We start from the raw sequence: 273,579 nt of genomic DNA, 5'->3' as shown, positions 1-273,579 counted from the left end.
ATGGTAATACAGGTGTTAATCCCGGTATAGAGTAGCAATGGTGGGTATGCCAGTGCTGGGTAACAGCGTTGGAGACCTGCACCCGAGAGGTAAGCAATATACAGGTTAATCCAGGTATAGAGTAGCAATGGTGGGTATGCCAGTGCTGGGTAACAGCGTTGGAGACCTGCACCCGAGAGGTAAGCAATATACAGGTGTTAATCCAGGTGTAGAGTAGCAATGGTGGGTATGCCAGTGCTGGGTAACAGCGTTGGAGACCTGCACCCGAGAGGTAAGCAATATACAGGTAATCCAGGTGTAGAGTAGCAATGGTGGGTATGCCAGTGCTGGGTAACAGCGTTGGAGACCTGCACCCGAGAGGTCAGTATCATCATTATTACAGATGTGAAGTTGCGGAATATTTTCAAAAAGTTTTTTTTATACCACGTTGTTGGCAAAGAAGCATACGGCCTGATGGAAAGCTGAAGTTGGAACTGTTCTAGGTAATTTTAGGAAAATTCTACAGAATTAAAGGGAATTTTCATTATGGAAATGGAAAATTTCGATTCCCATACAAAAATATAAGAAGTTCCTGAAATAATTACATGTGAATATTTCTCAATATTAGAAACTTTCCGACGGCACTTCAGTAAGCTTTATCACAACGGTTATATCCTAGTGTGATGAGAATATTGATAAATTAAATTAGAGTCAGGCAGGCGAAATTCTCTTAAAAATATTACACTTTAAACTCATAATTAATGTCGTTTTGAAGATAATGAAATTAATTTCCTTAATTATTATTTTTTCTACCGAAACCCCTTAATTTTTAAGCTGTAATTTGGGCTAAAATTGGCAATACCTCGTTGCTTTATCACGTTTTAGATAGAACAAAGTAATTGCTATATTTTGGTACTTTCAAAGCTTTGAAATGGTAAACACACGTGATTCGAAAAGCGATCCTCTTCAACTGACATCTCTCGACCTTTCCTGTGAATCAAATAATAAAACCTCTTTTAACACCATAATATATCTTAACTTTATAACCCAGTCAAAAACCAATTGTATTTCATTAGTAATAAGAATGATAGTGTAGTAACGCGGTTTGATAAGGTAGGAGGTTGCGATAGTAGGTTTTGTGTTGGCGAGGCGAGGTCCTAAGCAAATAATGCTTGATCAAATGTCCGCATCGAAGATTTTTAGTTAATAATTGAACATGTAAATATGTTTGTTTCGTCGTAATACTGATACAGTATATAGGAATTTAAGAAAGTTATGGGGAATTAACAGCTCATGTCAGTAATTACCTTTAATATTATTATCAAATAAATCGCATATAATGTATTTATTTCGAAATTAGATTAAGGTATAAATACGAAATTTTAGACCCTTTGGTAATTTTTTGCCTATTTTCTTGAATAACTTCTACTGTTTATCCTAAAATTATAAAAAAACAAATATTTGAGATTCTCACAATAAGCTCTTTCATGTGATATGTAACACGATATAATTTGAAAAACTTATTTTTTTATTTTCTCATTTACTTCTCTTCTTAATTTTTTATGTTTAAAATTCATTTGTTTACGTTATATGTCCGTCTTTGGGTCACAAACTTACATATGTGTACCAAATTTCCACTTAATTGGTCCAGTAGTTTCGGAGAAAATAGGCTGTGACAGACGGACAGACAGACAGACAGACGCACGAGTGATCCTATAAGGGTTCCGTTTTTTCCTTTTGAGGTACAGAACCCTAAAAACCCTTACAAGTACCTGTAAATTTCCAGAAAATTCGCATTTGTACTGGAAAACTGTAGACAATTTCGTGGAATGCTCACATATTTATTATACTCCAAGTTCATGTGTTGATTTTGGTCCATATTGTTTCAGATACCAGTAACAGGTCATCCAGCAGTGGATCTCGCCGGGGCTCGTCGCCTCAACAGGCTCAGGTTTGTTGACTATCATCACCGTCCCTATTACTAAGACTCCGCTGTCCGTCCGTCTGTCTGTCAGTCTGTCTGTCCGTCTGTCACCAGGCAGTATCTCATGAACCGTGATAGCTAGACAGTTGAAACTTGCACAGATGATGTATTTATATTGCTGCTATAACAACAAATACTAAAAACAGTATAAAATAAATATTTAAGTGGGGCTCCCATACAACAAACGTGATTTTTTTGCCATTTTTTGCGTAATGGTACGAATCCCTTCGTGCGCGAGTTCGACTCGCACTTGGCCGGTTTTTTGTTTTAACTACCCGACATTTTGAAGCGTTCGGTTGGAAACACCCGAATGTACGTACAATGCACTTTCGGATACAACTCCTACTAATAATCGTTGCTATAGAGTCAATCGTTGTACAGTCGCCGTCAGATATATCGGAGCGACCGAGGTGCTCACAATATCTGAACACGCACCCTAACGCCTTGACAATAGAGGCGTGTTCAGATATTTGTGAGCGCCTTGGACGCTCCGATATATCTGATGGCGACTGTACCTATTATTTCTACAGGAGCCCGATGGCGATGGAGACCGCGACCCGGACCTCATCAGCTCGCCGCCCCTAAAACAGTACGACCGCGACTTCCATAATGCCAAGATTCCTACCATGGTAAGTTTTTACCTTTAGGAGCATTCTGTAGTGTGCGCTGCAAACAATCTCCCTACCTCACATGGCCCAGGCTCATATTTTTAAGGATGACCAAGGATGACTCACATTAGAAAGGTTTGCGTCCGGGCCGAGGAATCCGACACCTCGTTCTACTATCATCGCACTATAACAATTCTTTTAATTTGCATACCATCCATCGAGATAAGTCAATAGCGATATTTTTTATTGTGTGATAGTGGCCGAATTATTTCATAAGTTTTTATTTTTGTATCACGTACATTAAACCCTAATCTGTGATATAAATATAAAGGCTATTCGATTAGACGAAGCCATCGATTTATTTTCTCAGATTTATCGGTAAATAAATAAATACAAGGAATTATAGTGGAAAGTATAATCTTTTGACCAGGCCACGCTCAGCGGTAGCGGGATAATTACGCACACCGCCCCATCATACGAGGAGCAGCGAGCGAGCCCCGCTTTACTAAGTCGAGCCAGTGGCACCCCAGGGGGCAGGAGTGTTCGTGATGACGGATACTGTTCGGCTGGAAGCACACCACGGGCTCTGGGTAAGCTTTATTTGCTTTATAGCGAGTATTATTCAGCGTAGAGCCATATGTAGAGCCGTAAAAGAAGCAATGCGCACTGTACGAGGAGCAGCGAGCGAGCCCCGCTTTATTATGTCGACCCAGTGGCACTCCAGGGGGAAGGAGTTGACATGTATAAAATTAATTACTTATATATATTCAAATTGGTTTGATACTGTGTATCCGCTACTGCATGGATTCGTCCTTATTAGCAATAAAGATATTGAGTATTGAGTGTTCGTGATGACGGCTACTGTTCAGCTGGAAGCACATCATGGGCTTTGAGACTTTGGGTAAGAATTTCATTCATATATACAGTATTAAAGTGTAGAGCTATATGTAGAGTACGTCAGATATGAAAAGCATCATACGAGGAGCAACGCGCTAGCTCTGCACTACTAAGTGCCAGTTGCACCATCCGCACTTGACAGACTGATCAACGCAGCGCCGCGGCGGTTTACTATGAAACTTTCCATACAATAAAATTTAGCGAACCCTTTAACGATGACAAACAGTTTGGTGCAACCGACCCTTAGTCTAGCCAGCGCCACACCAGGGGGTAGAAGTGTACATGGTACTGCTCTGCTGGAAGCACATCCGGGCCTTGGGTGAGTTGTCTGTGTAGAGCTACGCGAGCATCAATAAAAAAAGTTTTTGATATACCTACATATTTCAAAGTTAACAAGATGGAATAAATCCCCGATCAACTATTATCAATCATTATATCTAAAACCACTCAATTGTCATAAAAACGATAAGAAAAACAAATTCTTATTAATCTCTAATCGTAATTTATGAAAAAAATCTCGAAGATTGAAAACTCCGCGAGATCCCAAGAGAGCGGTTTGACGGGTCGGCAGAAATCTAAAATCATTCATATCATACACCAACCAACGAAGGCCGGCTATGAAACAAATTAACTACGAAGCTTTGCGCTTTTTTAAACGTGTTTATCATATGAACTACTTGCAAAATGGGAATTGAACTTAGTTACGTCGAGTCAAACTGAGTACTTTTTGATAGGTAATTTTGTTATGCTTTAATAGTACTATTTCGCCATCAACCTGATTTTCTCCACCGAAATGCAACTGGTAAATATTAATCTAATCTAATTTATAAAAAATCGCTTATTTTACGCATAAGTTCATCGAGGTCAGTAACATTAACATAAAACACAATGCCACCGAAAACTACAGACCAATTCGAACATACACTGACGTTAGAATGATATCCGAATGATGTCATTTAGTTAACGTGCGTTTCGCTCTTGCCAACTAAATGCACGATAAATGAATGACATTATTTAGATGTACTTACGTTGAAATTAGCCTGTAAAACGGTCGAGTTTATCACGCAATATTATTCCTCGTGCCCTTATGGGCCTAGAGTATCGGAGCAAACGCCACGGTTGAGCGGATATTCCGATTGCATCGGACGAAAACTGCCTCTCCGCCAAACGCGAAAACGAAACGTTACTGAAGACATCAATTAGGGATTTTATGGATACGTAGAGAAGAGGGTAAGATTGCATTTAGAGTATCCCTTATTATACGATTTTCAAAATTAATAACTAGGCATCGGAGTTTTCATCGCACGGTAAGATTAAAGTGAGATCGGAGTCGATTATTAACATTAAAATTAAAGTCTCTCTCGTCCTCGTAGGGACCTCGTAGCCTCGTACTATTGTCACTATGACAAGGTACAATCTGGGGCATATTACATAATAAAATACAAGCTAAGACTATTAGTGATTTTGTATGTATAATCACTAATAGTATTAGCTTGTATTTTATTATGCAATAGCCCCCTTGGAAATCAGCTTCAATACAGTTATTAGCTTGTCATCATTGGCGTAAAAAAAGTTATTCCAACAATATTACTTTAATGCTGCAGGCTCAACACTGACTACTCCCAACTAGATGACGCATATGAGACGATTTAATCTATATAGTGTGAAAACGAGACCGCTCATTTTAGTTTCACTCACGTTTATTTGTTAATGTTATACGTTAATAGTGTTACACATAGAGGTAAACATGAGCTATTTTAGTACAAAATGTAGTAGTAGTAGTAAAACTCTTTATTGTACAAAAAGAAACTAGAGAAAAACACATCATTTGTACAAAGGCGAACTTATCAAGGATCTCTTCCAGTTAACCTTTGAGCAATTGAGAGAGAATTGGAGAACGGTATACATCAAAGCTTCATTGATTCATATCCTAATCTGAGGGCCTACCGCGAACCACGTTCGACGTGTTGCCTCCTTGTCACACTTACATACGAATTTACAAGTGTGACAGGGAGGCAACACGTCGAACGTGGTTCGCGGTAGGCCCTCTGCACCCTTACTTCAATAAAAAAAAATACAATTAAGTACAATCGAATTCTAAAAATGTAATTTTTTGTTGTAATTTTATTTTGTATTTTATGTCCTTAATTGTAACGTTTGTAATGAAATAAAATTTTTGTTATTTCTCAATAATTTCAATATGAACACAAGGTTTATGTACTTATAATGACGTTGGAGTATTTGTCAATGCTTCTGTGCGGAATCTGTTTATGATAGTCAATGGGTTCGAGTTAGGTAAGTAATAAAATGGGTATTGTAGCGTAAACCACTGGATAAATCCAGGGCTGAACTTATATTTACTTGACTAAAGAAAAACTAAGAAAAATTATGTTTTTAGCTGTATTAATGATATAGCGGCAAAATTACTAGGGCCATTTTGATGAATGAGGTTTCGAAAATGAAATTAGAAAGTATGAAAATACGGCGTCACCTACCTAATCAACCATATAAAATAAAACTATGAAAACGGATTATATCGCGTATATTGAATTTATAATACAACCCGACGTTTCGAACCCTTTACAGCATTCGTGGTCAACGGGTGAATGAGGAAAAGCTACAAAGTGCAAAATACCCACGTACAAAAATTATAAATCATCATAAACTATAAACTTTAAGGCTGGTTGTACATGCAAAATCGGTTCATAAGGCTAGTTGTACAATACAACTATTTTCAAGTAAAGATATATATACCTATACGTACGTGATAAAGCTACGCCGGCTCCAACCCTACACTTCAGATCTATAAATTGTATATACAGATGTCAATCACAATGAAAAAATCAACGATGATCAACTCTGGTCAACGTGGGACTCGAACCCACATCCTTGGATTGCCGGTCCAATGCGTTACCAATTGCGCCAGCTACCATCCGTCAATCAACGCCCACACTTCAGAGTTCAGACCCGAGAAGATTTAATTCCCTCCTAAATTGTACCCGTGTACCTAGATATAACATAAAATAAAACGCAGAAGAAGCAAAAGGGCCTATCTTCGTGGCACATAGAAGATAAGTTTTTGGAAAATACTCACTGACGGCTAATTAGATCATAATCAAAATAATGTCGGTAGAAAGTATGCCTACATTAAGTCTTATTTACTTAATTTTTTTTCATATTTTCTGCACGCTCGGTTCAAATTATTTAAAACTTTTAGAGTGATTATTTCCAAAAATATTCACTACTTAAATTAAAACACTGCTAACTAATTAATATATATAACATTATTTTTAAAGACCTAAAACCACAATTTGATTTTTATTATTGTTTTTTTAGATACATGCACATATAGACTAGTCTTCGATTACTGCGACAGTTAAGGATGACTCACGTTAGACCGGGCCGTGTCCGGGCCGGAGCTTCCGGCGCTTACTTTTCTATGACATGACAGGTAATCACGTGATGCCTTCCATAGAAAACGAAGCGCCGGAAGCTCCGGCCCGGACGCGGCCCGGTCTAACGTGAGTCATCCTTTATTCATGAAATAAAACGATTTAAACGTATGATGCTTTTGGATGCGAGGGATGTATTTTAAATTCAATATACGCGATATAATCCGTTAAAGTTGTTTTATTTTATTTATTTTATAATTTTTGAAGCAAAACTTCTTTAGGCGCGACTAGAGGGTAACTCAATTTTTTTTCTGACGTAAGTGACGCTCAGTAGTGACACATAAAAGGACACACTTCAAAGTGGCAACATAGCGATAAACGTCATCGTCAAAGAAGTTTTACTTCAATCGCGCGTAAAGATTACACGCACACACTTTTTTTACTTCTAAACTAAGTAGCGGCTTACAAGTTACAATATGAAAAATGAAAATGAAAATGAAAAATTGTTTATTTCGTTTAAGAATTACTTATACAAGTAAGTGTTGGTGCCTCTTTTTAAGTAAGAAAATACCTGTGTTAAGAGGCACCGCTCTTCCTTAAAATTGGTAATAAATGGTTTAAAATATAAATATAAATTGAAAGAAATAAAAATGAACACAATATCAGAGAATAACAAAAGTAATTACTTATAGCTTAATTTAACCTAATGAGAAGATGGACTTGCAAGTCCATATGTGTGTGTGTGTGTGTGTGTGTGTGTGTGTGTGTGTGTGTGTGTGTGTGTGTGTGCGTGTGTTTAGGTTCCTAAAACATTTTGAATTAAGTTTTCTGTATCATAATAACTTACATTTAAGCCAGTTTTCAATTCAATTCAATTTCATAAAAATATATCTTATAGTTTCCGAGTAAAATGGCTGTGATATACGGACAGACAGACGGATAGACGTTTCGTTTTTGCCAATTTGGCTACGGAGCCATAAAAACATAAATAAATAAAATACAATTATATACGCAGTGACATCCAGATACGACCCTGTCTATATAGACAAATAGCGCGCTTTCTCGATCTTCGTTGTTATTACCTCTCCTTGTTTATTGACGGTACTGCACAAGTCTATTACTAAGTCAATTTTACCTGGAACCTTCTTCAGATTTCTTCTTTTTTCAGAACTTTCTACGGTTATTATCTTATTTTGCTACGACCTGGAAGATCGCTCACGATGATTTTTTTTGGTGCATGCGAAATGGTCGTCTTGGTAATTGGCGCGCATCTCCTCGACTTTAACTTTATTGCGCATGAACCAATTAGCGTGAGGGATTTTCAAAGCCCTATCAAAATAAGATCAAAACCGTGGCAAGTTATTTAATCTTGAAGCGAACGGGTAGTATATATTATTGCCTATGCTAATATTATGTCAACTATTTACTTAAGGGATATATAGTAATATGTAGTTACTACTTATTTATATAGTCGCCATAATAAACATCTGAGCAGTCAAGGTTCTCAAAACTATCTCAACATGCACTCCAAAGCCTTGCCGATAGAACCGTGTTCAGATATTCCAGAGCACCTTGGCCGCTCCGATATGTCCTCTTGAAAACTTGGAAGAGGCTTTAACTTGTCAAAACATTGCTCCCACTTATCGGAAAGTATGCAACGGGCTGCATTTCTAAGCAGTGACCGTGGAAACTTGGTACGCCAAAGACAGATAATAGTAAAGAATCATAAAACATATAAAAAAACCGGCCAAGTGCGGGTCGGACTCGCGCACCGAGGGTTCCGTACTTTTTAGTATTTGTTGTTATAGCGGCAACTACATCATCTGTGAAAATTTCAACTGTCTAGCTATCACGGTTCGTGAGATACAGCCTGGTGACAGACAGACGGACAGACGGACAGCAGTCTTAGTAATAGGGTCCCGTTTTTACCCTTTGGGTACGGAACCCTAAAAATTGTGACAATAGACATAGACATAATTTATTGGTAATAAAGTACACACAGTTTTTTGTTACTTATTTCTACACAATCCAACAACTATGAATAACAAATAAATAAAAACAAAATATTCAATAACTATGAATTAGAACAAGAAATTACGGCTTTCTTGTGAGATAAAACTCATCTGAGACCCAACGTAGGATCAGGAATCTTCATTGAAAATTGGAACGGTCTCCGTCCTAACCAGTTAGTCCGAGGGCCAGGCGCAAATTTCGTCGGTCATCGTATCACGGACGCTATAAATCAGGATACCTATATTTTATTTTAACGTAGGTATTTGGGTAGCTGCCGTTCCTCAGCCCATCAACGAAGCGGCAGCTGACGTTCTCGAAGCTTCTTAATACATATGCCTTTAACCACTTTACGAGTTGTCGCTCGGTACGCTATTGGTCATGGAAATCTGTTCCTGGCTCCAAGAGCTATGTATGCAGGCAGAAAATTTCCGCTCCTTCGCTTAACATGTTTCGATCTCCTGTCTCTGGTACAACCAGCCGTTTGAGCACGGTACTTGCATCAAGCTTAAAGCGGTTGAGAACTTCGGTAAAATTTAACGGAAATTCAAAAAGTTTATAAATATAATGTCATTCTGAAGCAGTACTGATATTAACATTGTGGCCTAGCGGTAAAAGCGTGCGGCTTTCAAACTCGTACCAATGAGTTTTTCGGAACTTATGTACGAGATATCATTTGATACATGTACCAGTCGCTTTTCGGTGAAGGAAAACATCGTGAGGAAGCCGGACTAATACTAATAAGGCCTAGTTACCCCTCTGGGTTGGAAGGTCAGATGGCAAATACTATTCTTGGGATTACTTGCTAAGCGGACCCCAGGCTCCCATGAGCGGTGATAAAATGCCGGGATAACGCGAGGAAGATTACTGAAATTCATATTTTTATAAGTATTCGTATTTTTTACATAGTAACCGAAAACCTATTTAGCCCATTGGTTTCACTATATATAGCCAAGTACACTTTAATATTCATTCAGTTCTCAATAGACCTTACAGGCCCTATATATGCTTAGTTTGAGCTAGGTGAATTGGTGAAAGATTGTTCCTAAATACTTATTTATTTATTAAGTATATTCTCATGCTCTGAAAGAAGGTCATTGTTGTTCTAAAAAGTGTGCAGAAAGTGATACGTGTCTGCACTAGAGCCTTTTACTTTCCAAGTACGATTTTTTTAAATTTTTTTACGATAAGATTTCGCAATTTGGTTTTTAAAGCATTTGTTATACAATTTCCTCAATCTCATTCTCATTCCATAAATAACGATGCTTTTTAATAACAAAACTTCCGTTAGACACCGACATATTAAATATATTAATAACGGGTCACTCACGTGTTTTAAGTCGAAAACGCTCGACATGTTTCACTCCGTACCGAGTAGCGTCATCAGGAGCTTGCGACATACACACAAACATGTCGAGCATTTTCGACTTAAAACACGTGAGTGACCCGTTATTAATATATTTAACGATACTTTTACCTAAATGGTTAATTAAAAGTACTCTCAAGATTCCTCGTATTCGAAATGAAAAGTAGTGTATAACTCCAGTGAAAGGCATCATTTCATCCCTTGACTAACAATTTACTATTGTACACAGGATGCCGCACTAAAAGTAACAAGCTATACACTCTATTGTAGGGGGTAAGGATCGAAACTTACTGAACCGTACTTTTGTGATCGTTGTTTGAACTTTCAAAACGTTTTCCTGCTGCTTTGACCGGTAGGCACAATTGATAGATAGATAGATAAACCATTTATTCGTTCGTTCAATTGATTGAATGAATGGAATAGTACAACAATGTGGTGATGTAGAACTCGCTTCTTAAGATAAGGTGAATGGATTAGAATGGATACTATCCTATGGCTTTAAGGCTCCTACATTACACACAAGCTAAACAATGTAGGGAAAGAAGGAAGAAATACAGATTAAGCGTAAATTATATGAAAACCAGTTGCAGGGACCAGTGCAAAATTTCATAGGTATTAAAAGCTATGTAAGTAAATAATAAATATTATAGGACATTCTTACACAGATTGACTAAGTCCCACAGTAAGCTCAAGAAGGCTTGTGTTGTAAGTACTTAGACAACGATATGTATAATATACAAATACATAAATACATAGAAAACACCCAAGACTCAGGAACAAATATCTGTGCTCATCACACAAATAAATGCCCTTACCGGGATTCGAACCCAGGACCATCGGCTTCACAGGCAGGGTCACTACCCACTAGGCCAGACCGGTCGTCAACATGTGGGGCAAAGTAATCAAATGCAAATATTGAGTTGCTTGCTTATGTTGGCTGGTAGAATTGACTTTTAAATCATGTTTTTGAATGATAAATATATAATAACATTCATTTTTAAATTGATTTGCTTTGATTTTGTTTGATATTTTACAGTTACCTAGTACTTTCCTTGTGTTGTGGTGAACATTTTTATGTTTCACTCGGTGGCAAAATTTGTTTAACCCACGTTCAAGATTCCATTTTTCAAACCACTCGCTACGCTCGTGGTTCAATTTTGGAATCTTTCGCTTACTCGGATATCGATATAAGCACGAGAGGTTAAACAACAAGTTTGCCCCCTTGTTAAACAAATATATATTATTACATTGTTAGCTATTTATTTAGTGAAGTTAAGCTGGATACCGATTCTGATTTAACAATTTGATCTTGTTTTAATACGACCTACGTGGCGACGTGGAGTTATGTTGGGGCATTTACTGGTTTGTCAACCGTCTGAGAGACAGACGGATGGAAATGGCAAGACTAATGATAGTGTATTAATAAGTCATGATTAGTAATCTAAATCCCGATAGAGTTAAATAAAATCGAATATTTCGTTCATTTTTTCTTATTTTATTTATATTTATTTAAAATTTAAATCAGGCAATAAGGCTCGTTACAAATACCTTGCAGATTAATAATATATACTTGCATTTTATAAACTTAAAACTAAACACTATTAAGGCGACAAAACGGCGTGGCTCGGTTGAATCTGCTGGTCTGGTCCTCACATAACGTGGTAAATGAATTCCGATGCATTGGTTGATAAAATTCATGGTTAAAAAGTCATATATCACGATAAAATAAAATAAAAAAAGTTTATTACGTCTTCCAATGATTCACCCAGCATACCCTTAACTCCATTTTGTCTTATTCCTCGCATTCCGGCTTCCTAATAGAGACGCCGGCAATAAAGGAATTCCGGTGCGGAAAAATTCACCAATAATTCCTCACCTCTATTGGAATTCAAAAATGGAGCGCTAATGTCGTGGAGGAACGCGGCCGTTAGGAATTGAGTATTGGTCGGTTTGAAGGAGTTTTATGGTTTTAGGGTTCCTTAGTCTAATAGTTTGTTGTTATTTATAATTATCCATAAATAATTAAATACTTAAAATTATATTATGTCTGTTTACAGAAGTAATCTAATGTTCTCGTAGGTATAGAAAGATGGTCTCCAAAAATTTTTTCAAAATACACGGTGGTATGATTCTACGTACAAATTACGCGACTGCATGGTCGTGTTTTCATATTGTTTTTGAAATAAACAAAATAGTTATTTCTTCCTTGCGCTAATTTCTACTACCTGAAGGTTGTCTGGAAGAGATCGCTTTTAAGCGATAAGACCGCCTGTTGCTGCTTAGTTTTTTATGTTAATTTGCTGTATTTAATCATGTTTCATTGTGCACAATAAAGAATATTATTATTATTATTAGTTTTTGAAACACGTTTATTAAAATGTCCACATTATTAAAACATTAAGGAACAAATAAATATACCTAGTATCAAAACTTTTAAACTAAACGTTATTAAATTATCCTAAATTGATAATAATAAAACACCCCTAAACCTAAACTCAAATAAAAACTGGCCAAGTGCGAGTCGGACTCGCGCATGAAGGGTTCCGTACCATTACGCAAAAAACGGCAAAAAAATCACGTTTGTTGTATGGGAGCCCCCCTTAAATATTTATTTTATTCTGTTGTTATAGCGGCAACAGAAATATATCATCTGTAAAAATTTCAACTGTCTAGCTATCACGGTTCATGAGATACAGCCTGGTGACAGACGGACAGACAGACAGACAGCGGAGTCTTAGTAATAGGGGTCCCGTTTTTACCCTTTGGGTAAGGAACCCTAAAAATTCACCCCTCGGCAAGGTGCCATAGATGCTGGCAGCATTACCCCGCTGAGTTGGTCCCCAGCCACATCCACCAGCCTCTGGCTACGAAAAATTTCAGGGCACCTTGTTAAATAACAAAAATATCGTCTTAATAAAATAAATATACACAATTAGGGTTTGAGTATATCCCTACTAAAATTACAGCTTGATTGTCTAATTTACTATAATACAACAAAAGTAAGCAAAGTTAACATTTAATATTTAACTTTGTTTTCGCAGATCACAAATCGACAAAAGGATCTGTGGTCACCCTATCATGTTACAAAAGTAAGTACCTATATTTTATTTTAACGTCATATATTTTGTTATTATTAGTCCGACCACCCTATGTTTTCATGCCATTGCCATGTAAGGAAAGTCTTTTTAAAAGTGCTTATTTTTGTACGGTGTTCATAGAGAAATAAGCCCTTTTGAAAAGACTCTCCTCATGTGCTTGTCATGTATGGCGCGCCCGTTAAAACTATTTATATTTAAGTTTCTAACGTTTAAAATCTGACTGATAATATGTCATTCCTCTCAGCGCCAGCGACCCGCTAGGTAGGCGTACGTTTTTCACTACATACTGTTTTTAGCGTTATCTGCTACGCTCGTAGCGCATAGTTCGCGCTGGCAGTGAATGTGTTATGCTTTGCTATGAGCGAATGACATTAAAATAATATGAGAGCTGGCTCCTCCTGATTTAACAAGTTGTTGAAATGGGCACCAATCACAAAGACGATCATCAAGGTCGTGTCATAACCAGTCCAAACCTATAAGTCCCATAAAATATTGTTGAATTAGAATCTGTCAAGGCCTAGGAGGACATAACCAAACGGAGACGCCACGTCTGTAATTTTCTGTACAAGTCTGCCGGTTTTGCGGGGGAGGGAAACGTCAAATGTATACGTAACGTAAAAATATCCATGTCAGATAAATGTCAGTCCATACATTGTTTATGATCATTGGCCGACTATTTTCGACAGAGGGGAACGCCTGGTAATGGCTACTCTGTTTGGTTATATCCTCCTAGGTTGACCTTGAGGCTGTCATTGCTACGAAATCGAAGTGCTACGTCGTAGCTGAGTTGAAACGGAGTTAAAAAACTAAAAATAATTTTTAACAAACTTTTAATTACCCTTGAGAAACACTGGCATGGGGCTCAGAATTATCGATAGCATACATAAGTAATATACTCTGTTGTCAGTAGAAAAAAGTGCGAAATTCAACTTTTTTATGAAAAGTCAACCCTTCGCGCCTACATTTTTTTAAACTTGCCGCCTTTTGTACTGACAAAATGGGTGTGCCAGAATATAAAATAACACACACTCCAACTACAAATAGCGAGCAATAAATTTGTCACTGGTTTGAAATAATAATTTGTAAGTTTTATTTTATTTTCTTGCAGGAGAGCCTAAAGTTCAAATTGAAGAAGAAACATACTACAACGATGCATCGAAAAGGATAAGAGCAAGTAGCATTAAACCAGGTATGTGTATAATTATCTACCTAAATTAATCCAACATCTAACCTAACTAACACATACATAATATGTATAAAAAAACATACGGGTATTACCCCTTTTTATACCCAACCCAATTCTTACTGGGTTTGCTAGGCTTTAACTCCCTTGAGATACGGCGTAATGTCAACCTAATATATACTGCATCTCAAATATTAAGAGGAGAGTCTGACTGCTTGGACTTAGTGGCGAAGATGACTACCTTTTTCGTTCCCGACAACTACTTGCGTGGTCGTAGCCATCGCCTTCTAGCGAATGAGACCTTTCACACGATAGCACACCAGAACTCTCCAATCGTACGCTCTCGGACACTCCTTAACAATTTTTTATCTTTTGCACCTTCCTGTCTGCGACTTGTTTGCCGACAATAGTTATTTGTGCAACAAGAGAGGAAAGTTGTTTTTTCCTGCGAGTGTTTATTTTGAGTCCCGAGAAAGCGAAAGATTCTATAATTGAATCAGGAGCGAAGCGAGTGATTCTAAGTTAGATTCCAGAGCGTAGCGAGGGACTAAATATAGGTGCGAATTTTACGCCTTCAAACATCAAACAACAAACATTTATTCAGCAAATAGGCCACAGGGGCATTTTTACATGTAAATTTTTACAAACAATAAAATTAACCCAAAATTACAAAAAAAAATATAAATGTCAAATTACACAAAAAAAGCTAATAAAAAATATACAAACAACAGAAGTACTAACATTGTTTAGAGATGTAAAAGTCTCTAGGTGTCAGAGATAAAATGTATATAATAATAAAAAAGATCATCAAATTATCCAGAGATGTAAAGGGTCTCCAAGACTTGAATTGTTATATAATTAATAAAAAGACAAGATATTAAATCAGACAAACAGACAAGAACCGAATGAAGTGCCTCACGTTAATGCCACTCAAAACTTTTTCTACTGACAAGGTGGACGTGGGTGTGTCTGAGTATACATATACAGGATGGCCAAAAAATAAATGCATTCCCGTTGCCAGGGAGGTTTTGGGATTATACTGAGCAACTTTGACTATGGGACACACCCCGAAATCGCAAAAACAAAATTGGATGTTTCATACATTTCGGCTGTTCCATTTTCTATGGGAGGTTGAATTTTTTTTTTTCGCGATTTTTTGGTTGGTCCCATAGCAAAGAGGATATAAGATAGAGCGGTACTGTCATAGTAAGTAAAAAATAAATAATTTTTTTATTTGCATTAATTATTTTTATATGATTTTGACCCATGTTCTTTAACGGATATGCATTAAAATTATAAATAACAAACGAAACCATCAACGCCCTCTATACGAGAGTAGGCCAAAGCTAGTGGCGCCATCTGATCGAGAAACAAATTTTCGTGATTTTCGAGGCACGTTTTTTCCTTAGACTGTATCCATCTATTACGGAGTTATATCTATCTTTGCCCATAGTAAGACGCTCTGGCTACTAGCAACATAGAGGCAAACCATTTTAAACAGCGCTTCAAAGTGGTTAATTTTCCGTGTATGTGTGAGTTTCGCCAATAATATTAAGAGCTTTTTCACATTTTCCGATCCGATATCGGACGTTAGATGACCTTTTAGAGAATAACAGCTGTAAGGAAATATCTACGCCATCAAGTCCTTTTATATTTGCATTTACGCTTTCTTTTGAACAACAAACAAGAATTAAATGTATAAAAAAAAACCACTTTTTACTTTTTGCTTTTTTGTAGTCGTATCCGACATCCGATATCAGATTGGGCAGTGTGAAAACGCTGTATGTGTTTGCATATAATAGCATAGAATGGTCTGGAGAGAGCCGCGCAATTCAAAAATGGTTCATCTCCACCATGTTTTTTCAGAACCAGACGACGGACGAGAAACATGGGGAACGGGGGCGGATTTCCTGCTCTCCATCATTGGGTTTGCCGTCGATCTGGCCAACGTGTGGCGATTCCCTTACCTCTGCTACAGGAACGGTGGTGGTAAGTTTATCAGCACCGTCAAATATATCATTATTAGGTATGGAACGTTGTACGGCTTGGAGACCTCATCTTTATATACACAAGGAAGTAGTTTATTAATCAGAAATATTTTTATTTCGAGTCGATAATATTCCAGTTGTGTAAGGACCTTTTTAAAGTAAGGACATGGTACGGGAAAGTGTAAGTCTAAACCCAAATCAGGCATTCTCCATTCGGGAAATGTATGGCTCGTAAAGCACTGGCAGTAAGTTGGGGATAGGAGCTGCTGCACTGAACGTGTTAACCTTATTTCTAGATAAGAGAGTCCATAAATGTTCAATTCAGTTAATCCACCATTTTAAATTGCTTGCAATTTTCGTTATATACAACTGTATATAACGAAAATACGTAAGTATGTACTATTGTATTTCAGGAGCCTTCTTAATACCCTACACGTTAATGCTGATTTTCGGCGCTGTGCCCTTGTTTTACATGGAGTTGATACTGGGCCAGTACAACCGGCAAGGACCGATCACGCTGTGGAAAATATGTCCATTGTTTAAAGGTATGTTCTTACTTAATATCCTACACGTTGATGCTGATCTTCGGAGCCGTCCCCTTGTTCTACATGGAATTGATACTGGGCCAGTACAACCGACAAGGACCGATCAAGCTATAGAAAACATGTCCACTGTTTACAGGTATGTACTTAGTGATCCTTACTTAGTACCCTACACGCTAATGCATCAACGGTGCGGTCCCCTTGTTCTATATGGAGTTGATACTGGGCCAGTACAACTCAAAAGGACCGATCACGCTATAGAACACATGTCCACTGTTTAAAGGTATGTCCTTAGTGATCCATACTTAGTACCCTACACGCTAATGCATCTTCGGTGCCGTCCCCTTGTTCAACATGGAGTTGATACTGGGCCAGTACAACCGACAAGGACCGAATATGCCCACTGTTTACAGGTAACAGGTTCCATGTAGGAACTTCTTTTTTTATAAGCATGGCATCCAAGATCCACCCTCAACGTCAACATACTTTATTACTTAAAATAAGAATTTGATGGCCTGTAATCCGTATGTCTTTAGAGCCAAGGTAAAATAATGTGCATTCGGATTTATTGGACACGGTGTATAATATTAAGTAGGGATTTATCCTTTATTGTTTTTTTTTTATATTTTGCATACTATTTCCAAACATTGGCTCGTTTACGTTTAGATCATAAGGTATAAGCAATTATAGCTACCTATTAAATTATAAATTTAAAAAACCCCATAGGCTAAATGCCATAAAAATCCACTTCTAGCCAAAAATGTCTTACATCATTTTGGAAAAGAGCTGCTACTCTTCAAACTGCTAGATCGATTTCCATCAAACATAGCAAGGAAATTCGCTTTCACGTAAAAAAACCGCATCGAAATCGGTCCGTCCGTTGGAGAGCTACGACAGAGACAGACAGACATTGGCGTCTAATATAGCACCCCTTTTTTGCGTCGGGGTTTGGTTAAATTGACTGATTCAATTTTACATGTGTTTCAGGTGTAGGGTTTTGCGCAGTGATGGTGGCGTTCTACGTGTCCTTCTACTACAATGTGATAATCGGTAAATATTTAACTTGATTTAAGTCCACATAATGTGACATGTTTATATATGAATATGTTTAGGGAGCTAGCGAAGCATCTCACTAATGCTACGGGTGACCAGAGGGCTGGTTACTTCCTTGCCCAGCGAATTGGCATCGCCATTCAGCGCGGCAATGCTACCAGCCTTCTGGGCACCTTACCATCCGACGCCGAGCTAGCTCCCATTTTTTCCTTGTAAATATGTGTACATAAGTAGGTAGATATTTTTAGGTAGGTAATTTAATTTAGTATTATTTCTGTTTTTATATTTTTATGTTTTATATGAATATTATGTGTATCGTCGGTTTTTGATGGTTGGGACAGGTGCCTACTAATGATCACTGAGAAAATGAATACCTGCCCATTCGAAGAAAATTACCCATAAGGAACAATATATTTAAGGTTGTCTAGGAGAGATCGCTTGCAGCGATAAGACCATCTGTTGCTACCTATATTTACATTATAAATCTGTTTTTGAGTTTGTTTTCTTTTGCGGTGTAATAAAGTACCTATATTTTCTTACTTAGGTACTTATATTTTCACGTCACTGCTCGGAAATGTGGCAATAGATGGTCTAAATCTTGACTAGAAAGTAGCGCTTAGCCACCACCACACCTCAACACACCTCACACCTCAAGCAACAGTCCAACTATGGATTAGTTGTACTAGGTAGTAGGTTGTATCCATTCACTGATTGGTTGACTGAACCAATCGCAGCGCACCAAGTTCATTGGGTAATTTAAGGTAAGTTAGTTGCAATGTGAGTGGAATCATTAAAATGAAATTATCATCACACTCGCTCGTAAAACGTATTATTACACTTACTCCACGTAGGCGATGCGGTCCGTAAATCCTAAAGTTTGACCTAGGGCTGTAATTTACGTCCGAAATTAGGCAGATGTTTTATTTTTTCCTTTTTTAGGGTTCCGTACCTCAAAAGGAAAAAACGGAACCCTTGAGGATCACTCGTGCGTCCGTCTGTCTGTCTGTCCGTCTGTCACAGCCTATTTTCTCCGAAACTACTGGACCAATTAAGTTGAAATTTGGTACACATATGTAAGTTTGTGACCCAAAGATGGACATGTAAAGTAAACAAATTAATTTTACCCACGGGGCCACTTTTGGGGGGTAAATGAGAAAATTAAAAAATAAAGTTTGTCAAACTATATCGTGTTACATATCAAATGAAAGAGCTCATTATGAGAATCTCAAATATATATTTTTTATAATTGTAAAGTAAATAGTTTAGAAGTTATTCAAGAAAATAGGCAAAAAATGACCATCCCATTATCCCCGAAAGTACTGGGTCAAAAATTAAAAAAAAAATACACAAAATAGATCTTTACCTATAGATCACCGGAAAACCTATTAGAAATGTGCAGTCAAGCGTGAGTCGGACTTAATTACTTAGTTTTTGATCCGGTTTTTTAAAGACATTTCACATAAAAAATACATTGTTTAAATTGTGTAATGTACGGAACCCTTGGAACGCGAGTCCGACTCGCACTTGGCCGGTTTTTCCTCACAAGTGTATGTGCCACGGACGATTACAGGAAATATACAAACTCATGTTAATTAAGCCCTCGCTTTCGTAAATATTTATATATATATATATATATATATATATATATATATATATTTCGTTCGTATATTCTTGTTTTCCGCCCTTAATACGCTAATACGAAGATGGTGATGACTAAAATTAGACAATGTCATGAACTTTTATTACGAACTTACAGGGGTAATATTTTAAGGGACACGTCATTTAGTCACGGCTGTGCGTTCGAGCCCGAGGGACTACAATTTTAATAGCTAGCGACTGCAAACGTGAATTACGGGGCTATTGTATTAAAATGGGAAAACATTGGTGACAAATTGGTGTGACTACACCTACAGACTAGAGTTTATACGAAATAATAGGTAACCTATTAAAAATATTAAGTACATTTAAAAAGATGCAAGGTCTCACAACGCAGTTCTAATACTACATAAAAGTTTTGAGATGTAATGATAAACCAAGTTGGTTATTATAGTCAGTACCGGGGGGTAGGTTTCAATATAAGATAACTTTTATTAATACATAAAATGACTGATGAATTCTATAGGACGCGTCGCTATGGCTTTATAGAAACGGAGTTTCGCCCAGTTAATAAAAACAAATCTTTGTTTTTACCAGGCTGGGCGTTCTACTTCTTAGTATCCTCTGCGCGCTCCGAACTACCGTGGTTGCACTGTGACAATTCATGGAATACGGATCAATGCTGGGACGCGGCGCGACATAACACGACGAACAAGACAGAAGTTACATATCAGGGACCACTCTCGCACTTCACTCCGGCTTCCGAGTTCTTTCAGTAAGTTACCAGCTTTATGGAAATATGGAATAATTCATGGAACTCAGAACAATGCAACGCAGCACCATACTAAGTGAAAGGTAAAGGTTCCGTTCTCACACTACTTCGGCTTTTCAGTTCTTCTAGGCAGTTCCACATAATGTCACGTCACGTGGTGCCACATCATGAAGCTTTCCATTCACGTATCTCGACGGACTGCCTGTCAGAGCCTGCATATTAATGCCAATATTATTTTACATCTTGTCATCTCTTGCGGTGCCATCTCATTCTTATGGAGATTACCCGATTAAAAATTTAATTTATATTATTTGTCTGTGGTCGCGTCTAATTGCCACGACACTTTTCATATATTTTGTAAGGGTCGCATGGTCGTAATTTTTAAGAATGACTTGTAAAGTCGAAAGTCTAAAATATCAATAGTCAATTAACAAATTATCATTTTATTTCAGCCGAGCCGTGCTCGAGATGCAGCATTCCGAAGGCCTAAACGATCTGGGCTTCCCGAAATGGCAACTCGCTTTATGTCTCGGTCTGGTCTACGTCACCCTGTACCTATCACTATTCAAGGGTGTTAAGAGCTCTGGTAAGACTTTTAACTCTGGCAATAGCTTTTGAAAGTGGAGCTGGCTTTGAAATGAAAGATGTAATTCTCATTTTGTAGCTGATTATATACCATTTACAATATGGAACAGATTACCTACTTCCTGAAGTTCCTATAAATAAACATTTATGGATTGTAGAAGAGGTATAAAAGTCTAGAAAAACAACATGCCCCCTAGTTTGACAGCCGAAATAGGTGACGCTGTATCTGGCAATCTGTTTTGAAATCACTGGATTGTCAAACATCAACTTTTGACAACCAGAATAACCGCATTTTGTGCGGAACGGTAGGTATAGCGCCAACGACTAAGCTGTCAAATTCGAAGCAAGAATTTGTTTTGACTTGATGCATGTATACAGAATGTTTCTGATCATGGGGCTTTAAATTCAGGACTCGATTCTACTCGCTAAACTGAGCTACTTTTATTATGGGATCAACCCCGAAATCGCAATAAAAAACTTGGCTTTTTCATACATTTAGGCTGATCGTGTCGACGTTTTCTATGGAAAAGCTAAAAAAAAAATCGCGATATTAGGGTTGGTCCCATAATAAAAGTAGCTCAGTTTAGCGAGTAGAATCGAGCCCTGAATTTAAAGCCCCATGGTCAGAGACATACTGTATAATCAATGAAACTTTGCCTTTGCTAATATATTTCTTTAATTAATTAATAACCCACTAATCCTAGGTAAAGTAGTATGGATGACAGCAACCATGCCTTACGTGGTGCTGTCCATACTGCTGGTGAGAGGTTTACTGCTACCAGGGGCTACCCGAGGTATCGCCTACTACCTGCAGCCGGAGTTGACGAGGCTGAAAGACACGCAGGTAGGTTACATATGTATAGTCAGCTACAGTGATTAATGACTCCCCGTTGCATACAATGGTCACCTACTTAATTATACAAACGAAACAAAAAGAAAAAAGGCCTTAAGATTGCTATCCATGTTACTTGGCCGTATTATGGTCCAAAAAACGCAGATTTTTCAAAAACTCTGTTGCTTAAACCCACTGCACCTTAAAAAAACTCTTTCTTTGTAAGGTCGCTATAGTATTTTTAAACTTGGGTACGGTGACAGGTGTCATCTCCATACAATTCATAACCTTAAAACGCAAAATATCGCAAAATTATAGTAAACTTATAAATACTCGCGTTTACTATGTTAAGAGGCCCCGGCAAGCTCTGCTGAATTTTACCTTTGACTTTGACTTTGCACATAGAATAACATGAGGTATAAATATCTAGGTCTGTAATTAGCGTTAGGTACTCGAGCGTCGTAGAGACCTTATTGGATTCGTAAGATTAAATGATAGGAAGAAGGAAAGGTTATATGTTTTCTTTTCCAGCGATCAGGAAAGCGCCTACAGATTTTAAAAATGTAAAAAATAACACTGCGTTACTCGAGCGCGTTAGATATTGGTAGTGTCAGTCGCGCAACATGTCTCTGATACAAGGGTATGTTAATCTGCGGGTTTACATGGTCTTGGTCGGGAAGGGATGGTTATACGGAAGGGTAAGGGGAAAATTAGGAAAAAAAAACTCGATATTCAAAGGGGATGTTAACCTTACGATCTCCTAGTCCCAGCCTTGTTTAGGTACTTCATTACCATTTAGTTAAGTAATTATTCGATGTTTCCAGGTATGGGTGGACGCAGCAGTTCAGATATTCTACTCGGTGGGAGCTGGTTTCGGAGTCCACTTGTCCTACGCCAGCTATAACACCTTTCACAACAACTGCTATAGGTATGTTTCATAATCATAATTATACACATTATTTAGATAATCGCACTTAAACTATCGTGAGACATATTTCAAAATATTTATCAGTACGGTTTTTACTCACTAATAGTGAGTAAAAACCGTACTGATAAATATTTTTATTATTTAGATAGGTGCACAAAGTTCTATATTTTCGAGTAAAGACCCATACTGTGTTACTTGTGTTCCATTTGTGTTCCACAAGTTATTTTAGCGCGGCCTGTTAGCGCTCATCACAAAACCAAAAGAAATCGCTGAGACATCGGGTCGATATGCGATATTTACGAATTTGCAAAGGTATTCATTTCAGATCAGGCAACATTCGATATTGTTTTTATAAATATACGATACAGAAATTCTCTTATAAAATAGTAACGTTCCAGAATGTAAACAAGCAAGATGACGATCCACATTCCACAGATAAGACACAGATGACACGCGATTTCGGAATTATTCGAACACAGTGTTGCTAACCCGCGATTTTTCAAATTTGCCGCCTTTTTCTACTGACAAGATTTGGTTGAGCCTCTATATGTTACAAGTACGATGCTTACTTTATATAAATAATTTTTAATTTAAGCGTTATGTTGTATCTTCTTGCTTGTTGTATTTATCTATTTCATTTTATTATGTTCATTGTATGTTATTTTATGTATCTTTTCTTCTTGTCTGTTACCTTCCGTGATTCTTCTCACCTGATGGTCTCATCGGAAGATCAGCGCTAGAAGTCACCAGCAACATGCTGAGATGAGGTCATTTCGTGGCACTTTAATCTTATTTTATGTTTTCTTTTGTATTATGTAATGTCTTGTTTGTTTGTGCTTACGAATAAAATCTCATTCTATTCTATACACAAATAATCATAAATAACGATATTTAGGTAAGAATAGTACGTTTTAATATTTACAATTGTTTCCGTCTTATAGAACATGCATTTGAAAAAAAAAACTTTCATTGAAGTGGGTTCAATAAACACTTCTTCATAATGTCAATGATGTCACAGAATGAATAAAATAAAAGTTTCGAATTCCGTTCCTTACTTGTTGCTTTTCTTATTTTTTCGCAACTGTATTAAAAAAACGTCGTTCGATACACGTGCGGAAATGTCATTCTTCATTCATTCAAATGTAATGACATACTTTCCGCACTAGCATCGAAATGTACTATTTCGTCAGTCGCGACACTCGCGACACATGTGACATCTAGTGTCGAGTAGCAGTACTGAGAGTTCCGCTACATGTAGACTACGAAAATAAGTTTTTTTGGCAACAAAACCGATGTGTGGAGTGAGCACTAAAAATGCCTTAAAAATGTACTTATATATTTCGACAAATGCATAACTCGGTTGAAAAGCTATAAAAATGATTCCTGAGATATACGGTTGATTTACGTAAGCTAACGCGGATTTCATAACAGAATTCTGTTTAAATGTTACACCCGCTTTTATGAATCAACCTTGTAGATGTAAATGTAGTGTAGGGACGCCCGGCCGGAAGCAGGCTGGTGGGCTGTCGATCACGTGTCGCGTTCATTCAGCCCAGTTCCCTGAAGTTGGAGCTGCAGGTTACTGTCCCGGCGGCATTCCCTCACTGTTCTCCTTAAATCTTCTTGTTTTTCTGCAAAACAGAAGGACATCTTTAAGTTCGTTCTATTTCAGTGTGTCTTTACCGAATGTATTATATCGCGTTGCCGCATACATAATGCACTCTGCTAGTAAGTGAAAGCTAGTCTCCTCCTTGCCACAATGTGGGCAGGAGGCGTCTCTACTGATATCAACCTTAATAATCTAAACATTTTTCTCATTCTAAAATTCCTTTACCTTTTCAGAGACTGTCTGGTGACAACTTTAGTGAACTGCTTCACGTCGTTCTTCTCTGGGTTCGTCATCTTCACGTATCTCGGCTTCATGTCTCACAAGCAGGGCGTGCCCATATCCTCCGTGGCTACCGAGGGTTAGTGTACTCAAAAGCCATTAAAATGGGTCCCTTTATATTGAAATTTGTAGATACAAAGTTACTCGTAGTTCTCGAGTTTAGTTAATATTATGTACAGCAAGCTGTAGAGATAACTGCATAAAAAAACTTGTGTGCATGGGGGCCAGTTATCTCTGCAGCTTAGTGTAAGTATTTGAAAAACTATAAATTATGAGTATATATACGACTGGAGCAAAGCGAGTAATGCAACTAACACATGCAGCATGCACATTTAGTTGCTCCAACTTAATAAGCTAAGCTTGCATATGGCGCATGATAGTTATTTTTTCTTTTGTAACTAAGTAGGTAAGTTTATTTTCTTATTTCAGGGCCAGGGCTAGTGTTCCAAGTATACCCGGAAGCCGTGGCGACGCTGCCAGGGGCAAGTCTATGGGCCATGCTGTTTTTCTTCATGCTAATCATGCTTGGCTTAGATTCAGGGGTAAGTTTGGATATAAGTACATTAAAAAATGACCATTACATGCAGTTATCTGTTGCGAGTATAGCGGAAACCGTACCTACTTTAACCCTTAATACAGCAAGACATGATAGAATGTATCCATCTATCTCTTGGAATGTTTTAAGGATAGTAATAAGTAAAAAGTACTATATTTGAGAGAAAAAAATTAAAAGCATTCTGAAAGTAGGGTTTTCAGGGTGTCAGTTAAAACGGATATTCCCACGAACCTTATAGATTGATTGCTTCCAATGTTGTCCTAAAAAACGTACAACGCTGTCATACAGTTTCAGAAAATAAAAACGAATTAAGTATTACAGGTCAAAAAAAGGTTAAATTCTTTTAAACACACTAATGAATAATTGTAAATAACGTTTAAGAGCCCATCAACGTGCTCACTAGCGCCACTGCTAAACAATTGTGACTGTTTAAAATTAACGATAGATATTTAAAAAAGGGGGCCGCTACGTAATGCGTAACGCTAACGTATGCGGAGTGAAATCTAGACAAAATTCAATGCCGTATTAAATAAAAACAATATGGTTATTCTAAGAACAAATTAAATTATTTTCTATGAAAATATTTGTTTTTTTTATGTGTCATATACTTGGAAATTTCGACCCATGCCACCGTGACCGGATAGCCGAGCGGTTCAGGCACCTGTCCGGTAAACGGGGTACGCTGGTTCGTTTCCAGCTCTGGACACTGGAGGCTTTGGTATTTTTTTCCTTCGTATATGACATTTATTTCAGTTTATAATAGCAGCGTTTTACCTGAAATAAAACGCATATTAAAATACTTACCTCACTGGAAGCTTTATAATTAAATGAAAGCTTCCAGTGAGGTAAGTATTTTAATATGCGTTTTATTTCAGGTAAAACGCTGCTATTAAATTACTTTACCGTCACTGGAAGCTTTATAATTGAGAGAGCATATCTGTTTCCGTCGAATTATCACCAGTCTAGTGCTTTATTTGACTCTTGTTTCCGGCAACAGTGGCGACACCTGGCGGACCGCGCCATTTTTACACCAGGTAAAAGATGTCCGGTGAACTGTTTGTCATTGGCTCAATTTCACCAGGCAGAAATTAAATGAAAGCTTCCAGTGAGGTAAGTATTTTAATATGCGTTTTATTTCAGGTAAAACGCTGCTATTAAATTACTTTACCGTCACTGGAAGCTTTATAATTGAGACCTGTTTGTTATCGCCTGGTGTCGCCCCTTATTAGATTAATTCTAATGTATTTTAGCGCCAATGTGATTGATTAGTATCTGAATTTATGATGACTGAAATATATGATACTGAAATATCGATTTCAATTATTTTATTCTTCGAACAGATAATTTTACACTTAGTAGTTCAAATGTAATGATTTAGAGTTATTCCTTATTATAATTTATTTATGTGCTTATTTTAATTGTATAATCTTGCCTGAACGATCAGGTACAATGATTGCAACCAGGCACAGTGCCTGAGAAATCAAATTTACTTTACTATTACTATATTATATAAATCAATGATCGTAATACATAGGTAATCGTAAGACAGAATTAAACAATTAGAGGTAGATCGTAAGACAGAATTAAACAATTGTGTGACATTTGTAGAAGAAATACTTGTTCTTGCTACCTGTCTCCTGTAAAATCGCTGGAAATGTGTTAGCTGATTGCCAGTTTCCACGAGCCATAATGTCATCAAGGGAATGATTTTCCTACCAACTTTTTGAAGCTGCAGCTGATCTAATACTACCTTGGGCAGCTGCTATGTTCGCTTCTTTAAACAAAGTTTTTATCTAATTAGCAATGATCGTCCGTGAGGCTGGCTGCGGCCGATTCTTGACACTTGTCATGAACAAATTAAATGATTTATTTAGCAGCATTACGTCTGTCATTTACAAGTGATATGGTTCTTTCTATCCAAAAAAGGGAGATTTAGCATACTATTACTCGTATTTGCTAATAGTTTCCAACCTGACTGCCTGTAATTACTAGTCTATTTTTGAGCCAAACTGTGGCCAAAAAATGATACATTTATCTGATCTTATACAGTTGTCATGGTCAATCGTAAGCAAGGTTAAATTATGTATGCGCCTACCAGAGCAAAGAAGTAGTAAAGTGGCAGTATGACGCATTATTTGGAAAGCATTGTTAAAGAATTATCAGTTAATCAACATCCCAAAATGGGGGTTTAGTCGTTTTAGGACACGTTAAGGAAATCGACTTAAGAATATGTTTTATCAGAACATGTGAACTCAAACAACTTGATGTTTCAGTGTTACACAATGTAGAAACGACTGACTTGTGTAAAAGTATGGTATTATACTGATAATTTATTTATTTGATGTAAATCCGATAAAAATTGTGCTAGTTTATATATATATTTGTACATGCCAAAGAAATCCAACGTTGCCAAGCTCAAGCTTTTTTGTAAGTTCTTAGTCATTTTTCTGCAAGAATTGTTAAGCAATGATAATTGATCTGAGCTCCATGACTAGCACCTCAGAGTATACTTCCAAACCTCGAGAATCATTTCCTCGACTTAGGGAGGTGGTAACCCTGTCGACGTGTCGATGAGATTGAGATTCTTCCGCAGGTGTCTCAAGAGTAAGCGGCCTTGCTAGCGCTCGGGCTTTGAGGTCTGCCCGCCAGAACATTTTTTCCCTAGCAAGGCATCATTACCAGAAATATCCCGGTCGATTGGTTCAAGTGAGCGAGGACTATGGGCATCAGAAAAGGTGGTGGGAATACCCACGCAAGTGGATAGTTCCACGGAATACTGAATGCGTGATACATCGCTTGAGGGTCTTTCAGGTCCCGGGATACATAATATTGTGTACCATGTGGGCTGTTGCCGAGGCGAATAGATCCACCACCGGTATTTCCCACTTCGCAAAAACTGTATCCACGCAAGCCGGTAGTAAGTGCCATTCCGACGGTAGGTGACGACGCGATAATTGATCGGCTTGACAATTGTACTTCCCCGGTAGATAATGTATGCTAAAGTGTATTTGATTTTGATCTAGAAGATCTAAAGTCCGATGGGTTATGTTTACCAGGGCTAACGATTTCGATCCCCCTTCTTTCATTAGACGGGTTACGGCCGTCCTGTTGTCGCATTGTATAGGCATTAAACTGTGATGCAACAGGTGAGCGTAACCTTGAAGAACATGAAGGATAGCTAACATTTCTTTCTGATTGCAATGAAGGTTCCGAAGCTCCCGAAAGAGCTAGGTCGTTCAACTGCGACCCGGACATCGGTTTTAGAAAATTGGTGGGGAGGTTGATGTAGAGTTGTTGACGCCTGTCAACTTTATACCCACCAATTTAATCGCTCGACACACTTTGCGGTATTAGGAACGATGTGTTCGATGGGTCTGGCAGGGTGAAATTTACTTACCATCGATACTTATGAGGGTTCGAATAATGATTTTGACATGATCTAGTAGTAGTAGAAAATCGTCTAGGTAAACTACAATTCTGACATTCCATTGTTGCCGCAAGGTCTGAGCTACCCAATTTGTCAGTATTGACAACGTTTTTGTCAATTTTGTTAGTATAGAAAATACACTTGGCGTACGTGCGTGAAACGTGAGACTTGTACGTGGAAGTATATTATGATTATTATGGCATATACCTGCACACCCCGTCATTTGGTTGAGGAAGTCGGGTATCCGATGCATGTTTATGTGGTGAAACGGTTCGACCAGTATATAAACCGTTTAGCCCTTTCAAGTTGAAAATTGGTCGAGCTGATCCGTCCGATAAAAGGAAAAGAGGAGAAATGAAGCTTGGTGACGGTTAGTGCTACACTTAGAATGCCTTGAGCTTTTATTTTGGGCACGGAGCATCATTGACATCATTAACTATATATTGACGATCGGTCTGCAGTGGGTAGTGACCCTGCCTATGAAGCCGATGGTCCCGGGTTCGAATCCCGGCAAGGGTATTTATTTGTATGATGAACACAGATATTTGTTCCTGAGAATCCTGAATCATGGGTGTTTTCTATGTATATAAGTATGTATATTTCTATATATGTATATATATCGTCGCCTAGTACTTATAGTACAAGCTTTGCTTAGTTTGGTGCTAGGTCAATCTGTGTAAGATTGTCTCCAAATATTTATTTATTTATATAATTCACCACTAACCTCTGACAGGATTGACTCGTTATCAGGGAAAGCAATTTTTGAGGCAACGTTTGTTTTTAAAACAATTATTATCTTGGCAAAGAGTGTGGACACTGCCAACTGCAATATGCTTGCGAAGCTCACCCATTCACTGATCACTATCCATTTCTTAAAATAGCAATGCAAATAAATAAATATTAATTCTAGTGCACAATTGAAGAAATTTTCTTTTGACACAGGAGTGTGATGAAAGGGGCCTGATTTTAAATTGGGATACACCAGAAGTGGTTATGCAAGGAATGGTATGCGATACCCTCGTATTAACTTTAATGCAATAGCAAATGAGACAATGGGAGCACCAGAAATACTGGTGCTCGCATTTTCTTCCACTGTATGAGGAAGTGCGCTACCGGCCTACTTGAAACGGTTCCGAGTCATGGTTTCTGCCGTTTCTGGTTGCCTTTGTAACCTCTACTGGAATTTCCTCATCCTCTAGTACTTACCTCCACGACCGGGCCGCGAGCCTCAATTTTGAAACTACGCTCTTCCACTTGTGTGGTAAGCAAGGTGGTTTTTTTGTAGGTTGACCCAAGGGTAATTTGGTTGTTGACAATTTTGCCAATGACATACACCCCGCGAGGGTGCGTCGGTACAGGTTTGCATATGCGTATTTTGCGAGGAAAAGTACCCTGAGCTCGCATTGCACTGAATTCCACGCGATGGAATTGTAGGTTTTTGTATGCCTTGCCCCCGCGAGGGGCGGCTGTTAGGCTGATTTGCCTTGGTAATATCATTATGTTTAAGAGGCCAAACATGTTTCAAACTCCTCCTGCCTTTTCAAGAGGTGATGTAAAAGAATCAGCATCAAAAATGTTAGTTGTGCAAGGGGGGATTTTGTTTACTAATGCCTTGACAAGTGGCTCTTTAATTTGGCTTGTAATGGCCTCTCTGCGTATTTCAATAGCTTCGGCGCGGTAACCACAAACTAATTGCAGAAGATCAGAGGAAATCTTTTGTAAATCGAGCTCATCAACTAGTATTTAATTCATAAGAAAAATTTCATACTTTAGCCCACGATAAAAGACTACGAAATCTATCTTGAATCGCCTGTTTTTGTTTCAAAATGGAGTAGGTAATAGCTGCATATGATTCTATCAGCATAAGCTAGATGGCGTAAAGTATCATACATGTTTACCTCTTCGTTTGTTTCCAGGTCTATGGAACCTGGAGTATGATTGTAAAATTTTTGTATATCAGAGTATCTACCCTCAGACCATGCTGCGCTTCCCAAGCGTTGAACGTCAAGAAGCATTTTAAATAAAATACTGGAGTCTTAGGGACCGAAGGTTCCTTTAATTTCGTTTCAATATCAAAGTGAACGGCAAATTTAAATTTGCGTCTTGACTCTCAGCGTTCGTCAAAAATGCAAGCAATTGTATAATTTCTCACAAAAAGTATAATCGGATAGAAAGATCTGCAAATAAAACACTATAGTAAACTGGTTAATTATTTGGCACAATAATTTAAAATGTAGGTAGTGGTCCGAACAGAAAAACTGTTAAAATATATGACCACATATTCATTTTACTAATGTTAGAAATCAAGGTACTTACGTGACGTGGTCACTTTTTACACTTAAATTCACTTTAATTAATATAACGTATTGATTTAAGGAATCACACGTAACAATTTCATTTCATTTTTTAAAATTTAAATTGTAATGGCCGCAGGGTCAGTGAGCCTGACTCGCTGCGGACTTGTTGTTTCGACGGGAAACTGAATGCCAATGACAAACAGTTCACCGGACATCTTTTACCTGGTGTAAAAATGGCGCGGTCCGCCAGGTGTCGCCACTGTTGCCGGAAACAAGAGTCAAATAAAGCACTAGACTGGTGATAATTCGACGGAAACAGATATGCTCTCTCAATTATAAAGCTTCCAGTGACGGTAAAGTCATTTAATAGCAGCGTTTTACCTGAAATAAAACGCATATTAAAATACTTACCTCACTGGAAGCTTTCATTTAATTATAAAGCTTCCAGTGACGGTAAAGTAATTTAATATGGTTATTTTACATAAATTTTCATGTATTTTAATAATGTATTTAACAAAGTTAAATGCAAGATAAAGTTTACTCAACTGCGAGATTTTTAACGGAAGTTGTGGTACTTTAAAGCAATCGGTGTCAAAAACACACATGTTGGCATTTTTTTAAGTTAAAATTTTATCTTCCTTAGGAAAACTTTTTTAGGAAACTTCGTATACTCGACATATTTTACATTCTCGTCCGTTGGTGTTCTCAAAATACAAGTTACCTTGCCATAAATTTCCATTTTAATTAAGTGACATATGATTAGTCCCCCATAAGACCCATTACGCAAAAACAGCTGTTTTGTACATTTTTGTCGTTATGACGTAACCAAATTTTCAAAGTTACTTTTTTCGGAGACGGTGACCCTGCCTTTTCTACTGTACGGTAGTTATAGTTACTATTAGTTATTCTGTGGTACTAGGGGACAGGTCGTGTTCAGACACAGAATAACTTATTATGGACAACGGTTTGCACACCAGGTCTAGGTACGTTTGACTTCGAAATTATCTCCAAGTATAGATAGTGCCATTGTCATTCACGATGAGGCGCAGGTTTGTCAAAACTAAACTTTAATAGCGTATGAATGAATCTAAATGTCCATCATATCTGATATCCCCAGAGAAAGTGACCTGGCTGGAGAAGAGTGGGATTGGGGCAAGGTAGACGTACAATCTGTCGCTAGTAAAATGACGTCATCATCGTCTTTTTAAGTATCTGACTCCTCTGAGTCAGTTGGTGGAACTACCTTGAACCAAAATAAAAAAAAAATAAGTATACATACACTTTTATCACACAACCTCAACGCAACGACGGTCTATAAAACTGTAAATAAATGAAAATCGTATATAACCTAAGTATGGCAATGTCCGTTTTCTGTCACAGTATACAATAAATAGTCTCTGCAGAAATCGGCACTGTCCGTTTTTTAGGACGTCCTAATTAGTACTTGTTTACCAGTACCATCGACAATGTCACAAAAATGTGACAAGATTTATTCCACAATTTTTGACTTAAAATGTATCTATGATTTAATGAATTTTATATAAAAAAATTAATAATACCTAGTAATAAAATCAACACAAGCAAAACATTTTGGCTATTTATATTTTATGACGTCAGGAACACACTCCGTCGCAAAGTCCGCCGCTTGCGCATATAAATACCAAATGTTGCCTGATATTGACATGAGCTAGGAAAAAAGTATAATTCTCGCAATTTCTTCAACGTACTTCCTTTTATAGTCCGCACCTAGTGCTTAAACTTAGCACCACATTTGTGACGTTTTCAATCAAAACTGTCACTTTTTTAGTACCTACAGGTACTAAATGTGTCGTTTTCAATCAAAAGTTACCACATTGTCGCTTACCATAAGAACAAAATTCCTTATGGCATGCGACATGCGACAATGTGGTAACTTTTGAATGAAAACGACACATTTAGTACCTGTAGGTACTAAAAAAGTGACAGAAACGCATTAAGGGTACAATCAACAAACTTAAAAAGGTTTTACATGATTGTATTATTCATTTTATAACCCGAACTGTACGTTGAATAATTACCTAACATTTTTTATCGGACACTACTAATTATACGAATGTATTTATCTTTAGATGGGAGGCCTCGAATGTGTGATAACGGGCCTTTTAGACCTGACACGAGAAAGCGGCGCGCATTGGCTGCGCCGGGAGCACTTCACTCTTATCGTAGTCTGCGTCTCGTTCTGTGTGGCTTGCATCAATATTACTCCAGTAAGTGTAGATTTAATGGCTCTGTGAGCTGTAAACCTCGCGGTCCCCATGGACTCAAATCCAAAAACAGAATCAACAAAAACACCATATAATTATCGAACTTGCCACAAAATTTCACGACAATCGCTTGGGAAATGTGACCTGGGTGCGTAGCTAACGTGCAATCGTTAAACGCAACTGTCACTGTCCCATTAGTGTGGAAGAGTGATAGAGAAAGATGACTAATACGCTATGGAGCGTTAACGATTGGCACGTTGGCTACGCGCCCTGTAGAGGAGAACCGGACAGCCTAACAGCTGTAGATATCTGAATATACATAGGTACGAAAACGTTTTTGCTCAATTTGAAAAGGAGACGCTTTATCCGCGCTTTGCACTGACTCAGTCAAAAAAGTTGTTAAGTAATAAAAAAGTGACCAACGTCTCAAAGCCTGACGTCTGACAGACTGACGTCTTCAGGATCCGGCCTCGCTGAAGGCCTCGAATGTGCGACGAGTCTATTAGACGTGACGCGCGCGAGGCGGCGCGCGTTGGCTATGTCGGGAGCACTAGGTACCTATATAAAGCCTAGTACATATAGAATTGGCACATAATTAGTTGATAGATTTTTTTTCATGGTGGGACAAATATTGACAATTACAGTTCAATCACCAACCTTCAAAGTATTCATGGTGAAAATATTATTTTGCTGGCTTTTATGCAGTTTAAAGTTTTCGACCATGGAAATTGAGAAAAAGAGATTGATCATTATTATTCACAACGACGGGACTTAATCGCGTAAAATAAGTTTTAAATTTACCTCCGACGTTTCGAGGACGGCGTTGTCCCCGTGGTCTCGGAGAAGACTGGCTAAAGTTGACATCAACATCTTCTAGGCGCGCGAGTTTTTCGAACTACACGCACTTGGTCTTGTTTAAGACCAAGTGCGGACAAGTGTGGTCTTGGTGTTGTTTAAGAGATTGATTGTGCACAAATACCTCACAAATTCTTATCGGTCCAGGATGAAGACAGCAAAGTCGCTTAAGATGCTAAAAATTAGTGTTTGACGGGTCATACAACGTTGCATGGAGATTCTATCCGCCAACAGGAATAGAAACTAATCGGAGGTCTGGCACAAGTAATAAGATTTTAGAAAAAAGTCCTAAGGTCAGTCAAACAAAATACAGGACTGCCTGATTACGATTTATCACGAAAATTCATAGAATGACGTAGTACTGTAAAGATGATTCGCCTCAGAGGTGGCTATTAAGAGCTATCGAGCAATTAAACATTTAAATTGGACCGTTAAATAGAACCAACAAGCTAAAACACGAGCTCGACTATTGTGCGACCGAGTTTTGATAAAATTCGAAGGTTGCTTGTTGTTGGACGACGAGACGTATGTAAAACTGGATTTTAATCAACTACTCGGTTCGTAGTTTTATATGGCCGATAGTAGAGGAAATGTACCCGAAAAATATAAGTTCGTGAATATTGACAAGTTCGCAAAAAAATATATGATATGGCAAGGAATTTGAAGTTGCGGCCTTAAGACGAAAAGTTTTATTACATCGTCAACAATGAAGTCGGACTTTTAATTAAAGAGTGCTTAGAGAAATAGAGTTTTGCCATTTATTAGAAACCGATAACAGTCCCGTGAAATTTGGGCCTGATTTAGCCAGCTGCCACTACCCAAAAAAAGTTTTGGCATGGTATACCTATAATAAGGTTGATTACATACTCCGCGAGATGAATCCTCCGAATTGTCCCCAATTTCGATCTATCGAAAACTACTGGGCTATGTGTGGGCAATCATAAAAAAAAAATGTGAAATCCTTATGTGTTTTTTTAAATATTTAATGTGTACAATGTGTGAAATTGTTTTGGGCCACTGACACTATAGAAATAAATCACAATGAAAAGTGTTTCATTTGACGTGTGACAGAAAATAATCTCCAACTAGCCAGTTATTACATAACCAAATGCAATAAGGCGGCAACATACTACTTGTTGAGATTTAAGTAGGTATGTAAAATGTTTATTTATACTTCGCATTAATTCGAAGGAATCAACATTTAAAATATCGTATATTTCCAAAATTAGACATTTCCCCCCGGAATTTTTAATTAATAAAACCAAAATTACATATCATTTATACACGCCACACTAACAAGCCACAGCTAGAATTCGCTGTACATTTTGATTCCTGCCGGGATAAGGTCGGACTAACTACTCCAGGCTTAAATGGTGCAGCAGCAATATGCTGGAACAAATCGTAGAAGAATGACATTCATCATTGATATGGTGGTCATTCGAAAACCTGACGAGGATTGGTTTACGAGGAAGGTTATCATATAGAGAAGTCAGTTAGTTTGAGGATGTGACCATAACAGGAAAAGGTCGTTTGAGGAAGTTGGCCATACGAGGAAAAGGCCGTTTGAGGAAGTGGTCATAAGAGGAAAAGGCCTTTAGCGGATTGTGGCCTTTCGGGGAGGCCATACGAGGAAAAGGCCGTTTGAGGAAGTGGTCATAAGAGGAAAAGGCCTTAAGGGGATTGTGGCCTTTCGGGGAATATTGTTTCTAAGTGGCCATTAAAGGAAGTGGCCCATTGGGGAAGTGGTCGTTCATAATACTTGGCCTTATAAGGAATGTGGCCGTAAGTGACCAGATCCAACATGACTAGTCAAATTATCCAGGATATCAATTCGTTGCGATCTACATGGGATCAACACGCCTTTTAATGTGTAACTTTGCCCAGGTAGACTTAAATTTTAATATTAAAAAAACTACTATAACATTTCTTCATTTATTTGACAGGGTGAATTTACCATCTCAAGATGGAAGAAACCATAAAAAAAACTCCAACTTTGCTTTTAGTTTCCAACTTTTCCCAGGTGGCAAACTGTTTTACTGAGTATTCTGTTTGACAGGGTGGAATCTACATGTTCCATCTTCTGGATACGTACGCTGCCGGCATATCGCTTCTTTGTTCTGCACTATTTGAGGCCGTGGCAGTTTCGTGGTTCTACGGTAAGCAACCAGTGTTGCAGTTGTTCTGTTACAAAATTGTAAGAGTATAAAATGTATAATTAAATATGAATTCTTTATTTAACATTACTTACCATGACAAATATTGCTTGACTTGAAATAAAAAACAGTATTTTTTTGGAAGAAAGGCACATCAGTATAGTTAATTAAGTACATATAGACAGCCTGTATGGTAAAGAAAGAGAGTAACTTATTATCAACTAGGTACCTAATGCTTGGCATGACGGGCAATGTTGAACTAGTTTACGGTACTAACATTAAAACAAAAACACTTATAAAATAAGTGATAGTATGTATCTACTGTAAATTTAAGTGACATGCAGTTGAATTTACAATGTATTTTAATGCTGCTATATTTATAGGTTTGAAGAGATTCTCAGATGATGTGGAAGAAATGCTTGGCTTCAGACCCGGATTATACTGGAGGATATGTTGGAAATTCGTCAGTCCAATATTTATCATAGTGAGTGTAATAAAATAAATCACTTATTTACATTTTTGTAAAGACCAAGCCTACACTGTGTGATAAGCAGAGATCGGCGGGGGTGAGCTATTTGCCTATAATATGACATAAAGCATGTTAATTTATAAGGTTAATAGCTCACCCCCGCCGACCTCTGGTGGAAGAAATGTATTGATTGTCGTGAAGTTAAAATGGACCATTTATTCGAATTACTATACCCAAACCCCACCTACTGTACCTACTGAAAGACAATCACTTTAGCCAGATTCAATCCATTTATATATTTTTAATTACATAATATATGCTTAATAACAAATTTTCGATACATTATATTGTCCAAAATAATGCATTCAACTCAAAACTCAACTATTATCCTGATTAAAATAAATAAACATGATTATAATTTTCTAATGTTATTACTTACTAAAAATCTCTAAATCCTACAGGGTGTTGTAGTTTTCGGACTCCTGTACCAACAACCACTGCAATACCAGCAGTACATGTATCCTCAGTGGGCAGAGGTGCTGGGATGGGGCTTGGCCTGTTCCTCCATCCTGATGATACCCATCGTGGCTATTTATAAACTGCTCAGCACTCCGGGGACGCTTAGACAGGTAAATATGTTATCTTATTATTTAAGATATGATCCAGTGGGAGCTTGAGTAACAGAGTAATACTGCAATGTTCTGCCGCCAGAGGCAGCACTAGCACAAACCTTAAAGAGTAGGTAACTTATATATACTATGCCTTAAACAGTTTTTTTGATATTTATATCATATTAATATTCCTTTAAAATATTTATCAGTACGGTTTTTACTCACTATTATTTTTAGTCGCTTTTGGCGACATGTTTCGGATTCTTTGGGAATCCATCCTCAGGCACGAGTGTCCGCGGCGGTTGTTCGTCGTGCACTGTCGTAAATATTTTGAAATATGTCTCACGATAGTTTAAGTGCGATTAATATTCCTTTATTCATAAAATCACAAATTTAACATCTTACAGGGAATTAATATTCAGATAAGTTGTCACAGATTATTTGTTACGAATAAATATGACATCGATGCATCAAAGCGGTTTATATACAGTTTGTGCTAGTGGCACAGCACTCCCTACGCAGAGTTTCATTAAAATCACCGTGTTAAGCTTACAAGTAGGTTTTGTGTCTGCTGCACGATTTGTATGTTATCACATCTTATTATTCTTTATTTCAAGCACAAATTACAACACACAACACAAGACACAACACAAGAGTTAGACCAAGGAAAGTCTGCAGAGATTTTAACAGTACACGCAGTGCCAGTGTTATTTACGTCATAATTTCATAGAAGATTGACGTTTAAAATAACACCTGCACTGCGTGTGCTATCAGAATCCCTGCAGACTTTTCTTGCTTGGACTCTAGCTGACATTAAAATTAATCTTTATTTTATCTTTTTTTTTGTTTACAGAGAGTTGCCTGCTGTATATCTCCGCAATCGGAACACGAAGCTATCCGAGCCGGGGCTCCAGTCTCCCGTTTCTCTTGGCGGCATTGGCTCTATGTATAAATTCTAATAACCCCGAACTAAATACGGTATATGAGTATTTGACAAATTGATGCAAACTTTACAGTTTGTAGGCTCACTGATATTTATATTAGATTGGTGGGCAATTTTACCTTTCAGGGTAATATTGAGCATCTTTGCATGCTCTTATAACTCGATTAATGGTTCTACATGAGCGTTAGTGAGAGCTTTCTTAGGTTTTGGCAATCCAGCGGTAAAAGTAATTTTTTTTTTAATACCACGACGGTGGCAAACAAGCATACGGCCCGCCTGATGGTAAGCAGTCACCGTAGCCTATGGACGCCTGCAACACCAGAGATATTACAAGCGCGTTGCCGACCCTTTAAAAACCTGTACACTCCTTTTTTGAAGAACCCCATACTGACTGTAATGTAATGACTGTAATTTACTTCACTATCTGTTTTACAGCTTTAGGTGTAGATAGTACTATGATATTTAAGAAATTGTAAATATTTTAAATTTGAATAGAGAAGAAACATGTCTAAGTAGTAGGTGATGATCAAAACGTTAGTATAAGTATAAAATACTTAGTTTCGAAAAGTTTTAGATACTTTAAGTATCTGTTTGTAATTAAAATTATAAATATGTTGTACAATTTATTTATAGTTTTCTTCTTTAAAACACAGTCTTCTTAATTTTTTTATCACTTATTTATTAAAAGAAAGTCAATTTTGATAGCACACGCAGTGGTATTTTAAACGTCAAACCTATGAAAATATGACGTATAAATAACACTTTCACTGCCTACCTATGCTATCAAAATTGTTGCAGACTTATTTTGGTCTAACTCTATAATGTCTGTGCCCTCAGCGATTTACTAAAACTCGTAATAATAGACAGGCTAAAATAATTTTTTTTAATACAGTTGCTCAAAAAGTGCTACTGTACGTAGCTGTTTAGCGTCCGGAAAGTTGGTTTTCGCGAATTTACTTCGCTTTTTACGTTTCCATTTTTTTTTAATGTATACTTGTTCCAATTGATGACTACTTTTGATGAATGTTTATATTAGTTTCCTTTAAAAGTCGTAATCAACATAAAAACCTACTGCTAATGTAAGAATACGAAAATATACATATTTCATAATTTAATTACTTACCTCATCATCATTATAATACGTTTATTTTTTAATATTGAATATTGATAAACCTTTCTTAATAAGTTGTCTGAATGGAACGGAATAGCTATGGAAGGTAGAGGTAGGAATAGCTGCTGAAACGCCTGTCAAAGAAGAGGCGTTTTTTATTACTTTTACTACCTACTACGAGGCGTTTTAAGATTCCAGTTTTTATTCCTTACTTGTTGTTTTTTTTTTCGCAACTGTATCCAAAAACGTCGTTCGATATACGTCATTCTTCACTAGTCCTGAGTCTTGCCACTCGCCTACGGCTCGTGGCAAGCAAGATATCTCGGTACTCATGGAGTCATGACATACTTTCCGCACTAGCATCGAAATGTACTATTAAGACCATAAAGTAGAAGATACTAACATTGTAAGGTCTTCGCTCTCTTCATTATTATATTTCAACTATATTTTTTTGAAATTAATACATTTTAGAATTCTTTCAATGTACGTACGTTACTTTATATTAATAAATACCAATACTATTCCCAACCTAATATAAATTAGTTGCATAAACTCATAAATAAAACGAAACTAGCTTTAATCGGCGGGCAATGTTAAGAGAAGGGCAAAGTAGAAAGGAAGGACTGTAATAAAAACAATCGTACATATTCAATCATTAATGTTAATATTGTAAATATGAAATACAACAATATACTCCTTTATATTATTGGAACAAAATACTCGTCCCGTACTGGACCAATATCGCTAACAAATCTGTGACGTACACAATAATTTTGTATATAATATTTACCTGAATAAACACGTGTTTAATCAAATTATATACTTATATTTTGCAATTTCTATGCTTCCAAATATTTTTATAATATTTCTGATACGTTTTTTATTCAAACTTTTGCATGGATAAAGTAGATAATTGAATCGACAAAATAACATTATTTCTGCGTACCTAGTTGATGTGATGCAGTGTTTAAATTTAACCCTTAAATGCATGATTAAAAAAATACAACTACTACTTGGCGTTTGGTTTAAAGGTGCGTTCAGAAACTTAAGCTTATTTCTGTTGAATCTGTGAGCTGTCCAATGCTTTGTATACAATTGGCAACAATATGCATTTAAGGGTTAAGAAATATGATAATACTAGCTTTTGTCCGCGACTTCGTCTGCGTGGAATTAGTAATTTGGGTAGCTTATTTTTTAACCAATCGGATATTTATTGTTTACATAAAAACTTCCACCCCCTTTTCACCCCCTTAATTTTACCTGCTGAACATTCAGCTTGTGGTAGCTCTGGTCCCCCATCAGAAACTTGTTCAGCTAAGTCTTGCAGGCGCCGAGGGACCCGTGGGAAGTCACCTCCAGGTGTTCCAGGTCTTGGAGAACTAACCCTGACTACAGCAAACAGTACCTACTGCACGTTAAATGTGTGGTAGCTCTAGTCGAGGCCTGCTTCATCTGGCAGCCCTTTAGGTGTTCCAGGTCTTGGAGAACTTACCCTGCCTACAGCATACTCTACCAACTTCAGATTAAAGGAGTTTTACCCCTCATCCGATGCATCCAGCAGCACTCCAGGTGTTCCAGGTTTTGTGCTGTCTCCATCATACAGTACCCACGACACGTTGAGCGAGTGTTATCCCTGACCCTTAGCACCCAGAAGCACTCCAGGTGTGCCAGGTCTTGAACTGTATCCATCGTACACTACCAGCGGTACGTTGAGCGAGCGTTACCCCTGACCCTTTGCACCCAGCAGCACTCCAGGTCTTCCAGGTATTGAGCTTTCCCCGTGATACTCTACCAGCGGCACGTTGAGCGAGTGTTACCCCTGACCCTTGGCTCCCAGCAGCACTCTAGGTGTTCCAGGTCTTGAGCTTTCCCCCATGATACTCTACCAGCGGCATGTTGAGCGAGTGTTACCCGTGACCCTTTGCACCACCCAGCAGCACTCCAGTCTTCCAGGTCTTGAGCTTTCCTCATGATACTCTACCAGCGGCACGTTGAGCGAGTGTTACCAGTGACCCTTTGCACCCAGCAGCACTCCAGGTCTTCCAGGTCTTGAGCTTTCCCCATCATACACTACCAGCGGCACGTTGAGCGAGTGTTACCGCTGACTCGTTGCACCCAACAGGCCTCCAGGTGTTGGCAGGTCTTGAGCTGCCTCCACCATACACTACCCGGGTAGTGTAACATTTTTTTAAATTTTGTTTTTACTTAGGAATGGTGTCAATGTTGATACCATAATAGTAGTTTGTGCAACTGATACATAATGAGAGGGCTTAAAACACAAGTGTGGTTTTATGCAACGAGCGTCAGCGAGTTTCATAATAGAATCACACGAGTGTTTTAAGGCCTAATTATGTACAGTTTGCATACACTACTTTATCTACACACAGACACATCTGATCTGTGCATAATTTCCGCCATACATTGACAGATTTATCCTCCACCCACATCTGGCATACATATCTGACGGACATATCTTTACGTATTGTACTATTTTTTCAGGTACATAGAGGGTAGGAGAGTTATGTACTCTCCAAAGGTGTATTTTTGAAATGTAAATCTAATGTTTGAGTCATTTTACTAGTCACTTTTTAACCGACTTCCAAAAAGGAGGAGGTTAAGACGAATGTTTTTTTTTTGTATGTATGTTACCTCATAACTCCGTCATTGGTGAACCGATTTGGAATAGTTATTTGTTATACAAGGGTGCAAAGTAGTATTTTACCCGCGAGTGTGGAATTGAAACACGAGGAAGCGAAAGGATTCTATAGTTGAACCACGAGCGAAGCGAGTGGTATAAAATAGAATCCTGAGCGTAACGAGTGTTTCAACACACGAGAAGTAAAATACATTTGCACCCGTGTGTAACACAAAACTTTTCACCTCACTATAGCGAGGAAAGTGCAACATCCACAAGCGTTAGATCATCTTCATCACTGGAATCACTAATTTTTTTACGATATTATAATAAAAAACTGGAAATTCTGTATTTCCTTGTGAAAAGTTTTTAAGTAAAAATGTTGTTGACAATGTTGACATTTCTGACGTATGAAATGTCAATCATGCGTTTTGAAATTGCTTCGACTCAACTTGTGCGTTCAGAATTATATTTAACATCAATATTAAAAACAAACGTTTCCTATGGACTTTAAAGGTTTATGACATAAAATCATTAAATAAAGCTAAATTTGGTATTTTTGGTTAGATTCTCAAACCATTTATTTAATATTAGTTAATATCGAACGAACCATTATTATGAGCGTTTTACGTTTTGTTATCTGTCAAGCTACTTAAACACGCTCCATCCAAGGTCAAATTACTTTCCCCACTAGTGGATAAAACGCGTTTTCCCCCGCTTGTTTTAAAGGATAAAAGACAACTTTCCGAGCTAGTGAGGGGAAAATTTGTTTTTTTTTTTGAATGTGTATAGTCCCAAGTTGGTCCCGTTTTTGTCAAAACCCAGTTCTGATGATGGGATCCATGAGGAATCCAGGGACTAATTATTCTGTTCCTTCTGCTATTTCTAATGTATAAATATAAATAACGTTATATGTATATATATATATATATTTTTTTTTTTTTTTTATATCAGAAATTTTTACCTTTAATGAAATGACTCTTTGGTGACACCTATTAAATCATACTAATGTTTACTCAATTAAAACGATTTACATGTAAAGAACGGTCGAGTTTTGTAATTAACAGCACCTAAAACACTAATTGTTTTTTTAACAATACTGTTTATAAAATGACAGCACATATGGAGTCTCAATTACTTACTGATTTTCACGACTGATGGTTAGGCATGCGTCGAAGTAAAACAACGTAAAAAATAAACTAATCGTTTTCTAAAAATGTATTTACACCACTTCAATAAGTACTGAAAGATCCCTCACAACGGTATAAATAATATTGTGATTGCATGAGTAGATCCGGAGCAGCTAACAACTTTCGGATCAGCCCTCGTACAGCGATTTTTGTATTTTCATCAACAAACTAAGCATTAACAATTAAAAAGTGACATTTGGAACTGCTGATGAAGACCAGAATGGAACTCTTTAACGATGACTAGTTCGCTTTAGCGATATGTCCTCTTCGTTAAGTTTACTAAGCCAGTAAGATTTGTAAAGAACATTTATATGAAGGTTTAGTCTGATGATGAATTCCATGAGGGATTGAGGGAACTCCTCAAATATTATAAGCATACATACAGCGATATTTGTATTTTCATCAATAAACTAAGCATTAATAATTAAATAGTGCCATTTGACAAAGTGGACATGAAAAAATTTGAACTAATAATTTTTAAGAAAAAAAAAACCGACTTCAATTGGGGGATGCCGTTGAAAGGTTACTTATTGTTGATGGTGCACTCCAGACAATGAAATGAAAAATACAGCATTTTTTGCCTAACTAAAAGGAGGTAAAACCACACAAGTTTTTAGTAGCATTTCGTTTCTGTAAGGGTCATAGTTCTAACCTAACCTAACCCAATGTTCTGATAGCATTTCTTTTCTGTAAGGGTCACAGTTCTAACCTAACCTAAGTCTAACCCACTTTTCTGATAGCAGTTAGGTTCTGTGAGGATCGTAGTTCAAAAAAAAGTCCAGGTCCAAGTTTGGATCTGGGTCCATAACGAAGAGAATAAATCGCCAAACGTGAACTATGTGTCGTTGAAGAGTTCCATTCTGATCATCATCAGCAGTTCCACTTCATCAATTGTCACTTTTTTATGTAAATGCTGGATTTGTTGATGAAAATACAAAAATCACTATATGTATGCCTTTCACATTTGAGGAGTTCCCTCGGTTCCTTAGGGATCCCATCATCAGACCTCGAGCTTGACAAAAAAGTGTCTTGAAAACCTAACTTGCTTACCAATCATAACGAAGAGGACAAATCGCCAAACGTGAACTATGCGTCATCGAAGAGTTCCGTTCTGATCATCATCAGCAGTTCTACTTCATCAAATGTCACTTTTTTAAATGGAAATGCTGGATTTGTTGATGAAAATACAAAAATCACTATATGTATGCCTTTCACATTTGAGGAGTTCCCTCGATTCCTCATGGATCCCATCATCAGAACTCGCGCTTGACAAAAATGTGTCTTGAAAACCTAACTTGCTTACCGATCATAACGAAGAGGACAAATCGCCAAACGTGAACTATGTGTTATTGAAGAGTTCCGTTCTGATCATCATTAGCAGTTCCACTTCATCAAATGTCACTTTTTTAAATGTAAATGCTTGATTTGTTGATGAAAATACTAAAATCACTATATGTATGCCTTTAACATTTGAGGAGTTCCCTCGATTCCTCATGGATCCCATCATCAGAACTCGAGCTTGACAAAAATGTGTCTTGAAAACCTAACTTGCTTACCGATCATAACGAAGAGGACAAATCGCCAAACGTGAACTATGTGTTATTGAAGAGTTCCGTTCTGATCATCATCAGCAGTTCCACTTCATCAAATGTCACTTTTTTAAATTTAAATGATTGATTTGTTGATGAAAATACTAAAATCACTATATGTATGCCTTTAACATTTGAGGAGTTCCCTCGATTCCTCATGGATCCCATCATCAGAACTGCTTTTTGACAAAAACGGGACCAATCTGTATGTATATACTTACAATCAAAAAAAGAATTTTCAAAATCGGTCCAGAAATGACGGAGTTATGGAGTAACAAACATTTAAAAAAAAAAAAACAACCGAATTGATAACCTCCTCCTTTTGAAATCTTGAAGTCGGTTAAAAAGTAGAAAAAAAAGAAAAAGCGACTTCAAAAAGGATAAAATAAAATAATATTATTACTGTTCTATGCGCTAGCAACTGATACGCTTGAAGTCGGTGCTAAGCCAATAAGTGATATGTATACGTATGCCTAATATTTGAGGAGTTTCAATACTCATTATATACTGGAACTCTTTCTATCAAACTACACCAGGGTTGGCATTCGATTTGACGGTGTTGATGCTTTAAAAATTTGGCTTGGCACCGATTTCAAACGTATCAGTTGCTAGCGCATAGAAAAGAAATAATATTATTTTATTTTATCCTTTTTAAAGTCGGTTTTTTTTTCTTTACGTTTTGAGAAAAATAATTAACACGTAAGAAACACCTTCAAAACAGAATGTGAATGATACAGTCAAGTGTAAAAATATGGGTGCACTCATCATACTCAAAAATATGTCCCATAGCTCTTATGTAAGCGAATTAAGAGCTATGACACATATTCTTGAGTAAGTTATATGCACCCATATTTTTACACTTGACTGTACATAGGGCACCGCTTTTAAGTACGAGTAAACAGTTTAGAAGTAATAATATAGGTATTAAAATAAATTGGACCAATTACGCCCGTAGCAGGAAGATGACGGCTACCTATATCAGGAAAATGACGTCGGCATTTCTTTTATTTCAGTTTATTAGAGAAAATAACCCCCTATTACGAAAGAAATTTGTAATGGAAATTGAATGGTTTCTGAGATACTTTCAAGTCACAAACTTGATTTTGAGAAGTAGATGGGCCTAAACATAGTAAGTAGAGCGCTTTATTTGCGTATTGTTAAACTTGTTACTTTGTTTTGTAGCCTTCATTTTTGATAGATATATTGTTATAAACACAAAATTAAACATTTAAGTAGAAAAATTTATGGCTAATAGTAACAAAAAATGTTTAAATAAATTTATGTTACTGCCAGAGAAATATTCCAACATTGTCAGCTATTGCAACTTTGCTCCAATTAAATAAAATTTCATATTCTTTGCATCATCATCTTAACAATTTAAAAAAAGTATTATACTCTCAAACTCTATTTTTCTACATCATGAAGCGTCTAGTACTTTTAGAAAATATATTTATCTGTGGGCAAAGTTAAAACTGCGAGGGCAATGTTGTAATGTTTTATGGTACATATTTAATTCGTGTATGGTATAGCAATGCTCCGGGAGAGTTAAAACAAATCTATATATTGAATATTAATGTTGTGCAATATATATATATTCGATATTGTAAATAATTATATATTTTAGGGGTTTCCGCAAGATTAAATGTAAAACTGTGTTCATTCATTTATAAATAAATGTCTTAGATAACTGTATGTTTGTTGGTTTTTCTACTCTTTGAAATTGAAAACCTGCCAAGAGCGTATCGCGCCATGTGTAAGATTCCGTATGAACCGAACGTTGTCAATAGCCATTAAGTAAAAGGGAGTATCTTCGCAGCACTTGTACCGCATTTTGATGGGAAGGCTTTCTGCGAAAACTGTTTTCCTAAACTTTTTTTCAATTTTTTGGACACATGGTTCAAAAGTTAAGGGCACATTTATTTATTTTAAGCGATGATTCCGAAAATATTTCACTTTTTTTTAGTTTAAAAAACCTAAATCTAACGACACCTGCTTATATTTTATGATTATTATGTTTTGATCAACATCATATATGTACTGAAATAAAGATAAAGATTTACTTAAAGATTTATACTTTATACTTTACTTATATAATTTAATAATAGGACTTTTAACTGCGGTTCGAAAGCAGTAGTCATCTTGCTTGGAAATAAAGTTACAGCCGTTTGAAATTTACAGTTTTTTTTCTTCACAGACCTTAGTCAAATACCCTCTATTACTTGCCCTCTCTGTGGCTTTTTATTTATTTATTGAGAAACAAACAGTCTTAAAATAAACATGAGCAACTTAGCTAATAGCTACAAATTGTTTTTTTATAGACCTATAGTTTCCTAATTCACATATCGAGGAACAGTTAAAAAGTAATGATAAATAGTGTAAACTTGCAGTACCTAGTAGTTGTACATAATCATAACAATAGTATACTCATAACTATAGTATATAAATGTATAAAAAAGAGAAGACTCAAATTACTGAAATTACAACAAGTACTTACTATCGGGTTGCTTGCAACATTTCACCCTTATTTTAATAAAGAATATAGAATATATAGTTATACCGTCTTTAATGTAGCATACAAGCACAAATTAATCCCACCAAAAACATTTCGACGCTGGAAAGGAGAAATGGGATAAGCGACATTTTCTGAAATATTGAGTTATATACACCGTTGGAATCGCCAGATTTTTCTGCATCGAATGAACTGGGTTTCATACCAATCTGACGACTTTGGTGTCGCTTATCCAGTCGGTGATAAGATGAGAAGTAGTAGGTTAGCGTGGTATGGGCATGTGATGAGGAGGGATGAATGCCATATAGGCAAAAGAATGTTAGGGATGAATGTTGATGGACGGAGAGCGAATGGTAGACCCAAAAAGCGATGGATGGATTGTGTGAAAGAGGATATGAGAAAGAAAGGAGTGAGTGCTGAGGTGACGAAAGATAGAGGAGAATGGAAGAGAAAAACATGTTGTGCCGACCCCACATAACGTGGGATAAGGGCAGGAGGAAGAAGAAGAGATCCAGTCGGTGATTTATAAAATCACTTACAAATTTATATTACCAAACGACTTAGTTATTAGCAACTTTTTGAAAAGTGGAGATGAAGATGAGAAGTTATTTCACGTCATGAAGCTTAGAGTTTTTTACTTATTTGTCACTACAATTTAATCTCAACTCGGATAATTTTGCCTTATGGCAATTAAACTTTTACTGTTGGTTAACTTTTTTTACCTGGCCGAATAATAGATTTTAATGTCGTTTGAGACATTTCACCTATATCTTTATGTATAAATTTACATAGATAGATAAATTTACTTAACTGTTAAATATAAACTATTGGCGTTTATCCACATTTACCTCACTTTGAATATAAAACTTTTGTCGTTTATTCCGTTTTACCTGAAATTACTTGGAAATACTACAGTCGGCTACAGGACTTATATTTCATATTATTGCTTGTATGAAATATAAGTCAATTTGGCGTATAGAATTCACTAAAAATACTTTTATTTTCTAATGATTTGTCTGTTAGATAGGTTTACCTTTCCTGTCAACAAAAAAAAATCATATTTAGCATTATATCAATATATTTCTGAAGGCAGTTGTACCCACCTGCAGAACAAAAAAATGTCGCTTAGGCATTACTTTTGTCTGATTTCGAGTGTGTTTGTTGCAACCAAACGTCATTTAATTCGAGCAGTACCCTCGGAGACGTCGTCTAGGCCACTCAGAGTTAACGTGTTCGTCCCTGGACACTAACAGTGTAAGTAGATTTTGAGCGTTTTATTTTGACGCAAATAATTATTTTTCCCCTCACTAGCTCGGAAAGTTGTCTTTTATCCTTTAAAACAAGCTGGGAAAAACGCGTTTTATCCACTAGTGGGGAAAGTAATTTGACCTTGAATGGAGCGTGTTTAAGTAGCTTGACAGATAACAAAACGTAAAACGCTCATAATAATGGTTCGTTCGATATTATCATTAAATAAATGGTTTGAGAATCTAACCAAAAATACCAAATTTAGCTTTATTTTATGATTTTATGTCATAAACCTTTAAATTCCATAAGAAACGTTTGTTTTTAATATTGATGTTAAATATAATTCTGAACGCACAAGTTGAGTCGATGCAATTTCAAAACGCATGATTGACAATACGTCAGAAATGTCAACAAAATTTTTACTTAAAAACTTCTCACATACAGAATTTCCAGTTTTTTTATTATAATATCGTAAAAAAATTAGTGATTCCAGTGATGAAGATGATCTAACGCTTGTGGATGTTGCACTTTCCTCGCTATAGTGAGGTGAAAAGTTTTGTGTTACACACGGGTGCAAATTTATTTTACTTCTCGTGTGTTGAAACACTCGTTACGCTCAGGATTCTATTTTATACCACTCGCTTCGCTCGTGGTTCAACTATAGAATCCTTTCACTTCCTCGTGTTTCAATTTCACACTCGCGGGTAAAATACAACTTTGCACCCTTGTATAACAAATAACTATTACTGAGTTATTGCACGTTTTTATCAAAATTTAGCTTTTTTAGGAAAAAATGAAAAGGCAAGGACGTAACTTTTAAAGGGGAAGAGTTCTATGAGCAGCACAAAAATGACGTGTTTCTCACTGAGGCTAAAACTCTAGAGAACATATTATGTCAAGGGAAGAAAATAAGAGAAAAACTAAGAAGTGTTCAGCCAGGCGGTATTCTGCAGATAGGGTCAGTCATGGTAACATCAGATGAACCATTACAGATAAAGAAAGGAGGCCCTGGGCAGACGATTGGAGACGGAGAGTTACAGATATAACTCCGTAATAGATAGATACACACAGACGCGTCTGGGGAGGGGGGGGGGAGGTCAAAGCACAAAGTTCCTGGCGCCCAGAAAAAAAATTCTGGCGGATTAGTTTGGACCTTAGGGTCAAGTTTGGTGTCGTTTTTAGATAACTAGATAATGCCCAATTCATTCCCCATACCAGTTTTAGGGTTCCCTAGCAAAATATGACACAATACTTAAAATAATAAACTTTTAGTAGTAACGAAATGCAAACAAACCCTCATATTTTTATATTTTTGTATTAAACTTGGTTTATAAAAAATACTATCCGAAAGCTCGTTTAATGCAGATTCTAAAAACATTAACAGTAAATATAAATTTGACTATTTTAAATGTAAAATAAAATATTGAAAGTACTGCGACGTTCGTCAGCGCAGCGTAGGGGACGGCAAAAAGACCATAGAAGATCCATAGCTTTCATAATATCTATAAACTCCAGAGGAGCTACATGCGCACACAATAATTTCGTCAGGACATTTGTCAAAGATACATAACCGGAATAGAGAACTAATAGCGATTGCGAAGAAGGAGGACAGATTATATAAAATGACAAGCTTCATCACAAAAACAATTGGTGTAAATGTAGCAAGCAGTAATATGACATTGAAAGAGAAACTTCACAGAACACTTGGTCATGTGAATTTCAACTATCTTGACGTTATGTGCAAAAAACAACTATTGGAAGGAATACCTGAGCAATTAGAGTCAGACTGTCAGACTATATGAAATGTGCGATCTGCGTTGAGAACAAAATGCATAAATTTACCATTTAATAGTAATCGGACTAAAGCAGAAGACATACTACAGATTGTGCATACAGATGTTAATGGACCACATAGAACGACAGGACAAAGCACAAAGGTCCCGGCGCCCAGAAATAAAATTCTGGCGGATTAGTTTGGACCTTAGGGTCAAGTTTGGTGTCGGTTTTAGATAACTAGATAATGCCCAATTCATTCCCCATACCAGTTTTTAGGGTTCCCTAGCAAAATATGACACAATACTTAGATCGATTATGGATATGGCACGATGCCTTTTAGCAGGGCACAAGTTGACAGACGATTTTGGCCAGAAGCCGTAAAAACAGCAGCTTACTTAAAGAACCGAATATTGACAAATACTTCAGAAAGAAAGACTCCATAATGAACGCAGTTCATAGAACATAGTTTTATTATGTTTCTGACATGTATGTATTGTGGAATTGGCTAATAAAATTTACTTCTTTTTATGTTTTTATATTTCTTTGTTTTTATGAATAAATTAATCAATGTTTTATATATTAAATATTATATTATAATTATCCGAAAAAAACATTTGATTTTTTCCGGAATTTTCATCCCTAGCTCAATCATATCTCTGCGTTCTCTGCTCTCTTTCAACATATAGTTGGTCGAACCAATTTGTCAGTCAGTATCAACCAGGAAAACTATACTCATCCCTTTCTTTTGGGTGCTAGTACTAGTGTGAGACAAGGATAGTATGATTCTCTCTGTCTATGTTTGAAATGAGACAGTCCTTTGACAAACAATGTTACAAACATAGATGAGTAATTAAAAGTTAAAAAGCCTATTTCACGAGTTATATATGGACTTTTTGTTGGATACGTGCGATGCCTGGCCGGTACTGTCACTTGAAATTTTATGGTAAGACTGGATTTTATATTTTGTGATTTTAAGTTCTGAAATTTTATGAAAATAATACATTGAATCACTAATTATTGCATAATGTTGTTCAACTGGTCGGCTTCATAAGCGCCGATTTATTTAGCGTTCGCGCTAGGCTCGAGACCCATAAGCTGAGTGCAAGAGATGGGCGTAATCAATTACTTTGAGAATTAATTACACGTTTACATTCCAGTAATCATGATTCCTCAGTAATCGATTACTTGAATAATCTAAATTACTGTAATACTAGTACCATGATTACATTTGTAATCCACTCCTTTGGAATCGGTATTGTAAACCACTACTGTATTCTTGATTCTTCAGTAATCAAGTACTAAAGTAATCTGAATTACTTTACTCCAATTCCAGGCTAGATTACCTACTTAAGTCTGACCTTATTTTTTATGGCAAAATTAGAAATAATGAAAATTCGGCGAGGAAATGGAAATGCCAATTACGGTCAGATTTAAAATAAAAAAATAAAATAATTATGAAAATCTTTAAAAGGACATGTTTATTTATGTTACCCGTTTATTTTTTAACAGAGCCCAACTTATGCTGTTGTCTGTTAAATTTTCGTGAGCGGTGCCTGAAGATGATGTTCAAACGAATACACCGTTTGTATTTTGATAATTGTTGGGAAGAAGTGATAGAGGTACTTTGAAAACACCAAAAAAATGGTCTTCGCGACAAAATAGAGACCTTAGGAGTTGGTAATTGTACATGTGTAACACAGCCATCATACTTAAGAAAACTATTACAGAAGATACCTATACAAATATTTGAAACATTTTGGTTTGAGGCTGTTAATAAAATTGAAAAGTATGCTTGAAAATATATCTTGTTTACTTAATTTGATTAATAAAGCGAACGCTATTTAAATAAACGCTTCAGATACTAAAGTAGAATATCCAAGAAAATGTATCAATATCGCTGCCTTTTTAAGGGATATTTAGATCAGACCTATTTAGATAACGTTGAAGAGGTTCTACTAAAAGATTATTATATGCCAGACTGACAATGTTAATTGAATTTGACCAATGTCACTGCATTTCAGCGAGTTTTCAATTTTATTTATAAATTCATCCCATAAAACCAATTAGTATGGAATATGGATTCCGATACACCAGCTGTCGTCGGTGAAGCAACATCAGCCTCAAGTTTCGAATCTGAAACTATATTTGACGGTACGTTTTTTCCAAAGTTACGTCTAAAACAACAAATTCGACCACCGTCGCAGCGTGTACGAAATGTTTACCATCTAACGTTGAAATAAAAGGATTTAAAAAATGCTCTTCCAACTTCATTAAACACCTGAAAAGAAAACATGGATCTGACTGTGTTGAGGAATTCAAATCATATTGCACTGAGAAGAAAAGAAAAATTCCAAAACCAACATCAGCTCAAAATCATCAAGTGCTTAAAATTAGCAGCGTATACTGACAAGACGAGTTTGAAAGAGACACAGTTAATTTTTTTATACATTCGATGATACCACTCAGTTGTGTAGAAGACCCACATTTCATTCAAATCTTAAAGAGACTGCATGTCGATAGTTTTGGATTGAAAATTATGAGTCGTACAACTTTGACCCGTCGTATAAAACAACATTATGATGATCAAGTTAAAGTAATTAAAGATTTAATGACCAGAGTAAATTTTATCTGTGCTACTGCAGACATTTGGTCCAACCGGAAAAGAAGTTTTTTAGGTCTTACAGCCCATTGGATCGATCCTGATACTTTCCTAAGATCATCAAGGGCATTAGCATGGCGGAGATTCCCGGGAGTGCATAGTTACGATCGAATAACAAATCTACTAAGAGATATTTTACATGAATTTGACTTAGATTTGCCTAAGATTGTTGCTGTTACCACAGATAATGGAAGCAATTTTGTAAAGGCTTTTAAAGAATTCGGAGTTCACCCAAGCAGCATAGAAATAATAGACAATTGTGAGACCGTGTCATACAATGATAACGAAGACGAGCCCTTGATGATTTCAGATAAAGGTTGTATTGATTTTTTAAATGATCAAGCACTGTTGCCGTATCACATGCGATGCTGTTCCCATACTTTGAATCTGATTGCAACCACAGATTTAAAACATTTACTTGCCGTTTCCGCTGACACTGTTCTGTCCAACATTCATAACAATGTAATAGACAAATGTAATCAACTTTGGAAAATGGCGAATCGTCCCAAAAGCTCGGAAATTATTCAAAATATATTGGGACATAATCTTAGTCGCCCAGGCGAAACTCGTTGGAACAGCATGTATGATGCCCTAAAGCAAATTTTATCGATTAAAGAAAAAAGCAGTGTTCTGCATGAAGGGCTCGGTTTAGAAAGCATACTGCGTAATAGAGACTTCAATTATATAGAAGAATATCTGTCTTGTTTGAAACCTGTAGCAACAGTACTAGATATTCTCCAAGGCGAAAATAATACCTATTACGGTTTATTGTTACCAACACTACTAATGCTTAAAAAAAAAGAACAAGCACTACAGCAAAACAGTTATCAATATTGTAAACCAATTGCGGTCCAATTATTAAAAAAAGTGCAGGATCGCTTCGATAACATATTGAAACTTACAGGACCTGCCGCAGAAAAGGCAATTATGGCCGCACACAGCTATCCGAGATTCAAAAATACTTGGTATCCATGCGTTGATATCGAACATCACGCTCGGTTAAAAAAAATATTTTTGGCGGCTGTATCAGAGGAATATTCACATCATTCAAATATCGAGCCGGAGATATTTCAACATACACCTGACATTCATGACGCGTTTTACGATTTCAGTAATTCAAACAGTGATAATTTTAGTATCAACAGTAACACCAGCAGCGGACACTCAATCAGAGCCGAATATTCTATATTAGGATATCTATCAGATACATCACGGTCACTGGATATCCTGAACAAATATCCTGAGATAAAAAAAGTTTTCCTAAAGTATAATACACCTCTGACCTCTTCAGCTCCTGTAGAACGACTGTTTTCGTACGCGACGATGACAAATACTCCTAAAAGCAACAGATTATCAGACGAGCTCTTTGAGCGAAGAGTAATATTAAAAGCCAATTTGAATAAAGAAAAACATTCTTAAATGTAAGAAATACAATTTTATCTCGTATTCCGAATTCACTTAGCTTTTTTTGTACATATCAGACAAATAATTCCTATTAATTGTGAATGGTGTCCGCACTCTGTTTGTAATGAAAGGCATTGTAAGTAGTACAGTCAGCATCAATAATATATCGAATTTGAGTGTGTGCCGAAATGTTTACATATTATTGATACTGTCTGTACCATTTTTTACAGTCGAATATTTTAATTTAAAGCTTAAGTAAGTAAAAGCGATAAGTTTATTTTAATTTTATTTTGTTTGAGTTGAATAAATAAAACTATTGTTTATAATTGAAGTTTTTTTTTTATTCAAAAGGTTGAAGTGATCCAAGCCGAATACACAAGTAAAATAACGGCTTACCATCACAACTATACATAAACATCTTATATCTATCTACTTAAGCCAGTCGCTAAATATTTAAATTTACTGTTACAAATACGAGTATAATTACAATGTAGTTTTGAATTAAATTTACTTTTGAAGGAATATTCTGACTATTATTAAATAATCTTTAAAGGTATCTAAAATTATTTCTTGTTTACATCTAGCAAAATGAGCTCGTTAGGATTATCAGGATTGGTTATTTATACAAAATGGTTGGCGAGCGGCGAGAAGTGAGTATAATTTTGATAGTTTTGACGCCCGAAGCCCAAACGTGAACTCAGCTACTTAATATATAAAAGTAATCTGGAAGTAATCAAGTCAACAATTCCAGTAATTTGGAATCGACATTGATTCCAATTACTTGTAAATAGAATATTTGTATAGATGATTACTGATTCCTTAATATGTAATGGTAATTCACCGTGTCACTTACATTACAAGTAATCTGACACGCAGTAGCGGATTACAAAGTAAAATCAATTAATCGTGTAATCAGGAATCGATTACGAAATGACCATCTCTGGTGTAGGTAGTAGTATATGTAGGTAGTAGGTACTTTAATTTTATAAGTTAACTATTAATGGCATTATTTATATTTATTTATTACAGATAAAAAAAATACTGTATAAAATAAACGCACTGTACGCCTCAATTTAGTATACATACCAAGCTTTAAATCTTAATCTGTCGATTTGACTTAGGTATTTATTTGTAAGAAACAGATAAAACACAAATTAACTAATTGAGGCTTGTAAAGTATAATGCATAAGGGAATATATTTTTATTACTTATAATTTACGACCTCCACTATACGCATGATCTACTCATACTCAAACGACAAAATATCTGCAAAAGATACACAAATACGAGGTATAGCGCCAAATGCCGCGCGCCTCTGGGCTGTAGCTTATTCTTTGAACCTCTTTGTTGTGCACCGCACGATCGCAGTAGCGGGGTGCAGGTACAGAGAGACTGAGACGGGCCAAATCAGCGAGAATATCGAGCTATCGAGCAATTAAACATTCAAATTGGACCGTTAAATAGAACCAACAAGCTAAAACACGAGCTCGACTATTGTGCGACCGAGTTCAACAAAACACAACAACAAAACAAAAAAAATCGAACAACAAAATTCGACAAAAGTCGAAGGTTGCTTGTTGTTGGACGACGAGACGTATGTAAAACTCGATTTTTATTAACTACTCGGTTCGAAGTTTTATATGGCCGATAGTAGAGGAAATGTACCCCAAAAATATAAGTTCGTGAAACTTGACAAGTTCGCAAAAAAATATATGATATGGCAAGGAAATTGAAATTGCGGCTTTAGGACGAAAAGTTTTATTACGGGCTTTTATATTAAAGAGTGCTTAGAGAAATGAGTTTTGCCATTTATTAGAAACCGATAACAGTCCCGTGAAATTTTGGCCTGATTTACTCTGATTTTCTCCAGTAACGGAGAAGATAAGAAGTAGTAGGTTAGCGTGGTATGGGCATGTGATGAGGAGGGATGAATGCCATATAGGCAAAATAATATTATATACTTAGTAATAAGTTTTTATTAATATTCGTTTACATATAGGAAACTATATGTTACTTTATGAACTCATCTGTTTTATAAGACTGTTTGTTTCTTAATAAATAATTTAAAAAAAAAAGAATGTTAGGGATGAATGTTGATGGACGGAGAGCGAATGGTAGACCCAAAAAGCGACGGATGGATTGTGTGAAAGAGGATATGAGAAAGAAAGGAGTGAGTGCAATGAGTGCAAATCCAAAGTTTGCGGTTGATTTCGGTCCTATCACAAATTTAAGTTGATTTTACCAAACACTTTAAGTTGGTGTTGTACCAAATTTATTTGGTAGATTACACTTATATTTTGTACAGTTTTTACCAAAGTAATTTAGTAACATTTCTTACCAAAGTACTTAAGTATAATTTTTTACCAAAGTAATGTAGTAAAATTTCTCACCAAAGTACTTTAGTATAATTTTTTACCAAAGTATAATTTAGTAAAATTTCTCACCAAAGTACTTTAGTATATTTTTTAACAAAGTACTTAAGTAACGTTTCTCACTAAAGAACTTCAGTAGATTTCAACCAAAGTACTTTAGTAACCTTTTTATCAAAGTACTTATTAAAAAAATTACAATGTAGTTTGCTGCAATCTACTAAACAGATATTGTGTATTTTACCCAACAAACTTGTATTTTTTACCAAATACATTTTGCATGTTCTACCTTTACCTTTTTTGGTACAAATTACCGAAGGTAGTATAATAGAAAATGCAAAGGTATTTGGTAAAATATACAACAAAAATTTGGTAGATAGCACTTATTAGATGGACGAACTTGCTAGAAAGGGCGCAGACACACCCCTGGTCGGCCCAGAACCGTTTTGTGGAACCACAAAACGGGATGCATATTCTCTGCTCAGCAACTTAGAAAAAACGAGAGCAATCGATTGGTGGAAGTTCGTCAAAGGACAAAAACACTCGAAAGCTCTAATCAAAGGGTTCAACAGCAAAGTTGCTAAGGAGCTTCTAGGGCTCAAAAGACACAAAACCTGCGCGGTGACTAGAATACTGACTGGACACTGCAAGTTGAACAAACACATGTTCCAAATAGGGAAGAAGCAAGATCCGACATGCAGGTTCTGCCAGGAGTCAGAGGAGACTGCAATGCACATTCTCTGTTCCTGTGGACCACTAATGTCAAAAAGAAGTACCTACTTAGGGCGGCACGTACTGCACCCCTATGAGGTACAAAACATTACGGCCCAAAGAATCTGGAATTTTCTGGATTCAACTGGCATTAGTAATGAGCTTTAAAGGGCCGTCACAATAGATCACTGTTTGGTCGACGTGACACTCAAAGGCCCTTAATACCCCAATAATAAATAAATAATATATGGTAGAATGTATCAAATCAGTTTGATAGAAAAAACTAAACTTCACTCGTAAGTATAATCTATTTTATTTGGTAAACTAACAAACAAAATTTAGCAGTATTTACCAATCACGTTCAGTGTATTTTATCAGCGTTAGTTTGGTAATAATTACCAGATTAAATTTTAGTTACTACCAAAGCTTGTTTGATATATCTACCAGATGTGTAATGCAGTTCTCACCAAGGTTAGCTTAGTAAAATCTATCAGATGTGTATTGTGCTTTTTATCAGAGTTAATATTGTATTGTCTACTAGAAGTGTTTCGTGGATTTTACCAAATATAATTAAGTATTGTAACAATACTAATTCTCACGGCGCGCGGGCTCGAGTACTTTCTAGCTCGCACAGTACTGCGTCACACCGGCCAGCCACCGAGGAGCCCCGAGCGCGCACGACGATCGCCGACCGGACCGAATAAAAGCCGCGTCCGCGCCGCATCAGATTGACTTAGCTTGCGGCAGCCTTAGCGATAGGTACACCCTCTGTCCTTTGGCGAGTCACAATGAGTCGGGAGTTCGATAGCCCACTTGCAGTCTTCTCCCTGGCTTCCCTAGGTCCCTTGGCGATAGGTTCATAGACTGTCCCTTGGTTATTTTTACATTGTGAGTTGTCACGCTCAACAATGACAACTACCCGCTCTTTTAAAGAAGAAGTTACACCTACCCTACATTATTTTCTACATACTTACAAAATGGTTGTAAACGAGATAAATAAGGAGGTTAACGACGAATCATGTAAAAAGAAGGTAGTAACAACACAACTTGAAGACAAAGTAGCACCAGAAGAATCCACAGTAACACCAATGCAGTTGATGTATGCTATCAGACCAGCTTCACTCCAGGGGGAGAGTTCTGGCGAACACCCTCTCAGGCGGTGCCTACGGTAGGATAGTGCCAACTAGTCGACTTGGCGAAACTGACGGAGACAGCGTTCTACACAAGTCCTGGTACTCTCTCTTCAGATATATACGTGTGCCAGAGGGAGAGACTATAACAATACAGATCCTGGTACTCTCACGGGACGTCATCGAGCACCAGAGGGGGAGAATATAACAATACAGATCCTGGTACTCTCACGGGACGTCATCGAGTACCAGAGGGGGAGAATGTAACAATACTAATTCTCACGGCGCGCGGGCTCGAATACTTTCTCGCTCGCACAGTACTGCGTCACACCGGCCAGCCACCGAGGAGCCTCGAGCGCGCACGACGATCGCCGACCGGACCGAATAAAAACCGCGTCCGCGCCGCATCAGATTGATTCAGCTAGCGACTGCCTTAGCGATAGGTACACCCTCTGTCCTTTGGCTAGTCTCTGTGGGTCGGGAGTTCGATAGCCACTTGCAGTCTTCTCCCTGACCTCCTTAGGTTTTAGCTAGTGCCTTGGCGATAGGTTCCCGACTGTCCCTTGGCTCTTTGCAACGGGAGTAGGCGTGCCCAACCTTGCCGTCTACTTCACGTTTTAATTTAGTTAGGAAGTAAACCTGTTTTATATGAATCCGTAAATGTATGTACTTACAAGTCAATAAAAAGTATTGTTGACATTGGCGTTTGAATGATCTACCCTACAGTATTATCTATCATGTGTGTTTCGTATTTTTTCCTAAAATTTGTTTGGTAATATCTAACAGATTTGTGCTGTAGTTATTACCAAACTTAAACTGGTAATATCTACATATTTTATCAGTGCTTGTTTTGCTGATTGTACCGGTCTTAGTTTAGTAAAACATACCAAATAAGTAGTGTAAACTTTACTGGTGTTAGTTTGATTGATCTATATGAACTATGCTTTATATCATTTTAGAATCAGTATTAGATAAAGTATCTTTAAGAAAGTTGGTCTCCATACATTTTTATTTACCACAAGCTATTAAAAAAAACGATATTTTCTTGGTACTTTCTTTTAATTTAATAACCGACTATATAAGAGTAATTGATTATTATGGACGTATGTTAGGGCAGATGGGAAATAGCAACCGGGGCATATAACCATGGACAGGAAAACATGCACTGGGGACGAGAACCGAAAACGGTAACATGCTTGTGGACTTCTGTTGTGAACATGATCTGGTGCTCGGAAGTTCAATTTTCCCGCATAAAAACTGTCACAAGGTGTCTCGGATCTCGCCAGCCAGAAAAATGGAGAACCAAATAGAAAAGATTAGTAAAAAATGGATGTGAGCAACAGAAGAGGAGCAGGTGTAAACAGTGTAGGTACTTATTGTAACCAAAATACGCTTGAAGATAGCAAAGGTTCAAAGCAGAGTAACCACATTATCTCGGCGGTTCGATGTCTCAAAGCTGCAAGATGCGGTCACTAAACATAAATTTAGCACGCAAGTTCACAACCACAACAACTCCCAGAAGGATGAAGGATGTTACGAGTAGTCGAAGATCATTGGTGTGGGTAGATCTGATATTGGTTATATTTATATACGCATGTGGGTAAGTACCTAAATAAAGTACGGCCAGTCTCCGCCCGAACTTGGTGTTTCATTTACATCTTTAACATGGCGCAGCCGAAATAAAAGAATCTACATTGAAAATTGTTTGAAGATATTGTGTTTTACGGTCCACGTAGTTAACTGTGTGTATACGTGCTGTAGAAGATTCGATTTGGTGACAATTAGTGGAAGTAATTTTGTGAACTTTGATCATGGACTCGATATTGCCACCGCCGCCGCCATTTTCGTTCGTTAATAGTTTAGAAAATGTTACGACGGGAAATTTATCAAAAGAGTGGGAAAAATGGAAGAACGCATTTCTCATTTATTATGACGCGTGTGAGCTGTCGAAAAAAGACTCGAAAGTACAATTAAGCATCCTTTTACATATCGTCGGCGAGCAGTGCCGAGAAGTGTACGAGCAATTTGATAAATCGTCGATAACGAAATCATCGGAGTTACTGGATAAGTTTGACTCATTTTTCCTGCCTAAAAAGAATCTTACTATTGAACGGCACAGATTTTTTACTCGCGATCAAAAGGAAGGCGAGTCTATCGAACAATATTCGTTCGAGTTAAAAAAATTGGCGAGTTCGTGTGAATTTAAAGATTTTCGAAGGTACAGGCCGGAGCCATCAAAAAAGAATCTGTGGAGCATCATGCCTATGCGGTACAAAGAGATTATTTTGGGCATCACGGAGTACTGCGGGAAGACAGTAGTGAAATTAGTGATGTAAATCGGGTAATGTGGGTATCCCGGCGAGGAGCGCCCGCGCATCGAGGAGCAGCGCGCGGGTGGCCCCGCGGTCGTAGGCAGCCATCGCGCCCCCGTGCGCCGCCCGCTCACCCGCCCGCGCCGCCAGTGCAGCGCTGGAATCTACCGATGCAACGAAATCAACTGACGTACGAACACGGTCGTAGTAGTGAGCGTAGTGCATGGTGTTCAATGTGTGGTTATGAACATGGGAACTCCAGATGTCCTGCTGCAGGAAAGAGGTGTTTGAACTGCAACCGATTTGATCACTTTTCTCGGATGTGCAAAATTTACGAGATTCAAGCGGATGACTCAACCGATCAGGTACGAGTAATATATTATCTTTCTGATTCTCAAAGTGATTGGTCTGTCGATTTGACAATTAATGATAGTAAGTTAAAATTTAAATTGGACACTGGGGCCGACGTGAACATCATCCCGCGTACCTGTTTGCGAAATTTAGGTATATCTGAGCGAGAGTTAGGAATGTCTTTAGTCCGATTAACGGGTTATTCTGGTACGGGCATAAAAGTTGTAGGCCAGTGTAATTTAAAGGTGCAGCATAGAAATCGTAGTTACATTGTAGATTTTACAATAGCCGATGTAGATTCGCCACCTGTTTTAGGCCGTGACTCATGTCGCGAGTTAAATTTAGTAAAGTTAGTATTGGAAGTGAACAGTGATAAGGAATGTAATTTAAATGATAGCATTTTTACAGAGTACAGAGACGTTTTTGAGGGGGTAGGTTGTATGCCAGGCCATTATAAAATTGAGCTTAACGAAAACGTCAGGCCAGTGGTGCATGCTCCTAGGAAGCTCCCTGTGGCCTTGAAAGATTCGGTAAAGAGTAAATTGGACGAAATGATTAAAGACGGAGTTATTGCAAAGATTGAGGGCCCAACAGACTGGGTCAACAGCATGACAGTAGCTAGAAAGGCCAACGGGGACATAAGGATTTGTTTGGATCCGCGTGATTTAAATTTAGCAATCAAGCGCGAGCATTTTAAACTGCCCACTTTGGACGAAATTACAGCTAATCTAGGTGGATCCAAGTATTTCAGTACTTTGGATGCCAAACAGGGTTTCTGGCAACTAAAATTACATGCTGATAGTACAGACCTTTGTACATTTAATACCAGTTTCGGTAGATATAAATTCTTGCGTCTTCCTTTCGGAATTTCATCTGCATCGGAAGTGTTTCATAAAAAAATGTATGAGCACTTCGACGACATTCCAGGTGTTTGTTTATTTGTAGACGATTTACTTATTTACGGCAGTTCTAAGGAGGAACACGACCGTAGATTGAAAATGGTATTTGACAGATGTAGAGAAATAAATTTAAAACTGAATTTAAATAAATGTAAAATTGGATTATCGGAAATTAAATATTTAGGTCACAAGATCACTCCTCACGGCATTTACCCTGACGATGCGCACACGTCCGCTATAAAAAATATGCCACGTCCATTGAACGTAAAGGACTTAGAACGTTTTCTAGGTATGGTTAATTATGTTGGTAATTTTATACCCAATTTATCTGAAAGGAATCATACTTTGAGACAGCTTCTTAAGAAAGAAGTTGAATGGCACTGGAATGATGAGCACGAAAAGTCATTCAATAGTCTTAAAGAATGCTTGACAAGCGTTCCGATCTTACAATATTACAGTTTGGACACCCCAGTCGTGATATCGGTAGATGCTTGTAAAAACGGTCTAGGATGTTGTCTTATGCAGAATAATTTGCCTGTGTGTTACGCGTCACGCGCTATGACTAAAGCTGAGCAATCATATGCTCAAATTGAAAAAGAGCTTTTGGCTTGCGTGTACGCATGCGAAAAGTTTTATACATACATATACGGTCGAAGCGATATTACTGTAGAAACTGACCACAAACCACTCGTCAGTATTATTAGCAAGCCAATAGCATCGGCTCCGGCACGTCTACAGAGAATGCTATTGCGTCTACAACCGTATTCTTTTAAATTAATTTACAAGCCAGGTAAATATTTGTTTATTGCCGATACGCTGTCGCGCGCTGTAGAACCGGCCAGTGCGCCGATAATAGAACCGCGAGATTACCTAGATGCCCGAGCACAAATTTGTGCTGTGGCAGTTAGTAACCCGCTTGTAGACACACATTTTATGCAAATTCAGAAGTTAACACAAGAAGATACGGAATTACAATTGTTGGCAAAGTATATAAAAAATGGGTGGCCAAATAACAAACAAGAAGTATGTAATGAAGTTAGGCCCTACTGGGGATACCGGGATGAATTAACTGAGGCTTACGGTATGCTATGGAAGGGCGATAGAATAATTATTCCCTCCGAGATGCGTAGTGAATTGTTAAGGCGGGTGCACATTGGTCACCTTGGTCTCGAAAAATGTAAATTGAGAATTCGTGAAATAATGTTTTGGCCAAATATAAGTTCACAGTTAGAAGACTTAATCAATAATTGTCAACCCTGTTTATTATTTAAAAATGAAAATAGGAAGGAAACACTTATTTCGCATGAAGTTCCTAGCAGAGCATGGTCAAAAATCGGTGCCGACATTTTTCACTGGAATGATAAAAAGTATTTAATAGTTGTCGACTACTACAGCAAGTATGTAGAAGTGGTAGAATTAAAGTCGTTGACATCTGACAATGTAATTCAGCATATGAAGATAATTTTCAGCTGCCAAGGTATTCCAGATATAGTTATGTCTGATAATGGCCCTGAATTCAGTTCCCAAAACTTTAAGTTATTTGCTCAAACATGGAAATTTCAGCATGTAACTTCTTCGCCCCATTACGCCCAGTCAAATGGCCAAGTGGAGCGAACTATACAAACGGTTAAGAAGATTTTCAAGAAAACGCAGGTTGATGGTACAGAGTTTAGATTAGCTTTGCTGGAATATTTGAATACCCCTATAAGCAGTACACTCGATTGTCCTTCTCAGTTACTTAATGGCCGCAAATTGAGAAGTATAGTTCCTTGCCCACCGAAACTTCTTAAACCAAAAATTTCAAAGCATGTGAGATCCGAGCTTCAATTACGGCAAAGTAAGCAAAAGGACTATTATGATAAAGGTGCGCGAGATTTAACTCCCCTTGTACCAGGTCAGAAAGTAAAAGTTAGGGTTAATAAAAAGTGGGTCAACGGTATTGTGCAATCGATCCGTGGAATACGATCGTATGCAATACAAATAATAGGAGGAGGCATTTTAATAAGAAACCGGCGTCACCTAATATGTGATTCTGATAATCGTTCGGAATCCCAATCTGAAAGCCCTGTGTGTCTCCTGCCTTATGACGACTTAGACATTCCAACTGATAACGCCGCGATGACGTCACTCTCGAATGCTTCACGTATGCAGCGGTCGGACACCTGCACTGCAAGCGATTCTCGCCCGGTCCCGGTGTCTAATGATAATAATGCAAACAATAATCTGTATATTACTCGTTCCGGCAGGACGGTTATACCACCTGATCGATGGGGCTACTAAACGTGCAGACTGATGACACTGATGACTCATCAAGTCGTGGGAAAAAAGAAATCTATTAAAATGTAATATATATCATATATATTCATAAATAAATAAAGCACCTGTATAAAAACATCATTTTGTAATGTGCAATGCTTTTGGCTTAATAAGTTTATATCTCACGTTCAAAATTTAACCTATTAATGGAAACATGTTATCATAATAAATCCATGATAAATTATAATTTGTAGGTACAAATAATTATTGTTATTATATGTTTTATGCATAAGTATGTGTTCAAGTTTCATAAAATAAAAAAATAAATAAAAAGTGCATGTTAATTCATAGATTATAACAATTAAAATTAAACTTAGGTACCTATAAATAAAGCAGGGTATTAAGTACATTGCAGTAATAAGCACAGTGTAAATTATTAAATAAATAAAAATAAAATACTATCCACCAAGTCTACTTACAGTCAATTTGTCATAGTAAAATACATTTGTTTTTATATAGGAATTTATGTCAAATGCAGATATTCTATAATTTCTGGATCAATATAAATCTTTAATATTGTTTAAAATACATTACATCTTTAATATTGTTTATAAAATTAGTAATAATTCAATGATGCTATCATGTATTATATTTAACGTTCATATCTTTCTTTATTGTTTGTAAAGAATAGATGTTGAAAATGCAATGTGAAGATATACTTAATAGTGAATTTAATGTACTCTGCCTACCTAATTTTTTGTTGTTGTTTAGAAAAAGGATAATGTAGTAACTTAATTCAATTGTATACAATTATTATAAAAGGGAGGTTGTGGGTAGATCTGATATTGGTTATATTTATATACGCATGTGGGTAAGTACCTAAATAAAGTACGGCCAGTCTCCGCCCGAACTTGGTGTTTCATTTACATCTTTAACAATTGGCAACTGCTAAAAAATACCTTTCACAAATGTGATACGTTCCTAGGACACCAAAGCCACTAAAAATGAAATGGATATCTAAAAAGACCTCATTCATGTTTATCAGACGCATCGGAGAGAAATGTCGTCAGGAGCCCATCATAGAGAATAGTATGCGATTTCAGTTTGGTATACGAAAGTCGATGAGTAGAAAAATCTATATAAGATCATTAGGCTCATATAGATTTTTCTACTCGTGTACACTATTACTATGTTTTAGTTACTTATATTTTAGGTATTAGTTTTACTTTTAGGTTAGGGTAAGTCCGGGGTAGTTGACCATAGTTTTTTTTACGCGATAAAAAAATAAGTTTACATATAATTAAAGAAATCTTTATTTCTTCATAATGTTTGATCAATTGACTTTCGAAAAGGAATTAATATTATTATTTTCATTTATTCATTTAACATTATTTTATTATTATGAGCCCATATTGTCCCACTGTTGGGTAACGGCCTAACAAAGAATAAGACAATAGCATTACCACCATGTAAAATATGAATCCTCTAAAAAGACTTCGAAAAGGAAACAAACAAAAAATATTGCTATTGACCAGCTTGAAAAAATGTTTCAAAAAAAATTTACAATTGGCCATCTCTCCCAAGGTGTCCGGGAGAGATGACCTGATGACCATACCATTACAGGAGAGACGACCATAACGTACTCTTAATTTTACTACGTGTTTATTTTTCATTTTTATTTCCCAATTCCCTTTCCTTCTCAAAGCCCTGTTTAGGCCACCTGTAATACCAACAAACAGCTCACTCAAAGCTTCCATAGAGGATAAGAGACTTTTTCCCACACCAGCAATAGTTATCTTTCTCAATTAATGCCTTTGTTCTTTTTTTATTCGTTATCATGCATAGTCACTGCTGTCTGATAACCTCTGGAATACCTAATCCGTGATCTTCATCACTGTGTACCTTCACGGCCAAAGTCTTCGTGCGAAAGAGAAGACCACGCCTAAAATCAAAACACGTTGAAACTCGACCTTCATTAATATATCGCTGCACAAATTTCTCATGATATATAATAACTATGTAGTATGCGTTACCACGCAGCTTACGACCATGATTTTTAGAGTAAAAGTTGAATTTCTCCACGAGAATTCAATAAAAAAATTATCAGGTTTCCGAACGCGACGTCGCGTCTCCCGCGCAAGGCGCTGTCACCTCATTGTCGTTTTCATGCAGCGAACGATCATTACGTTAATTACGTCTTATTTAAATAAAAGTGGTTTTTTGCTTAGAAAATAACGGTATGACCGGACGATGTCGAGATCGAGATCAAGATCTTACACCTATTCTAGGTCTGATTCAAGATCCCTATCTCCGCCAACGGCGTCGAGAACGAGAAGTAAATCTGATAGATCTCACTCGGCATCCAAAAGTAGAAGTCGCTCCCCCTTAATAGTAATTGAAACTGTGGACGATCTCCCTCGTGAACCAGAAAAGGCGGTGCCAGAGAAAATACATACCGAGAAGGAAGATACGCAAGGTAAGAAATGCAATAGTCCGTAACAATTTTTTGTATAGGTGTTTAAAACATATTTGTGTGAGAACTAGATATCTCTGCTGGAAATTGCATATAAAGGCTGTGCTGAGCTAATTGGAGTGCTACATTAGGCATCTCTATAGCTAACTGCATTTGGCAATCTTTGACGTACTACACTAGGTGCGTTCACTGCCAGCAGTCATGGGCATTGTGGTGTTGTCATACTAGACACATTCCTTGCCAACAGCACTGAGTTATTACTCATACCTACCGCCTCTAGGTGGCGAATATTAAGCCTTTCGTTAGATATGCCTACTGGGTATTTTTCGTGGCGTGTTCGGCTAGACACAGCTCTTTACCCCCTCGAGTCAAAGTGGTATGCCATCCTAGGCCGTCTCTTTGTATTCACTCATCTTAAAGTAGGTGCATTCAAGTGCTTATTCATTTTTCAGCAAGTGAAGAAATAAGCGAAAACATCTTAGCTTTGCTCGGAGATGCACCAGAAGAGGTTACATTTGGCCCAAACCTTCTTGGCCAGGTTGCTTCTCGTTGGCAAGATATAATTAAGAAAGGTATGAACAAAGATGACAGAGACAAGATTGTGAAAAAATATCCTGCTCCGGAAAACTGTAAAATTATTGGAGCTCCGAGAATGAATTTAGAGGCTCAAGTCGCAGCGGGCGAGACTCTTGTTCATAGGGACAAGGCAATTGAAATGAAGCAAAATGAAGTTTCCTGTGCTCTGTCCGCGATTGGTCTAGCACTTAACAAGTTGTGCCTTGTTGCTGGAAATGAGGAGGTAATTACCCTCCTGAGCGACTCTGCCCGTCTTCTGTGTGATTACCAACACAGGGAATCCCAGCTGAGAAAGATGTTTATAATATCTGGTATTGAAAACAAAATGGCACGTGAGACTTTAAGAGATTGTGAGGTAGACCAATGGCTTTTTGGAGAAAATTTAGCTGAAAAATTAAAGGCTTCAAAAGCTATTGAACTATCTAGCAAAGACCTGAAAAACACAAAAAGACCCAAGAAGATACATCCGAGTCATTTAAACTTCAAGGGCCCAACCAACAACACACACAAACCCAGAGCCCGAGGTCATCAGAAGCAATACCACAGGAAACCGAGCAACACTTCTTCTGCCAAGCAACACCACCATCAGCAGAAGCGTCGCACTCAGCGACACTACCACAGCCGCCATTAAGCGATCAGGTTGGTAAGAGTTACTGTGGTCAACTTAAATATTTTTTGGAGCAATGGCAGAGTGGCAGAGTGTGTGTCTTGTCCTGGATATCCGGATACAAAAATCCCTTTTTTCTCTAAGCCAATACAATCAGTTATTCCAAAAAATGATCACGTTCCTGATTCTGAGACTCAAATATTAGATAAACTTGTTTCTGAGCTGTTAACAAAAGGTGCTATTGAAAAATGTTCTCCTTGCAAAGGTCAATATCTTTCAAAAATATTTTGTGTGCCAAAACCTAACGGAGAATACAGATTTATTTTAAATTTAAAAAATCTAAATGAATATATTGCAACTGAACACTTCAAATTAGAGGACATCAGAACTGCAATAAAGTTAATGATACCAAATTGTTATATGAGCACTTTAGATCTCCAAGATGCTTTTTTCTTGATACCTATACACCCTGAATGTAGGAAATACCTACGCTTTATGTGGAAAACTGAGATATTTCAGTTTCAGGTCTTACCATTTGGATTAAATGTTTCCCCTTATGTATATACTAAGCTACTCAGACCTGTCATGAAGCATCTAAGATCCAAAGGTCATATAATGAGTAATTATTTAGATGACATAATTATTGTAGGAAGTTCTTATAATAAATGTTTAAATAGTATACAAGCTACACTCGATACCATTAATTATCTGGGGCTCAAAGTAAATTATGAAAAAAGCTCCATGGTACCCCAAAAAGCTGTTCAATATCTGGGTTTTATTCTAGATTCAAAAAATTGGCAACTTTCCTTACCTGATAAGAAAAAGTCCAAAGTTGAACAAGAAATTAAGTCATTTATACGCTTGTCAAATTGTTATATTAGGGACCTTGCACATTTAACTGGTTTGCTTATCTCTATTTGTCCCGCTACTGAATATGGTTATATGTATACTAAAGAACTGGAAAGACAAAAATATATATATTTAAAGAAATATAATGAAAATTATGATTGCATCATGCCTATATCACTTAGTGTAAAAAATGATTTAGAATGGTGGTTAAAAACAATAAAGGAGGCCAAATGTAAGATAAAGTGCAATAATTTTAGCAGAGAAATTTATAGTGATAGTTCATTGACAGGCTGGGGCGGTTCGTGTGGAAAAGAGACAGCCGCTGGGTTATGGAATGATGTTGAGAGAAAAAATCACATAAATTATCTGGAGCTTATGGCGGCTTTTCTATGTTTAAAGATTTTTTGTTCTGACTTAACTGATTGTGAGATACTTTTAAGAATAGATAATACCACAGCTATCTCATACATAAACCGCCTAGGGGGAACACGATATTCACATAATATTGTCTTCGGTTACCGCGATAGTTACTCATGAAATAAAACTATGAAAACGGATTATATCGCGTATATTGAATTTATAATACATCCCGACGTTTCGAACTCTTTACAGCGTTCGTGGTCAACGGGTGACACCCGTTGACCACGAACGCTGTAAAGAGTTCGAAACGTCGGGATGTATTATAAATTCAATATACGCGATATAATCCGTTTTCATAGTTTTATTTCACGATATTCACACCTTAATTCAATTGCTAGAAAAATTTGGCAATGGTGTGAAAAGAGACATATCACAATATTTGCCTCCTATATTCAATCAGAACTCAATGTCATAGCTGATAGGGAATCAAGAAAGGCTCATTCGGAAATTGAATGTGAACTAAACAATGAATACTTTGAAACTGTTTTACAGTATTTTGGAATTCCAGATATAGACTTGTTTGCTAGTCGCGCAAATGCAAAATGTGAGCATTATGTATCCTGGACAAGGGACCCTGATGCTTTCCAAATAGATGCTTTCACATTTTCATGGACACCTTATTTTTTCTATGCCTTCCCCCCATTTGCGCTGATACCTAAGGTATTGCAAAAAAATATTTTAGAGAAATCAGAAGGCATTGTTATTGTACCTAAGTTACAAGCTCAGGTGTGGTACCCCGTTTTTACAAAACTGGTCAAAACAAAATGTATAGAATTAGGCCCCAGCCCTCATTTATTTAAATGTTATTCCAGCAACCAGCGGTTTCAACGGCGTCTTATCCTGGTTGCCGCGGTGCTATCCGGGAAGCGTTATCAATGAGAGGAGTGTCATCTGGTGCGGCCAAAATTATGTTGGAATCTCTCGCGCCAAACACCGTCAAACAGTATGATACGTACTTGAAACGCTGGTATATGTTTTGTGGAAGAAATCAGATTGATTATTTTAAGGCATCCATCCCAGAAGTGCTTGCTTTTTTAACAGAATTGTGCAGTGAAGGAGCTGGGTATGGAAGTGTCAATTGTTGTAAATCAGCTCTGATGCTTTTACTGGGAAATAAGATCTCGTCAGATGATAGCGTGAAACGGTTTATGAAGGGCGTTTTTCGATTACACCCACCACAACCTAAATATAGTGTAACCTGGGACCCTCAATTGGTTTTAAATCATTTGTCAAAAATGTCACCTAATAAAAATCTTTCATTAGAAAATTTAAGTAAAAAATTAGTAACTCTTTTAGCTATTGTTACTGCACACCGAGTGCAAACCATATCCTTGATAAAATTATCAAACATTCATCATTATTCTGATAAAGTTCTTATAAAAATTTCAGACTTGATCAAAACTTCCAGAGCAGGTTCTTATCAACCTGTGCTGTCATTACCATTTTTCAAGGAAAAACCTGATATTTGGCCAGGCCAAACATTGTTAGATTATATAAACATGACGAAGGATATTCGTGGTGGTTGTGAGCGATTATTTATTGCCTTCAAAAAACCCCATAAAGAGATCACTTCCCAAACAATCAGTAGATGGATTAAGACCACTTTAAAAGATAGTGGTATTGATACCTCCATTTTTACCTCCCATTCAACTCGCCATGCATCGGTGTCAGCCGCCAACCGCTTAGGAGTGAATATTGATGTAATCAGAAAAACAGCAGGTTGGAGTGGCACTTCAAAAGTTTTCGCCGAATTTTATAATAGGCCCTTAGTGCCAACTGATGATTTTGCAAGATCATTAGTATCTAATTAATTAAAAATAAATGTGCCTAAAATTGTTTTAAGCAGCATACACACCGTCATGTGTTGCTATAGTTGTTGATTTTGCTAGACTTGCAGATCATGCTGTCTCTGTTAATTGTAATAGTCTTATAAAGATTTAAGTTTTTTATATGTTATTAATTAAGAATAAGTGTGCCTAAATCGTTTTAAGCAGCATACACACCGTCATGTGTTGCTATAGTTGTTGATTTTGCTAGACTTGCAGATCATGCTGTCTCTGTTAATTCTGATAGTCTTTTAAAGATTCAAGTTTTTTATATGGTACTAATTGAGTATTAATAAGGAAGAAATTATTTTTATTTCATTTAATTATAATATTACGGCAGTAAATTTTAGTAAATGATGATCTCACTAGATCTCTTATGGTTAGTCAATGATACCTAAAAACGTTGTAATACAAAGCCAAAAATAAACTTTGGATATCTCTAAACATCTACATAGTTATTATATATCATGAGAAATTTGTGCAGCGATATATTAATTGGAAATTAAACGAACTTACCTGTAAGTGAAGTTCGATTCCAATTATATTAGCTGCACAAATTTCGAAATGATAATCCCTTCCCACCCAGTACCCGCGTTGTCCTAAGACAACCAGGGATTCTGATAGTGAAAAATCCCTGTCAAAGTTTATGATATTATTGGCTTTGCTGAGTTGTGGGCCAAGTTGTTATATCTGGTGGCATGTTCACTGCCAGCGCGAGTTATGAGCAAAGCTGATAACATGTGCATAAGATAGATAAGATAAGATAAGATAATCTTTATTGGTAGCATACTGATACACGTCAAATACAGTTTTGTACAATAAACATACAAATTCCACATTACAGAGTAGGTACATAAGTACGAAATATACACAGCATAGTAATGTCAGTTTTTCTGAGTAAAAAATAAAATAAAATTATTACATAGTCAGTGGCAATTCCATCATTTCATTAAGAGTATAAAAGGTTTTTGTGAGTAGCCACGATTCCAAATTACTTTTAAAGGATTGGTGAGATGGTGCATCTCTTATGTTATCTGGGAGGCGGTTGTATATCGCTGGGCCTATGACGTACACAGACTGCTCTGACCTTGTGAGTTTGTGAAGCGGTGCGACTAGACGGTCTCGATGTGCGTTGCTTCGTAAGTTATGTAATGTTCGTAAGCATGTGCTTGTAGCGACAAGCGCCTAAGAATAGAGATAGAGAATCTGTCTAGCGGGTCACTGGCAGTGAAAGTGTTATGACTTGGCTTGTTACTCTAAACTAAATGAGGTGACAGCGCCTTGCGCGGGAGACGCGACGTCGCGTTCGGAAACCTGATAATTTTTTTATAAAAATCATGGTCGTAAGCTGCGTGGTAACGCATACTACATAGTTATTATATATCATTTCGAAATTTGTGCAGCTAATATAATTGGAATCGAACTTCACTTACAGGTAAGTTCGTTTAATTTCCAATTCTTATTTATGTTAGAACAAATCTACAACCGTATAATTTGCACCAAAAGCAAATAAAACCATAAAGATAAGAGACTAGCATTACCACCATGTAAATAAAATAGGAACCCTCTAAAAAAAATTCACTAGTCAAAACAATCAAGTAGTTTGTACTTTTTAATTTTTCTCCCGAAAAATTTAGACCACATCCTAGCTTCATAACATGACGTGACGTGATGCATACTAAACAAGAACTAGCGACATCTAGCCATCAGAACCATGAAATATTTCGATGGGCAATTTCGCCCTTATGGCCAAAGAACCCCAGAATTACCCTACATTTTATTGTAACTTTTGTGCGATTAAAAAATTTATATTAATTTTGTTAGTAATAAATTATGATGTCTTTAATTTTTGTAAATAAAACTGGAGAAACTCAAAAACAAAATTTTAAAAATTTTCCCAAAAAAAAAGATCATTTTCAGAAATGTTCATAATACAGAACCCTTCACAACACAATAGAATCCATACTAACATTATAAATGCCAGTCTGCGTGTTACCTCTTCATGTTTAACAGACAGACAGCGGTTTACCGCTGAACTAATTTATTTAAAATTTGGTATAGATAAAGATTTAGTCCCGGGGAAGGATATAGGATAGTTTTAATCTCGGTAATCATCACCTAAGGTGAATATACTCAAATAAATTATTGACATTATTTCTATCGAGGCCTTTTAGTTGTCTCTCAAATAAGGATGTTTGTTTGGGCAATCAATAAAAAGTAGATTGAATAAAAAAAAAAGATACATTACCAATTTTACGCAGAAGCTAAACTACATAATACATAACCCTAATCAATACATTTTTTTTAGAATAAAAAATACTGCTTATTTGTGTCGTTCCATGCCTAAAGGGTCCTTATGCTTCATGTACAATTGTTTATAAGCACCCTTCTCTAATGGAAAGCCATATTTGTTATTGTATTGTATTGTAGTTCGGGCGATTTTCCAGAACTCGACGACTGGCGCCTATTCTGCGTGAATATTTGTTATTATTTTTTACCAAATAGTAGGGACTACTGACGACAGAACGTCCAATTTTTTAATGACTTATCGACGGGGATATACAAATAACGACCACTACACACTACAATGACAACATAACCCAACTAAAATTTGGGTAATTTAATTTTTTACCACACCAGCTGGTAAAGACCCTCTTGATTGTTTATTTCTTAATGTTTTATGGCGCTTACGCTATTATTAATGCGCCTGCCACAATAACAACGAAGGAAATCAACGCAGACACCGAAGGGGAAGTGGATATCACGCCTTTGAGAGGCAATTAAGCCCTTTTCAACGTCGTGGATTTCATTCGACACCCTTTTGGAATCGATGCCGTCATTTTGGGGACGACGGTTGTGTCTGGTGCTTGCAGCATTTCAACGACGATTTTCAGCAACGATGTATTTTGCTGCTCTTGTAAGTATCTCGCCAGCTTCTTGAATAAAACCATTAAAAGTTGTAAATTAGCACAGCACAATGCGGATTGGGGTGATGCCACCAATTAATATAAATATTGAATTTCTTATTTGAAAACAATCAAAAGCGAAACTTATTAACAACAAAACCTAGATGGATCGATTGTTCGGTCTCTATAGCCTGGTTTGAAAATTAAGTAGGTAAATAGAATAATTACTTTACAATTTAATACCCCACTGGGCTACCACGAAAACTCGGCTAAAATAATTATCTTAAAAATGAAACCTAGTTTGATCGAATTATCGTTTTCATATGGTAGGTATATTGTAAATTTCATCGAAATCCCTATAATTTATTTGTCTTGAAATTTTAAGATGTTGACATTTTTATTTTATTTTTATTTTTTTTATTTTTATTTCATACATGGAAAACCAACAGCTATAAACATTTTTAAAGCTACAATAGAATTACAGAGCCAATTACAGGTTCTCACTTATAAAAATTAAATATACAAAGATCAAATATAACTAAAATTCAGTTCAACACACAAGTACCGACAGCACAAGCCAAGGTTAGTGTGTACTGCCAGCTGCAAAACCGCATAGACACATCAGGAATGGAATTCATTCATAAAGTAACCATGCACTTCAACCGCTGACTGTACAAAACTTGAAAGATTAAACAAAAAATAAGTAAAAAAAAACAAAAAGCAAATACACCTATAAAGGACAACTTTAGTAAGCCGAGGCCGAACCTGCGCTAGAAGTATCACCCATATAAAATGCAATTAATTTCTTTCTTATTACAGATATGCTATCATTGAATATATCGAAGTCTTTTTTTATTTAAAGTCTTGCCTGCCCTGCACAAAAAACTGTTTTTTCTATATTTAGTGGAAGCCTCGTTAGTACTAATGGGACGTAAGTGCCTTAACCTTCTCAATGGAACAGTGAAAGAGATTTTACTAAGTAAACTAGGACAATCAACATGGCTTTTAATAATGTTTATTAAATACAAAATATCCGCAATTTGCCGGCGTTTAACAAGTGATGTTTTTTACACAGCCTAAAATAATTAGCAGAATTATAATTTACATGCATTTTAAAGCAGAGGAATTTTATGAATTTAGTTTGTAATCGCTCAATCCTATCAACATAAATTTGATATTGAGGATTCCAAATCTGAGATGCATATTCCAGCTTGCTCCTTACATAAGCACAATACAGGATTTTAAGGGTCTTAGGACGAGTAAAACAAGCTGAACTACGCATTATAAACCCAAGTGACTTAGCTGCTTTACCCACTATACTGTCAATATGGTCATTGAAAATAAGCTTGGAGTCATGAATAACACCTAAATCCCTCATGCTCTCTACTTGCTGTAGAATGTCACCTTTTAACGAATATGAAGCAGGAATTATGTCACGTTTACGAGAAAAAGTTACAGTGAAACATTTGGAGGGGTTTAAATCTAGCTTGTTTCTTATACAATAGCTATCTAGCCGGCTTAGATCGGATTGCAATGCATATGTATCGGCAAGCGTATCAATTTTAGCAAAAATTTTCATATCATCAGCAAAACTAAGTAATTTTGAAAACTGGAAACAGGTACTAATGTCATTTATAAATATGTTAAATAGAAGTGGACCTAATAAAGAGCCTTGGGGCACTCCGCTTGGTATAGCTACCCAGCTTGACATATAATTATTGATCACCACCGACTGGCATCGATTTTTTATATAAGATATGAACCATCTTAAAAGATCACCCCTTATAGCAATTAAGTAAAGCTTAGATATTAGAATATCATGATCAATTCGATCAAAAGCTTTACTATAATCAGTATAGATTACATCCACTTGACGGCCATTGTCCATTGCCTCTGAGACAAAGTCATTAAGTAAAGCAAGATTAGACACAGTTGACCTACGTTGGACAAACCCGTGTTGAGAGTTATCTATGGAATTTTTGAGTACAGATGAAACCTGTATGTGGACTATTTTTTCTAATAATTTAGCTATAATACACAATTTGGAAATGGGCCTATAATTAGTCACATCCGTTTTAGGACCTTTCTTTATAACAGGAGTAATAAAAGCCGATTTCCAGATCGCGGGAACGGTACATTCGGCAAACGAACGGCGGAACAATAAGGAAACAGGTTTGGTTAGGGTTTTAGCACAGTTAATATAATACAAGGCTGGCACTTGATCGGGACCCGCTGACTTACTTGGATCGAGGCTCTGCAAGAGTTTAGTAACCAAATCATTATCAACCGAAATACTAGCTATATCACTAATAGAATCAGCACATACATGAAGAGTACCACTATTCGAAGAGTTATGCGATTCAGGATCCAAAAAACTTGTTTTAAAGTAATCAGAAAACGCATTGCAAATGTCAACCCCTGAGTTCACAGTAGTATCACCATAACGTACACTACTAGGAATGCCAAAAGATTTAGATCGAGATTTTATAAAAGACCAGAATTGCTTAGGATTTTTACTAATATTATTTTCAACCGTTATAGTGTAATTTATGAAACATTGCCTTTCCATACGTTTAACTCTGTCCCTTTGATACTCAAAAGCAAGCAAATCGCACTTATTACCATATAGTTTATATCTGCGACGATATTTGTGTTTTTCTTTAATAGCCTTCTTAAGCGAGGATGAGTACCATGCTGGGTATGAACTTACGGTAATTAACTTATGAGGGACATACTTATCTCTCAAGTATTTAAATTTTGAATAAAAAAAGTCAACACACTGGTCGAGTGTGCGGGTAGAAAATTCAAAGTCCCAGTCTATATCTAAAAGATCTAAATTAATTCGGTCATAATTAGCTTTATTATAAAAATATTTCATGACATGTACTGTTATTATTATTTATCATATTGGACGAAGTTTTATTTCCATATTCGCGGGCTTTTGGCCAAACGAATTCGGGCGCCAATAGTCCGAGACAGAAATGGTGCCTTTCACCCAAGTTAAACACTAATTATCGAATACGAGGAAACCAAACAAGACAATTTTGCAAAATCAGTCATTAATTAAAGTACCTAATAGACCTACGACCATGATTTTTTTCCTTAGGACTTACTTGCAATCGGAGATTTAAAAGTATGAAGATAATTAATAACCCCTAGTGAACAATATTAACGAAAACACACATATTTTAACAAACTGCAGTCATTTTTTATCATTAGGGAAAAAGAATATATAGTTATTTGTGGCATTCCAAGCCTAAAGGGTCCTTATGCCCCATTATGTGCACAAGGACCCTTCTATCATGGAAAGCCACATTTATTATTAGAGAATACAACAGACAGACAGACAATGATTAGAAAACCCATTACTACTTACTACGGAACGTTCCATGCCTAACCTCTAGTAGTGGCCGACCATCCACCATACAAAGACAATTATTGGCAATTAAATTTGAATCAACAGTACTTATTAGAAAATGTTGAATTTGTTGTTTTAAAATTGAACGAAACAAAATAAAAGTAACTTCCATTTCATTAAGATTTAAATCTCACTGGAGGTAATTTGTTCTACTATTAGGACATTAATTCAACAGTAAGCTCACAAGGGTGCTCCTTCAACTAAGGAAGACCCAACTGAGTATGGTAACCAGTGTCATAACAGGTCATGGACTATTTAACAAACATTTTTTTATAACAGGTGTTACAGACAGTCCCCTATGCAGAGGATGCATGGAGACAGAAGAAACAGCCTCTCAGTGCTGGAATGGAGTGGCCACATACAGGGCAAAACATCTCGGATCCCCGAGAGACCTCCCCGAGGTCCTACTCAACATCAAAGGTATCAGACCTTCCTCGAGGAGCTGGGCAGGGCTAGCCCCCATGTCACGCAAAATAGGCGCCAGTCGTCGAGTTGCGGAAAATCGCCCGTACTACAATACAATAGGACATTAATTGACATTGAACCCCAAGAAGTTGAAGGATATTATCCTTATTTTTATTTTAGGTATTATTTCCAATGTCTTCTTTATAATTTTTGAATTATATTTGTGGCTTGCCATTCCTGCCCCATGCCCATGCCATATGCCCCATTATGTGCACAAGGACCCTTTTCTGATGGAAAGCCATTTATTTAAATTTATTATTTGTATACACTGATGACAACCTGACAAATAACTACAACCATAAGAATTCAACCCTCAATATCAAAACAAAAAATATTACTTAGAATATATATTCATATTCATATTGAAGGTTATATTCATATACATCAAACAGCAAAGAATGGTGGCAGCCTGGCAGTCAAAATCACAGCGACTGCGAAACCAGCTACGCGGCCATGAAAGGCCATCCGCCACTTGGCTGACGACGGTCGAAAGAGACCAGAACCGCCGCACGGAATCCAATCGGATTTTTTTTGCACCCCTGCTTTAGGCCGAACGCAACCCCCCATTAAACCATTAAATGTATGAAACCGAACCGATATCCGTCACAACACAACTCGACCGACAAATGTGCAGTGCAGGCAGCTTTATTCATTTCAAAAATATTGAATTATGACATTCCTTATAGCAGAATGCAATTGTATAATGTACATGTTTGAAAAACTCTTTTAGTGTTCTATTATAAACCATAGAACCAGCCAGTTGTAAGAGGTGACCTTTCATTCTTTTAAAATTATGGCTTCAGTCAGTCCAGTGGGACTATTTCGCCAGTATCAAGGTCTTAGCTTAGGAGCTTTAAATAAGACTAAAATAGTCCGTACTATTTTAGTACAAGACAGTGTACGCTGATTTTATTAGCTCTTGTAAAGAGAAGCTGGACTACAAGGTCTACAAAAAGCACGCGGGCTACCGGCCGTTGCCAAAAGGGTGGTTAAAGGCGCTTCAAGATAATTCTCCATACACTGCACACTACCACATTAGTTAAATTAGTTTACTGTATAATAAGCTATCGATATTACACTAAACAATATTAATGAGCAACAAAAACCAAATTAATCACGACCACGAATGTAGATTGATCATGACGCTATAAAGAATTCAAGATGGCGCTCGTAAGTCGTAATGGCTGTTCCTCACCATCGCACCGCACCAAGGTCATTGTGCGTCGCACCCATTTCGTCGTGGCCTTTTGAGAAATGTAATATCTAGTTCGCTATCACAGATTATTAACTAGTTACTTCGTTTCGCTATCAGCGAACTAGGCTCCACACTTGCGTTCGCGGCTTCGCGCCGCGATTCGCGCATGAGTGTGGAGGGCCCTTTAAATCTTAACAGACTACCGCACCGCACCGCGAACTTTGTGCCTTTGTGCGGCCCGGTGCACGTTCGATCGTGTGTACCTAAGTTATAGCGAGAAAGAGAAATTTTGACCGCACCAAGGTCGCGGTGCGGTGAGGTGAGACCTTCTTTTGAAAGAAGGACAGACGGCCGCACCGGACCGCGACCTTGGTGCGGTCACAATATCTCTCTCGCTCTCACTTATGGCTCCGTCCTTAACGAACGTACGGCGGACAACATTACAAGGGCAGTTCTCCGACCGGGCCATTTTTTATGTTTCTTAAGATAACTTTTAACAAATGTAATATTTACGCATCAACGCATATTCTTTCGATACTCCATTAATTAGCAGAAAGGCTGTCGGAACCATTTTCAGCTTGGTTCTTCTACGAAAATAGTTTTTCGCGAAAAATAAGAAAAATCAACCGTTTTTTACAAGTGACAAAACTAGTTAGTCGTCATTTTTCTTCAATAACTCGCAAAATACAATAAAATATGTAATATAACTCTTACACAATTCTTTATTATTACAACCTAATCACAGTTCAACAAAAAAAACACCATTTAAATAAGTATAAGTGTATTAATATTCAAATCAAAAAGTGTGAAAAAAAATTAAGTCATTGTCGGCGGCAGCACTTGTCGTTGCATTTGTCGTGAAATGAAACGCATTGAACACTCAAAACATGGCCCCCCGGTGTTCGCCCCCCGCCTCTCAGTCGATTCACAACTCGCAAAATACAATAAAATATGTAATATAACTCTTACACAATTCTTTATTATTACAACCTAATCACAGTTCAACAAAAAAAACACCATTTAAATAAGTATAAGTGTATTAATATTCAAATCAAAAAGTGTGAAAAAAAATTAAGTCATTGTCGGCGGCAGCACTTGTCGTTGCATTTGTCGTGAAATGAAACGCATTGAACACTCAAAACATGGCCCCCCGGTGTTCGCCCCCCGCCTCTCAGTCGATTCACAACCGGCGGACAAGTGACACGTGCGTCGTTACGGCAAGGTAAGTCGCCAAAGATACTTCTTCCAATTTTATCATCATTGTTATTTTAAAAACTACGTCAATGAATGTGCATTAAAACTTAGATATTACTTACTCATATTGAAGCGATTTGAGGTATAATCGTGTTAAAATATGCTGTTTTAGTTAACCTCCAAATGAAAACACGTTTCGGCAGGTTTCAATAAATTTGTCATTATTGGCTGCGTCATTGTAGGCGAAATCAGGTGGGATGACAATGACGCGTGTTGCCAACAATGACAACCCGCAAAGCCAACAATGATTTCTGCATCCAACAATGATTTGCTTGACACGGCAGTGTGGGATATAGGTCGATTTATGTCCCATATTGTACCATCATCATCATGTCAGCTGAAAGACGTCCGCTGCTGGACATAGGCCTCCGCCATAACGACCCACAATGACCGGTTCTGCGCCATACGCATCCTATGACTCCTATTTATTAATAATTATTATTTGTACTAACACTGTAATTGTTTTGTTTAAGATATAATTAAACAACACTAACACCAAGATACTTTAAGTACAATGAATCTCATATATTACATCATTCGTATTGACACGAATCGTTATGAAGCTGATGTCAAATATTTTGTTGAAATATTACACCAATTTCATGTCATATTTGCCACATCGAACGGAGGGGTTTGTAAGGCGATATGTGAAGATTCAGAAGACATGAAATTATTTACATTGTATCAGGAAAACAATGCATATAGATACGAGAGTGCATATATTGATCAGCATTTTAAGAGGCCGTAGTCGACTTTGGAGCAAAAATGTAAAATTGATGGATTTAGTCGTTGAAATTATACACGTTTTGTTACGTAATATCTAAATAACAAGTATTGATTTCTATTAGCACGTCTTCTCATCTTGCCTTTTAATAATGAGGTCGCGAGCGTGCGTCACCGGTAATGCATGAAGAGAAGGGGCAGTTTTTAAAAATTCATCAAAAAATCATGGTGGTAAATTATACAAATTGATGTATAAGTATAGTTTCAGCAAATGTTGTAGATTGTTTAAGTATCAAAATTACGTTGAAATTAAGTCGATTTTCAGAGAAATTGTCACTTGTTTTGAAGTAATTTCTGGAGAAAATTGATTTCGTCTAACTTTCATTTACACTACTTCAAAGTCATAATAATAAAAATGTAGTCTGATAAACGTCCAGTACAGGATATGTGTAATACAAAATTACCATGTTTAGCAGTCCAAACTTTACGAAATTTACAAATAAGAGCGACAAAATCAGTGCTTTACGCGCGTTTACCTAAACGTCCATCAGAAAAGCAAACATTACTAATTTTGTGAGTCTGTTTTCAAAAAACTGATCTGATAAAAGGTAAGATAAGAAGACATGCTAATAGAAACCAGTACTTGTTATTTCAATTAGGTAACAAAAGGTGTAAAATTTCACGGACTAAATCTATCAATTTTACATTTTTGCGACTAAAATCGACACCGGCCTCTTAAAAGTTATCAACTAAGGAATATGTATCAGCAAATCAACAATGGTGACAATATAATAATAGATCATACTAGAGAGTGGGCGACTCAATAAAATATTATGAGCCGTAGACTTAAATTTCCCTAAAATAAAAAAGTTTAAAAATCGTTATCAAAATAAATATTATTAAAAATAATTCATATAACTAAAACCGTAACTAATTAGCCATGCTTTATTGCAGGTAATCACTAATCAGTTAACCAAATCACCAATAATTTTGATTGACGAGGTTAAAATAATAATCAAACTATGCCGCCTAAGACCAAAATCAATGACGCTGCAAAAGAACGACAAAAATTGTATAAAAAAAGACGTCGTGCTGAAATAAAAAATGACCCCGAATTACTAGCTATTGCAAGGGAAAAAAGAAGAGCTAAGTATTTAAAAGATAAGGAAGCCAAAAAAATAAAAAGTATTCAAGAAATGTCTTCACGGTCACAAAGAGAGCAACGTAAAAAATGGCGTGCAAATTCAAAAAAATATAGGCAAAAGAAAAATGAAGACCAAAAACAAGAGGTAACATTTGAAGCCATTCAAATCGAAGCAGTATCTGATGAAGAGAGCCCTACCGTGAGCAATAAAGATCCAGTGAGCCTTCCAGCAGCAAAAGCTGCCATTCGTAAAATAAGATACATGGAATTAAAAAAGCGCAAAACATTGATAAAGATCATCACCGAGTACAAGAAAAAAGATAGGAAACATCGTGGTCTTATTCTGAAATTAAAGAAAATGCTAAAAGAATCACAGGCGCAATTAGAAGCAATTAGTTCAAATTCTTCCACTCTTCAAGAATCAAATGATGTCAGTGAGCAATTACAAGATCAAGAAGAAAACTCAGGAGCAGGTACGGTAACTGTTGTGGATTGTATTAAACAATTTTACGTAAGTGATGCAAACAGTGTCTTGGGTGCTGGAAAAAAAGAGTTTATCACACGAAACAGAGTTCGAATGCAAAAAAGATATTTACGTCTGCCACTGAGGCGTCTACACAAGATTTTTTTATCCGAACATAAAGAATATAGAGTCAGTTACTCTTTCTTTTGCAAGCAGCGGCCTTTCTGGATACTGTTTCCGCGCGAAGTTAATAGAAATACGTGCCAGTGTTCTCTCCATATAAATATAGATTTGTTGATTAAAGCCTTGCACCGTTCATGTATAAGTGAAAATAATTATCATGAAGTGCTTACTGCACTATGTTGTAATCCCGAAAACACCGACTGCTTGCAAAGGACTTGTGATGTTTGCAAATCCAACAACTTGAACTATAATGACGTACGATTGTCCAATTTCACTTTTTATGAGTGGAAAAGAGTAAAAAAAGAAGTAACACTTAATAATGGCACAAAAAAAGATCAAACTGTAACAGAAAAGCAAAAAAATACCATTACTTCAAATGCGGCTATTACAAAATTTAAAAATGACATTGTCAAGTTTTTAGCTCACACTTACAAAATCGTATGTCAGTCCAAAGCCATAAAAGAATTAAGAAACAATTTGAACATGCAAGAAGCATTAATCCATGTCGATTTTTCAGAAAACTATTCTTTAAAATACGCTACTGAAGTGCAATCGTTTCATTTTGGTGGTAGTAGGCAACAAGTCTCATTACATACTGCAGTAATTTATACACACTCTTATGATACCGGAGAAGTTACTGCTAAATCTATGTGCACAATAAGCGAATGTCTGCGCCACGATGCACCAGCCATTTGGGCACATTTAGTGCCTCTCATAGGAGAACCCATGACAACGAATACTTTGATAGATACGATTCATTTTTTGTCGGATTCGCCAACATCAAAGTACAGAAATAAGTATATTTTTTACATAATAACCCAGTTGTCAAAAGATTTCCCACAAATGAAACAAGTAACATGGAATTATTCCGAAGCTGGGCACGGAAAGGGTGCCCCCGATGGTGTCGGTGCTACATTAAAAACTGCTGCTGACAGAATGGTTCTATATGGAAATGATGTTGGAACCTTTGACGAATTTTATAACTTGATGTCCGAATTCATCATGAATGATGAGCTCAGAACTGTTGTAAAGAAAATTGAGCTTGCAGACATACTTCTTAAAGATGGCCTAGTACCCAAAAATATAAAACCGTTCAAGGGCACCTTTTCCGTGTACCAGGTTTTGTGGGAGGAATCTCACTCGACATCACTGGTCTTGAGAAAAGCGAGTTGCTTTAGTTGCGGTGCTTCAGAAATATGTGCTCATGGAAAGCATCTAGGCTTTCAAGTCTATCAAGGGCGTCGCTAAAGCAACTTACTTAAAATATCATTAATAATTTATATAAAAATAAATTAATATAAATATAATTGATTTTTAGTAAAGTAACCAGTGATATTAATAAACCAAGTCTGATTGCAGTAAAGAAAAGTCTGAATAATTATTATAAAAAAGTGATATTATTGTAAAATTATTTATTTATATCTAATATTAGTTACATATAAATAAATACTTAGTTAAGTTTAGTGATTTAAATTTGTGATGTTAAACTAATAACAGTAATTTTCGTCTATTTGTTGTAGAGTACCTATATTTATTCGAAATATATCCCATATCGTTGAATATATCAGCAAATGCTGTGTTATGTTGGTAATTATGTTAATTAGATGTGTATTGTGTGATAATACTGATAATGTACAATTTACTTTAAGAAACGAACCATGTACCTTATTAAACTATAGTCTTAAATATTATTATTGATCTGCCTGAGAAAAAGAAAGGTCTTAAACTATTATGTAAAGTTGATCATGCTCATTTATGAATCTATAATAAATATTTTTCTTGTATTTGTTGATCTCAAAAAATCTATTAGTTACGGTTTTAAGTGTCAAAAAGTCTGATTATAGTAAGCTATATAGTATGTAAAGTTGAGTGATGTAAGTTAAATATAATTATGCCAAATAATCAAAGAGGCGCTTAGAATTTGCGAAGCTTGAGTTCTCTTTTATTAAACGACATCTAATAATTACCTTAATAATAACAGAAAATGTTTTGTTAATTTTGTTATGTTATCATTTTCATAAGAAAGTAACTTAATTTTTTTTTTGTTAATTGTTTACTAAACTAAATACTATCTCACTTAATTTGTTATTTTTAACCGACTTCAATTTCATAGAAGGAGGAGGTTCTGTATTCGGTTGTGGCTGTTTTTTTTTTTTTTTTTTTTTTTATGTATGTTCACCGATTATTCCGAGACCCGTGGTCCGATTTGAGTAATTCTTTTTTTGTTCGAAAGGAGCTACTTCCAAGTTGGTCCCATATTAATCTGGTTCTGATCTGATGATGGGATCCCTGAGGAATTGAGGGAACTCCTCAATTTTTAAAGGCACATGTATGGTGATTTGGGTGTTTTCATAAGCAACTTTAGCATTTTCTCTCGAAAACGACCAATTTGATGAATTGCACCTGATGATGATGATTGTTTTGAAGATAGTGATGATGATTTTTTTATTGTAGGATGTTCAGCGAATACTCCGAGACCCGTGGTCCGACTTGAACAATTCTTTTTTTGTTTGAAAGGAACTACCTCCAAGGTGGTCCCACATTAATCTGGTGCTGTTCTGATGATGGGATCCATGAGGAACTGAGGGAACTCCTCAATTTTTAAAGGCACATGTATGGTGATTTGGTCGTTTTCTTAAGCAAATTGAGCATTTTTTCTCGAAAACCACCTGATGAAGTGGAGCTGATGATGATGATTGTTTTGATGATAATGATTTCAGCGATTACTCCGGCACCCATGATCCGATTTGAGTTATTCTTTTTCTGTTTGAAAGAAGTTACCTCTCCAAGGTGTTTTCGTAATATTTTTGGTTTTGATCTGATGATGGAATCCGTGAGGAATTGAGGGAACTCCTCAATTTTTAAAGGCACGTGTGTGGTAATTTCGGTGTTTTCTAAAGTAACTCAAGCATTTCCTCCCCAAAACCACCAATTTGATGTAGTGCAACTGTAGCCTAACCACGAGTTTGACACTAAATATTCTTCGTAACTTACTTTGTACACTAATATGCTAGTACGAGCGAGATGCATAAACAGTAAGTTACGCACACGATAGCGAATATATCAATGTCAAACTCGTGGTAAGGCTACTGATAACTTCCCTCGTATGTGTATTATGATTTTTGATGTAGGTAGTGTTGGAAACAACCAAAGAGACTGAGAGGTGAAGGTAGAGGGTATTAGTGTTTGGGGGGTTTGAGGTTGGGGGTTGAGGGGAGGTGAGTTGATGGGTCGGGGACTGTGGGGTTGGGAGTTAAGGGATCGGGGGTTAGGGCTAGAAGTTAAGGGGTCTGGGGTTAGGGGTCGGGGAATGGCGGTTGAAGGGTTGGTGGTTTAGGGTCGAGGGGTTCAGTGATCAGGGGTTGATGTGCTGTGAGGTTGAGTGATCACCGGGTTTGAGGGATTGGGTCAGTGGCGGGGCGGAGAATGGATTTAGTGACAGGAATGATTTCCCAGACGGACTCGAGGAAAATTCTGATTATTTAATAAAGTTTACGAATTTAAAGTTAAACATCATTATGTTTTTCATTCATGCGTCACGCTCTTAACAATGTTTTAAAACTAAAAATGGAAAAATAAAAACTTTTATAAAAAAAAAGATAAACCGACTTCAAAAAGGATGAAATAAAATATTATCCTTTTTAGGGTTCCGTGTTTAAGTATATGCGTTACCAACTGATATTTTTGAAGTCGGTGCCAAGCCAAGTACTCCAAGTAGTAACAATACCAGTCAAAAATAATCAGCTTTATGTCTATAAATCCCATTACAACTGTACAAATATTATAAACGTGAAAGCAATTATGTCTGCCTCTTTGTTACCTTTTCATGGCTAAACAACTGAACCGCTTTAGCTGAAATTTTGCATGAAGGTTCCTTGAATTGTTTTATATTTTGAAATGTAATCCTCTGGATAAGCGACAGTCCCAATCCCACACTTGCGTGCTATGACTGTTCAAGAATTAGTAAGAAATGCTCTTTAAAAAAATACGACGACAAAACGTATTAGATTTACACTAACGTGCCGACAAGCATGGTACGAACTGCGCCAAGAAGGTTCAACCGTGTGTTCTGTTCTGAGGTGTACAGAAAGTACGTTTATTGTCGTCGTGTACGCTGCGTCTTACATAGGCGAACACTCGCGAACGCGAAGCGAAGCAACGCGGCACGGCGCGGCCGGCCCAAGGCGTTCGCGTTCGCAACGAGATCGCCTACGTAGGACACTTCTATATCTATGTATCTTTATCGAATTGCACCAAAATCATTATGAATATATGGTTTAAAATTTGGCTTGGCACCGACTTCAAAAATATCAGTTGGTAACGCATATACTTAAACACGGAACCCTAAAAAGGATAATATTTTATTTCATCCTTTTTGAAGTCGGTTTATCTTTTTTTTTATAAAAGTTTTTATTGTGTAAAATTTCTGTCCTGGACATATACTTTCAGGCGTATAATTAAAATGAATCGATAAATAAAAATGTTACTTATAATTTTGCCATCAAGAGAAAAGTTATTTTTATGTAGATTTTTATTAAAACAATCATATGAAAAGAATAAATGGTTTTATTTTCTTAAAATATGTACAACCCGTCTTGAAGACGACGACCGTTCAGTACACCAGATGTGAGTTCCCTACCTAAAAATTCTGATTCCTGTATTCTCTATACATTTTATTAAGCAAGTTGAGGTATTCGTCATTGTTGTCTACACCGCGTCAATGTCGTCCTTATAAAATGTCATTGTTGACACTGTTCGTCATTGTCAGCCACAACGCTTTTTTTTTAACTTGGAATATTTAGCTTTATAACAAGTTTTTGGGCGTGCCAATCTTATTAATTTGTAGTTCAAAAGCAAGTAGACGACTCTAGCATCATAATGAAGTCCTGGCACTAAGTTGACACTTGCGACAGAATTTGTTCGCGGAGAATTTTTCTGCGGAGAACTGCCCACAAACGATCGAACGTGCGCCGGACCGCACCAAGGTCGCGGTATTAGAATTACTAGTATTTAGTAGTACAACGGAGCTCGCTGGTTAGTTGTCCATCGTAGGCATAGTATTATTTGCACTGGGTACATAAAATAAAGTAATATATATGTAAGTTTATTTAATTATAGTATGTATACGTAAGTTTATTTTCGGTAGTGGGTATTATTTATCGCTATATTTTTTAATATTGTCTTCGGTTACCACGATAATTACTCATGAAATAAAACTATGAAAACGGATTATATCGCGTATATTGAATTTATAATACGTCCCGACGTTTCGAACCCTTTACAGCGTTCGTGGTCAACGGGTGACTGAGGAAAAACTACAAAGTGCAAAAAGTGCAAAAGTGGGGTTGGAGCCGGCGTAGTTTTTATTGCGTATATATAAATCTTTATTTGGAAAATAGTTGTATTGTACAACTAGCCTTATTAACCGATTTTGCATGTACAACCAGCCTTAAAGTTTATAGTCTATGATGGTTCATTATTTTTAGTATGTGGGTATTTTTAATATGAATAATATGTGGGTATTTTTGCACTTTGTAGTTTTTCCTCAGTCACCCGTTGACCACGAACGGTTAAAGGGTTCGAAACGTCGGGATGTATTATAAATTCAATATACGAGATATAATCCGTTTTCATAGTTTTATTTCGCTATATTTTTTGTTTAAAGTTATCTATTCTGCTTTTTTTTGTTCAATGCCTGCACCTATTACTGTTTCTTTTCTGTTTAGCCTGATGGTTGACTGGTAGAGAATGCCTTTAGGCACACCTTTAGGCATTATGTCCGCCATTTGTACTTTATTTGTTATATTGTGCAATAAAGTTTAAAATAAAATAAATAAATAAACGGAGGTTGCGCAAGGTCGATAAAAATTAAAATATATCACTGTGATTTGTATTACTAACAGAAATGAAAATATTATTTCTTCGATTGCTCCCGAGCTGGGTGCCTGCGGCCGACACGGTGACAAAGTACTAAAGGGCCCCCTGACTATCAGGCCGCCGGACGATACCGACCTGTCAGTTGTTCGGAACAGTCAAATTATTGTTCTAACTGGCAGACCAATATCGTCCACTTCAGTGTTCACGGTAGATCCTCTTAATCTTATACACATGTAAAACTTCCACTTTCCAGTTTCATCAAAACGATATCATATTTTAGCTATACTATACTTAAGACTGATATCTACTACTTACATAGACCTAGACCATTACATAGATGAGCTATACGCGTGCGCCCGTGAGGGACGGAACATACGCAATGCGACAATATGATTGGTCGATTAGATTTGTAGCCAACCATAAACCATGCAAATTTACGGTGGGGAATAAAAAAAAAGTGAGACTGTGACAAGGACAAACAATAACAGCGCTTTCTCTGCTACTCCTACTGAAAGATACATAAGACTATCCCGTTCCTTTATTTCCCCCCACCCCTCATGCCCGATCCAGTTATACTAGATTCATGTAATAGCTCTTCAAACGCCACGGATTCACCACACACTCCACACACACGCACACAATTTGCAATACCGATGGATTGAAGTCATCGCTCCTACTTAAAGCCGTAACGGTGTGTTAAGGCTTTTAGGCAGGAAGTCATTTGTTGCGAGGTCTGTCCAGGCGGGGACAATGGGGTTGGCAACTGTCAAAGATTTGCAGAGATGGCGCCATCATAGCTTGCCCCTTTTTCTATGAGATTTGACTTAAAGGGCTGGCAACCAGGGCATTAAAAAAACAAAAATTTGACACAATTCTAGGGATTGACAGGGCAAGCTATGCTGGCGCCATCTGCTAATTATGTCGACCGGCCAACCCCATTTTTGCCAATCTGATTAAATTGCCCGATCAAATTAGGCCGTGCGGAAGCAAACGCAAATTTAGCTCGCCGAATTCGACCGCCGATTATGACCGATGTTACCGATATATAATGGGGTACGGACGCAAGAATACCAATTTGTGACGCTAGTATTCGCGTTTGGGGGCATTTTTTTAAATTTAGAGCTCTCAAATATCACCATTAATTTAAAATTTTGGCTTTTGCGTCCGCACCACCTGATTTGATTAGACAATTTAATCAGATTGGCGAAAAATTGTTCCCGAGAGACCTTCACATCACATCGAGGTATAGTTGGTCAATTTTTTAAAACTGTAGGCGCAAAATATAGTCCTATTGAAAATTTGAATTTCGCGCCTTTTTGTACTGACAAGATTTTCTTGATCAACAGGGTATTTGTCTGTATTTAAAATAAAATATTTTTCACCATGCATGAAATAAAGCACCAGAAGATTAATAGAGAAACGCAGACAACAGTTATTTTTAGACACAATCTATTTTAAAACCCTTATAAAACTATAATTTGATTGTGACGTCACATGCTACTCAAGGCTTGAGTCGGTCACGAACTAAGAACTGTTAGGAATGAAATCCCGTCAAGGACCGAAAGGAACTAAATCTCATTTCTCGCTCTTAATCGGTCTTTAGGTCCTTTAGTTCAGTAGTGAGCGGTGAGGTGAGCGCTTGACTGAGTGAAACGGAACGGAAAACGCACTGAACGAAACGGTTAGCAATGTCGCCGCCACAAGTGCGAGAGAGATGAACGATTTTACGCTGCCGCGTCGTCAGTTTGCTTTGGGGTCTAATACTAATAGCAATACACAGAGATCGTGTCTATCGCCGTCTTTGTCACTTGATTAGTAGGAGCGAAAGAGAGGGATATGGACTAACTTCTAAAACGGGCTTCACGGATATGTTTCGTTTCGATTCGAATGAGATACATACTTAATGAGGGCTAACGCGTATGAATTCGCCGCTATGGGCGCTAGTGTAGATGGTGGTCTTTTCCATAGTTCGAAATGTCAAATGTCACTTGTCACTTCAATGACTGACAGCTGTTCTTTAGTCTTTTGGACCACCATCAACAGAGGCGCCAACTGGTGAGCAAAAAAACGATAGCCCTCATAATACCGACACCGACAGACGTTGCCGTCCTTTCCATATTTACGTTACGGAAAACTGAGTATTATGATTAACGTGTTAAGGATCAATTTTCTTTTTAAATACAAAGCGATGATGCTAATGTTTTGATTTTACTAGTTTTACTTACGCTTTCGTTAGTTTCGTTGTTTTAATAAACAAATAAATAAATATAGTTGAATAGTGAAGTGCATATTGAAAAAAACTAAAAAAAGTGGTGTTGGTACTGTATAAGCGTATATGTTTTTTTTAGTTATTACATGTACAACAAGTACATAGTGAAAAATTGAAAATGCCGCCAATTAGGAAAAGAAGTCAAATTTGGCAGCATTTTGCACCTGTAAATGAGCATCATGCTAAATGTAATTATTGCCATCAGACCATAAGCACCAAAAATGGTTCTTTAGGTAATTTGAACCGACATTTAAAGAATAAACACCCTACGGTGTCTTTAACTATTGAAAGACAGACATCGACGGTTGAGACCGAAGAATTGCTACAAAGAGACCTAAATTTTGTCTCCATACCCACAACAAGTACAAGCTTCGCTGGCCAGCCTCAAGCCTCGTTGACACTCCCAAGGCCACAGCCATCCGGGCCTGTTACGAACACTATTACCAATTACGTGCGACGGCCACCCGCTGCAAGTCGCGTCGAACGGTTAGATCGACAAGTCGTGAAGATGGTGGCTAAAGGTCATCATGCATTAAGAATTGTAGAAGAACCCGAGTTCCGTACGCTAATAGAAATGGTTTCGACATGCCCGGGTTATCAGTTGCCTACAAGAAAAACTTTAAGCAACACACTGCTACCTAAGATTTATCAAGAAATTTTTGCTGAGATTCAGAAAAAAATTGCTGAAACCTATGCCGTGTGTTTAGGCACTGAGGGCTGGACGGCCACAACCTGTGATGGATACATAGCCGTCACGGCCCACTTCATAGACGACAATACAACTCAGTTGTCGTCGGTATTACTGGGATGTATACATTATACCGATCGACATACGAGCGAAAATTTGTGTGCTTTTATTAAAGATTTAATAGAAGAATGGCAAATTACTAACAAAATTTCAGCTATCGTAAGTGACAATGCTGCTAATGTGTTGGCTGCTGTGCGCTTAGGGAATTGGAGGTCCCTGAGCTGCTTTGCACATTCTCTAAATTTAGCTGTGCAAAGGGGCCTCCTCGACATAACAGAAACGGTTACAAAAGTAAAATCGATTGTCGAGTTTTTTAAGAGAAGTAATGTCGCTCAAATTAAATTGATACAAATGCAGCAACAACAAGGTCTTCCATCTTTAAAATTAAAGCAAGATTGTCCAACACGTTGGAACTCGTGTTTCGATATGCTGGACCGAATTTTAAAGATAAAAGACGCTGTCCAGAGCGCATTGGGTATTTTAAGCAGAACTGACTTGCTTCTTGACTCGCGAGAATGGATCATCGTCAAAAAAGCTGTGCCCATCTTGAAACCGTTCTACGAAATAACCAACGAAATAAGTGCGGAGAAAAATGTCACTCTGTCGAAAGTTCTCGTATTCGTTCAATTCATGAACAAACACATAGTTGCTTGCGCCAACGCCAATCAAAATGAAGAATACATGGAGATTAAAACTTTAATAGACACGCTTACAAGGCAAATTGAACTTAGGTTTCGTGATCTAGAAAAGAACGTTGTGTACGCAGACAGCACAATTTTAGACCCCAGGTTTAAGAAGAGGGGATTTCGAACACCAGAGGCTTTTGAAAGAGCTAGCGAAAGTCTTCGCAAAAGAATAAGCGAGGTCCGGCTTCCTTTCCCCTCTCAGACAGAACAACCGCAAACACAAGTACCACAGCCACTGCAGCGTACCGAATGTACTGAGCCTCAACGATCAGAGCCACAAGAAAGTACAATATCGATCTGGGACGAGTACGACCTCGAACAAGCTACAGTTATACAGCCGGAAAACCAAACAGCTGCAGCTATAAGGGAGTATGATGGATACCTTAAGGAACAATATATCCACCGAAAACAAGATCCTCTGGAATGGTAGCATAAAAAACGGGACATATATCCACGCGTGTACTTGTATATGAAACGAAGATTGTGTATGCAGGCTACCTCGGTGTCTTGCGAGCGGGTGTTCTCTAGCGCTGGGCAAGTACTTAATCAAAGGAGAACACATTTGGCGCCAAAAAAAGTGCAACAATTATTATTCCTGCATTACAATATGTAGGAATGTGAAAATGTAAATATCTGTCGTAAAAAAAAAAACAAAAAAAAAAAAAATATAATAAAAAAAAACATTAGTAAATTTATTATATTGTATATTGTGTACATCACTACACAAAGAAAGAAGAGTTATGTAAATATGCAGATTTAAATAATCAACTAAAATCAGTAATCATTGTAAATATTTGATTTTTAAATACGCCTACGCCATTCTTTTTAAATAAGAACGACATGACAGTCCTAAGCCTGAAAAGTATGAAGGAAAATCAAATATATTGTTTTATAGTTATAATGATTTAATCGTTATATCGTAATTATCATACAACTTTAATTTCATTTTACCTATTCAATCAGTAAATATAGGAAAAACCGCTAAACACGATAATCGAAATTTCGTTAATTTGCCTCTCTATCGCTCGAATACGTAAAGAGCGAAAAGACAGGTAACGAAATTTTAATTTTCGGTCGGCGCTCAGTTCCCAGCTCTCAACGACCGAACTGAACTAAAGGAACTAAAAGACCGAACTAGTTCGTTTGACCGATTGACCGAGAGCGGAGCGCTCTCTGAAGTGACCGAGCAGGCACAAGCCTGCCTGATGCTAGTGTTTCGACAGAAATCGTTTTGACAGTTCGAAAAAAGAAACTGATTTGACTAGTAGTCAAATACGTAGGGTATTGGTATACTGGTGCTTTATTATTATAGTAGTACTATATCAAAAGGTAACGCAGATAATGGATACATTTTCTACGGTGCGGTAGTCTGTTACGATTTAACGTTAAAAATAGACGGCAGGATTTGGAACGTACCTCCAATGGCAGACTTGCAGACTTGTCATGTTGATTCCATTTTTTTTTTAATTTTTAGCTATAGTAAAGTATTGTGTTTTATTACGCATTGATTACATTAGACACCAGATAAACACTTGATACAATACATTGGGTAAAACGTAGTGGTTATATACTCTTTGACGTTGGGTCGTTGGCTGTGAAAGTGGACTTACAGTGTTTAACCGCGGAATAAATATAAGAAAAATATCGTTGCATTAATTAGAATCCATATAACAACGAAAATATTATTCGCCTCACCGCGAATTCATTATCGCCATGTCAACAAAATTATGAGTTAACCGCTAAGAGCAGGTATGTGCAATGCTTGTCGGTAACAGTTGTAACTAACGCTAATTTTCGGGACAAGTGGTAGCTTTTTAAATATAATGTTTGTAGTCAGATTATTGCAAGTTTTTACGTAAATGGCACCGACCTTCGTTGGTAAAATACGTAAACAAAGCTAATTCTCGCATACCTACATGATCATTTTGCTAGAAATAATATTTTAATGGGCTTACGTTTAACCCTAATCTCTCCTGATGGTGAGTGTTGAAGATAGAACATTCCATTCCATTACCATTACAAAGCCTATTGAGCGAGCGATAATAGTTGTGTTGCTTTGTCCTATGTTAATATTACTTTAGGGAACTGTATGTGTGTGTTGTGGGTTTGGGTGCCCCTTAAATATTTTTTACTGTAAAGTTTTTCAATGTACTAGCCTGTAAGAAGTACAGGCTTGCATAATTAACCCAAATTGCCAACCATCCACTATCCCATGGAGCCAGAAGGGACATCTGTCACTATGATTATGCCTTAATCGGAGTATAATAAGAGGTACATGCCCTCAATTTGCAAACTGATGTTGGCGGTTATAACCCAGGTTTGAATATTACATAGACACTGAATGACTTAAGACCATATATGACTTCATTCAACAACCAATGAAAATTTAACAAAAGCAGGTTGGGAGAAGTGTTATTGGTAGTCTTAAGATTAGAAATATTGTGTGCTTTGCTGGCATTATTTAATTTTATTTTAGGATTTATCAGGCTCCCATACACAAATGTGGTATTTCAGTACATAAACCTTATAATATTTGTTGCTACTTTGAGGTACCAAAATATATCATCTTCCTTGCGTTATCCCGGCATTTTGCCACGGCTCATGGGAGAGAGGGGCCGCTTGACAACTAATCCCAAGAATTGACGTAGACACTAGTTTTAGAGGTACCAAAATATTATTATTATTTAATAAGCAGGCAGGCAGTGGACAACATATGTGGATACAACATATGTGAACAATATATGTGGATAAATTATAAATTATCTTTGAAATGGGATTTTTGATTTCATGGTGGTAGTAATAAATAATACATATGTGTCGCTTAACTTCAAACTCGCAAAAAGCAGTAAAATAGCATAAATGGATTTACCCGAGTTTGAAGTTAAGCGACTCATATGTGCCTCCTAGATTTCAGTCTTAAAACTTGCTCCTTAAAAAACTCAACATCCCTGAAAGGGTTATGTTCACCTTTGTACAGATTATGTGTGTTTTTTCCTGCTTTGTTTCTTTTTGTACAATAAAGTGTTTTACTACTACTGCTAGATATCAAACGAAATATCTGATGAATCCAGACAAATCGCAACTGGTAACCCTAATACTATACTAAACTTTTAGGAGTCACAATGTCCCTCCAGCGTGACAGTATGGGCATGATGCCCAATGCAGGTGTGGGGGCCTCCGACCCCCGATCTCAGCTGCACCAGGAGATGAGGGAGCAGAACTTTGATCTTATCAGATTTGCATCTTACCGAACAGCTTGCAAACTCCGTTATGTCCAGAAGAAGTGTAACTGTGAGTGATGTACCGAATTTACTTATCTTGACGAGGTCTTTCATTTCCTTAGGATGTTATTACATGTGATTCTAGATTTAGCTTTAACATATAGGTAGCTCTCTTTTTATAATAAGAATTAAGAAGTACTTGAAAGTGCTTTCCACAACTTTATGATAACTTACAGTGAGTCCTGAAATTTAATCCATACTTGTATATAACACTACTTGTATGTACTTGTACATTTGTGTATTGCCCAAAAACTTCTTTAAGTAAGCCACTACATTTCTGATAGTATTGTAACTGGCATCATAACAAAAGTGCCAGCCTCATGAAGGCTTAACAACTAATTTAATATAAGAGTTGAGAGTGCATCTGCTAATCTCACTTGACAAAAATTAACTAGCCATAAGCACTAGGCTTAGTGATGTGATTTGCGGCATCGGGTGACCGCGGTGATTCCCTCAGAATACAGCTCATTCTGTTTGTTATAGCCATTGGCTCCACTAACCATTTGTCTTTGTTATTGCAGTACACGTAATAGACATATGGAATGTAATAGAAGCGTTCAGAGAGAATGCTCTGAACACTCTTGAGCCCAATGCCTGTGTGAACGTCACTAGGCTGGAGACGCTGGTGTCCTCGCTGTACCATAATCTGAACAAGCGGTTGCCGCCAGCGCATCAGGTGTCGGTGGAGGCGTGCTCCGCGTTGCTACTAAATTGGTTGCTGTCTGCTTATAGCACTGGGTGAGTTGGGTGAATTTGTTATAGTGTTTATGGCCTCTAGCCTAGTCGGAAGTGACACTGCATACGAAGCAAGAGGCCCCAGGTTTGAATCGTGGTGTGAATCTGATATGAGATATATATATACTTATTAGATCCATTTAACATCATCGGCTGAAATTGACACCACATTACTAATTACTATAAATACATACTATTTTCTACATCTATCCATTGTGTTACTAATAGGTAACTACTACAGTTATTATTCGTATGGGAGTATCGTCACCTCACGTATCGTGTATTCCACCAAGCCCCAAAACGACTGAGCCGATTTCAATGAAAGAATTGATTCTAGTATGATTACAATATATTTTTCTCAAAAATGGACAGCAAAGTCGACGTTGCCGGTTAAAAAGTAGGTCGCGAAGTGCGTACTTTATGGTCAGTCAATAAATTAAAAAGTTAAAAACATTGCAGTCTCGATTTCGGGACTGCAATGTTGCATACAAATTCCATTATTTGTTGAGTTCCAAACTTTTTAAAAGTTGGAGTGGCCATATCAAATGAAGGCATAGGTCCATTAAACAGCCAAACAGATGATCAGTACTTATTATTATAATGTTGGTACCGCGGTTGGTTGGTTGGTTGGTTGGTGCGCGCGAGGTTGGTTGGTTGGTTGGTTGTTCAAATTTGTTATACGAGATTAACCCACACATGGCGATCTACATTCTGCGGCTTTGCCTTTTTTCACCAAGGTTCATGTATATTCTCCGCTGTGCCCCAGTCTGGAAATTTCCCTTAATTACGTCAAACGTCGATAAGATTCTGAGGGAAACGGTTAGTAGGATCCTAAACGTTAATTTTACACCATCAAGTTGGACTCAGGCTACCCTCCCGATTAAATTTGGCGGACTCGGTATCCGTTTGACGGGAGATCTAGCCCTCCCGGCATTTTTGTCGTCTGCTTACAGTACATTCACCCTCGTTGGCGGTATTCTTCGAAATTCTACAACCGCTAACGTGTTGGTGTCGTGCCTGGCAGACGCGGAAATGGCTTGGGAGGCGGACCATTCCGTCGATCAGGTGCCGAGAGAGAAATCAAGCCAAGCGGCATGGGACGTTTTTAATGTTAAGAGAAACCACCAAATTATTTTTCTCAAAAATGGACGGCAAAGTCGACGTTGCCGGTTAAAAAGTAGGTCGCGAAGTGCGTAGTTTATGGTCATCAAAAAATTAAAAAGTTAAAAACATTGCAGTCTCGATTTCGGGACTGCAATGTTGCATACAAATTCCATTATTTGTCGAGTTCCAAACTTTTTAAAAGTTGAAGTGGCCATATCAAATGAAGGCATAGGTCCATTAAACAGCCAAACAGATGATCAGTACTTTATTATAATGTTGGTACCGCGACTATTTAGGTGTCTCAAATAGGTTGGCGTATTTTCAGCAGAAAAATACACTTTCATTTTTAATTAAAAAAATAAAACGGCGGCAAAGCAAATCTTTTTAGTTTTTTCTGTGAAAATATATACATAAGAATGTTGCTTCTGTAAAATATTTCTATTATATTTGCATTTATTGCGCCATTTTTGAGAAAAGCACTATATATGACTCGGCTGGAAGGCTACTTGCTGCAAGCAAGTAGCTACTTCCGAGCCTCGACAATAATGTACTATTACAAAATTCCGCGGACCACCATGAACGAGCCAGGCTCTTGGCTGTGGCGGAAAAAGAATCGGGTTATTGGCTGCACGCGCTCCCTTCACGAAACTTAGGCTCCGCTCTAGAACCGTCAGCTCTGCGAATCGCGGTTTGCCTTCGCCTGGGTCTGCGAATTTGTGAGTCCCACTCTTGCAGTCGGTGCGCCCTGCCGGTGGACACTCTGGGGCGGCATGGCCTGCACTGCAGATTGAGCGCTGGCAGGCTTTACAGGCATGCCACCTTAAATGATTTAATCCGCCGCGCCCTCAGCACTGCCTCTCTCCCAGCGACTTTGGAGCCGTCAGGTCTCAGCGCAGCTGACGGGAAGAGACCTGATGGCTGCACGCTCGTGCCCTGGAGCCTGGGTCGCCCTTTGGCGTGGGACGCTACCTGCGTGGACACGCTGGCTCCGTCCCACGTGGAAGGGTCGGCTCGGAAGCCTGGGACTGTCGCGGACCAGGCCCAAACTCTCAAGCGCCGCAAATACGCGTTCTTGTCGAATGAGTACGAGTTTGCGGCGCTTGCAATGGAGACACACTATACCTGAACCTAAGTTAATATTACAGAAATAGTAGTAGTAATAGGTAGGTACTTAATTAGGTAGGTAAAAAGTTATGACGCAGGTTTGGTAATAAAAATGTAGCTTTAAATAATTATTCAAATATTATTACATGTACAAATGTAACCAACAACACTAACTTAAAAAAAAGAATGAAGAATGTGAATTAGGACATAAGCAAAACATATGTCACTTAAATCTGTTCCCGTTTGTAACCTTCATACCTACATATCTGTATTTTACTTCATATATATTTTGTATTTGTAATTGTATACCTGCAACTAGTTTAATTATTCGGTGTATTGGCCTATGCTGTGATGCCGTGTAAATATATTTAAATAAAATAATAAATACCTACACGTTCCAAACTTGTTTATATTTATTAAACAAGTAAAATTTCGTAAACATACAATATTATGTTAGGTACGTTAAATGTCTCTCATACTGTACAAATACATTCCCGTTAAAATGCGATTAACAAATTGTAGAATAGTTCATATTATTTAGGTGAACTTTTTTCACTCCACCAGCCCAAGCCAAAAGGTTCACTGATATTAGCTCTACTTTTGTTTGTCTGACTGGATTAGACTAGAACTAAGTGTTAAACAGGAGTACCTACTCGTACTTTATACTTTATAGGTAATATCAATGTTAATGTATCTGCTACGATGACACGTGTAGCCATGAACTCCGGGTTTAGCATATATATGCATCACAGACCAACCGGTTTTCTGTGAATGGAGACATTGGGTCCGTGGTCGACCGACACCAAGAATTTTATAAGGGAAGTGTCGGTCCGGTTGATAGGCGTCTCAGGCGATCATAGGGCGGGCGCTTTCTTTGCCCAGAGGCTAAGTCTGGCGGTGCAGAGGGGTAACGCCGCTAGCGTCCTTGCGACCATGCCGGAAGGGGGTGATTTGGGGGAAGTCTTTTATATTTAAGGTTTAGGTTTTGTTTTTTAGCATAAGTTTAAATTGTACTTTGTTTTTTTTTTTGTGAATGGATTTTAAGTTTTTGACATGTGAATTGGTTGTATGAATAAAATTTTAATTATAGTACCGCGACTATTTAGGTGTGTCAAAAAGGTTGGCGTATTTTCAGCAGAAATGTACACTTCTATTTTTAGTAAAAAAAAAAGGCGGCAAAGCAAATCTTTTCACTTTTTTCTGTGAAAATATATACATAAGAACGTTGCTTCTGTAAAATATTTCTATTTTATTTGTATTTATTGCGCCATTCTTGAGAAAAGCACTATATATGACTCGGCTGGAAGGCTACTTGCTGGCTTCGGATTCAATTAAACGGACTCCCAAGGTCGTCCGTTTAAAACGAATCCTCAGCCAGCAAGTAGCTACTTTCGAGCCTCGACAATAATGTAACGCAATGAAAAATAACATGTTTTGCTTCTTTTTCAGTGAGAATGTTGGCAAAATAAGAGTGTTCTCAATAAAAGTCGCATTGGCTACGATGTGTGCAGGAAAGCTAATGGATAAATTACGATGTAAGTATTTTTATTTACTTTAAATATTCTAAACTAGATATTTTCCCGAGTTTAGTTCCCGATGAGCACTTGAGCTAGAATTTAACTACTTATGGAACTTCGGTGACAATGCAAGTTAGCCTTAAGAACTCTGTAATTTAATACAACTACGTAACCTTCATGAATTAGGGCTCGTAAATATTGTTTCACTTGGCGACTAGAAGACTAGAAGTTGACCGTTTAAACGAAAGAAAAGTCAGCACTATAAACTGGTATCGAGAATGGAATCTTATTACTAAATGCCACATAATCATAATTCTTGCTTTCTTGGTTTGGGTCTCAGCTAATAATTGTCAACAAAATTGCTTGGATTTTTACAACAAAATTCCCTACCTGTGAAGTATTAAAAAAAAACCGGTCAAGTGCGAGTTCGTTTAACTCGCGCACCGAGGGTTCCGTACAAACTTTCAATTTTCTCATGTAAATAGAATCACGAAAGACTTGACCACAAGTATACTCTCTTTAACACTCTCTACTCTCAGCACTCTTAGTCTTTAAGATGAACCTCTGTACAATACTTTTTTTCAATAAATTATTTGTATTTGTATACCAAGCGTCATCATCAGCATCATGTTAGCCGATAGACGTCCACTGCTGGACATAGGCCTCCCCCAAGGGGGGATTGTATACTAAGCGTAATTGCCATCTATTGGCAAATTGGCTAACTAATTTGCGCGACCCGTATGTATGTTGGGTTTTTCAAGGATACTTAATTCTTTATCATGTGAACCGATTTCGACTATTTTTGTTTTATTTGAAAGAAGGTATTTTTAGTGTAATCTCATAGACATTTCAAGTATAACAAACACCCGCAAATGGGCTTAAATTGCAATTTAAATTAGAACATGTTTTTTGATAATTTTAAAAAAATAGTACATTTCGATGCTAGTGCGGAAAGTATGTCATTACTTCACTAGTAGACTCGGGACGAGTGAAGAATGACATATCCGCACGTGTATCGAACGACGTTTTTTAGCGAAAAAATAAGAAAAGCAACAAGTAAGGAATGGAATTCGAAACTTTTATATTATTAATTCTGTGACATCATTGACATTAAGAAGTGTTTTTCTAGCTTTTATTCGACTAGAATAGATTTTTTTATTATTATTGAACCCACTTCAATGAGTTTTTTTTCAAATGCATGTTCTATAAGACAGAAACAATTGTAAATATTAAAACATTGTACTATTATTACCTAAATATCGTTATTTACGATTATTTGTGTATCGTACATTTATAAAAACAATATCGAATGTTGCCTTTGGAAACTTAAAACATTCTTGCAGTAAGAAAATACGCCTCTTCTTTGACAGGCGTTCCGTTCCATTCAGACAACTTATTAAGAACGGTTTTTCAACATTAATAAATAAACGTGTTATAATACTTATAATGATGAAGAGGTAAGTAATTTTTCGTATTCTTACATTAACAGTAGGTTTTTATGTTGATTACGACGTTTAAAGGAAACTAATATTAACACTCATCAATAAGTAGTCATGAATTGGAACAAGTAATAGATATTTGTTATACAAGGGTGCAAAGTTGTGTTTTAACACACGAGAAGTAAAATACATTTGCACCCGTGTGTAACACAAAACTTTTCTCCTCACTATAGCGAGGAAAGTGCAACATCCACAGACGTTAGATCATCTTCATCACTGGAATCACTTATTTTTTTACGATATTATAACAAAAAACACTGGAAATTCTGATTTTTACGTGAGTCGGTGAGAAGTCTTTTTAAGTAAAAATTTTGTTGACAATGTTGACATTTCTGTTCTGACGTATGAAATGTCAAGGATCCGTTTTGAAATTGCATCGACTCAACTTGTGCGTTCAGAATTATATTTAACATCATTTAAAAAAATCTAACGTTTCTTATGGAATTTTAAGGTTTATGACTTAAAATTATTAAATAAAGCTGAATTTGGTATTTTTTATTAGATTCTCAAACCATTTATTTAATGACAATTAATATCGAACGAACCATTATTATGAGCGTTTTACGTTTTGTTATCTGTCAAGCTACTTAAACACGCTCCATCCAAGGTCAAATTACTTTCCCCAATAGTGGATAAAACGCGTTTTTCCCCGCTTGTTTTAAAGGATAAAAGACGGCTTTCCGAGCTAGTGAGGGGAATTTTTTTAAAAAAATTGGAAAAGTAAAAAGCACTAGTTCGCGAAAACCAACTTTCCGCACGCTAAATAGCCACGAAAAGTAGCACTTTTTGAGCAACTGTATTAAAAAAGTTTTTAAGACAGAGGTGTGATTATATTTTTCCTGTAATATTTATGATAATATTATTATTATGTAAAAATTTCAAAAAATTTCGTTGGTAAACTTCGGAGATAAAGGGGGGGGGGGGGGGGGGGGAATGGTATTTTTTCACATTTTACACAACGTGTTAAGGTTAGCGGTGTTTATAACTTCCAAATTTCAAATCAATAGCTTCAGTAGTTCTCGAGATATTCAGCAATGTGACAGACAGACAGACGGACGGAGTTGCACCATAAGGGTTCCTTTTGTACCATTTTGGTACGGAACCCTAATTATAACTTCTTATATGAGTAGGAGTTTACGGTATTGTAAAAATCCCCAAAGATGTGTTATAAATAAAGATGTGTTTTTCATGTACTATATAAAGTTTTAATCACTTTGGCTCCTGTCCAAATTGGCGGTTTTTTCATACTTTATTATAATGCACATTACAGTCTTAAGCTTTAAGCTGACTTCGATACACCAAACAATCAATTTGGCGTGCTGCCAACGAATTTGCGTGCTACTAAAATTCCTGATAAGTATATCTTTTGATGATAATATTGGCCATTTTTCTTTAATTTCAAGTAGCACTTGATGAGTTGCACAAGATTTTATATTGCTGAATGTATTTTTTGCATAGTAAGAATAAGAATAAGAAAACATTTATTGCCACACAACAAAAGAGAAATTACAGGAAACAAATAAAATAAAAAATTGGCATGCGCGACAAAAGGAGGAGGATAGTAACTATTTACCTTTATTACGATGTTCAAACGGATAATGAAACCATTTTTTACCGCACAGTATTGGAGTGTTGTCGGACCTTAACAAATATATTAAAATTCAGCTCAATCAAAGAATAAGAATAAGAATTGTTTATTGCCACATTATCAAGTACAAAATAAAATAAAATAAAATAAAATTACATAAAACAAGAATAAGAAAAACAATTATTAATTTAAAGGTACAAACAATTGGGCAAAGGGTTTCCGGTCTCAGCGTGTGCCGGGCCGAGTTGCCCGGCGCTGGTTTTCAGACCGGTTTTCAATGCCCAATTTTTAGTAGATAGATAAAGGACAAACTCAATTAAAAACTTTGTTTTTTTTTTTAGATATCTTCTCCCAATTATCCGACGGCAACGGCCACCTATTGATGAAGAGGCTATCTGACTACCTAAGAGAAGTTCTGGCTCTGCCGGCGGCCGTGTACGAATCCCCGTCGTTCAGTTATGACGACTCACTGGCCCTGTCTATATTCAACCAGGTAATCAATCTGACAACTGCCTGACGACTACGGTTTGTTAATAAAGCTATCTGGCTATCTAGAGGCGCTGAATCTGACGACTACAACGTGTTAAAGGCTTTGCTTACGGTGGTGTATGACATTCTGCTATTCAGCTATACCGACTCGTTTTCGCTGTCCATATTCAACCAGGTAACTAATCTGACAGTTATTTGACGGTAACTGCCTTCTGATGAAGTTATTTGACTATCCGAGAGAGGAACAGCGGGCGTATTATGGATAGCTATGTAGCTGATACAACGTGATAAAACAAACATCTCCAATAACATGACGCGATTGTAATATGGAGACACTGTAAATATCATATTCGTATAGTTTTGAAGTTTACTGTATAGCCTCCTAATGCCCAGCCATACTTACAAGAAATAAATCCAAAATTTGCCAGTGAAATTTTAAACCTATAGTGTAGAAAGGAGAGTAGATTTTGGTTTGGGCATAACTTGAACGAAGCTAAACAATGAAGCTCTATTCCAATTGAACATGATTTAAATTTCATCGATCTTAATATATTCTGTCAGAAAGCTATTACCGCCTGTAAAAAAACTGTGAGTTTAAAAAATGTAAGCTCGATGTGTCTTTGTCCCATAGAAAATTAAAATTTGGCGCCTTTGTCTAAAGTCGTTATTTGACAGACTATAAGTACTATAAGGGAGGACTATGAGGATAGGGGCTACAAAGATGAGAAATTAATGTAGCTTTGAATTATTTTCAGTACTTACATACTATCGGTGAACCACGGTGTTTTTATGTGTCTTAATATAGTATTGTTTGTCTATAGAACGGCAAGATAACAGTGAACGATTTCCTGGATACTTTGATGTCCGATTCCGGTCCGCCTTGTCTAGTATGGCTGCCCCTACTTCATAGACTGGCAAGCGTTGAAAATGGTAAGTCGTTTTTTAGTAAGTTCCAAAAAAGGTCGCTATTATGCTGCTTAACAAATAATAAAAACCGGACATGTGCGAGTCGGACTCGCCCACCGAGTGTTCCGTACTTTTTAGGATTTGTTATTATAGCGGCAACAGAAATACATCATCTGTGAAAGTTTCAACTGTGGCTATCACGGTTCATGAGATACAGCCTGGTGACAGACAGACAGATAGAAGGACAGTAGAGTCTTAGTAATAGGGTCCCGTTTTTACCCTTTGGGTACGGAACCCTAAAAAAATAACTAATTAATTTAAAAAAACTTAAATTATGAAAAAGAGGGTAATTCCCGCCAAGTGACGATATATTACTGTACAGTCGCCACGGACAGTAGAGTCTTAGTAATAGGGTCCCGTTTTTACCCTTTGGGTACGGAACCCTAAAAAAATAACTAATTAATTAAAAAAAAAATATATATGAAAAGAGGGTAATTCCCGCCAAGTGACGATATATTACTGTACAGTGGCCATCAGATATATCGGAGCAGCCGAGGCGCTCACAAATATCTGAACACGCCTCTATTGTCAAGGCGCTAGGTGCTATTTATTGTCGCCAAGTGTCAAGTGTAATTCAATTGTCGATTGTTTCGCCAACGTCAAAGTAGGATCCACGTGGGATCGAATTAATATTTCTTGATTAATATTTCAGCCAGTGTACGGTAAACAATAAAATTATGGGCCTCTAGGGCTCTAGCCGGACACGGTTAGAGGTAGAAATACCAAATGCTCTTAGAGCACGACGTAGTTCGGTAGTTATTGTAGTTGTCTCGTAAAACCGATAGCTGGACTAACCCCAAATTGGTGGTTAAACACGCTTTTAGATTAATTCTCCATTCACTGCACACTACCACATTAGATTACTGTATAATAAAGCTATCGATATTACACTTTAAACAATATTAATGAGCAAAAAACAAAGGCAATCAATCATGATGGCGTTCGAACTGGAAGTCCGTGTCAAGTGTAAGTTTCAGATTATTGGCCACAAGATGGCAGATCCTCCAACGTTGCACCTACTCGTTGGTGTTAAGTATGAATGTCAAGTTAAGTCCTTTAACTCACACGCTTTTTATATTTCCTTTATGAATAAAATAAATAAATGTAACTGGAAAATCTTACACACTTTGAAATAGTCCCTCAGGAAGCTCGACAAGGCTTGTGCTGTGTATATTTTTCCTTTGAAGGTATGGAATCCTAAAAGATCATCATGTATAGTATGTATTGATACACTGACGGTTGTTTATTTATCCACAGTGGTCCACCCGCTGGCCTGCTCCGCGTGCCGCCTAAGCGCATTAACCGGTTTCCGCTACCGCTGCGCGCGCTGTGCCAACTACACACTTTGCCAGGACTGCTTCTGGCGCGGCAGAGTCTCCCAGGGCCACACCAATGAGCACGAGGTCAAGGAATACTCGCACTATGTAAGTATATGTATATACCTAGTCGGCTCATAAGTTCTGTCATATACATAGTATCAAATAAAATCAAAAGTTTAAGTTTATTCCGTATAATTTGTACAGCGTTTGAAAGCTTATAAACTAGAGAATCTAAATGTATAACATTTATTCAAAATGACCGCCATAATTATCTACACAGGCTTGAAGTCTTCGTGGCCAGTCGTCAATGGATTCACGCACCACTTTCATGTCGATATTGGCCACTGCCGTAGCAAGAGATTTTTTCAGCGAGTCTAGATTTGCATGAGGTTTTGAGCACACCTTTTCCTCTAAATACTGCCATATTTTATAGTCTAAAGGATTAAGATCTGGGCTAGAGGAGGGCCAATCTTCATGCCGTATAAAGTCGATTTTATTGGAGGAGAGCCAGGCTTGTGTAGACTTTGCCTTATGGGCTGGAGCAGAGTCCTGCTGGAAAACCCAATGCTGGTTTAGAAACATCGTATGGGATAGTGGTTTCACAATATTAGTCAACACCGTGTCTTGGTACACTTTGGCACTAGTTTTTACTCCTTTCTCACAAAAATGCATACTAGTGACGCCCGCATAAGAAACTCCCAGCCAAACCATCACAGATGAAGGGTGATGACGCTTCTTTACTATTGCGAGCGTACACTCTATCATTTTGTTTATTACAGTTTTCTTCTATGTCAAAAATTTTCTCGTCCGAAAACAGTATACAACGGTGCTTATTTTTAGCGTACTTCTTCAATAAAGCTTTAGATCTTTTAAGCCTTAAAGCTTTAAGCCGACCATTGAGAAGATGGCCAGTTTTTCGTTTATAAGCACGAAGTCTCAGGTCTTGATTAAGCACTCTTTTCACCGTGTTTTTGCTCAAACCCATCTGAAGGGCCATAACTTTTTGTTTCCTAGCGGGATTTCTGGCAATGCGTGCCCTAATTGCTTGTACAACCGCTGGAGTCCTAGCTGTACGCGGACGACCGCTTCTTTTCTTGTCATTTAAACTAGAGACCTCACTGTATCTTTCTATGGTACGATACACAAATCTTAGAGAGAATTTTAAATTTTCAAGTAGCTTAAAAATTTTAGTCGGCGAGTGACCACAACGATATAGTGCAATTATTGCGGTACGGCTATCTTTAAGCGTCCACTCCATGTTGAAGAAAACAGAAAATTGCAAAATTATACTACTCAAATATTTAATAAAGATTCGAAATTCAAATGCAGAACGGTTTTTGTTTTAGGAGTTCCAAATTTAAATTTTAAAGGCCAGTGACAGAACTTATGAGCCGACTAGGTATATATTTCAGTTTGTTTAATAAAATTTGTTTATGTTTTTTCATTCGACTTAATTTCGACTACTTCAATCACATCGCCTAGTTAAATTACATTTTCAATTAGTTCGATCTAACATATTCGACTACTTCGATCCCGATTTTCGTCTATTCGGTCATTTTGATTTGATTAGTTCAATTTCACTTTTCGACAAATTCGATCTCGCATTTATCTATAGGTTTTTGTATTCAGTAAGTTTCATTATGTTAGTTAATTTTTTCGTACCTAATTAATAAATAAATCTCGCAATTTCGACTCTTCGTTCCCATATTTTCGACCAGTTCGATCGAGTTTACTGGTTTGACTATTTGGACTTTCGGCACATTAGAATAGTAGACATAAAAAGAAATAAATATTTATAAGACGGGCGATTGTCATCTTCGACTAAGTCACAATCAAAACAAAAAGAAATAACAAATAAATCACCTGACCAAGTTTCGATTGACATTTTCTATCAACGATGACCAACTTGGCTAAGCCCCCTATTTTGTAACGTTATTTTTTCTGGGTTATTCTCATTATTATAAAATTTCTAAATAATCATATTTATTCCAGAAATCTCCATCAAAGCAAATCGGAGCAACGCTGCGCAAGTCATTTCGATGTGTACCGGAACGGGCTCGAACCCAGGTCCCGCGCTACCCTGACCGCCCTGAGCGCACACTCAACCTCAGTCATATCGTGTGAGTACTTACACTGGCTAACCCGGAATAGCCATCAAGAAAAATCCAGCCAAATGCGAGTCGGACTCGCATTGCAAGGGTTCCGTACATTACACCATTTAAACAATGTATTTTTTATGTGAAATGTCGGATCAAAAACTAAGTAATTAAGTCCGACTCACGCTAGACTGCACATTTCTTATAGGTTTTCCTGTGATCTATAGGTAAAGATCTATTTTGTGTATTTTTTTTTTCAAAAAATTTGGCCCAGTAGGTTCGGAGATAAAGGGGGGGAATTTACATTTTTTGCCTAGTTCTTCAAGAAAGAACTTCTAAACTTTAAATTTATCTTAAAATTATAAAAAAAAATGTATTTGAGATTCTCACAATGAGCTCTTTTATTTGATATGTAACACCATATAGTTTGAAAAACTTTATTTTTTAATTTTATGATTTACCCCCCAAAAGTGGCCCCCGTGCTTAAAATTCATTTGTTTACGTTACATGTCCGTCTTTGGGTCACAAACTTACATATGTATAACAAATTTCAACTTAATTGGTCCAGTAGTTTCGGAGAAAATAGGCTGTGACAGACGGACAGACAGACAGACGCACGAGTGATCCTATAAGCGTTCCGTTTTTTCCTTTTGAGGTACGGAACCCTAAAAATACACAAACTAAATCAACAAATCAATTCACTTAATTATCGAACCTGCTCCCAAAATTTCACGAGAATAGGTTCAGAAATGCGACCTGTTCCACACTTCCCTGATCATCTTGAACGAACCTCCAATCTCAGTCATATGGGGAAGGTAGAAACCAAACAGAATTAAGTAGACATAGAGGGCTCACTCCATACGTCAGTTTTGTCTTTGATAGAAACACTGTACTGACATAATACCTTATTTCCTTGCAATAAGGTTCTTGACCAGTTAAATGTGTAGATGACACTGTAATCAATTTATTTAAGTGTATAGCTTGACCAAACCAATCTCTACATTTTGCAAGTCGTTTCGTTATGTTCTTGGCGACGACGTCGAGGACGAGTAAGGACTAAGAACAATTTAATAAAGAAATACTTCAAAATATTTTATTTTATATTTTTTCCACAACGCATGATTTCAATGGTTTGACTAGACGACTGCCGTTACCACTATGGTTTTTACGGTTCCGTACCCAAAGGGTAAAGACAGGACCCTATTACTAAGACTCCGCTGTCTGTCGGTCTGTCTGTCCGTATGTCACCAGGCTGTATCTCATGAACCGTGATAGCGAAATTTTCACAGATGACGTATTTCCGTTGCCGCTATAACAACAAATACTAAAAACATAATAAAAGAAATGTTTAAGTGGGGCTCCCATATAACAAACGTGATTTTTTTTGTCGTTTTTTGCGTAATGGTACTAGGGTTTGCTCCCGGTACTGAGTTTGTATGGCGAGAACCGGGAATTCCCGGTTCTCGTTATACAAACTCAGTACCGGGAGCAAACCCTAAATGGTACGGAACCCTTCGTGCGCGAGTCCGACTTGAACTTGGCCGGTTTTTCTGTTTTATTTTATTTCTACTCTTTATTATCGCTACTTACAATCAATTTTATTTCAGACCACCCTCCCCGGTACCGGCACACAACGGCTTTCCAGAATACGCACCAGGATACGTCAATACGGGTTCGTTGGATTCCCGATCGTCGAGGTCTACTCATCGCAGTAAGTATTATAATTTATTATTTCTGGTCCAGTAGCTATACACGGTGTTTCATGACCCACTGAAAACCTAAAAACAGTTTGTTCAGAATCGATAGGAGAATCGATTGCCCTATATTTTAATGGAGGTAATTTTTTTTTACATGCTCAGTCTACAAGTTTGTAATGCAACAATATCAATAACTAGCATTTGACACGTTATTTGTCAATTAGCAACACCCTAAACTGGCCATTGGTAAACCGTATCTCGTTGCAGTAAGGTATGCAAATGGTCAGTTAACAGTGTTTACGATGGTAACTACCATAGATTAGTATATGTTATTACTGTAATAGATAAGAAACTCTCGGACATTTCACGTTCACGTCTCTACTAGTGCTGCCCCTAGCGGTCCTGCTCTCAACTAATGAGACTGTATATGCAGTAAACACGCACACATGTACACACACACACACACACACACACACACACACACACACACACACACACACACACACACGTACTTATGGGTTCTTTACCTACATGTAACAACTTTAATATTGGAAACTGATTTATGTAGTAATCTTTGTCGTACCAATTTCCATTTGCTTAGAAAACTACATAAATCAGTTTTTCAGAATAAATAAATGAAAACTTATGTTGAATCAAGTACAATATATTATTTATAAGTACCTACTTATTTACATACGTTCCATTCCAAGTAACTAAGACACATGCAAATACAGCGACGCTTTAAGCGCACTTCCGTGAAAATAACTTAACAGCAAGTATGTAACAATTTATTTCCTGACTATGTTTTAAACAATAATTAGAGGCAACCTAATTCATTTCTTCTTCTTGATCCCAAAATAACTTGGAAAGCTTCAATAGTTTGATCCAACTTTTTTTGATTTAATTTAGATCCATTTTTGTCGCATATTTCATAGTTTTGAGAACATTCAAGCTTTTTATCCACAATTTGTGGTGCGGTGATCTGGGTGTTACAGCGCATTAGATTAGGTAGATTTTCCTTTTTTAGGTTCACTGAAATTGCCATTGACAACATCGAAAAACTTATCGAAGAAAAGCACGATACCTGCCGTGTCGCAACTTTATTCTGAAAGCTTTTTAATACCTGAAAATATATTAACAGTTAAGATGTTATCAAAAGTATAAAAAGGTTATTTTACAGCGAAACAGGACAAGTGTTGAGCATGCATTTTAAGGGTGTGCTATTGTCACATTTAATGTTAGGTAACAAGAAATCAGTGAATCGGGATATTATTCATGTAAAATGTCGACAAAGGTAACGTATTGTGGTTGGATTTTATCAGTAGATGTATGTCTTTCTAATTTTGGCAGGTTGTAGTTGATTTATCAGATTAAGACCTAGGCATGGAAAATAGTATCTTAATTATGATAATCAGAGCAACGTGTATGACGGGCCTTACGGGCACTAAGAATGGTGCTAGTTCAACGGCTGTTATTTGAAATGTTACAATGTTCCATGTTCCATCGCCAACATTTCATAAATATGCTTTACCCGAAGCCTCTATCAAAGCTTTTGATAAAGATGAAATAATAAATAAATGTTCAGGAGGTATATATATATTATAAACTCGAAAATTTACTTACCTTGCCCTTATACCGATGTACATACAAGAAGGTACACAGATTCGGCGCGGCCCGGCCGGCATTGCTTTTCATCTTGCCTGCGTTGGTTTGGTTGAATGAGTAAGAGCACAACTCAACACAACTTACAAGGTTGGTTGTGATATAAAGAAACGCTGTTTGTTAATATCTTAACATAAATCTGACCAAAAATATGTTTAAACGGAATTTATATTAAAAAACAACTTAGAAATAATTTCAAAATTTCCCGTCAAACCAAACGTCATTTGGTTTTTTTATTCGTCTAAATACGTCAGTCTGTCATTGTACGGTGTTTGCACTACATATTAAAAAAACTACTTTTACGTTTCAAATTTATTTTGTTTCCTAGTTCATTTGCAACGTAAGGTTAGTAACACTATCAAAACATTTTTTATTAAAATATATTCTTCTAGATTTAATTAAATACGATTAAGTTACCTGCTTAAATATTTGTTTTGGTATATTTTGTTTTCTACTATCTACACACAAGAATGATATCTAGCCACACTCAGCCCTCCTTATGCTAAAGGCGGTATCTCAAAAACTAATGAACTGGAAATGGAACGTTATGATTCAAATTTAAGGTACTTATTTGCATGCAATCTTCAATTGAGATACCGCTTTTTAGCTCAGCAGGGCACCACGGCTGAGGAATATATGTCCAGCATAACCCAGAGATGGCATTATTATCAGCATTACATTACTCCTCTTCAGAGATACTATACCATGGTAACTACTAACTAGCAATTGTTTGATGTCACTTAAACAACGAAGTATATCTTGTGTAGAATTACTAGTCGAATAGAATTGTTAAGAAAACTAAAAACCAATATTTTTTTAAATATTTATCGGAATAAAGAATGAATACTCAAGATGAGTTTAAAATTAAAAAAAATCTGTTCAGGTGTCTCAGGTTTTCAGTGGCTCAAGAAACACCGTGTATAATAGCAAAGAGAATTTAGTATAGAGGCGGATTATCAAAGTTAATTTTGTAGTCAAAGTAAATTTACTGCCATCTTCCGACACAGGGTTAAAACTTTTAGAACGCCATTTGACTTTGGTGCCATCTTTTCGAGCGATGGCGTTATACCTTTGGCCTATACTCAGGTAGATGGCGACACCTTTTGATATTTAACAAATTTAACATATCAGTGAAGAACAAGGATCAAAGTCAAATGGTGTTCTATAAGTTTTAATTCTGTGTCGGAAGATGGCAGTAAATTTACTGTGACTACAAAATTTACTTTGACAATACGCCTGTATTGTAAATTCTCTTGTTTAGTGACGCGAAGGTTTTCACTCCAATAATGTATCTCATGTCATGACTGCCCCGAACTGTCATTAAAGTCACAGCCTTGTAAAGTAAAGTAATCGAGAAAAAGAATGCCCCGCGCGTTAGTGAGGGACAATATGATTCATGACCTTTTACTGTCAATCATGTTTTGATACTTTTGTTAAACATTGAGAATTCTTTTCTGTGTCTATCTCTACAGTGTGGAAATAATGAATGGGCCTTGGAGGGAAAGTACCTCTAAACCTTAAGTTAGCTCATTTTGTTTAAAGGAAATATTCTTTTATTTTTGAAAATAAACAAAACTGCATCCAAAGATTTTTTCTTTTTTATATCCATTTTGCTTGTCTAAAAATATTCTTGAATACTAAATATTTGATTTTTTGGGTATTTTGTACGACAGACGAGTGTAAGGCCCAATGTTTCTTGACTTTCTTGGAGAAATCTTATCATTAACTGTATCGAAAAGTAGAATAAATAAAATAGCGTTTATTTTTATTTTTAGTCGATTCGATTCCCGGTTGAAATGAAACAAGCGAATTTAAAAAAATCTTTAGCGTGCGTGAACTGCAGGCTCTTTGGCATGAAGTGTAAATGTCATGATTAAGAATAAATATCATTTATTTCGGCTAAATGTTACAGACATTCCAGGGGTCTCCGCACTAGGCAGTGCCTGTATCGCGGGGAACCAATTTAAATATCAGATCTGTTACAATTCAAAACTATAATTTAGTAAGAAACTACTAACTACAAAATGCTACAAACTAAGGCTTAATCTAGACACAATATTGAAACTAAATTTTGTTAAATATGGCTTCTGTCTCGGCATGATTTTGTGCATGCAGCAGTTTGACAAGCAGTTTTTTCGCTTCCATTTGTGTGCAATCCCTTAGCTTACATATATAGTTTATTTATAGCATTGATGTAGACGCCCCGATGCGTACCCAAAACGTTTGCCAAAAGCTGAGTTTACTCTTGGAACGGGTAAATAGAAGACGCGTTATTGTGATAATATATTATAGTCCTTTGATTAGGTTTTCGGTTTAAGCCGCTAGGCGGCAGAACTTCCGATGCACAAGATACCTATAGTATTATTATTATTGTTTGGAATCGTCATTGTTGCTATGATTTTATTTGAGGCTAGCAAAGCTATGTCTACATATTTTTGATTCTGTATGAACTTTTATATATTATTTGAAACTTTTTGTTCTTATATAGGCATAGCAGAGCATTTGTCGCGTGGAGTAGACGACGAACACCGTCTGATCGCGCGATACGCCGCGCGATTGGCGCATGAAAATCGCACTATGGTAACTACCTTTTAAAAGTAAATTGAACAATTTAATATTATTTTGATTAAAGTTGTGTTATTTTCACTCATCCCGGGTCTTGAAAACCCTATCAGGACTTCGATTCGGAAAAAGGGTACAAGGCGGGGGTTACAAGGGGTTCATTGAACAAACGGTTAAATGCAGAAGTGGTGGTTATGGTATGGAGGCTGATGAAAGAGTAATTTAGCGAAATTTAACAGTAAAAAGGTGGTTTAAATTTAGGTGCCTCTAATTGGCCGCGATACAAATTATGTGTAGCGCTCCTATTGGTACTTTCAAAATCCGCATACTAACCGAGCCCGACGGCTGCGTTTAGCTACTGCAAGAAATATTTTATATAAATAAAAAGTTGCGTTCGCAACATACCTGTCACACTTACATCTCGGAATGGGAAAAAAATCAATTGTTGTACTGTACAGGTGATCTGTTTATTAAGATTAATTTAAAATGCACTGTTTTTCAGCCGCGAGCGGGACGGTCAGCATCACTCACTCCAGAACTGGTAAGTTTCAGTTTTAAATAAAAGATGACACTTTTGTAAACTCATTATTATATTGGAAAACCCGCGATCTTCGGTTTAAAATTTAACTGGTTACCTACTTAAATATTTAGTAATTTTGAGAGAGGCGAATAAATGAATTACACACAATAGGGGGTATTACTGCAGTTCTGCCGCCAGAGTGCAGCATTAGCCCGTTTAGTAAACCATAGAGTAACTTATACATACTGTGCTTTTAACAGTTTTTGACAAGTTTTCAGAGATAATAAAATATGGTTGCACCAAGGCGGTTTGTTTACAGAGAACCTACCGGGAAACGCGAATCCGAAATTTTGCTATCTCTGCCTCTTTACCGCTCGAATATGCAGGAGTGACAGAAAATTCGATTTTCTTGTTTTGCGATAGACCCTCAAATTGTGATAGTGGCGCCCCCTGCGCAGAGTTTCGCGTAATATTCCCTATTGAAAAAGCATATAAGACAATATATGTCAATTTAAAATAACGTTGACAATTCCATATACAGTACCGGTCAAAAGTTAAGTTCACCCTCTGTTTTCGGTACAAATTAGTACTTTTGTGCGATATTTTTTTTGCAGTTTGTATGACGAAATTTTGTTTCCAACTGATCCGTTATTGTTTCTAGAGATGTGTTTGATTAGTCAGACACAATTTACGTACATTTCTAAACAACTCATTCCCTGAAATCTTATAGGAATAACGGCAAATGCTGGGCCATACGGCCTTGCCACTTTAAACGTACAATGGTTACAGCTTTGTCGTTAACCTTAGACTGAGAAAGTGAAACAACTTTAGGCAGATAATATGGAGTCATGCGCACACACTTGGAACTCGTCGGGTGTCCCCACCGACGCAATTCGTTGTGATTCTAATTCTAACCCGTCATTCCTATATGATTTTAGGGAATGAGTTGTTTAGAAATGTACGTAAATTGTGTCTGACTAATCAATCACATCTCTGGAAACAATAAAGGATCAGTTGGAAACAAATTTCGGCATCCGAACTGCAAAAGATTATAGTAAGAAAGTACTCATTTGTACCGAAAACAAAGGTTGAACTGAAACTTTAGACCGGTATTGTACGAGTACAACAACAATACATGACATGTTCTTGTGTGCAATATACGATACCAGTAATAGGTACGTACTACAGGGTCGATCATCATCCGAGGGATCAGAGGTGGACGCGGCGAGGCAGCAGCGGGAACTCATCTCGCAGCTCGAAGCCAAGAATAGAGAGATTATGAGAGAAATCGCGAGACTCAGGTATACGAGTACATTACATACGCTGTTTGTGTGACATGTGCCCTGCCCACCATCCATACCTACTCATATTATTAATGCGAAAGTCTGTCTGTCTGTCTGTCTGTGTGTTACCTCTTCACGTTTAAACCACCGAACCGATTTAGTTGACATTTGGCATAGATTTAGTTTGAGTTCCGGGGAAGGACATAGGATAGTTTTTATGTCAGAAATCATCCCTAAAGAGAGTGAAAAGGGGGATGGAATTTGAAAGATTTAATGAAAGATTTAAGATTTAAGCTTATGTTCAAATTGAATGATTGCTATTACACTTTATCCAGGCGCTAAACTTACTCTAGCTGTTACTGATTCCACGCAGACGAAATCGCGGGCAAAAGCTTGTTAAAAGCCTTAAATGGCTCTATCGCATAACGTCCCATTTGCAAATTGCCCACTCTTCAAATTTTATGCCTGATTTTCAAAATATCTTTCGCAAATAATTTGTAATAAACATTTTTATAAGATAATTAAAGCACCCACGTCTATCGCGAGTGCAATGATGATAGTAAGCGCTGATTATTGTGCATTCTTATTAAAGCACTCACGTCTATCGCGAGTGCAATGATGATAGTAAGCGCTGATTATTGTGCATTCTTATTTATCTGTTTACATTTATCAACACATACACCATTAAAGAACCCACGTCTATCGCGAGTGCAATGATGATAGTAAGCGCTGATTATTGTGCATTTTTATTAAAGCACCCACGTCTATCGCGAGTGCAATGATGATAGTAAGCGCTGATTATTGTGCATTCTTATTTATCTGTTTACATTTATCAACACATACACCATTAAAGCACCCACGTCTATCGCGAGTGCAATGATGATAGTAAGCGCTGATTATTGTGCATTCTTATTAAAGCACCCACGTCTATCGCGAGTGCAATGATGATAGTAAGCGCTGATTATTGTGCATTCTTATTTATCTGTTTACATTTATCAACACATACACCATTTATTTATTTAATCTTTATTGCACAAAAGAAAAATGTATCGTACAAAAGGTGGACTTAATGCCAAAACATCTACCAGTCAACCTAATAAGTGTAAGTAATAGTGTTTAGTTTTTTAAATTAGTGTTTAGTGTTTAATTTATAAAATGTATATATACGTTAGTCTGTAAGGTTATTGTAATATTGGCCTTGTTGCCTGATTAAAAATTCTTAAATAAAATAAATAATAACCACCTAATACCATTATTATAATATAATAACATAATAATGTTAATATGTTAGTGTCTCACGGAAATTTTGTTGTTAAAATAATAATTTTACGTCAAGACAACATTGTAGCTAGCCAATATTTTAATTGGAAACGTGATTAGGTACTCAAGGTAAATCTAATTAATTACACTTAAATAACAACATAAGCATTAATCAAGGACATGTATGTAATAAATATGAATTAAAGACATGTATGCAATAATAAGGAAAATTAATATGTTTTTACAAGCTTTTATTTAACTTGTAATGTACCTATGTAAGTATGTATGTAAAATGTTTGTAAGGGTCAAATCTTGCAAGTTAAATTTGACCCACTTCCCGAATTCTGATGAAGCTGAAAATTTGCATACATATGTAAGTCGTGTGACAATGCAATATTATGGTACCATCGAGTTGATCTGATGATGGAGACAGGAGGTGGCCATAGGAACTCTGTGATATAACAACGCAACCTAATTGTGTTTGGAGTTTTTAGAATTGTCTCGATGAGTATTAGTTGCCTTTGGAAAAAAAGTACAGTCAGCGATAAAAGCTTGTACCAAAAATGAAATTTTTGCCAAAAACTTATATTCCTTAATTACACTACCACGCCACCGTTACCATACCACCACTGACTTTAACAAACATTCACACCAATAATAACTCTCCCTCCAACCGCTCCCTTCAACAGACACCTCCTACGACCCCTTTAACAGCTCCTTTAAATACGCCTTCAACGCCGCGTACACTCACACCTGACCATTTACTACCTCCATACACACCTACACCTACACACACACTACCAGACCATTTTTACTACTTACTATGATCGCTACCAAACCATTTTTAGGTGGCGTGGGACAGACAATTATCTACTACTGATGTACAGAGAGAGGTGAACCCCTGCATACAATGAGTATATGCAGGGGGGGTCACCTCTCTCTGCAGCTGACTGTACATTAGAAAATACAAAGACGAACTTGTCCTAGTAGTATCAAAACATTCAGCTTTTATTTTCCATGTATGGATTGTCCCGTCTGTCTCGTTGATATCTCTGATCATTTCATAGACGGGAAATTATGATTATTTGTGAAATGAGGATAAATTTCTGATCGGGAATTTCCTTTATGCGAATGGGAGCAAAAGCAAAAGGGAAGTCGTTTGTAAGACTTAACAGACCAGCCACGTACCATTACGCAAAAAACGGCAAATAAATCACGTTTGTTGTATGGGAGCCCCACTTAAATATTTATTTTATTCTGTTATTAGTATTTTTTGTTATAGCGGCAGCAGAAATACATCATCTGTGAAAATTTCAACTGTCTAGCTATCACGGTTCAAGAGATACAGCCTGGTGACAGACGGACAGACAGACAGCGGAGTCTTAGTAATAGGGTCCCGTTTTTACCCTTTGGATACAGGAACCCTAAAAAAGGAGTTTAAAACTGGCTGTGTATGATGCCTAACCATAATCAAAATATATTTTGAACAGACGCCAACAAGAAGCCGAAGCGTCAGCTAGTGGGTCAGGTTCCGCCCCTCCGCTGGTGTCTGAACTGAGGGCCCTTCGACAAAGGAAAGACGAGCTGGAAGGGCACTTGTCCTCGCTGCAGGACTCCCGGAAACACCTCATGCAGCAGCTCGAGGGGCTCATGAGGATGCTCAAGGTAAGCTAAATAGCTATGGGAAGCATGCATAAACAGTAGGGGGCAGCACAGGAGACGTCAGATTTTTGGCGCGAGGCGTAAATGTGTAGTTTATGCTTCCAAAGTAGCCCACAAGATGGCAGCACTTGCTTTGGCGTGAAGTGTCAATGTACATGTGATTGATGTACATGTTTATGGTTCCGATTCAGGCCACAAGATGGCAGACCCTCCAACGCGCACGTCCCTATAAAGCATAGTTCATATAGAATTGGTACGCACTAGAAAATTGATATTTTTTTAAGCAAACGATATAACAAATTTATGAATGGTGAATTTTAAATAGTAATGTATTTTAGCTTTTAAATATATATAAATAAATAAATAAAATCTCTGTTATGTAAATAATTACGACCTTTTTTTGTACTGGACCACATCATATTCTGCACAACACTTTGTCGACGTTCTTGGCATGTTTATCCCATGTAGATCGCAACGAATTGATATCCTGGACAATTTGACTAGTCATGTTTATTTTTTTTTTATGATTGCCCACACATAGCCCAGTAGTTTTCGATAGATCGAAATTGGGGACAATTCGGAGGATTCATCTCGCGGGGTATGTAATCAACCTGATTATAAGTATACCATGCCAAAACTTTTTTTGAGTAGTGGCAGCTGGCTAAATCAGGCCCAAATTTCACGGGACTGTTATCGGTTTCTAATAAATGGCAAAACTCATTTCTCTAAGCACTCTTTAATATAAAAGCCCGTAATAAAACTTTTCGTCCTAAAGCCGCAATTTCAATTTCCTTGCCATATCATATATTTTTTTGCGAACTTGTCAAGTTTCACGAACTTATATTTTTGGGGTACATTTCCTCTACTATCGGCCATATAAAACTTCGAACCGAGTAGTTAATAAAAATCGAGTTTTACATACGTCTCGTCGTCCAACAACAAGCAACCTTCGAATTTTATCAAAACTCGGTCGCACAATAGTCGTGCTCGTGTTTTAGCTTGTTGGTTCTATTTAACGGTCCAATTCGAATGTTGAATTGCTCGATAGCTCTTAATAGCCACCTCTGAGGCGAATCATCTTTACAGTACTACGACATTCTATGAATTTTCGTGATAAATCGTAATCAGGCAGTCCTGGATTTAGTTTGACTAAACTTTTTTTCCAAAATCTTATTACTTGTACCAGACCTCCGATTAGTTTGTATCTTCCTGTAGGCGGATAGTCTCCTTGCAACGTTTTATGACCCTACAAACACTAGTTTTTAGCATCTTAAGCGACTTGCTTGCTGTCTTCGTCCCGGACCGATAAGAATTTGTGAGGTATTTGTGCACGATCAATCTCTTTTTCTCAATTTCCATGGTCGAAAACATTAAAATGCATAAAGCCAGCAAAATAATATTTTCACCATGAATACTTTGAAGGTCGGTTGGTTGGTTGGTTGAACTGTAATTGTCAATTTTTTTCCCGCCATGAGAAAATAAAGAAATCTACAACTAATTATGTGCCAATTCTGTATGAACTAGGCTTTAAACTGAGGAGTGTACTCATTTTGTATCAAGCAGAAACGTCTGCGAACGATGCTATTAAGTTAAGAATAAATTTAAGTGTTTTTTTTTTCTATTGTTTTGGGGGAGACTTGAACTCACGACACAAGGTGCCTCCCTAAAAGACCCATATGGTCGAAATATTTCCAGCCCATGTGTGATGGCTTGGTAGCTCAGATAGCAGAGCAATGGGCTAGCGATCCAGTGTCGCGAGTTCAAGTCTTACCCTAGACAGTAGTTTTTTTCACTTAAATTTGTGCAATGAACCGTGTCCCGCGATATTCCCGGACCGACCTCAAAGAAAAGAGCGTACTCCCATTTTAAAGGCAACGGACTTGCGACCCCTCTGGTGTCCTTGGGATGGGTAATTGTTTACTTTCAGGCGGTTCGTCTGTTCCACAGAAATATGAATATAAGGAGAAGTGGCATGACAGCTGGGCGCGTGTCTCTATTTTCTGTTAAAAATGATCAGAAAGCACGATCGCATTGGCATTTGATGACAGCCGTTGCGGTATAAATACAAAAGCAAAATGCCGGTTTGCGCCCTAATTACGTGCAAAAATCGCAGTACCACTGTAAATTTAAATAATTATGGAGTTACTTATCACAGGTCACAGACTTATCTATTGTGAAATAAAAATAGCAATCTTATTTGTGTAATAAAAACGGCAATAAATTAGAAAATACCGTTGTCCATTGCCGGACGTTCGAAAGTCATCCATTGCTTGTTGTATGTACTTTCTTCATTGATGTTATCAAAGCTAACGGACAATGAAAATGTGAAATAGACATTAGGAGGGGATCCGAGCTGAGCAGCACATACGGGTATTTCAGCGATCTACGCGGCCAAAATAATTTTTCATAGAAATTACTTCTAAATGGTATTATTAAGTAAAACAAAGGATAATTTGTTGAAAAAAATATTTTATTCATATTTAAAAACATTAATTCCGTGGATTTGGTGTCGCAGCAACAAACATAGCGATTGTTTCAGGCAAGAAACTTTTGATATTGCTTTTTTTCCGTTCCTCATGCTGCTTAGGAGGGGATCCGAGCTGAGCAGCAACCTATTTAGTATATCTCTGTTGCAGGATTCAAATCAATTTAAGATTCTCTCGTTCTTGCTACTGTAATGTTAAAAGGACCTCTTCTAAGTGCATTGATAGACGCCTCGCAGTAAGATCTGTTAAAGCTTGCAAGCTGCTTTCTGCACAGGTGCTCGTCACTTTGCATTCGTCAGGGGGTGGATAACATTCTTGTTTTGCCTTCTGCAATAGCGTATAACATGGAAAAAAAAATCTTATTAGTATTACGAATAATTTCATATTGCCGACGAGTTAAGTCGGCATCTACAAACATTGACAAAGCTTGAAAGGGCGTAAGACTGTCAGCTTCTTCTGTCTTTGATTCATTAAATGATTTCTTATATTTGGTTGCTCTTGTTGGGAAACTCATAATATCTTTTAACACGTCAGACGCATCACGTTTTCCTATTTTGCGTAACTCACTTTGTGCAGCATGAACAATTACTTCTTCGTCTAAAATAGACCGCACGTCCTCGGTTTTCCTTACTTTGGATCTTTAACTTGATTCGTCAAACAGTTTACACGATCGACCTGGTCTAGTTTGTGTCGGCACCGCGGGAAGTTCAAAAGTTCCTTGAAGCCACATATCATTGGATTTTCGGAATATGCCTTCTTTTTTATGCGCTTTAGACCATCTCTGTTTAATCTCTTACTTAAAATGAGCAAATCTCTGTTTAACTCGTGATTTGGTCCTCGTGGTATCTTTCGTCCGATAAAAGATCTCTCAAAAACTTGAGTTTTCTTCAATGTTGGGTAATTTGAAGCTACAGATGCGGTCAAATAAATACTTGCGAGTCACAAGCCTTGCACCTGACGAGCTTTGGGAACCTAAAACAAACAATAAAACAAATTAATCATAAATAATGATTTTAGTATTTTTTTAGTTCGAACTTCAAAAGCCCAAAATAAATTTAATAATTTCTTGACAGTAATTTTTAAAAGGTTTCAAATTTAATATAAAAGTTAAAGTTAAAACGAACAAATATGCAAAAAAATCAGCCTCAAAAATGATCAACTTTAAAAATACCACAAGTTTAAAATAAATAAATAGTATATGATAAATATATTTTTAGTTAGTAGTTTATCACCTGCTGTATCTGGATCCATATTTTTTTTTTCATTATTTAACTTGGTTTGACAAATATTCACAATTAAAGTTTATGTTTGCACACGGACGCCGAGAACAGTATAGATATATATGCTCTGTATCCATAGCATCCAGAGCCCAGCAGGCAGCCCCTCGCTTCCTATTAACGTTACAAATAGGTGTCGATGGTAACGTATCATATTTATTCGCTAGGAGTTCGAGTTTCAACCCCTTCAGCTGCTCCAAAGTCGCGTACGTCTCTTTAATCTCTGCTAAATCATTTTGAAACTTGAGCATGTCTTTCAAGAGCTTGGTACAATCCAGACTATTAAATAGTATCGGTGGCAGACGCTCGAGTTTTCTCGCCACAAATACTGGAATTACGTCCGGCTCCGTTGACTTAAATACATTAAAAATGTCTCGCAGGTCCCTTTCTTCTTTGCCTTCACTTTTTCGATTAATCTTGCGTGCCTCCGTTGGAATCGAGTCAAACAGTAACGACTTCGAGTTTTTGATCTCATCACTGGAGAACGCAGACTTCCACTACCGACACTTTATTTTGAACATAAGCCAACAGTTCATCGATGACTATGTTACACGAATTGCATCGTATGTACGCACCCACCTTCGTTGAGCGTGCGCGCGCGACTATGCTAATGGGACGTTCGAATTCCGGCTGTTCTTGTGTTATCGGGATTCATGGAATGTGGTTAGGAGGGGGTAATTATGATCCCTAGACTAATCACCTTGATCCAGGTAGTTGTTTTGTTCACCTATCTTACATTTTGTAAAATTGACTTTTGGCCGCGTAGATCGCTGAAATACCCGTATGTGCTGCGACTCAGTCCATGTTTTTAATCAATATTTCAATGTAGTTGTATATGTACCTATATAATGAGTATTGAGTAGGCATAAGAATCAAGCCGTATCAGCAATTGCTCTCAAATCAATTGACATGTTATTGCTACATCTATATTTGTTGTATCTGTAAAAGCACGCATAAAGTTTCATGCTTTCTGTTGGATGGGGCCAGAGTTGGGTAAAAATGAGTTTGATTGAAACTAAGATTTAAAATAGAAACGTTGTTCTTAATACGTTATTCAATACAAATTAATCATGAGCTGAGTGACTGGGAAACCTGAGGGTCTACCGCGAACAACGAAGTTCGCAAATTGCGGATATATTTTTCTTTTACTCCAATTAGGGCGTAATTAGAGTGACAGTAATGGCGCCCTCTGTAAAAATCTACGACCAGCCAACTCGATTGCCTATCTAAGGCCTGCTCCGTAACGGATTTGACAAATTCTAAACCCATATAATGGTACCGAAGCCCGCTGAATAAAATTCGTTTTTCTATAATTTATTGAAGATTTGTTTTAAAATTATTATTGATTAGTAAATTCGTCATTCTCCATTTCTCCCAGCTCATGTCGTAAGTTTTGTTGTATGCCCTCCATCATACATTCGACAGCGGCGTCTTTTGACACATTCTTGGTTTGAGTTATATCAAGAACTATCTTTTAAAATATTTTTGTTGCATATCGTTCTTGTCGTTTGAACGAAATAATTCCTTGGATAGTCAAACCCCATACCGTTCAATAGGTCAATACTGTGGGACTTTCTTGAATCAAGTCTTTGGGCCCGATCTAGAGGGCATTGGCAAGCAAGCTGATGGCCTCATAACCATCGTGGATCATCTCTTAACTATTTTCAAAATCTTATTATTAAACAAAATCTGCGAACCGTTTTTTTAGTGATTTGTTGATGTAGATTTATCTATCGAAAATTACCCCATGCCAGGTAACTGATACCACATCGACTAAATCCCTGCTACATCAGATATTTGGAGACTCGCCTACATTCTCATTGTTTCCTGAGAATTGCAAAGAAATTGCCTTTGGGTAATGGTATAATGTTGTTTAGCATTAGCAGGTTGTGTCGGAAATTAGTTATATGCAAGTTTCGTCAACACATATCAAGTTTTTGACAGCCATTTTGCGCCGAATTATTTTCGGTATTCACTTTAATTATAATTTTTTGATTATGTAACAAGTCGTTTAAAAAAAGTGTCTTTAGTATAATAATTTCGTGATTCTGGAAATTTTAATGGTGGAGTGTATATATATAAAAAAAATACAAAACAAAATATGGATCGCTTTTGATCTGAAATAGTTTTTTTTTTTTTATAAAGTAGGCTAGAAAATATTCAAGAAAAAGCACTTTGAATTTGTGAAATCCGTTACGGAGCAGGCCTTATTTCGCTTACTTAACTACGGTCTTTTTAAATTAAAGAATCTTGTTGGCACAGAACCCTAAAAACGGAATTCTGAACATATCGTAAGGAACACAGTATATATTTTTTTTACTTAAAATTATGTAAAGAGCGTAAAGCCTGACAACAGTTTATTTAACACTGAGATAGTGTCGCTGCAAACAGCTTACGTATGGCAATAATGTGCGTACGTCATGTATAGTCGGGGTAGTGGGCATTGGCTTCATGTTGATACTCGTATAATGTCAAAACATTGCTTACAGAATTCGGTTCTTTCAATTTACCTACTCGTCAAAATCGAATCCTAAATATGCAATATTTATATATTCTTCGTTTTCTGACTGACGAAGTCTGATTTTCATCAGATGTTGTGTCGCTTTCAGGACCACCAACCTCGATTATAAAATCAAAATGTCCACCAATCTAGCTTTGGATGCTTTTTGTGGAAATGAAATTTTATTCGAACGCAGCCACTCTGCAATGACATGCTTTCTGTCGCCAGATGTTGGTGGTTTATTAATGCGAAAGGAATGGTATCGGGTGGGTTCACTTAGATTGGGAATTAATTTCTGCGTAACCCATTTCTTAAAATTATTTTTATTCATCGAATCATCGTAATCTGCTTTTTTTTCTTTATCATTATATACCAGAAGTGCATTAGGAACAAATCCGGATGGTCCACCGGCATTAACAATAATATGTCGTTTTCCTGTTGAAACGACTTTCGATACTCCAGTTTCATTTTCGCTCTGCCAACATTTGGCGTGGTTCAGAGAAGTATGAATGTAGGTCTCGTCCAAATAAACTATAGGCATATTTTTATCCCTTACTTCTTGTATTTGATCCAAATAACTTTCTCGCCAAACCACAATATCGGAACGCTCCATTGACCGTTGGTTTCTGCATTTTTTTATATTTGAATCCCTTACTGTGCATCAGTTTTCGTAAGTACTCTCTGCTGCCTGTAAATCCAATGTCTGTTTTCAAAGCAGTGAGCAGTATTTTGATACTCGGTACTTGTTTTCGCACGACATAAAATTCATTAATTTTATGCCTTATGGCACGTTTATCGAAGTCGTCTATTTGAATTCTCTTTTTGTGTGGGGTTTTGTTTTGTACAGGGGGCAAAGTCAAGACCGTCTCATTATTTTTAGAAATATTTTTTATCGTCGATCTACATAAACCTTAAATGAAATATTAAAGGAAATATTTAAGTTTAAACCAAACAACTAACCAGTTCGATACAACCGCACTATAAAATGTCAATACCGGTCATCTCAACAACCAACTTTAAAACATTGTTTATTGGAATGCTATGTAATCCTTCGTCTTTTTTAAGCTGTAAGTATTTGATTGCATTCGCTACAAAAATTTTCGCATCTGGAAGTTATTTTGGGCATTATTGTAATAAAACCGTTTATATTTGAATATATTCGTAGATATTCTCTGTTTGTTTACATCGGTGATATTCAATGACATCCTACGTTCGTTGTCAAAGAGTACTTGTTGCCAGACCATTGAAAATACGCAAAATGGCGAGGGTCAAATAAACTGTTGTCAGGCTTTACCTACGTTGCAAAAGAATAGGCAAATATCATTCATTCGTTCATAGTCATTTACTCATATAACATTTTTTGGTCTTGCTTATCCAGCGAGCGATAAAAGCATGGAAGACTAACTTCAAACAAAATATCAGCCTTAAAGAGGCTACAAAGTTAAAATACGCATGCTCGCCAGAGGACCAATTGGGTAGGTAAAGTTTTTTGAAGATAGGCAAATTATATTTTTATCCGATAGTATTCGTCATAACGATCACGTAAATGCAGCTCTTTTATTTTTATTTAGTATTATTTATTAAATATATTTTTTTAAGTGACCGAGATGACGTTTGTGAAATTTAATAGCAGATCAGGCACTAATGCCTGTGCACGTGATTTAATTGATGAGGAAAAAAACGATGTCAACTGTCATTGTCACTTAGCTGTCATTGCCGAAAAATAACATATAATTATTTTATCATTGAACGTTTCTTGTTGTGTTCTTAATAATTACTTAAAACTAACTTACAATCTATGTGACCTAGGAACTGATAGTCTTGTACTGAGTGGTCTCCTGCGGTCTTTCTTATTTACAATATACGGAATGTCTCCTATTCTATGGTTAGTGAGCAAAGGGTTAAAATTGACCGTAGCCGAGGTATGCGTCACCTGGGGTATCAAGGTCCGCTATGTTCAGCTGTTTCAATTTCTCCAGCATATCTTGATGCAGATCGTGGACACGAATGTGCCACGGGCCCCAATCTAATGTGTCCCAGAGCGTTTCAGTAGGTGTGCGTCGTGGGAACTGCGATTACTGCTGCTGCTGCTGATTATAAAGCCATACAGTATTGCCTCTATTTTGAGCAAGTTAGTTTTGCTATACCGTGGCAGAAGTTGAACGGTACCATAGTCCAGTACCGGTAACAGACATGCTTGAATGATGGCAAGTTTCACTGTGATGTCTGTTTTTGCATGACGGTTTCATTTTTATGCAATATATTTTTGTATAATAATTTGTTACTTTATGTTTATGTAACCATGTTCGTTTGTCGCACGTATTTAAAGGCAATTAAGCGAGAGTTTAAAGTGTTATAAAGATGGAAGGGTAGAGGTACGGGTAATATCCATAGGCTTTTTTATACAACCAGCGTGCAAATTTTCGTTGTATTTTTTCAAGCATTAGGGAATACTTCGCCTCATACGGATCCCAGACAACCGCACCATACTCAACTTGCTGAGCACGTATGCGTTAAAGAGAACCTTAGCCACTCCAACGTGAAACTGCTTGGATATTCACATTACAAATTCTAAGGTTTTACAAACACAGGAAAGATGATTGATTTGTGCAGTGAATGGGTGTCACAACGCATCAAATCATAAATACAAACCGCCTGATATTACATTTCACGCGTAAGTATCGAGTTTAATGTGATATTTTTACGTAATCGTAAATGCCATAATTCCAATTTTCGTCAGCCGCCATTTCTTATGAATGTTGCCAGTGTATTGAACATTTTTTCCTCCAAATGCGACATGAACTTACATTCTAAAATGAAAACGCTTAATTGAAGTTCCTTGTATAATTATAGAAAATTATATATTTTAACATTATTCATTATTTTATTTCAAAACAATGTTTTTTTATCAAATAAGATTAATTATTTATTTAGTTTTTTTCTTATTTCTATTTTGTGTAATGTACATTTCAGATTAAAAATTTCAGTTGCCTACAATCCGAAAAAAGTTTTACTTGCATCGTAGTTTCCTAAAGCCACATTTGTTAAATAAAACAATAGTAAAAACGTATCTTACTTATTTAAACCTTTTTTCACAAAGTACAGAAATGCAATAAATCCCTATAAGAAACATAAAAAGCTTTTTTTGCAACATCAATTCTACTCACTTCTAAATTATTAATAACCATGTGTAAGGATGTTGTTAAAATTCCCCTACTTTGAGGGAAATAAATATATACTGGCAACTTATTTTTGTATATGTGTGTGTGTTGCTGAGCGTAAAACATGATCGTTCCACGCACACATCAATCGTGTTTGGCTTCACCAAAGAGGATATAATATAGAGCGGTACTGTCATAGTAAATTTTGTAACCCCAGTAAATTCACTGCCATCTATCGACAACCTTAAAACTAAAAATGAAGATTTATAAAAATACGATAAAATGTATTTAAATATGGATAAATGATTTTTTTTATTTGCATTAATTATTTTTATGATTTTGACCCATGCTTTTTCACTGATATGCGTTAAAATTGTTAAATAACAAACGAAACCGTCAACGCCATCTATACGACAGTAGGCCAAAGCTAGTAGCACCCTCTGAACGAGAATCAAATTTTCTTGATTTTCGAGGCACGTTTTTTCCTTAGACTGTATCCATCTATTACGGAGTTATATCTATCTTTGGCTTCACTTTTGGCCGATTAGCCGTATGGGGACTATCTGTCTATGTGTTATTAGTTTAAGGGTACCGATCTACTAACTGACGATGACAGCTATGGTTGCTGCCCTCCTATATCATAAAAAAACTGGTTAGAAATACATCGTGTAATTCTTACAATTTATGAATCTGTGGTTGAAAATAACCCATAATAAACCCAGATCATCAAAACTTCAAACAACAATATTACTTAGCAAATGTTTAATAAAAAAACAATTATTTCATATGCATAACTACATTGGGAGCGTAATTATCAAGTACTGCAGACGAAGGTTTCGAAAAAAGGCATTGGGTGAACACTTTCCAGGCTTTTCTGAGGCATTTCTCCCAAAGACCTTCTTCAATTGTATCTGAAAGACAAAGTTATAACTCTTTTAAACCGACTACTCGGTGCTGAATCGCTGGTATGTGGATTAATTTGTGGTCCTTGGAAGCACTTATGTAGTCCGCCAATTTCTTGACAGAAAAATCTTTTTTTGACTTTATTTGCCATAGTTTTTTACCTCCAAACAGTTGGTGCTTCTTCGCAAAAACTAAATTTGGTCGAGTGATTCCCTTTCACTGAAAGGCCCAGAGCCACTGCTTACAGATCCTCCTTTGTTTTGAAATCGTTGAAATATGATAAGGTCGATAAGAATTTCACCGGCTACAAAACGAATCGTTTGACAGCTAATTCATTAAAACTGGGTCCGTAATTTTTAGACGTGTTTATCGATCGATAATCTTTAATTTAATGCTCTTATAAGTACTTTGAATCTTTTATTTATCTTTGCCCTTTAGGTTTTTATAAAATACGTTTCACAAAAATTTAAGCATTTGCTAGTACTTACCTTTCAAACCATCTGTATCTATACCCAAACACCCAAGGAACGTAACTTCTGCCTTAATCGTACAAGAAGTTATGTCCGATACCTTTTCATCCGACTTAACATCTCGGTCGGTCATCCTTTTCATATTTTCTTTAATTTTTTGAATAAAAAGCTTAAATTCTTTAGGTTCTTTTTCAGTGTTTTTGGTTGGGTTTTCCATTGGTAGTAGGGATATATATATGTTATTTGTTGTCGGTTTGTCCAGAACATATATATCTTTGTTATTGGGTAATTTTGATGCTTGACTGGTGGCGATTGCACCGAATATGATCATGGGAAATGTGATGAACTTCATATTGTATGTTATCTGAAAAAAAAAACACCAAAGATATTGATTTTAGAAAAGGTGTAAGCATGGTGTAAGTATAGCCTAATAATCGTGTCGACGGCCGAACTGGATGACGATTTCCATATGTTTTGTGGTGGCTGAATTGTCAAATGTCAACATTTGACATCCAGCATGTCGTACAGCCTGTATGAAAATGGACCAGCCACAATTTTTCAGGCTGTTTCATACATTGTGGCTGGTCCATTTTCTATGGGAGGGTAAATTTTGTTTTCGCGATTTCATGATTGGTCCCATGACCCGTGATAAAAGTTGCTCAGTATAATCCCAAAACCTCCCTGACAACGGAAATGCACTTATTTTTTAGCCACCCTTTAGCTCGTTGAAAGGGTATAAGATGAGAATATTCGGTTGCAGTCTGCATCTTGGGACATTCAGCGCTTGTTTTTGTTTAACAGTTAACAGTTTGAATGGGTCAGAACGGCATTATTAAACTCAATATTGCTAAATTTGTTCTTACAGTTTAGTTATGGTATCGAATTAAGACAAGAATTATTTCCTTTTTCATTCAACATCTAAATATTCAATAAAGTCTAATTGGAGGTAGTTTAGCGAAAAGTTCATCTTAATAATGATTTTTCGATTTAGTCATGTGCCTCGAAATCATTAATTCCTTGTAGCTGTTCGCATATTTGCGTTTCGCCACTATAGCGTATTTTATATGGATGGTATATTTTATTATTTGCATATATTTATAATCGCGTTTTTCAGCAGTAGCATATTTTGCATTTTACCTTGGTGGCTTGTATTGTTGTAGTCTATTGTATTAATTAAAATTTTAATAAGCAGAAACGTCTGCGAACACCCAACTCCACCCCACCCAACCGCGCGCGTGCGTTACCCAAGGCAGTATTTTTTCCACTTTTAAATGCATTCTTAGTCATATTGAATATTGGTGATTAATAAAATGTATTAATCATATATTTTCTTAATCACCAATATTTATTTATTTATTTATTTAATCTTTATTGCACAAAAGAAAACCTTACAGTACAAAAGGCGGACTTAATGCCATAAGGCATTCTCTACCAGTCAACCTTAAGGCTAAGCAGAGAAATTGTGGGCGGTGCTTCTTCTGAATAGAAATTTTCCTCAATTAGTTTGTATTCAGTCAGACTGTCACAAATACACAACTGCTACAATCGATGCATTACGAGATGTGTTTTTCTGTCGCAAACTGTTGTCTGCGACAAAAAAAGTCACATCAAACATGATGTGGCATGTTTTTATATCATTTGGTTGTGATTTCGAGGGTTAAATATGACATCACCCTCATTTAGATAACACCCAGTAGCCGTGTCATGACTTGACACTTGACTTTAAGTTCGATCGCAGTTCGTTTCGCTCGCGCTGATGTATTGGTGTGATAGAGGGAATGCGATGGAGTTCACGCAGTCGCTAACTTCTATGTCAAATGCCAACTCGTGGTAACCGTGCAGTAGATAAGCTATGTGTTCGAATTGCGTTTGCAAAAATATATACAGTGCTTAAATGAAATAAGTTTTGATATCGCAGCAAAACGCGAATAGATGAATCACTACAAGGAATTAAGGATTTCGAGGTACGTGAGTCATGTACCTGTTAGTCATGTAACTTGACTAACAAATCAATTTTCCTTACAGTATCCAATTATTACAGTCTTTTATTTAACTTTCAATGTTCGTATGTGTTACATAACTATGTATGCTTATGATATCCTTCATACTTGAATGATAACCATTTATCAGAAAAGTTGTTTCAATGTGATTAATCACTGGAACGTTCTATGTTTTTCAAAAAGGGATCGTTTCGTATACGATCTTTAAACAATAAAAACTAGTAGTTCTATGACATGTAGACCTCGCGAGCATAGCTTAAAATAAAACTCAATAAATGTATGGCTCAAATATTTTGAAAAAATCCCTAAAACTGTATCGTCGAAAAATGTATTTAATCATCGAACCTGCTCCCAAAATTACACGAGAATCGAATAAAAATTGTAGGGGAGAACATCCGGACATACGCAAGCTTTTTTGCCCAAGCTGAAACGTAGACCTTCGCTAACGCTCGTTCAATAATAGGGCGGGGTAGCTAGTAATAATAGGGTAATAATAATTTAGAGTGAACGTGTTGGCTTCGGCTCCGCGCAGGCCTCCCAAATGTCCGGAACACCATTGTTCCGTGATGGGTAAAAACATAGGTACATTTAAAGTGTGACATGAATCTGTCACTAAATTAATCCTTTTCCGACTATCTACAGAAAATCCTAAAGATATAAACCAATGATTCTATGATAAATGTTCTAGCAAAAATAAGGTCATTCGGCGGATTCAGTTTTCAAATATACAGGTAACCGATTTTCAAAAAAATAATAATAATTATATAGTTAAATTAAGATTCTCCTTTTTTACCTGCAAAAAATCCAAAATATATATAAGACTTGGCGATCATTACTTTTCTAAGATAAATAACCTACTTCTGGCGGTTCAATTTTGAAATAACAATAGAATTTTCGAAAATTGTTATCAATTAAAACTTTTATGCAGCTACATTCAGTACGTCCTTTTTAGGGTTCAGTACCCAAAGGGTAAAAACGGGACCCTATTACTAAGACTCCGCTGGCTGTCTGTCCGTCTTTCACCAGGCTGTATCTCATGAACCGTGATAGCTAGACAGTTGAAAATTTCACAGATGATGTATTTCTGTTGCCGCTATAACAAAAAATACTAAAAACAGAATAATATAATTATTTAAGTGGGGCTCCCATACAACAAACGTAAAGTTAAAGATTTAAATTTCTAAGAACTTACCAGTGATTTATATAAAAGACACACAAGCGAGTACACGCGATCAAAGCAAGAATATTGTTGCCGTACGCTTTAACAAACTGCCTGCAGTGTAGTGTGCAAATATTTTTAGTGTGCGTCACGTCCCCAATTCACATTAAGGCCTCACCACATTATAAAATTTGCCTTCGCGATTATCGTTGGCCACGCCCCCACAACGGCCACAACATGGCTTGAATTGAGCGTTTTCTTTCCACGACGCTTTTGAACCGGCAACTGTTTTTATTAGTACCTAATTAAGTAAATGTAACGGGTGATAACAAAAAAATGGGAATTATTGAAGGTGGTATAACAGGGTCTGAAATCAAACTTAAGTATAATTGCATAAAAATACACTGTTTTCTTACTAAAACTATTAATGCACATTTGAATATGGTCCATGATCAGCTGTTCGACGGAGCTTAGTCAAAATTGTCGCACAAGAACGTTGGACGGCAATCTTATCCATTTTGCGTACACAAGATTTTATCCTCTTAATCAGCTGAGCACAATTTTCGGCTCTCCAATTAACTCAAATACCCGAAAAAATCTTCAATTGGCCGACATTGAGGAAGATTTGTTGGGTTGCGGTATTTTGGTACAAATGACATGTTATTGGAGTCCAGAAAACTGACCTTTTTTTGGCATAATGCGACGACGCCTTATCCGGCCCAAACACATACTTGCCATCGGAGTGATATTTCTGAATAAATGGCATTAATATTTTCTTCAAGCATTCGTTTTGGTATATGTTTTGATTCACGGCTAAACCACTAGGTTTAAACCACAGTTTTGAAACTCCTCTTTCGGAAATTACAACATACATACAGCATATCCTTTTGCTTAAATTTGTGTTTGAATTTGTATTTTTATCCGAAGGCGTGGTAGAACTGTTACTTGTGTAGTATCTGTCATTTCCCGGGGTATGAAATTTGCCGAAAATAACTTTCTTCATCAAAAATTAAACTTTCCAGCGTAATTTCGGCTCATCCAGCGACATTGGGTTTTAATGGTCGAAATTTGTTTTTCTGTATATTCTGGTGCCCTCACCTTCTTTCGGCATACTATTCCAACCGAAATTTGTTTTTCTGTATATGCTGGTGCCCTCACCTTTTTTCGGCATACTATTTCAACATTTTTCAATGATTTGCAGATATACGGTTGGCTACAATGAAATTTTTTCGCAGCATCACGTTTGCTCATGGTGTCAGAATCATTAAATTGGGTATGAAGCATTTTCAGCCATCTTTGCCGGTCCGCCACGAGATGCCAAGATTCTATACACAGTAGATGCTGGTACATTCTCTTGAGTAAAATGATTCTTTGTAAACTTTTCCCTAACATCAAAATTAGAATGATAAAAATTTACACTGCATTTTCTCAGGATTTCTTGTTTAGATGCCATTTTTGACAACAATAAAACAAATGCAGAAAAAAAAAGTGGCTATACCATCACGAAAGAGATAGCAACAACATTACATACCACTATTTTATTTATGCGGCTAGTATTTCTTTTACAGAGTGCGATAAGTATTCTCATTCTTTTTGTTATCACCCGTTATATTTATTTTCAAAAAAAATTCCTTAGTTTTGTAGCTTTCTAAGACTCCGTTACCGGTAAAACCTAGGTTTTACCGATGCCAAATTGCCGACCGGTAAAAGCCCGAAATGTTAAATAATAATAATTAGTTTACTTCGGGCTTTTACCGACACTGATTCGGTAAATCCTAGGTAAAAACGGGACCCTATTACTAAGACTCCACTGTCCATCTGTCTGTCACCAGGCTGTATCTCATGAACCGTGATAGCTAGACAATTGAAATTTTCACAGATGATGTATTTCTGTTGCCGCTATAACGACAAATACTAAAAAGTACGGAACCCTCGGTGGGCGAGTCCGACTCGCACTTGGTCGGTTTTTTATAGGTACTCTAGGGGGATATAACCAAACGGAGTAGCCATTAACAGGCGTTCCCCTCTGTCGAAAATAGTCGGCGAATGGTCATACACAATGTATGGACTGGCGTTTAACTGACATGCCCATTTTTACGTTACGTAAGGACTGTATCGTTTATTATGGGTACAACTTTACTTATCCGCTTTTATTTGGTACCATATTTTTATTTAAAAATTACACATGTGTTTAATTAGTGCTTTAATAAGGTACACATTTCGACCTAGGGAGCTATACGTAAAGCATATGGTTTGGATAAAATTTACCCAATCCTCCCGAGTAACAATAACGATTTTGGACAAATACTAACAAAAAAAATACGGTTTACGAACAAAACGATATTAGACAAAAAAAAGTCGTACTATGTAAACAGCAATTACACATGATTCGTAAAGCGAAAAAAAATTACGGTTTACGAACAAGACGATATTAGACAATAAAAAAGTCGTACTATGTAAACAGCAATTAGCAATTACACATGATTTGTAAAGCGAAAAAAAATTACGGTTTACGAACAAGACGATATTAGACAAAAAAAAAGTCGTACTATGTAAACAGCAATTACACATGATTCGTAAAGCGAAACATCTGGGCATAGTGTAACTAATTCTTTTAGTTAAAAAAAAAATAATGGATCTGTGCATGGTGGCCTTTTATAGAATATGGCATGTTTGTTACGACAAATCCGACTTTGATATCCAATATAACTATCATGGAGTGTTTCTATCGACCTGCTCTTGTCGTTGTTCAACGCCATGAATGTCCGTTAGGCTTTGGTTTTTGGTAGATTATTTTAGCTGTCTCCCTCGTTCCGCTTGCGTCAGAAATTGACGGGAATCCAAAATGTTGCATAAAATGTCGTTTTTATGTAAAAATAAGGATTCACCACATTTATTCTGTGGATGCTCAATTGAGCAATCATGAAGGGGACACTTAGATAACATGTTTTGGCAGCATATTAACCTTTTTGCTTGTATAAATCGTACCAAGGAGTCGGTGAAATGGTCTCAAATTAAGCTGGATAGGCTTGGACAAATTATACTTGCTAGACGATATTGAAAGCATCATAGTCCCTAAAATAAAAAAAATTGAAACCTTCTTATATCAGATATGGCGTAAAAATACCCTCAGATCATACCCTAAGAACGTAGTAATACAAAATAATACACATGTAAACAGTTAGACCAGGTTTTATCTGTACCCATAATAAACGATACAGTCCTTATACATTTGACGTTCCCCTCCCCCGCAAAAATCGGTAGACTTTTTTGTACAGAAAATTACAGACGTGGCGTCTCCGTTTGGTTATATCCTTAGGGTGATACTTGGTAATTCGATCTTACACAGATCTCACCATTAGGAAATGCAAGCTATAAAATCGTTGGCAGCTGTGAGTTTTGATGCTTGCAATCGGGTTGGCAGCGATTTAGGGCCAGTTGCACCAACCACATTTAGCGGACTGATCAACGTCACTTACTCGTAGCAGTCAACTATGAAACTCCTTAAAATAAAATTTAGCGAACGCTTTAACGGTGATAGACGATTTGGTGCAACCGACCTGCTTACATTTCACCATTGTGAGCTTAGCTTAAGGATAATAACGCAGTATCACCGAATTACCAGTATCACTGCTAAGCCAAGGTTTGCCCTACCTACTTCTGGGAAGAACCGAGCTCACATACACCACACTACTATACCTTACTACTACTACTACACTACTATAACAGCTATACTGACATCTCTTTCACTCTTTCCTGGTCTTGGCAAGTTTAAAAGAGTGCTATTGACGATACTATAACTGCGAACTTTTATTTGCGGTTGGTTTTGTTGTTTGTGGTTAGTAAATGTTAGAGTTTGTATGGGAGAGGAAGCTAGATAACAGTTTACCAACTGCAAAAATCGCAATAAGTTTGTTTTTAAAATATGTGCTGGAGTGTCTACACCATTGCCTAATGCGGTTGGTTTTTCAGCTGTAATAGTAGGCAAATGTATGGAGTTAGTGTGGGGAGAGGGTTTGATATCGGTTTCTAACTACATAAACACGCAAAAGTTGGTTTTTTCGAAATTACTTTTACGTCATAGGTCAAATTACGTCAATTGAAATATTAAATGTCAATCATTTTTTTTAAATTCATTTTGATACATTTATAGTTCGTTTTTTTAGCATTAGAAAGAAGTCAAAGAAGGCAAGCGATCTTGACGTGTCTTTTTATTAAAAATCACTTTTGAAAAGTAAATCACAGCAAATATGTTACGTAGCTTTAGTGGAAACTGTTTTGGCTTGTGTTTTATTAATATTAATTCATATTGTGTAAGATTGTAAGCTGTTTGTTTCCCAATAAAATAAAATAAAAATAAAATAAAATAAAATAAAAATTATAAGTCATATACGATCTTTTACTTTCTTTTGCTTTCATAAACTATTTTTTAAAAGCGTTATACAATATTTTTCAATAAAAAGACGCGTCAAAGATATCAAGATTGTATTACAACACGATATCTAAACTAGTTACAAAAGTATCGTTAAACCAGTAGGTTTGTCTCGATCTCGATACTCAATTCTGCAGTTGAGCTTATACAAAAATAAAATATAACAACAACATAAATAAGAAACTGTTCATAACCATTGAATTATAATTTTTATTACCTACTATCTACTATAGAGATGACATACCTACCAAACAATGATATTGTCGCCATCACAACCTGTACCACGCGACCAAAACGTCGTAAGTGTTGAAATTCATGACGCTTACGCGTTTAGGTCGCGAGATTCACGCTCCGCTTCTATGGTTTGATGCCAAAACGGCAGCCACTCATGGCGCAAAATACTGGATCTCTTTGCCGGTTCTCGGTTCTATACGTTAGAATTAATAATTCAATGTTCATAAAATAAAATGCTCAATTTAATTTATCTATCGGCTGTTTTAAGGGGCCCACTGACTATCAGTCCGCCGGACGATATCGGCCTGTCAGTTAGAACAAAAATTTGACAGTTCCGAACAACTGACAGGCCGATATCGTCCGGCGGACTGATAGTCAGTGGGCCCCTTTAAACTACAAAAAAACCTGTCTAGGTTTTTTGCACTGAGCGCAAATAACATACATTTTCCTTATTCTATTGTTCTGCCAACCGCGACCGCTCTGGCCGGACCGATATGCAGTATTATTATATAATAATATACCTAAATGCCAAATTAACTCTGTCTGTCTGTCTCCGTGACGTCATCACACTGAACCGATTTCGATGAAATATAATATGAAAGCTATACTTTTTTTATACTTATGTATTGAAGTGCAATAATGAAGGAGTACTACTTAAGGGGTGTACCGAAAAAAAAACTGTAAACTTCAAATTAAAAAAAAACATATGCAATTGATAAGGATTTCTGGAATTTAGGATTACTAGAATATGAAGCTACTTTTAATTGAAAGAGCTCATTTATTATATTTATTTATTTTAATTTAAATAATTATCAGTATTTTTTTATTATTAAGTCTGCAGGAGTGATAAGAAGCTTTTTCCTAGCGCATTCAGTGGTAGCTTTGTCCGGAGCTGTTTTTCATATTTGCCTGCACCCTGCACCATCCCAACACCTGCTGGAGTTGTTAAAGTTTTTTGGCTGTTTTATCCTTCTCTTTTAATACACTCTTGATTTGAGCCCATGAATAGTCGAGAGAACGGCACTGCAGGACGTATGGTGGTCTTAATTTGCTCATCGTCTATTACAAAATGCGATTTTTTGTACGAAGGAAATTGTATGATTTTCGACTTGGTCCAGTAATTAATAAGGCAAATTTTCGGTTACTTTAGCTATCCTAACTTTTGTACGAATCTATATACTATGTTTCTTTATAGTTCGTTTCACTTAAGCCGCATATGTACCCCAATTTTTCACGATAAATATGACGGCATGCAGGGGCGGGCGCAAATTATATTACCTAACAATCTTTCTGATGGTCCTAGGGTCAGTTGTTTCTAGAGGTCCGCCGCTTCGAGACCTCTGTTCAAGAGACAACGTACAAAATTATTTATTTATATTATGAAATGCACGAAACTTCGAGGTAATTTTAAGTGTATCGAAAGCAAGCATGGAGGATGTTGAAAATTTTTTTGCCATTTGCAAATATTAAATTTCAGTGATCTCTTCTGTTAACCGGTGTAACGTCGCATGGCGTAAAACCAGAAATGTTTATATTAGAATATATAACTTAATAATAGGACTTTAAACTGCGGTTAGAAAGCTGTCGTCATCTTGCTTGGAAATAAAATTACAGCCGTTTGAAATTTACAGTTTTTTTTTGGTACACGCCTTAATTCTAATTCTACAACAACATTCTTCCAGCTGTTTACAGGACCAACCCCGAAATCGCGAAAGAAATTTTGGCTGTTTCATACATTTTGGCTGGTCCATTTTCTATGGGAATGAAATTGTACAATTTCACCTTCCAATTAACTGCCTAAATCATCTGCATATGCTTCACGCAATAATGCATTTTTTTTATTCTGCTGTTTGTTCCGGGTTAGAAATGGTTTCTAAATTAAAATCAGGAATTTTGTCACGAGCCAAAACTTGCCGGCAATATCTTGATAAACTTTTTCGCCGCATTTCCGATGTAAATTATTCAATGATTTGATAAAAGCCCGTGATTGCTGATCTCTGGGGCTGAGATTTATTCCTGCAGCTAGACCGTCGTTGGGCATATTACGCCTTCTTCTTTGTGTTAAAAAAATCGACTATAAAAGCGTAGAGACACGCGCACGTTTCTAACGTCATACATATCTACTTTCTGTAATGATTAGCTCGTCTTATTGAAATTTTTCAATATTTCATCCTACATTCCTGCATTTTTTGCGACAAGTTTCCCGCCTCCCTCCTTGACTCACCTTTCTGCGTGTCATCATCTAAAGAATCTATAGTTTTACAATTTTATAATGAGCCACTGAGCCACGCTATTCATAAACCTACCTTTTCTACTTGCATTTAATTTATCCAGTATAACATGACCTCAAGATTCATACCAACTGTGCGTAATTGGAGCTCAGAGCTCAGTGGGAGTTTAAGTCGGGGCCCAGCGAGACGGGTTGTTAGTAAGCGTTTTAAATTTCGGATTGTTTCTCAAAGAATTACGCGCCACTATTTAAGCAATTAAGTTTTGATCAGCTCAAAAAAAATCGCGTGGCAAAAACTAATGTGTTTGTACCTAATTTTAAAATATGTTAACCTTTTTCAACCGGGCATTTTGGTGCCCCCCTGAACGTGGTGCCCTAAGCACGTGCTTATTTTGCTTATTGGTTAATCCGGCACTGGGTACAGAGACGCTGAGACGCTCAAGGCCAAATCAGCGAGTATCGTCTTAAGGATGAAGTGGGATATTTAGTCTATGTAATTAGTAAAGAGGGGTTGAAAAATTCACCCGCTAAAGTAGGTAAGTAGGTAAGCAATTATTTTTGCCTTACGTTGTTTTCATCAATAGCCGGGCCCAGTGTGGACTCCACACAGAGCGAGCATACGCGCGAGGCAATTTCCTCTGTGTGGACCCGGCTAATATCTCTATGGTAGGACTGTGCCGTTCGTTCTTCGCACGGACCATAAGCTGTGCCACCATTTTCGGGCCTCACCGTGGTATTCCGGTGGTATCTGCTATCATATATATGTTTTTAAGTGCTTATCTACACTAGAATACATTCGCAGCGCTGATAACAGTGCTGATTAGCTGTCGCGGGCGAGCGTAAACAATGACTTTGATGACTAATCTGCCGACGCGGGCCACACTAAGGGCGGGGCACCAGTGTCTATCGACGATAGGGCATCGTACGGTCATTTTGTCACTGACAACACCTTACCTACGAGGGTAAATAAAAAAGTTCTTAGAAATAGGGTCAAAAACAAAAGATAATCATTGTTTTTATTTTTATTTTTCTACATAATCTTCTTTTTCAATACATTTTAAGTACCGTTTTTCAAGTTTTTTTATTCCTTCCGAAAAAAATGTTTTTCCTTGAGTCTCGAAAAACTCCTCGACAGCACTCATCACCGCATTATCGTCATCAAATTTAGTTCCACGGATGTGCTCTTTTAATTTGGGAAATAAGTAATAATCACTCGGAGCTAAGTCTGGTGAGTAGGGTGGGTGGTCGAAGATCTCAAAACCAGCTTGGCGGATTGCAGTGACAGCCATCTGTGACCGATGAGCAGGAGCGTTATCATGGTGGAACAACACGCCAGCACGCAATTTTCCTCGACGTTTTTCTTTAATTGCCTGCCGCACTTTCGGGATCAATTCCGTGTAATAAGCACCTGTTATGGTTTTTCCTTTTGGCAGATAGTCAATCAAAAGGATACCATCCGTATCCCAGAAAACTGAGGCCATGACTTTCCCTGCCGTCGGAAATACTCGAAATTTCTTCATTGGCGGAGAAGACGGGCGTTTCCAGGACATGCTTTGCTTTTTCGTTTCGGGATCAAAATGGTAAACCCATGTTTCATCCATGGTGACAAAACGCCGATAAAAAGTATCCGGATCACGCTCGATAATTTTTAGATTTCGCTTTGAAATCTCCAAACGCAAATCTTTGTTCGCCTCGGTTAACATTTGTGGAACCCATCTGGCGGATACTTTTTTAAACCCTAAAACATCCGTTAGTATTGATTGCACGCTACCAAATGAAATCTTAAGGGTCTCTGCTAGATAGTTAATAGTAATTCGCCTATCTTCTAACACCATTTTTTCGATTTTTTCAACATTTATTTCATTAACTGAGGTGGAAGGCCGGCCTGAACGGGGGTCATCTTCACAGCCAGATCTGCCTCTTTTAAATTCAGCAACCCAGTAAGCGACCGTAGAATAGGGTAAAGCATTAATGCCAACAGTTTGCTGAATATCCAAAAAAATGTCTTTGGTAGACATTTTTTTTAAACACAGGTATTTTATCACGGCACGCAACTAATTTTTTTCCATAATTGAACTAATTTGCTAACTTGTTGCACAAAATAATTAATTACAATGAAATGGCGGGAGAATTTCGAAAACAAATAACTGTCAAATAATACGTCATAATGACAGTTTAAAATAAAAATAAAACTACGCGTAAAGAGGTTTTGTAAATATGTAGTTCTAATAACTTTTTGATTCATCCTCTTATTACTTTTAAGGTGTTGCGTGAAGAAACCAAGAAAGATCCTTCATTAAACCAAGCCATACAATTCATTTTAAACGGATGGCCAAAAAAGTTACAGTTGAGGGCGTTCAACCATTACTACTTTATGGTATTATTAGTACTTTATAGTGGACAATAAAGAATATTTACTTACTTACCATATCTACTCTGTAAAAACGAATTAGCATTGGAGGGTGGAGTAGTTATGCGCATAAAATAAAATCTTAAATTTTTGTCAGATTTACATAAGATATTATTAAGTGCAAAGCAGAATCCAGGAGTAGGATATGGTTTCCCGGTATTGATAATGCTATTGAAACTATGATAGCCAGTTGTGATATTTGTAACCAGTTGAGACCATCTTCGCTGCGAGTTATGAATGTTCTGGACCGGTGCCTCTGCAGATGGTTTTGTAAAAATGCGATTGGTACAGTATGTTAGTATATACTTGAAAATCAACTATAAAATAAGTTCTTTAACATTATTAATTAAATAATTATATTGTTCCAATTCTCATTTATTTTTTAAGCGTGTGAAATATTGCGATGTGACCTTGTTTGTTATCAGTTGACTCGTCAGTAACGATGAATAATATTAACAACTCCCATCTAAATGATTTGTTCCATTTACTAGAAGGAAATGTAAGCGCTGGTCAAGGTTTGTTCTTTTATCAGTCGTGCATGTGTATATGCAACTCGAAGTAGAATTTAATATTATAGTTTTAGCTCAGTTCGACTTAGTAGCTCTTAAGAGCAATACTATTCTGTTAAAACAAAATGATGTTCATATGTAACTTTTTACATCTTAGTGTCATGCTGCCATTGCAATATATGACATTGACGTTCGAAATGTAACTATATCACCGTATAAGGAAGATTTTTCTTCCCGCCTTGTGCAGTGCGTGCTTGGAACATCAAACTGGTCATTGTCTTAGACGAGACTGCGTCTTCTAACTCTCCATTTGAATGGTATGTGCAGTTTTTTTATGGGTGAAAAGGGCATTACAACACAAACACATCAAAAACTGTTGTAGTGCATCGCAACTATACCTAGGACTGCTACTAACTATCAAAACCAGTACAAGACATAACTATCGCCTACAGTGTCAATGACTTCACGGAAACTGTCAATACTAAGGGAAGACTGTCAGCATTATGAGTATATGCTGGAACACATGCAACGATGGGCTAATGAGATAACAACAGATCCTAATGCTGTTCTGTTTTGCAGGGATCGTCTCCCATCTCGTCCCTGTTCGACAAAGATGGTTAAGTTCTCCCAAAAGTTGAGGTAGGGTTAGATGGGGTAAGAGAAACATTAGGGCAATAGAAACACTTGAAGGGAATCCTCATACTGTGTCTCTTGCCCCAAGCAAAATAAAGTATGTTTCTCTTACCCCACATAACCTTAAATACATATTTTTAAATTATTACAAAATATTGTGGTTTCGTTTCCTGCACAATAACTAACCAACATCCCTTTTCCTGTTTTCGTATTATTCATAGTACAAAATAATCCTAACTAAAGGTTAAACACGCCACAATGGGGGCACTAAATTTTAAATGAAAATAAATTATGGTCTACTGGAGCGAAATAAATTATAGTTGGTCATAATAATATACCCGAATTTCATTCCAGCCTCAGAATTTGACGTACCACCGACTTAGTGATATTAAACAGCGGTTGCAGCATGGTTCCATTTTTATCGCCTGTCATTATGCCTGTCACTTTCGCACTAACATACTTGTTAGAACGTGACAGGCATGGTGACAGGTGATGAAAATGCGACCGTGCTAAGGCCGGACACTAGGCACTTTGCACTACATGATTACAATAATTGTGTTTAAGCAGTCCAAGCTAGAGTTATTTGCACATTAGTTGATAATATATATAACTTCAACAGGTTTCTTTCTAAGTAAATATTCGTTGATGTGAACCAATCTTTTGGCACACTCCTTAATTTAGGACCATCCACGTAAAGTACCGTATGGGCATTCATTTCAGCATTTCTATCATCATGTTAATACCCCTTCGTCACTGTTATACCGCAGTGACAACACGATCAATGCCACCAAAATAGTAACTGTGAGCTGTGACTTCTTAATAAATAGGTTTAAGTCGGTTTCTATATCTCTTCGGTCGGTATATATTTCTTTGGTCCTGCGAGTTAAACTACGGCTACGCTTGCTACAATCACAAGTAGCTTGCTAAACCTAAATAATGAGGCCTCTTAGCATTATCTTCCTTCAGAAATCTTCTGGAGTGTTGGAGTGTATTAACAATTCATACAAGTAAAAGTTTTTATTCTGTGTTATTGTTAAAAGTTTGCATTTCTATAGAATCCATCGTGTGCATCGTCTAACAGTTAATGCGCTCAAATATGTTAAAAATGATCAAACCCCCTACATTTTGCATAGAAATTTCATTTAGCACCATTATTGGTAGCAGATTAGCTCTTGCTAGCTCTTAGTCTAACTTGACTTCACTTTTTGTGCATAAATTTGAGATATTTATACCTAAGAACGCTGTATGTTATTCCTAGTCTCAATTTTTTCTCATTTCAATCTCGTGATTTTCTGCTTTCTGGTTGTCTTTTCATTCATTGACGTCTCTGCAACATTTCAAAAACACAAAAACGAATCGATTCCTGATATATTAACATTAACATTAACATTTTCACAAGTTTCTTTAGCCTAATCGAATTTTCCAAGGCTATTGGTGCAAAGTGATTTCGCTCCGTCATTGTTTAAGACGATTCTCGCTGATTTGGCCTTGAGCGTCTCAGCGTCTCTGTACCCGCACCCCGCTCACTGCGATCGTACGAGAATTTCGTCTCGGTGCGGCGACTGCGGCGGAACGAGGTTCAAAGAATAACCTACAGCCCAGAGGCGCGCGGCATTTGGCGCTATACCTCGTATTTGTGTATCTTTTGCAGATATTTTGTTGTTTGAGTATGAGTAGATCATGCGTGTAGTGGAGGTCGTAAATTATAATAAAAATATATTCCCTTATGCATTATACTTTACAAGCCTCAATTAGTTAATTTGTGTTTTATCTGTTTCTTACAAATAAATACCTAAGTCAAATCGACGGATTAAGATTTATAGCTAAAGCTTGGTATGTACTAAATTGAGGCGTACAGTGCGTTTTTTTATACAGTTTTTTTTTATCCGTAATAAATAATTATAAATAATGCCATTAATAGTTAACTTATAAAATTAAAGTACCTACTAGCTTCATATACTACTACAAATGTGTTATTTTTCGAAGTTCGAAGTTTTCTCAATCATTACGTGGGAATATCATCATTATTAGGGTTCCGTACCTCAAAAGGAGAAAACGGAACCCTTATAGGATCACTCGTGCGTCTGTCTGTCTGTCCGTCTGTCACAGCCTATTTTCTCGGAAACGACTGAACCAATTAAGTTGAAATTTGGTGTACATATGTAAGTTTGTGACCCAAAGACGGACATGTAACGTAAACAAATTAATTTTAAACACGGGGGCCACTTTTGGGGGTAAAAGAGAAAATTAAAAAAAAAGTTTTTCAAACTATATCGTGTTACATAACATATCAAATGAAAGAGCTCATTGTGAGAATCTCAAATGTATATTTTTTATAATTTTAGGATAAACAGTCAATTCAATTCAATTCAATATATTCTTTATTCAAATAGGCCTAGCAACAAGCACTTTTAAATTGTTTAGAAGTTATTCACGAAAATAGGCAAAAAATGAGCATTCCCCCCCTTTATCTCCGAAACTACTGGGTATAAAATTTTGAAAAAAATACACAAAATAGATCTTTACCTATAGATCACAGGAAAACTTATTAGAAATGAGCAGTTAAGCGTGAGTCGGACTTAATTATTTAGTTTTTGATCCAACCCCTACTGGTTTATTAAAGACATTTCACGTACGTTTCACATAAAAAATAAATTGTTTAATTTAAGTAATGTACGGAACCCTTGGAACACGACTCCGACTCGCACTTGGCCGGTTTTTATTACAAGCGCGCCACAACCAAATCAGCGCTATGCAGTCATTTATTTTTTTAGTGGTTAACGGCTATGTATGATGAACCCCTGTGGACGTCAGCTGCCGCTCCGTTGATGGGTTGAGGAATGGCAGCCACCGAAACACGCAAAAAAAAAATGTTATCGCCTCCCGCTTGGTACTGTGTCAGATGATAGTTTAGATGCTATTGTGAATTAAAAAAATGGTCAGCCGGTTGTATCTCGGTGGACCGTCAGCTGGTCACATGAACATGTAAAAAAATCTTTTCAGTCATCGCATCCCATTTCATACTTTGTCAGATGGTAGTTTAGATGATATTGTTAATAAAACAAATCGTCGGCCGGTTGTATCGCGGTGGAAATACCGTCAGCTATTAAAACATTATTGTTAGTTTAAAAATAATATTAATTAATTTATCCGTTTAGTAAAAATAACCAAAGTTAGCCGCAAAATGGCCTGTTTTATTATTTTTATTACGGTTAAACTATAAATATCAGGCAATAAGTTTAATTTTATAATTGTTGAACAATATATGTAGATTCATATATATATTTTTCATAATTTTTTGTTTACCCATTTAGAAGACATAATACACCAAGTTAACCCAATGAAATAATTACTGAAATCCAGAAGGAGATACAAATAATAATAAAATAATAAAACGTTTATTAACAGGCAACCACCCTTGAAAAATTTACAGACATAACTACAATTACACTATTTAACACTAATTACTACTTAACTAAACCTACAATAAACTTAATAGTAAGTTTTTCCGTAAATAAAAATACGATAGGCCGTTTTGCTAGTTCTTAATCGATTAAAATTATTTTTAAACTACAAAAACAAGGTTTTTTAACAGGTACTATTCATACATACAACGTAATAGGTAATAGGTAGCTTATGTTAAATCAATTATTTATTGTTTCGAGCTGGAATGGAACATTATTCAAAACGTAAAACTTGAATGACATTATAATATATCGGTTAGAAAACATTTATTTATTTATTTCAAATGAAGTTTTCTCAAACATACGTATATTATAGTATAATATATACGGATATTATCATTACATTCATTGTAATAGACCGCAAAATACCGTGTTGCGCTCGCTAATGCGCGTCGCAACCAAATCAGCGCTCTGCAGTTATTTATTCTTTGGCCACAATAACTCCGATATTATAGCACTTTGCTTGTGCATAAGCGAACATAGTGCAAGGAAGGCACGGGGCGACGAGCGACACAGCCTCCTCGTCTCAAAGCTGGCACACGACTGCCGGCCACGCCATTTTCAGGCTGCATACGCATGAAATGTGGAAAAACGTTCGATTTCTTAAGAAAATATTTTTTGATTAAGAAAAGCTATGTTGCATTTGTAGAACCTGTTAAAACATTTTTGTTAGTTTAAAAATAATTTTAATCGATTAAGCCGTTTAGAAGTTATAAGCAAAGTTAGCCGCAAAACGGCCTGTCGTGTTATTTTTTTTTCGGTGAAACTACAAATTTCAGGAAAAAAGTCAAATGTTGCGATTGTTGTCCATAGAGTGAAGATGCATATATATTTTTTTCATAATTTTTGGTTGACTCATTTAGAAGTTATAAGCTCTAAAAAGTAACAGTTTTTGGCCAAAAACTGCGCGAAGCGCCTTAAAGCTCGTTATTATGAAAACGAATTATAGAATTGACAACTATTGTGGTATCATATGTTCCTCATGCTATAGCGATTTTAGTTTGTTAACAAAAAAAAAAAATTAAACCACCCGTGACAAATATGATAACTATTATAAGCAAAAATGTGTGCCCAAATTTTGGCGTGTTCAAGCTTTATGTCATGTCATATTAAAAACCGTTTATATCTATAAAGCCCACTTGCATCATTCCACTGAAGTGTAGGCATAGAATATTAGGTATTTATAGGATTCGAATAACATGTAATTAGATCATAAGGATCATATAGCTTAGCGGTACCATATACGGAGAGTCATGTAAGATGACTCTCCCCCATATTAGGTTAGGAATGTAATCCCTATACGGAAAGTAATGTAAGATGACTCTCCTCTATATAAGGAATGGAATTTAGGTAAACAACCATTTGACACCTTTCACGTGTAGACCTCCCAAGTAGTGTGATTCATAGTTAACCTAGATTATATTCGTATTTAGTCCGGGATAATTTTAACAGTGTAGTAGTCTCGATCGCTGGCCAATCTGACGCGAATTTATTACATTATATACATCGCCGAGATGAAAGAAAAAATTACCAACTGTCACGATGACATTCATATCTTTTTCGCGCGCCATATAACGCACATGTCGCTTTATGAACAATTTATGTTTTATTGAGTAATTCTTAGTTTTCCCGTAATAATCAATGCAGTTATACCTAAAAAGACGATATGCGGTGCAAAGTGCACATGGAAAGTGAAAGTTATAAAATATCGGAACGTAAGTACATTATCATCAGGAGATAATTGAAGCAGTCTTCATTTTCCAAATTCTTGCTACTATAAGGTGCTAAAAGTGTTCCCGTGGGGAAACTTGGAGGTGTGATACAATAGTTTATGTACTTATCCTCACTTTATTATAAAATACCTATACAATTTTGTATCTAGTTCTTATACATTCTCGTGTGACGAGTTTGTCTATGTCCTTGTGGGACATTGTATAAGGGTTGACTTGAAAATACCCATATGTCGCATGGCGACATGGTGTTATGTTATCTTTGTCCGTGGGACATTCTGGGAGATGTTGGCTTAAAAATATCCACATGTCGCGTGGCGACATTGTGCCTCGTTCGTGGAACGAGGGTCAGATCTTTTTAAAATGACTTCAATTACTATGCTCATTGAATAGCAAGAAGCCCTTCGTCCGTGGGACAAGTAAGAGAACCGACTATTCAATAATAAAATGGAATTAAATATATGACCAGAAACACGTCATCCGTGGGATGATAATACACGAAATGTCTTTTACTAGCTAATTAATTTCTTATAATGACATTAGCAGCTGAGATTGACCTAACAAGAAACCCAAATATCTGGATCAAATTTAGCGCATCTTGTCACAGTCATGGACGGGGTCCTGTGTCATGTACATAAATATCAACTAGCTTATTCTAGTATTGTATGCTAATTAAGTGCTGACTTATTGTTTACAAATAATAACATTATTCTGGAAGCTGCTGGAATAAAATATTTGGATTAAGGTCTGTACCAAACACTTATAATATATGCTGAACCCTTTTGAGGCATGTCATTTTTATTATTCCTTTGCTAATCAAAAATTCTGTAGCCTTATCCAGAAGAGAGGCAGTCAGTAAATAAATAAGTGACTCAGTAGTGCACTTCATAGTCTTCATACCTACTCATATTATACTAATATGCAAAAGAATGCTATCAGCCTTTATAAGGACAAGATCCAGACAGCTGCCTTATTATGAAGATCAAATCTGGGGGTTCATGGCATATACTATTTTCATTAACACTTCTTACAAGCTTCCTATAGCTTAAGCTTGTTTCATAAATTTCATAATATCATATTGTTAGAACGGATTTTTTTTCCTTTTGCAGGTAGTTTGGTAAATTGCCATACATGTTGACTAATACATTCCTTCTAATATCATAAGGAAAAATAACCCTTTAAGGGTTACTCAATTCAATTCAATTATAAATATAAATACTAATTTATTTTAGCCACTCTCACAAGAAATATAAATATCACAACAAATTATGATAATATTTCTTATTCTTATTCTTGATATGTTCCCGCCGTTCCCGGATAGCCCAGTTAGTTGTGCATTAAAATTTTTAGGTTCTCAAAGCCCAATTGCCTTTGATGAAAATAATCAAACATGACATAATTTCCATTTCCTTCAGAAATATGAATTATATATTGAATTAAATCAAGAGTTTATTCCTCCTTCAAATTACAGATAATGAACAGTAAGTTGTATAAAATACAAAACTGTAGGTGAACAAGGGTACTTACAATACCAAAGACTATACATAGAAAATTTTAATCAGTCAGCCATTGGATGGATGTCTAATATCAATAAATTATAAATTCTGAGCAAGTCCAAAGCTCCAAACTCTCATTTATTTAAATTATTTACCAAACTTTTGGGCCTTTTATAAAGGCAAGGCAAATTGTGGCAACATTTTTCCTACAATTGCTTGGAACCCTTTCACAAAATGGTAGGGTTCAATTTAGCACGAGCTCAGATTTCGATACATTTGTGATAAGGAAATAGAAATTTAATGGATATGTAAGTAATATTAAATAGGTAGGTAGGTTATATAAGTAGGTAGGTAGGTAGATAATAATGTAGGTTTATAGGTATTATGCAATAGTCATATCACATTTCCCAACATTTAAACATTAGTGTCCCCGTTACCTGGTATTGTTTGGTTTTGAAGGGTCTACTAACTTTAAGCCTAAGACATTAAATAAAACAACATTATTAGTTAGGTATGTACTAGAAAGATTCTTATCCAAAGTGTTCGAATGTTTGATACCTCTTGGTACTGTAAAATTACTTTAAACGGTTGGGGGATGATGATGATGATGGACCTGATGAAGACAATTATCGATAATAGAGCTGAGATGGAAAAAAGAATTGGATTCCAAAAAGAAAAATATGCTTTATGCCATAATGAGCAATTCCTATATATTTTTATTTTATTTGTAATGATATAATTAATCAATTATATTTATATAATCAGTAGTGAATTGAAATAATTTCACAAATACAATAAAATTCACAACAGATCATATTGTTGCATTTCATTTATATCGTTTTTTATATACTTTCTGTATGAATATGTTCAGTATAGATCAAACAGAAGTTGGAAAGACCTTTTAGCAGTAAGACTGTCCAAACTGATCTACGAAATTATTTGTGGCATTTAACAGAGCATTTAAGAAAAACTTTCTGTTCATAATAACTCATAACTATGATATGTAATGAGAATAGTCATTTTCTGTTTTTCATTGTATTTCGGATTCTCAAGGCTAAAGGTGCGTCTACGCTAGGCGAACCGAGCACGAGCGAAGCACGAGCGGAGCCGTTCTCGGCTTCGTCGTTCGCGGCGTCAACTGTGGACGTACAACGAACCTGCAACGATTACTTCCCTCGAACGTAGTTTTCCGCAGTGTGCTCGCGGCACGAATATGGACGATGTTAATAATATTGCGGCAGCCGCTGCTGTTGCAGCGATTATTATAGCAGTAGTCAGCAAAAAAGGAAAAAGGCCAAGACGATGGGGATCTACAAATCTATATAAAATGAGAACCAAGCAACAAAATTTTTCAACAAAATCCTCTTTTTTTTTTCTCGGCGATATGAAGCCAATAAACTAATAATTTTATTTTTGCACAATTCCACATCCTTATTCAATTCTTGGGATATACGAGACCATGCATCAATCTTCTTATTTTTTTTATAGTAATCCTCATGTTTTGGGTCCCATATCAATGAATTATTTTGATATAAATCAATTAATTGCAAAGAAGCATCTTCGGTCCACGTTTCCATGATGCTCGGCTCGAGCGACCGACGTCTGTCACTAAACACGTCCACGAGCGCACTGCGAGCGCGAGGCAAATCCCTTTGTGTTCGTCAAAAAACCGACAACCGGCGGAACGCAAACGAGCACGAACGAAACGCTCGCAGCGCGCTCGTTCGAGGCTTGTAAGTCGGTCCACATTAGACGAATTGTGTTCGGCTCGTGCTCGGCTCGTGCTCGGCTCGCCTAGCGTAGACGCACCTTTATGCTTATGTTGTAATTGATTCATGGTTTTTATTATGGAATTATGCAGGAAACGCCACAGACCGATCCACATACATATGTGGTGGTAATTTCACACATTTTCAATATAATAAGAATTTATATTATCTGAACCAAATTATAGGTTGTTTCGGTTCAAATTGCTTACTTACTAACTCATTTATAATCTTTTGTCAGATTCAGTAGGTAGTGGTTGAGAAATACTAGAACAAATAATTGAAAGATATGATTCTTTATCTCTAACAGCATCACCTTTTTATATTCCTAGATGTATATAGACATTAAATAAAATATATTAAAAGACAATGTGAAACTTGTTTTAGATAGGGAAGCAATTTAGAATATTTTAAGTGTAGGATGTATTATTTATATTACCCCTTATAGCATAGTAAGTGACTATTACTTACTTAGCTTAGTTAAGTGGTTTCTTAACAACTTTTTAAATAAGGGTGCTTAAATCCCTTCCAACATAAACTATCTAATGTTTAATCACCATGTACATTTATTAGTACTATTGTTGAAAGTTGTTTAAACAACTCCGAGCATGTCCTAATCTCCCAAGATACACCAGGTCTGGGAAAAGAAGAGTGGTATTCAGACTTTAAAATATGGACATGATACAATCTATTACGCTTAATTGCGTGAATGTGAAGCAATGAGTGTCTTCTTAAGGGTGTATGTTACAAATAATAAATCAACTTGAGATTTTGAAAGTAAAATTACAGTCTTAGATATTTCATGTTTCAACAAATAATACAGTTCCTTTTATTTTTATGTTTATTTAAAACAGCAATACTCTTTAAAATCTTTAGAGAAGAAAAATTAATAATAAAGACTGCCACGCCACGTTTTTCCTTTACTGGGTGATGCCCCGAAAATATGACTGTCTAGACTCAATTTATTATTGTTTATGAATAAATAAATGAAATGAAATATGTATTTATTGGAATAAACAAATGTAATATAAGAGAAAACTATAGCATCATAATGTCTTAAAACCTTGTCTGATGTGTCTTAGACAAGCAACAAGAAAATAAAGGGTAGATAAATAGTAACAAATAAATATCTTTTATCTTTATCTTTGACAGTTCTCATGTCTTCTTTCTTTTATGGAGGCTTTATATTTATATACCGCAATATAGGTACATTATTACATATTTTCTTTACATTTTCTAATTATGATGTCTCACATTGGTCAAGATAAAGATCATAGTATATGGGTAGGTCTCACCAGTGAACATAATGTTTTAAGCATAAAGGGATGCTCCAGATAACTACTCTGTTACTGTCTGCTGCTCTTGTTAGATATGAATTATCTTTACATCAAAACTCAAAACTCTTATCTTTACATGTTCAAAACTTTGAACGCAGTAAATAAATCTCTGATTCTCAGAGTATTTACCCATTAAAGTAGTATAAGTTCAAAACCTAATTTTATTATTGGTAATTCTCATGTAATTGGTCGGAGAATTTTTTAAAATTTCTCTGCTTTTTGCCAGGAAACTCAAAAGCCGATTTTGATATTTTGAGATTTCTCATAGCTACTTGTTTATTTAGCCTTAATTTTTTTTTTTTATGGAATATAGAGATAGGTATAGGTTTCCATGATAGATAATATATAGATATACATATTCTTGCCAAAAATACAAGTGCTTGTTTTTGGGTAGATTTTTGAGACATTTATTTTTACAAATTATTTAATTATCTTCTCTAAACATCTACACTGTTAAAATTATCCAGGACTAAATACGAATATAACGATAGGATTAAACGAACTTACCTGAAGTGAAGTTCAATCCTGATCATATGAAGTATTTAGTCCTGGATAAGGGGTATCCCCACCCTCCTCGAGTAACCATGAATCCATGGTTACTTCCCATTTAGTGCATGAATACTCTAAACTATATGAATGTCATCGTGACAGTTGGTAATTTTTTCTTTCATCTCGGCGACTCTAAATTCGCGTCAGATTGGCCAGCGATCGAGACTACTACACTGTTAAAATTATCCAGGACTAAATACTTCATATAATCAGGATTGAACTTCACTTCAGGTAAGTTCGTTTAATCCTATCATAATTTAGTATATAAAGGATTGTATCTTTTAAATTAAGGCATTATATCTTCAGTATTTAACCGACAGTCTTGTGTTTTACTTCTGTCTTGGGTCCCATCTGTAATACACTGAGGGACTAGGTGGCGGATAGGTATAGCTCAATAATAGGCACCTTACTATTCGAGCGTTTATTCCGGACTGAGTAGGTACAAGTCTTTTGACACACGTCAATCGTTGTCTATATCTACCTACATACATCACACTTCTCCACACTTAATTAATACTAAGAGGTAGCATCACAAATGTGTACATACTTATAAACTTAATTCTACTAAACTTCAATAAATTGTAAATCAGGTAGATGCATTCTGTAGATTACATACCCATACGAATACGAGTACACCGTGTTAACGGGAGGACCCGTTCGTCTAACAATAACCAACCTTTATGAGTTTAATTATGGATCTTATGTTCAAGAAGTACGATTCAGAATGGTTTAATTATTCGTAGACGTAACCTTATCCATAAATGCTACGTATGTGAGTTTATTGTATTTTAACCCAAACAATATATTTCTACCCGGATGTCACATAATGTAACATAGCTTATATTTACTTACATTGCATTACAAGTTAAATTCCGTTATACAATACTACAAGCCAATGTTTTATTTACACTTAAGCAATGGGAATTTACTATTATTAATAATTTATTACTACTATTAAACCTATTTAACCCATATAAGTATCTACTCGTGCTTATACTTTATATGATGGCTTTTTCAATCTACATTCTCTAAGGGGCCGCGACCGGGCCGGTACAAGGGGGGTCGTCGGCTGATCAAGTTGCTCATTACCACTCCCCGGATCCTTTCCGGGCGTGGAATAGCATTCTAGGCCCACTTCCTCCCCTTCCGCCATACTTCGCGCCGGCGAAGCATCGAACAACGGCGTCGAGGGTCCCGCCGTCTGGCTCCTGAGCCCACTGGTACTCGCTCGCGGCGTTATCGGCTCAACCCTGGGTTCCGGTGGCAAATTTGGGAATGGGTTCGTGGCCATTGTCTCACTACTTTCCTCGCTACTTTTTGGACAGACTATAGAACCCCTCGCTCTCCGTTTTAATTGGTCGATATGGCGGTGAATAATGTTACCCTGACAATCGGTTATGTTATAATCCGTATCACCTAAAACCTCTGACACCTTACCCGGTTGCCATTTATCTCCTTTGAGATATTTACGATACCAAACGTCCTCACCTATTTCCACCTTCCGTTCCGACCCTCCTGCCAAGCGAGTTTGCCGCTGTTGATTTTTAGCTACCTTCAAACTTACATCCGGTTTTAACAAATCTAAACGCGTTCGCAATTGCCTACCGGTCATGAGCATCGCGGGGCTCTCGCCTGTGGAACTGTGCACCGTATTGCGATAATAAATTAAATATGTGTTGATGGCGTTTAGAATGTCGTTTTTTTCTATAACTGCTTTTTTTATAACTTGCTTAATTACTTTAACCGAATTTTCTGACGCCCCATTAGAGGCCGGGTGATAAGGAGCCGTAAAAATATGTTCTACGCCGTCTAAGGCTAAAAAATTCGAAAACTCTGTGCTCGTAAACGGCGGGCCGTTATCGCTTATCAATTGTTTAGGTATTCCCCATCTAGCCCATAATTCGGTTAATTTTTCAATGGTTGTAACGGCGGCCGTGCTGGGAACCTGGAATACTTCGACCCATTTCGACATGGCGTCCACTACTATTAAATAAGTTTTTCCGTGGAAAGGGCCCAAGAAATCCACATGTACCCGAGTCCATGCTCGCGTTGGCCACGGCCAGCAGCGCGGCGTGTGCCGCGGCGGGGCGCTCGCTACCGCGGCGCACGGCGCGCACTCGCGACACGCCGCCTCCACCGCCTCGTCGAGGCCCGGCCACCACACATAGCTACGGGCCAACGCCTTGGTCTTAACTATACCCATGTGTGGTTCATGTAGAATTCTTAAAACCTTATCGCGGCACTTCTCCGGTATTACTACCCGGTGCCCCCACATAACACATCCGAGCTCGTCATATAATTCTGACTTTCGGTTAAAATATGGTTTCAACGTATCAAAATCACAACTATCCGACCAACCCTCGCGAATAAAAGTTAACACTCTAGCCAAAACTGGATCGCGCATAGTGTAATACTTTATCTTATTATAATCTAACAGCAACGCGTCTTGCGCGAAATGGAGATATGTTTGCTCGGGAATCGCATCACCTAAATTGTTCCGTGTCTCATTGGCATTCGGTAATCTAGACAACCCGTCTGCACAGTTATCCTTCGTATTCACATATTCAATTTCGTAGTCATAAGCTGATAATATTATTGCCCACCGCTGCATCCTGCTAGCTGTCATGGTCGGTATACCCGTATGTGGTCCAAATATTGATACTAGTGGTTTATGATCTGTGCGCAATGTGAAATGACGTCCGTAAAGGTACTGGTGGAATTTCTTTACACAAAAAATAATACCTAAGGCTTCGCGGTGTATCTGCGAATAATTCTCCTCCGCGCTGTTTAAAGTACGAGATGCGTATGCGACCGGGCGTTCGCCGTCCGGCCCAATCTGGGTCAAAACCGCCGCCACCCCCCGTGGTGACGCGTCACAAGTTGCTATCAAACGTTTACTTGGATCATAATGCCTTAATACTTTTGCGCCCGCCAACAATTGTTTGACTTGCGCGAAAGATTCCCCGCACTCCTTGCTCCAGTGCCACTCCGCCTCCTTTTTTAATAGTTTATAAAGAGGCGACAATATTAAACTGAGATTTTTAATAAACCTACCGAAAAAATTTACTGTCCCTAAAAACGACCTTAACTCGGATACGTTACGAGGTTGTGACATTTGCAGAATCGCCTTTATCTTTGTTGTATCTGGTTTGATGCCCTCCCTCGAAACTACATACCCTAAGTATATCACTTCCTTAGCCAAAAAAAACGCATTTATTTTTCCTTAACTTCAATCCGTTAGTAAGTAGACGTTGAAAAACCGCTTCTAAAGCCTGTAGATGTTCCGTTTTAGTTTGCCCCCCTATAATAACATCGTCTAAAAATATTTGTACATTAGGTATGTTACCCAATAAATTTATCATAATACGCTGAAATATCCCTACACTAGATGATAGGCCGTACACCAGTCTATTATACTGAAACAACCCTCGGTGGGTGTTTATAACCGTATAACGTTTAGACTCGTCCAATTCAATTTGGTTGTACGCTTGTGAAAGATCAATTTTACTATAGTACATATTGCCATTTAAATTTACCAGAACATCTTCTATTTTAGGGAGAGGATACCGGTCGACCAACAAATACGGGTTTAAAGTAGCTTTATAGTCTGCACAAATTCTAAGGGAGCCATCCGGCTTATTAATAGGTACCAGTGGGGATGCCCAGTCCGAGCAGTCGACGGGCTCGATGACGCCGGCGCTCAGCATGGCGTCCAGTTCGGTGTCCACTCGCTCGCGCAGCGCGTACGGCATCGGGCGTGCGCGATGGAACACCGGTGCTGCGCCCTCCCGCACCCTCAAGGTCGCCTTGCCGCCCTTGTACCGCCCCAGTCCGTCGCTGAACAACGCCTCATATCTGCCGAGCAAATTCACAATGTCTTGTTTACCTTGTCCGCTAGTCTCATCTATTACGTAATTACATCTTAACTTAGGTATTTTAATATTTAGTTCGACCAACCACCGCCTGCCCAACAAAGAAGTCGAGCCCCCCTCAATAATAAACAACTCCAATTGTTTACTGCACTCATTGTAGGTCACTATGGGTCTAATGACACCTAAAGGCCTAATTGGGGGCCCAGTGTAGTAATTGAACACAGTTTTATCAGTTTCTATATTTATATGGGAAAAATATCGGTCATATGTGGCCTTACTGATACACGAAATCGCCGTACCCGTATCTACTTCCATATTAATAACTGTATTGTCTATACATATCGGTAAACTCACCGCCGGGTAGTTATTTAAACATAGATGATGTAATTCTTCCTCGATGTCTCCGCCGTAATCCTCACTCGGTTCGTGATCGGCCACCCCAAAATGCATGGCACTCCGCGCCGGCGCCGCCGCCGCTGCCCCTCCGCGCCGGGCCGGCGCCCGCGCTCCGACACGGCCCGCGGTTCCCGGTGCCGCGCCCCAGTTCGGACACACCCGCCGCAAGTGGCCTGTGCGCTGACATTTGCTGCACACATAGTCCTGGAACTTGCAATCCGCGTAATTATGACTGCGCGCGCCACAGGCCTCGCAGTGCCTCTCTTGGCGGCCATTAAAATTTGCGTTTCGCCGCTGTTGCGTAACTACAGGCGCCCGCGATTGTCCTCCGCTGAATGTACTCAATCTCGCCCGACTCGCAAACATAACCGCCTGCGCATCTCCCGTCCCGCTCGAACCCGTTACCTTTGACTGCTCCACTAACGCTGCGTCCCTCTCTGCTGCCTCCAATGATGTTGCAAGTTTGACTGCAGATGCGAAGGTTATGTCGTCGTCCTCCGCAAAAAGCCGTTGCCTAATTAAATCGCTACTTAAGCCACATATGAATTGATCCCTTAGATTTCCATTTAATTCTGAGGCAAATTTACAATGCTTGGACAGCTTTTTCAACTCCGCCACATACGTAGATACATTTTCACCGCCATTTTGCCGCCTTTGTCGAAACCGGTATCTTTCCGCTAGCGACGACGGTGTTGGCTGCAAATGATTTGACATTAATGCCTTTATTTTAGCTAAGGTTAGGTCCGATGGCTTTGTAGGACTGGCCAAGTTCTCCAGAAGCTCATACGCCTCATCTCCCATCGCTGCAATCAATACTGGCACTTTCATTTCGTCTTGCACTTTGTTGACCTTGTAGTACATTTCCACTCGATCCATGTACGATGACCACGCGCCATTGCTGACGTTAAATTCGTGTAGCTTGCCGATAGACATATTTACTGCTTACTGCACACGCGAAATTTAATGATCACTGCCTGTCGCCACTGTAATACACTGAGGGACTAGGTGGCGGATAGGTATAGCTCAATAATAGGCACCTTACAAGTCTTTTGACACACGTCAATCGTTGTCTATATCTACCTACATACATCACACCATCCTTACACCACTAACCCGGGGTTAACCGGTAAAACGGGTTAACGTCTAGTTACCAGTACAATTTGACACTGGGTTAACGATCCAGTGTCAAATTGTACTGGTAACTAGACGTGTGCGCCGATTGATTTCGGTGTGAAATCGGCGTGACCTTGACTGTTAGGTTTGTTAAGACAAATCATTAGTTGTTTTTCTTGAAAATTTGATCAATCCAGGTTGCTGGCCAGTGATTCCAGTGAACTAATAGTTTTGAATAGGCTGTGAGTAAATTTTTTGTAAATGAATAATATAGGATAGGTATAATAACTTGATTTCCCTAGTAACTTGGATTAAGGGGTTTCCTGGTCACAATGACCTACGATCCGATCTGTAACTCTCTATTTTCTCATGATTTCCATGGTTTATCGTATTAAAAATGACGGACTTTAACAAACTAAAAAATCCTGGAAATTTGTGGTGGACTGATATGGCTTTCTTTTAACGGTTTTCTTGTCGTACATACAAGCACCAGGCTTACTGAGGTTTATCTTCTTTCTCGTTTTCTAATTGCTGAGGATCGCGATCACATGTAATTTGTCTCCATTTCGCGCGGTCATAACCCGTGTGGACTGCACGGTGCAGACTGCCGCAAGCCGACCTCTTCATAGCGTTCGACCATCTCACATGCTCCAACTCGAGCACGTTGGCCATTCATTCGGCCTAAATTCATGTGTTTCTCCACACCATGCGTTCGATAATATGTCCAAAGAATCTCATGGCTCACTAATGGCATGTTGGAAAGAGCTGAGTGGGCGATCTGGCGATATTGAGCTCTCTAAGAATGGAGGGGTTTGTTCTTCTAGCTGTACAAGGTATAAGCAGCAGTCTTCATTGACACCACATCTCAAAAGCGCCAACCTTTGCCACTTCACACTTTTTGAGACCATACCGTTTCGGCACCATACGGGAATATTGAAAAGACGAGATCTCGTACCAAGCGCACTTAAGTTGCACGTTGAATACCTCTGTTCTTCCAGTTCTTGTCGAGGTTAGCCACTGCACTCTTAGCCATGCCAGCTCTGCGGTGTATCTCGGCGGTGCAACCGCCGGCACTGGTTATTAACCCAAGATATACAAACTAGTTCGCTTTTTCGTAATTGCCGAGTGCGTCGGTAACTGGGAGTATGTTTGCCCTGTCTACTACCATTACTTTGGAGTTTGGACTTGGAATGGTTGATCTTAAGACCTCTCTAGAACTTTCATGTTCAATTTTCTTCAGAAGAGCCGTCTTTTCGATGTATTTCTTGTTGTTATTCCCGTCAGACAGGCGACAATAGTAGCACAGTTTGTTACAAGACCTTTTGTACCAAGTCATATTATCATTCTTGTTAGATGGCCCATAATGGAAAGGGCTTTAGAAAAATGTTTGGTTAATTGGTGACTGTAACCATAGCAACGAGTGACTGGAAAATGTTCTCTCTGTTTCTCGAAATTTTTGGCACACGACTTTTTTTTTAATCTCAGGGTCTCGAGAGTTTTCGCACATCAATGTAATGTATCAATGTATGCAGATTTTACCTGGACTCCACTACACGAGCCATGTGTTTTCGTTGCCTTATTAATTGTTTTAAGTCTTTTCATGACGGTGCATTCTGCCTTCGTACCTATGTGAATTCACAATTAACAGGAAAAAATCCTACTTCATATTATTGCTCCCTCATCTTTCTTGACGGTGAATACTTAGGATTACTCAGTTACTTTAATTTGTGTGTCCAATAGTTTGTTCAATTAGTAATTGATGTATATTTGACAACTGTAACATATAAAATACAACAAAATCCATATTGTATTCCAAATACCAACTTGGAATAGCTAATTAACAACTCTTAAGGTCACGCCGATTTCACGCTGATCATTTATCGGCGGCGGCGGCGTGGCAAAAAAGCCCGGCGGCGGCGGCGCACCGGCGCGGTGCACACGTCCACTGGTAACCATAGTAACTCCAGGTTTAACATGTTAACCCCGGGTTAGTGAATGGTGCAGGTGGCCCTAAGTAATAGTAATAGATATAAAAGGGTGTTATTTAATCGATCTGCAAAATATTGCTATTTTGATGAACAAAAATATATATTTGGTCAGCCAAAATGTGTATTTGATCAGCAACTTAAGGTTAGCAAGTATTTCAAAATCAGTTCGCAATTAATGTCATAATGAGCTGCTCTAAATTGATTTGGTTGGCAAAATAATTATTTGATCGGCAGTAAAAGCGATCCACCATTAATCAAATTATGTTAAGCAGTCAGTGCTGGGTAAGCGGATTATTTTATTTTGGATTACAATTTAACTGATCCGCAGAAATTGGTTCGCTGAAAATTTCAGCTGATTTAGTAGTAGTAGTAATCACTTTATTGTACACAACACAGGTTTACAAAAATAAATTACAGTAATGGAAGTACAAAGGCGAACTTATCCCTATAAGGGATCTCTTCCAGCTAACCTTCGAGTAGATGAGTGGAAAACTATAGCCAGGTCAGATAGACAAACTTATAGGATGTACAAATTAATATTTAAAAAAGTAAACTTTTAACATATTGTCTACTCATAAAATACAGAAATAATATTATAGATTAAAATACATACTAGCATACAACATACAATACTAAATATATATTATAATATATATTAATATCACAAGTGCATTTTATAGTGTTTAAACGGTATTCCATAGCTTGGTTTTAGCATTTGATAAAACAATATTTCTTGTGGGGCTTGTTTTCCTCTTTTTAGTGTGCAGTCGGGTTTTTTGTTTTTTTATAATAATTAATTTTATATTTTATTTATTGCCGGCAACATATTTGTATGCTGCCCAAATGATTTAATAAATTAATGTGCTATGTCATATCTGAAGATATGATAGTGTAAATCAAATAAAAAATGTAAAAATGTATGTGGTGTAAAATAAAAAATATGTGTAAAGATTATAGCGAGTTATTCCCACTATGTAAAATTTTACCCGTACAAAAGAAAATTAAATACCTGATGGCTTTAGAAAACTATTATTTAGATGAGCATAAAAGGCCAGTATTTAATAAATACAACACAAGACGGGTACGAGAGGGGAAGTTAATACAGCCCCCAGCGGTCAACTATTATGGAAGAAGGTTAAATAAATATTTAGTGCCTAGGCTGTTTAACGAAATAGGGTGCTTGAGAGATAAATCTATGTTTAGTAAGCCGGTCCTTAAAAAGAGACTAAAAACATACCTTTTAGAAAATTGAACATTGGGAAAGTTTATTTACTTATTAGGTATTTGTGCATGTTAGTTTTTATGTTATATATAAGGATTACTGTCTCAGCTGTTAATTATTTTGTTCAGGTGCATGATTCCATTTTGTTATTGAGCGCGTCAATCGCCAACAAACTGGTTACAGTTTGGCGATGCATAAATTTTGTTTGTAAGCATGTACCCTTCGTGTAAATAAAAATAAAAAAAATGCCCAAATACATGCAAAATTAATTTAATAAAAAAATGGTGTAGCTTGTACCGAGATCGTATTTGAAGTGGACAATGACGTCAATGACAAATGATTGTTCTAAGCAATATAAGCGCCTGCCGATAGCGACGCGCAAAGTTTACGACACACGCTTCGCTCTGTCTTTTTGATATAGGCTCCAAAGTCTGTACATGCTACACTCCCAAAAAATGTCTACAAACATTCTACGTGACACGTGCTCCATATTAAAAGTGCGAGTCCGACTCGCCCACCGCGGGCTCCGTACTTTTTAGTATTTGTTGTTAAAGCTGCAACAGATATTCATCATCTGTGAAATTTTCTTACTAGCTATCAGGGTTCATGAGATACAGGGATACAGCCTGGTAAGACTGGTGACAGAAAGGCAGACGGACAGAGGAATTTTAGTAATAGGGTCCCGTTTTTACCCTCTGGGTACGGAACCCTAAAAATAAACTTGTCATAGGGAGCATCATTGGTGTAATATGTCAATTAGCCGCTGTAGCGTTGCTGCGAAACACTGAAAGGGGCTAATTGCCATATTACACCTCCCCCGAAAGTTCCCGTAACAGTGGCAGACGAAAAAATTTAAATATGGCAAATAGCCACTTTCAGTGTTTCGCAGCAACGCTATAGTGGCTAATTGCCATATTACATTGGACGCGCGAGGTATAGGTACACCTATACAATTAATGAATCTGTGGTTGAAAAGAACCCATAACAAACCCAGCCCAGCACCACTGCCACTAGTTGGCCACTAACACATACGCTAGCGTGTGCGTAATTTACTTTCTATCTCGCTCGTACACGCATATTAGTGCGAGCGAGCTGTATAGAAAAATTAGGAAGTTAGTTATGTATACAGACGTTATCGAATATCTCAGTTTGACACTGATGAGGCAGCCGTAGTAAGGCTATAGGTGATCAAACCTTCAAACAACAATGTTACTTAGCAAGGTTTATTCATAAAACAGCTATTTCATATGCATAACTACATTGGGAGCATAATTATCAAGTAATGCAGGTTTTGATATAAGGCATTTGACGAACACGCTCACTGCTTGGCTGAGGCATTTCATGAAAGGGTCGGAATCAACTGTATCTGGAAGAGAAGAAAAAAGTTTTAGCCCGTAACCCGACTAAAGAAGACCGCCTGTTGCTACCTCTATCGCACGTGCTTAATTATATTGCTGTCCCGCTCGCACAGTTACATTGACAGCCGGCATCATGGGCGGGACAGCTATACAGACTATCAGTATGGAAAAGATGTATAGGCCCCCTGAAGGGAAAAGTTAGCTCATTTTACTTACAGGAAACATTATCTTATTTGAAAAAATAAACACAACTGCATTTACACATTTTTTTTAAATTCGCTTGTATCGCCTGGGAATCGAATAGCGAATAAACTAAAAAAAAAATTCTATTTTAGTCCTTTTGTCGATACAGTTCACGTTAATGTTAAAATTTCCCCAAGAAACATTAGGTCTTACACTCGTCTGTCGTACAAAATATCCATAAAATCGCATATTTAGTATTTTTTCGAATTTTTAGTCGATTCTATTCCCGGGCGAGGGAAGCGAATTAAAAAAAATCTTTGAATGCAGTTTTGTTTCTTTTTAAAAATAAAAGAATTTCCCATTTAAGTGCTAACTTAAGGTTTTGAGGTACTGTTCCTCCAGGGCCCATATTTTTTTCCACACTGTATAATTACTCGAGTGCGATAGATATAAGAACAGGCGGGTTAATGTACGAAATTGTTTGTTCTAAGCGTCTCTTCTTTATAAGAAGGTTCATAATTATGTCCCTTCGGTAGCGTCATAGTTACTGAGCCGATTTGAATGTATCAATTGAATCGTTTTTATGACGCGAGTGACATGTGCTACATTTTAACCGACTGAATGAGGACGCTTTACACAAACATACCCTACGTATAATAATAAATGAATATCTTTTTTTCTCGTAATTTTTTTAAAGAAAAAAGAGTGCTTTTACGAGCTGTAGGCGTAGCACAGGAGCGGCGCGACAGTATCTCGGCCGCGAGATAGACTACCCGTTTTTTTCTAACTGCATGTATTAAGTAGAGAGGGATGGGTAGTCTGTCTCGCGGGCGAGATATTCTCGCGCCGCTCCTGTGCTCCACCTACAGCTTGTAAAATCACTCTTTATTCTCCAAAAAACTGGACAAGTGCGAGTCGTACTTGCCCACCGAGGGTTCCGTACTTTTTAGTATTTGTTGTTATAGCGGCAACAGAAATACATCATCTGTGAAAATTTCAACTGTAGCTATCACGGTTGATGAGATACAGCCTGGTGACAGACAGACGGACAGAAGAGTCTTAGCAATAGGGTCCCGTCCCGTTTTACCCTTTGGGTACGGAACCCTAAAAATGATGAGTTGATGAGTAAGATGCATTTTATCCACAAGAATGGCAAAGTTATTTGATGCAAATTGTGAGTTATTTTCTCATGATAGCTGGTGGAGTTTACTTTAAACTTATAATTTTGAATTACACCTGAATATTTAATAGCATTCATTTAGATTTCATATCTATACTCTGATTTGTAATTAAGATTCCATAAAACTAACCTCACTTTTTCTCTTTTCCGTATGTTTTAAGAAACTAAACAAAGCTAAAATGATCTATATTTATTTTAAATGCTAGAGTATGTAAAAGGGAAATTTGAGTTTACTTCTTTACATATTTTCCATTATTACGAAAGAAAAAGGATCTGAGTGAGGTTAGTTTTTTGGAATCTAATTACAAATCAGAGTATAATGTTTTACAGTTAGTATTTTCCTCGTGTTGGTGTGGTGAAACATTTTGTGTTTCACTCGGTAGCAAAGTTTGTTTAACTCTCGTGCTTTGAAACCCTCGCAACGCTTAAGATTCCACTTTTTGAACCACTCGCTACGCTCGTGGTAAAATTTTGGAATCTCTTGCTCGGGTATGAATATTATAGAGTTGTGCCCTTCTCGGTAACATTCCCCAATTCGTATGGGGAATGTTACCGAGCGAGAAATTTCCCCATACAAAATGGGGAATGTTACCGGGAACGGCACAACTCTAGAATATTAGCACGAGGAGTTAAACAGCAACTTTTTCGTCTTTGATAAAAATTAACTACTTGCTAGCACCTACCTTTCAAACCATCTGTATCCATATGCATACATCCAATGAACGAAGTGACGGTCTTAATCGCACAAGTATACATGTCCGATTCCATTTTTCCCGACTTGACATCTTGCCCGCATATCCTCTTCATAATCTCTTTCATTTCTTGACGTAAAATGTTCAATTCTTTAGGTTCATTTCCAGTATTTTTGCTTGGGTTTTCTATTGGTAGTAGGGATATATAAATATTTGATGTAGGTTGGTCCAGAACATATATATCTTTGTTGCTGGGGATTATTGATGATTTACTGATGGCGATAGCTCCGAATATGATCATGGAAAATGTGATGAACTTCATATTGAATTAAATCTGAAAAAAAAAACTGTTTAACTAAAGATAATAATTTTAGAATAGGTGTGAAGCCTAATAAAAATCGTGTCGATTGACAGCCAAACTGGTTGACGATTTCCATATGTTTTGTGGTAGCTGAAAGCTGAAGTGACAAATGTCAGCCAACACAGAATACGGCGAGCCCTACTTGTAGCTGTCAAATTTCAGTCACAACAAATTCAATCTTTTTAGGGTCCCGTATCAAAAGGGTAAAAACGGGACCCTATTACTAAGACTCCGCTGTCTGTCTGTCTGTCCGTAATAGCCAGACAGTTGACATTTTCACAGATGATTTGTTTCTGTTGCCGCTATAACAACAAATACTAAAAACAGAATAAAATAAATATTTAAGTGGGGCTCCTATACAACAAACGTGATTTTTTGCCGTTTTTAGGGTTCCGTACCTCGGAAGGAAAAAACAGAACTCTTATAGGATCACTTTCTTGTCCGTCCGTCCGTCTGTCTGTCTGTCAAGACCCTTTTTCTCAGGAACGCGTGGAGGTATCAAGCTGGAAATTATATCAAATACTCAGGTCTACTGTCCCTTGGAGCTGTGAAAAAATCAAACTTCTAAGGCAACCGTTTATGCCGCAAATTTTCGACACTCGCAAGGGAATCAAAGATTCCCGTGAACTCAGAATCTTGAAATTTAGTACAGATAAAGGAAAAATTGCGAAAACCGTAAATTTTTAGTTACATCATATAATAAAAATATTTTTAATAATTTTAAACTTACTACCCCTTTCCTCATGAACGCGTAGAGGTATTAAATTGAAATTCATATCAAAAAATATGACTCGATTGTCGTGATGGGTGAACTTTTACTTATATACCTACAAGTTTGTACGGAACCCTCGGTGCGCGAGTCCGACTAGCACTGGGCCGGTTTTTTGCGTAATGGTACCGAACCCTTCGTGCGCGAGTCCAACTCGCAGTTGGCCGGCTTTTTTAACATTGTGCCACGTTCTAACACATTTAATCGTCTCGCTTACGATACTTTTGACACAATAGTGGCTGCTATTACATGTCTGATGTTATGACGTTTCGGTTTCGGTTTGCATTTAAGTAACTAAGAGATACATACGACTTTGTAAGCAGGTTCAATAATTGTGTCGTTTTCAAGCAAAAGGTACCACATTGTCGCTTGTCGATAAGGTTGATTTTGAATTGAAGCTTTATGGAAATAGCGCCGAAAGGTATAAAATGAGTTATACTTTCAATTTTTTTTTTATTAAATAAAGGCAAGCATTTGACCACAATCTCACCTGATGGTAAGTGCCGATGCAGTCTAGGGTGGATCATGCTTAGCTAAAAAATGTCTATTCACTCTCGATTTAAAAAGATCCGAGTTATAGTGGACTGGGAATAGATTTGCGGGAAGTGAATTCCACTCCTTAGCCGTTCGCATGATAAAGCTGGATGCGTAGCGCTTAGTACGAATCAGTGGCAGAGTAACGACCTAAAATGCTAACGTTTACAATTTTATTGTTTTGTTTATGTCTAAACAACATTTGTGCCATTTTCAACCAAAAGGGTACTTATTGTCGGTTGTCAATAAGTGACAATGTGGTACCTTTTGATTGAAAACGTCACAATTATAGGAAAGACTTGGTCACTTAAATTATAATATAACCATAATTAATTGTTAATAAATGAAAAATAACTGTCTTAAAAGGAACCAATCGCCGAAATGTTCTGATTTTGATAACGTAGTAGTTTGAATTTCTATTAAGGATCTGTTTTAAATTTAATATAACTTTATAATTTAATGGACAAGTGTCCCCTAGAATCAAGTATTCATGTCTCTCCAGTCTCCTCTATGGATTTATTTGCCGATTTAGTATTTAGATTTTTTTCAAGATGGCTGAGCCTACTGTGAATAAAGCTACTGTGAACGGTTTCTTTTGTCTCAATACACTGTAACATGTTTAATGTTATGAGTATTCGGTTACAGTTTGCGTCGTGGAAAGTTCAACAGTTATATTTTCATCACTCCAGCTGGTAAAGGCTCGCTTGATTGTTCAAAAACTGATGAGAAAGTTGCATTTTATCCACATGTGAGGCAAAGTAATTAAATGTAAATTTTGAGTTGTTTCCTTATGTTGGCTGGTAGGATTGACTTTTAAATGATGATTTTGAATGATACATATTTAATAACGTTCATGTGGAATGTGGATTTGATTTTGGAATCTTTCCCTTTCTCGGGTGTCAAGCGGTTAAACAACAACTTTGCCCCCTTGTAATAGTATACTGTGCAACAAGGGGGGTTAGCGATATGTAAACAAGGTTTATAATTCACTGGAGGGAATTAAAGACTCAAGTTTACAATATTCTTACCCCCGGAGTTACACATAATGTTTTTCATCACACTTGCAAAGAAAAAACTAAATTTTAAGCAAAATAATTATTAAATACGGTGACATTTCAAACATTCGTCCGCCATATTGTCATTTCTTGACAGGCATCGAAGGCCTTCGGCATTCAGCCACGATTGAAAATTGTGTAAAAGGCTAGGACATGTACTCAACTTTTATAATACCTTCTATGTAAAACCCTTTTTATGTGCAAATAAATGATTATTATTATGATTATGACGATTATGAATATTTTAGACAGCTATTAAAGTAATCAAATTAAATGTGACGTTTTCAACCAAAAGGTACCACATTGTCGCTGGTCGATAAGGTTGATTTTGAATTGAAGCTATATGGAAATAGCGCCTTATTGAGAACCGACAATAAGTACCCTTTTGGTTAAAAAAGGCACAAATATTGTTTAGACATAAACAAAACAATAAAATTATAAACGTTAGCATTTTGAAAGTATAACTCATTTTATACCTTGACTTTTAACAAGTACATATTTTACTTAGAACCTACTTGGTTCGTACGAGTTAGTGACACATTAAAAAAAACTCCCATGGGAGAATAATGGACTTTACCTCCCGCTGCACATGCGTGAAATAGCTCGCTTACTAAGTCGTTTAAATATGCTTAGGATATCCTTCATACTTGTATATGGATAAAAGTTTTTTTTTTAGAACAGCATATGCTGACTTAAACCCATGTTTTTTCACTGATATGTGTAAAAATTGTTAAACGCCATTTACACGAGTATATTGCAAAGGTATGGCGCCATCTATTCGGACATGAATTTTTCTTAATTTTCCGGCGCACGTTTTTTTTTTACTTATCATATACGGAGTTACATATATCTTTGTTTATACCAAGTTAAACCCGTGCGTACGGAATGCAATAAATATAGAACAATGGCGGGAAACAATTAAACAGGCCGTACATCGACCTCAATGACCACGATTACTCTTTTAAGACTAAGTATACGACTAAGACGAGAGATAACAAATGAAAGTTTTTGGACCTACCGTAAAATGGTCCTACTTTGCTCCACTTTAAGGAAATTTTGAATATTTTTTTAAACTTTTCATTATTAAATATTCAGACGAATTCAATAATAAGAAGAACATCTTATATCACATATTTTATCGGTAAATCAACTTTATGAAACGTTGTTTTATATAAATCAAAGCTATGAATAAGGAGCACAAGATACCTATTGCTTGGGGTAATGTTGCTCCTACCTATAGTTTACTTAGGGGTGCAAAGTTACCCCATTATGCACCAAATTAATAGGTCCCGCCCAAAAAAGAGAGATTAATTTTATGACTAACGTAGCAATTCGAAATATACAATTTCGTTTATCTGAGTATATAAATAATAATATAGAAATATTATGTTTGAATATATCGTTGTCCTTTTTTTGAATTGGGGCATAGTTACCCACCAAGGAGCAAAGTAGGACCATTTTACGGTACCTACCTACAGAAAATCCGAATGATAAAACCCAGTGATTCTATCAATAATATTCTAACAGAAATAAGGCCATTTGAGGGGATTTTGTTTTAAAATAAATTAAGGAATTTTCGAAGAAAGTTGTAAAGATGATATCTACAGCTAAATTAAACTTCTCCTTTACCTACAGAAAATCCTAAAGGCTGATTCTATCATTACTGTTGTAAGAAAAATAAAGCCATTCTGAACCCTCAGTTTCGAAATTTTCGGAAATTCTTATCATTGAAAAATTTTATGCAGCTACACTTTGATCCTCCTTTTTTAAATTTTGTAAAAAAGATTTAAATTTTTAAAAACTTACCGTTGAAAACTTTAAGACACACCTACGGCTACACGCGAACACAACCTTTAACTACTGAAAGGAACACGATCAGTGTTGCTGTACGCTTTAACAAAATATCTGCAGCGTAGTGTGTAATAGTACATTATTGTCGAGGTTCGGAAGTAGCTACTTGCTGGCTGAGGATTCGTTTTAAGCGGACGACCTTGGGAGTCCGTTTAATTGAATCCGAAGCCAGCAAGTAGCCTTCCAGCCGAGTCATATATAGTGCTTTTCTCAAAAATGGCGCAATAAATGCAACGTTCTTATGTATATATTTTCACAGAAAAAAGTAAAAATATTTGCTTTGCCGCCTTTTTATTTTTTTAATTAAAAATAGAAGTGTATTTTTCTGCTGAAAATACGCCAACCCATTTGAGACACCTAAATAGTCGCGGTACCAACATTATAATAATAAGTACTGATCATCTGTTTGGCTGTTTAATGGGCCTATGCCTTCATTAGATATGGCTACTTCAACTTTTAAAAAGTTTGCAACTCGACAAATAATGGAATTTGTATGCAACATTGCAGTCCCAAAATCGAGACTGCAATGTTTTTAACTTTTTAATTTTTTTGACTGACCATAAACTACGCACTTCGCGACCAACTTTTTAACCGGCAACGTCGACTTTGCCGTCCATTTTTGAGAAAAAATTATTTATCTGCACACATATCATACTATACCATCTGTGATGCATTCAAAAACTGCAACATACGGCCAGCATAAAGATAAACTGTTGTTTCATCAATTTTATTATCGTTATAAATGTTATTATTTTATAACAATAACGTCGATATCGATTTAATAATTAAATGTTACCATCAAACCATCATTGCCATCATTGGCGAGAGGTCGCACAGGATCGAGAAAAGTGGCGCTGTCTTGTATCGGAGGCCAAGTCTTATTTTGGGTCGCTGAGCCAACGGTAAGTGAGTAAGTATGTAGTAACAAAGGTTTCTTTATTATGTTAATGTTAAAGTATATTACATTACATAAAACTTAAAAGTTATATCTAAAAATAAATAACACTAACCTAAAAATAAAATACTAAAAAATATCCCCCTGCGGCATGGTGCAGTAATTTAATAATTACTTTTCGAACATCTTTGAAAAACAAAAGAATTTGATTTGACCTCATTTCCTCATACAGTATTCAGTTATTCACTTTTAATTGAGCGCAAGTTAAAAAAAACTAGGAACAGGAACTAATAGGAACCGAAATCTACATAGCAAAGCAATAAATACAGGTTAGTTTGTAACAGGCCATTTTGTATAGAAAAATCAATACAAAATGACCATTTCATTACCTAGTTGCACGGTGCCGAAAGTTACCCAAAAAACTGGAAAACATCCGTTAAATCTGCATATATGGCAACACATCACGCACCGGTTACTTCCCGACTATCCTTTCAACCAAAATTCTTAAGCAATAGAGTTCAAACTCTTCCGTAAAATTGGTCTACCTACTGCTGGGAAGAACCGAGCTCTTTATAACAGCAATACTGACATCTCATTTACTCTTTCCTGTTCTTAGCAAGTTTGAAAGAGGCTTCTGACGATACTAAACCTTTTGCCCATCTCTGGTGTCGAGTAGCAGTACTGATAATTCCGCTACTTGACGCTAGCCGTCGACTACGAAAATTATAGTCTTTTTGTTGACAAAACTGATGTATGGACTGAGCACTATGTCTACGTAATTCTCTTTGCTATAACAGCTCAGGTTACTTTAAACAACGTTATCGGGAACTAGGTAATGATTTGACATATTTTAACGGTAACGGTAACTGATGACATGACGACTGTTGTGAAAAATGACGACGACACCACACACAGCAGGTAAGTACTTGAAATTACAGCGTAACTTTTGGAATTCTTATCTCCATGCAACTTTTACCGTTGTGTGTTATTTCATCCGTTCATCATTCATTCAATGTAAGTCGTTAGCCGCGTAAGCCGAAGATGACAGTTCGAATCCGGCATCCGCCACTGGAGAGCTTTGTTACTTTTTAGGGTTCCGTACCTCAAAAGGAAAAAAACGGAACCCTTATAGGATGCGTTCTTGTGCGTCTGTCTGTCTGTCTGTCTGTCTGTCCGTCCGTCACAGCCTATTTTCTCCGAAACTACTGGACCAATACATATGTATGTTTGTGACCCAAAGACGGACATGTCATGTAAACAAATGAATTTTAAACATGGGGGCCACTTTTGGGGGGTAAATGAGAAAATTAAAGAATAAAGTTTTTCAAACTATATCGTGTTATATATCAAATGAAAGAGCTCACTATGCGAATCTCAACTATATTTTTTTTATAATTTTAGGATGAAAAATTTAGAAGTTATTCAAGAAAATCGGCAAAAAATGACCATTCCCCCCCCCTCCTTTATCTCCGAAACTACTGGGTCTAAAATTTTGAAAAAAATACACAAAATAGACCTTTACCTATAGATTACAGGAAACCTATTAGAAATTGCAGCCAAGCGTAAGTCGGACTTAATTACTTAGTTTTTGATCCGACCCCTACGGGTTTTTGAAAACATTTCACTCACGTTTCAGATAAAAAATATATTGTTTAAATTGTGTAATGTACGGAACCCTTGGAACGCGAGTCCGACTCGCAATTGGCCGGTTTTTTTAGATATGACATCTATTTAAGTTTATAATTTATATTATAGTAGGGTGACTACCTCCCTCCAAAATTCGAGACCCATATTTAAAATTGTACAGGTTTTTGTAAACATAACCGAATCGAAAAATCTATCTATTCGATTTGAGAAATATTTAATCTATAACCGAGCAATTCTTGTATATATATATTTATATATTTCGGGGATCTTGGAAACGGCTCTAACGAATTCAATGTGCTATATGGGTGTTTTAGGGGGCTAAAAATCCATCTAGCTAAGTCTTGTCTCTGGGAAAACGCGTATTTTTGAGTTTTTATATGTTTTCCGAGCAAAGATCGGTCTCCCAGATATTATTAATCTATTCGTCGTATTAAGTAGAATTCTTATACAATATAAAATAATAAAGTAGTAATTTCGTAGACGTATCATGTAATCTTCTTGCAGAAATCTACTGAACCTAATTCGTGTTAAGTCATATAAAGTCATTCCCCAAATTCAGGGTGTACTATGTCGCGAAACGATAAAAACAAGGTCGAATTGCGCCCTCTTCCTGCGAACAATGGGCCATAAATATAATTATTTTGGACCACGCCACTTCAGGTCATACAATGTGGGAACTGTGAGTCGTATGTTGCGCTCTCTGTCGCACCCAAGTCCTACAGGAAGTAGGTATTGAATAGAATAGAAGAAGCTTTATTTAAGAAACGCTTAAACTAAACCTAAGTAAAACATGACACGTACAAAAGCCACTTATTAAGCGTCACCGAAACGGTAAAATTTCTGACTAAAGTAATTTTGCGAACAGACGCAGCAGTCCTCGCCTCGCTCGACCCCCAACTCTTCACCCCGCTCGACCAAGAGCCCGCCGCTGCCGGGCTCCCAGCCTCAGCCTACAGCACCGGAAAGGTAATACATACATATCAATCAACAAACAAATCTATTTTGACAGTAGAAAGACTGACAACTTTAAAAAAAATGTAGGCGTGAAGATTTGATCTCGCACACACAATTTAAATTTCATACTTATCTACTTACAAAGTGGTTTACCCGACTATAAGAATCCCATCAAAAACATATGTAAAATGTTGTCAAGACGAAACCATAAGGCTCGCACTGTCGCTTTCTGTCACTGGCTCATTAGATCTCATGTAGCCAAGTTTCTATCTCTACAAGCCCTAACTTCACAAACTCTACACCTTAGTCAAAATATGTGGCTTTGCCGTTCAAGAACTGTTATGAACACCGAATACATTTTTCACCTTACGTCCTTGTGAGGGTAGCGAAACGAAGCCACATAATTTTGAAGGTGTAGTTTACATACCAAATTTCAGCTTTCTAGGAGTTCAGGAAGTACCATAGAATTTTTCTCAAAAATGGACGGCAAAGTCGACGTTGCCGGTTAAAAAGTAGGTCGCGAAGTGCGTTGTTTATGATCAGTCAAAAAATTAAAAAGTTAAAACATTGCAGTCTCGATTTCGGGACTGCAATGTTGCATACAAATTCTTTTATTTGTCGAGTTCCAAACTTTTTAAAGTTGAAATGGCCATATCAAATGAAGGCCCATTAAACAGCCACACAGATGATCAGTATTATTATTATAATGTTGGTACTGCGACTATTTAACTGTCTCAAATAGGTTGGCGTATTTTCGGCAGAAAAATACACTTCGTTTTTCAATAAAAATATATAAAAAGGCGGCAAAGTAAATCTTATCAATTGTTTTTACTTTTTTCTGTGAACGTAGCTTCTGTAAAATATTTCTATTATATTTGTATTTATTGCGCCATTTTTGAGTAAAGCACTATATATGACTCGGCTGGAAGGCTACTTGCTGGCTTCGGATTCAATTAAACGGACTCCCAAGGTCGTCCGTTTAAAACGAATCCTCAGCCAGCAAGTAGCTACTTCCGAGCCTCGACAATAATGTATGATCATCAGTGAGTGATGACGATATCGGTTTTTTTTTAGATATCAATAATCTCTAAAGTAAAAGAGCTATGCAATTGAAACCATGTTTAATGTGACATCCTATCCCGAGAATTTAGTTTATCTAGAATTTTACAGTCGCTTAAAAATCAGTTCTACAATCGATTATAATACAATACGATTGCTCACGCGGTGATTGGTTAGTACACAATTTATCTTCATAAATTCGGTACTTTTTCAGGGAGACAAGTAGCCGTGGAACGGTGCGCAGCGCGCCGCAAACACCATCTCTCGGCGAGCGGGAACGCATCGACATGACGCACAGTCTTGGTAAGTAACAATAGTAGATTGTGTCACAAGGGAGCAAAATGACATATTTACGGCGAGGGCGTACAATTGAATCCTAAACGAAGCGAAGGATTCTATAATAGAATCCTGAGCGTAGTGAGGGATTCAAGTGTTAACGCCCAAGGTGAAAATAATTTTGCTACCATGTGACACATACTGCTTTTCACATCACCTATGAGGAAATTACATACTAACATTAGGTTTCAAAACATTATTATTTTAAGCAAAGATCGATACGGACAAAGTGCCAAAAATATGTGTACACGACCTTAGTATAGGTACATACTTCTGGCACTTTGTCCGTATCGATATTATCAGACGTGACTGTAGTGACACATTAAAAGTACCTACAGCTCATAATTATGTACCTAATATCTTTTTAAAAACAGCAGCAAACAACTAAAATGATACAATGAAAATCAAGTACATTATTTTTGTAGATTTTTCTGATAACAAATTAGCTCTTACCCCTTTGAACCAAATCTTCGGAAGAACACTATGAAGACTGATATCACTTATATTTATTATTATTAGTGTCGTTACCGGGATGCTGCTTAAAACATCTGACACAGATGAAAAGGCCTATTATTATTGATTTAACCTAAGTATTTACAAATTTATACAGAATACAGAACCGCATAATGCTTTGTGAAATATTTGTAATTTTTTTTTGAATATAAACTTTTTAAATTGCACAGACAAGTATGGCTGCGTTTAAGGAGACCTAAAATGTCAAAATGAAAATTAAATTATTAAACTAAAGTTTTTTTTACGTTTCTTTGTAAATATTACGCTAATTAATTAATTTACTTAATTTAAATATGATATTAATTAATTCAAAATACGTTAATTACATAATTACATTTTTTGTTTACAATTACAACAAAATATTATTTAAGTTAGAAAAATTGTATGCACGTAATCGATTATAAAGAAATTGTAATCGATTATCTGCATACTAATTTCATATGTCTTTGTGTCAATATTTCATACTGGCAACAAAATGTCCTTGAACAGAAAAGTGCCACTTTGATCCCTCCTAGCAGGGAAGAAAAGTTCCCTTTTCGAATAGGTGATGTGAAAAGAGAATTAAGAAGACATGGAGTGCTCACTCCATGGCATGACGTGCGTGAGGATTTCGGTTTTGTTACCAACAATACTCTTATTTTGTGTTTTTTTATTACAGGAGGCATGGAAAGTATGGGAGGCGACGGTAGGAATTTTCATCAAAACCAAAGACCAACTACCAGTAAGTGCAATTGTAGGGTCAAGGTGGGAACAGTGACTCGGTAAAAATTGCCAGGTACAGTGGCTCACTCAGCCTAATTCCAACATGAGAAGCTATTTGCTTCCCCGCTTATACAACAGAAACATTCAGTAATCGAACAAATTTAAATGGACGAGCAATTGTTATTCTAACACGTAAGGATGATACAGTGTATAGCGATATTTGGGCGACTGTTTGCGTTGAGCCACTGTGACCGCTGATTGAAATTTGATTCTGCTGATATATTTCTTAGGTCAGCGGCCGTAGCGCAGTCGCACTTTTATCACCTGTCACAATGCTTGTCACGCTCTAACAACTATGTAAGTGCGAAAGTGACGCGATAAAAATGGAACCATGCTGCCACCGCTGATTTTGTCTAATGATATAGAATATTTGTTTATATAAAGTGAATAATCATGCGTTTGAGCTTTTAGTTTTCATATTTATTGTTTAGATTAAATCTGCGGGTGCAGCACGGTTTCATTTTTATCGCCTGTCACTATGCCCGTCACTTTCGCACTTACATACTTGTTAAAACGTGTCAGGCATGGTGACAAGCGATAAAAATGCGACCGTGCTGATTATTTGCAAATGAGTCACAAGAACCTAGCCGCCGTCATACAATCGCTCTCATTTTAAGATGACATGCTGAAAGAACATGAAAGCTGGTAGGTATTAACACTATATGAATCAAAATGATTCGAAATAAATAATTGAATTGAATTGAATTGAATTACATTGTTGTCGTTGTCTGGTATTAGTTTTCTTTGCAAGAAAATTTAATACAAAGTATCCACTAAAAGTTATACATACAAAAATTTACACGTTCTCATTTATTTGTAATGTTTTATTGTCAATAATGGGTTCTTCTGACTCCTAAACACCGGAAATTGAAAACTTTTGACTAGATTCTATTATTTTTCAGTGGGCATAGATAACAGAAGCCTGCGGAGCGACCTACTGTACGCGGCGGACTCTGTCACCAACGCCATGTCAACGCTTGTTCGCGAACTCAACTCTGGTGAGTGATATCTCAGACTAAGGTCAATGTGGAGTAGACCGACATATAACATTATGGCTCCTCTACACGATGGGCCATCATACTGCCCCACTACAGGTCAGCGTGTGGAGAGGGTAGTGGTGACGGATGGCTTATGGCGCGTCGGGATGGCCACGGTTTCGTCCACACAGCAAAGGTAGTGGGCCAACAATGGTGCGTACGCATCAACAGGTGGCCCATTCCATAGTGCGTGCTCTCAACCATCGCATCTCGCTGGTCCAGCGCTGGGCCATCGTGTAGAGGAGCCATTATTGGTTGGGAAAACCGTCGTAGGGCAAGAACTCTTCTTTCAGACACAGTCAGAAAGATAGAGCTTCGCTCCTTCTGCTCTACTGACCTTGTGGAATATGTTAATAGACGGGCTTCTCCCCATTGACCTCACATCAAAATTCAAAAAGCTTGCAGTTATTGTGGATCTAAATAGCTGATGACTTTAATGTGTGTCGAATATACCCCTGCAACCTATGGTCCAACTATATAATGTTAAGTTTTTTTGTGTTTTCGGTCAGCTTGTTTCACTGTTTGTGTGTATCCATATTTGAACCATTTACATTTTTAATAATTTCAATAATAATATGGTTATTATAATATTCAGAAAAAAAATTAAAGCATTTCGTTAGGATTTTAATAATTCTTAGTAGATTTTTTGACTATTTAAACACTTATTATTGCACATATCAGCCTCGTACGGCCCAATGTTCCATATTTGGAACAAATATCAAATTGGCAGTGAGCTTTCAACAACTAAGGGTACAAAAACAACCAAAATTAATAATAATTTGGGCCCTAGGAGGATACATCCTAGTTTCGCTTGCCCTTCTTACCATAACTTTTAGTATGCGAAGATAAAGTACTTGTTTTTCAATTTTTACATTTTTATTGCGTCACTGATTCTTGTTTTCTTTTTATATAATTTTAAGAATATATTATTATATATCTACGAGATGAGCCGTCACACAAGGACAAACAAACTATAATTAGGCTTTATCTAGTTTCCCGCAAACGGTTCGAAAGTTTTCAAATTCCTCAAAAAAGAATCCTATATGAAACATGAAAAAGATTTCAAATTTTAAAATCATTAAAAGCGAAAATACATGTTTAAGCTTGTTTTTTCGTTTTATATCCGTAATAATAATTTCATGAATGTTATAAAAAAAATCTATGTTAAACTAGCCTATTGTCAATAAAAATCTATGTTAAACTAGCCTATTGTCAATAAAAATCTATGTTAAACTAGCCTATTGTCAATAAAAATCTATGTTAAACTAGCCTATTGTCAATAAAAATCTATGTTAAACTAGCCTATTGTCAATAAAAATCTATGTTAAACTAGCCTATTGTCAATAAAAATCTATGTTAAACTAGCCTATTGTCAATAAAAATTGTAAATGTCCAAAGTTTTTTCCAACAAATATTGTGTAATGTTTCACTCATTCTACATGTATTTAGTTGTTTTATGTTATAAATGTTTTGCAGAGGGCTCCGATACTGAAGACACTATCAAAGGGGCCGTTGGACCGAGAAAGCTGAGAGGCAAGTATTTACAACCTTATTGTACAGCATTACGGTTTTATTTCCTTTAAAATTGCGAGTACCAGTCTATTCTATATCGATATTTTATACTGAATATCCACAAGAATTCGATGTTCGGCCAATGAAGTACATTCTGTATCTATCAGATACATCGGAGCGGCCAAGGTACTCACAAATATCTCAACACGCCTCTATTGTCGAGGCGTTAGGGTGCATGTTCGGATATTTTTGAGCACCTCGGCAGCTCCGGTATATCTGACGTTTTTTGTTTACATTATAAAAAGACAGAAAAGACTCGGAATAAAATGTATTATTTTGTGTAAAGATTTACCAGTTATGAAACTGCGCAAGACTTTTGAAAATAAACCATAATGCTCTGCAATAAAACGGAGTTTCGTATGCGATTTTCATTCCAATTCTATGCATGGTTTTGTGGCATGGTCGTTGCACAACTTTTCTGTTTTATAATTCAGCAAATTTTCATTAAATTTCCACTATTTGATGTGCATATAATAATTGGAATATTATTAGTTCCGTAGAAGGGTCAAAATTCTTTACTTTGTCTTATTTTATATCCCCAAAAATGTGGCGGAGTGAAGCTTTTTGTATAAAATGAAATTTAGTTTTAAAATTTTCTCATGTATAATATAAAAATAAAATAAAATAAAATAAAAATCATTTATTTCGGACGACATTACAATCCATATTTTTGTTAGTTACAAATATACTTAAATTACTATGTTAGTACCTAAACTAAGATGTTGGGAGGTCCAGTGCCTAATAAGTGCACTGTCCCATCTCCCTGCCACGACGGCGACGGCCAGGAGACTGTGGCGGCTGTCGCGCACCCTTCGGAGCGTCGCGGCGCAGCGCTTGCGCAGCGTCGCGTGGAAACCATCCACATGCGCGTCGGCGAACATGCCCGACGCGCTGCAGAATCGCGGCAGCCGCAACAGTACCCTGAACGCGTCGTTGTACTGTACACGCATGGCATTCATAGAACGCTGCGTGTACCTTGTCCACAGGCTGCAGGCGTACAGCGAAGTACAGTACGCTCGAAACAGTGTTATTTTAACTTGCGCTGTACACCTGCTGAACCTACGGGCGACCATATTAGCCCTAATAGCTAATGCCCTACGTTCGCGTTCAATGTCCGCGTCGTCACTCAAATCGTCGGTGATCAAGTGCCCAAGATATTTGAATGAATATACCCTCCGCAGCTGTTCGCCATTCAAACGAATGGGTGGGACGTATGATGGGCACTTGCTCCCCGCCTTGAGAACCATGTACTCACTTTTCGCGACATTGTATCGTAAGTTATGTTTTTGGGCATAAGACTCGCACTTCTCAATTAGTATTCTTATACCACCGACCGATGGGCTCAGCAGTACCATGTCATCGGCATAACTTATAATAACATACCCTATCTACATGACAACCGACACGAGTACTGCTGAGCTCACCGATCAGGGCATCCATATACAGATTGAACAGCTTGGGGGAGGTCAACCCCCCCTGCCTCACCCCGCACTCGAGTCCGTACTCGTCGGACATCACGTCTCCCCAACGCACACTATTTCTCTGGCCAGAGTACCAACACCTAAATATGCGTGTGAGTTCTCGAGGAAATTGCACTTCGTCAAGTTTTTTCCAAAGTAAATTGAAATTAACGAGATCGAAGGCTTTACTAAGGTCTAAAAAACACGCATAAATAGGTGTTTTCCTACGCGTATAGTACTCCACAGCCTGCTTCAAACAAATAATAGCACTTTCGGTAGATAAGCCGGCACGGAAGCCGAACTGCGCGTCGTGCAATTTTAAGTACCTATCTAATTGTACGTTGAGCAGGCCGTCGAGCACCCTCGCTACAATAGTTGCCAGAGAAATAGGCCTATAGTTGGCACTGTCTGAAATGTCACCCGTCTTATTTTTGACAATAGGTATTACAATCGTTTTTGTCATAAGTGGCGGTAGGTAAGAGTGACATATACATAGGTTGTAAAACAACGCTAGTACTCGAGGCAGGTGGGGACCGGCACACTGCAGGTGCTCGATGCTCAGGTGGTCGTGACCGGGTGATTTACCCCTTTTCATACCTTATATAACTAGCTGTGCCCGCGGCTCCGCCCGCGTGGAATCTCCATACAAACTTTCAACCTTTTTTTCACCACCTTAGGGGATGAATTTTCAAAAATGCTGAAATTAGTTTTCTTGTATTTCAAAAATATATATTTTTACGAAGTTTCAAATTGCTAGCTTAAAATAAATCTTGAACCCATACAAATTTTCATCCCCTTTTTAACCCCGTTAGGGGTGAAATTTCTCAAATTTTTATAGCCTATAACCTGGCCGTGGATTTTTCCGACAGATTAGTAAATTTTGCATCAAAATCCGTTCAGCCGTTTTCAAATAAACAGACAAACAGATAAACAGACAAAAATTCTAAAAACTGTTGGAACGTGTTCTGTTATCGATTCTAAGTATCCCCACCCAACTTTTTTTTCAAATATCTTCCATGTACAGACTTTCGACCCTCTTCCGCTTTATTATATGTATAGATCTACAGCTAGAACACAAGACAGGACATGCAATAGCACTCTTTTTTATGTATTTGATAGAAGACAAATACAAGCGTGGCGGAGTGGTCAGAAAGAAGACAACGAAAATAATTTTTGATCTAGAAGCGTTCGTGAATACCGAAGACCGAATTGCAATTGCACAGTGGACGATCATTTAGGCGTTTTTCACCGGTGCGGCGTGCGAATTTGCGCCCTATATGGGACCTCCCCTCCCTATACACGGTGTTACTTGAGCCACTGAAAACCTGAGACACCCCAACAGATTTTTTTTTTGAACTCATCTTGAGTATTTATTCTTTAATCCGATAAATATTTAAAAAAATATTCGTTCGTTTTCTTAACAATTCTATTCGACTGGTAATTCTACACGATATACTTCGTCGTTTTAGTGACATCAAACAATTGCTAGTTACCATCGTAAACACTGTTAACTGACCATTTGCATACCTTACTTCAACGAGATAAGGTTTACCAATGGCCAGTTAAGGGTGTTGCTCAATTACAAATAACGTGTCAAATGCTAGTTATTAATATTGTTGCATTACAAACTTGTAGACTTGGCATGTAAAAAAAATAAAATAAAAAAATTACCCCCATTAAAATATAGCGCAATCGATTCTCCTATCGATTCTGAACAAACTGTTTTTAGGTTTTCAGTGGGTCATGAAACACCGTGTATACGCGCATAGCGCTCTTACGCTTTTACAATACAGCGAGATGTATAGAAAGTAAGTTACGCAGACGTTAGCGAATATGTCTGTGTCAAACTCGTGGTAAGGCGGGTAGCCTTCTGTTTAGCCTTTCTGATTTATTAAACGTGTTATTTTTTTTCAGATTTTGAAGAGGACGACGACAGCGACGAACCGATGCCGCGGCCGCAGCCGCCACGTCATTACCTGCACGATAACAATGTGCAGGTAAATTAACATATTCGTATATACGGGGTAGTTTTTCAATATGGCCATATTTTGCAAGATGAATATGTCTTATACTGGATGACTTTTAAAAAGCCATGGTAGCCTAGCGGTAAGAGCGTGTGGCTTTCAATTCGGAGGTGGCGGGTTCAAACCCCCGTTCGTACCAATGAGTTTTTCGGAACTCATGTACGAAATATCAATGATATTGACCAGTCGCTTTTCGGTAACGGAAAACATCGTGAGGAAACCGGACTAATCCCAATAAGGTCTAGTTTACCCTCTGGGTTGGAAGGTCAGATGGCAGTCACTTTCGCGAGGAAGATGATGACTGGATGACTTTTAGTATGGGAGCAACCTCGAAATCACGTTAAATAATTGACTACAATCTATGAAACTGAATTTTCACCTCAGCAGCTCGAGCAAGCCTACTTTAAAGTGCAAATTTCCGTACTCCAGGGAGTGAAACAAAGTAGCTTTTTAATTTAGTGAAGGCCATTAACTGCCACTTCATACTTCTATTATTAATATTTTTTGTATTCTGTGTATTTCGAAATACATTTTAACCTTTAATATGTTCTCACTACTGAGGTGAAAAATTATATGTGCAACACGAGAGAAAAGTTATTTTACATCTCGTGTTTTTGAGTCCCTCGCTACGCTCAAGATTCTAACTTTGAATCACTCGCTTCGCTCATGATTTCGCTGTCTCGGGACTCAAAATAAACACTCGCAAGAAAAACCAACTTTCCTCTCTTGTTGCACAAATAACTAATTTTTCCCCTCACTAGCTCGGAAAGCCGTATTTTATCCTTTAAAACAAGCGGGGAAAAACGCATTTTATCCACTAGTGGGGAAAGTAATTTGACCTTGGATGGAGCGTGTTTAAGTAGCTTGACATATAACAAAACGTAAAACGCTCATAATAATGGTTCGTTCGATATTAATTATCATTAAATAAATGGTTTGAGAATTTAATAAAAAATACCAGATTTAGCTTTATTTAATGATTTTAAGTCATAAACCTTAAAATTCTATAATAAACGTTTGTTTTTTTAATAATTATGTTAAATATAATTCTGAACGCACAAGTTAAGTCGATGCAATTTCAAAACGCATCATTGACATTTCATACGTCAGAAATGTCAACATTGTCAACAAAAATTTTACTTAAAAACTTCGCACGTAAAAGTACAGAATTTCCAGAGCTTTTTGTTATAATATCGTAAAAAAATGAGTGATTCCAGTTGATGAAGATGATATAACGCCTGTGGATGTTGCACTTTCCTCGCTATAGTGAGGGGAAAAGTTTTGTGTTACACACGGGTGCAAATGTATTTTACTGCTCGTGTTTCAATTCCACACTCGCGGGTAAAATACAACTTTGCACCCTTGTATAACAAATAACTATTTTGCGATATCGATGTCCCTTAAAAAAAATTGTTTACTATGAGGTAAGATATACTTTGCTGAATATGACTAGAGGCTAGGTTGAAGATAACCTGCTGTATTTTGTGTAGTTTGTGTGATTCGTTTTGCACAATCTAGGTGACTAATATTTGTCACTACGCTGGCTCAATATTACAAGGTTCTATGTTACATTTCCGAATGTTCAAATTTCAGTTCGATAAAAGTGAAACATAGAACCCTGTAATATTGGGCCAGCGACTAGTAACACAGTAAAATATTGTATTTAAATATAATTTATTAGTTAAGCGACGCTTTTTTGTATTTATTGTGTTGTGATTTAGTTGTTTTTGTGTGTTTTATTGGATTTTGTTTTATTGTTTCGTTTTCAGAGCATGGCAGCTAGCGTAGAGACACAATCTTAAGTTTTTTGCCAGTCTATGATCAGGTTTGTTTTGATTTTATTTTGTTTCGTATTTTTTTTACAATTTTAGTCAAACAAACTGCTATTTAATCCTCGTGAGTCTAAATGTACATTAAAATGCACATATTCATTGCAATCTAATTTGAACCTTTTGATGAAACAAATATAGTAGCATTTCTTTTGTTTCACTGCGTTGTAAAACAAACGAAATTCGTTCCAATTTACTTATTTACAAGGTTCAAATTAAAAATTTAAAAACTTTATATGGTGGGTCTTTATTACGAGGTTATAGATCTTTTGTCACTATGTTAATGTTTTTAATCTAAAATTCATCATCATCATCTATCTCGCGTTGTCCCAGCTTTTGCCACGGCTCATGGGAGGTCCGCTTGGCAACTAATCCCGGGAATTGGCGTAGGCACTAGTTTTTTTAAAAGTTGCCCCTCTTGAACCCGGCAGCCTTGATGTGGTTTTCATTAGTAGCACTACAAGAGATTTTTTCTTAGCATTGGATAAAGTAATCCTGTTTATTTGTAATTAATTTAATTATCATGAAGATAAGGCATACTTAAATTATTATTATCTGTATGTATTTCCCATTACGGAATAATGGTGTTCCGGGCCTTTGGGAGGCGTGCGCGGAGCCGTAGCCAACACGTAGAGGCCCTTTTGACAATTTAATGAAATGTAAGGGGTACACCGAGCGGATGCTGCACTTGCCCGTGTCATGGAACGCACGCAGAGGCAGCACCCGCCAGGGTGTAGACTATTGAGAGTTGATGGAATCTAAAATGAAGTAGGTTATTGGGTGAAAGCGATGGACTAAGTACTATGGGATAAAAAATTTACACAGCTAGGTAGAGCATACCTTAGGTTGTCCTTTTTTTTTTAGTTAATAAGCAATTTGAAATCGCCCCCATTGACAACGGACAGATACCTTGTTGTCTAACAAACATTACATATATCTAAACGTATCTATATTATTACAGGACACCCCTCCACCTCTCCCTGCACGCACCGGCCACTACTACCCAAGGACATAGTGTAACTAATTACATTTACCGTAAACGTTGACATTTAAAACCAAAGCTTCAACAGTTCTCGAGCTTTTTGACTCCTATCTGGTTTTTTTTAATGACCTGGCGAAACATTAAAGAAATATCGGTTTATCGCTCTGGCCGTCATATCGCGATCGATGTAGGGCTACCAGATCCGTTATCAGGTTTAAAAAATATCGGTTTATCGCTCTTGGCGTGGCCTCTTTTCAGATCGCGATCGATGTAGGGCTACCAGATCCGTTTTCAGGTTTATAAGATATCGGTTTATCGCTCTTGCCGTGGGCTCTTTTCCGATAGAAATCCATGTAGGGCTACCAGATCCGATTTCAGGTTTTTCGAGAGCATAATAATATTATTGAAAATGGGACTCCGTGTTCAAATTCATCCTGGACACAAATATATATTTGTGGCTTTCCATCAGAGAAGAGTCTTTATGCTTCATGTGCATAAGGAAAGTTTCCATCAGAGAAGGGTCCTTGTGCACATGAATCATAAGGACCCTTCTATGGTGGAAAGCCACATTTAAACTACATAGATGTATTTTTTGTAAATTGAATCAATTTTATATTAACTTTATATTTTTACGCATACGCATTTTAACTATTTCAGTGCTTAATATTGTCTTCGGTTACCGCGATAGTTACTCATGAAATAAAACTATGAAAACGGATTATATCGCGTATATTGAATTATAAATCGAACGTCGTATTGAACGTCGGGATGTATTATAAATTCAATATACGCGATATAATCCGTTTTCATAGTTTTATTTCAGTGCTATTAATGTGTTGTACTCCAAACTAGTTCATACGTATGAACTAAAAAGTAGCAAATAAAGTACCCACCCACACACAAACTAGATTTTGTCAAACGATTAAGGCGGTTCCCTGAGAAGGCGAAAAATCTCCTTGTATGATCATGTTTTTCTAAGAGACGTTGATATTCGTAGACGTGGAAAAATATATGTAGTTCCTGAGGGACACACTTATCCCACGTACGCAACGTATGCAACGCATTATGACAATCTGAACCTTAAAAGTTGTATGCTTAGAAATATACTTGTCATGCGTTGCGTTGCGTATGACAAGTATGTTTCTAAGCATACAAATTTCAGGGTTCATGTCATAATGCATTGCATGCGTTGTGTACGTGGGATAAATGTTTCCGAGCTTTAGTCGCTTAATTAAGTCCCAAATTTCGGGACATGGCCAATTTTCATAGATTAAAATCGGGACGTCCCGAAAAATACGAGACGTCTGGCAACCCTACATCAAATTCACTGTTTTTTAAGCAAATGTATAATATCCAAAAACCGATTTTTATCATTAAGCTCTTGGACTCGTACAAACGGTCAAAAATGTGGTCACGAGTGGAAAAATTACCGCTAATTTTTCATCCCAGCATTAAGAAAAAGTTACTTTCTATAGAATACTACTCATGGTATATACGGGACTCTCATATCAATTGATAGTCGCGTAAAGCTACAATTGTGACATGAATTTCAAATAACATATTTCTTGTAATTTGAATCTGAACCAGATTTTGGTAATTCGGCTCCAGGTACCTTTAAAACTATGTGTTTTACGACGGTCCTTTTACCTGGGAACCTCACATTTGTGCCGCTAGTTACTTTAGCTTCGTGATTGTCAAACAGGTTGAAATCAAAGCAATTTTAATATGAACTTATTCGTATGCGATTTAATTGCCCCCTATTTGTTAAGGGCGTGTTAAAATTAATGTTTTAGATTCTATGTACTTAAATGTCTGAAGTCTTAAAGCATAGACAAAGTAATAGTAAGACGAGTAAAGTTGTGCAATATATTGTAGCCGCAAAGACAGCTGAAGTAGAAGGCGTTGTATGGCTCAGTACATTATGTTATCTAGTTACCACGAATCATACCACTTTAGAGCGCCATCCGTGTTTCAGAAACTGATATCACAACATTTTGCACTACTTTACGCGTCTGTATATTTCTTTGTTTATGGATGAGACTAAATAAGTCCTGTTCCTTGTATTGCAATAATGTAAAAATCCGTGATGAAACTACACTATTGATTACTTCCAAAAATAGGTAGCTAATTCTAAGACGAGTAATGTAATGCAAATTATTGTATATTACTTTATTTTAATTTGATCTGACTTATAGAACTTCTAAAGTCCATACATAATTATCTCGATTTATCTAACTGTACTAAGATGGCAGCCGTCACTTGCTGCTACGAACACCTATTAAATTATTGGGTATATAATGAATAAAAATACTAAGAAATTCATTGATATCTATAGCGTAGTTTCGACGGTAGATGAATTTAAAGTAAGTGACACGCATGATGTTACCCTCCAATATTCGCCGTAGTCGGTTCTGTGAGAAAACGACGTATTAAAGAATACAAAGGAAAAATTACATCATGTTTTAACGAGATTCTATCATTAATTAAAATAGACAAAGGAATAAGAAAACGCATAAAGTGGGTCAAATTGTAAAATACCATATTAAGCGCTGTAAAATACCAAGTTAAGGTTTGACAATCTAGTTAGGTACCACAAAAAGTATGACGCCGTACGGCACCATCTAGTTCAGTTTTCAAATACTGCGGCTACATTTTGCGTCACTTTGGCGAGTCTTCTTATTTCTTAGTCTACGATTAAAAGTTAAATTTAAGTATTAGTTTGTAAAGTACCTTTTTTGCTTATTGTGTCTAGTCCCCAAGCTATTACGTTAAATAATACAGACTGTAAAAAACGGGCCAAGTCACCGCCCGTTTCGGTCCTTTATATCTATTGTCCTATGTCTATTATCTTAACATATTGTTCGTTTTTTGTCTTCCATTTGTCAATTCCTTCCAAAATGTACAAATAAGTCAATTGATACTTCCTCTCACAAGGTGTGATTAGAGCTAAAAGTAGAAAGTAATAAACCATGTCATAAAAACGCGACATTTATTAATGATACTAATAGCTCTAAGCATCACCTTAATTCTCATTATACTTATTTCTTCGAAACATTCCAGTGTGTTCTGCTTAGTATTTTCAGTAAGCAGTATTAACATTTAGTTTTAGCAAATATACATTGATTATACTAGATTGTAGTCTAACAAAAAAAAATCGTGCCCCGAGTTTGACGGCTGAAAAAGATGTTTTTTGGTAACTGAGTTGTCAAATGTCAACTTCAGGCAACCAGAGTTGTCGCTTAATGTATGGAGCAGTACAGTGCTATGTACCATCAGCCGTAAGAGTGCATAACGAATTTACCAATATATTCATTCGTAATTTCTGTATGCAATTTCGCAGCGCACTGTACATTACATTAGCTGGCGAAATCGAAGCACAAATTTGTCTTAAGACTACAATTCAATTACGGACGCTAATCTATCTCTATCGCACGCGCGTAATTATATTGCTGTCCCACCCATGATGCCGGCGGTCAATGCCACTGCGAGCGGGACATCCATATACTTATAGGCGTTTAATAGAGACAGGAACAGGCGGGTCGATGTACGAAATTGTTCGTGTTTAGCGTCCTTACTTTATCTAGTACAATCAATGAATCTTTGGTTTTAATGTTTAGTTAATGCACTTGCGGATTCCCTTGATGTTGCTCATTACGCGGTAGCTAAGACTGATGTCGACCACCGATCTTGTGGAAATGCCAAATTATTATGAACCAAAATGTTAATTTTAGTTGGTTATAGTCATTGGAATAAAGTACCTTAATTAAATGTACGAAGGTCGATTATTATTCATATTTGTTGTATTCTTGTCTATACCTGTGTTTTGTACTTATTTGAACTGTCCAAAAATGCACTTATTTTTATAGTAGTTCTTATTTTTAATAATCTCATTAAGTATTTCTATGCGGCAGCTTCATTTAAAGAATAAGGAATAACTGACCATGTAAGCGTAAATAATCAATAAAATACCATTTTGTTAGTAGGTAATGTTCGTGAAAATATAAATACAAAACTTGGCTTGGCACACTACCGTGCAACGTGTTTATACATTCAAATACGGTCAAAATTACACCTTTTTGTATTACTTTTTAACGTCAGAGTAAATTATCATGATGACATTTATTTTAAACATTTAATAAAATTATTTTTAAACAATGTTATACAAAGCATGAGTTAACGTCCGAAAAATTACTAATTCCGAAAATATTTTTAATATATTTTTTTTATTATTTTTCTGTTTTAGCTTTGTGCGATTAAGTATAGGTAGACTCGTGACGCTCGCATCTTGAGACACGCAAAATAATAATTAAGCAAATTTTACGATTTAACTCGCGTATTTTTAGTCACTTTCCATTTTCAAGCCCTAACAGTGCATGAGTAGCGTTCACGATAGCTGTGCGCTGTGCGCCGCGTACTTTCGCTCGTCGCGCAGCGCGCTGGGCGCGCGATGAGATAACCAGTTGGGGGTGGTCTTGCACTGGCGTTGTAGGCGGGCACACATGCCAAACATGTCGCGCGAGTGACTAATACGTGAGTTAAGTCGTAAAATTAGCCTAATGTTTTTATGAATAACGACAGTTTAAATTTGAACACAAAATAAAGTTTAAAATGAAACTAAGCAACTTTCTCTATATTTCTAAAATTTAGTTGAATTGAAAATGTTATTTTTATAGCCCTTTGGGCGTTACGAGTATAAAGTGCAATATTGTTACGATTGGTCTTGCCAACACAATGTGATGGTTTTCGCGTTATGTTTAAGTTAGGTTATTTTGTAGCTTATATCCAAAGCATAATCATAAGCGAGGTTTAGACTAGCAAGAACTTGCATGCAATATTCATTACATTGCGGTATCTGATAAACATTTTAAATGCAGTTTACCTTAGTAGTCGGCAATGTAACGTAAATTGCATGCAAGTTCTCGCCAGTCTAAACCTCGCTATAGATTATAAAGACAAGTACAATTGACATTAGCGTATTTTTCAATGCGTTGATTGCCATATAAGTCTTTCGATGAAGTCTACTCAGTAAATCCACTTCGGCGTAGGTATCATCGCCCACACTGTTAACTGACAGTTCGTAAACCTTATTACAAAGGGCATAAGGAGTGTTGCAGTTTGTACGCTATATCGTAACGAACAGAAAAAAATATTTTATATAATGAAATTAAAACTAACACTGTTGGGCTCAGAGCCTGAAATAAATGACAATTTTTTTAATTTTATACATTATTGTGTTGTAAAATCAGTCTAAAATGTGCGCCGCAGTGGGATTTTGAATTTTAGTGTTACCCTTAAAAGACCTAGTAACACACGTTATTGTTGATTTTGCTAAACTAAGCTTAAGTTTTATATGTTAAGGTTAAGCAACACCTTTTAGCTGTACCCAGCTTGCATACCAAACGCGTACACGGTATACTGTTTCATATTTTTTTAATTTTATACTTATTTATTTAGTTTTACTTTTGCTTATCCTATTATTACAAAGAAAATTCTGAGAACGACATATAATTTTGTATTTTTTGACAACTCTTTTACAATATATACTTATTTCAATACTTATATATCAATATTTTCCGTCAAAAAAGTATAAAATATCTCAAAATTTGAAAATTACTTTAAAGTTAATTATTATTTTTATTATTTTTTTATTTTTCATAAAAAATGTATTTTAATAGTTTACTTAATTTTATGGTGATTTACTTAAATCGCACCATTACGTTTTACGACACACACATACACCACAACATAAACCTTAATTCGAAAAAATACAAAATTTCCAAAAAATTGTGTATTTTTTTAGAATCGACGGTATTATTTCGACGCTTTGAAATTTGTACCTTATGTGATCGTTTTAAGGTATATTTTTCAGTGTGAAAATCGTTTTTTGAATAATATTGTCTTAAAAAGGAACAAAAACACGTGATAACTTATTAAAGGAAATAAAGGACAAGTATATTTATACCACAATGTATTAAACTGTATTATATTCATCACAAGTTACTAAATAAGTATGAAACTAACCTTTTGTACCATTCGAAATAGATTTTGATAGATATAGTCGTAGCTATATGTCTATAAGTAACCATAATATGTATAAGAAAGCACAAAATTCAAGGCACTCGAGTTTCTATATATGGTATCGTCGTTTTTATATAAATGCGTTTTATATAATCGTGTTGTATACGTGTAGGAAACATGTACATCGATATGTTTATTATGTGTAATTGTAACCTTCATACAGTTTTGTATTTATGTATAGGGGCGTCCACACCATGCACTTTTATTACTCCATCTTGCGATTTTGAGTTTTAATACGCCTTGCGAACCTTTTTAAAGCCTGACCAGTAATATGATCATTGTCAAGAGGGCGCTGTTATTCTTATGTATAGGGTGACAGTTCAGTATAGTATGGAAAAATTAGTTCCAGTGAAATTCCGCAACATGGCGCGTGATCATATATTCCTGGTCAAACTTTAGCTGAATTTTTAAAACTGTACCAACACATGAACAAGTTTGGGAACAAATCAAATTATTTTATTAAATATTTTGATTTGTGTTTTTTTAAGTAGTCACACTACTATATATAAATTAAAAACTGTAATAGATGTCATATATTAAAGAAAAAGTGACGAAGCCCTCCAGTGGTGAAGGCCGGACATGTTCGGTACGGCTGTAGTGTATGGTATTATATGTCGACTGTCACGTTACCTGCATGCGTGTCCTAAGCTTAACGCTGCGAGACGCCAGCAAAGTGACATCTGCCATATAATTTAATACTTTACAACCAGAGTATGTGCGCGCTAAAATATATTATGATGGCCTGTTATGGAGTCAGACACATATTATTAAAAAGAAGTAAGTTGGAAATTAAGGGACCGCGGTGTGGACGTGCCTTATGGGAAGCCTCGCAGCGTTGTGGCGCGTTTTGAATGTTTATATGTATGACCAATATACACTGAACAGCAATCAAAATCGGTCATTATGTTTGTAACTTCCATTCTAAATTACCTAATTTCTTGGCTCTTGTGTATTTGTGTATTTGTTTGTAGCGAAATCGTTATAAGTAAAGTACTGGCTATGATACTTTTCTTTGCCTTTCTCTAGTTGTGATAGCTATTATAAAAGGTTTTTCAAACACGACTGTATAAATTTCAAAATATGATGACGATATTTTCGTCTTAATACAAAATAATTTTATCTCCAATACTTCCAAAAACCAGTATTTTCCACCATGCAGTGAGTAAATCAAAATGACTCATGAATATATTGTAAATATATCTACCCTGAGGCCTATATTTGTTTGTTCCTATTGATAGTACGGTTGTGACCCCAACGAAAGACCCCTGAGAGTTATATATTATGATAAAAAAATATATATTGTGTCGGAAAAGGCGTAAAATCCCTCATAGATCAATTTATTGTCTACCTTTTAGTTTTATTTGCACAAAAAATGCAATCTGCTCGAAATAATCTTTGCATATCGTGTTGGGAAGCCCTCGCTACGCTCAGGATTCCACTTCCAAAACTGTTTGATACACTCGTGGTTTCATTATGGAATCCTTTGCTGGCTCGGATTTCAATATAAATACATATTTGCATAATCAATTAATATCAATACAAATTTAATTTTGGATTCGTTTTTTATAGTTTTATTTCATTTGGATTACTAAATAATATTGACTATGAGGGACAGTTACTAACCGAGGTATGCGAAGGCAACGCTGCGCGAGGCAGGCATGTACTTACATATTGATATTGTAATAGATAATTTATCATTGCAATTTATAAACATTCCATTGCTTGTGAATCGTGTTTTATTTTTCCTCATATCTTATTAGCCTTTTGCCTACAATCTAGGACGTACTTCACATTTCTATTAACACCTTGAGTCCCAGGGATCTAGATTTGCCTGCCAAAATTGATTTTGAATTTTTAATTTAGAATTTAATTTCGGTTGCTGACCCGATCAAAGGTTGTACTGTAGCATACTGAACAGAATATATATAAACGTTAAGAATATGTATACAAGCAAAGATCCATAGATTGCATAAGGCCTTGGTCTGGACGCACGCGACCGGCGGGTTAGTTAGCTGTGCGGCGGGCGGCGACCGCCCCGCTAACTACCCCGCCGCTGGTCCTAAGCAGTCCGCGGCCTATTTGCCTTGCCGACCTCGCCGACATCGCCAATCTACGAAGTATAAAGTCGAATTCCTTCTTCGAAATTTGAGCTGATGTAGATGGCGCAGTGCGGTTCAGTACATTACGCGGTTGTCAAGTTGACGTGTGACAATCCATTGACCACAAATCATGGCGCCGTGCAGCGCCAACTACCCACTTCCGCTGTCAAACTATACTACAATCAATAGCTTTTTGCTGCATTATAACTAGCATGGGTTTGGAAATTAAAAATTGTATCATACTAATTCGTTTGTTGCAGTTAAGGCTACGGTACAGTCGCCATCAGATACATCGGAGCGGCCGAGGTGTTCACAAATATCTAAACAAAGCCTCTACTATCAAATCGTTAAAGTGCACGCTCAGATATACTCAGAGAGGCCTAGCCATGATGCCATTTATTTGCGTCGTAGCGAACGAAACGATAATATCTCTCTATCAATCTTCCATATATACTTAAGTGCGACAGAGAGACATTAGCATTTCGTTCGCTACGGCGCAAACGATTGGCATATTGGCTAGAACCCTGATATATCTAATGGCGATTGTAGGTACCATGAAAAAATATATCTTTCGACTCCATAGACTCCGCTCCGGTTTATTATTTCAATATCGTATATTTCAAACGAAAGTAGTCCGCTATGTGCTTATGGAATATCCATTACGGGCGGACGCGGAGCGCTTTCCGCTTCTTTCATGGCGTCAATTAGTTCGCTGGTCGTCTTGTACTGTACTATGGTGTGTTTGACGAAATCCCTGAAAAAATAAAAAATACACTTTTTCACCACACAGCGGGTAAAGGCTCTCTTGATTGTTCAAAAACTGATAAGAAAGTTGCATTTTATCCACATGCGAGGCAAAGTAATCTGATGCGAACGTTGAACTGTTTCCTTGTTGGCTGGTAAAATTGACTTTTATGATGATTTGAATGATAAACATAATAACATTAATTTGGATTTGATTTGATTTTGTTTGATATTTCACAGTTAGTATTTTCGTCGCGTTGGTGTGGTGAAGAATTATGTGTTTCACTCGGTGGCAAAATTTATTTAAACCTCGGGCCTTGAAACCCTCGCAACGCTCAAGATTCCATTATTCGAACCACTCGCTACGCTGGTGGTTAAATTTTGGAATCTTTCGCTTACTCGGGTGTCAATATTAGCACGCGCGGTTAAACAACAACTTTGCCCCCTTGTAAAACAAATAGGTAACTATTTCACCACATCAGCTCATAAAAACTGTTTGTTCTTCAAAAACTGATGAGAAAATTGCATTTTCATTTCTCATGCTCTGAAAGAGGGTAATTGTTCTAAAAGGTGTGCAGAAAATGATACGTGTCTGCACTAGAGAATTTTACGTTCAAAGTACGATTTTTTTATTTTCTTTACGATAAGTAATTGAAATTTGAGTTTAAGTATGTTTGTTATACAATTTCCATTCTGATATTTGACTCTCCATTCCATAAATAACGATACTTTTGCCTGAATTGTTTATTGAAAGTTCCCTCAAAAAATACTATAAAAATGTATACTTAGTCATGTTCAAAAAAAAAACACATGCATTTTACTTTCCTCGTATTCGAAATGAAAGGTAGAGTGTTTAACTCGGGAGAAAGGCATCATTTCATCTACTATTTATCTACAAGAGAAAAGTACAATTTTTGAATTGGTTCCTCATGATGACTGTAGAATTAACTTTTAAATTATGTTTTTGAATGATAAATATTTAATATCGTATTACAGTTAAGTAGAATTTTCCTCGCGTTAGTGTGGCACACTCGGTGGTGTCTGCGGCTGTCGTGAATCTATAGACCTCGTTTGCAAAATTTTACGTACCCCCCTTCATATTTATAGATTAATTATATAACATCCCACGCAAACCGATTTTGATAAAATATGTATAAGAACCAGAGCGCTAGAAAACTGTTTACAACAACAAATCGGTTTACCGGTTTAAGAGTTCCGGTGCCACAAACAAGAGAGAAGAAGCCATAGACCCGCTACCAACTGAGCTACCCGGTTATAGTTAACGCTATCTCTACTGAGCTCGTTCACTTACCTGTACTAACAATGGCATTCTGTTAAACAAAAGCCATTATTTCTTTTATGTGAGCGCGTAGCCTTTGTAAAAAAATATACTGGTATTTGAAGTAAGTAAGGCCCTGATGAAGACCGCTAGCCGCAGGCTGCAATTACCTACAGCATTTTGAAGCCCAAGATGCCATGCCATGCCAAGAGAGCCATAAGAGCGTGTCGTGTCAAACTTAGGGTAAGCATAGTAAGATAGCAACTTAAGTAGGTGCATAAAATTGTAAAAAAGAGCGCTTTCTCGCCAACAAACTGCATAAGCAGTTTGGCGAGTAACTTTAAAGTTGATCATGTGTATGTGCCTTTGAAAAAAAAAGAAATTACGGCCTTCGAAGAGTAACACATAGAGTATATTGAGAGTAACATCACAGTAACATATTATTGAAAGAAAGAAAGAAAATAAATTTATTCAGGAGGCTTACAGTATTGTTTAAATAAAACATAAACGTCACTGAAAAGGTCTCCCCTCAGCTTGATGTCAAGTTACCTTTCAGGTATCTTGACGCTGGTCTTCCGTGGAGACCTGTTGTTATTGCAGGTGACTGTACCCTATGTTTGTCCGCTATGTGTGTGAAGTATAGTTGTGTTGAACTGTTGGAAAGCTGGAGTCAATACCTGAAGTATAAAGCCCTAATGAAGACCGCAGGCTGCATGCCTCCACAGCGCTCAGGTCCGAAGCTCATGATGCCCATAAGAGCATTGTGTTGTACCGCTGGAGCGCCTGCATCAAACTAGCAACAAATGGTGATTATAATAAATACAAACTGATTAACGTCGCGTGTAATGTGTATGCACTGGATAGACGTTTAAAGCCCTTTTAGCGGGCAGTACCTAAAGTAAGAAATGTCCCAGATCACAAGTAATAGGTACCTAACCCGGTTTCGCCTGGCCGATGTGGTGACAAGTGACAAACGTGTGATCGGAGGTTTTCTTATTTATTGACCGTGGTGTTTCTCTGATCGACGGAGCCGAAAAGCGGCCACTTCGTTTAGCGCAGCGGGCCGAAAGTTGGTGGGTTCCGGCCGGAGGGCAGAAAAAACATTAGTCTATATTCGGCAATACGAAATAGCGGTCGGTCGTCTTTCTGATTTGCTTTTTACTTACAGACGAGTGTCAGGCCCCGGACTAGGATCCATCTCTCGAACGGTATTCATATATAAAACGAACTATCACATAGTACCTATGGGTTCCAATCACAACACACTAGGTGATGTTGGAAACTTGGAAGACAGTGGATGGCGGAGCGATGAACGGGTGTTTACTCCTATTACTTCACAGAAGTTACTTTGATAAAAAAATGTATGACAGATGTACGATTGCTTCGTGCAACTTGCCCTTGATATTTTATGTCTTTAAATGGAACAGGAGAGCACCGAAAACAGTCCACACATTTTTTTAAGATTACCAGACAAGCATCCCTGGTCCCGTTCCTCAGAGACGCGCAGAACATGTCTTCACCAAATTGGAAGCCGTTCACCAGCTGGTAGGCATCCTCGCAGTAATGGCGACTGCGAACCTTCAACCGGGCCACGAGCATGTTGGACGTCTGCTCGCGGAATGCTGTTTCTGAACCCTGGTGTTGAAACACTTTTTACTACGGAATAAACATGTATCCAAGATTCTAAAGTAAACTTATCATTTTAAATTGGCAAATACGGTAACGATTTCTTGGCTTTGACCGTAAGTGCATCGGAAGTAGGCGATCAAAGGACGAGGCATTAGCAATGCAAAATCACTTCGCAAATACTGGTTCCACATTGCACATTCATTGCATAGTGGGGTCTCATAATTGCAGTGGAATGGACGGAAATGCTTTCGGCAGGTTTTAGTCTAAAACTATAGGTACCGGATATTCGTCCCGCTACAAGGAAGCGGGGAAAACCAGAAGCCTGACCGTGATCCTATGTGTCGACATTTCGACGGCTTTCTTTATTCCCCACCACTCGTCCACCTCATATAATTTGTCTCGCGAGTCATTTTGGCTTTTAGCTGTGCACTAATAGGCACTGGATTCGCATCCCCCCCTCTTTGTTCTCCAAAACTTGTTAATCTGTTCAAGCAACAATAAACCAGCGATACTCAACCTGCGGCCCGCGGGGGTTTTAGGTGGCCCGCCAGGTGATCGTGGTACTCATATAGGCGCATGGCACACTGCATCCGATTCGCACGTCGTTTCGATGTTTGAGCAAGACAACGCTTTGCGCGTGTTATAGCGACATCCCGCTCGCAAGTCAGAGCGACGTGCAAATCGGATGCAGTGTGCTGTGCGCCATAGATACAACCTTGCCCACCGAACGTCACCTCTAAGTAAATTCATCTTGCGGCCCTGGGCTACAAGGCAAACCCGTTTTGGTAGCCCTCATTAAAAAAAGTATGAGTATGACTACTCTAAACTGACTTCCAGCGGACTTATGTTTGCAATAAGATTCACCAAGAGTTAATAAAGTGGCCAAAGTGGGTACTCACTGTGGTGGCCCCCCATCCTGCCACGGTGATAAAGCTCTGCGCAAACGGCTCGCGGGACCCGTCATAGATCCGAATCAAGTTGACGTATTTCGAGAATTCTGAAACATTTTAGCTGTTAATCATTAACTGAGTCCTTACCTATATTTGCTTAACGCACCTATTTTCTTGCAATCGAATGTACAGTCAGCAAAGCTATTAGCTTGGCTCCTACACACATTTTTATGAGTACTGAGCTGGTAGTTTTGCTGACTAATACTAACTCGAAAGTTGTGCGGATGGTGACTTTAGCAGCGTTACTAATGTAACGTTGCTGGTGTAGCGTTGAAGCGAAAAAAGAATAAGTTGCAGTCGAAAGTAGAATGTTAATTCAATACGTCACGTCATTTTATCAAAGAAAGTGACAGTGACATTGCACGTTTCCCACGTACCTACTGATGCACATACTAACCTACTGACGCTGCTGCAATTGCCGTCTGAATGTACCCTTAAGATATAGTGTTTAAGCTAGCATCTGAACAGAAACGCACGATTGACCGATAAGGGTTACAGAATTCAGTGTTTTGTACCTGTTCCTTCGCATTCTAGAACAACTGTCAACATTTCCATCTTGACCACTTAGATGGATGGCAATCCTCAACAGTGCGTTTCTTCAGAAACTTCCTGCCTCGCACAGCTAAACTAAGGAATGATCTGTCGCCTGCAGTATTTCTTGACCGATACGACCTACAAGAAAAGAGCGTATTCCCATCTTAAATGCCGGCAACGCACATACAACCCCTCTGGTGTTGCAGGTGTCCATGGGCGGCGGTAATCGCTTACCACCAGGTCTGCTCGTTTGCCTCTTACCTATATATCATAAAAAAAAGCTAACCATATAAATCTTACCAAGGTTGTTCTGCAGTTTCAACAACGCCACGTCAGCATGGGGCACCGGTTCCTCCTCAAACTTGGGATGCCTCACGGCACCAGTGACTTCCACCAGCTCCCCGCCCTCGTGGGGCTTCACGCTTCCGACGCGGACCTTCACGTAGCGGTTGAGTTGCTTTACAGAGAGCACTGATAACACACTGAAATTGTTCGGAGGATTTAGGTAAATCTGTAATCAGAGAGCGAGTTCGTACATAATCAATGGTAGGTGTGATCGAGTGAGGTAAGTGAGAGAATCATTAAGTTTGTGTGAGAGACTAGTTAAGTGAGTGAACATATGAGGAAACAGATATAGACATGAGTAAATTCCAATGTAATTGCAATCTTGCTGCTAAGAGAGACAGCTGGGACACGACAGACACCTGACCCTCTCAGAAGAAACTCTCCTGAAAAAGAATAGATATAATAATCCCTTGAGGGATAGATTGGTCATTTTTCAACGTCGGTTAGTAACCCGCGGCCCCTACGAGCTACGGAACGCACGCTCCGAGAGCCGAGCTTATGGCGACCGCATTTATTGTAACCACTCGGCGGTGCTGATCTGAGTTCTGACCTTGTTTCGCGGACAAGGTTTGTGAGTCGGTGCTTACTAATTAAGACAGTGCGCCGCTGTGAGCACCCAGCCGACATCGACGATGGCCCCCGCGCACCACAACCTCCCGTTGATCATCACGGCCGCCATGTAAGGGTAGTTAATCGTATCCGTCAGGTTCCCGCTGCGGATGAACTGGTTGTTTACTTCATACTGCACGTCGTGGGTGTTGCGGATGCGGCCGGCGTCCTTCTTGTGTGGATGACGGCGGGCGTTGTCGCGTGAGGGGTGATCTGTGTTTAATAAAATAAAGGACTGTCAATATATTAAGGTTTAATTTTGATTGACTTGAACGGCCTGCTAAGGCTTACCGCCCTAGGGGTTAATATAATTTGTTTATTCCATCTCTGCTCTGACTTTGCTGTGTCACAGTGTTAAATGTTTCAAAGAAATTTGACACTTATGGTGGAAATTCCTTAAAGTGCAAAGTATCATTATATTGGGTCAGCCGCATTCGAGGGAAGCCAGTGCTGTAAAACTGGTTTAACTTGGCAGATATAATTAATATCAATTTATTTGTTATAACCTTAAAAAATGCAAGCGTAGCAAGCAATACATTAACTTCAACACAAATGTATGTTTTGTGTTTTAAAATACATTTCAATGGATAAACCAACATTGAACCTATTTGTTACCTGTCTAGCCTACAATATTGTATATGCAAGTCGAGTCATTTTATGCGTAACAACTGGTTACTTACCTATAATAATTATATAGGTATACCAAAAGTTATACTTATTGTTATTATACTTTTTTTGTAAATACATCATTTATAACGTACCCCGCGCCAACTTATTTTGGTAACGCTGTAAGTCAATTTGGTGACGCTTCGAGTCGAGCTTGTGAGGTTTCAACGATATTTGGGGACTCCTCAACTGGGGTTGGGGACGCTGTGCGTCGGGTTGAGGGCGCTGTAAGTCGTTCGGTAGCTGTGAGTCGGTTTTTCGGTGTCGGCGTAGATCGACTGGGACGGCAGCCGTTATGGCGCCCGAAAATTCAACTGGTTATGGAAGGGAAGTTAATGTTATTAGGGTTGTGAAAGAGATAGTTACTAGAAAATACTTCTTATTAGAAGTAGACTCCGACTAAGCTAAGTTTGCACCTATCTGGCAGTCTTGGCATTGGCAATTTCCGCGTCATACCTATTCAATGTAAAGTTAGGAAGAAGCATTATATAGCGACGTCTAGCTCGCTCACACACCCACACACCGGAGCGGCGTGCGGATCCGCATCCAATGTGAAGGCTGTCTTAGTGTAGACTAGACGAACTAGCATTGCCATAATGTTCTTAAACTACTATATCAATCTTTTTTATAAATTGTATTACTTACTTCATAATTCACCAGCGCATTCGCACGGGTTACACAAAACCTTAACAAATAATACCTACTTACACCTAAACATTCCTCAAGAATCACTCTATTGATAGATGAAAACCGCATGAAAATCCGTTAGTACAGTTTTGGAGTTCATCCCGACCATACGTACATACATACAGACAAACAGACGAGGTGGGGGACTTTGTTTTATAAAGGTGTTAGCAGTTAGTGATTAGCAAAGAGGATATAATAGGAGTTGTATTCTACCTTTGGTGATTAGTGATAATACTTACACTTTTGGTCGGCGCCATCTATAGTCCCAAAGACGAATAAAAGACACATCAGGCCACATTTTCTCATCATTTCACAACGTCTACCTTCGGAATCACACCTATTGTAAATACATATTGGGCAAGCCGTGTTGAAAGAGTAATAAAAAGTTATTGCCTTATAGTTACTAACACTGAAATTGTATTAGATTTGAACACCTAAAAGTAAAAATATTACCCAGTATCTCGCAGTTGGAAAAATACGGATGGTTTTTCTCGCGCGCGAAACCCTGTCGCGATTACGACAGGGAGGGTTTTAAATCGACACGAGTTGCGAATTACCTATTCGCACGTGTATCGTACAACGTTTACCCTTAACATTTTTGACGTAGTTATGTAATGTGCTTACCTATAGCACAGGGTGTCATAATGGAGTACCATATGTACTGTAAAATAAATTATTTCACACCATGGACGAAATAAAGCACTAGAAAAATATTAGGAAAACCTAGACCGCAGTTATTGTCAGACACAATTTAATTTATATTTAATAAATCCGAATGAACTATAAAGAGTAGGTAATTTGACCGTGACGTCATTGTTCTGTAGATTTCATATAGATTTCATAGTGGCTAAGGTTATCTGTCTGTCCAATATCTTGGTCCAATGTGCATTGCGTCTTACTCTCTCACATTAGACAAAGGAATTAAAAAAAACTGATTCGACTAGTCAGTCAACTACCCTATTCTTGATATCAAAGATTTTTATTATTATTTATATAAAGCTAAAGACGACATAAAGATGGATCTCAGTTGGTCTGTTTTTTAAAGGTTTATAAATAATAAACATCATCTATCGTTATAAATAAAATACTTTTATTGTCATAAAAATAGACTTACAAATAAAAATACCAACATTAAACATTAATATTCGTCAATAATATCACAATCGTTATCATTAGGCGAAGCGAGTTTCTATAATACATTCGATCAGACTACCCTCATAAGCAATAAAAATGGGTCACCTTGTTCTTTCAAAGTAATTAATTTTCATTGCTCAGTCATAGATTGTCTCCCACAAATCGTCGCTATACTTACTCAACCTCACATCTGCAACAATCATTTGATGGAAATGTCGCTTTTCTTTCATTCGGAATACGGGTGTTTTTGTCATCAAAAGAGTGTTGCAGATACGAGGTTGAGTTAGTATAGCGGCCAAATAGTGCATATAAGACACGCTCTTAATCCACATCTAATCGGCGTGCTTGTCAAAAATATTAAAATACTAATTAAGTACAGCTTATTCCTAAACAAAACAATAAGTCTTAGTTATTAAAAGGAGCTTGCAAATGCACACAAATCCACATACGTACGTATACGTCTCATTCAGACTTAAGTAGTTATAGTCTTGTATGTTTTCCGAAGATTGTCAAGGATGTGAGGGCAGTCAGCTGCAGAGAAAAGGCGCATAGAAATTTGTATGCAGGGTTTTCTCTGCAGCTGATTGTACTATGATCAAGGTTATATTATTTCTGTGCTACTTCGTAATTTGTCCTATGTCACTATTAACAATATTATTACGCCTTTTACTTTGACAATTTAAAGTACAAAGTACAAAAAAATCTTTGAATGTAAGTATAATGTCCGTTTTAGTCTTACATTGTAATTATTTGTGTAAGTACGCGTTGTTTAATAATAAGTACAACTGCGCCGATAAGTGGAGCCAACGAGCCATCTTATATGCTCTATCTCGCAGGACATCATTTATGCACAGAGGAGTCATATATAACTAAGAACCCTGTCATATGTTATTAAACATTACGTCATACGTATTAAGGCACGAGTGGATTGAGCAAAATGTGATTGCGACAAGGTTCGGTGTGATTTTCTAAGTTAACCTCGCAAGTCCCAGCGAACTTATTCAACAAATTAGCTTTGAACTAAGAAATAAAAAAAATTTAAATTCAACAAAACGGCTGTAAATACAATAAGAATAAACACGCTAAGTAAAAGCAGATGGCGCTGCAATCATTAAAAAAAAAACATATCTTTCTTAGATGTCAAATCAACAAAAAAAATTAACTACAGACCTTGGTTTGGTTCTCAGTTCGAATTCGATTTGTAATTTTTCACCACACCATCAGCTGGTAGAGGCCGGCTCTCTTGATTGTTAAAAAACCGGCTAAGTGCGAGTCGGACTCGCGCACCGAGGGTTCCGTACTTTTTAGTATTTGTTGTTATAGCGGCAACAGAAATACATCATCTGTGAAAATTTCAACTGTCTAGCTATCACGGTTCATGAGATACAGTCTGAGGACAGACAGACAGACGGACAGCGGAGTCTTAGTAACAGGGTCCCGTTTTTACCCTTTGGGTACGGAACCCTAAAAAATGACGAGAAAGTTGCATTTTATCCACATGTGTGGCTAAGTAATCAAATGCAAATTTTGAGTAGTTACCTGGTAAAATTGACTTTTTAATTATGATTTTGAATAATAAATATTTAATAAAATTCATTTCGAATGGATTTAGTTTGATATTGTTTGATATATTTTACAGTTAGTATTTTCCTTGCGTTGGTGGTGAAAAATTTTGTGTTTCACTCGGTGGCAAAATTTGTTTTTTAAACCAGTTACACATTTGTATATTGCACTCGTTGTTTTGACAATATGCGTGCTTAGTCACTGGATGTCATTTCATACGAATAACAAATTAAGCATGAATTGTGTTATCATTTAAGTACAAACATGAACTACCACCTAAAGTCGTCGTCAATAAAAAAAAAACTAGAACTTGCAAATAATGTAAACATTGCAAACAAACCATTTTACCTTCATTACTTCGTAATCTCGCTCTTTAAAAGGACAACCATGACCTTATCAACAGTATATACTTAAATATTTTATTTATATAATTTTTTAGTTAAATTAAATGTTAATTATTAATATTTCAGGGAAAATAACCTTCGTAAAAATGTTAGGTTATGTGTCAAACGCTAACACAATCTGCCATATTTGTTTACATTATTTGCAAGTTCTATTGACGACGAATTTACAAATCTGTTTATCATAATTTAATGATATGAAACATTTAAACCCCTTAAACCATTTGACATTCCTTTCTAGTCATACGATTTCGAACCGTAATTCTTATTGTAAAGATGCGTTTTTGTTTTAAGTATGATGGCAAGCATGGTATGGCTTCTCTATATAGTAATAAAAGGTATCTCAATGATATAGGTTCACTGTTTTATACTACAAAAGCCTATTGTTTTATTGTGTTGTTTTTGTAGATAACAATTTAATTTATATTAGTAATCCATCTTATAAGGGCACAAGGGTCTGTTGGTGGTATTCTATAGATTTACAAGACATAATAGTAAGGGGACAGCTCATAAAATTGAAATTTCCTCAGAAAACCACACTACCACAAACCTGCTCAAAAAATCATAACCGACACATCTCCTTCCCCGTCTCCACATCTTTCCTCTTCTCCTTCTTTCTAGAATCCTCTAGAATAGCATAGATCTCATCTACGCTGCGGTCCTTAGTCTCAGGGACCCATAATACTGTATACAGTGTGCCAAGGAAGCAAACTATTGAGAACATGACGAAGACCCAGTGGATACCGAGGAGTTTGAGGAGGGGATCGTAGGCCTTCGTTTGAAGGAAGTCACTGAGGGCGTCGACGCTGCTTACGAAGGAGGTTACCATGCCTCGATGCTGGAAAAGAGAAATGTGTTAGGTATTGTGGTTACAAAAACGAATGTCAATAAGAAGTACCTATTTACTTAGGGCGGCATGAGGTACAGAATATTTCGGCCCAAAGAATTTGGAATTTCCTGGAACGGGCATTAGTAAAAAAAGGCCGCTCGATCACTGCTTGGTCGACGTGGCACCCATAAAGGCTCGCAATAATAATAAATACAAAAAGAGAAGATAATGTGAGGTGTTTCTGTGTTAATCTTTGTATGTATAAATACCGGGAGGGGTATTTGACATCTACCTATGTATGTAACACGATCGATGTTCAATATTTTAAAATTCTCCAATACGGTGAAATTATCATTTAAAATTACGAACTACGAGTAATAGATCTTATTTACAATTTTGTAGTAACATAGCAATTGCATCCTGGGATAACTCGTGGAATGCTTCAATAACTTAATCATTGCTTCCAAAAATGACGATGCCAATGCATTGCCGAGAGAAAAGTACATGTGATTGGACTCTGCTGGAGTTGATAATCGTTCCTAACCTAAAGAGAAGACAGACAGACAGACCTTTAACTTTTCTGCATCTTTCAATAACTTAGGCCAAAAAACTCTACTTACTTGGAACGAGAACAGCTCTGAAGTGATCACATAAGGCACAGGTTGGTAGCCTGCTGCATCCGCAAAGATGCACAGACACATGGCTAATACTGGCAACCAGCCCGGTAACCAGAAGCCGACGCTAGTGATGTAGAACCAGGCGCCCAGGGCCAGCATGGAGACGCCGGTTGCGAACGAGGTTCCGGCGAGGAGCCACTGGAAAGACAAATTCGATTAATAGTTATTTGTGCAACAAGAGAGGAAAGTTGGTTTTTCTTGCGAGTGTTACTCAAAAACACGAAATGTAAAATAACTTTGCTCTCGTGTTGCACACATAATTTTTCACTTCAGTAGTGAGAACATATTAAAGGTTAAAATGTATTTCGAATTACACAGAATAAACAGAAAAAGTATTATAAAATGTACGATACGATAAGATACGATACGATACGATACGATACGAGACGACACCGGACCGGACCGGACCGGACCGGACCGTACCGTACCGTACCGTACCGTACCGTACCGTACCGTACCATACCATAAAAAAAATGTAATAAAAGTATGAAGTTCATGGCCTTCACTAAATTAAAAAAAGCTACATTGTTTCACTCCCTGGAGTGAGGAAAGTCGCACTTTCCTCACTCCAGGGAGTGACGAAAGTAGGCTTGTTCGAGCTGCTGAGGTGAAAATAATATATCAATATTTATTTAATGACTTTAATATGCACATTCGTACTTTCGTTGCATTTTATGGCAGCGTAGGGATCGAAGATCATAAGAAAATAAATAAAATGAATCGGTGTAACCAATCTAAGTAGAAATTAGTTAATAACATTTAATGGAGATCAGTTCGAGCACTTCAAATGTGATGGTGAATTAAGGAAAATATTGAAAAATACCTATCTTAGTCGGCCTTGACCAGCAACAAAAAGAATGTCACTCAATTTAAAGCTTATTTTACTATTCAGTTTGTAGCTTACAGACGATAGCACTACTTATACATTTCTGGACCAAAAACTACGCTACTGTACGGCCGAACAAAAAATACATTACATAATTTTTTTCAGTTTCATTCGGTATGCTGGTTACGTTTAATAAACGACACCATTCCTAATATTGTCTTCGGTTCCTAATATTGTTGTCGGGATGTATTATAAATTCAATATACGCGATATAATCCGTTTTCATAGTTTTATGACACCATTCCTGTTACATTATCTACCGGTGATAGAAATTATTAATTGTAAATTTTATTATTTCTCTAACACATTGAGATTAATCGACAAAATGTTGTGCAAGTTTCAAACTAGATTGACTAATGCAAAGAGGATATAATAAGATAGAGCGGTGCTGTCATAGTAAATTTTGTAACCACTGTAAATTCACTACCATCTATCGACATACTTTAAAACTAAAAATGAAGATTTATAAAAATACGTTCAAATGTATTTAAATATGGATAAATGATTTCTTTATTTGCATTAATTATTTTTATATGATTTTGACCCATGTTCTTTAACGGATATGCGTTAAAATTATAAATAACAAACGAAACCGTCAACGCCCTCTTTACGAGAGTAGGCCAAAACTAGTGGCGTCATCTGATCGAGAATCAAGTTTTCGTAATTTATCGAGGCACGTTTTTTCCTTAGACTGTATCCATCTATTACGGAGTTATCTATCTTTGACTAATGTTTTTCGAAAAATATCATAATATTACCCACAATTGACGTATTTATCTTGTCAAGGGAATTCCTTAACTTAAAGCTATTGTTACCTGATAAGAGTCACCTTCAAAAGATGAATCAGTAGGCCGTTGGGAGAAAACTTCCCTAAATTTGAGGTATTGTCATTCAGAACAAGTTTCCTGTACATTTGTTTAGGTTTTTCCTTATGGTGTTTACAATTACGAGTGATTATTGCAGTTTGCCCTTGCTTTGCGTTTAGGCACGTTTAGGTAAAACAGTTATAAGAAGAAAGATTAAACCGAATAAATTGATAGTCAGTGAATTAATAAACATCTTTTGAAAAATTAAGATTAGCGATACGACCACCTGTTCTCTACTTAAGTCATTGTATCATCGTTCATGTACAATACACGCCGATCACCAAGCGTTGCTTGAGATAGTATGGTTCCTAACAATACCCTGATTGCATCGTTCATTACCTATTATCTTACCTTTCGTCCAGTCTTCTCCACTATACAACTAGCCACTATAGATCCAAGCAGTTGTATGCCTCCCACCACAATGGTCTGCTTGTTAGGGCTGAGCTTCAAGCTGATGGACTCCGAGGCCTGCTCGAAGATGGAGCCAGCGTACATGAGGACCACCAGGTAACCGCAGGTTTCTTGTGACAGCATGACGTTGAGAGAAATCCGGAATGCTTTGAAGGTCGTTTTGTCACGCACTGGAAATTGCAAAGATGTTTTTAAAAAGTGATATAGCATGGGGAGCAAGGTCTTAGATCCAAAAAAAAGTTGTACTCCTGTTCTCGGAATTGAGGAATTTTTGGTTGTGAATAATATCGTCTCACGATTCCCGTCGTAGGTACGTTGGGCTTTATCAAAATTTTAGACATAGTATAACTAACGTTGTTAAGTACGTTCATTATAGTTGAGTAAGTACGTTCATAATGTAGGTAGAGAATAAGAAGAAGAACTATTTTTTACATATAACCCAGTTGCCAAGATAATTTGATTCGGTCTTACATATAAAGATAGAGTAGACTTATAAACTTCCCCGTTTTCCAAGTTAATTCAAAGATCTTTGTGGGAAAATGTCAGCTTAATTCAATTCAATTATTTATTTCGAAACATTTTGATCCATATAGTGCTAGTACAACAAAAGTAAAGTAAGTAAGTATATAGTGTTAGTAAGTGTTATAAGTCCTCTGACGACTATGAATCATAGATATAATAAAGTTCCGATTAATAATGAAATAAAACTATGAAAACGGATTATATCGCGTATATTGAATTTATAATACATCCCGACGTTTCGAACTCTTTACAGCGTTCGTGGTCAACGGGTGACTGAGGAAAAATTACAAAGTGCAAAACTACCCACATACTAAAAATAATGAATCATCATAGACTATAAACTTTAAGGCTGGTTGTACATGCAAAATCGGTTCATAAGGCTAGTTAGCAGCTGATTGAGGAGCTTAGTACCACCGGAGTGGGTTGCCATGTAGGAAGAGTGTGTATAAATAACCTAAGCTACGCTGACGATATGGTGCTGCTAAGCCCTTCAATCAGGGCGCTCCAAAGGCTAATTTCAATATGTCAAGGCTATGCGGAAACGCATGGCCTAAAGTACAATGTAAAAAAAGTGAGCTTATGGTTTTCAAGGCCAGATCTAAGACCTACACCAGTTTGCCTGATGTAAACTTATATGGCACACCTCTGCTTAGAAGTAAGCAAGTTTAATTACTTAGGCCATTGGGTTACTGAAGATCTTAGCGATAACTGTGATATAGAGAGGGAGCGTAGGTCGCTGGCCGTGCGGTGCAATACGCTTACCCGCAGGTTTGCACGTTGCACACACGCAGTTAAAGTAACGCTTTTCAAAGCTTACTGCCAGTCTTTCTACACGTGCAGCCTGTGGGGTAGCTATACGCAGCGGGCGTAAAGCGACCTACGAGTGCAATACAACAACGCTTTCAGGATGCTGGTGGGGCTGCCTCCTCACTGTAGCGCCTCCGGGATGTTTGCGGAGGCGCAAGTCGACGGTTTTGCGGACATCATGCGGAAGCGGTGCGCCTCTTTACTTAGCCGCTGGCGGGGCAGCGCTAACAGTATCATGATAGCGTTGTTGGATAGGTGGGACTCCCCTCTGCTGCAGCAGTGGACAAAACTCCACACTGCAGTAAAATAGGTTAATTTATACTTAGGTATGTAGGTTAAGATTAGTTTTGTAATTCTTCTAACACTATTTTATAAGTTAATGTAATATGTAACTAACAACTATGGATTTATGTCCGAAATAAAATTCTTTTATTTATTTATTTATTTTATACACTACAATGTTTCATGAGTAACTATCGCGGTAACCGAAGACAATATTATTTTCCGATTAATAAGTTAATACAAATGCTAGTTAAACATATTGTGTGGTAACTGTATTTGACTTTGTTAAACTGTTCGCGATACGGATAGAAACTGGCCATAATTTCTCAGTAGTTAGGTACGTTTCAGTAAACGTACCTAATCTCCTACTTCATTCCGAAAAGCAAAACCTGAAAGTTCGGCGGTGATATGGTGGATCCAAAAACGGATAGGCATTGGCTTCAGAGAATCTTGCGATGTCTTCAGCTATCATTAAAACCAGTCGAATGTTGCTTCGTACAATTAAATAATAACTGCATATTATTGGTTACTTTATCTAACCTCACAGAGGATAACTGTCAACTTAACTAACTTAACTGATCTGAGTCAGACTGAGGTATAGGACCTAAATGATATAGAATTATTCTAAATGGTTGTGGGCAGGGATTTTACAAATAACATCTAGGTATAATCTATATTATGACTCGTATTCATAAATTAATATTAAAATGGCTATTAAATTGGCACGTGCAGATATCCTTGATAGTGGTAACTTTGCATTTTAAATATAATAACATTTTGTACCTGTTTTGCAATATGAATATATGATTTTATATAGACTTAAAAAAAACTTCCAGAAGGGCGTAGAACATTTGTATTTGCTACAATTCATCAGGGTCCATGTGATACCATAAGAAATATGTAAATACTACCCAAAAGCAAAATAAATGAAATTCTAAAATATGGTGTTCTAAAAATTAATATAAATTTTTACTACATAAGTACAGTTTGTAATGTTATATAATTCGTATTTGCCTCACTATGGTGTGGTGAAAAATTTCTGTTTCACTCGGTAGCAAAGTTTATAGAACCCATATCATTTTCGTACCACGAGCTTAGCTAGCAATTTTGGAATCTTCCGCTTGCTCGGAGGCGCAACAACAACTTTGCGCCCTTGTAAACGAAATAACTAGAATAGAGTCGGACCAACCTAACTCTGCATGGCGTTTGCAATGGCAAAGTGTGGCAATGTCATCATTAATGTAGAATTTCTATGAAAATATACCGTTTATAATAACACTCACCCATTTTGTTCTGTTTAAGTTGGTGCAAAGTTAGCTTACACTATGTTGCTGACTGTACTTAACTACTTGTTAGTTCCGTAACTCAAAAGGAAAAAACGGAACCTTTATATCCCTTTTAGGATCACTCGTGTCGTGCGTCTGTATGTCTGTCTGTCCGTCTGTCACAGCCTATCTTCTCCGAAACTACTGGATCAATTAAGATGAAATTTGGTACACATATGAAAGTTTGTGACCCAAAGACGGACATGTAACGTAAACAAATGGATTTTAAAATGGATGGGGGTAAATAAGAAAATTAAAAATAAAGTTTTACAAACTATACATGACGTTATACATATCAAATGAAAAAGCTCATTATGAGAATCTCAAATATATTTTTTTTGCAATTTTAAAATAGATAGTTTAGAAGTTATTTAAGAAAATGACCATTCTCCCCCTTTATCTCCGAAACTACTGGGTCTGAAATTTTGAAAAAAAGAAGACACAAAATAGTTCTTTACCTATAGATGACAGGAAAACCTATTAGAAATGTGCAGTCAAGCGTGTCGGACTTAATTAGGTACTTAGTTTTTGATCCGACCCCTACGGGTTTTTTAAAGACATTTGAGACATTTCACTCACTTTTCACATACAATGTGTAAAGATCGTGTAATGTACGGAATCCTTCGAACGCGAGTCTGACTCGCACTTGGCCGGTTTTTTTTCACTTACCACTTACATACCCATAACATTAGTCGAGAACATTCTAAATAGATTCTAGTACTGTATTCGAATCCTGTTTAGCCAGATACGAGTATCTAAGTAGCCCGTCGATTTATCTACTAGACAGCTTTAGCCCCCAGGCCTAGCTCATTTGTCAAGATTGCCTGATAGTAGGTACTTAGTCTCTTTAGAAACAAGATATTTAGCGAGTAAATTGGAATGCATTAAATAGCAAAAAGTTGATCTTACTCGTATGCACACCACACACGATTCATGAATAATAAGTTAATTAAGTATGTGCGGGCTCACCAAAATCCGCCACATTTTGGTGAGCCCGATGATAGTTTAAATTTTGATTTGTGGATTTGACCTTTACCGGTCACGTTTGAATCTTCGGGATATAGAAATAAACATGCCTATTTTTTTTGGATGTCTGCGAGTCCATTATAGATGCAAAGAGAGAATGCTAAATTTAAAATTTAAATTAGTTAAATTTAACATATTTGACCCCACTAAAATGAAATGGCACGAAGTAAGGTTATTATGATTTATTAGTTTTTTTGGCACATTCTGACGTCAGTAATTTTTACTGACTATTAAAATACCATTAAATAATTTCACGGTTTAGACTCACTTATTTTAGTCACTCGCGCGACATGTTTCGGAGAGCCTAGGTCTCCTTTCTCAAGCACTATTAGTGCTACAAGTGAGTCTAAACCGTGAAATTATTTAATGTTAGTACCTCTGTCTCACAACAGTTTAAATTAGATTATTAAAATACCTTTATGCTTTCAGATATTTATAATATAGACTCACTCGTAGATTGCAACTAACCTATGCTCATCCAGGTGGCCTTTTGCATGGACCTGGACAGCTGTTCCTCTCTGTCCAGCTGTTGGATGACTTCTTCCAGGTCCTTGTTGTCTGTGCTGGTGTTACGCAGCCACGCTAGAGCCTCACGTGCCTCCTAGAATAAAAGTCATCATTTAAACTGAAATAAAAGTAATCAAACAATAATATAATAGTATGTAGTAGTTGTTTTATAATTTGTATACCTAGTAGTGTTTCTACTTAAAATGAAAACAAATTAAAATATATTCTAAAAATAATTGAATTGGGTGAAAGCTAATTGTAGACGCATTTTTAGCGTATAAAATTAAAATTGCGCGAAGAACAGAAACTTATGGAGGCAGCTGGTCTTCAACAGAAGGACATGATGTCACAAAAAATGTCACGCTCACGATCGTCGGCATTGAGGGAACGACTGAAGAAGAGGAGATAATTGTGAGTAGATGGCGCTCTTCTACTCGTATATTCTTAATGTATTATTTTAGATTATATATGTACGAAAACCTTATTTACAGTCAGGTTTTTTCTTATTTAAAAATGAGTTTAAAACATTCTTCATAGTTTTAATCCACAACATTTTAGTTTTACAATCTTTCGGAAAACGAATAGGTATTCCCATTTTGGAGCAACCCGAGAAGAAAGCCTCATTTTCGCTAAAAATTTATAAAAACTTCTGCCAAACTTTAGCTTTTTAGAACACTGGCATTGTCAATTTGATTGGAGCAGCTTAAAGGATGACTTACGCTAGACCGGGCCGGTTTCTGGTTTAACTTCAAAATGATGAATATTTTTTTTTTGCTTATTAATGTTGTTTAAAGTGTAAGTAATACATACAGTGTAGGTATAACCTATTGGTAGCTTATTATGCAGGGAACAAGCGTGGAAGTGTGCAGCTAATGAAGAGTTTTATTAGTCTTGGAACACGTTTAACCATTATTTAGTCGACACCCGGAAATGCATTGTGGCTATTTGTAAAGTCCAACTATCACTTTACTAAAAGCACACACACTTTTGAAATTTGATGGCAGCCAATTTTTAATACCGGTCAAAATCATAACCCTCCTTTTGCGGCCGTAGTCAGGTAAAAGAAGAAGAAGGTACAGTCTATTATCAACCGTCAATTTTGACAAGCTTTAAATGGTTACCACATTACCCTGTTTCAATAGGACATAGTCGACAAGTCATACAAAAACCCCGTGAGTTGTCCCTCAGTTTCCGTATACTTTGGGAGCATACTAATTACTTCCTCATAGTTTGCGACCTCAATAGATAACGCTAAAAAACTAACATTTCGTTTAGTCAAGTTTTGAATACTTTGCAACATGTGATCATCGTTTATACTTCTAGTCAACTGCAACAATATTTGGCACAAATAGTACTTTTAGAGTCAGTAAATTCATTGTAATTTTTTGCATATTTTCTTAAATAACTTTTAAACTATTTGTCTTACTTGAGGTTCTCACAATGAGCCCTTTAATTCTATATATAACACGATATAGTTTGTTAAACTTTTTTTATAATGTTCTTGTTTATCCCCCAAAAGTGTATCTATATATATATTCATTTATAATAATTATTAGAGGTTTAATTTCTGTATAGTAGTATAAACCTTACTGTAATCCTGGCCGACGGCGTATGACATTCAAATATGATTGACGTCGTTGTTGGCTTTTAATTCTTGATTTCTTGTGCTATTAAACTCTGCTATATATTTTGTTATAAAATATGTGTTTAAATTAACCCATACAATAATAATAATAATAACATGATATTAACGCTCTCCAAGGGGTCTACGTGTTGAATCTATATCCCCACGCAAGCCTATCAAAAGACCGGGATTTATAGGCCAATGATGTCCGAGGAGATAATATATTCTTTACTTTACTCGTCCGTCATTGGGTCACAACCTTACATATGTGAACCAAATTTCAACTTAGTTGGTCCAGTAATTTCGGAGCAAATAGGCTGTGACAGACGCACGAGTAATTATATAACTTCCATTTTTTTTCTTTGCGGCAATGAACCCTAAAAATATATCAAAATGAAAGATCCAAACCATTTCCATATCATTCGTTTCGATTGGCGTTTTCTAATAACGATTTTCATCTGTTAAGTTCTTGGGTCCATTTCATTCATGCATTTCAACGTGCGTTAAGAGCGTGGCGTTCTAGTACTTTAACTAAGCTAACCAGTATGATTAGATTCTAATTTTAGCTCAGCCACAGGGCCTGGATAGCTATTCAAGCTTTGCAACATAGTAGGCTCGACTTAAATGTGCGGTTTCCGATATCACTATAGGTATAAGTACTCTAGCGATGATCTTCTTCTTCTTCCTACCCTTATCCCACGTTATGTGGGGTCGGCACAACATGTTTTTCTCTTCCATTCTCCTCTATCTTTCGTCACCTCAGCACTCACTCCTTTCTGTCTCATATCCTCTTTCACACAATCCATCCATCGCTTTTTGGGTCTACCATACGCTCTCCGTCCATCAACATTCATCCCTAACATTCTTTTGCCTATACTCTAGCGATGATAAGAGGTATTTTGTAGGATAGTTATGCAATAAACAAAACATACACTTTGTTTGTTGCATAACCTTAGTTTTTCCTATTTATTATTAAGAAAATAATTAAAATTTAAATAGGTTCTCATTCTCACAAGCGATTCTAATTGTTTCGATAACAACTAAGTTGTTATTGTTAAGACGAAAAATAATTAACTAAGAGAGACCTATTAGGATTTAGTACAAAATTTCAATTAGCTTTGTTATTTATACGAGATTACAAAAAGCCTCCATCTAGGCGAAGCCTGGTTATTGTAAGCAATTAGTTTTACATTTTCTCAGTTAATCAGATGTTGTCAAAGCTACTGTATCTAATACAGTTGCAACGCCGGGAGCGTGATGGGCTCCTTTGCATCTGGAGGGGCGCCTATTTTGTGAATATAGTTGGTTTAGAATTTAGTTTAACTTAGGTTAAAGATTTATGTAATAGGTAAGTAGATTTTAGTTTATTATACTGTATCGCTGTATTCCAACAATAAATTGTTACATGTATATAACATATTATGTATGTATGTGTGAATCTGAAGAGAAACACCAAAAAGTTCGTGTTAACGAGTTTTCGTCTTATAGAAGGTGATGCAGCATTTATTGAAAGCGGTAAGTTTTTCATCTAGTTATTTTTAACAAAATTCTTTATTTATGCAATGTCTACGTGTAGGACAAAGTATTGGCGTATTTTGCATGAATCGCTTACGAAATATTTGCTTTAATTCCGAATTACTAAGTAAATTAAAAAGTTTATTAGGAAACAAGCAGCTTTAAGATGATACCAATATTACGCTATAAAATAGAACCAGGCTCGGATAGTCAAAAACTGGGGCCGAATGTCCCTTACGTAACGATGGAATGCTCCTAAGTCCAAAAGTATAACGGTTTTCCTTAAATACATAGATAACTTATAAACCGACCACTATAAATACAAATTTAATGCCCAATAGCCCATTAATTATAAATATACATTTCTGACAGGTTTATCATAACAAAAACAAATTAAATGCCTTTTTATTATAACTCAAATCAAATCCGCGACTGCAGATTTCTACAAATCTGGTCATGTTACCATAAATATATAAATAAACATCACACAAGCCATACATTAGTGCCAAGTCCTTCGCCCGCTAAAAACCACTTTCGGCTTCACGTGTTTTTACTGATTAATGATCTTGACGTAGAAGATAAGGTGTAACTGGTAGGCTGTTTTACTAACAAGAAATCAAATCACTATATGTATACTAATATGTACGAAACGTCAATAGTATTTTATACAATCGTGATATAATGGAGCTTTTCAGTCGAGTACCGTGAACGACGTGTGTGTGTGTGTGTCCGTGGTCGGGTACGAGATTGAAAAGCTTGATTATATCACTATTGTATACAATACTTTTTCTACGAGTAAACAAAAACAATACTTTAGACTAATAGTAGAATCATATAGGTAAACAAACCAAAAGTATACAGCTAAGATATTTGAGCATACAAATCTAATTTAGACCGTTTTTTCTCGATTTTGGCGAGCTGTGATTTGTCAATTTCATTATAGTTGACTAAACTGTTTCGAAATGAATATATTTTTATTTCATGCCATGCCATTAAGGTGCCGTAGGTTCAGAGAGCGGAGTTTGTGAAGAATCGTACCGCTTTTTAGATCACAATATAAATATGTTATGAAATCCGTTTTACGAAAACACGCGGAGGTCTTTTCATAAAATTGATTTCATAACTGCTATGAAACGAATTTAGAATTACAGGCAAAATTGTGGGCATTAGGGTTTTCAAAATGATGTGATACACCTAAAAGGTAGATGTTTAGATGTCGACACGAAAAACAAAACAATGCAGTTGGCAATTTCTACCAATGTATAATTTAGTCTAGACAATTTTATTATCTTATATTATGAGATTTTGTCAAATGCTCGTGTCATCTGCTTGTTTAGAAAGCTTATCTTATCGCAAATAGTTTCTTATCACGTATATTTATGTGCACAAGGCTTTACTTAAAAGGAGAATATTTTTTATAGCTTTCACCTGTCAACGCTTTAATTTATTCTTTTCTTAAAAGTTCACCTTCATTAAAATTTAAGTAATAAGTTAAAAGTAAATAGAAAGCCTTGGTGATCACGTGATGCTTTCTATAGAGAACAAAACCCGGACCCGGACCATTATATTAGCGTCGTGAGTCATCCTTAAAACAATCCCTTCCAGACAATCTATTATTTTTAATATCAAATAATAAGGGTTTTATAATATGGTTGCCCATAGTTGTAGCTGTAGATCGTGATGGACTGCTGCTATCTAATAGATTTATATCTAAAATTAAGTTCTTAAATAAACTCAACTATATTTAATAACCTCTAGCGTCCCACGGTCCTAATACTAGTACAAATTACCCCAAATTATTAATTAATTAATTAAATTTAAATCCTTTCCTTTGCTTTCCTTAATTCCATTGGTTCGAAATCGACCGCCGCTAAATGCGAAATGAGCCACTAGAAGAAGCCGATGGACAATAATAATCAACTCAAATTCTTCAAATCAATAAAATTTCGGTTCTAGAATGAACTGACCTGTATCTTCCCCTGTTTCACCAGGAACACAGGTGTCTCTGGCATCGCCATGAACGCCACCAGATGCAGCACTGGCACCGCCGTGCACAGCCACAGCACGCTGGCAAAGGAAAGGACGTCCCCGGCCACGTAGACCACCAGGTAACCCAGGTTTTGGGACAGGATGAAGAGGGAGCCGAGCGCGCCGCGGACATTGTCCGATGCGATCTGGTGAGCAAGAAATATCCCATCAAAAACATAAATGTGAAATGAGAGCCAAGTTGTTGACTTCGCCGGCAAAAAAATTTAGATCTATATTATGACCTTAACCATAAGGCTCGCACTGTCAAAAAGTTATCAGATCTTTTGTAGAGCCCAGCTTCTAACTCTACAGGCTTCATAAACTCTACACCTTAATCAAAATACGTGGCTTGAACGTTTCGCTACCGTCACATGTAACACAGTAATAGTTATTTGTTATACAAGGGTGCAAAGTTGTATTTTACCCACGAGTGTTTTAACACACGAGAAGTAAAATACATTTGCACCCGTGTGTAACACAAAACTTTACCCCTCACTATAGCGAGGAAAGTGCAACATCCGCAGGCGTTAGATCATCTTCATCAACTGGAATCACTCATTTTTTTACGATATTATAACAAAAAACTCTGGAAATTCTGTACTTTTACGTGAGAAGTTTTTAAGTAAAAATTTTGTTGACAATGTTGACATTTCTGACGTATGAAATGTCAATGATGCGTTTTGAAATAGCATCGACTTAACTTGTGCGTTCAGAATTATATTTAATATAATTATTAAAAAACAAACGTTTATTATGGAATTTTAAAGTTTATGACTTAAAATCATTAAATAAAGCTAAATCTGGTATTTTTTATTAAATTCTCAAACCATTTATTTAATGATAATTAAAATCGAACGAACCATTATTATGAGCGTTTTACGTTTTGTTATCTGTCAAGCTACTTAAACACGCTCCATCCAAGGTCAAATTACTTTCCCCACTAGTGGATAAAATGCGTTTTTCCCCGCTTGTTTTAAAGGATAAAAGACGGCTTTCCGAGCTAGTGAGGGGAAAAATAAGTACTTATATGTGTCACAGTAAAATAAAATCTTAAGTATAAGAGCTATGCAATTGAAAATGTTTATGCTTAATAAGTCCACTATTGGCATCATATCTCGAGAATTTTGTTTCTCTGGTGTAATCCAAACCCAAGTTATGAGGGTCGGGGGACGAAGCGCTTGGAGAAGGGGTAGGTAGTGCCCTTGTGCTTCGCTTTGCTCGTCTTATCCATATTTCGAATTCCGGCTGTTCTAGTCCACAGGTCTTACTTCTCAAATGGCAAAACAATGAGGTCCGTGAGCTCTACAGCACAGTTGCTAGTATATTATTACTAGCTTTTGCCCGCGACTTCGTCTGCGTGGACTTAGTAACAGCAGCTAAAGTAAGTATAGCGCCTGGAAAAATTCTCATAGCAATCATTCAATTTGAGCATTGTATGTTTGAGCAAATTAGCAGGTACTTTATTAATTATTTCAATTCCACCCCGCTTTTTACTTTCTTAAGGGATGATTTTCGGGATAAAAACTATCCTATGACCTTCTCAGGGACTAAACCTATCTCTATGCCAAATTTTATCTAAATCGATTCAGCGGTTTAAGCGTGAAGAGGGAACACACAGACAGACAGACAGACAAACTTTCGCATTTATAATATTAAGTATGGATTATTAAGACATCACAGATCCACAATTGATTAGTTAGGGTACAATATTACTTACTGTTGTTGCTGTTTCTCAATAGGTGCATCTGAGATGCTGTGCTGTGTATAATATAATACTAACCTCTTTCAGGTATAGGGGGGTGACCACATAGCATCCAGCGCAAGCCAGGCCGGCGACCGCGCGCGATGTTATAAGCGCCCATGGGGCCAGAGAGATCATAGTTATGGCCCAGCTGATCTGAAACAACAGACACTTTGTGTTAAATTGTGTTCTGAAAGATTATTATGCATTACATTTTAAAATGATACAGAGGATGGAGCCGCCCGGAAGATAGGTTCCTAAGTAAAATATTGCCCTGTGTTGGGACTCACCGCTCTTGGGTACCTTGAGTAAAAACTAATTCTAAACCCAAAATTGTAAATAAGTTAACTTAAGTATACGTGATCAAGCTTAAAGTAGAATATCCTTAAACATTATTTATTACCAACAGAGTCCGGGAAGTAAGAAATTCCTGCTGAGCTGCAAAAATAAGCCGAATGTGATATAGCGAGGGCAGTTGGGTTGGGTTGGACAAAGCTGTAAATTCTCACCGATCGAAAAGATCCGCGGAAATACTGTAATTTTCGGCGTGACACGTGACTTGTGAATCTGTTAAGTTTTGCCTTTGCGTTTGAAATTCATTTTATGTTATTTTATTTGTATTGTAATATTTCGTATTGTTAAAAACAAATGAACTTTTACCAATAACCTATATACATAGTTTTTCTCTAACTAATCTCTAACTAAAGGTTAACTGGAAGAGATCCCTCAAAGGGATAAGTTCGCCTTTGTACATCTTATTATTTGTACCATGTAATTTTTAATATGTATATTTGTACAATAAAGAGTTTACTACTACTACTACTACTACTAATATTATGTAATCAAAACAGCTGCCGCGGATTAAATAACTCTAGCGACCAATTACAGAAAACAGTCGTAAATGTTACTAGTTAGGTATTAAAAATGCCTAAACCACGTGATCAAAAGTGGCTTAAATATACATATGTTTTTTTTTATCTAATCTCAAGTTGCAGACAGTTTTTAGCTTATTAATTAGGAAAACCTTGAAGTGTCTATTTACTATTAATTATATTTAAATTAATTCAAACCATAACAAGACATAGCTATATAAGTAAGTATAAATGTTTTATGCGCTGATGAATCAGCGATTGAGACATGGGCGTCGCCAATGGGCGGCAGGGGGGCTAGAGAATAAAATTTCTAACTATATGTATGCTCCTCCCCCTCCCCTTGGCCATCGGCTATATGCACATTTGTTTTGGCAACTTGAGATGAAGTGTGGGGTGGCCCTTACTCGTCTCGTCGCGCCATTCTCGGCTCATTTTTGCCGATACTCTCGGTGAGAGGCTATCGAAGTGTGTACAGCAGCCGGCATAGCAGTTTAACGACTTATACGCGAAGTCGCGATCAGAGGCTAGTATGTTCATAAATTGATATCAAAAGCAGATAAATCTAATAATATCTACATCAATCCAACTCCTTAATTGATAGCTACACCATAATTAGTGCCAATAAACCGAGATAATCGAGAGTAAACTAGAATATGCCTATCTGTAATCTTGAGTAGTTAGTACTTTATTATGGTTGATTAGTACCTACAGTTTTATTATTTGACTTAAGCTATAAACTGTACATGCGTATAATAATATGTGACAAAACCGTTTTATACTTTTTCGAAGGTTTCAGATCCGTAATGGTGAGATATTTAAATCAATTTTGAAGTAGTTTGTAAATGTAAGATATTATCTTATATGTATATTAATATTAGGTCTACGACAAACTACATACATAAGTATATTATATTAGTTCTAAAAAAGCCTATGTGGATTATCTACAAACAACGGAATGTAAAAAACATTACATGTAAAAAGATGCCCGTCTCGCAACGCAATACTTCTACTACAAAAAAGTTTAGAGATGTAATATGATACCAAGTCGGTTATTTTAGTCAGTGCCAGGGGGTGTTTAAACCGCATCAGTATCAGATATCTTTAATTTTTAATACGTATAATGACTTATTGGCCATCGCACGGCTGCATAATGACATAAGGATCATCGTCAACTATTAAAAATAATTCTAATTTTGCACAATTTCTGACACCCTCATGCCTTACAAAGTGTTAATGTATACGCGCCTTAAAAGAGTGAAACGAATGAATAAATGTAATGTTATGTAAAAATTATATTTTAATCATTCATCTTCATTTATATTGATTTATTAACAAATATCTATGTTTATTTCATACATTTAAATATTAAATATAAGTAGTTTTTTTTACAATGCAATGCAATTGACATTTAATTTCGATAATACTAGGAAAATGCGGAAGCTAATTTGAGAGCTTTAAACTGAATAACATGGCATAAATATATGGCTGTTAGCCGTTGCTCGAAGTACAAATAAAAAAAACTTCACCCTGGGGTGGGAAATGCAATTTTCCACCCGGCTATCAGCCTATGAAAGGTGATCTTTCCGAATAGGAGAGATGAAAAATGTATTTTTATCCTTAACATCCTTATTATCTCAAATTAATCAGAATGACGTGATATTTAAATGTCGCCGTCACAAACTTTATAAACAGGATCTCACGACCGTTAGGTATTTTGCAAGTGAAAGTGCCAATGTAACAGCCGTAAGTGACGCATTGGTACCACTTCAGCAGATAAACAGTCAATTGAACGCAGCTGCTGTTTGCGTAGGGAAATAAGGGCTCAAGTCAAAAACGTAGACAGGATACTGATCCTGTCCACGTTATTAGGGTTCCGTACCCAAAGGGTAAAAACGGGACCCTATTACTAAGACTCCTCTGTCCGTCTGTCTCATGAACCGTGACAGCTAGACAGTTGAAATTTTCACAAGTGCGTTGCCGGCCTTTAAGATGGGAGTACGCTCTTTTCTTGAAGGTTTGGAGGTCGTATCGGCCCGGAAATACCGCAGGCGACAGTTTATTCCACAGTTCAGCTGTGCGAGGCAGGAAGTTTCTGGAGAAAGGCACAGTTGAGGACTGCCAACCATCTAAGTATGAGTATATAGCTATCCATGCCGTGATCGGCAACGGCGACCCTAGCTAATTACGAGCGTGAGATCTAATATGGCTTGCAAAGCCGAACTTACTTTTAAAAATTCCAAAATTCTTAATTTTTTGATGTACGAGTAGGTGTACAGGTATATTCACTATACTCCTTCGTTTGACTTGTTTGGATTTTTTTATTATTTTAATAGGAGCGAAGAACAGATTCAATATTTTTTTAAACTCCTATAATAATTGAAAAATCGCAAAAATCAAATGAAAGGTCATAGTTGTGGTTAATACTCGTATACATCAAATTACGTAAAATTGTTTTCTATAATAATGTCAATGTCCAGAGAGGAAAATGGAGACAATGGATTAAGCGGTCGCGTGACTGTCTCCTTTCCTCGTATGTATTAGTAATAGTAGTATTTGTGACATTATTAGTAGAAACGTTGGCACAACGTACAAGTACCTCAGTGTAGTAGTACTTATAATAAAGGAATGTAAATACTTTCATTTGGATAAAAATCTCGTAATGGTTATAATATAAATATGAGTTTGTCTAATAGCTTTAATTTCCGCTCAATCCCATGGCTAGTACCATCAGTGATTACTGGAAGCTAATCAATCCAGACAATAGTACCAATTATTGGCAGTGACCATTATTATCCAACGTTGCGTGTCTGGGCAATGTTAGGTAGTAGGATTTGATGTTGATTTTAACTCCTATCCAGCCTTATCCTCGTATTGACAAGGTGCGAAGTCGGTCAAGTAATCTTATGGAATGTCTCACATTAATGCTAGCAGCAGGCGTTTTTTACTCCATGAGACTTAACGTATGAAAACCCCAAAATGGGGGCAGCTAATGTCTTCATATAAAAATTACCAAACCTCCGTTAAATTTAATCTCTTGGTAATAAACGCAAATGCCAAAATCACAGGTACTAGAGACAAACGCATAACGTATGCCAACTTCCACTCTTTCCTCTTTCTTATTCTTTATATGTATTCGGATTTCAGAATCAATGAAATAAAATCCTAGTAAAGGATTAATTTTGTAACGTTTGCAAATACTGCTATTAATAGAAATAAGTTTAAAGTGGAAAAATTCACTTAAACTCGCCCCACTGGATCACTAGCCCATGCTAGGCACCGTTAGGTTATTATTGAACTGTTTCGCAGTTTGGCAGTAATATTTCAATGTAACACCTATGTACTGTGTCTTATGAAATAAATGAATAATATTATATGTAGTCAATAACCCGACAAAATATAACTTTACTTCGAACTTCTAAAAATGAGCTCACAGTCGAAACAAAATGTATGATGAATTGGTTATCTGCTAACGTGATGGTGATCGCTTATACCGAATCCTTGACATGAAAATTTGCTCACGCCTGCTGCGCTCGAGTCATAAATAAAAGTATTTTTCACCACACCAGCTGGTACTTAAAGGCTCTCATGATTGTTCAAAAACTGATAAGAAAGTTGCATTTTATCCACATGTGAGGCAAAGTAATTAAATGCAAATTTTGAGTTGTTTTCTTATGTTTGGTGGTAGAATTGACTTTTAAATGATGATTTTGAATGATAAATATTTCATAACATCGATTTGTTTTTGATATTTTACAGTTAGTATTTTCCTTGTGTTGGTGTGGTGAAAAATGTTGTGTTTCACTCGGTGGCAAAATTTGTTTAACCGCTCGTGCCTTGAAACGCTCACTACGCTCGTGGTTCTATTTTGGAATATTTCGCTTCCTCGAGTATCAATATTAGCACAAGAGGTTAAACAACAACTTTTCCCCCTTGTAAAACAAATAACTATTATCAGACAGGAAGCCGAAGGCTCTGTTAAGGCTTCTAAAATTGAGGCTAGGAGCTCCTGAATAGAATTTGTAGTACAACTTAAATTATAAAATTAACAAATATTACCTACATTCGGTCAAGACGTTAAGTACCTAAAATAAGGAAGTCTTTGAAATCAAAATTTTCAAATTAATATCGCGTTAATATCCTTAAGGTCGCACCGATATGATTTTAGTTGCCATATGTGCATCAAAATGAATAAATCTTACAGACATGTGTACCTAATCTATTAGACATATGACCCGCTTCGCTAACACTCGTTTTACATACTGAAGAAAGAGATACAACTAACACCACGAGGTAAATAGCCGGCATGACTGTTTGACGTGAAAAGGTCCCATTATAGCGATAATCTCCCATTATAGCGATAATCCCATACAAATGTCAATAGGCTATCGAATGCTCGTAACTATTAATCGCGTGTCTTTGGATTTCCTATTTCCTAGTATAGTGTCTTATCTTTAACTGGTTCATGTCGGTTCGAGAGTTACCTACTACAAATATGCGTACGTACTATGGGCAAATCTACAAAAGTATGTAGGTATAATTTGGAATCTTATTACCCGGGAATTTAAAATAAAATGAATTAAAATGTGCTTAACCTCTCATCACACAGGTCAGGTCATCCGACATCCAATATCAGACAATGTGAAAATGCAGGAATAACCCAAGGTAATTCCTTTAAGTTATCAAATCCCAACAAACAGACGTTGCATGTATAAAATATCGGGATCGTTCTAGACTGTTGTATTCGAGATACAACCGGCTACTTTACATGCACGAGCAAACATTTGATTCCGTTTTCCGTTGCTCAACTGATAAACTAAATTAAGATAAAACAAATGACGTTCATATTGATGTGACAAAATCGTGCCCTATCTAAAAATTACTATTTGTAATAATTAGAGCTCATTATTGTCACGAATAAAATAAACTCACATGATTATGTTAGGACACTTGGAATCATATAGAACCTGTAGTCTAAATATGATTATTTATACAACAACTGCAATATTAGGGACAAATGTAACGGCGTACGGTACAATAGGTAGGCAAATCAACTTAGACCCGACACTTTTCACGTCTCTGGCGTTAACAAAAATGTCTCTGGAGTTACCAAGAAATCACATTAATTATTTATCTAAATTTTAGGTCTATCAGAGAGCAAATTGCTTGTAATTGCGGTAGAAACGGCGGGTTGCTGGGAAGCTGGGAAGCCCTGTCGTGCAACAATTGCAACCGTTACAGCAGGTGACGCTCAGAAAGTTGACGCCGTTACAAGCCACACTCCCTGCCACATATTATGTACTACGTACTAGACAGGCGATCGTGAACAAATTCTGTCCGCGAGGTGTCCGCCATTTTCTGCGTTTGACGTCTGTCAGTAAGCTAAAGAATAAGCGCAGCTAGCCAGAGGCGAAACTGTCATAACAATGTTCATATTCTGCCTACATACGCATTGTAATGAATCGTGATCAATTGTTATTTACTTATTTTCAACTGTGACGGAAAATGTTTACGTATGTAACACGGGCGATATAAAAATTATATTAAAATAGTCATATATAATACCCTTTCTTTGACTCTCGTAACAATTTTGATCTAATCGCGCTTAAAGAACAAAATACTCTAAGTAAAATAAAAAAATAAAAACACTACAAAAACAACGAGATAAAGAATTATATGTCAATAGTCAATACTTTGCATTATGTTCTGTGAACAATACCTACATACGTGTTACGTCTGTCAAATAGTAATCTATGCGCCAAAGCAAAATGTGCTATAATGGGGCTCTATTGGGCTTAGCCCAGGAATGCTACCTCTGCGTAGGAGTAGGGGGTTTTTACCAAAACAATATTTTTATTTATTTATATATTCTATTACGCTGTATTATGCTGTATATTTAGATGGACTGCGAGTACTTCAGTGAGGCAGAACTTCTCATCGCTATCTACTAGTATCAAGAAATCCCATTATAAGAATAAGAAACCATTTATTGTCACACACAATTAAAATCTGTTCGTTTAAAAAATATAACATAAAAATAAAATAAAATTGCATGCGCGGCAAAAGGAACGGCCTCAGCATATGCTACGTCAGCCATTTCATTTCAAATCGAATGCGCAGCGCTGATTTTCAGTCCGTTCCCTTCACTGCACCACATTGATATGTATGCGGGTTAAAGGAATTTTTTATCATAGCTTGTATGTACAATTATAGTATCAATTGGAAGCAGTATTGTAATACTTTTATACCAAAATGAATTATCATTGTTATCATTTATTTAAATATGTTCTTTTTAGCAAAGATATCTCGAAACATTAGAAAGCTATTTATCAAGACCTACGTCTGGAGTATAGCGTTATATGGTAGCGAGACGTGGACATTAACCCAGCGTGATAGAGACAGACTAAGCGCTTTTGAAATGTGGACATGGAGAAGAATGGAAGGTATAAGCTGGAAGGAGAGGAAAACGAATGCAGAAGTGTTGGACTTGGTAGGTGAGAAGCGATCTCTGCTGAGAATGATTGAAAACAGAAGGGGAAACATGTTGAGGCACCTGATACGGCACGATACTTACATAAAGTCTATAATAGAAGGAAGAATAGAAAAAAGGAGAGGCAGAGGAAGACCGAGACGTGCGTTTTTGGACCAAGCCAAAGAGAAAATCAACGTAGTGACGTATCAGGAGCTCAAAACAGCGGCAGAAGGAAGAACGGAGTGGCGGTTACTCCACCGACAAGAGCCAGGCTCTTAAGAGTTATGATGATGATGATGATGTTCTTTATTACATTGCATTTCTTATTAACCTATTTCTGGTAGTAACCATTCTTATAATGCTACTGTTAGATTTCTACGGGTTAATATCATTTTATTACTGTGCCTTTAATTTAGCTAGGTTCGTTTCCAGGTTTTCCAGGCTCCTCTTTGTAAAAGAACCAGGGGTTATTACGTACAGCTTCGGGGTTTTTTCCTAGACGATCACATCACTTTTATGGCCAAAAGTTTTAAATGCAAGACAAGGATAAATAACATTCTTAGATAAATTAGGGTTGCTTTAAGGGTTCCTTACGATTTGGGTTAGTACTTGGGTTCTTGGGCATTAGATATATGGGGTAGGAGAGTTTGAGTGTAGGGTATTTATATATAGTAGGAAGTCATTTTTGACCGCCACAACACCATGTGCAAAAACTAAATAAACATTCTGATGCTTATTTGGAGTATGAAAATAACTAACTATAGGCAAAGAGTTCATGATTATCTAGCTAAAAAATGTATGGAAATTTAGCGACACTTCTTTCCCATTAGGATCGAAAGAGCTCGTGACTCTCATGGGAGCTTGGGGTCCGCTTGACAACTAATCCCAAGAATTGACGTAGGCACTAGTATTTACGAAATCGACTGCCATCAGACCTTTCAACCCAGAGGGAAAACTAGGCCTTATTGGAATTAGTCCGGTTTCCTCACGATGTTTTCCTTCACCGAAAAGCAACTGGTAAATAACAAATGATAGTTCGTTTCCGAAAAACTCATTGGTACGAGCCGGGGTTTGAACCCGGAAAGAGCTCGTGATTCAGAGTAGGTACAATAACATTTAAAAAAAATCCTAAATTTGTAAAAAAGTGTACTGGACAATTTTATTTAAAATGGCCCATATGTGTAGGTATACTGGGGCGGCTATATCTTGTCACACGATGTCGAATAACAATAGGGAAATGCGTCAAAAATGACAGTTATGAAGTCATGATGATGTCACTTAATTAGGAACACATTGTATGTCACAATAACATTGACACTCTATTAATCTTTGTCTTTGAACGTGTTTTTGTCGTAACAAAGACTAAACAATACTTAATCTACATACGATACAATGTCGTTTAGGTCTCACAAAACATCGACAATCATGTACAGTCAGCAGTTATAACAGCGGATGAAACTGCGTGTCAAAAGTATGTACCATTATCTATAATAGCTTTATAAAAACGCCCTTGTGACTTCTTATAGAAGAGCAACGCGTTACAGGGAGTGGGGATCCGTGAAACGTAGAAAAAAAGATATTTTGACCCGAAAAAAAATCGTTTATCGATACCGAATATGCCCTCAAACGGACCCCCTCCCTATTTTTGTTATATCCTTTATGTAACGTATCACGTACCACGATAATAAATAAGTGTCAATAGGAGCAGCGTTCATGTGACACCAGTGACACCACTATACCTATAAAAAAGGTACTCACCACAAGCATGAGTGACGTCATCATAGTAGTAACTTTCCTCCCCCATTTGTCAGCCAGATCCCCCACCAGGCACCCACAAAACACTGGAGGTAGGAACGTGACGGATGCCATCCACGATATGGTGTCGTCGGATATCGGTTCCGGAGCGGGACCGTCAGCTGACTGGAGGAGTGGCGTCATGGGCGACTGCCAGCCCATTAGCATGCCGAAGTTGAGGACTGGGATGGTCACTGGAAAAGAAAGTGAGGTTAGAGTAAATCGGGTATCAAAGAGTCGTCTTACTAAATAACGTAAAAAAACTTAAGTACCTAAAGCCTTTATCAGTTCAAGCGAAGCAATTATATCCTACCTACCACAGAATAGGATTTTTTTATACCAAATAATACGTACTTACTGTCAAAAAAGTCTACGAATACAATGTAATCTATTTACTTATATTAGTTTAGCTTGGAAAGGAGGAAGGAGAGAACTTGACGAGCGAGATGCACGAGGGGGCAGTATGTAATGGTATACGTCCAACAGTACGGACCTTAGATCCTCGTCCTACAGTATGTAATGGTCTATAGTAATTTATTTAAGGTTATCAATTTCTTGAAATAAAACTATGAAAACGGATTATATCGCGTATATTGAATTTATAATACATCCCGACGTTTCGAACTCTTTACAGCGTTCGTGGTCAACGGGTGACGGGTTCACCCGAGTTCGAAACGTCGGGATGTATTATAAATTCAATATACGCGATATAATCCGTTTTCATAGTTTTATTTCATGAGTAACTATCGCGGTAACCGAAGACAATATTATATCAATTTCTTATTTTATTTCATTCAATTCAATTATTTATTTCAAATCATTTGATCCATAGTGTTAGTAAGTACAACAAAACTTGAAATTAATTTAGGTTAGTAACATACAATTACAATTTACAAAACACACAGGTACATTAAATTATAAAATAAAATACAATAATAAATAAAATAAAATCTAGGCAATCTAGATGCACCATTTCTCAACTTCTGTTCTGCCACATGTAGATTATTCCAGTGTTTGTGTTTATCATATTTAAACTATTAATACCATGACAAAGTAATTGAGACAGATTTCAGTAAAATAAAACTTTCGCAGTGTTTAAATACTCTACTCAGTCAGCGTCACTCGAGATATTTTAAACTTCCATTAAAGTATATACGTAATTTCATTCGCTTATAAACTATTAACAAAAAAATCGTGAATATAACTACGAATTATCCTAAACTCGATTTTCATAAAAACAATACGATATAAGTCATATATTAAGAGATCACACTATGCTGGTTCGTCGCGGACAAATTTGCTGTTCTTATGAATAGAATTGCGCAAACGCATGTAGGTAGTAATTATACAATACGTTTAATGAATTCCTTGTATGATATGCCATTGAGATTTAATCAATACTGCAGATTTGTTTACAGTTGTGCTGGAATTTAGAAAGTACTCTTGGTTTATTACGTTTGTGACGCTTTTTATTACATTTGTTTTGAATTTTTATTCATCATGGGTTTAAACACCAGGCGGCCTAGTGGTAGAAGAGCCGGCAGTAAAGTTTCGAACCAACGTGATACCGCGATGAGATGCACAATGGTTTCCCATAAAACTGATGCTAAGTCCGAATTTGATAGTCTGCCACGGCGGAACTAGCCGAAAGTACAAAAAAATAGCCACTTCCGGTGCGAAAAAGGGGGGGTCATTTAACCCATCTGATACTGCAATAAAAGCTATGGCATCAGTTAGAAATTTACTGGTAGATACAGAAAAGCGAAATCTGCCAGTATGATTCCTGCCGGAAGTGCTTGGCATACGCTCTCAAAGGTGACCATCGGGACCCCTAAATTAACCCATCTGATACCAGCATGAAACCAATTCCAGTCGGTAGATATGAACCTTCTCTTCAGGAATATATAAGTCTGCCAGGGCGCTTTCAGCCGAAACACCTTGACATACGAGATTATGTGAGCAACATCCGTGGAACCCGTATTTTGGAATTGTACAGATTACAGACATTTTAATTATTGCAGGCTTATGATTTATTACCTAATGCTTATATTTGTATATTTTTATGCCATTAATAACATATATTTCAAATTAATTAATATACACAATATAATTTGGGCATTAATTTAATACCTGCTTACGGCTTTGTACTTCTTTGTTTGCCTTATAAAGGTGCTAACAAATTAGCTACCGATATCTTTACAGTTGATAGTATTCGGCTCCTGAAGTATATGTAAGTATGAAACATTATAGGTTTTATGATGTTATTTTGAGAAAATTGGAAAACAAATTTGCTTTGTAAAAAAACCCTGTTAATGAGATAATTAAATGATACCTCATTGAACAGATTCTAAAACCTCTTTTAAATATAAAACTTAACTGGCCACTTCACGTTGATAAATCAAATGACACGTTGACAATGACATTTAAGACACACAAGCAGTTAAATACATGATGATTCTTTTTTAGATAGAATTATAGTATATTTATTTTGTTCGGTAAATAAAATAAAAATTATGTGAAATTTTCTTAATTTCTATTAAAAGTTAATTGTTCTAGTGTAAAGTACCATCTCGTAAAATTTCTGTAGCTAATTTGTTAGCACCTTATATATAAATAATAAAATAATTTCAAATTACAATATTCTTTATTTACCAAAATGAACAAAATTATTATTATTACATACTTATTGTAAACGGGTGTGAAAAGACAGGATTTTCAACGTCAAGGACGTTTTTTACCAATAATCCAAATATGAACATTTTACATCATTTTTAGGGTTCCGTACCCAAAGGGTAAAAACGGGACCCTATTACTAAGACTCCGCTGTCCGTCTGTCCGTTTGTCCGTCTGTCCGTCCGTCTGTCCGTTTGTCCGTCTGTCACCAGGCTGTATGTCTCATGAACCGTGATAGCTAGACAGTTGAAATTTTCACAGATGATGTATTTCTGATGCCTGTTGTATATTATATAAATATTTAAATGGGGCTCCCATACAACAAAAGTGATTTTTTGCTGTTTTTTTCCGTAATGGTACGGAACCCTTCGTGCGCGAGTCCGACTCGCACTTGGCCGGTTTTTTATTTGAGTCCCTTGTTAGTTTTTCAATTGTGCACTTGTGAAATCAATTTTTACCCGCCTAATTCAGAGAAAATCAAAGAAAACTAGCAATTTTCTCGATAACCATCCTTAAAACGGGGTCGATCGATATACATAAGAAAAGAAAGAAAGGGGTGAATAGAATTATTTAGTTTGAGTTGTCATAGACATCGAATTTATTAACTAGTATTTGCCAACAACAAACCATAAATGCAATTGAAAAAAACATATACATATATGTATATATTTCACTTTCACGATTTTTACACATTATTCTTCGAGACCACGGGGACAACGCCGTACTCGATACGTCGGAGGTAAATCTTAAAACTTAAATACGCGATTAAGTCCCGTTTCCAATTTACATTTGAAATAGACAAGGGAGGGGTAAAATTAAATGGGGAGAAAATACATTTTATACGATTTGCAGACGACATCGCGGCGTTTGCAGAAACTTCAGCTCAACTAGAACATCTAATGTCTACTGTAGGTTATAGGTTTACCTGTCTTTTAGGAAACTAAATATTTTCTTTTATGCCGTTTAGTACAGCTTTGATGTCTACCGTTCTCTAATTCTCCCTCAATTGCTCATAGGTTAACTGGAAGAGATCCATGAAAGGGATAAGTTCGCCTTTGTACAAATGATGCGTTTTTCTCTTGTTTTATATGTTTGTTTTTGTACAATAAAGAGTTTTACTACTACTACTACTACTACTAATGTTAACAATGGACACAGTATTTAACTAATTAGGCTTAAAGATAAACATAAGGAAAACTAAGACCCTTACAACTTCAAAATGCAAAACTAATCATCCTCCAATAGTTCTCAACAACATCCCAATTCAGCAGGTTGAAAGTTTTAAATATTTAGGTAGCTTAATTACCAGGGACTCCAGGTGCACACCAGACATCGTTGCAAGGATTGATATACGGCAAAAAAAGCTTTCAACCACAAGAAACAATTATTGAAATCCCGTTTATCATGTAAAAGCAAGAAGCTACTGATTAAGGTGTACATCTGGAGTATAGCCCTTTATGGAAGTGAAAAGTTCATTACACAAATATATGCCCTTATCGGAATGCGAACCCAAGACAGTCGACTTTGCAGGCAGTAAGTAGGCCAGACCGGTCGTCAATAAATTAGTTATCTCAATTTGTAGTATTATAAAACAACACCCTGAATGTTAAACTACGTCATTTTTGCGTCAACGTCAAGAAATGTACGGGAGAGGTGGGCATGACGGGATACTTAATGTTTCAAGTCCAATAAAACTGAAAATGCTATTCTTTTTAAGTTTATGTTATTTTTATCTTTGGTAATCAGTCTTTCATAATCAACACTTACTAGAAACTCTCTTGTTAGATAATTAAATTAAAAATAAATTAAAATGGCCGAAAGTGCCTTCTCTCCATCTTGCCCCTAGGTATGGTAAGATGGGGAACCCCTACGGGACAAGGTAAGAATGATTCATAGAAATATTATATTTAGGGCCTAAACAAAACTTCAATTTTTGGCTATTGGGTCCATCGTCTGATAACTTCTCACGAACTGTTTTACTTTTATTTCTTAAGTCGTCTGAGGGACAGAAAATGTGTTTACAGCTAACATGTACCCCATCTTCCCTTTATAACAGCATCCACCGCTTTTTTCTTGGCCTCTAACCACTCTCCTCTATTTGACTTTCTTTTATACTTTTTCACCGTTCTACAAGAGAAGAATAAATAAATTCAAATCCGCAATTCTTCATCAGTTTATCACTTTAAAACTACGACCGTCAAGATGTACCCCATCTTGCCCCATGTGCCTAATGAAGTGCGAAAGTTTTTTTGTTAAAAAAAAAACCGTACTTGAAACCAAACAAGTCCTTAGCTGTTGGCGTGATTGCTGGGCCACAGGAATAAATTAATAGTATATATGTGCTGGTGATAATAAGGAAACAAACGCAAACCAAATAAACACAAAAACCGGCCAAGTGCCAGTCGGACTCGCGCACGTAAGGTTCCGTACCATAATACCATTACGCAAAAAACGGCAAAAAAGTCACGTTTGTTGTATGGGAACCCCACTTAAATATTTATTTTATTATGTTTTTAGAATTATTTAGAATCATTTATTCATCAATTGTGCATTACAGGTAATGAATACAGGTGTTATAAACAATTAGTTATAGTTTGTTATAACGGCAACAGAAATACATCATCTGTCTAGCTATCACGGTTGATGAGATACAGCCTGGTGACAGACGGACAGACAGACAGACAGACAGAAAGCGGAGTCTTAGTTATAGGGTCCCGTTTTTACCCTTTGGGTACGGAACCCTAAAAATAACAAGGAATATGGCAAAAACAGTTTTTTTGCAAATAAATAATTAACGACACCATTTGTCTAGCCGGTCACTGTGCGAACTGATTGCTATGATGGCGACGCATCGTCATGCGTTAACGGGATTCTGATGGTTGGTCAGTCGTGTCGCCATATAAAGCCGCTACCCCGTCTCGTCTTGCCCCTCTCTCCCCTACATAAGATAGTGATTAGATACACCAAATAGGTGAAAAAACGCCTCAAGCGTAAAAGAAACCACCAAAAATCATTTTATGTCGCATTACAAGCCTGATTTAGCTATGAATACTAATACCCCCTTATTCGTAAAACTTTACGAGCCTGAATTAGTTAAATTATGTTTTATCCTTTTCTTACAAATACATAAGTCAAAATGACAGACAAAGACAAACGATTCATATAGCTAATTCAATGACTATTAATCATATTAATCACATTATTTAATTTATTTTAACTTAATTTATTATAAATATGTGTTATTAATAACGTAATAATATACAAATATAAGCATAGAGTAATAAATTAATAAGCCTGCAGTATTTGAAATGTCCGTAATATGTACAATTCCAAAATACGGGTTCCACGGATGTTGCTCACATAATCTCGTATGGCAAGGTGTTTCGGCTGAAAGCGCCCTGGCAGACTTATATATTCCTGAAGAGAAGGTTCATATCTACCGACTGGAATTGGTTTCATGCTGGTATCAGATGGGTTAATTTAGGGGTCCTGATGGTCACCTTTGAGAGCGTATGCCAAGCACTTCCGGCAGGAATCATACTGGCAGATTTCGCTTTTCTGTATCTACCAGTAAATTTCTAACTGATGCCATAGCTTTTATTGCAGTATCAGATGGGTTAAATGACCCCCCCTTTTTCGCACCGGAAGTGGCTATTTTTTTTGTACTTTCGGCTAGTTCCGCCGTGGCAGACTATCAAATTCGGACTTAGCATCAGTTTTATGGGAAACCATTGTGCATCTCATCGCGGTATCACGTTGGTTCGAAACTTTACTGCCGGCTCTCCAACCATAGTCACAATCGCTTGCGCTTCGCCATCGAATCGCTTTGTGTCTCTCTATCACTCTTCCATATTAGTGTGACAGTGACAGTTTCGTTTCGTTCTATACGGAGCGTTAGCGATTGGCATGTTGTCTACGGGGCCAGTTAGGATCATCTATTTAGTTAGCATTTCGTGTCTTTTTAGTCTATAACTAGCGCAACACGTTTGAATTACTTGATCAGTGCAATTGTTTTTTTTAATACTACGTCGGTGGCAAACAAGCATACGGCCCGCCTGATGTTAAGCCGTCTCCGTAGCCTATGTACGCCTGCAACTCCAAAGGAGTTACATGCGCGTTGCCGACCCTAACAATCCACTCCCTCGTTGAGCTCTGGCAACCTTACTCACCGGCAGGAACACAACACTATGAGTAGGGTCTAGTGTTATTTGGCTGCGGTTTTCTGTAAGGTGGAGGTACTTCCCCAGTTGGGCTCTGCTCTAGATCTGGAATGACATCCGCTGTCCTGTGCCCTACCACACAACGCGAAAGGTCATTCACAGTGCCCATACCTCTCTTTTGGACGTAGTTTAAGGACATACCCCTGGGTTATCATCGTAGTTGTCATTAGCATTTATTTATTTATTATTTATAGAAATGATTTTTACTTCTTATAACTACAGACTTAAAACGCCCTGTTTCCGAATGAATTTTCGGTTTCGATTTTGGCATAAAAATCATATTTCGGCCGAAGGTTCAGATTGTTCAAAAAACTGTCGAAACTTTCGACCGCGCCGAAGCTTTATTTTTCGGCCAAAGGTATCGGTTTCGGTTAAATTCGACCTTAGTGTAAAGCCTCAGGGCGGAATGTACCTAGTAACAATAACATTGATTGCACAAGAAACCTTATTGTGTGAAATGATGTAAAAATGTCAAGCACGAGCCAAAGTCATGAACGGTAAAGATAAGCTGAGATTATATAAGAGCACGAGTAATTATTTGTATCAAGGTTTAACTGATAACAGATACAGCTTCCGAGATAAAGAACTATGATTAGTTGTTGTATCTTATATCTTTCATAATATATTCCTACTTAGTAAATAGTTCCGTCATATGATAGTGATAGTGATAGACAACGTACAGTGAACAGTCTAAACCGTTAAGGGTCCCCGGCAAGCTAGGTTCGCCATACAATAGTACATTTCGATGCTAGTGCGGAAAGTATGTCATTACTTCACGAGCACCAAGATATCTTGCCACGAGCCGTAGGCGAGTGGCAAGACTCAGGACGAGTGAAGAAAGACATATCCGCACGTGTATCGAACGACGTTTTTTAATACAGCTGCGAAAAAATAAGAAAAGCAACAAGTAAGGAATGGAATTAGAAACTTTTATATTAGTTCAGTTCAGTTCAGTTTTTGGTTCTTATGGCATCTGTCCATTGGGACAATTTTGCCAGCATCAAGGTTGTGGGAGCAGAATTTCAGTATCAGAACTTGATCCAGTCCGTGTAGATGCTTGATCGGTTGAAGAATCTAAACTACTATAGGAATAAAAATAGAAAAAATATATTATTAATTCTGTGACACTGACATCATTGACATTGACATTATGAAGAGGTGTTTTTCTAGCTTTTATTGGACTAGAATAGATTTTGTTATTATTATTGAACCCACTTCAATGAAAGTTTTTTTTTTTCAAATGCATGTTCTATAAGACAGAAACAATTGTAAATATTAAAACATTGTACTATTATTACCTAAATATCGTTATTTACGATTATTTGTGTATCGTATATTTATAAAAACAATATCGAATGTTGCCTTTGGAAACTTAAAACATTCTTGCAGTAAGAAAATACGCCTCTTTTTTGACAGGCGTTCCGTTCCATTCAGACAACTTATTAAGAACGGTTTTTCAACATTAAAAAATAAACGTGTTATAATACTTATAATGATGAAGAGGTAAGTAATAAAATATGATATATGCATATTTTTCGTATTCTTACATTAACAGTAGGTTTTTATGTTGATTACGACGTTTAAAGGAAACTAATATTAACACTCATCAATAAGTAGTCATGAATTGGAACAAGTAAAAATTTAAAAAAAAAATGGAAAAGTAAAAAGCACTAGTTCGCGAAAACCAACTTTCCGCACGCTAAACAGCCACGAAAAGTAGCACTTTTTGAGCAACTGTATTAAAAACGTAGTTCCGCTCTCATTTTAAAACAACTAGCTACATTGGTCTGAAACTTTGTACTTACAATAGGATAAGGTATATCTATGTCTGTAATTAGTTTATGTAGCTTCAGATACCGTCTTAGCAATAGGGTCCAGTTTTTACCTTTTGTGTACGGAACCCCAATATATTTTTTTCTGAAGCTTTCAATAATTTGCCCCTTGTGGATAAAATGCAACTTTCTCATTAGGTTTTTATAAAGAGAGCCTTTACGAGCTGGTTTGGTGAAAAATATTTGTAACATTGCCCACACTGTTAAGTGACCACAGATATTCAGTTAAGAGTCTCGTTGTTATTATATCAATGACGCATTGCATTTGTCTATCTCTCGAGACTTCAATGATATGGATTTGGTAATAGTGTTACATCACAGCGTTTAGTAAACGAAGCACGCACTGCCTCGTGCGTAACGTAGACTGTATCGTTTATTATAAATACAACTTAGCCGTTTGTTTTGTATTACATTTTTATTTAAAAATGACACGTGTTTAATTAGTGCTTTAATAAAGTACACATTTAATCCTGGGAGCTCGACGTCATTATGGTTTAAACAAAATTTACCTAATCTTCCGGAGTAACAATAAAGATTTCGGACAAATACTGCAAGGAAATTTACGGTTTGCAAACAAGACGATATTACATGATTCGTAAAGCGAAACATCTGGGGCATAGTCTAAAAATTAATTTTAGTTAAAAAAAGTTTTGGATCTGTGCATGGTGGCCTTTTAGAGAATATGGCATGTTACTTTACTTACGACAACTCCGACTATATCCAGTATAGGTATAACTATAATGGAGCTTTTCTATCGACCAGCGCTAGCGATAGATCAACGCCATGAATGTCCATTAGGTTTTGGTTTTTGGCTGATTCCTTTAGATGTTTCCCTCTTTTTGCTTGCATCAGAAATTGACGGGAATCCAAAATGTTGGGTAAAAAATCGTTTTATGTAAAAATAAAAATTCACCACATTTAGGTATTTAGCAGATTTAAGCAATCATGAAGAGGACACTTGGATAACATGTTTTGGCAGCATATTAACCTTTTGTTTCTTTAAACCGTACCAAGTAGTCGGTGAAATAGTCTCAAATTAAGCTCGATAGGCTTGTCCGAAACATATTTGTTAGTACCTCAGTCAAATTAGGGAAATTTTTGACCAAACTTGGACATTTAAAATTACTAAACGGGACGACCTTTTGGAATATATTCGGATACCTTCCAGGATGACGCTCCCGAAAGTCCCGGGACTTCCGAAGTGGGATAGCCGGGATATCCCGGAAAAACTGGAATTTCACGAAAATTTCTAGAGCGGGCCTAAAATCGTTCCCCCTCGAACGGATTCTCGCCTTGTCGTGGCGGGGGGACTCAGTAGCCGTGGATTAGTGACTCATGAGACTCATTGGTGAGCCGGGATATCCCGGAAAAACTGGAATTTCACGAAAATTTCCAGAGCGGACCTAAAATCGTTCCTCCTCGAACGGGTGCTCGCCTTGTCGTCGCGGGGGGGCTCAGTAGCCGTGGATCGGTAACTCATGGTGATAGCCGGGATATCCCGGAAAAACTGGAATTTCACGAAAATTTCCAGAGCGGACCTAAAATCGTTCCTCCTCGAACGGGTGCTCGCCTTGTCGTCGCGGGGGGGCTCAGTAGCCGTGGATTGGTGACTCATGGTGATAGCCGGGATATCCCGGAAAAACTGGAATTTCACGAAAATTTCCAGAGCGGGCCTAAAATCGTTCCCCCTCGAACGGGTTCTCGTCTTGTCGTCGCGGAGGGGCTCAGTAGCCGTGGATTGGTGACTCATGGTGATAGCCGGGATATCCCGGAAAAACTGGAATTTCACGAATATTTCCAGTGGGCCTAAAATCGTTTCCCCTCGAACGGGTTCTCGCCTTGTCGTCGCGCGTCAGTAGTGGAAATACATTTCAGTGTGGACCAAGAGGCATTGAGACAATCATAAAATGTAGTGATTTTCGTAAAGTTAGATGGAGCCGGTGAACTATTTAAAGGGAAAACTTCGGTGGAGTTACATGTTCAGTGCCGCAAAGTTTACACCAGGTGTCCAATTAAGACCCCTACTGCACCTGAACTGGAAAAAGTAACTCGCTCATCGGCCACGGACTTCGACTTAAAGGTCCATTGCTTCTTCTGCGATCGATTGGTGGATGTTCAACACCCAGACCGTATACCTTTCTGCCAGGTGGAGACTTTAGAAATAATACGGAGCATTCGTGAGTATGCTGTCAAGAGAAATTACCAGTGGGGTGAGCAGGTCACCACAAAGTTAAGCACAGTTTTAGATTTAGTGGCAGCTGAGGGTAGATACCATAGGGAGTGCTACAATTATTTCAAGCGTGTTGGATCTTCCCTCCCAGGCTCATCTAGTGCACAGGGCAGAAAAGGCGATTCAGTGAAAAGTGCAGCTTTCAATAAATTATGCCAAGAGCTTGAAGAGGATTGTGATGACTGCCAGTATACTCTTGCAGAGCTAATGTTAAAAATGAAGAAGTATGATCCAACCCACGATACGTACAGTGAAAAGCATCTTAAGAAAAACTGTTCGTTTCAAGGCACAAGATAGTATGCTCGAACATCTGCGGGTACTGCGCGGGGCATGGATGCAGTAATACGTTAAGAGAAGAGGACGAGGACAACGACGACGATCCGGACGGAGACCTTGAGCCGATCCCGTCTGCTGGTACGTCAACGAACATACATAGTCGCGTCTCTTTCCTCTATTACAGGATGTGTTATTTATTTTTTATAATATGCTTATTTGTTTCAGAGACTGATATGAAACTCTAAACTTATACTGAACTTATATAGACTGATATGGAACTCAGCAGTGCTGGAGACTTCTGCTCGCTGTGATAAAAAATATTTTTATGATTTAGAATTAGGTGGATTTAGTTACTTGCAATAAAATATCATGTCAGTACATTCCTCACTTATTTCAGACGAATAATAAGTACCTATAATATGAAAAGTTAATAAACATGACAAACAAGGATTTCCAGGAATCCTGTTCTGCAATACGCATGGGCTTGAATCTGAGTAGTACTTATAGAGGCAATGGTTGCATAAGCGCAAAAAAATGCATAAAAATGAAAAAAGTTATTAAAGTAGTTATTTTTTAACTATTATTAAGGTAACTTCCAGGTGCCCTGGAATCCTGGAACTGAAAATGTTTGACGTCAACATGATAAAGATAAATAGAAAACGTTTAGGATTAAAAACGGCATTCTGCCATTGCTCTAAACCAATCCTAGCTTTTTCCTTCCAGTTCCAGGAAAAGTCCAGTTTTTCCAGGTTTTTTGACACTGGAATGTACTGGATAATAAATTTAAAATCTCAGATGTCTTGTATGTAAAAAAAAACATGCGTTATTTATAACGACTTTAGGTGCGCTCCTATAATTTCCTTGAAATTCCAGTTTTTCCGGGATATCCCGGCTATCCCACTACGGAAATCCCGGGACTTTCGGGAGCGTCATCCTGGAAGGTGTCCGAACATATTCCAAAAGGTCCCGTTTAGTAATTTTAAATGTCCAAGTTAAACCCTAATTTGACCGTACTATAGACGATATTAAAACCATCATAAAGTCTCTAAAAAAATTAAAACCTTATATCAAACATGCTTAAAAATACCCTCAGATCATACACTAAGAACATTGTAATACAAAATGATACACATGTCAACAGATAAACCAGTTAGGAGCGTAAAACAGATTCCATACAAATTTTGAAACGCTCCTAACTAATAATAATAAAAATTGAAAAAAAAAACAAACGTCTGGTGGTTGATATACATAAAATTGTGTCAAATTTTTTCAATATTTTTAATAGCCAGAGAGGAAAATGAGGCCTAAGTTTGTAAGAAAAGGCGATTTCGCGCGGGTCCTCCACTTTCGTCTTTACCTATGTGCATTTCATACCCGCGGGCGTATAATGGCGTATTATCCACGTGATAAAATAAACATCCCTTTTAAATGCAGCGTGATTAAGAGATACATAGCTATACATAGACATAGCTATAAGAGATACATAGATATAGCTATACTGTCATTATCAAGCTGTCACGTCAACACACCCATACCAATACCACACACCCATTTCCGTGGTACAATCAGCATCAATAGAAGCGGACGAAACAACGAGCCAAAAGTATCTGCCACCCAGGAATACTTACTTACTTACTTACTGCTGTGGCGCGACGACCCGAAGTGGATCTTGGCCTCCGACACCAAAGACCGCCATGCTACTCTGTCCAAAGCCGTTTCTCTCCAGTCGACGGCGCCGAGTTCGCTGAGGTCTTTCTGCACTTCGTCTCCACCGTCTGGACGCCCTAGGTACCGCCACCCAGGAATACTTTTCCAAATTGAGATATATCTCTACAGTTCGGGTTCCAAGATATTTGTCACATATAGATATAGATTGTTGTTGTAGAGTGACAGAGACATCTCTTTTTTGTTAAGTTATTAGAGAATAAGAATTAGAGAAAAGTTTTAACTTTTAACTCGTAGTCTGATCCGCTGCTACTTTAAACTCTATGCTACTAGTCTATGCTCTATGTATGCTCTATACATATTTTTTGCTCAATTTTTTGTGTAAGGTACCAGCTACAGCAGGTCGAGGTTATGAGTTAATGATGGCATAATCATAAAAACACATTACAAGATCTTACGTTGACAATAATTTTGAATTGTAGGTTCTTTTGCCTAAGATGTGTTTTTCTTTGTATGAACTCACCGCGCATTATTATCATCTTCAGCCATGTATGTCTGACTCCGTCATCTCAATCTGTCATGAACGAAAGGAAATGAACTATTTGTACAGAATTAGAATTTTGCAAATAAAGTGTCTTGTTTCCTATACTATGCCTATACGAACCATCCATCCTATATCATTTAACAGGTTAAACCAATATCAGATTGCAATCGATTTTCCTTGTATTTTTCCCCTCACTATCTCGGAAAGCCGTCTTGTATCCTTTAAAACAAGCGGGAAAAACGCATTTTATCCACTAGTGGGGAAAGTAATTTGACCTTGGATGGAGCGTGTTTAAGTAGCTTGACAGATAACAAAACGTAAAATGCTCATAATAATGGTTCGTTCGATATTAATTATCATTAAATAAATGGTTTGAGAATCTAATAAAAAAGACCAAATTTAGCTTTAGTTAATAATTTTAAGTCATTAAGTTAATAATTTCCATAAGAAACGTTAGATTTTTTATTTATATAATTCTGAACGCACAAGTTGAGTCGATGCTATTTCAAAACGCATCGTTGACGTTTTATACGTCAGAACAGAAATGTCAACATTGTCAACGAATTTTTTACTTAAAAACACTTCTCATCGACTCACGTAAAAATCAGAATTTCCAGTGTTTTCTGTTATAATATCGTAAAAAAATAAGTGATTCCAGTGATGAAGATGATCTAACGCCTGTGGATGTTGCACTTTCCTCGCTATAGTGAGGGGAAAAGTTTTGTGTTACACACGGGTGCAAATGTATTTTACTTCTCGTGTGTTGAAACACTCGCGGGTAAAATACAACTTTGCACCCTTGTATAACAAATAACTATTACCGGTTTGATAAAAATGCAAACGAGCGAGTAGGTACCTAAGTGAAACTAGATACTTTAACACTGATTAAAACTTTCACGATTTTTACACATTACTAAATTGTAAAACGGGACTTAATCGCGTATTTAAATTTTAACATTTACCTCCGACGTTTCGAGGACGGCGTTGTCCCCGTGGTCTCGGAGACCACGCGACGAACACGCGATTAAGTCCTATTTTACAATTTAATAATGAGATACTTTAAGTTGGGATTCCCCAAGGTACATATCTCCGGTCTCTGCACCAACTTAAAAAGCGACAGAGTGAGGAAATTTTATTTTATTTTATTTAAAAGGCACACTAAACAGATAACATTCAACATTGTTACAAAGAATACATGAGTGGTAGGTATTACATAAGAATGCCATTTATGTAAGCATGCACAGCAAGAAAAAATAATAAAGAGCAAGAACTATCCTAAAATTATAAAAAAATATATCCTAAAACTACTCAAAATTACACTAAATTACAAATTAAAACATTTCACAAATACTTAATTATTACATGTCAAATTGCTTACTATTATTGGGGAGTGTGATGATGGCCGAGAACCCTAACAACCTGCTTCCTAAATACTGCCACCTAAACCCACCATAAACATCAAATTCTCATGAAAATATGGCAGTTTATTTGGCACTGTAGGTATTACAAGCACATTTTGACGAAATTTTGAACAAATCAAACCAGGAAAAAGTATAGGCTAACTTTTAAAGCAGTTGCTTTAGTTAAATAGCTACTTGAAAGTTTCAAAATCTCTTTAAATTTTATTTAGTGTTCCGTGCAAAACTTAGTTTTGACAAACGGAACACTTATGGGATTACTTCGGTCTTGCAAATCATTTAAATAAATGCGTTTTTTACTACAATAATCGCTGACACATGTAAGACAGTTAAAGTTAGTAGGAAATATCTTAGTGGAACATAATGTCCACTCAAATCTTTGTTCTTGTTACGAACAATTGTAGTGATAATGATATAATGACATGGCTACATTATAAACACGTGTGTTTGAGACGAGGAAAATTAATTTTGGCAGCTGTAATTTGCCACGCATATGGCCAAGACGAGGAAATTTAAGCGAAGCGCAAGGGCACTACCAACCTTTTCTCAAAGCGCCTCGTCGTTTTTCTGAACCCTCATAAAGGATGACTCACGTTAGACCGGGCCGGAGCTTCCGGCGCTTACTTTTCTATGACATGACAGGTGATCACGTGATGCTTTCCATGAAAATGAAAGTGGAACTGCTGATGAAGACTATAAAATGATGTCGTCAAATTATTTTGTAAAGTCTGTTATTTTTGTAAATATTATTTATCTTTAAAATCATCCTCGTTGTTTCTAAGATGACGTTCCCTCACCACTTGAATCTAACTCGTAAGTATACACCGCTTCAATATTACGTATAGGTAGTAGCGGATGTAACAACTCGCCAAAAGTACTCATATCTGGCACCCTGCAGGATACTCTTCCAAATGTATGATATATATTATGACCCCTGGAATGTCTGTAACCTTTAGCTGAAAATAAATGATCTTTACTTTTTTTTTTTTTTTTTTTTTTTTCTTTTTTTTTATTCTTTAAATAAATAGAGATATATCTCTACAGTTTGTCGTCCGTCGGTGTGGTTCAAAAGTATCTGTCACAGTCTTATTGTTCTAGGTACCTTCATTATAAAGTGTTTTAGTTTTATGTCTATAAAATGCATATACATATATGTTAGTCTGTAAGGTATTTGTAATGTGGGCCTTGTTGCCTGAATTAAATTTTAAATTAATAAAATGATGACTCGTCATATCCCATTTCCCTTTTTGTCTTATTAAAGAATGGCAGATTCTTTTGACGAGTATTATGATTTGTTATTTTTGATACTGACTGTACGAGTAAGCATGTAATTGTTGTGTAGATATATATGCATACTGAGGACTGCAGGTACAGGATGTGCGGCGCCCTGGGGTGTAAGGTGGTGTATGTTGCCTGAGCGCCTTTCTAACCGCTTCTTTTAGGGTCCCGTAGATTTATTTTTGCTCTAAGAACCTTATAGGTATCTTGTAAAAGTAGCTGTAAGGGTTTCATCATCAAGTATATCTCGTTCGCAGACTGAAAAGTTATTAATATGTACAGCTGCAGAGTATGATGACCCGCCCAGAGGCAAACAAATTTCTATGCAGGGGATCACTTAACTTTGCAGCTTACTATACCTATATCGGATCACCTGTCTGTATGCCTAGCACATGACGGCGCGACAGTATCTCGCGGCGAGATAGACTACCCGTCTAACTATGTTAATTAATCATCATCTTCCTCGCGTTGTCCCGGCATTTTGCCACGGCTCATGGGAGCCTGGGGTCCGCTTGGCAAGTAATCCCAAGAATTGGCGTAGGCACTAGTTTTTACGAAAGCGACTGCCATCTGACCTTCCAACCCATAGGGGAAACTAGGCCTTGTTGGGATTAGTCCGGTTTCCTCACGATGTTTTCCTTCACCGAAAAGCGACTGGTAAATATCAAATGATATTTCGTACATAAGTTCCGAAAAACTCATTGGTACGAGCCAGGGTTTGAACACTTTGAACCTGCGACCTTCGGATTGCAAGTCGCACGCTTTTACCGCTAGGCCACCAGCGCTTCGTTAGTGCCAGCACACTATGTTAATTAATGAGGGAACTAATATACTGTCGCGCTAATCATGTGCTAGCCCGGCTTTATTCCCCGTGGTGACAATTGACACTGAATTTTTATTCATATTTCTAAGTAAATCCCATTTATTGGAGCTATAAATAACCTGACATGAGTGCACAGCTCTTGCTTGGCACGTTTTTTGTATCATTCCTCTTGTATACCTGCCTGTAATCTTTGCATTTCTCGTCTCTGACTCATACGAACTTCTTTTACTCCGATCATTATAGTTTCTAAATGTACCATCCTGGATTTAAAGGGACTTATGTCAGCTATGCGTAGACGATATAATAATTGAAGTGAAAATAGGACTTTGAGACTGACTGACTTTAAGATCTTTTTGTCTGATATTTAAAACCTTTATTCAGTGGCGTAACTAGGGGGGGGGGCATAGGGGGCAAAAGGCAGCAGCAGGGAAACTTTTGTCAGTCGTCAGGGGGCGCAAATTTGGTGACTGCCCCGGGCGCCATATCCTCTAGCTACGCCCCTGCCTTTATTTCATGGTACTTTATCGTCATATACTTACTGCAACGTTTTTAGGGTTCCGTACCTAAAGGGTAAAAACGGGACCCTATTACTAAGACTCCGCTGTCCGTCTGTCTGTCCGTCTGTCCGTCTGTAACCAGGCTGTATCTCATGAACCGTGATAGCTAGACAGTTGAAATTTTCACAGATGGTGTATTTCTGTTGCCGCTATAGCAACAAATACTAAAATCAGAATAAAATTAATATTTAAGGGAGGCTCCCATACAACAAACGTGATTTTTTTGCCGTTTTTTGCGATGCATTATTGTTAAAGAAATAAATAAATGAAAATGAAATGAAATGATACGGAACCCTTCGTGCGCGAGTCCGACTCGCACTTGACCGGTTTTTATTACAGTTTTAGTTTAGTTGGTTTGACACTTGTTTAGATTCGATTGGATAAAATTGGGGAGCGCTGAGATTTGATATTGGTAGTAGTGCAAGTATGTGGCAACAAACTTCGTTGACTGGCCTAATGTAAGTGTGAATTATGTAACATTGCGATGAGTCATCGGACGGAGTGGGCAAGGTTTTGTAACGACTAATGATTATAATAACGGCATGCAAAGAAACACATCATCATATCAGCCTAAAGGATTCCACTTTTCCATTGCTGGACAAAGGATCTTCTCAACGACCTGTCCTGCTACCCTATTAATCTGTACTGTTTGTCTAAGAATCCTAACTAGCTAGATCTAACAAAAGTAATCTCTTTATTTACATACAAGATATATACAGCGGTACTACGTAAACGAAATTAATAACTAGCTTAAATCTAAAATAGGCCCTTGAGGCATACCAAGGATGATGGCGGCATTTCCTCGCTGTATCGCAATGCTGATACGTTATGCGAGGAAGCCGGCAGCTCTTCGGTCACCACAGTTACGTCAACCAGACGCTTCGCGATTTCTGCAAACAACTTGTGCGCGCTAGGACCCCTAGACTAGGTCTAACTAGATCTTTAACTTAATAACGAAGTGTGGGAGTGTCATTATCTAGAAATTTGACATTAATGATGACTTCTCGACACTTTATCGTTGCAAATGCTATGCAGATGCAGAGTTAGCTAGGTCCGACTAAGCCATTCACCAGGCCTTGGAACAATTTCCTGTTATGTTGAATGTCATGTTGATAAAAGGGCTTATGCCAGTATGAAACTGACGGTGGTTGTGTCGTTTTGAAAATGAGAGCGTCGTAGGAAACGTCGTGCATGTTTATAAACTCAGGAAACGGTGAAATGTAGGATAACACTTCATTACGATCACAGACTACCAACCAGAGAGCGCATTATAACTTTCGTTTGTAGAAAATAAAGACTAATACAATGATTATTATTTACAACGACGGGACTTAATCGCGTAAAATAAGTTTTAAATTTACCTCCGACGTTTCGAGGACGGCGTTGTCCCCGTGGTCTCGGAGAAGACTGGCTAAAGTTGACATCAACATCTTCTAGGCGCGCGAGTTTTTCGAACTACCCGCACTTGGTCTTGTTTATTAACTTGAACGTTTTGCGCACCAGACATAATAATGATAGATAACGAGTAAAAATCGTGGCAAAAACGGAAATTTGAATTGTATAATTTGTATCTACGGAATCCTCCATTATGCGTAGTCCGACATGCACTTGGCCGGTTTTTATATATAGACTAGCTTCACATAAAATGTTTGTAGATATTTTACAGAAGTTTAGCACATTAAATTATTAAGTAACGTTATATTTAAGTAATTATAATACGGTAAAAACATATTTGTTCAATTATTTTCTAAATGGGGCATTTTCTATGAAAAGGGACCTTATTGTTGATGGCGCTTACGCCACACAGCGTCACGCGGCATTGTATTTATATCGGAGCATCGTTTATCGTAAGCGCCATCGACCCCTTTTTTTTAAATACCACAAATTAAGCCCTACCAAAACTCCTTCAAGTCTCTTTTGGCACAGTTGTCGTTTGGTGACAATTGTCACAGGGCCATCCCTGTGACAATTGTCAATTGTCCCGATATTCGATGCGAGAGGTATAAATATTTTGTAACAATTTTTTTTACCAAAGTTGGGTAATGCCCTATACTTTCATGTTACACGACGACCGGTCTGGGCTGGTGGGTAGTGACCCTGCCTGTGAAGCCGATGGTCATTTATTTATTTGTGTAAGGTAAAGGTAAGGGCATTTATTTGTGTGATGAACACAAATATATGTTCCCGAGTCATGGGTGTTTTCTATGTATATAAGTATGTATATCGTCGCCTAGCACCCATAGTACAAGCTTTGCTTAGTTTGGGGTTGGGTATTAACCCAGATTACTGTGTAAGATGTCTCCTAATATGTATTTATTTATTTAAATTCCTACGACCATTTATGAGATATGACCGTTTCACCTCTGTCAGTGGCACGGCCACACTTTGTCACTTCAAAGTCTGTTGTTAGCTTAATGGCTAGATCTCACGCTTACCGACAATGTGGAAAACTGAATGCCTAGTTAACCTAGGAAACCTGAACCCGCAGTAACTGCACTTTACTGTTAGCTTTACCACAGAAAACATGAGCAACAGTACTTTGACTTCCACTTCACCAATCACTAAATTTCATGATCATTTTTATACGTATAGGAAACACTTTGATTTTACTCTGTTAATGAGCAACGCGACATAGTTTAGTGACCGAGACAGAGGGCGGGGAGGGGGGGAATGACAAAGTGATTCGTCAAATTCTGTTTTGTCAGACAATGAGACTTCTGTACACTGTAATATTATCTCTGTGGGTTTATCAAATGTGAGTAAATCATGTCACATGTAGGACCTAGAATATACAATAAGCTCCCAGCGGAGATAAAGAACGCGGGTAGTACACTATTCTTGGCTCTTAGCCTATTCTTTCTACGACATCAAAGATTTTTTTAACCTACCCAACAATTTATAAATTGAATTTAATAATGTGTGTAATTTTATAATGGAATTTAATTGAATAATTGTGTTTAATTAAATAAGTTAATCCTCATATTTAATTGAATTGTAATGTTATATACGAACTGAATAATGCTTGACATGTAATATTTAAAAATATTATGAATAAATGTCTATGTCTATATGTCTATCCCGTCTAAGGAGTGTTAGTTATTAGCATAAGGTCATTCATACTGTTTTCATATGCAGTAAAATAATATATAATTGCATGGCAAGTGTTGACCTTACGCTAACACCGTGCACCGGGAAAGAAAGGCCACAGACTTCTATCTATTAGATGGAGTATTCTTATAGGAGTCGTATTTGTCAATCGATTCTCGTAAAATTTTGTGAGCAAGTTCGATAATTATATGAAATATTTTTGTCGATTGGGTTTTGGATTTTACCTATTAGATGGAGCGTAGAGTTGCGGTCATCACATTGAGTTATTCCTATAGTAATTGAAGTCGCATTTCTCAACCGATTCTCGTGAAATGTTGTGAGCAGTAGGCCGAGCACATGATTGGCGCGACAGTATCTCGCCGCGAGATAGACTACCCGTCTTTTACTAACTGTATGAATTAAAGAGGGACGGGTAGTCTATGTCGCGCGAGATACTCTCGCGCCAATCATGTGCTAGCCCGGCAGGTTCGATAATTAATAATTATATGGTTTCTTTTTTCTCGATTTTGTTTTGGAATTTTTCGAAGCTATGAGCAGAAATACAAACCCAGTAGTTTTCTATGAAAGTGTAAACCCTCATTACAGTCGATTGTGTAGATCCACATTTACTATGTGTAAGGATAATATGGGGCATTTTCTATGAAAAGGGACCTTATTGTCGATGGCGCTTACGCCGCACAGCGTCGCGCGGCATTGTATTTATTTCGGAGCATCGTTTATAATGGCGTAAGCTCCATCGACAATAAGGTCCCTTTTTATAGAAAATACCACATATATGTTGGTTATCGATGTGATAATGATAGGATAAAACACTTTATCTCTGTCGAGCAGTGTCAAAAAGTGACGTTTCGTTTTATCGTTATCAAATAACTACGTTCATCATCATGTAACTCACAATCATGTTGTAACTTACCTACATCAAGCGTATCATGTAGGTAAGTTACAACATACCAAGAAATTTAATTACGTATAATGAAGAAACATGAACTGTTGTAGTAAAAATAGGAGTAAGATGCCAAAAAGTAGTGGCATAAAATTATACACGTAAAAACCGGCCAAGTGCGAGTCGGACTCGCGGACGAAGGGTTCCGTACGATTTAGTATTTGTTGTTAAAGCGGCAACAGAAATACATCATCAGTGAAAATTTCAACTGTCTAGCTATCACGGTTCATGAGATACAGCCTGGTGACAGACAGACAGACGGATAGTGGAGTCTTAGTAATAGAGTTCAGTTTTTACCCTTTGGGTACGGAACCCTAAAAAGGGCTCCTCTGACGATCGCGAGTCATCGTTATAATGTACCTAGAGTCTATTAGGAGGTGGTCAATGGGTTGCCCTTAAGCTAACACAGGTAAAGAAAGGTATACCGCAATACTCTACCATGCTTTACATTTACATGTTACATATTGCAAGAGATACCTGGGGCCCGTTTCTCAAAAGCTTGTAACTTGTAATACAAACGGTATTGTATTATAAGTTACAAGCTTTTGAGAAACGAGCCCCTGACCTTTGTGTTTATAAATTTATCCAATAGTGAATGTTTTTTCCGTTCCAGTTTCCGTATGTCTTTAGGTTTCTACTCTATAGGCTCAATAATTTCCATGGATTATTCTACACGTACACTATTTGGAAACTTTTCAATATTACGAGAACTAGGATGTAGATTCTAATTTAAGAATTTGTTATGGTTTTCAACTGGTTTTGATACGACGATCGTCTTGGTGATTGGAGCGCATCTCACGCATGTTTTTTTTACTTCATTTCTTAAATCTTAAAATTAAAATCGGAAGCGGGGTTCAGTTCCGATTTCTGAAACTTTTTGCCGAGTGTCACGGACCTTGTTTAGCGATTTTTCACGCACAATTTGCTTCCTTTACTTTCTGATTTTCTTGTCCATTACTGTCACATATATCTGTTGGTTACCTAGCACTGGTCTCAATAGAACCAGTATTATGATTGCATAATACTCTATATGTAAAGGGTAAGCTTCTGCCCGTGACTTCGTTATCTTACTTAGCCGATTGCTTGGTTAGCAATGACAATAACTGTGGTTATGAAAGCAAAGTTGTCACAAGTCCATAATTATGCAACTGACAATCGCATTATGTCCGCAACACAATTGATTTGTTGTATACGTATCGCGTTTTGAAAAAGTAAAAGTCATTAAAACTATGTATACTCCATTGCGAATTCCCAAAGATGAAAAAAGTAGCCAAAATTTTAATAAACAGGAATGGTGACTACATTTTTTCAGAAGATTGCTGATCCAATTTACATACCTTATATATTCAGGTAGTACTTAAGTGTTTTTATTAAACCTTTACTATAAGTATACGGATAGATTTCCTGAAGCACTTCCTCAGTCCGAAAAGCAGCGAAAAGCGCGAAATTGTAGTTAGCTTTAAAGTGCAACCTTACCATTTGCTAGCATTCTCTTCATCTCAACTGTCCGACCTAACGCATAAGTATGAGTTGTATGTGCCCCGAACAGGCCTAGTAGGCAGACGATATAACCTCTTGACCGCCAAAGAAGACAACTGATGAGCGCAGTTGCCGAACCGGCCTATATCAATTACCTATACACCCTTCGTGCATTCTGATTCCGACAAGGTTCACTATAACGCGCCGCACACGATAGAAGTGGCGTTCAAACGGTTAATGATAATGATCTAAAATAATTATAAAAATAAGTGTAAAATACGACTTACCCATCACAGCCATAAGCAGCTGATTCAGGAGACCTCCATCTTGGAGCCGCGCTATCCAGCGCGGCAGTACGGCAAGCATGGCGCTTATTTCCGGTTCCGTTTGCAAGTCTCAATGGCACATCGTACCTGGAATAATAATTCATTTCATTAGTTTAGTTGCCTAAGGGCCTCTACAAAATTCATCGGTATCGCATTTTTGATTCATAGCGGCATTTGATCGATCGAAGCCGGTAATGTATTGCAAATCTCATGCAATTATCGGTGAAATCTATGAAGCTTTTAAGCTGCAGCTGCAGTCATGCTATAGGTCTATTGGAAAATCACCGCGCAACTCAACTTCTTTACCAGAGGTCTGAGATAAGTGGAAGGTATTAGTTCTCATTTCCATATTGTCACGGCTATGGTAAAATTGCGTCTAGCATAACTAAACCCCCTAGGGTAGGGTTACTATTCGTAATAATTATGCATAATCGGAGGTCCCTCTTATCTTACTACTATTTCTGATTGATTTTTCAAGCGATTGTGTACGATTAGAGCGTTATTTGTATTCCATTAGCGTATATGGCGGCAATTTAATTTATGGAGTAGTTTATTTATTAGCACCACTCACCACTAAGGGTGCATATTTAGTGTCTGCAAATTTTTTAGTTTAGTTTAGTTACTAAAAGTTACAACCATTGCGATGGTTTTACGATGACCTGTCTGAGCTATAATCGTGATTTATATGTACCGCTAACCGTAGCTCGTCGAAAACATATATGAAAGTCAAGTTAATCGTTATGTAATAAGTCCGACCTTAAAATGGGGTGAGTAGGGTTCGCGGGGAGAGTTGGGTTATGAATGGGGAGAGAAGGTTTGAAAGGGGGGTGAGATAGGATTTGAAGGCTACTGCTACAAAAATAATGTATTCCAATTTAAAATGGAGCTATTACTCATAATAAAAAATAATCGATCCAACAATTTTCCAAAATCACCTTTTTATGAAAACCCCAATTACGAGGGACTACGGGGTGAGGAGGTTTTTCCTGTTTATCATCAAAGTTATGAAATGGAACTACCCAAAATAAAATAAAACTAAAATACAAACGTCCGGAACACTTATTATACCTATACAAGTATACACCATTCAGTTTGCATATGTAAAAATAAAATGTTATCGAGGTTTGAATGTCAGTTTTGCTCCTACTCACTCCATTTTACGGTACTAATTTATAGTTAAATTATACTTATTTTACAGATTCGGATCGGATCGGAAACGGCTCGTGGCTCTGTCATAGTTAGGTCGACAGATCTATCATTCTTAAGGGGCCCACTGACTATCAGTCCGCCGGACGATATCGGCCTGTCAGTTGTTCGGAACTGTCAAATTTTTGTTCTAACTGACAGGCCGATATCGTCCGGCGGACTGATAGTCAGTGGGCCCCTTATTATTTGTCGACAATGAAAGAGTTAGTTATTTTAAGTACTTAATTTATAATTATTACAGTTTTGTCTAAAGCATTATGCAATATTATGGTAATTTACCTGTACTGACGTCATAACAAAAGGAACATTAAAGTCAATTGCATATCGCAAGTAATGATTATCAGAATCGATTTGTCACATGTACTATGTAAGATGTATATAATTATGGTCATAATAGCTAAGGGAGATAAGACCTTATAGGTTCTGAGGCGCGTATTAAAAGATTAAAATAAATAGGTCAATTACAGCCAATGTCATCAATTAAGCATGAATACCTATTGCATGCGATAGTTTGTATAACTTGCATGCATTGGGTTATATTTATAAGATTAGTTTGTTATATGAACATGTCATACGTTCCTATTGGTTATGACTGCTCAATCGAATTGGAATTTATAGAAATGGATATAATGATGATCCTATTCAGTCACAATGTTCTATTTTCCATTTTGTCTTTCAAAGTAGAATACAAAAAGTATATTCTGAATTTGCAGAAATCTGCTCAAAGAGTAGATCACTTGTAAGTGCCAACCTTTACTTTAAGTTTTGTCTGAGTAATTTTCAGTCAACTCTAATAAGTCTTACAAATCATCATCTTCCTCGCGTTATCCCGGCATTTTGCCACGGCTCATGGAAGCCTCGGGTCCGCTTGACAACTAATCCTAAGAATTGGCGTAGGCACTAGTTTTTACGAAAGCGATTGCCATCTGACCTTCCAACCCAGAGGGGGAAACTAGGCCTTGTTAGGATTAGTCCGGTTTCCTCACGATGTTTTCCTTCACCGAAAAGCGACTGGTATAAATATCAAATGATATTCCGTACATAAGTTCCGAAAAACTCATTGGTACGAGCCGGGGGTTTGAACCCGCGACCTCCGGATTGAAAGTCGCACGCTCTTACCGCTAGGCCACCAGCGCTTCTAATAAGTCTTACAAATATGTTATTAAATAAGCCATATGTTAATATATACTTAATAAGTCAAATTGAAATAGGTACCTAATATTTATTTGTAATATCTGTTCTGATCTCAATTTAGTTTAACCAATGTTAGTTAAGTTTACGTGCTGACGCGATCGCTTGGACAGGTCTCCACGGAAGACCAGCGTCAAGATATCTGAAAGGTAACTTGACATCAAGCTGAGGGAGACCTTTTTAGTGACGTTTCTGTTTTATATTTATAAAAGTGTATTACATTTAAGCAATACTGTAAGCGTCCTGAAAAAAAATATTTTCTTTCTTTTCTTTCTTATGCATGGTATACCTAGGCTTAATAAAGTTGATTTAAATTGTTAATAATTATATACCTACAATGGTTTTTAGAATGGTCATTTATAAGATAGATAGATAGATGAGATAGATTGCAGGGCAGCACCAACGGTCTCCTACACGCATTTGTCGACAGAGTAGACTGCCCACTGATGAAGCGTTGGAACCAATTACATGAACCCAACGCATCATCAAAATAAATAGTGTTAATAATTAGTTTTAGCTATTTATTGCTTTTCATATTGGCCACTAACACTACACTACTACTACTACTATTTCTACTTAGATATAGGTAGCTAAATAATATTTTTTGTACTAACGATATATGGGATTTGTGCCGGAAACAAATAATAACAATTTCAATAAGTCCTGAAATAAAAATAGTCGTTTGGTATTTTTGATAATAATACTCTTTACACTTTTTTACAGTACGTGTGTTCAATTATCATTGGTATTTAAAGATTATTTAAAAAAAAATATACCTTATGTCAGGCGTTCAATAGGAAATCTTTGTAGGTACTGTCAGGGTGATGCTACCAGATAAATGTAGGAATATGATTGGTCAGAAAGAGTTTAGGCGAGCATTAAAGAAAAAATGGGCTGCGTAATTTCTACCTACGTATTTTAAAACTTTTAATGTTTTCCACGTATAGTAATAGTAGTAGTAGGTAGGTAGATTCGTGTGTGGTCAAAGACGCAGCTCTTGCAGTTAACAAAGTCATTGCTTTAAAAAGACCCCTCTGGTGTTGCGGGTGTCCATGGGCGGCGGTAATCGCTTTCCATCAGGTGATCCGTCTGCTCGTTTGCCTCCTATTACATAAAAAAAAAAAAAAAAAAAAAAGACAACTAAACAGACTGCTCACAACAATCCTTTGTGCATCAATTGATTTAGTGTCTCGAGCGGGCAATCGAAGTGTATCATGCGATCATACGGGCAATCAAACCGCGGTGGCAGCCGGAACGGAGCGGTCATGGCTAGTAAATGCCATACAGTAGCCAATAAGTTCCTTGCGCTTGTAAATTACGCTGTGTGGTCTGTGAAATTTTCAGGAGAGTAAACCTTATTTTAGTAATTTTAGGGTTTCGATTATTAAAAGCAAGCACATATTGGAATTTACAATTAAATTCTATCGAAACTGTAAAATTAGTTTTGCGTACACTGACGCATTTCTGTCTTACGGTTGACTGGTAGAAATTGCCTAAAGGTATTAGGGACATTCCAGAAAAGTGTCGGGTACGTGACGCTATTTTTGTAACATGTCTGATAAAACTAAAGAAGCCGATATTTGGCATGATAACAGTTAATAAATTAAAAAGGGGATTATGCAAAATTTTAGTTTTTGCAAGAAATATATAGTTGGTCAAACCAAATTGTCAGTAAATAAGAACATAAAAAACTATACTCATCCTTTTCTTTTGGGTGCTACTACAATGATTTTGATAGCACACGCAGTGCAAGTGTTATTTTATTTTAATTTAAACGTCAAACTTCTATGAAATTATGACGTATAAATATGCGTGTTATTATTTTCGTATGCTATCAAAATCGGTGCAGACTTTTCTTGGTCTAACTCTAATTTTCATTTATTTCAATTGTAGGTATATCGTTAGCCTGCATACAATAATTACCATAGTGGTATTAATTTATTATAAAATACTTATTTAGTGATATGATCGAGGGATCTAAATCTGACTAGCAAAATTTAAAATAGAATTAGGTACCTAATATTTCCAGAGTATATAGTTAAGACGATTCTCGCTGATTTGGCCTTGAGCGTCTCAGCGTCTCTGTACCCGCACCCCGCTCACTGCGATCGTACGTGAATTTCGTCTCGGTGCGGCGACTGCGGCGGAACGAGGTTCAAAGAATAACCTACAGCCCAGAGGCGCGCGGCATTTGGCGCTATACCTCGTATTTGTGTATCTTTTGCAGATATTTTGTTGTTTGAGTATGAGTAGATCATGCGTGTAGTGGAGGTCGTAAATTATAATAAAAATATATTCCCTTATGCATTATACTTTACAAGCCTCAATTAGTTAATTTGTGTTTTATCTTTTTCTTACAAATAAATACCTAAGTCAAATCGACGGGAATAAGATTTATAGCTAAAGCTTGGTATGTACTAAATTGAGGCGTACAGTGCGTTTATTTTATACAGTTTTTTTTTATCCGTAATAAATAAATTTAAATAATGCCATTAATAGTTAACTTATAAAATTTATAGCTTCATATACTACTGCTATTTTTCGAAGTTCGAAGTTTTCTCAATCATTACGTGGGAATATCATCATTATTAGGGTTCCGTACCTCAAAAGGAAAAAACGGAACCCTTATAGGATCACTCGTGCGTCTGTCTGTCTGTCTGTCTGTCCGTCTGTCACAGCCTATTTTCTCGGAAACGACTGAACCAATTAAGTTGAAATTTGGTGTATATATGTAAGTTTGTGACCCAAAGACGGACATGTAACGTAAACAAATTAATTTTAAACACGGGGGCCACTTTTGGGGGGTAAAAGAGAAAATTTAAAAAAAAAAGTTACAAACTATATCGTGTTACAGTATATCAAATGAAAGAGCTCATTGTGAGAATCACAAATGTATATTTTTTATAATTTTAGGATAAACAGTCAATTCAATTCAATTCAATATATTCTTTATTCAAATAGGCCTAGCAACAAGCACTTTTAAATTGTTTAGAAGTTATTCACGAAAATAGGCAAAAAATGAGCATTCCCCCCTTTATCTCCGAAACTACTGGGTACATACTACAATTACACTATTTAACACTAATTACTACTTAACTAAACCTACAATAAACTTAATAGTAAATTTTTCCGTAAATAAAAATACGATAGGCCGTTTTGCTAGTTCTTAATCGATTAAAATTATTTTTAAACTACAAAAACAATGTTTTTTAACAGGTACTATTCATACATACAACGTAATAGATAATAGGTAGCTTATGTTAAATCAATTATTTATTGTTTCGAGATGGAATGGAACATTATTCAAAACGTAAAACTTGAATGACATTATAATAATATGACGGTTAGAAAACATTTCTTTATTTATTTCAAATGATGTTTTCTCAAACATACGTATATTATAGTATAATATATACGGATATTATCATTACATTCATTGTAATAGACCGCAAAATACCGTGTTGCGCTCGCTAATGCGCGTCGCAACCAAATCAGCGCTCTGCAGTTATTTATTCTTTGGCCACAATAACTCCGATATTATAGCACTTTGCTTGTGCATAAGCGAACATAGTGCAAGGAAGGCACGGAGCGACGAGAGACACAGCCTCCTCGTCTCAAAGCTGGCACACGACTGCCGGCCACGCCATTTTCAGGCTGCATACGCATGAAATGTGGAAAAACGTTCGATTTCTTAAGAAAATATTTTTTGATTAAGAAAAGCTATGTTGCATTTGTAGAACCTGTTAAAACATTTTTGTTAGTTTAAAAATAATTTTAATCGATTAAGCTGTTTAGAAGTTATAAGCAAAGTTAGCCGCAAAACGGCCTGTTGTGTTATTTATTTTTCGGTGAAACTACAAATTTCAGGAAAAAAGTCAAATGTTGCGATTGTTGTCCATAGAGTGAAGATGCATATATATTTTTTTCATAATTTTTGGTTGACTCATTTAGAAGTTATAAGCTCTAAAAAGTAACAGTTTTTGGCCAAAAACTGCGCGAAGCGCCTTAAGGTAAGTAACTCGCCAAAACCTCCGTTGAAAGTTTTGCGCGGCGCGCCATATCTTTGGTTTCTTTATAGTTTTCTGGCGTTTCTTTATTTATATTTTTAGTACAATATACATATTGTGACATAGTGATTCAGAAATAAAGACAATTTAAAATTGATTATTTTATGAGCCCTGTATAGTTAGAAATATATATTTTTTTTACGCTTCTCATCAGTTGACACATAGTTAGTGACAGCTTGAACCAGTGACCGGCATCCGAGCCACATAGCTCGAAGGCAGTGGTTCCAATAAAAAGGAAAGTTGATCCGGAAGCAAATACATTTTATCGCACTTAAACTATCGTGAGACATATTTCAAAATATTTATCAGTACGGTTTTTACTCTCTATTATTTTTAGTCGCTTTTGGCGACATGTTTCGGATTCTTTGGGAATCCATCCTCAGGCACGAGTGTCCGCGGCGGTTGTACGTCGTGCACTAATAATAATAGTGAGTAAAAACCGTACTGATAAATATTTTGAAATACATTTTATTTAATATCAAGACCTGATCCCCCATACACAGTGCGTAATTGGACTTTATTCCTCGTTGTTTTCCTTCACCAAAAACCGTCTGGGAAATATAAAATGATGTATTCTATAACATACAGCTCAATGAGTGTCAGTAGGTACTTTATAAGCGCAATGAAGAAAAACTAAGGGGGTCGAAGGAGCAACTTATTAAGAGGTTAGTTTTTTTACCGTACCTAAGGTGTTATGGTAAATATTAAATTAAATATGATTTTAAAACAAAACTGTCGCGCCAGTAATGACAATGACTTTTGCCAGCGGTGGCAGCATGGTTGCATTTTTATCGCCTGTCACTACGCCTGTCACTTTCGCACTTACATACTTGTTAGAACGTGACAGGCATGGTGGCATGCGTTAAAAAATGCGACGGTGCTACCGCCGCAGCTGTACTTTAGACCTTACTCAACAGTGGCGCCAACTGGTGAGCACAAACGGTAGCCCTCATTGAGTGCGGAACCCTACAAGGGCACCGACACTTATCTACTAGGCCTGTCTCTCTATAAGCGATTAGCATTACCACAGATCACTTACCTAACCACGAAACACTGTTCGCTCATTCGTCTAACTCTAGTCTAGTAAAATTAACTGCATAGCATTTGCAATGACAAAGTGTGGTAATGACATCATTAATATCAAGTTTCTATGAGAATATTTGCATAATAAAATCCTCCTCACTTTGTTCTATTCAAATCGGTCCAAAATTAGCTTAGACGGACTCTCTAGTATGGAAGAACGATAGTCGGAATGCCTCGGATAACAGAGTTTATATTTTAGGTGTTCGAGATAGGTTCTCAGACAGAATATGTACGTAGACAGGATATGGACGACTAGAGCTCAATATACAAGGGCTCATGCATGCACATGCTCGCCACTTAGATGTGATATTTTAATTGCCATTTTTTTATTTAACTGAAGGCTTTTTTGAAAAACATCGGCGTAAGGCATCTTGAAGAAAGTGACCCTTCTGATAATTCCAAGTTTAAAAAATAAAAATACGCGTTTGGCCATATCTTAAATAAATTATAGTGATACCACTAAATGTAATCATGTGATGTAATCCACCTTTCTGTAACAACCTATAATTATGCAATAAATGATTATCTTATCTTATCTTGCTTGCTTTACAAGTAACAGAACTCCTGGGCGTGGCAACTGCTAATCACAATCGCTGTTGTAAGCGTCTGTTAGTGCGGAATCTTTGGAATGTGGTCTATGGTGGTTAGAAACAAGTTACATATCCAAGATTGCTACTCTTAGCGTTTCTTGTGAAACATAGACTACTTCCCAAACCACACAGACTCCGACACTCACTCACTATGACTAAATCTTATGGCGCTATTTCTTAACGCCTGTCAAGTCTAACAAGCCTTTGATAATCATTTGTCCTAATTCGTTTGTTTGTCATTCAGACATTTATCTACCTAAGTTATTTAGTTAAAAAAAGACAACATTTAATAAAGATTTGCTAACTTTTATGAATAAGGGAATGTGGAATAAGTTACGCCTTTGTACTAATGATGTGTGTTTTTTTCCTGTTTTTTGTTTATTTTTTGTACAATAAAGTGTTTTACTACAACTATATATGTAGTACTACATGTTCCATCTGTTAGTGATCTGTGTTGTGGAATGTCGGTCCATAATCAAGGGTAAAAGGAACATAACGAAAGGATTTATTTGTTTACCAATGTGTCAAGCTTTCTTTTTAGCTATGGCAAATGGCAAATCCAAAAGTTTCGATTTTAGTAGTATTATCGTAAATTCCTATCCTTTCGCGCAAAGCCAATTAGGAAACTATTTTGAACCTATTTAAGCTAGCCCAAAATTTGAATGATCAGGGCATAGGTATCTTATAAAATTGCTATAGGTATACCTAATCAATTTTTTTAATTAAAAAAATGAAATTTGAAATCTGAGATCTATATATTCTTTTATCTTTTGGATCCAATTTATTGTGATGAATTGTTCATTCGAGAAAAGTGACGCTGTCTTGTGTCGGAGGCCAAGTCTCATTTTGGGTCGCTGAGCCAACGGAGTAAGTAAGTAAATTGCTCATTTTCTACTCGTATTTAACTAGATGTTGTTATAAAATTCCATGTATCATCTCCCTATTTATAAAGTTTATGAATATTGCCACTGACTTGTAAAGAAGTCCTTATATTTATTCATGGGATTAGCTGTCTATTGTAATCCTCAAAGTTTATTTCATTACTTATATATTTCATTACTTTATTTCATTACTTACAGTTCAAAGTTCAGCAATCTCGATTTAGTTCACGAGGGGTTAACATCAGGTTACGGACCATCTCATTATGTGGCTATACATACAAAACCGGTACTTTCTGAAACCATGTGTGTAAATAAAATGGTTGCGCCATCTTAAAGGTCTGTTTTTGGTGCTTCTTATTAATAAATAAATATACATTATTATCAGCTGTGCACATCCCACGACATCCCATCAAATACATCCATACTATAAATGCGAAAGTCTGTCTGTCTGTGTGTTACATTTTCACGCTTAAACCGCCGAACCGATTTAGCTGAAATTTGGCATAGAGCTAGTTTGAGTTCCGGGGAAGGACATAGGATAGTTTTTATGTCGGAAATCATCCCTAAAGAGAGTGAAAAGGGGTGGCATTGAGAATGTAATGAATATTGCCTGATAATTAATGTCAAGCAATTAAGCTTGTGCTCAAATTGAATGATTGCTATTACACTTTATCCAGGCGCTACACTTACTCTAGCTGCTGTTACTGATTCCACGCAGACGAAGTCGCGGGAAACCTAATACAAGTAGTCTTGACTTGAACAGAACAAAATGAGGGATTATTATTATAAACGGCATATTTTCGTAAACATTTGACATTAATTATGATATTGCCACACATTTTTATTGCAAATGCCATGCAGAGTTAGCTTGGTCCGCCTCTGATACAAAAAGAGCGTATCTTCGCGGCACTTACGTCGTTTTAATAAGAATATCAGTTTTTTTATCTCTTTAATGGCTCTAAGTACTTATTTTAGCTTTATTATCTAGAAATTTATTTGAAAAAAATCTTGCCCGGTTCGCAAGTTATAGGGCGGGGGGACAAAATATTTTTGACTTTCGGAGCGATTGTTTCTAAAAGTATTCATTTAATCCAAAACGTTTGAAGCCAATCAAATAAGGTCCAAAATAAAGTGTTTTGAAGAAATAATTCCCAGCAAGTTGGAAATCATTTCAATACCTTCATTTGGTCCTAAATTTGTGTAAGTAATCCGAGTTTGCTCAATCCCAGGAGATGTATAAATTTTGGGAGCCTTGGGACATTCTTCCTTGGATTGCCAAACCACTCGATGTAGAAGGAACCCGCCATCAGTTACCAGCAAGGTTTGGTTGATCAGAGTTCAGACACTGGTGAAAAGGCGTTTTCGGATTTTAACATGATCATACCAAAAATAAAGGAATTCAAAATGGCGGCCATTTATTACAACTTTGACTACGAATTCATATTAGGGCTACGGATCCTCAGATATCAATTTTAATCATGATTAGAGCACATTATCCGACCGACGTAGGTACCGTTTTCTAGCAAAAGGAAAAAAACTGAAAAAGGGGGGTTGTATGCTTGTTTACCACCGACGTGGTACCAAAAAAACAACAGTGAGTTGTATCTAACAACGATATCTCTAAGTGGGTACTTATTACATGTTTCCTATCTAATTCTAATTGGATATTTCTTAAACGTCACATTTGCCTCTTGTGAGTCATTGTGGATGTGGACTATCAACCACTTTCTCAATTCCTAAAAACAGATTATTTCAAAAACAAAGTACTTCAACAATATTATTATGCTGATCGTGATTAAAGTGGACTTATAAACAATAACTACTTAACGCAATTCAAAATTAAGTTGACGTCACATCCATTGCACCGGATACGTCCTCGGGCGAATCAACTGTTTAGTGAATCGTTGCCATGGTACAATATCTCCCTCTGGATAACACTTAGGTATAACCCTGATTTTATGCCATATTTGATGATATAAGCCATTTCTATAATGGGTCATATAGGTACTAGGTTCCTACTAATCATCTCAGTAGAACGCGTGATACTACATTAAAAAAATATAAATAAATAAAACAAAAACAACAATTTCTTCTTACAAACTGTACCATTATTATAACATTTAAAACTTTCGCGTTTTGAACACATATTAATAGTAGATTGTTAACCAAGGGACGAAAGGCACTCATTTCTGCCGAGGTATTTTGGCGCTCGAATGCAGTGAGAGCGCCAATAGTCCGAGGCAGAAATGATGCCTTTCACCCGAGTTAAACACTCTACTTTTCATTTCGAATACGAGAAAAGGAAAATGCATGTATTTTTTTTAAAACATGACTAAGTATACATTTTTATAGTATTTCTTGAGGGTACTTTCAATTAACAATTCAGACAAAAGTATCGTTATTTATGGAATGGAGAGTCAAATATCAAAATGAAAAATTTATTACAAATCCATTTAAACTCAAATTTCAATTGCGTATCGTAAAAAAATTAAAAAAGTCGTACTTCGAACGTAAAATGCTCTAGTGCAGACACGTATCATTTTCTGCGCACCTTTTAGAACAACAATGACCCTCTTTCAGAGCATGAGAAATGAAAATAACATTTACAGACCACGACCAGTGAAACCTGTGTCGAATCGTCGGTAAATAAAGGTAACAAAATAAATTCGCGATAGACCCAATTGTAAATGTGATTTAATATGTACCATTATTGTCCCTTGGACAACGGCACATCACTAAAAAGTGTCCAGGATACACTTACGAACGGAAATTTAACGGCCTAGCATAGTTGGTACTGGGTAGTGACCCGTACGAAGCAAGAGGTCCCGGGTTTAAATCCTGATAAGGGCATTTAATTTTTCTATGTAAGTATTTAAACATTTATCTATATCTCTCTATTGTATGTAATATATCGTCGTGTAGTACCCACAACACAAGACTAGGTCGATTTGTGTAAGATTGTCCCAAAATAACTGAGTAAGTAAGTAAATATCATGTGGTGGATAGATAGAGTTCCCTATTCTGTACAACATAAGTTCAACTTCACCGTAGGTATGTCCTTCAAAATTTTCCACTGAGTTACGAAAACGTATGAATTTTCGTACCTCAACGAAAATTTACAAAAAAAAATTACTGTCCCAAATTTGAATTTCGTGTTTATTCGGACCAAAATAAGGAGTTCTTCAAATTCAAACCTACCAAATTTTATCGAAATCGAAAAAAAAAAACGGCCTAAAAACAAATTCAAGAACAGATTTAAAATGTAAATAAACTAAGCAACAGGCGGATTTATCGCTGTCAGCGATCTCTTCCAGACAATAAAATAAATAAATAAATGAAATTACACCAAATAAACCCTTAACCCTTTTAACGCCACGCCTGTCGCGTGCGCATCATCATGAACCTTTTTGGGATGCACGAAAGGTTGATATTGATACTCATATTAGGCTATAGCCAAGCGAGCGCGTCAGTTGACATTAAATGGCCTGCGTATATCTTATCTTAAAGCAATAGAAACCCAATAAACTAAACTTAAAACAGTTTTATCACGTGATTAACTTCAACGTGATCTTGTTTAAGTATATCCATTAACTAAATGTCAACATATATTAGGTTTGATACGATCGATACGATGTAGGCTCTAAACTATATTTCTGATATATATGAAAAAATATTAGGTAGGTACTAGGTACATATCTTATGGGTTCCCCTCATCTGGCATAATATTGTTTGTCAGTAGGCCGAGCACATGATTGACGCGACAGTATCTCGCCGCGAGATAGACTACCCGTCTTTTACTAACAGTATGAATTAAAGAGGGACGGGTAGTCTATGTCGCGGCGAGATACTCTCGCGCCAATCATGTGCTAGCCCGGCTGAAATACATTTCGCATAACATTTATCGCAACACTACTTATAGTCGAATGTTAATTTTGCATAAATATTACTTGGCAGAAAAATACTTTTGCCGAATTTAGTTTATTATAATTTTATGTACCATAATCATCCTGCAGCATATTTTTATTATGGCATAATGATTTTTTTTCTGCTAGCAGAGAAGTAGATTAGGTACGTTAAGTAAGATCTATTGTGGCCCAAAAACATTGAACCTGTGCCAGAAGAGTAGTTTAGGTTAGGTTAGAACTGCGACCTCATACAAAAACGAACGGTTACCAGAAAAGTAGGTTAGGTTAGGTTAGAACTGCGACCTTCTACAATACTTACAAAATTTGTTGTAAGTACTTACATTTATTATCAGGCATATTTTACAGCGCCTACAAAAAATTCTAAGCAATCATGCTTAATACATGGGATGTATGTGTTACATAATAATGCAAGTAATTGAAGTAATTTATCTGATTTACTTGATAACTTTGCCACGTAATTATTATGCAATATATTTTTCTGCGAAATTATGATCATCAAGAGTATGCCAAAACATGGTTCGGGATTTTAAAACTCTGCGAAGTGATTGATTCTAAATGATACTATACGAAAGATAATTCTGCCAAACGACATTTCTGCAAAGTTACGTTATGTAATACAAAAATATGTCAAAAAACTTTCTGCAACACAATAGGGAACCACATATCTTATTGTTAAAAGAGATAATTTATTCTTGATAATTATTAACAACATAATTTTGTAGAGATTTAAACAAAGCTAACTAAAAACTAAAATAATGTCAAAAGGATTTTATACTAGATTATGATGTATGTATGAAGAAATAAAAGAAAAACTTAAATCTTATAGTTACACATCTGAGTTAAATGCCGCTGACTATGACATATGGTCTAAGAACTAAATATGTCAAAACTATAATTAGGTATTATAAAATTCTAAAAAAAATCACCAAAAAGTATGATGCTCACTTGATAATTGTTTAAAGGAAAATCAATGAATTAAAATTTCACTTTCAGAATTACTAATCTTACTGCAGCAATAATTCTCATGAAATCATTAATATATTTGGTTTAATAAACCACATAATGGTTAAAGTCGTTAAACTAATAGAAGTAGTAATTTAATAGTGTTCGGGTTTAATACATCTCTGTTTTCATAATCCAGATACTAAAACGATTACATCCAGATTCCTGCTACTGTACCAATTTTTATCCCCCCAAGCAAAAAGAGGGGTGATACGCACTTGGCGGGTTTTTATTAAATTTAGTCTGACCTTGCTAATTATTAGGTAGACCTTCCTACTAGCAAAGATAGATATAACTCCGTAATAGATGGATACAGTCTAAGGAAAAAACGTGCCTCGAAAATCACGAAAATTTGACTCTCGATCAGATGGCGCCACTAGTTTTGGCCTACACTCGTATAGAGGGCGTTGACTGTTTCGTTTGTTATTTATAATTTTAACGCATATCAGTGAAAGAACATGGGTCAAAATCATATAAAAATAATTAATGGAAATAAAAAAATCATTTATTCACATTTAAATACATTTTAACGTATTTTTATAAATCTTAATTTTTAGTTTCAAAGTATGTCGATAGATGGCAGTGAATTTACAGTGGTTACAAAATTTACTATGACAGTACCGCTCTATCTTATTATATCCTCATTGCTACTAGGTACTAAAAGTGTTATTAGCACGCCTTTTTATGCTAATTAAATTTACAATGCATGTGCTCGAAAAGTGCGTTGCGTACGGAGCCATATCATGCGGAAAGTACTACTTTTCCGCACTAGTGCTTTTTGTTTTCAAGTTTTTTTTACAGTACATATGGTGCTACTTTCTCGCACTAGTGCGGCAAAGAGCACTTTTCCGCACTAGTGCTTTTTGTTTTAAATTTTTTAATAATTAAACTTATTTGCCATGATGTTTTTTTATTTACTCGCACAATGCATAGTAAAACATTGTATGATACACGTGCGTAAATATGATTTCCTACTCGTATTCCTTTATACACTCGCTCGCATTTTGCAATTTCAGTTAATAACCAATATTTTCGTAGAACTATTATACCTACTATTTATGGACTTTAAAATAATGTTCCATAATATTGCTCAAACACATTTTTTGTTAACCTTATTTTAATGTCCCACAGTTGGGCAAAGGCCCCTTTTTCTATTCGGTCCTGTCACTGTTTTTTTTCCACCATTCATACACGGAATTAACATTAAATATAAAGAAAAAAAACTTACTTTTCAACAGGTTTGTCGTAAAACTGCAGAATTTAGCAAACTGGTCGATTTGTTATGATTATTCCGTTACCGGTTATTAATGAACAATAATAAAAACTAAACGAATGCACAGTGTAAATTGCACTTTTACAAATTTGTGTCACAATTATGCACTTATCACAGTAATTCACTTATATTTTATTAAAAATGTGTATATTTTTAACTGTATAGTTATACAAAAATAAATCACGTTAAACTTATTTTATAAAACGAGTAATTATACTTTTTTTTATTAGCGAAATAGATCGTTTCTCGTAACGAAGATCGCTCGTCAAATTCGGATATGAACAAAACAGTCGTGCGCTTGCGTCGAGCGACGTCCATTCACTAACTGCGCGCGCGTCGCTTACGCTTATTAAGAAAAACAGTTCGCGGTAGAGCAACAGCTGTGCGTACGCACTCTTTGTTCGATTGGAGAAAGAATAATAAGTGGTTAGTATCAATTACAGTATTTTTCAAACACGAAGGGTACAGTGACAGGTATCATCTCAGTACAACATTGGGAGATTTGGCATTTTAAGGTTATAAATTGTATGGAGTTGACACCGGTCAACGTACCTTTCGTGTTTGAAAAATATTATAGCAAGCCGTTACCAAATCGTTACCAAAAATCTGTAAAAATATTGACAGCTGAAGAAATTTTGTAAATCGACCTGATGAGATTCTGAAATTAGTGAAATATGTAATTCTAAATTTGAAATTTATGTATGCTAAATTTCAGCTCACTCAACCCACACTAAGTACATACATATGTACATACTAAAAGGGCAAGTTAAATAAAAGCTTGTACTAATAAGCTTATGACTTATCGATGATTTAATTTAATTTTAATTATACAGGTTGATCAATCCATATGGTACAGTAGGGAGAAGTCAGAAACTATGAGAGATAGCGAAATCTGTTCTTAGGAACCATGCCGTCGATTTTAGATTTAATAATAATGACATTCAAACTTTTTTTAAACTCTCATACATAACCGGGAATCGAACCTGGTCAATATTCTTTATTGTAATCGCGTATTTGTTTGTATTATTGATCCTGAAATTTGAATAAAAAATTGAATGCCATCATCATCTTCCTCGCGTTGTCCCGGCATTTTGCCACGGCTTATGTGAGCCTGGGGTCCGCTTGGCAACCAATCCCGAGAATTGACGTGGGCACTAGTTTTTACAAAAAGCGACTGCCATGTGACCTTCCAACCCAGAGGGGATACTTTGCTTTTGTTAAGTATGATAAGTATTAAATATGTTTCGATGATCATACTCTAAATCTTACAAACAACTGAGAGGGCCCAGGTACCAATTAGGTATGAAAGTGCTAAAATTTCCTGTCCCTACGCAGTCGGATTTTATGTGACGAGATATCGTACCAGCGGGTTTTTCCGCGAAGAATGTAGTGTGTCAAGATATTCCATTAATTTATTGAAAAATTTTATTAAATTACAAATTAATTGTATAATATTATATAAAGGTGATAAATTGTCGTCATACATAGACATGAAAATAATTGACTTAATCGTCAAGCGTCGCAAGTATGTTACCCTTGGTAGTAGTCATATATGCGACAAAGTTTTTTGATTTTAGTTAGTTTGTTCCGCGATAACTTTAGTACATACATTTGTTCTAATTTAAATAAAATTAAGTAAATGGTAAATGTACGACTTTGTGCCAGTTGCTGTCGAGACTACGGGACCTTGGGCTGTGGAGGCCAGGGACTTTGTGAGGAATTTAGGTCGGCGGCTGAGGGACAGGGGGTTGCGTTGCGACCCTAGGTCCGGATCATAGATATATGAAGTCCGGATCGTACTTGGTAAAACAGATCCCGTTAGCCATTGAGCGCGGTAACGCTGCCAGCGTAATGGGGACATTTGAGACAGGTACGACTCGTGAATTTCTTACATATAAATAGATTATTTTGTATCATCTTCCTCGCGTTATCCCGGCATTTTGCCACGGCTCATGGGAGCCTGGGGTCCGCTTGACAACTAATCCTAAGAATTGACGTAGGCACTAGTTTTTACGAAAGCGATTGCCATCTGACCTTCCAACCCAGAGGGGGAAACTAGGCCTTGTTAGGATTAGTCCGGTTTCCTCACGATGTTTTCCTTCACCGAAAAGCGACTGGTATAAATTATAAATATCAATTGATATTTCGTACATGTTCCGAAAACCTCATTGGTACGAGCTGGGGGTTTGAACCCGCGACCTCCGGATTGAAAGTCGTACGCTCTTACCGCTAGGCCACCAGCGCAACTAGATTATTTTGTATATAAGATATAATTCGATTCTTATCTATTGTGTATGTGTGTGTATTAAATTTGTAATTAATTGTGACATGTTAAATATAATGTATATTTTGAGATTACAACTCCTATGGAACTTAAGAGGTAAAAGCGTAGATAAGGCTATAATATTTTTTTCAACACACTTGCTCAAAACGACGTTTTTATTCCACCGATTTTTGGCGCATAATCCTAGATATTAAATACGCGTGCTCTTTCAGTGTATTATTCCACTCGTGCTTTTTCATTATATTATCCGACTGAGTTATGAAGGTAACTGATTGCTAAGGGAGCCTTCTTTAATTGGTCGGACTGGCCCGCACCGGCGCGCTCCTCGCGCCTGTGCGGTGCGCGGCCCGGCCGGCCCGCCCGCCGCGCCGCCCGCGGCCGGGGCGAGGGGCGGCCGGCAGTATGACAGATGCAACACACAATACTAACTGTTTTAACTATTAAAATTTTATTAAGTATCTTTTTTTTTCTCGCAAGTGTGTTGAAAAACGTCGTATGAAACGCGTGTGCATTGGTCATTACACACATCGGCTTTCTTATTGCGCGCTCGCTTACAGCTCGCGCGCACAATATCGCCTCGTGTGTAATGACCAACTTAGCACACTTGTATCATAATGTACTATTACATTGACTTATAATATTGCTTCGTAATGTCCAAGGTCCAAGTATATATGGACTGGCCTTATAGGCACTACGAAGATTAGGCTATCAAATTCGCTTGACAGCTCAATCCTAGTAGTATTAAAAAAAGTTTCTTTTACTGCTCATAAAAATTTGTTCAAATTTATTGACTATATGATCTCGTAAAATATGAACAAACAATAAAAAATAACAAACTTTATTACTTTTGTAAGTAGCTGGTAGCTACTAATCTTATGCTTCTGGTTTTTGAAGGTAAATAAAGTTTATATTATTTACCTGACGTGACTAGATTCGATGAGTTTATATTTTGGGAGTTTCCGTGTTTAACCGTGCTCAACAGGAGATTAATAGTAGATTGTTAATCAAGGGATGAAAGGTATACTCATTTCTGTCGAGGTAGTTCGGCGCTCGAACGCATATGAGGGCGCCAATAGTCCGAGGCTGAAATGATGCCTTCACCCCAGTTATAGCTATTTATGCAACAAGTGCCGAAAGTGTATGATTTCCGACGAGTGGAATTTTATTCACGAGCGAGCAAAGCGAGCGAGTGTTTAAAGGAATACGAGTCGGAAATAATCTTTACGCACGTGTATCATACAATGTTTTACTATGCATTGTGCGAGTAAATAAAAAAACATATCATGGCAAATAAGTTTAATTATTAACAGGAGTGTTTTAAATCGACACGAGTTGCGAATTACCTATTCGCACGTGTATCGTACAACGTTTTACATATGGCCCTTTAAACTTTCGACATATGCACGAAAAGTGCTCTTTACGCACACTAGTGCGCTAGCTCTCACTAGCGAGAAAGTAGCACCATATGTACTGTAAAAAAAATTGAAAACAAAAAGCACTAGTGCGGAAAAGTAGTCCTTTCCACATGATATGACTCCGTAGGAAACGCACTTTTCGAGCACATGCATTGTAAAATAATTAAAGAGCTCTATTAGTTAACCAATTCTTTATTTATTTTTCACATATCATAATTTTATAACTACTGTTTAATTAACATATCGCACTTCAATATTTAGGAACCACCCACGCAAGGATCGTGAATTGCATAGTAAGCAATGAGGGCTACCGCGTTTAATTTCGCCGCTAGGGGCGCTAGTGTGTAGATGGAGCATGGAGGTATTTCAAAATGCATAGAAGTTTTGGGGGTTCCAAGCTTTTTTATCGGGAATTTTCACTCCTTATTCATAATTGTGGTAAATCTTTTTCCATCTTTGATTAATCATGGTAAACAATAGATATAGCTCAAGAAATGTTAGTGGTTTAAAAAAGTGCCAAAAAAAACAGATGCAAAATTAAACAGGTTGAAAAAATGGCACATTTAAACGCTATATTTTTTTTTATTTCTTTTTAAATACCTTTGTGTATATTAGAACGTATTGATTTTTATAAAAATAAGCATAGAAGAATTTTGAGATCTGTTTTTCTGGACCTACATCTACAGTGGCGCCAACTGGTGACCACAAAAACGGTAGCCCTCATTGACTCGCTCGGTCAGGAGCTCAGGAGCGAAGGTCTCCGTTTCAGCGTGGGCAAACGCTTTCGTATATCCGGATGTTCTCCTATACAGGCATTTCTCAAATAATTCTAAAAGCAGGTTCGATAATTACATAGTTTTTTTTTTGTCTTTTCTTTTGGAAAAAGTTCAACATTTTAACTTTAAAAAAAAGTAAAAGTTTCAGTTTTAAAGTGATGAGTGAAAATCTTGTTAGTATAAATCAACATATAGTTCGAATTGTCGCAAATTGGCACAACATTCACATTGGATCAAAACAATACAATACATAATATTGCACATGTCAACAAAGAAAATATTATATGTATTAGTTTAGTTTTAATGATTTGTTAGTTAATTTTTATTTAAGCTCAAATATTTCTATAAGGCACTTGAAAGTTCGTAGAAATAAAAGAATCGTAATCGTAAAAGTTTAATTCAGTGTATCGTAGAAATACATTGTTACTAACAAATTTCACTCATAATTTTAAACTTACGTTTATTTATGGCCTGAAGGCCTGATGGTTTATTGATGGTCGGGGCCATAAATAAACGTAAGTTTTACGCGGTTAAGTCCCGTGTTGGTTTAAAATTGGGAGTGAAAATCGTATTAGTTTAAATTAAATTTAATGTGATGTCCAATTATTAACCCTAGTACTGCTATTACTTATTTGTGCACAATTTACATATAGTTTACAACTGAACCAACAAACATATACACGAACACAGTCGCGGGCAACAGCCAGTGTATTTTATTGTATGGGTACCATTTAATCTATATTTAACACAGCATACTTATTAATTAAAATCGGAGCCCGGGAAGCGGGTTACTGGCTACATGCCCATCCTTCGCCTAATACTGGTACTTTCTTGGATCCGGCCTCCCTTAGACTGGCGACTGGTTTGCGACTCGGGGTTTCGGTGTGTACGCCACACATATGCTCTTGTGGCACGGACGTGGACCGACTGGGACACCATGGATTATCTTGTCAAAAAAGTGCCGGCCGTTTTTCAAGACATGCGTCGCTTAATGACATAATCCGTCGGTCTCTTGCCACCATCAATGTACCCGCTCTTCTTGAGCCGACTGGCATTATCAGAGATGATGGCAAGAGGCCCGATGGGATGTCCTTGGTTCCTTGGAGCTTGGGACGGATGTTGGTGTGGGATGCTACCTGCGTAGACACACTGGCACCGTCCCACCTCCAACGGACTAATGTAAAAGCGGGCGGAGCGGCGGAAAGCGCCGAAATTTTAAAACGTAATAAATCACACACATCATTCACTTACACACACATACATGCACACACACACACTAACCTTTGTATTTACATTTAGATTAAACTTTAAAATACCTACCTGCTATTAACTTGTGCACCTTTTTGCTCACGTAATTTAAATAAATAGATACATAGTGTAATTGGCAATATATGTAAAAAAAAAAAAAAAAGTCAAAATTGATATATTTAAGTACATATCTTTAAACTGGTAACCACGATACAGGCTTTGCCTAGTGTGGAGACCACCGTTAATCTTAGGCTTTAACATCTAAATTTTAAACCTTTGCTGTAAAAGATTATCCTATTGTTGTAACATTAACTGGAAATAAATATTTTTATTATTATTATTATTTTATTATTATATAAGAGCCTCGGTAGAGAGTATCATTTCGTTCCATTTGGAGTTGAAACTCTAGGTCCATGGGGTCCCAGCGCGCATAATTTGTTTGCAGAAATCGCGAAGCGTCCGGTTGACGTAACTGGTGACCGAAGAGCTGGCGGCTTTCTCGCACAACGTATCAGCATTGCGATACAGCGGGGAAATGCCGCCAGCATCCTTGGTACCATGCCTCAAGGGCCTATTTTAGATTTAAGCTAGTTATTAATTTCGTTTACGTAGTACCACTGTATATATCTTGTATGTAAATAAATGTTTATATTATTCAAATTAAAATATAAAAAATAAAACGAAGATGCTATTATTTTTTTATCATCAAAAAAACAGCAAAATTTACTCTATTAATATCATTAATACGTTAAATCAAACTGAATAATCTATTGAAAAAATATTTTCACAAAAGTGAAAACAATAATCATACCCGAAACATAGGTTAAAATGTAATAAAATATCCGAATTTGATATAATTTGATTTATTTACTTAAATAACGATGGCATTTTTACACATTAAATACTCGAAAAATCTTAGACTGGCATACATATAGATCTTATATTTTCATTTTTTTATCACATACATAATTCCAATGATCTATAGGTACCTAGGAGCATATAACCAACGGAGACGCCATTTCTGTAATTTGCTGTACAAAAAAGTCTGCCAATTTTTGCGGGGGAGAGGAACGTCAATTGTATACGTAACGTCAAAATAGCCATGTCAGATAAACGTCAGTCCATACATTGTGTATGACCATTAGC

The 273,579-nt window shown here is 36.9% G+C and overlaps 7 protein-coding genes and 2 long non-coding RNA genes across 11 annotated transcripts; 3 read left to right on the top strand and 6 right to left on the bottom strand.

The window, feature by feature from the left end:
* Positions 1 to 308: 308 nt before the first annotated feature.
* Positions 309 to 38,376, top strand: LOC134751043 (sodium-dependent noradrenaline transporter-like). The gene is made up of 20 exons (XM_063686378.1): positions 309 to 360; positions 1,869 to 1,930; positions 2,494 to 2,592; positions 3,002 to 3,161; positions 13,278 to 13,325; positions 14,443 to 14,523; positions 16,384 to 16,506; positions 16,919 to 17,050; positions 18,035 to 18,097; positions 20,294 to 20,471; positions 20,921 to 21,054; positions 21,758 to 21,897; positions 22,710 to 22,813; positions 24,656 to 24,780; positions 25,131 to 25,243; positions 33,090 to 33,227; positions 36,136 to 36,235; positions 36,616 to 36,716; positions 37,163 to 37,330; positions 38,166 to 38,376. The coding sequence occupies exons 1-20, from the start codon at positions 309 to 311 to the stop codon at positions 38,262 to 38,264; spliced, it is 2,220 nt and encodes a 739-aa protein (XP_063542448.1). The 3' UTR covers positions 38,265 to 38,376.
* A 28,811-nt stretch (positions 38,377 to 67,187) lies between these two features.
* On the top strand, positions 67,188 to 71,144 carry LOC134750912 (uncharacterized). The gene is made up of 2 exons (XM_063686154.1): positions 67,188 to 68,092; positions 70,142 to 71,144. The coding sequence occupies exon 2, from the start codon at positions 70,205 to 70,207 to the stop codon at positions 71,138 to 71,140; it is 936 nt and encodes a 311-aa protein (XP_063542224.1). The 5' UTR covers positions 67,188 to 68,092; positions 70,142 to 70,204; the 3' UTR covers positions 71,141 to 71,144.
* A 22,837-nt stretch (positions 71,145 to 93,981) lies between these two features.
* LOC134751041 (dystrobrevin beta) lies at positions 93,982 to 186,449 on the top strand. Its single transcript, XM_063686376.1, has 21 exons — positions 93,982 to 94,235; positions 95,601 to 95,777; positions 96,289 to 96,505; positions 100,160 to 100,245; positions 103,656 to 103,807; positions 104,625 to 104,733; positions 106,027 to 106,193; positions 108,081 to 108,208; positions 109,792 to 109,895; positions 114,032 to 114,123; positions 114,608 to 114,646; positions 115,814 to 115,926; positions 118,659 to 118,833; positions 173,558 to 173,658; positions 174,920 to 175,008; positions 176,213 to 176,275; positions 177,219 to 177,314; positions 178,830 to 178,886; positions 182,300 to 182,382; positions 184,179 to 184,234; positions 185,200 to 186,449. The coding sequence occupies exons 2-20, from the start codon at positions 95,609 to 95,611 to the stop codon at positions 184,209 to 184,211; spliced, it is 2,073 nt and encodes a 690-aa protein (XP_063542446.1). The 5' UTR covers positions 93,982 to 94,235; positions 95,601 to 95,608; the 3' UTR covers positions 184,212 to 184,234; positions 185,200 to 186,449.
* On the bottom strand, positions 125,873 to 126,376 carry LOC134751257 (uncharacterized). Its single transcript, XR_010128613.1, has 2 exons — positions 126,054 to 126,376; positions 125,873 to 126,003 (listed from the first exon to the last, which is right to left on the bottom strand). It is a non-coding gene; the product is annotated as an uncharacterized LOC134751257 (long non-coding RNA).
* LOC134751047 (uncharacterized) lies at positions 128,918 to 132,906 on the bottom strand. Its single transcript, XR_010128594.1, has 3 exons — positions 132,820 to 132,906; positions 129,646 to 129,991; positions 128,918 to 129,165 (listed from the first exon to the last, which is right to left on the bottom strand). It is a non-coding gene; the product is annotated as an uncharacterized LOC134751047 (long non-coding RNA).
* Positions 157,312 to 158,818, bottom strand: LOC134751132 (uncharacterized). The gene is made up of 2 exons (XM_063686492.1): positions 157,803 to 158,818; positions 157,312 to 157,431 (listed from the first exon to the last, which is right to left on the bottom strand). The coding sequence occupies exons 1-2, from the start codon at positions 158,775 to 158,777 to the stop codon at positions 157,426 to 157,428; spliced, it is 981 nt and encodes a 326-aa protein (XP_063542562.1). The 5' UTR covers positions 158,778 to 158,818; the 3' UTR covers positions 157,312 to 157,425.
* On the bottom strand, positions 163,389 to 170,202 carry LOC134751031 (uncharacterized). Its single transcript, XM_063686363.1, has 3 exons — positions 170,106 to 170,202; positions 165,572 to 165,914; positions 163,389 to 163,533 (listed from the first exon to the last, which is right to left on the bottom strand). Exons 2-3 carry the CDS (start codon positions 165,900 to 165,902, stop codon positions 163,406 to 163,408), a joined length of 459 nt encoding a protein of 152 aa, XP_063542433.1. The 5' UTR covers positions 165,903 to 165,914; positions 170,106 to 170,202; the 3' UTR covers positions 163,389 to 163,405.
* A 2,335-nt stretch (positions 186,450 to 188,784) lies between the features above and the next one.
* Positions 188,785 to 266,953, bottom strand: LOC134751012 (solute carrier family 2, facilitated glucose transporter member 8-like). 2 transcript variants are annotated; one of them, XM_063686331.1, is made up of 10 exons: positions 266,666 to 266,953; positions 251,453 to 251,578; positions 228,084 to 228,313; positions 219,024 to 219,140; positions 217,183 to 217,389; positions 212,038 to 212,170; positions 207,548 to 207,777; positions 205,388 to 205,582; positions 204,477 to 204,776; positions 188,785 to 188,794 (listed from the first exon to the last, which is right to left on the bottom strand). In XM_063686331.1, exons 2-9 carry the CDS (start codon positions 251,529 to 251,531, stop codon positions 204,501 to 204,503), a joined length of 1,467 nt encoding a protein of 488 aa, XP_063542401.1. In that variant the 5' UTR covers positions 251,532 to 251,578; positions 266,666 to 266,953; the 3' UTR covers positions 188,785 to 188,794; positions 204,477 to 204,500. The 2 variants fall into 2 exon arrangements, with proteins under 2 accessions (XP_063542401.1, XP_063542400.1); XM_063686330.1 differs by lacking the exon at positions 188,785 to 188,794 and having other exon boundaries at positions 201,911 to 204,776.
* Positions 194,026 to 201,225, bottom strand: LOC134751022 (trypsin 3A1-like). 2 transcript variants are annotated; one of them, XM_063686347.1, is made up of 8 exons: positions 201,080 to 201,225; positions 200,249 to 200,467; positions 199,466 to 199,700; positions 198,834 to 199,015; positions 197,949 to 198,046; positions 196,888 to 197,055; positions 196,098 to 196,213; positions 194,026 to 194,151 (listed from the first exon to the last, which is right to left on the bottom strand). In XM_063686347.1, the coding sequence occupies exons 1-8, from the start codon at positions 201,147 to 201,149 to the stop codon at positions 194,043 to 194,045; spliced, it is 1,197 nt and encodes a 398-aa protein (XP_063542417.1). In that variant the 5' UTR covers positions 201,150 to 201,225; the 3' UTR covers positions 194,026 to 194,042. The 2 variants fall into 2 exon arrangements, with proteins under 2 accessions (XP_063542417.1, XP_063542418.1); XM_063686348.1 differs by lacking the exon at positions 200,249 to 200,467 and having other exon boundaries at positions 201,080 to 201,190.
* Positions 266,954 to 273,579: the final 6,626 nt, after the last annotated feature.

This window comes from Cydia strobilella, chromosome 21, assembly GCF_947568885.1.
Source record: "Cydia strobilella chromosome 21, ilCydStro3.1, whole genome shotgun sequence".
NCBI classification, from domain to species: domain Eukaryota; kingdom Metazoa; phylum Arthropoda; class Insecta; order Lepidoptera; family Tortricidae; genus Cydia; species Cydia strobilella.
Note: the sequence above shows the minus strand (reverse complement) of the source record. Positions and strands in the feature narration are given on the sequence as shown.

Coding starts and splice junctions, on each gene's coding strand:
- LOC134751043 (XM_063686378.1), top strand. CDS start 309: ATGGTGGGTATGCCAGTGCTGGGTAACAGCGTTGGAGACCTGCACCCG. Junction 25,244..33,089: donor TGCTTGGCTTAGATTCAGGG/GTAAGTTTGGAT, acceptor ATTTATCTTTAG/ATGGGAGGCCTCGAATGTGT. Junction 33,228..36,135: donor CTTGCATCAATATTACTCCA/GTAAGTGTAGAT, acceptor TCTGTTTGACAG/GGTGGAATCTACATGTTCCA.
- LOC134750912 (XM_063686154.1), top strand. CDS start 70,205: ATGAGAGGAGTGTCATCTGGTGCGGCCAAAATTATGTTGGAATCTCTC.
- LOC134751041 (XM_063686376.1), top strand. CDS start 95,609: ATGTCCCTCCAGCGTGACAGTATGGGCATGATGCCCAATGCAGGTGTG. Junction 96,506..100,159: donor CTGTCTGCTTATAGCACTGG/GTGAGTTGGGTG, acceptor CTTCTTTTTCAG/TGAGAATGTTGGCAAAATAA. Junction 177,315..178,829: donor TGTTCGCGAACTCAACTCTG/GTGAGTGATATC, acceptor AATGTTTTGCAG/AGGGCTCCGATACTGAAGAC.
- LOC134751132 (XM_063686492.1), bottom strand. CDS start 158,777: ATGTCTATCGGCAAGCTACACGAATTTAACGTCAGCAATGGCGCGTGG.
- LOC134751031 (XM_063686363.1), bottom strand. CDS start 165,902: ATGAAGTTCATCACATTTTCCATGATCATATTCGGAGCTATCGCCATC. Junction 163,534..165,571: donor GGATACAGATGGTTTGAAAG/GTAGGTGCTAGC, acceptor CTTCTCTTCCAG/ATACAGTTGATTCCGACCCT.
- LOC134751022 (XM_063686347.1), bottom strand. CDS start 201,149: ATGATGAGAAAATGTGGCCTGATGTGTCTTTTATTCGTCTTTGGGACT. Junction 199,016..199,465: donor GCGGCGCACTGTCTTAATTA/GTAAGCACCGAC, acceptor GAACAATTTCAG/TGTGTTATCAGTGCTCTCTG. Junction 197,056..197,948: donor CAGGATGGGGGGCCACCACA/GTGAGTACCCAC, acceptor TTTCAACACCAG/GGTTCAGAAACAGCATTCCG.
- LOC134751012 (XM_063686331.1), bottom strand. CDS start 251,531: ATGCTTGCCGTACTGCCGCGCTGGATAGCGCGGCTCCAAGATGGAGGT. Junction 219,141..228,083: donor TGACGTCACTCATGCTTGTG/GTGAGTACCTTT, acceptor CTGTTGTTTCAG/ATCAGCTGGGCCATAACTAT. Junction 212,171..217,182: donor TGAAACAGGGGAAGATACAG/GTCAGTTCATTC, acceptor CTTTTATTCTAG/GAGGCACGTGAGGCTCTAGC.